The following is a 288,358-nucleotide window of genomic DNA, read 5'->3' as shown; positions in this document are numbered from 1 at the left end:
ATTTCACATAATTTTCACATGCCACAACATATTCTTCTTCAGATTTTTTTTCAGCATTTTAAAAGCAAGAACCATTCTTAGCTCATCGACCATAGAAACACAGGCAGTGGGCTGAATTTGACTCATGAGCTGTAGTTGGCTGACCCCTGATTCGGTGTTTTACTGAAGGCATCTACTGACTCTGTGAATTCTTTCTTGACCTGCCTTTTTCACCTTGCCCCCTTCACCTCCTTTCTGTCTTTCCATTCTGCACCTTTCAACTTCTACCTGTCACCACTTCCAATAGATGTCAAGGGCTTACTGATACACCAGATGCGCTCTTTCTGTGGTTAGAGTCCATGTTTTGTGTGTGTGTTGTTTTTGTTGTTTAGAGTGGGAATTTCTGTTACTTCCTCAAGAAAATGCCACTAAGAAAATGCCTTTCTGGACACCCTCATCAAAAAAGCTACTTCTTGCCTCCAGAAGAATTCTTTGTTCCTATTTGGAAACAACAATCACAACCAGCAAAGTGGGAAAAGAGAAAGAGCCTTCACGTAACTGATGTTTTAGCTTGGTGATGTTTCTTTAAATTCTTCTACAATACAATCAGGGAAAACATTTTGAGGAGTTCGTGGAGGGAGAAAGGGTTAGGAATTTGAAGCCTTGAATAGGGTATCACAAAATATAGGGACTCACAACCACCTTTCTTCACATACCAATTCCCCGCTGGGGACCCCCAGAATTTGCTTCAACATCCACTCTGCGCTTGGGAGTGGGAGGTGTCTTCGTCAGTTTTGTGCTGCTACAACAGAATACCTGAGATTAGGTCATGTATAAAGAACAGAACACAGTTTTGAAGTCTGGGAACGCTAAGATCAAGGTGCTGGTACCTGGTGAGGGCCTTCTTGCTGCACCATGCCATGGCAGAAGGGCAAGAGTGCAGAAAGGGAACCCACTCATAGAACCCCTGTGAGCCCTTATTATAATAGCATTATTCTGTTCATTACCTAAACAGCTTCCATTAGTTCCCACCTCCCAACACTGCCACATTGGGCATTAAGTTTCCAACACATGAATGCTGGGGAACACGTTCAAATCATAGCAGGAGGCAATAGGCAGTCATTCAGAGGCTGGCTGTATCTCCATCTCCATGTTTCTCCCCCAACAAGCACAGAGACAAATTTGGAATGGACCTCTAAGTCTGTTAAATAACATTGCATGGAATATAATTTTGCCTCAGGTCAGCCCTGACTTTTGTAGGCTATCAACATTTATAAAAGCTAAATGATATGCAAAAGGCCACACAAGGTGTTATATTATCCCCAATTTACAGATAGGGACACTGAGGTTCAAAATCAGAAAGTAATATACCCACAATTGGAACGTGAGATCCAGTTGCAGCAGAAAATCAAAATGACTTCTCTGTATTTACCAGTATTTTGTCTCTATTACAACAGTCCTGTGTGAGTATGTGTGATTTTATTTGTCCTTGGTGGGTATTCTTAGGTTTCTATAGCCATAATATTTGCCAAAATGAAACTGCACTGGATAATTTAACATCATACTCTAAGCATCGCCCACATTGACCCCCAGATCCTAGGGGTGGGAGAAATTAGAGTAGATCTAAAACAAGCAAAACTACAGAACTACAAATAAGAGCACATCGTACCTGAAAAATGCAAAGTGTTATTTTCTGCTCTGTGCTCTTCTTCTCCCCATGACCCATGATCCCTACTGAATGATCCCTGCCTGCAAAGAAAGCAGTCAGCAAGGGGAGGGTTATGAGAGCTGGTGAAATTTTGAACAGGTCCATGCATTTTAAATTTATCTGCATAGTATAATATCACTGCAACCCCACACTCTATCTCCAACTAGTTATTTTAAACCACGTCACCAAAACAACAGCAGTACAGCTATAGCAATGGGCAGCCTGAAAGGGCTAGACCAACCACCAAATATCTTTTTTCCTGGCAAGCAGACAAATAAGGCATTCCTCCAGGGGCCTAGAATCCACATCAGTGTTATATAAATTGGTCAGGTCTGCTAGAACAGTTGGAAAACAATAATACCATGCTACTTTGCATTGTAATAGCAAAAGGGTCAGGATGGATTTGCTAAAAGTTCACATTACATGGGCAAAAGGCAGGAGTCAAGATAGGAAATAAAATTGATATGCAGAAAGGGATTATGATCAGTCAGTGTCTAGTTACTCTGAATCAAAACAACATGGTCATGCAAAGAGTAGCTGGGACTGCTGAGGACTCCATTTAGAGTATGTAATTATATTTCTCCAAAGTATGATTTATATATTAAGCAAAGGTTCTAAATGTTCCATGAATCAAGCTATCAAAAGCCAACTGTTGACCTTGTGTGTTATCCTTGAGAAAGAGCCAGAACACATGCTTGGTCCAGAAGCCCAGTATCTAGGACACTGGAAAAGAGGGATGGAAATACTCATCATACTCACCAAGACAGACTTTGCAAGGTAACCTCAACAAAATTGTGCCTAATCAACTCTTTAAAGAAATAGCGCTAACATTTAAGTCCCAAAGGAAAATACTTCCTAAACTCCTCATGGTAACTATTTCAATTGATCCCAACTCTTCAGAGCCAGTAATAAAATGTTGCAGTCAGAGTCATCCAGCACCCCGACCCCAGGAGGAATGTATTATTAATTACTACAGACGTGCCCACTTTCCTAAATTCATGTATTATTTCACTTAGCAAACATGTATTTTAACATCCACGCTGTGCTCTATAGTAGAGACTGGGAAACAAAAATAACAACAAAAACAGACATGATTACTGACAGATATAAAAGTAAACAATTATAGCGCAATTAGATAACATCTGTGAAAAAAGATGTATAGCAGAAATAGTTACTATTTGTGGCAAGCAGACTAAGTGATTTGGGGCCAGATTATTTACATTATTTACATACAATAAAAAAGAAGTGAGAGCCAGGAACAAGTGTGTTAATATTCCTGAGAAGCTGAGGGAAGACTCTTCAGAGGAGATGACATTTAACTTTTCCAGAAAGGCGTGCAGGACTGGGAGGATCTCATGCAGAGGGGATCGCATATCCAAAGGCATGGAGACATGAAAAAATATGGGGCATACAAGCAAATACTAGTAAATAAGAGGCTTCTTGAGGAACTCAGTAAAGTGAGAAGCCAGATCAATAGCACCTCTCACTAAGGAGATGACAAGTGATTCTATAGCCCTCTGCCCTGATTGCTCTTCTCCAGCGGGAGGTGTTGATGGCCCAGCCCACCTCCTGCAGATCTGTATGTAACCTCCCCACACCTCCCTTCCTTCTGTGCGTGTTCTGCATTCTTCCCACACTGATGATCCATCCGAGAGAAGTGACAGCCTGCACTCCAGTTTTCCAGCCAGTGACCAAACCCAAGCCAAGCAGCGCTGCCACAGATCGGTCTCCACTTAGACCCTGGACCACAGCCAGCCAGGAGTAAACACCCTCCAAGGTCCAAAGGTCCAAGCATATTTCACTGCTGCTATGTCTACCTTACTCCCAGATACTTAAGATTTCTGCTGACTAGAAACACAGCATTTTGCGGTATGGTCTGTCAGAGTGTAAATAACACTGGGTTAGAAGAAAGAAGACCTAGGGATCTCTGAGGATCTACTTTTAGTCAGCCATGGTACTTCTTCTATGTTTCTTAATCTCTCTGGACCTCAGTTTCCATGTCATTAGCATTAGAGTAGGTGACTTCTGAGGTCCTTTCCAGCTGTTTCTCTGAATTATTGCTACTCAGGGGATACGGTGGGTAGAAGCTGCTACCATAACTACAATTCAGCCAAACTGTGTGTCATGGAAAATTATTCCAGAATGTGAGCTGGCAAACTACAGTCCATGGGCTGTATCTGGCCTGCAGGCCATTTCTATATAGCCGGCAAGCTGGGAATGGTTTCTACATTTTTAAAAGGATTATAAATAAAACAATAATATGTGACAGAGACTATATGTGGCTCACAAAGTCAAGCATGTTTACTATCTGGCCCTTCACAGAAAAAATTTGCTAACCCCAGTTCTAGAACACTCAGAAACTGGTCAGATTGGACGCCTGAGCTATTTGGTACTCTGCAGCAAAACACTATTTACTAACTCTGCATAGGCAGATTAAAGAAGTTTTACACATTCTTCTCATTGAGGGGTGAGCCTGTGTCCCTTCCTCTTGGTTCTGGGTAGGCCATGGAACTGCTTTGTCCTATGGAATATTGGAAAGTGGTATTCATGCAGTTTTGAGACCGGGCCGTGAGAAATGGGCAGTTTCTCCACCCTGTTTCCTGGAATACTGTCTCTGGGAGCCTTAAGTTGCATCCCCAATATGGAGACAGACATGTAATGTGAAGCTTTCTTGGACCCTTCCAGACCAGCTCGTCTGCCAGCTGAATACCTCGAGGGATCTCAATCAGCACCACATGGAACAGAAGAATTGTCCAGTTATGTTCAGCCCAAATTTCTGACCACAGAATCTTGAGATATAACAAAATGGATGTTGCTTTGAGCCTTTCAGTTTGGGGGTAGTTTGTTACACAGCAGTAGACAGATCACTGGGCAGGATCAGAGTGTGAGGTGCATGTGAAATAGACACCAGGCACTCCTCTGTCTGTTGTGGGCGGAGCCCTAGATCTGAATTTTACTAAGTGCCTCTACATAATTCATAGTTTCAAACAAGATTGGGCATGCATCTTCATCCTGGCTTGGTTCTTGTAGCATGATTTTCCAGGACGTGCATGGGATTGTGGAAAGAGCACCCAAACTCTTCCATGGTACCTCCTGGGAAATCTAGGCACAGTTAAGATCTGCTCACAGCCTACTCCCTAGTGCTATTCGCCCCCGAAATATGAAGCTGCTTCTTCAAAAAGAACACTCCTAAAGACACTGTAGGGCCCAAACTGATTGTGAGATATTTGAAGGCCAGGGTTTGGTGGTATTCGTCAGCATATCCCTAGCACCTAGCCCGTCACAAAGTAGTTGCTCACTACATGTTTATGATTGAAAGTAAATAATGATAATTGCCATACATTTAACAATCCTTTACTTCACACTAGCATAGTACTAAATGTTTTGTATGGATTTTCTCATTTGCTCTTCACAATAATCCCAACAGGTAGATGCCATCAGTCTTATGTTAGAAATAGCAAAACTGAAGTTCAGTGGATGAATCTGCACAAGGTAGCTGGTAGAGCAGCTATTCTGTTTGACTTGAGTGCTTTTAACCACTCCACAGTACTCCCTTTCACAGGTGAGGTATCCATAGTCCCTGCCTTTGAGGGGCTCCAAATCTGGGGGAGCCAGAACATAACTGCACACCTGGAAACATTTTGCAGAGCAGATTATGTAAGTGGTTCAGCTCTGTCAGCAGAGTTCTGTAGGGATCTTTGAGAGCTATATTAGTTTACTATTGCTGCATAGCAAGTAACTACAGACTCAATGGCTTAAAAGAAATCCATTTATTAGCTTACAGTTTTGTAAGTCCAAAGTCCAAGCACAGTCCAGGTGTGGTGGCGCACACCTGTAATCCCAGCACTTTGGGAGGCCGAGGCTGGCAGATTACGAGGTCAGGAGTTTGAGACTGGCCTGACCAACATGGTGAAACCTCATCTCTACTAAAAATACAAAAATTAGCCAGGCGTGGTGGCACACACCTGCAGCCCAGTTACTCAAGAGGCTGAGGCAGGAAAATCGCTTGAACCTGGGAGGTGGAGGTTGCAGTGAGCCGAGATCATGCTACTGCACTTCAGCCTAGGTGACAGAGCAAGACTCCATCTCAAAAAAATAAAATAAAATAAAAAGTCCAAGCACAGCAGGACTGGGTTCTTTGCTGAGGGTCACCCCAGGCTAAAATCAAGGTATTGGTCAGGCTGCTTCCTCATCTGGAGCTCAAGGTCTTCTTCCTAGCTCGTGTGATTGTAGCAGAATTCAGTTCTTTGTGGTTGGAGAGCCAAGGTCTCTGTTTCCTTGTCAGCTACAGATGGGAGCTGCTATCAACCCCTAGAAGTCACCCATATCTCTCATCCACTGGGTCTTCCATCTCCAAAGCCAGCAATGGAAAACGTCCCTGGGGTCAAATCCCTCTCACACTTCTGGAAGAACCCAGTCTCATTTAAGGGCTCACCTGATTAGGTCAGGCCCAGCCAGGATATTCTCCTTAAAGTCAACTGATTTGGCAGGTTGATTACATTTGCAAAATTCCTTCGTGGCAGCACCTAGATTATTATTTGCCTGGATAATTGGGAGAAGGTGTGTGTGCCCCAGGAGGTGGGAATCTTGCAGACCATCTTAGAATTCTGCCTACCATGAAAGCACAGAGCAAGGACTGACTGACAAATAGAAGCTGCTTCACAGGTTTGTTCTCTTGCAGAGACTTTATCTGTTTCTCTACTCAGAGGCCCCAGTGGAGAAGGATTCGTTCTGGAACCCTAAGGCAGACGATTATACAATACGTCTTAATCTGAGAGTGGGGTTTGGAGAGGAGGGGTGCAAGGCCCACAAAACAATGCCTTTGCATGTTAATGTGCTGTACAAAGGTAGAGAGGCTGCAAATTGTGGTACCCCATGCTGGTTCCCCATCTTTCTCCTCTTAATAAGGTCTCTGTGGAGAGGATTTGCCCCAGAGGGTGTGAGCTGGGCAGGGTCTGGGTTTGTCTTTCTCCACAGCCCTATGTTCTCAGCAGAATCTGCTACTTTTGCAGTTGGAGTTGATTACTGAATAATGAATTTTCATTCTTTTTTCATTTTCTAGCCCTTTTCAGAAGTGTGCTGCTATTTTTCTACTTATTGAGTCTCAAAATGGAAAGAAAAAAAGATTTTTCTGTTGGCGGGGGGAAAACACAATTTAACAAACCCATTTTGGTCCTGCAGGTGATAGTAATAATTGCTTTAATTAATTCAGTTTCTGATTTGGAGTAATTTCATTTCTTCCTTGACTGGTCAATAACATGTCTAATGAAGTGAGCTTCATTGGATAATACCAGGCAGGGCCACTTGGTCAGATCAAAGAAGTTCTTGCCCTCCTGGAGGGCTGCTTCCTCCCTGCTGGGCAGGAGGGAGGACATGAAGCGGGATCGGGAAATGGGTGTTCCATTCAAGGAGAACAGAGCCACACCTGTGTCAGAGAACAGAGGCTTGCTCCAAAGCCCTCATGGGGTCACGCTGGAGAGCTGCCCCGCACATCACAAGTCATGGAAGTTCTATAATGTGAGATTTGTTTTCCTGGGAAGGAGGCTGCATCCAGGCTGCCTCTCACATCCACTGAGAAAGATGAGGTCAGTGCATCAAGGGCAGGTGGCCACAGATGAGAAAGGACAATGTGGCTGTGTTAGTCAGCTGTATTAGGCTCACTAACAAAGTAGGGAAATAACAGAAATTTATCTTCTCACCATTCTGAAGGCTGGAAGTCCAAGATCAAGGTGCCAGAAGGGTTGGTGTCTGGTAAGGTCTCTCCTTGGCTTGCAGAGGACTGCCTTCTTCCTGCATCCTCACAGGTCGGCCCTCAGTCTGTGTGCTTTTTATATCTTAATCTCCTCTTTTTATAAGGACCCCAGCCATATTGGGCTGGGGCTCATCGATACGACCTCATTTTACCTTAATCACCTCTTTATAGACCCTGTCTCCAAACACAGTAACATTCTGTGGTAGAGGGTTAGGACTTCAGTGTGTGACTTTTTTTGTTTTGTTTTGAGGCAGGCAGGGGAAACACAACTCAGCCCCAGCAGTTACCCCACAGACACTGGAATGAGGAAACCTAGAGTTCTTGGATGGCAATGCAAGCAGAAACAGCCCGGAGGTGGCTTTGTTAAAACTGACCTGTGACCCAGCACCAGGCCTTAAGTTACCACATTACAAAGTGTCGGGATGGGGGGGTGGAACGGCGGCAGCTGCGGACTGTGGCAGCCTAAGCGACCCTCTTCACGGGCTAATGACAAGTAAAAAAGGAGAGTGGAGCCTCTGCTGCTGGGATTTTAGTGTGTTCGTGAAAGGGTGTGTCTGTGCGTGTGTGAACAAGTGAGCATGTGTGTAGGAGAGTGTGTAAGGAAGGGTGAGTGTGTTGTGTGTGTATAAGGGTGTGTGTGAAAGTCAATGTGTACATGAGTGGCGTGTGGGTGTGTGAATGTGGGTGTTGTGTGAATGAGCGTGAGTGTTGTGTGAGTGTGCTATGTGAGTGAATGAGTGTGTTTGTGTGAATGTGTATGTGCTGTGAGTGAATAAGTGTGTGCATTGTGTGTGCTATGTGAGTGTGAATGTTGTGTGTGAATGTGAGTTGTGTGTGTGCTATGTGAGTGTGTTGTGTAAGTGAATATGAGTATGAGTGTTGTGTGTGTGTTGTCTGAGTAAATGAGTGTGTGTATTGAGTGTTGTGTGAGTGAATTAGTGTGTGTATTATCTGAGTGTTGCATGACTGAATGAGTGTGTGTGCTGTGTGAATGAGCGTGAGTGTAGTGTGAATGAGTGTGTGTGCATTGGGTGTGAGTGGTGTGTGAGTAAATGAGCGTGTGTATTGAGTGTTGCGTGAAAGAGTGTGTGTGCTGTGTGAAAGAGTATGTGTGTGAGTGTTGCGTGAGTGAATGAGTGTGTGTGCTGTGTGAATGAGTATGTGAGTTGCGTGAGTGTGCTGTGTGAATGAGTATGTGTCTGAGTGTTGCGTAAATGAGTGTGTGCTGTGTGAATGAGTGTGTAGTGTGAGTGAATGTGTGCTGTGTGAATGAGTGTGTGCTGTGTGAATGAGTATGTGTGTGAGTGTAGTGTGAGTGAATGAGTGTGTGCTGTGTGAATGAGTATGTGTGTGAGTGTAGTGTGAATGAGTGTGTGCTGTGTGAATGAGTATGTGTGTGAGTGTAGTGTGAGTGAATGAGTGTGTGCTGTGTGAATGAGTATGTGTGTGAGTGTAGTGTGAGTGAATGTGTGCTTTGTGAATGACTGAGTGTTGCATGAGTGTGTGCTGTGTGAATGAGTGTGTGTGTTGCATGAGTGTGTGCTGTGTGAATGAGTATGTGTGTGAGTGTAGTGTGAGTGAATGAGTGTGTGTGCATTGGGTGTGAGTGTTGTGTGTGAGTGTGTGTGTGTGAGTGTGTGTGTGTGGCGCTAGCAGGAATCATAACAGTGGCTAGGTTGCCTGAATCACCTTTGCAGCTTTACCACAGGTTACTGGGGAAGGCAGGAGGCAGGGCGAGGCATCTGCAATGAGGAGGACCCAGGTGTTCATGTGAGAGACGAACGCAGAAAAAAAAAAATCCTTCAGTCCCATCGAGGGAAAGAAATGCACAGATCTAGATGCTAATATTCAGGTAGAAGCTACAAGAATTTGATATTGCAGGCAGTTTGCAAAATCATTTCTTTATTTTAGATGAACATTTGCTCAGACTCTATTGCTCACAGACCATAGGTTCTTCTGAGTCCCTCTCACTGGAGGGTCAATACCAGATTTTTCAGACATTAATGAGTACTATCTAGATCTCTTGCTTCTCTCAAATTTATTCATCTCAAGTGTATCCCTCCATTCCCTTGTCCTGAAATTTTAGAAAATTCCCCAGGAGAAGGAACAGCTCATTTACTCAACACACATTTCTTCACATCCCTCCTCTAGGTGGGCTTGGGTTTTCTCCTTGGCACTCATCACTGGGTCACATAGTATGTTTTTGCTATTTATCGTATTTACTCTCTGGCTCCCCCACCAGCATGTATGCTCCATGAGGGCAGATAATTGTCCCCCATGGTGTTTTGCTGCTACATCTCTAGGGCCTTAAATACTCCCTGATACAGAATAGATGATTTAGAAATATTTGTTCAGTGAATGAGTATATTTAATGAAAATCTAATATGCTCTAGACATTCTGCTAAGGGCTAGAGAGAAGAAAATAAATGAGATCTGGACCCTTTCTTCAATTGCCTGGTTGGTGGTAGGATCAGCCCTGCATGCAAATAATAAGAGTACAGGTGATAAAGGGCCAGCAGAGATCTATGAGGTCTTTAGAGAGTGACTGGGAAGGGGAGGAGTGTGCTTTGCATTGAGCGAAGTAGAGAGCAACCTAGGGAAGACATCACAGTAAGCTGGTACTGTTGGGACAAGTTGAGCTTTCCTGGCACAAACAGAGCTTGCAGGTGCAGGAGTGAAGTAAGGGGCAGACTGGGAAAGGGCACAGGGGTGTGAAGGCGCTGATGTGGAAACAGTATAGCATCAGCAAGGAGCGGCACAATCTAGTGTGCAGGACGTTTTGTGTATAGATCAAAGGGGAGAAGAAATGACACCAGAATATCGAGGCTGCATACCAGCTAGGGATTGGGAATTTTGTTTCATAGGAGCCTTGGAAGATTTGTTTTTAATATTTCAAGCCTATTAGTAACATGATCAAATTGGCAATTGTGGTAGAATAAAGGACGGACGGGACAGGAAGAGACCAGCGGCTGAAATGAGTTAGGAAAGCCCTGCAATAGACCTGGAAAGGCAGGGGAGGGAGAGAAGTGGGCATGGAGTCAACACTGAGAAAGCAGAAACGACTGATCCCGTGACTAAGAAAGGCAAAGGAGAGAAGAAGCCAGTGGGGGTCAGGAGGAATCTGCACCTCCAGCTGGAGCAACTGGGTTAACAGTGGCACCATCCATTCATATGCAGAATAGAGAAAAATGGGAGGTGTGATAGGACGTAATTTGAAATGCGCACACACTGTTGAGGGAACCACGTGGGTCTTTAAGAAGTATTTCCTGTCCATGTAGTCTGCAGAAGCCTTGGGATTGTCATCATCTCCCAACTGAACCAGCAAGAATGTCATTTTCCGCCTCAATCATCCTTTCATGCCTCTCAATCCACCTTCCTCTTTATGTACCAAACTGTTCCTTCTGCTCTGCCTTTTTGAGCTGTGCTTGTTTCCCTGCTGATCATGTGTACCCTTACTATAAAGCTAGCATTATCTCCACATTTTGTTGCCTCAAGACTGAACACAATCATAGCCAAGGTACCAAGGAGACACCACTAGCTCTTTGTTGACTTGAACTGCACAGAGCTAAAGATTCAAAGGAGAAAAAGCGTTTCTGTAGTTTTTATATATATTTAAAACTTTCTTAGCTTAATAGCTGTTGGGAAGTTTAGAAACACACACACACATACACACATACACACAAACAGAAATAAAAAGCAGGGCTTCTTCTACTTGGGAGAGACCTTGTCCCTCTCTTTTGTTTGCATATTTAGCTGATTGTCATTATTAGAACCCCACCTTCCAGACAAGCTGGTAGCAGCACCTAGAGGTTTAAAATTTATTGGGAAGGTGGGGAGACGAGATGGCATCACTCTTCTGTGTCAGGGACTCTGAGTAAGCACAAGTAACAATGAGACCTTGAGATCAGGGGACTGGGTGCGGCAGCTTCTATGAAGGGTGGGCAGGCAAGCTCAGTCCTAGGAACACCTGGGCACATGACTCTTTCCTAAGTCATAGGAGGCTCTCACTGAGAGAGAGAGACTGTCTTCTCAGATGGTCAATTACTGTAGGATTACAATTGTAAGAATTAGCTTAGACCCCTTATGAGAGGGACCAGATTGAAGACAATATGCTGCTTAGTTTCCCTAGTTCTCTTCCGTTGCAAACAAGGCTCTAAAAATGCTCTGCAGAAGTAAGTCATGAATCATGCAGGAGAGAACAGGAAAGTCTAGGATGAAGGAGACACTGCTACCAAAAAATAAAAACAAACCACAGGATGGGGACTCAATGGCAAGAACTGAAGGGTAAAAGGTCCTATAGCAGGAGTCCCATGGATATGTACAGAGACATGAAGGAAAGAAGTCTGAGGACTGAGAAAAATTGGGGAAAGGAGCAATAAGAGTTGCCAGAACACTGTCTTATGAATTGTGAAGTAGTCCTAAGACAGGTAGACTCACATACCTGAGTGGACACAGGGAGAGTTATTTGCAGACAGAGATTAAGCTAGTCTCCAGTACCACCCCCACCTTCCCTTCTGGCCCTGAGGTCATTGGCATCCCAGAGATGAGCAGTAGTCTTAGTTTTCTGACTTGGGGTCACAAAGGCAAAACTCCAGAGGCCTCATGCAGGTTATGAAAGTGAGTGAACCCAACTAGGTATAGGAAAAAATCATCCACCTGGATCTCACTATTGATAGAAACCTGGATACGGACAAATATGTCTTGACCATCAGGGAATTTGCAGTGTGAGGGGATGATAAAAGGGACTTGCAGTCAACCACAATGTCAGAAGACAATGGAGTGTGGCGGGCAAGGTGGCAAACAAGCCTCGTGCCAGGCCAACAGCACGGTCACCCTCCAACACACCATCAGCATCAGACACTGTGTGTCCAGTGCTTGTTACATCTGCTTTTAGAGAGAAGTTATACTAATTTTTAATATGATGGCTGCCAACTTAAAAATATTCAGATTTTTAAATGATACAATTGATATACATAGGCATGTTGCATTCAGCCTGCAAGCAGTCAATTTAAAATCCCTGCTCTGGTCCAATCTTCTCATTTTGTATACGGGGAAACAGGCCCGTAGAGATGTCTTGCCCTCTGTTACACTATGAATTGGGGCAAAGACCACACCCAGAGCCTAGATCTCCCCAAACCCAGGCCTCCTGCATCTCCTATTGTTCCAGGTTGTTTCTTTCAGAATCTGTTTTGGCTTCGTATGCTGCCCCCTGGTTGTCAATAACATCACTGCATTATCCCACTCAGCATCCTGTGTACCACACATGTATTCCACCTACCCCCCAAAAATCAACAAAAAACTTAATCCTTCAGGACCTGTAGTGGGTTGAGTTGTTTACATTCCCACAAACATGTTCACATCCTAATCCCAGAACCTGTGAATGCTAGTTTATTTGGAAAAAGAGTCTTCGCCGATGTAATTAAGTTAAAGATGTCGAGATAAGAACATCATTCTGAGTTAAATGAGTGGGTCCTAAGTGAGTGGTGTCCTTATAAGAGGAAGGCAGAGGAAGAGCACACAGAAGAGGAGGAGGTAGGGTGACCCTGGATGCAGAGACTGCAGTGATGTGGGCGTAAGTCAGGCAAGCCAGCAGCCACCAGAAGGTGGAAGAGGAAAATAATGGATTTCCCCTCAGGGCCTCCAGAGGAGGCACAAACCTGCCAACAGGTTGATTTCAGACTTCCGGCCTCCAAAACTGTGCAAGAGCTAACTGTGTTGTTTTAAGCCACCTGGTTTGTTATAATTTGTTACAGAAGCCACAGGAAACTAATACAGAACCCTTTCTTCTGCTAAAGGATAGGAATTTCCTGTGAGAGTAATAACAGTAATAACTACCATTTTGGGGGCATTTCATCTATACCAGGTCCATATGTTTCCTACAGTCCCCATACCATTTTTAAAAATAGATGTTATCTCCTTCCTTACCCCTCTGCCCACCTATTACAGAAACAGGGAAACTGACCCCGAGAAGCCACATAGCTCCTAAGCAGTAGAGTCACGATTTGAACCCCAAGTTTTTTTTTCTTACTACGTTACCCATAGGGAACTCCCTCAAGTAAGCTTATATAATATAACAGTGAACTTGCAAAGCTCCAAAGAGTGGCTTTTATGATGGAAGTTTCCATTGTAACAGGTCAGTGTAGACGTTTTTGTTTGACAGTGACTACGCTTCTAAGATTTAATATGTTAAGGTAAAATACGCTAATTAATATTAACAGAAAGAGTCATGCTTGGTGCACAGCTCTGTGTCCTGGGCTCGTGGTTGAGGCAGAGCTGTGCTAATGCACATGACTTCCAGTTGCAGACATTGTTGGGCTGTTTCCTAAGGTGAATCAACACGAAGAAAAGCCCTGGCTGCTTGTGCACTGATAACTTCAACTTTTCAGACATCTGGGAACTACCACCACAATGTGTGGAAAAAAATGACTTCACACTAACACAGCAGAGGCAAACCATGGGTTGGCCCAAAATGGAACAGAATTTACAAGGGAAAAGGGAGGTTCCTGGAGTAATATGGTGGGTAGATTCTGATCCAGAAAAATAAGACTTAAGTATGGATTTTAAATGTTAAGCTTGAGTAGTTAGAGAATTAAAGTTAATCTCTTTAAGCCTCAATTTGCAAATCTGTAAAATATAAAAATAGAAATAATATGTACATATTATATGGAACAGTTTCTGGCACATATTTGGTTCTGAGTGAATAGTGCTTATTAAATTATTGATGCTGTTGCTATTAATTGTGCTGAGCTCACCCTCTGCCTTATTATACAAAGTTTTGACTAAAATATTCTGTAAGAATAGATCACAAAAACTATCCCATCACCAGCTTATTTTTTCTTTTTATAGTTATATAAAGAATTTCAATCCCGCACCAGAAATAAGCACCCTTTCAAATTATCCTTTAAAATAACTTGTTGCAAGCTTACATAAATTCACTTCACGTATAATATTTTTTCAATTGACTTAGAGTCTGTGAAATCAGACTTGTTAGAGGAAAAAAAATCTATAAAGGCTGTACTCATTCATCCACCAGATATTTATGGAGGAACATCTCCAGAATCAATGCAAAGTGCATAATTGCCCTAAGAGCTATGGGTAAAATGCCATGGGATTATAAACGGAAAAATACAGAGAAGTTGGTTAATTAAAAAATTAAGTGTAAATTCAGAAGACAGAGAATTACCTTTCAGTAATACATGAGATTGGGGAGGGAACAAGACAAATGACAGTGAGAAAAGCACAACACAAGGTGAGGTTGTGTGAAGGCGGCTGACTTCTGGTTGGATCCTAAAGGAGAGGTCACGTTTCAATGTGCAGAACAAGGGCTTTCTAATCAAAAAAGAGAGAAAACTTCTAGATGCCTACAGCAAATGAGTCTGCTTCACGGGGTAAAGGGTAAATAAAAGTGGGTATTTGATTTGATATTGAAAAGGTAAGTAGGAGAGGCTTCAAATATAACCTGAGCATTGTGATCCTTCGTTGTTAGATTATGTGTGTCCTTAACAACCTTAGTCAATGAGAGATATGATCAGAAATGGGTATTTTGCAATTTAAGTGTGTAGTCTTTGTTGGTGAGAATGAAGGCAGAGAGGATGGTTAGGAGACCATTTTAATAACCTAGGTGAGAAGAGAATGAATGTTTAGTTGGGTGGATAGGAAGGGAGTGAAAGAAAACAGGGAGTTAGCTGAGAGACCGCCAAATGATTAGATGTGCCAGGCCAAGGGGGGAAAAGTCAAGGATGATTCAAAAGTTTTAAATCTAAATGTCTGAGAAAATCTTCTGATAGTAACCTGAATAAAGAACACAGAACGGTGGCAAACTTTTCTGGAATAAGTGATATGCTTGGTTTGGGATGCATGAAGTTGCCCATCATGGAAATAAAAAAAAAAAAAGAATTTAGAGAAAGTTTGGCCCTGAAGACTGAGAAGGATAAAGCTCTACATAAGATAATAGTAAATAGCCTTGAGTGAGCTTAAGATTACTAAAGAAGAACATAAGGAAAAAGAAAAGAAGGAGACATAGACAGACTCTTGAGGGCAACATCTAATTTCATGTGGGTAGAAGTAAAATATCATGCTGAGAAAGGGCAATCTGGGAGGCAGGAAGAAAATAAAATTATTCCAAGGGCTCTATATTAGTCAAGGTTCCCCAGTGAAACAGAATCAATAGAAAGAAAAGAAAAGGAAAGAAAGAGAGAGAAAGAGAGTGTGGGAGGAAGAGAGAGAAAGATAAAAAAGGAGGAAGGTGGGAAGGAGGGAAGAGAGAAAGGGGGAAAAGGAGGAAGGAAGGGAAGAAGAGATAAGAAAGGAAGAAAGACGGGAAGAAGAAGGAAAGGGAAGGAGGAAGGGAAGATAAAGGAGGGAAGGAAGGAAGGAAGGAAGGCAGGCAGGCAGGCAGGAAGTTATTAGAGGAAATAATGTACAGGATTATGGAGACTGAGAAGTCTCATAAGGCCATCTGCAAACTGGAGACCCAGGGAAGCCAGTAGGATGGCTCAGTCCAAGTCCGAAGGCCTGAGAACCAGAGGAGAAGACAGTGTAACTCTCAGTCTGAAGCTGAAAGCATGAGAACTGGGGGCACTGCTCACATAAATTGCAGAGTCCAAAGGCCATAGAACCTGGAGTTCTGATGTCCAAAGATAGGAGAAGAAGGTTGTCTTAGTTCCAGAAGAGAAAGAGATAATTCATTTCTCCTCTGCCTTTCTGTTCTATCTGGACCCTCAGCTAATTGGATGGTGCCTGCCAGGTTGGGTAAGGGTGGATCTTTCTTACTCAGTTCATTGATTCAAATGCCACCCTCTTCCAGAAACACCCTCACAGACAAACTCAGAAATGATGCTTTAACAGCATTTACGATGTTTTCAGAAACAAGATATTACTTGCCGTTCAATTAATTGTTCCTAGATGGCAACTTCCAGCCTATAGCAAATCTGTATACTTAGTATTGTTGTCTTCGTAAAATACATTAACAGAGTAACAGTAATACGGCTGCTGGAAAATGCAATGCCTAGATGAAGTGCTCAGAAGATTTTATGGAGTGAAGCAATCAGATGAAGAGAAGTAGTGCCTTTGCCCTTAAAAAAATTTCAATGGAGTTGTTATATTAATTTCATATTTAAAAATTATTAAAAACAGAACTATGCACAAAATATAATCTCATTTATGAAAATGACAGCCTAAAATCCTATTTCAGAACCAAGTTTCAATATATGGAAGTTGTTCGGGAGCTTCTAAGTCATATTAGGATATTCTTGTTACAATTACTGCAGTTTGTAGAGAAAATTAACTTTCTGAAGTATTTCATAGGTACAAAAATTATAGGCTTTTTAAAAGTGCACATTCAATTTTCTAAAATATATTGTTAAGTTTTCCTAATCCTGCATTGCATATTTAAATATAATATGCATTATGTATATAATGTATATAAATTTAAACTATATACATTTTATTAACATGGTATAATTGTATATTACATATCTGACATATCAATTTCCTTACATATGCATCTTTCTCTCTGGCTATTTAAAACAAAAACATTCAATAGTGTTTTATTAACATATCTCTAAGAAGAAAGAGGCAGCGGCAACTGCCTTCCCTGACAATCAGCTGCTCTCACATTATTTTCAAATTTTCATCATGAAATTGCATTTAGGAAAAGAAGAAGCCATTGGCGTAGGTGGGTGAATATTACAAGAAACTAAGTGAGGAGGCAAAAATAAAGTCAGAACCCAACTATCAATTCAGGAGCAAATATAAGGCCAGCTTCAATTTTGTTTTAATAATCAGGCAGTATCTCAACCTCATGCATTGTTCTGGATATGAAGATGTGGCTTGGAATATCTCCCTTTCCTAATACCACACCAAAGAATCAAGAATATATGTCAGCTTCCCTCAAACCACAGTGGGGTTGGCAAAGGGGCAGCAATCCTGCAGAAGGAAGAGTCAGGTTGGCAGTCAATAATTGTGCCATCTGCACTTGAATGGTCCTCTCTACTGACTTCCATTTTGTAGAACTATTAACGGTCAACAGACTATGTATAAAGTACTTACTGTGCCTTTAAAACTTTTTAAACTACTAAGAACCACTTACATATTTGGGAAGAATTCCATTTGCAGAGACCAAGCTATGACATTAGTTGGGTGAACATGAATTTTAAGGATTACATGTTAATGAGACCAGGTAAAATTTAGTCGTTTGAGCAGCTGACCAGGCTTGTGAATGCTAGGACTCCGTACAAAAGGAAGTTCCTATTTGGGTCATTGATTTGCATAACTGAAGTAATTACCTTGGTGCTCTACTTCACTCTGTCTATAAAACTCACCAGACCAGGGAGGAGCGTCTGTCAATCAGAATGATGACTGGTGAGTGCCTTCTTGTGCCCCAGCAGCATTCCTTGGTTATCTGGCTACCTAAATGGTGGTAAGGGTGTGCCCGGTATGTTTGGTTATTGAAGAATTTTCTCTTAGGTTCAGTTAAGGGTCATTATTTTTCACAGTCTGGATTTCTTGAATTTAGCTCAGATAAAGAGTATGGTGAAAAGGCCAAAAAAGTGGATGAGGCAGAAGTTAGGAGAATAGGTTTCTGATCTTAGCCTTGTGATCAATCACGTCATCTCTCCAGCCCTCAGAACACCCCCAGTTAGAATGACAAAGGAACCAGGGTCATTCTAGAGAAAAGGGTCTGGGTCAGGTTAGGCAAAATCTCTTTCTCACTGTCACCTATGTACACAGTGAGCTCACTGGCCCCAAACACTCAGATAATTACTATGATGTTCCGTGTCGTCTGTCCCCTAGACCTTTCCCTTCCGAGTGGGAAGAAATATAAAATCATGAGTGCCAGGTAAAAAGCAAACAAAAGCTTCCCTACGGCTGTGTGGCCCTTGGTCACTGGATTGGGGAACTAAAGTAGAGAAGGGTTTTGTACAGGTTACTTAGGGCAGCCAGACTTTAAACGAGACTTTGCAACACTAAATAAATAGGAGGCCCCAAGAAATTTCAAGAAAGAGAGAAAACTCTGCAGAGGAAAAATAGATTTAGTCCAGAGTTCTTAATCTGCTACAATTTCAAACTTTATTTTTTTAAGTCTCAAGACAAAGAAAGTGATACATAGCAACTGTCAGAAAAAAAAAAAACCACCTCGATTTTCTTCTCTATTTCTTCTTTCTGAGCAGAGGTGGAGGTTCAAATGACTAATTTTAGACTAGGCTGATGAGGAAAATGATATAAGTTAACTCAATTAACTAGATGTTATCACACAGTACAAATGTGACTATGGACACAGTGGAGAAAGTGATCACCATGGAGATGTTAGCACCCTGAGATTCAGAAATTTGTTGTAAAATTGTTAGAATAATCATGTACAATGCATACAAAGATTTAAGCAGAGATTAAGTCAGTGGACACAAGGGCTAAGTGTGCTGACATGTCAGAGCAATGACATGTATGTTGTCAAAAACATGTATGTTCTAGCAATGATTCTGGCCTTTATATCCTAGCACATTATTCCCAAGGAAGAATAAATCACACAGGTTCCCAGGAAGGAGAACATAACAGACAGGCTTGGGCTTAAGCATTTTTCTCTGATAATTACCATGTAACTTTTAGGCTTCAATTTCTTTATCTCTATAAAATAGGAATTAACGGTAATGTCTACCTGGTAAGTTGTGAGGATTTAATGAAATAATGCATGGAGAGCACTTAGCTTTACTAAACTTTATTAAGAGCCCAATTACTCACAGCTTTCATTAGTGTTACCATTCTGTTTTCATGGAAATACATATCAAGAAATCTGCTCAAGCTATGGGCAGTGCGATTGGTTTAGGCAAACTTGTACTTCTTAACTCAGAATCATGAACATGTAAGTGGAACACAGATGTTGGTAAATGTTGTTCTGTGGGTTGGTAATAGCTTTAGTAGATGAATCCAGAGCTCTTTTGTGCTAAAGCACAATATTTTAGTGTGTTTGCACAGCCTACAACACATTCTGGCAAATTAGCATCTATTTTGGCCTATTACATTGATGAATGCTCTAATGAAAGTGTGATGGTTGTCAGTCCTACACCTTGGGTGAGTCTCTTTTGAGATGGAAAGCTTTGTTTAGTGTATAGCCAGAATTAGTTGTCACCAACATCTTCCATATGAATGCAGATGCTTCCCAAGGAGGAAAGAACAGGATAAATACTTCAACACAATCTATGGAACTCCTAGAAAGGCAATTCAGTGTCCAAACAGTATACACGCAGTTCTGAAAAGAAAAGAAAGGAGGTTCCTCTCCTGTTTTCCTTCTAGTAAGATGGAAGGAATAGGGAATTCTCTTTTCAAGGACATTGTTATGATACCGAAATGTTCAGCCAACACCGTGAACAGAGGTCTTGGAGGGGAGACCATAGCACTCAAGTATTTCACAAGGAGAAGGCTTACGACAAGTTAAAGAACATTTTGCAAATTATAAATGCATTTAGACTCTTATTATTTATTTCAGAGATCAGAATTCATTCAAGTTAAATGAGCAGTTAATGGGCTACTTTGTGGTTTATTCCTGTATCGTCATTAAATTTGAGTGGGTACATGCATTCCCTTAAGTAAGCTGGAAGGCAAGATGGTTTCAGTTGTTTCTGTATTTATTGTTATTGTTGTTTCATTAGTGGCTGATAAATTATTCCTAATGAATTATCAAAAGCACTAATTATATCTGGGTTCCTCTTTTCCACTAACTAGCACAAGTGTAGAATATTTCACATTTTCTGGAAAGCTTGTTTTGTTTTTTTTTTTTTTTTAATAATTTCTCTGTCATAACTTTACCTCGCCTATCTCCAGTGTAGGTTAGATGAGGATGGAGCTGGTGAATGAGCAGAAGAGAAGGTTGGAAGAGTGTAGAGGTGATGACAGCCTTCCGCTGCTCCTTCCCCAGAGGAAGGAGCTCCGGTAAGTAAATCCAATCAACACCACACCTCCTGTTCCTTTGTCCTTTCATATACAGCTGCTTAAATTAGCTTTAAGTTCCCTGAGGGTAGGAATAGGTCTATTTTCAAACTGTGTCACGATCTAGCACCTTGCTTAATCAATGTTAAATAGTAACAGTGAATTTTAATTGGCCTACTTTCAGAGCATCAGATTAAATTATTCTGCTAATTAATTGGTTGATCTCATATTTCACTTATATTGTCAGGTTATTATTTTTCCCTTTAGGGCTCAAGATGCCACTGACAGTTCAAATACTTCTTCATTAATTACCACATCTTGGATTTCACATAATTTTATTATAATTATTTTGATATCATATTTATTGAGCACCAGCATGTATTCAGACCAGTCAAGAATAGAGGATTGGTTGCAGTTCCTTCTCCTACATGCACATCAGTTCATTGCTTAAAATCCAGTGGAAGGTGTACTTGACTTGGCAGAGCAGAGACTTCAATTAGATTTAATTGGTCAGACACTAAACTAGTTTCATGTAAGTGATCAACAGACATTTTATAACATTGGATCAAGTTTCTTTTTCACCAGCCAAATGTTTCCTGTTAATTGACTCATCTTGTCTTCCCTAGATAGCTGTGATATATAACTAAACCAATCTCTACATTTTAAGAGGAAACTAGGCAAACTGGTAGTTTTCAAGAGAAAAGGAGAGAGGGAAGAATTTGAAAATCACGACAGGTCAAATGGTTAAAGCAACTGCTAGTGTTTCGCTTGGAAAACAAAAAATGTAGTAAGGCATAGAGGTTCCATGCAACATTTAAAGAGCTTATAGATAGGAAATGGGTTAATTTCATGTAAGTGGAATGAAAATTTTGCACAATATATGAAAAAACTAAATAAACTCTTAATATATACATCGGGGACCCTTATAATACAGATAGTTCTTGTCACAAAAAGAGGCATTAAAAATGCTGGATTTTTAAAAATTTAACAAATAATTACGAATGCTCTACTAGACTTTTTTTTTTAATAAGTAGAAATAAATCAGACAAAGCAATGGCTGCCAAGGAGATTAGTTTTTAGTGTGTGTTTTCGTGTGTGTGTGTGTGTGTGTGTGTGTGTGTGGTGGTGGTAGTGGTTAGGGGCAGTCACAGAAATAATCAGTCATGCAATTATGCCCCAGGTAGTAATGAGTGCTGTGCTGGGATGGCAGGCAAGTGAGGTCAGAGAAGTGGGTGAAGACCTAAGCATGTCAGGGGCTTATGGGGAAGGTGGAAAGTTAAAATTTTAATCTAAGTGCAGCTGAGAACCTTCAGAGGGTTTTAAAAAGAGAAGACATTATCTGATTTGCATTTATAAAAGATCACTCTGTCAGCTGTGTAGAGAATGGATTTTGAAGGAGGAAAAGAATGGAAGCAGAGAGACCTGCTAGGAGACTATTAGACTGAGACAGATAACAGATGTGGGCAGATGGATTTGGGAGTGTTCTTTAAGTAGAGTTGCTGCTAGATAAGAAGTGAGAGATGAAGGAATAGGTAGAAGGTGGTAAGCACCTCAAGGGATGCTTGAAACAAATTTTTGCTTTAAATATGAGGTTGGAGATAATGGTATCTGAAGACTCTTTCTCTTTTGAAGTTGTGTAATTTTACAGTAAACTTTTGGGGTGGCAATTCTATAACCTACATCAAATTTCTGCTAATACCAGAAGCACATATGTGAGCATCAACATTGATTATGGGACTGGAAGAGATTATAGCATCTATAAAGACAGATATGTTCTACTGTTTGCTTCACTACTATTCCCCTAGTGCCTTGTACACTAGACAAATAATCAGAATCCAATAATTATGTGATAAATGCATGAATAAAAGGATGAAAGAGCTATAAGTGTACATTTTTTGTACCTGTAGTTGACATTCAAACTAATTTATCCCCACTCAACCCACCTTGCTCTTATTGCAGTGTAAGAGTTGTACTTGGTGACAACACAAAGAATTAACAGTAACTTACGTATGCAGGTTTCAAAGCTTAGCAGTTGAAGTGGATCATAAAATGAGTTAGGGAGGATTCCTTCTTTTTCTGTTGTTTGGAATAGTTTCAGAAGGAATAGTACCAGCTCCTTCTTGTAGCTCTGGTAGAATTCGGCTGTGAATCCATCTGGTCCTGGACTTTTTTTGGTTGGTAGACTGTTAATTCTTGCCTCAATTTCAGAGCCTGTTATTGGCCTATTCACGGATTCAACTTCTTCCTGGTTTAGTCTTGGGAGGGTGTATGTGTCCAGGATTTAACCATTTCTTCTAGATTTTCTAGTTTATTTGTGTAGAGGTGTTTATAGTATTTTCTGATGGTAGTTTGCATTTCTGTGGGATCGGTGGTGATATCCCCTTTACCATTTTGTATTGCGTCTATTGGATTCTTCCCTCTTTTCTTCTATATTAGTCTTGCTAGCGGTCTATCAATTTTGTTGATCTTTTCAAAAAACCAGCTCCTGGATTTAATTGATTTTTTGAAGGGTTGTTTGTGTTTCTATCTCCTTCAGTTCTGCTCTGATCTTAGTTATTTCTTACCTTCTGCTAGCTTTTGAAGGTATGTGCTCTTGCTTCTCTAGTTCTTTCAATTGTGATGTTAGGGTATCAATTTTAGATCTTTCCTGCTTTCTCTTGTGGGCATTTAGTGCTATAAATTTCCCTCTACACACTGCTTTAAATGTGTCCCAGAGATTCTGGTATGTTGTGTCTTTGTTCTCATTGGTTTCAAAGAACATCTTTATTTCTGCCTTCATTTCGTTATGTACCCAGTAGTCATTCAGGAGCAGGTTGTTCAGTTTCCATGTAGTTGAGTGGTTTTGATTGAGATTCTTAATCCTGAGTTCTAATTTGATTGCACTGTGGTCTGAGAGACTGTTATAATTTCTGTTGTTTTACATTTGCTGAGGAGTGCTTTACTTCCAACTATGTGGTCAATTTTGGAATAAGTGTGATGTGGTGCTGAGAAGAATGTATATTCTGTTGATTTGGGGTGGAGAGTTCTGTAGATGTCTATTAGGTCTGCTTGGTGCAGAGCTGAGTTCAATCCCTGGATAGATATCCTTTTTAACTTTCTGTCTCGTTGATCTGTCTAATGTTGACAGTGGGGTGTTAAAGTCTACCATTATTATTGTATGGGAGTCTAAGTCTCTCTGTAGGTCTCTAAGGACTTGCTTTATGAATCTGGGTGCTCCTGTATTGGATGCATATGTATTTAGGATAGTTAGCTCTTCTTGTCAGAAATGGATCAGAATGCTCCTCTTTCCCAGACTCACAAGTCTTGAAGTTGTCTTTTTTGACGCAACTATGCCAATCTTCCAAATTAAGAAAAATAAAAATAAGGATATATACTAAGCTAATGTTAAGTAAAATCATTTGAATATACTTGTGCTTTCAGGTTGCATGTGATATGTGGACACTAAGGAAGGTTTTTGCCAAATTGTACTGTCAGTCATACAGCCTTGCTCTGAGTAGGCCATTAGTAAATATCAGTGGATCCATAGCATCTAAGTTCATTGAGGATGAGGAAAACATGTGAAATGTGGTTGTCCAGTCTACCCTGAAGAGATTTTCAGTACTTTCTCTGGAGTCCCCTGTTCTTATGATTCTCATAGGAATTGGTCTATCATGTCAAGGTCTTTATTTACCTGCCTTTAAGTTCTAGATAACATGCTTCCTGGTTTTAATAGCTTTTGTTAAATGCATAACTACTCTGTAGCCCCCAAAGACCCAACAGGGGCCTTTCTGGAGGTTCTCTGTCCTTCCTCTTTCCTCTTTCTGTCATTTACCAGATGGCTTCCTTTGTTTCGCCTAATCCACACAGTTTATTCACCCCTCTTGTACTACGAGGCAGAGGGGAAAGCAACAACAAACACACAGTAAACTTTGTTATCAACAAACAGAAGCTGTTGCCAAGGCAACAGAACAAGAGCATCCCTGCATCCAGCCATCACAGTGTGAAGCGAGTTTCAGATGAGGAGATGCCTTGAGGGGCAAGGAGACCCTTCAGGAAAAAGCTGACCTGATAAAGGAACCAAGGAGCTGCCATCCCAACTGATGTCTTTTTTCCCTTTCTCAATAAAAAGAAGAGCTTGCAAGAGCCCCGAAGGACAGGCAGGCTGTGTAAACTAGCTGGGATTTCAATGAGTCCTGTTCAATTAATCTGACTACAGGTGGATCAGAATGGTTGTACTTCTGGGTGCCAGCAGAGGTGAGACTTTGGGGTGAAGAGACACAAGGAAAGGGGACAGGGCATTAAACATCTCTGAACTGCTGTGTACATTATAAATAGAAGTGAGATCCTTTATTTATACAATGCCTTTTGTCCAGAAACCTGCACTCACAGCACAGACATCACCTCCCTAGGCTTCCAAACACCCCTGTGAGTTGAGGATCAAGGACAGGGATTATTTTACAGATGGGAAAACTGGCACTTAGAAGTAGCATATGTGCCAAGGCTCTTCAGAAGGCAGCAGCACAGCCAGAAACAAGATGCAGGTAAAAATACCAACAATAAATTTTTTTTATTGGTTCTTAACATCTTCCCTGCTGGATCAAGATCTTTTTCACAAAATGACATTAAAGAGTCAAAGTCTTCCTTTCTCCCCAACAACAGTGAGCTTGCACAATCTGAATGTGCTTGTTGCAGCCCCTGACACTATGGATGGAGGGGGATCAAGGGTGGGGTTGTGGATTACATTTATCAAATTGAAACACTCTAGGGAAGCTTTGTAGCTGCTCTTGAATTCACCTTCTTGGTTTAATGGAAGTACTTTTAGAAGATTCATTTTGATACCTCTCAACCATGTGGATTCTTAATCTGGGGACCTCAACCAATCAAACAAATGTTTATTGATTGACTATCATGTTCAGATCTAGTGCTATGAATGAATAATAAATATTACCTATGGTACTCACCTGATAAAACTACTGTGTATCTACCATAATGTTCTCTAAAGAAGTACTGAAAATATATACTAAACAATGAATGAACAAAATTAATACACCATAGATGGTGACAGGAGAGAGTGTGCTAGGGTTCTAAGAACAACAGGGTATGGTGACCTGAAGTCAGAAGAGCCTTGACCAAGGAGAGGGGTCTTGAACCATTTGTCAAAGGTTTTATCTGTGAATGTAATGAGATGGTGCTATCCCCAAGTAAAATAGAGCTAGACAAATACCATATATGCTAAAACAGAATATACAAAGCTCTAAAATAGAGCTAGACATATACCATTTAACAGCATTTCTTCATTCATGCTTCAGAGATAGGATGCTTAGCATGCTGTATTGTAAATATTTTTTTACTTTCCAATCATAGCTTCTTTCACTAGACTGGGTCCTTCTGAGTAGGGACCATGCTCTATTCATTGCTGTATTCCCAATGCCTAGCACATAGTAGTTGATCAGTAAATGTATGATTAACAAGTGAGTCAAAGAATAAAGAAGTGACCTGAAACAATCATAATAGTATAAAGTCTAATGCAGTCCTCCATGCAGCAAGCATTCACAGCTGATGATAAATAAGTGAGACCTTTAAGTCCCCAAATATCAGAGAAGGTCAAGATTTTGGAGGGTTTGAGTCTTGGCTCTGCCACTTACTTCCCTGTAGCCTTAGGATAAGGCTCGAAGTCTCTGTTTCCTCATTTATAAAATATGGATGAAGTATTTATATTTATCTCAGTGGTTTGGGTAAAGATCAAATTAAATAATACATGCAAAAACACTCTGCAAAGTGTAAAGCAGTGTACAAATCTCAGTCCTTATTGCCATCAACAGTATAATTTAGTATATCATTAATTTATGTTACCCAACACATACATTTCTCACCAAAGTACTATTGTAAATCATAGACCATTTAAGGCTGGAACAGCCTCTTCTTAAGATAAATAAGCTAGGGTTGTAGTAAACTTATTTTTCTTAAGTTCCAACAGCCAGGAGTGGAGCCATGTATCAGATGCCTGGCTAGTGCTGCTTCTACTACACAGCTGCTGGAGGCCCCTTTAGGAGACTAGTCTTGTGAGGATGAGAACTGCATGGTTGCCTTTCCCCCCTCTCTGTCCACATTACTCAGTGTCACCACATCAAAGTAGAATTGAAATCATCTCTTTAGTCATTTCCTGTCTCTCTCCTCACCCAAAGCCAGATGCTACACTCTTCCTGAGGACTGTGGCAGCACATGGTCAGTTCACAGCTCAACTACTTCCTTCTCCAATCCAATCTGGACTCCACAGTTAAGTTGTCTTCCTCATACATCATGCAAGCAGGTGACTGCCTTTTTCAAATAACACAAGAAGCTTCCATCAAAGATCAGATGGTCATATGTGTGTGACTTTATTTCTCTTCTGTTGCATTGGTCTGTGTGTCTGTTTCTGTACCAGTACCAAGCTGTTTTGGTTACTGTAGTCCTGTGGTATAGCTTGAAGTCAGGTAACATGATGCATCCAGCTTTGTTCTTTTTGCTTACGATTGCCTTGGCTATTAGGGCTCATCTTTGGTTCCATATGAATTTTAAAATAGATTTTTTTTCTAGTTCTGTGAAGAATGTCATTGACAGTTTGATAAGAATATCACTGAATCTGTAATTTGCTTTGGGCAGTATGGCCATTTTAATAATATGGATTCTTCCTATCCATGAGCATGGGATGTTTTCCATTTGTGTCTTTTCTGATTTCTTTGAGCAGTGTTTTGTAATTCTCATTTTAGAGATGTTTCACCTCCCTGGTTAGCTGTATTCCTAAGTATTTTATTCTTTTTGTGGCAATTGTGAATGGGATTGCCTTCCTGATTTGACTCTCGGTTTGGCTATTATTGGTGTATAGGAATGCTACTGATTTTTATACATTGATTGAGTATCCTGAAACTTTGCTGACGTTGTTTATCAGCTCAAGGAGCTTTTGGGCCAAGACTATGAGATTTTATAGATATAAAATCATGTTGTCTGCAAACAGAGGTAGTTTGACTTTATCTCTTCCAATTTAAATGATCTTTACTCCTTACTCTTGCCTGATTTCTCTGGGTAGGACTTCCAATACTATGTTGAATAGAAGTGGTGACAGAGGACATCCTTGTCTTGTGCTGGTTTTCAAGGGAAATCCTTCCAGTTTTTGCCCATTCAGTATGATATTGGCTGTGGGTTTGTCATACATGGCTCTTATTATTTTGAGGTATGTTCCTTCAATACCTAGCTATTGAGAGTTTTTAACATGAAGGAGTGTTGAATTTCATCAAAAGCATCTATTTAGATAATCATGTGGTTTTTTGTCTTTAGTTCTGCTTATGTGATGAATCACATTTATTGATTTGTTGAGCACACTTGCATCCTGGAGAGGAAGCCTAGTTGATCATGGTGAATTAGCTTTTTGATGTGCTGCTGGATTCAGTTTGCAATTTTTTTTGAGAAATTTTGCATTGATATTCATCAAGGATATTGGCCTGAACTTTTCTTTTTTTGTTGTATCTCTGCCCTGCCAGGTTTTGGTATCAGGATAATGGTAGCTTCATAGAATGAGCTGGGGAGGAGTCCTTCCTCTTCAATTTTTTTGGACTAGTTCAGTAGGAATGGTACCATCTCTTCTTTGTACATCTGGTAGAATTTGGCTGCAGATCCACTAGGTCCTGGGCTTTTTTTTTGGTTGGTTGGCTATTACTGATTCAAATTCAGAGCTTGTTATTGGTTTGTTCGGGGAATCGATTTCTTTCTGGTTCAGTCTTTGGAGGGTATATGTATCCAGGAATGTATCCATTTCTTCTAGATTTTCTAGTTTATGTGCATAGAGGTGTTCATAATATTCTACAATGCTTGTTTGTATTTCTGTGGGGTCAGAGGTAATATCCCCCTTGTCATTTCTAATTGTGTTTGTTTGAATCTTCTCTCTTTTTTTCTTTATTTATAAAGAAATAAAGGCCTGCACACCTGTGACCATCTGATCTTCCACAAAGCTGGCAAAAAACAAGCAATGGGGGGAAGACTCCCCATTCAATAAATGGTGGTGGGATAACTGGCTAGCCATATGCAGAAGATTGAAACTGGACCCCTTGCTTCACCATATACAAAAATAAGGTGGATTAAAGACTTAAATGTAAATCCCCAAACTATAAAAACCCTGGAAGACAACCTCGGCAATGCCATTCTGGACATAGGAACAGGCAAATATTTCATGACAAAGACACCAAAAGTAATCACAACAAAAGCAAAAACTGACAAGTGGGATCTAATTAAACTTAAGACCTCTGCACAGCAAAAAGAAACCATCAGTAAACAGACAACCTACAGAGTGGGAGAAAATATGTGCAAACTATGCACCTGACAAACGTTTGATATCCAGCATCTATAAGGAACTTAAACAAATTTACAAGAGAAAAACAACCCCATTAAAAAGTGGCCAAAGAACATGAACAGACACTTTCCAAAAGAAGACATACGTGCAGCCAGCAAGCATATGAACAAAAGCTCAATAGCACTGATCATTACAAAAGTGTAAATCAAAACCATAATGAGATACCATCTCATACCAGTCAGAATGGCTATTATTAAAAAGTCAAAAAATAATAGATGCTGACAAGGCTGTGAAGAAAAGGGAACACTTATACACTGTTGGTAGGAGTGTAAATTAGTTCAACCATTGTAGAACTAATTTACTTTTTGTAATTCCTCATAAAGTATGGCAATTCCTCATAAAGCTAAAAGCAGAATAACCATTTGACCCAGCAGTCCTATTACTGTGTATATACCTGGAGGAATATAAATCATTCTACCTTAAAGACACATGCACACAAATGTTCATGGCATTCCAAATAGCAAAAATCCGGAATCAACCCAAATACCTATCAATGACAGATTGGATAAAGAAATGTGGAATATATATACTGTGGAATAGTATGCAGCCATAAAAATGAATGAGATCATGTCTTCTGTGGGAACATGGATGGAGCTAGAGGCTATTATCCTCAGTAAACTAATGCAGGAACAGAAAACCAAATACTGCATGTTCTCACTTATAAGTGGGAACTAAATAATGAGAACTCATGAACACAAGGGAACAATAGACACTGGGGTCTACTTGAGGGTGAAGGGTAGAAGGAAGGAGAGGAGCAGAAAAGATAACTATTGGGCACTGGGCTTAATACTTTGGTGATGAAATAAACTGTACAATAAACCTCCATGACACAAGTTTACCTGTGTAACAAACATTCACATGTACCCTTGAAACTAAAATAAACTTTTTTTTTTTAAGTTACTTCTCTTAAAATCTTCTTCATGAAGTTTGAGCCCCTTAATGCATTCCCCTCCCACTGTTGCAGAGCCTCAGGTTAGGTGGCAGGCAAAACTATGTCAGCATTACCATTGTATCTACTAGCTCTTTGCATTGTACCAAGCCCATAGTAGATCCACAATACAATTTTATTAAGTTAGAGAAACTATATTGAAGCCTGCTAAGCAACCACTCTTCCAACTTTGACTCTCAGTTGTTACATAAAAGCTCATAACTTCCCAGTCAAACCTTACATCCACAAACTATATAGAATATATTCTATGATATATGCAGTACTTCCAATAGTGGGTGATCATTTGTGATTTTTCTTTATCTTCTCCTTCTTGTCCACTGGCAGCTGCCCTCTTATTAACCACCCCCATTCACCTTTTATGGCTTGGTAGAAGGAACCCCTTTACCTACAGTCCTTCTAATCACATACCCTGCACACAATATCACCATGTTTTTATACTTTACACAATATACTTGCCACTATCCCCATAGAACGACTCTCTCCAGTCTTCTCCAAAAATCAGGTTCTTCTCTCACTTAGAACTGTGTCCAGGGTCCCCTCAGCCTGTGTCTCACCAGATGTCCTTACTGTCTCCTCTGCCATGTGGTCTAGAAATGGGATTCTCTTCTACAGCAGGGAATAGATATTGAGTGCCTATTATAGACAGGTCTTAGTACTCAGTGTCAAGGAAGCTGCATGGTGTGTAAGTTTTAGTTCCTGCCTTCTGGGACCTTCCATGTAGTTGGTGATAAAAGAAATATGCATAAACTAGTACCATGATCTACGAAGAGATCCTTACACCTCCAGTCATGTCTCTTCCTCCCTTTCATGTGATCTATTATACAGTGGAGACAGCTACTCACTGGTTGTTTTCATATCTGTGTTCCTTTTACTCTGTGCTTGTTTGTGAATGTTTCACAGAGTGGGGCACTTATGCTCAGGGATATTTCTGCACATATTTCTTTATGTGTGCTCAGACTCCCACACTAGAACATAAGCTGGATGGTCATGGCAGTTAGGTCCTTTCACTCCACAGACTGCTATATGCAGTGGCTTTTAGGAAGTGGTAATGATGGAGCTGAAAGTGGTCATCTGGCCCAGTTGCCACCATCTCTCTCTCACACACACACACACACACACACACACACACACACACACACCCAGAGAGAGGGGAGTGGGGGCTGGGGGTATTTAGCTCAGTTAGAATCGCAATGCCATCTCCTCCAGAGGAATGTTCATGAACCCTTATCAACTTCTTTTGACCAAGGAACTACACACCTAAACCTTAACATGACACTAGGTGAGGCAGGAATGTGTATGTACCAGGTGCATAGGTTCACAAAAAATTGCCAGATCATTCCCACTTCACTAGTTCCACAACTCTATTATAGTACCTTAATACCCATTTTTCCCATTCCCTTCTAAATTTATTTGGATATTGCTGTCTCTTTTATGCTTTTTGCATGTAACATATGCACCTATTATTGTTAATTAATTGATTCATTTATTTAAGATATGTTTGGTGAGCATGTCTCTATACTGTACTGAATGGTGGTAACACTAACAGTGTACTAGTCAGTCTCTGCTCTTAACTAGTTTACTGTCCAATGAGAGAAATAGTATACAGGAAATCATGAAGTGCAAAGGTAAAGGTCAGAAAAGGCTTTGGTGAAAGTTGGTAACAGCGTTAGCTCACCCAGGAAGAAAGGATTTCCTTGAGAAAATAACCTCAAAATTTGACCTGAGGTGTTTAGTGAGAGAAAGGAGGAAGGAGGAGAAACTCCTGAAGATGTAAGGACCTTGTAAGCTACATTACTATCTTATACATATTTCTCCTATCACCAACTACACTGTAAGGTCCCCAAAGGCAAAGACTAAAATTCACACACCACGTGGCTTCCTTGGCACCTGATGCTAAGATCTGCATATAACAGACACTCAAAACCGAGTGGCTGTTGCTAAAGAGAGTCCCGTTTTAATGCAGTGCAGTTGTCAAACTCTGAAGAAAAACGTCAGCCCTCAGGTGGGATATCTCACTAGTCCACTTGCTTAGGTGACAAGAAGGCAGTGCTAATGTGCGCATAAGGGGGGATTCCCCCATCCTGTTCTTCTTCCAGTAGTTTAGTTATGAATTAATCCTCTTTACCTCCAACTATACTTTTATATGCTGTAGATTTTGTGAGGTCAGGAGATGGTGAGGGCCAGGAAATTTAGACATATCAGAAGGTGGGGGTAACCACAGATTTTGCCCTCCTGGTAGGCCTCCACTGCCAGCTGCAGGGCCTGATGGTTTGAAAGAAGCCCCTAACAGGGGTACATCTGCTCCTGTCCAGAAAGTCTGTTCATAGTCACCTCTGCTATAGACAGTTTCTCCTTATTCTCATGACAAAGACAAGAAAATGGAGTGGTGGGGATCATATGCAGGTAAGCTGCTCCTATGATCTTCTCCAGGAAGGGCGGAGATACTGCTCACTGAGGAGCAAATAGATGTAGATGTGGTGTCAGAATGCTGCCCCTGTTCTCTCCACTCAACCCTTACACCGTCAGGCCAGAGGAAGTGCCTGGGAGGCATCTCTCTTCCATTCCCAAGCTACCCAGTGCTAACCACTCCAATGGGTTGCTTACAAGCCAGTGATGTAAACTTTGGAGACAATTGATCTTAAAACATGACTTTTCCAAAAGTGCCCAGATAACATGAGCTATAAATGACTAACACTCAGCAAGTGCACTATGCTGTCTAAACAGCAAGATTTGAGCTTGTATTAGTCCGTTTTCACACTGCTAATAAAGACACACCTGAGACTGGGCAATGTACAGAAGAAAGACCTTTAATTGGACTTACAGTTTCACATGGCTGGGGAAGCCTTACAATCATGGCAGAAGGCAAAAAGGAGCAAGTCCCATCTTACATGGATGGCAGCAGGCAAACAGAGAAACAAGGAAGATGCAGAGATGGAAACCTCTGATAAAACCATCAGATCTCATGAGACATTCACTACCACAAGAATAGTATGGAGGAAAACACCCCCATGATTCAATTATCTCCCACCAGGTCCCTCCCACAACATGTGGGAATTATGGGAATACAATTCAAGATGAGATTTGGGTGGGGACACAGAGCCAACCCACATCATTCCCCCCGACCCCGGCCCCTGCCAAATCTCATGTCCTCACATTTCAAAAGCAATCATGCCTTCCCAACAGTCCCCCAAAGTCTTAACTCATTTCAGCATTAACTCAGAAGTCCACAGTCCAAAGTCTCATCTGAGACAAGGCAAGTCCCTTCCACCTATGAGCCTGTGAAATCAAAAGCAAGCTAGTTATTTCCTATATACAATGGAGGTACAGGCATTGGATAAATACAGTCATTCCAAATGGGAGACATTGATGAAAACAAAGGTGCTACAGGTCCTATGCAAGTCTGAAATCCAGTGCCAAAGTCAGATCTTAAAGCTCTAAAATGATCTCCTTTGACTCCATGTCTCACATCCAGGTCACGCTGATGCAAGAGGTGAGTCTCCATGGTCTTGGGTAGCTCTGCCCCTGTGGCTTTGCAGGGTACAGCCTCCCTCCTGGCTGCTTTCACAGGCTAGTGTTGAGTGTTTGCAGCTTTTCCAGGCATATGGCACAAGCTGTCGGTAGATCTACCATTCTGGGGTCTGGAGGCCCTCTTCTCACAGCTCCACTAGGCAGTGCCCCAGTAGGAACTCTGTGTGGAGGGCTCTGACCCCACATTTCCCTTCCTGACTGCCCTAGCAGAGGTTTTCCATGACAGCCCCACCCCTGCAGCAAACTTCTGCCTAGGCATCCAGGAGTTTCCATACATCCTCTGAAATCTCGGCAGAGGTTCCCAAATCTCAATTCTTGACTTTTGTGCACGCGCAGGCTCAACACGACATGGAAGCTGCCAAGGCTTGTGGGTTGCACTATCTGCAGCCATGGTCCAAGTTCTATGTTGGCACCTTTCAGCCATGGTTGGAGTGGCTGGGATGCAGGGCACCAAGTCCCTGGTATGCAGGCTAGACGCAGCATGGGGACCCTAGGCCTGGCCCACAAAACCACTTTTTCCTTCTATGCCTCTGGCCTGTGATGGGAGGGGCTGCCATGAAGACCTCTGACATGCCCTGGAGACATTTTACCCATTGTGTTGGGGATTAACATTTGGCTCCTTGTTACTTATGCAAATTTCTGCAGCCTGCTTGAATTTCTCCTCAGAAAATGGGATTTTCTTTTCTATCGCACTGTCAGGCTGCAAATTTTTCAAACTTTTATGCTCTGTTTCCCTTTTAAAACTAAATGCTTTTAATAGCACCCAAGTCACCTCTTGAATGTTTTACTGCTTAGAAATTTTTTCCACCAGATACCCTAAATCATCTCTCTCAAGTTCAAAGTTCCACAAATCTCCAAGGCAGAGGCAAAATGCTTCCAGTCTCTTTGCTAAAATATAACAAGAGTCACCTTTGCCTCCAGTTCCCAACAAGTTTCTCATCTCCATCTGAGACCACCTAAGCCTAGACCTTATTGTCCATATCGCTACCAGCATTTTAGGCAACACCATTCAACAAGACTCTAGGAAGTTCCAAACTTTCCCACATTTTCCTGTCTTCTTCTGATCCCTCCAAACTATTCCAATCTTGGCCTGTTACCAAGTTCCAAAGTCACTTACACATTTTCAGGTATCTTCTCACCAGTGCCACACTCTACTGGTACCGATTTACTGTATCAGATCATTTTCATGCTGCTGATAAAGACACAACTCAAATGGGGCAATTTACAAAAGAAAGAGGTTTAATTGGACTTACAGTTCCCCGTGGCTGGGGAAGCCTCACAATTATGGTGGAAGACAAGGAGGAGCAAGTCCCATCTTCCACGGATGGCAGTAGGCAAAGAGAGAAATGAGGAAGATGCAAAAGTGGGAACCCCTGATAAAACCATCAGATCTCATGAGACTTATTCACTACCACAAGAACAGTATGGAGGAAACCACCCCCATGATTCAATTATCTCCCACCAGGTCCCTCCCACAACATGTGGGAATTATGGAAGTAACAATTCAAGATGAGATTTGGGTGGGGATACAGAGCCAAACCACATCATGACTCTTAGGAGATTCTACCCAAAAGTCTCCCAAGTCTCCTAGGGTGAGAGTCTTTGCAAAGTCATCTTCAAGTAAGCTAGAAAATATATTGAGAGAAATGTAAAACACATACAGAGTGGCATCTGGGATAAGAAAACCCCTCATTTTTCTTTTGTTAATTTGGGTTCTCAACATCATACCTGTCCCCAGGCTGATATTTTGTTTCATCGCCACAGAACATGACAAATAGTGAGATGGAAATTAAAAGAAAAAAGAGCAAAAGGAATTTCTAAACAGATAGACTAGAAAATAAAAGGCCAGAAATCTTTAAAATGAGTTAAAATAGTTACACAAGGAAAAGGGTTAAATTTGGGCTGAGTATTTCACATCATTAAGAGTTTAAAAACAAAGCAGAAAAAGAAAAAGGCAGAGTAAAACAACTTGTTAGAAAGCAAAGAGAAGCTCAAAGCTATCAAGATAAGAGGTTGAAACATGGAAGTCAAAAGATGTAAGATTATGATAAAGTGAAATCCAAAGATAAATTTAGAGCTCTGGAGAAATGGGGCTCCTAATGCTATCCCTCCCCCCTCTCCCCACCCACAACAGGCCCCGGTGTGTGATGTTTCCCTTCCTGTGTCCAAGTGTTCTCATTGTTCAATTCCCACCTATGAGTGAGAACATGCAGTGTTTGGTTTTCTGTTCTTGCAATAGTTTGCTGAGAATGATGGTTTCCAGCTGCATCCATGTCCCTACAAAGGACATACACTCATCCTTTTTATGGCTGCATAGTATTCCATGGTGTATATGTGCCACATTTTCTTAATCCAGTCTGTCACTGATGGACATTTGGGTTGATTCCAAGTCTTTGCTATTGTGAATAATGCTGCAATAAACATACGTGTACATGTGTCTTTATAGCAGCATGACTTATAATCCTTTGGGTACATACCCAGTAATAGGATGGCTGGGTCAAATGGTATTTCGAGTTCTAGATCCTTGAGGAATCGCCACATTGTTTTCCACAATGGTTGAACTAGTTTACAGTCCCACCAACAGTGTAAACCTGTTCCTATTTCTCCACATCCTCTCCAGCACTTGTTGTTTCCTGACTTTTTAATAATTGCCCTTCTAACTGGTGTGACATGGTATCTCATTGTGGTTTTGATTTGCATTTCTCTGATGGCTAGTGATGATGAGCATTTTTTCATGTGTCTGTTGGCTGCACAAATATCTTCTTCTGAGAAGTGACTGTTCATATCTTTTGCCCACTTTTTGATGGGGTTGTTTGTTTTCTTGTAAATTTGTTTGAGTTCTTTGTAGGTTCTGGATATTCGCCCTTTGTCAGATAAGTAGATTGCAAAAATTTTCTCCCATTTTGTAGGTTGCCTGTTCACTCTGATGGTGGTTTCTTTTGCCGTGCAGAAGCTCTTTAGTTTAATTAGATCCCATTTGTCAATTTTGGCTTTTCTTGCCATTGCTTTTGGTGTTTTAGACATGAAGTCCTTGCCCATGCCTATGTCCTGAATGGTATTGCCTAGGTGTTCTTCTAGGGTTTTTATGGTTTTAGGTCTAACATTTAAGTCTCTAATCCATCTTGAATTAATTTTTGTATAAGGTGCAAGGAAGGGATCCAGTTTCAGCTTTCTACTTATGGCTAGCCAGTTTTCCTAGTATCGTTTATTAAATAGGGAATCCTTTCCCCATTTCTTGTTTTTGTCAGGTTTGTCAAAGATCAGATGGTTGTAGATGTATGGTATTATTTCTGAGGGCTCTGTTCTGTTCCATTGGTCTATCTCTCTGTTTTGGTACCAGTACCATGCTGTTTTGGTTACTATAGCCATGTAGTATAGTTTGAAGTCAGGTAGCATGATACCTCCAGCTTTGTTCTTTTGGCTTAGGACTGTCTTGGCAATGTGGGTTCTTTTTTGGTTCCATATGAACTTTAAAGTAGTTTTTTTTCCAATTCTGTGAAGAAAGTCATTGGTAGCTTAATGGGGATGGCATTGAATCTATAAATTATCTTGGGCAATATGGCCATTTTCATGATATTGATTCTTCCTATCCATGAGCATGGAATGTTTTTCCATTTGTTTGTGTCCTCTTTTATTTCATTGAGGAGTGGTTTCTAGTTCTCCTTGAAGAGGTCCTTTACATCCCTTGTAAGTTGGATTCCTAGGTATTTTATTCTCTTTGAAGCAACTGTGAATGGGAGTTCACTCATGATTTGACTCCCTGTTTGTTTGTTACTGGTGTATAAGAATGCTAGTGATTTTTGCACATTGATTTTGTATTCTGAGACTTTGCTGAAGTTGCTTATCAGCTTAAGGAGATTTTGGGCTGAGATGATGGGGTTTTCTAAATATACAATCATGTCATCTGCAAACAGGGACAATTTGACTTCTTCTTTTCCTAACTGAATATCCTTTATTTCTTTCTCTTGCCTGATTGCCCTGGCCACAACTTGCAACACTATGTTGAATGGGAGTGGTGAAAGAGGGCATCCCTGTCTTGTGCCAGTTTTCAAAGAGAATGCTTCCAGTTTTTGCCCATTGAGTATGATATTGGCTGTGGGTTTGTCATAAATAGCTCTTATTATTTTGAGATACGTTCCATCAATACAGAATTTATTGAGAGTTTTTAGCATGAAGGTCTGCTGAATTTTGTTGAAGGCCTTTTCTGCATCTATTGAGATAATCATGTGGTTTTTGTCTTTGGTTCTGTTTATATGCTGGATTACATTTATTGATTTGTGAATGTTGAACCAGCCTTTCATCCCAGGGATGAAGCCCACTTGATCATGGTGGATAAGCTTTTTGATGTGCTGCTGGATTCAAAGTGTCTCTGTCAGGCTTTGGTATCAGGATGATGTTGGCCTCGTAAAATGAGTTAGGGAGGATTCCCTCTTTTTCTATTGATTGGAATAGTTTCAGAAGGAATGGTACCAACTCCTCCTTGTACCTTTGGTAGAATTCAGCTGTGAATCCATCTGGTCCTGGACTTTTTTTGGTTGGTAGGCTATTAATTATTGCCTCAATTTCAGAGCCTGCTATTGGTCTATTCAGGGATTCAACTTCTTCCTGATTTAGTCTTGGGAGAGTGTAAGTGTCCAGGAAATTATCCATTTCTTCTAGGTTTTCTAGTTTATTTGTGTAGAGGTGTTTATAGTATTCTCTGATGGTAGTTTGTAATTCTGTGGGGTTGGTGGTGATATCCCCTTTACCATTTTTTATTGCATCTATTTGATTCTTCTTTCCTTTCTTCTCTATTAATCTTGCTAGCAGTCTATTAATTTTGTTGATCTTTTCAAAAAACCAGCTCCTGGATTCATTGATTTTTTGGAGGGATTTTTGTGTCTCTCTCTCCTTCAGTTCTGCTCTGATCTTAGTTGTTTCTTACCTTCTGCTAGCTTTTGAATGTGTTTGCTCTTGTTTCTCTAGTTCTTTTAATTGTGATATTAGGGTGTCAATTTTAGATCTTTCCTGCTTTCTCTTGTGGGCATTTAGTGCTATAAATTTCCCTCTACACACTGCTTTAAATGTGTCCCAGAGACTCTGGTATACTGTATCTTTGTTCTCATTGGTTTCAAAGAACATCTTTATTTCTGCCTTCATTTCATTATGTACCCAGTAGTCATCCAGGAGCAGGTTGTTCAGTTTCCATGTAGTTGAGTGGTTTTGATTGAGTTTCTTAATCCTGAGTTCTAGTTTGATTGCACTGGGGTCTGAGAGATAGTTTGTTATAATTTCTGTTGTTTTACATTTGCTGAGGAGTGCTTTACTTCCAACTATGTGGTCAATTTTGGAATAAGTGAGATGTGGTGCTGAGAAGAATGTATAGTCTGTTGATTTGGGGTGGAGAGTTCTGTAGATGTCTATTAGGTCCACTTGGTGCAGAGCTGAGTTCAATTCCTGGATAGATATCCTTTTTAACTTTCTGTCTCGTTAATCTGTCTAATGTTGACAGTGGGGTATTAAAGTCTCCCATTATTATTGTGTGAGAGTCTAAGTCTTTTTGTAGGTCTCTAAGGACTTGCTCTATGAATCTGGGTGCTCCTGTATTGGGTGCATATATATTTAGGATAGTTAGCTCTTCCTGATGAATTGTTCCCTTTCCCATTATGTAATGGCCTTCTTTGTCTCTTTTGATCTTTGATGGTTTAAAGTCTGTTTTATCAGAGACTAGGATTGCAACCTCTGCTTTTTTTTGTTTTCCATTTGCTTGGTAGATCTTCCTCCATCCCTTTATTTTGAGCCTATGTGTGTCTCTGCATGTGAGATGGGTCTCCTGAATATAGCAAACCGATGGGTCTTGACTCTATCCAATTTGCCAGTCTGTGTCTTTTAATTGGACCATTTAGTCCATTTACATTTAAGGTTAATATTGTTATGTGTGAACTTGATCCTGTCATTATGATATTAGCTGGTTATTTTGCTTGTTAGTTGATGCAGTTTCTTCCTAGCATCGATGGACTTTACATTTTGACATGTTTTTGCAATGGCTGGTACCTGTTGTTCTTTTCCAGATTTAGTGCTTCCTTCAGGATCTCTTGTAGGGCAGGCCTGGTGGTGACAAAATCTCTAAGCATTTGTTCGTCTGTAAAGGATTTTATTTCTCCTTCACTTATGAAACTTAGTTTGACTGGATATAAAATTCTGGGTTTAAGGCCGGGCGCGGTGGCTCAAGCCTGTAATCCCAGCACTTTGGGAGGCCGAGATGGGCGGATCACGAGGTCAGGTGATCGAGACCATCCTGGCTAACATGGTGAAACGCCGTCTCTACTAAAACATACAAAAAACTAGCCAGGCGAGGTGGCGGGCGCCTGTAGTCCCAGCTACGTGGGAGGCTGAGCCAGGAGAATGGCGTGAACCTGGGAGGTGGAGCTTGCAGTGAGCTGAGATCCGGCCACTGCACTCTAGCCTGGGTGACAAAGCAAGACTCCGTCTCAAAAAAAAAAAAAAAAAAAAAAAAAAAAAAAAATTCTGGGTTTAAAATTCCTTTCTTTAAGAATGTTGAATATTGGCCCCCACTCTCTTCTGGCTTGTAGAGTTTCTGCCGAGAGATCTGCTGTTAGTTTGATGGGCTTCCCTTTGTGTGTAACCCAACCTTTCTCTCTGGCTGCCCTTAACATTTTTTCCCTCATTTCAACTTTGGTGAATCTGACAATTATGTGTCTTCGAGTTGTTCTTCTTGAGGAGTATCTTTGTGGCGTTCTCTGTATTTCCTGAATTTGAATGTTGGCCTGCCTTACTAGGTTGGGGAAGTTCTGGATGATATCTTGCAGAGTGTTTTCCCACTTGGTTCCATTTTCCCCATCACTTTCAGGCACACCAATCAGACGTAGATTTGGTCTTTTCACATAATCCCATACTTCTTGCAGGCTTTGTTCATTTCTTTTTACTCCTTTTTCTCTACACTTCTCTTCTCGCTTCATTTCATTCATTTGATCTTCAATCACTGATATTCTTTCTTGCAGTTGATTGAGTCAGTTACTGAAGCTTGTGCATTTGTCACGTAGTTCTCATGTTATGGTTTTAATCTCTATCAGTTCTTTTAAGGTCTTCTCTGCATTGATTATTCTAGTTATCCATTTATCCATTCTTTTTTCAAAGTTTTTAGTTTCTTTGTGCTGGTTACGTAGTTCCTCCTTTAGCTCTGATAAGTTTGATTGACTTAAGTCTTCTTCTCTCAAGTTGTCAAAGTCATTCTCCGTCCAGCTTTGCTCCATTGCTGGCGATGAGCTGCGTTCCTTTGGAGGGGGAGATGTGCTCTGATTTTTTGAATTTCCAGCTTTTCTGCACTGCTTTTTCCCCATCTTTGTGGTTTTATCTGCCTTTGGTCTTTCATGATGGTGACGTACTGATGGGGTTTTGGTGTGGGTGTCCTTTCTGTTTGTTAGTTTTACTTCTAACATTCAGGACCCTCAGCTGTAGGTCTGTTGGAGTTTGCTTGAGGTCCACTCCAAATCCTGTTTGCCTGGGTATCAGCAGTGGAGGCTGCAGAAGATAGAAGATTGCTGAACAGCGAGTGTTGCTGTCTGATTCTTGCTCTGGAAGCTTCGTCTCGGGGTGTACCCTGCCGTGGGAGGTGTGAGGTGTCAGTCTGCACCTCGTGGGGGATGTCTCCCAGTTAGACTACTCAGGGGTCAGGGACCCACTTGAGCAGGCAGACTGTCCGTTCTCAGAACTCAACCTCCGTGCTGGGAGATCCACTGCTCTCTTCAAAGCTGTCAGACAGGGGCATTTACCTCTGCTGAGGTTTCTACTGCTTTTTGTTTACCTATGCCCTTAGAGGAGGCGTCTACAGAGGCAGGCTGGCCTCCTTGAGCTGTGGTGGGCTCCACCTAATTTGAGCTTCCAAGAGGCTTTGTTTACCTACTTAAGCCTCAGCAATGGCGGGCGCTCCTCCTCCAGCCTTGCTGCCGCCTTGCAGTTAGATCTCAGACTGCTGTGCTAGCAATGAGGGAGGCTCCGTGGGGGTGGGACCCTCTGTGCCAGGTGTGGGATATAATCTCCTGGTGTGCCATTTGCTAAGACCCTTGGTAAAGTGCAGTATTAGGGTGGGAGTTACCCGATTTTCCAGGTGTTGTGTGTCTCAATTTCCTTTGGCTAAGAAAAGGAATTCCCTTCCCCCTTGTGCTTCCCAGGTGAGGCAATGCCTCACCCTGCTTCAGCTCTCGCTACACCCACGGACCAGCGCCAACTTTCCAACACGCCCCAGTGAGATGAACCCGGTACCTCAGTTGAAAATGCAGAAATCTCCCGTCTTCTGTGTCGCTCACACTGGGAGTTGAAGACTGGAGCTTGGGTGCGCCCCCTCCTTTATCTCTTTATATTGAGCCTATGTCTGTGTTTGCATGTGAGATGGGTCTTTTGAATACAGCACACTGATGGGTCTTGACTCTTTATCAAGCTTGCCATTCTGTGTCTTTTAAATGGGGCATTTAGCCCATTTACATTAAGGTTAATATTGTTATGTGTGCATTTGCTCCTGTTATCATGATGCTAGGTGATTATTTTGCAGACTTGTTGATGTAGTTGCATCATAATGTCATTGGTCTTTGTACTTCAGTATGTTTTTACAGTGGCTGGTAACAGTTTTTTCTTTCCATATTTAGTGCTTTCTTCAGGAGCTCTTGCAAGACAGACCTGGTGGTGACAAATTCCCTCAGTATTTGCTTGTCTGAAAAAGATTTTATTTCTCCTTTGCGTATGAGGCTTAATTTGGCTGGATATGAAATTCTGGGTTAGAAATTCTTTTCTTTAAGAATATTGAATATTGGTCCCCAATCTCTTATGGCTTGCAGGGTTTCTACTGAGATATCTGCTGTTAATCTGATGGGCTTCTCTTTGTATATGACCTGACCTTTCTCTCTGACTTCCCTTAACATTTTTTTCTTCATTTCAACCTTGGAGAATCTGATGATTATGTAGCCTGAGGTTGATCTTCTCATGGAGTACCTTACCGGGGTTCTCTGGATTTCCTCAATTTGAATGTTGGCCTGTCTTGTTAGGTTGGGGAAGTTCTCCTGGATGATATCCTGAAGTGTGTTTTCCAATTTGGTTCTGTTCTCCCTCTCTTTTAAGTTACCCAAGTCAGTCAGAGGTTCAGTCTTTTTACATAGTCCCAAAGTTCTCAAAACTGTTGTTTGTTCATTTTCATTCTTTTTTTTTTTTTTTTTTTTTTTTTCTAATCTTATCTGCCTGTCTTATTTCAGCAAGATAGTCCTCAAGCTCTGAAATTTTTTTCTCTGCTTGGTCAATTCAGCTATGGATACTTGTGGTTGCATTGCGAAGTTCTTGTGTTGTGGTTTTCAGTTCTATCAGGTCATTTATGTTCCTCTCTAAACTAGTTATTCTGGTTAATGGTTCCTGTAATGTTTTATCACGGTTCCTAGCTTCTTTGCATTGGGTTAGAACATGCTCCTTTAACTCAGGAAAGTTCATTATTACCCACCTTCTGAAGCATACTTTTGTTAATTCATCCATCTCAGCCTCCACCCAGTTCTGTGGTCTTGCTGGAGAGGTGTTGCAATCATTTGGAGAAGAGGAGGCACTCTGGCTTTTTGAGTTTTCAGTGGTTTTTTGTTGATTCTTTCTCATCTTCATGAATTTATCTAGGTTTGATCTTTGAGGCTGCTAGCCCTTGGATGGGGTTTTTGTGGGAACTTTTTTGTTGATTCTGTTGTTGCTGTTACTTTCTGTTGGTTTGTTTTTCTTTTAACAGTCATGCCCCTCTTCCATAGGGCAGCTGTGGTTTGCTGGGGGTCCATTCAGGATCCTATTCACCTGGGTCCTTCCCATACCAGGAGGTGTCACCAGTGGAGGCTGCAGAACAGCAAAGATTGCTGCCTGCTCCTTCCTCTGGGATCTCCATCTGAGAGGGGCACTGACCTGATGCCAGTGGTAATGCTCCTGTATAAAGTGTCTGGTGACCCCTGTTCAGGGGTCTCCCCCAGTCAGGAGGTGTGGGATCTAGGGCATGCTTAATGAAGCCTCTTGGTGGAGGGGGTGCACTGCACTGGGGACAATCCTACTCATCCAGACTGCCTGGATTTCTCAGAGCTAGCAGAGGAAAGACCAAGTCTGCTGATCTATGGACACTATGGCCACCTCTCCCCTTAGGGGCTCAGTCCCAGGGAGATCAAAGTTCTGTCCCTAAACCGCTGGTTGGAGTTGCTGAAATTCCTGTAGGGAAGCCCTGCCCAGTAAGGAGGGATGAGTCAGGGTCTGAACTAAAGAGGCAGTCTGCCCATGATCTGCCACAGCTGTTGAGCTGTGCTGTGAGGGATTCCTCCTGGGTCCCAAACCTTCCAGTCTCCCCAGCACTGGCAGAGGATAAAATGGTAGACTGGACCTACAGTGATGGCTGCCACCCCTCCCCCAGGGAGCTCAGTCATCATAGTCAACAGGCAGCTGCAGGGTTGACAGCGGCCCCTCCCCTGGGAACTCAGTAGTCTTTGACAGTTTCCAGGCCAGTGGCCACTGATAATCTGCACAGCTCTGTGCTTAGGACCCTAGGTCCTGGTGGCATGGGTTCATGAGAATGATCTGATATGCGGGTTGCCCAGATCCATGGAAAAAGCATGGTTTCCTGGGCAGCATAGTATGATCACTCACCACCTCCCTTGGCTGGGAATGGGCACTCTCCTTGCCCTGTGTGGCTTCCAGGTGGGCCATCACACCACCCTGCTTTTCCTTGCTCTCCATGGGTTGTGCCAACTGCCTAGTCAGTGCCAGTGAGAGAACTTGGATACCTCAGTTGTCAGTGCAGGATTCACTAGCTGTGTTCATTCTTCTTGGTGGGCGCCCCTGACCACAGCTGTTTCTAATTGGCTATCTTGGCCCCTCCCCATTCCTCTTGTTCTTTACCTTCAACTAATTCTTTGAAATTTAAAGACAGCACCATGAGAGCAATCATCCTGGTATCATTAACACAGAGAAATCCTCAGAAACAAGAGAGGTTTTTGTTAACATTGAGATGATGTCCATTCAGAGCTGTTGTGCCTGACACTGCTTCTTGTCTCTTCATCTTAATAATGAGCTTCCAGATATCAAATGAGGGCTCCCTGAGTAATGCAACAGGAGAAGCAGTACATCTGTGATGCTGCCAGTGATAACGCAGACCTATGATGTTCACGTGGCTTAAAGCACACAATATACAATTCCTACAGCACAGCAGTTCACAAACCAGCACACGAAAATTATGCTGGAGGAGGATATTAACTGGAAAGTATTAAATTTTCCTCTTGATAAACTAAATTTGCAGACAGAGCAACTAATTAGATCTCATGTGCTGGATCCAGAGGGACTTTCATTTTTTTTTTTTTTTCTTTCTGGATGACCTGAGGCTGGAGAAAGAAAAGTAGAATTTAATGTAGACAATTGTAAAGTATTGTCCTGGGGTAAAGAATCCATGGAGTGAGCCCAGTGTGAGAGCCAGCAGTTCACAGAGGGAGCCAGGCAAACCATGCCAGTGCTTTGCTCTGCTAGCTGGGACACCATAACATCCTCTTGATAAATGCTGACCTCCTCTGGAGATCTAGGTCAAGGTAGTGGAGGGAGTTATCTTTTGTTCTTTAATCCCAATGCTGTGCATTTCCCCTGGGGCTGGATTAGTGTCCTTTCAAAGAAAGAACCAGAAAAACAGTAATCAGTGTGTCAGGTTATCCATTGAGGGCTCACAGCTTTACAGTTCAACAAAAAGCAGTTACCCAAGGGAGGACTTAGATAGGAATGCAGTCTCTTCTAAAGTCTTCACTTTCCTTTACCCAGTAGCATGTGGTCCCACTTTAAGGACAGCACATACACACACTCAGACATTCATGGAGTATGCACTGTTGCCCTGTGTGGAGCTTATTTGGGGTCTGACTATATCCAAGTCTATAAGAGTTTAATTATTCAACTGAGTTTAGTACCCATGAAGGTGATACATAAGGCAGGTTTTTGACAACACCTCCATTTCTCATTTCAGATTCTTGTCTAGATAACACAAGAGCTCTGTCTCTCTCAGCCTTAGTGACCAAGGAAGTAAACTCCTTTCTGTTTTGTTTTAATAAATCCAGTGCTTTTCAGCCTCAAAATGACTCACCTCCTGTCTTCTCAAAACTCACCATGGACATGTCCCTGAATTCTGTCCACAAAATTTCTTTGAACCTTCTTTTTGTGGGTACAAGAAAAGTCAATACCTCTTCCATGGCTGTGTTCTCAGGTTTTTGTGAACATACTCAACATTTGCATCTTCTGTTACAAGAAGATGCGTTTTGACTTCTGTTGTGTTTTGACTCAGTTTTTCTGAAAAAGCACCTGAATTTGTTTTCTTTCTAAATTTTCTCTCCACTGGAAACACTAAATGAGACTTTACACTTGTCCCCATAGGTCCGAGCACATGTTCCCTTTATGTACAGGGATTTTCTTTTTAAAAAATTTTTGGGCCAGGCTCAGTGGCTCACGCCTATAATCCAAGCACTTTGGGAAGCTGAGGCAGGCGGATCACCTGAGGTCAGGAGTTTGAGACCAGCCTGGCTAACATGGTGAAACCCCATCTCTACTAAAATTTCTATATAAAATTAGTCAGACATGGTGGTGCACACCTGTAATCCCAGCTACTTGGGAGGCTGAGGCAGGAGAATCACTTGAACCCGGGAGGCAGAGGTTGCAGTGAGCTGAGATCGCACCATTGCACTCCCTCCAGCCTGGGCAACAGAGCAAAACTCCGTCTCAAAAAAAAAAAATTAATCTTTATAGATATATGTACATAAATACATTTCAGATGAGGTCTTGCTATGTGCTATGTTGCCCAGGGCAGTCTTAAACTCCTGGGCTCAATTGATCCTCCTGTGTCAGCTCCTGAAGTGCTGGGATTATAGGCGTGAGCTACCATGCCCAGCCCGTACAGGGATTTTCTACTATCAGAATGTAATCTGGTCTCTTTTCTGCACAAATATTTTAATAATTTAGTTTCTCTTTTACGCCTACTGACCCAAAAGTAGTGAGGCAAAGAGTGGGGATTCTTCATCCACAAAGGTAATTAGTAGTTTGAGAGACTCACTGAATATGATAAAATGGTAAAAATAAAACAACAACAACAAAATTTGTAATACAGCCATACAATGTGTAACAATTAGTTCTAGGTAATTGGGATATTCATTCATTACCTCAAACATTTATCATTTCTTTGTGTTGGAAACATTCCAAATCTCCTCTGCTAGCTATTTTGAAATATGCAATAAATTACTATTAACTATAGTTACCCTACTGTGCTTTTGAACACTAGATCTTATTCCTTGTATCTAACTGTATTTTTGTACCCATTAACCAAACCATCGTCATCCCCCACTCCCCACTAGCCTTCTCGGTCTCTGGTAATCACCATTCTATTCACAATCCACATGAGATCAATCTTTTTGGCTTCTACATATGAGTGAGAACATGCAGTGTCTTTCTGTGCCTGGCTTATTTCTCTTAATGTCCACCAGGTCCATCCATGTTGTTGTAAATGACAGGATTTTGCTTTTTTTTAAGGCTGACATATATTTCGCTGTGTATATATACTATGTGTGTGTGTATATATATATATATTCATAATCCATTTATTCACTGATTGCATGTATCAAAATATCACATATATACCATAAATATATATAACCATTATGTATCCATAAAAATTAAAAATTAAAACAAAACTGTGAATATGGAGTAAAGTACACAGACTTTGTAAATGCTAAGTCAAATTCTACTTTTTAATTCTCCATATTTTCAGTGTCACTTTCTTTTGTTGTTGTTGTTGCTGAGATGGAGTTTTGCTCTTGTCGCCCAGGCTGGAGTACAGTAGTACAATCTCATCTCACTACAACCTCTACCTCCCAGGTTCAAGCATTTCTCCTGCCTCAGCTGCCCAAGTAGCTGGGATTACAGGTGTCTGTCACCACACCTGGCTAATTTTTGTATTTTTAGTAGTGACGGGATCTCACCATGTTGGCCAACCTGGTCTTGAACTCCTGACCTCAAGCAATCCACCCGCTTCGGCCTTGCAAAGGGCTGGGATTACAGGCATAAGCCACTGTGTCCGGCCTCAATGTCCCTTTGATATGGAGTAATAGGAAGAGGATGAGGTAGGTAGAATCAAGGATGGTGAAATTTTCAGTTTCCCACAAGCCACACAGGAGCTGATCATTTTAGAAAGCCACCCATTGGAATACATCAGCTGGAGAATGTTATTTTTAAGAAAAAGAAAGTAAATAAAAAACCAAACAATTTAATTTATCTAGAAAGAATTCAGCTTGGGTAGTTGTGCAGGACAGGTGTATGTATTTTATTTTGAAATGAATGCATTATGAAAAGATTGAATATGAAAGCCATGCCTGTTACCCTGAAAACATTAATCTTAAAGGAGCCATTAGGGAATGAGCCATGAGCTGAATAATGGATATGTATGTTCTTCTAATGGCATCACTTACGGCCAGTGTGATGAGGGCAAAAGTTATGCATACAGACTGCCTATACGAATGTTTGTATTCTAAATGTCTCTGTGCTCCAATATTGCCTGCCTGCCTTAAATCATCATTTCCTAGGTGTCCACTCTAAAAGCTTATCCCTCTTGCCCAGCATCTAATAGGTATTCTGGAAAATGCAACATGTTGAGACTACTAGAACTGCAGAGCTGGAGAAAACTTTAGCGATGTTCTTATAACCCAATTCTTATTCAATAACATTGATTTTTTCCTCAAATTATAAAATTAACATATGTTCATTTTAAGGAATAAGAAAATGAAACAACCTATAATTCAAATATCAAAGTTCTGAATTTCTTTTCAGTATTCTTTGAGGGGAGGAGGATGAGTATATATACGTGTGTGTGTGTGTATGTGTATGTATGTATATATGCACAAACTCACATGTACATTTTAAATCTTTCAAAATTGAGATCATATTGTAAGTCCAGTTTTTAATAATAGGTACATGGTGTGAATTTTCCCTTGTCAGTAAATATTCTTTAAAAACCATGATTTAAAAAAATAATGTAAGGCGAAATTTACATAACATAAAATTAACCATTTGAAAGTGAAGAGTTTAGTGGCATTTACTACATTCACAATGTTGTGCAACCATCATCTCCATCTGATTTCAAAACATTCCTATCACTCCAAGGTAAAATCCCATACCCATTAAGCAGTTTTTCTTCATTCTTCTTTCTGGTAGCACTTGGAAACAACCAATTTGCATCCGGTCTCTGGATTTACCTATTCTGGATATTTTACGTACATGAAACTATACAACATGTGAACCTTTTGTGTCTGACTTTTCACTTGGAATAATGATTTTGCGATTCATCCACCTTGTAGCATGTATCAGTACCTCACTCTTTTTTATGGCAGAAAAATATTCCATTGTATGTATATACCGCTATTTATTCATTCATCCATTAACGGACATTTGGGTTGTTTCTTCTGACTGTTGCGAATAGTGTTGAACATATGTATACGTGTTCTTGTTTGAGTGTCTATTTTCAGTTCGTTTGGGTATACACCTAGAGTGAAATATGCAGAATCATATGGTAATTCTATTTTTAGCTTTTTGAGGAAACACCAAAGTGTTTCCACAGCTGCTCTATCATTCTACATCCCTACCAGCAATGCATGAGGGTTCCAACTTCTCCACATCCTCACCGGAATTTATTAATTTCCATTTGTTTGCTTGTGTTTCATCATAGCCATTCATTACATCCATTAGAGAGGGTGCAAAGTGGTTTTTAACAGTTATGTGATTCATCTGGTTTCTCTACAATGTATCTTCCGGTCTCTACCCTATTGTTGACCTTTAGGTTGTTTTGAAATTGCTCTTGTTGTTACTAAACATGGGATGAAATTTTTATACAGTATATAAATCTGTAATTAAATATCATGATTTCCTCAGCAAAGTTCCTCAAAGCAATCATCTGGTTTTGCAGGTGAAGAAGCTGTGTTAGTAAGAGCTGAAACCAGAGCTCAAGTTACCTATACCTTAGCCAGTGTTTTCCTTCGATTTTTTCATGGGGTTGGGTCAGTGTTTTAGATGTAAGATGGATACCAGGTTAGATGGAACTCAGCTAAACACAGTGAATTCTTTAGCATTGGGTCTGAAACCCTGTGGAACCAATGGTTTCACAGTCCTGTCGAGTACTATGTCCACTTACACTATTTTGTCCTAAATGGAAAAAGGGCTGCACACACAGCAAAGCTCTATGTGTCCACAAGCACTGTTGCACACTGTGTGCCATCAACAACTTTACAGCATAGTTTCAACATAGTCTACCACAACTTCATCAGTTCTGCATGGCCACAAAGTCTTAGTAAAGGAGGTTCAGCTCAATCATACTGGGTCAGTTGCCTCTCTGCAGCATTGCCTTTCCACCTCCATGATATTTTGTGCTTGGGTAGGAGAATGCAACAGATTTGTGCTGTCATTGGTAGACCTCTATTTAAATGGTGTTTTCAATGAGGTTTGAGCTGGTAAAAGAGTGAGATCCAATGGTACATTTTAAAATTTTTAGTGAGATCCCAAAAAGAAATATATCCAGCCACATACAGTGCATAAAACTACAGTCTGTTTCCCCTCTAATTGGTAATAAATGTAAATGTTTAGTTATGCCTGACTAGGGAGCTATGAACAACACATCTGTCTGACTGCTTTTTCAGTCTTCCCAAGGACTGCAGCATTTATACCATCTGTAGCTTGTGCAAGAAAGAGACAGAGAAAAAGTGAGACCGAAATTTAGAGAATGGATATTACTAGAAGTGCATAGGAAATTGATTCAGTCAACAAATATTTATTGAGCACCTATTATAGCCTATGCATGTCAGGCCAAAAAAAAAAAAAAAAAAAAAAAAAAGAGGACGCTGTTGAGTTTGATGTTGATAATAAATCTCTCCCCTTCCTAAATTCTAAATCCATTGATGAGGTAGGGGGACGTTAAGCAAATGGAGATATAAATGTCAAGTTTATTACTGAAAACAAATACTGGTGAATGAGGCTTAGCCTACAATAATAATGGGTTTCCTAAGAGTGAGCTCTGGAATCAAACAGGCCCACCTGCCCTGACACAGAGCTGACAGAGGATTGCAGGGCTTACTCATGAGGGCAGAGCACAGACTACTTATCTGGAGGCCTGGTTAGAAGAAGAGCAGGCAGGCTCGCTGCAGGCCAGCAGGGCCCCCGTGAGGTAGAGGAGGGGAAGGGGCTGGCTGCAGGCCAGTTTTACTTCTTAAATGGGTCAGAGGAGCCAAGGGGATGGAGAAGAGCCAGACATACACAAAAATACTGTGGATCTCAGGCCTGTTAATATGTTAGGGTTACCTGGGACTCCATCCTCATGCCTAGAGAGTCTGATTCCATTGACTATGATTGGGTAGGAGACTTGGGTAGGAGAATGCAACAGATGATTGGGCATGGGCTTGGATATGTATTTTTAAAAACTTCCTAGGTAATTGTAGGTGTACAGCCAGGGTTGAGAATCATTATCCTAATAGAACGTATGTGGAAGGAGCCCCTGCCATCATCCCATGCACTCCACTAGATACAATGATCAACGAGGGGTAGTTCTTGCCTTCCAGAACCTCTCATTCTCCTGATAGAGAAGGCATGATAGCAACAGTGCTGTTTGCCAAGGGCCGTAGGCACTCAGAGGATGGAGAGACCAAAGGCCCAGGGTTCCAGAGACCTTCCCAGCTCCATGGGTGGCCTGGGTTCAGAAGATCACCCTGGCAATTGTGGAAGAGGCAACATAGCAGAAACACGGATGTTTGAGAGGCCTCTTCTGATATTGCAATAGATCAAGAGACTATACTATAAAAATGAAGCAAGGTGGCTAGGGACACAGATTGCTCATTAATTCACATCCTTCAGGGTTCAGCCTTAGAATAACAAGCCGCCTTCTTGAGAGCAGGCTGCCTGTGGTCTGCCTGGGCCATATGTGCGGCCTCCACTGGGGGCCATGGTTCTGTGTGGAGGAGCTCAAGCTTCTTGAGGTCATGCTGAGGATGAGGGGAGAGGATGAATATAAGGTGCACAGCTTGGCACCTGGCGTAGAGTGCCTGCTTGCTAGGTGTTAGGTGCTGCTGCTGCTGCTGCTGCTGCTGCTGGTTCTGAGAAGCAAGAAAGCTGCAGCAGCATAGGTCTCTCCTTGGCTTGTTGGCTTGAACTCTGACTCACCTGTGTGAAAGCAGAGCTTTAGATGATTTGTGATGGGCTCACAGTTTTTCAGAAATGCGACAGATATTTTACTCCATGTTTTAATCATCAGTAATTGGAAACAACAACAAAATGCTGAGGATACCTGAACATTCCATCTTAATGAGTTTTATTGATAGTTAGACCAAACCAGGATTCAAAACCAAATAAGCATGTTTTCCATTTCCTTTAATCCTCATAACTACTTTGTGAGATACATTTTATAATCCCATTTTATAGATAAGAAACTGAGGTTGAGAGAAGTTAAATAATTTTTCTTATGTCAACTTTTAAGTAACAAACGAAGGATGAAAACTCAAGGCTCTGGTTTCACATCGGGCTCTGTTTTGATTATACTACAGCAAGATTATGGTGCTTTTTGCTTTTAGAGAAAAAAGGAGGAAAAAAAGCATAATTCTCAAGTCCTTCAGAGGAACATGCCTACAAGATGTCCTTGTGGTGTAGAGAAATAGGGTTATACTAGTTTGAGTATTCTTGCTGGGCTCTATTGTCTAGAATAGTCACTATTTCTCTTTTATAAATGTGGAAAATCTGTTTTCTGAAGTTGAAAGTAAATTAACATTCACACTCTGCAAATTTATTTTTCAAGGGGCCTATACGATACTCTGAAGACTGCGAAAAAATAAGAACTTCTGGACTCAGAGTCATGTTTTTTCACAATTTAATTGTGTGCCATGTATCTTGGATCAGTATCCTCATTGTATGTTTTATGTGCCTGCAGACAATCCATGAAATGACATGACAAATATTGGCCATGAATTCCTTAAAGTTGCACTTGTGCCTCGTGTTTGACAGCTGACTTTTGACTAAAGGAATGAAAATGTTGGAGGAGATCAATATTGTTGAATTCAAAGGGTAACAGAGATGCTATGCTGTACTTAGGGAATACCCTTGGAGGATGACAGCCTTTAAGAGCTACAGTCTGACAGGGAAAAGGAGCCTGAGAAGGGAAGGGAGGTGGTCTCATCTTTCCCAGGGCCTGGTGACAATGTTTTTTGCTATAATATAAGTGCTGGATGCCTTTCCTCATCTTAATTTCAAATTGATTCTTCATTTTGAATCAGTTAGACATTGCGCTGTAGCAGTCCACACAATATCACTTGTCTTCTGGGCCTTCCTGGAGGTCATATCTTGGCAGCACTTCCAGCTGATTTGCAATTATCTTCACTCGCTTTTTAAAGAGGCATTTGACAAGCAAGTTCACTGCAAAGAGAAAGAAATGGTTGCTACATATTTTTCCATGACTGTCACAAACAAATTGGTGTCTCAATGAAGCTCCTTTCCACTTGGCAGCCTCAACTCAATTCAATACACATTGATGGAGATCACCCTCTGTTTGGGACATTGCGATGGACAGTGTAATAGTTTCAAGGCTAAATAAGCCCCAAGCCTTGCCTTCCAGATGGAAGCACTGTAGTAGGGACTAAGAGATGTACATAAATAACAATAGCACAATGGAGTCTCCATTGTCTAATAACTATGCGCTGCTTTTAAATCACAGGAAACTTCATCATCTTGGCCTTGGACATATGTCTTGCCATCCATACTATTTAAAATAGATTTGGCCAAAGATAAAAAGGTAAGAGATAGCATATAATTGCACCACTAACCACCCTAAGTCCCCCGAATTCTGCTGCTGGAGCATGAGAAACTTTATTAGAAGTGTTTCTGAACACAAGATGTGAAATATCAGGAACCGAATGATGAAGAACTAGAAACACTCGTATTTTGTAATGTAGGGACATTCTGGTATTATTTTAGGCCTAAGAGTTCCTTATCTAGACTTAAGTTTCAGCCTCTTAAATGATATTTCGGATCAGTTAATATTTATGAAATACCTACTATGTGCTCCCCACTTAGCTAGGTCTTACAGGGGAGGTACAAAGATAAATAAGAATTGTTTTGACTTTAAGGAGCTTGCAGCCTTGTGAGGATATAAAAAACAAATAATTTCAATAGCTCCTGTTGGGTGCTTTAGATAAGAAATCATGCTGGGCCCTGTCTTGGCAGAAAAGAGGGGTTTATGGCCCAAGTAGCGGGTCAGAAAGGCTCCCCAGGGAAGCAGCTGTTCCTCTAATCCTTGAGGGTATTAGAAAGGTGAAGAAAGTTGAGAAGGGAAGTCCAGGTAGAGGGGAAAAGAAAAGGCATAGAAGACAAGCGTATGTGGTGTTTAGGGAGAATTCTTGACTTTGTTTTCTTAGAATTAAGTGCGACTCAAGAAGGATTACCAGAGGGAGGTAGGTCAGGCAAAAGGAGGCTTCAGGTAGCATGCCAGGTGTTTGCGCTCCATCGTAATGGAGTTGTACTGAAAGTGTCCATGACTGCAATGTAGAAAAGACTTAAACGAAGCAAGGCAGGGATGGGAAAACAGGTGCCCAGTTCAGGAGGCTACAAATAAGAGGTTATAAAGGCCCGAGTTAGTGCTGTGAAAATAGAGGTGAAGGAAACGGTAAAATTGGCAGAGTTGAAAACTGATTGGATCCAAATATCAAGAAAGAAAAGGTCTAAAATGGCTCTGAGGTTTGGAGCTTGGATGACTGGATTGATGGCGGTATCATTTACAGGCATTGGAAAGAACAGAGAAGAGAAGGCTGGGGGAGGGAGAGGAAAATCTAATTTGGGATAGGTGTTGAAATAAGAGGTGTTTGTGAAACAACCGGGAAGGTGTTGACTAGGAAACAGGAGGTTCACATCTGAACTTCAGAGAAGAGCCAAGGGCTGAAAATACCAGCAGAGACCCTGTCTTCTTCTAGTCTGCCTCTCTTAGATCAGAGCTCAGGAAGGAGTAAGCAAGAAAGTAAATAATACATGTCTAAGATTGATTGCTTGGGGGCTGTGGGAGAGAACTATTTGCTCTAAAAGAGAAAATAAAATCTTTTAATATTTTCTATGGCTTAAATTCTGCATTACAGAAAAATACTTCAGACCAGAACAGAAGTTGGCTGTTAATCTCAGCCTGAAAGCATTTTTTCCACTACCTATATTTGGTGTCATTCAGTTTATTTTTGGACACCATTGGAACTAACTTTGGAGAGTCTTCTTTTGGAGTTTATCCAGGGGCAGGTGACCTGGATAGTGAAGTATCTGGAAATTCTTTCATATGAGGATTAATTTAAATACTTGCAGATATTTAGTCAGGAGAAAGACATCATACACATACACAGAGATATATTGGCATACATAATAAACGCTTCCTTCAAATATTGAAAGGGTCGTCACATTAAAGAAATAATAGACTTATTGAACATACCTCCAGCTGATCAATGAGTGGAAGTTATATGCAGGTAGAGTTCACTTTTACTCAATAAATGATCATTAAACACCCAGATGTAGTATCCTCCTTTCTAATATAGGAGTCTAACAAGGAACAAGATAGATAAGGTCCCTGTTCTCCTGGAGTTCATATTCTAGTGATGAGGAGACAGATAATCAACAAGATAAATGACTTTATACACTGACAAGTACTGTGGGGATAGGAATGTAGTATTAAGAAACAGAGTAAGACCAAAGGGGGAATGTGAGGGTGGGGGCAGAGCTCTCTAGGCTGGGTGCTGGGGAAGTCCTTCTAAGGAGGAGACATTTTGAGATCAGAATGACAAGAGCCAGCCAATTTTAGAAAGAGCTTTCTGGGCCAGGTAAACTCAAGTGAAAAGGCCTTCGGTCAGGATTGAGGCTGAGCTATTGTAGCAAGGGAGCAGGGTGTGGCTGAGGGAAGGTGAATGGGAACGTAGTACCAAGATGAAATTGGATGGGTAGGCAGAGGAAGCTCAGAAAAGGCTTTCTGGATTTTGATTGTGATGGGAGATTACTATGTACATTTTGCACGGGCAGGACTTGTTCAGGCAGCAAATTATCTAAATTATACTTTCAAAAGATCACACTGGCTATTGAGTACAGAACAGAGTATGTGGGAGTTTACACAGAACAGTATTCGAGAGGACAGAGGACAGTAGATTGCAGTAGAGTGGTAATGTGGTAGAGAGAAATGGATTGGTTCCAGAAACATTTAATATATAAAAATCACAGGATTTGCTGAAGAACTGGATGTTGATGGGGCCATGAGGAAAAGGGGGAATGAAGGAGGACTCTTAGGTTTTTGGCTTAAATGTTCCATTGGATGGTGCTGCCATTTGATAAGATAGAGAAAGAGTGGGAGGAACAGGTTGTAGACAACAGAGAGGGTTAACAGTTATGTTTTGGATATATTATATTGAAATTCCAATTTGATTCACACGTGGATGTATCATGTAGGAAGTTAGATGCATGAGTCTGGAGCTCGGGGAGGAGGTCCTGGTTAGCGCAACAAAAACTGGAAATCATCAACACATAGATGGGACATGAGCCATGCGAGTAGGAATGGAAGGAAACAGAAGAGAGACCTCAAAACTGAGCCTTACAAGTGTTTAACATTTAGAGACCAGTTAGAGGAAGCAGAGCCAGTAAAAGAGAAGGCCAATCATATAAGATAAAAACCAGGAGAAGGTGGCATAATGAAAATCAAAAGAAGAAAATAATTAAAGAAGAGGAAGCCATTCGATTTAAGGAAAATTCTGCAAAATTTAGATTTAGCCTATCATGGATGGAATCTCACAGTCCCCTGTCAAGGGAACAGGGCACATTATGTTTCATATCTCTCTTCTTCTAGATGATAAAAACAATGTATCTAGATGATAAAACAATGTACACCAGCGGGCAAATGCCACCCAGGCCAGCACTGACTCAGAAGAAGGGACACAGAGATGTCTATCAGTTGCTCAAGGCTTGTCTTCTGGACACTCTTGTTACAGACATTACTGTGTTCTTAGAGACCCTTTTCCCTAATTCTGAGTCCTTGCCTTGTTCTCAGGTCTTCAGGGATTTTACTGATTCTTGCAGTCATCTCTCTCAACTAGAACCACTCTGGTTGTCTATCGATGTCCTGCCCTGGCCTGAGCAGACTACTTCCAAGATTTAGTTAGGTCCTTGTCCAATGCTACCTCCGCCTCCCTTGTCCTTTCACCCATCATTACCACCACGGTTACTTCCTGATTATAGACCAATTCTCAGATACAGATCCATGCATCTTGTATGACCAGGCCCTTAAACTTTGTCCAGCACCATAGATCTTTCTAGATTCCATCAGCTAGTTGCATCTGGTTTGGGACAGCTCACAGTGCCAGAACCTGGTTCTGATCATCATGAGTGAACAAGCTTACGTGGGATGAACCATCCGGAAGGGGGTCCTACCTTAAACAGCAACTCTCCCATGTGAGAATGTTGTGTGGATAGCCTTTGAGGACTCTTCCAATGTAAGAATCTGGGGCATTTTGAAATATAATGTAAAGAAATGAATCTCGGTTCCTTTTTAGGGAATCATTTAGAAAGCAAACATTTAATGAAATACAATTACTTCTCCTTTTCTCTAGCATATGATTATTCACATTCTGAAATTCTGTTTCTCTATTTCCCTCATATGTTTTGTTTTAGGTTGAGGGATCTCTTATTTGCTCACAGGATATTTTGCTTCAGGCTAGTATATTGCTACTCAGGCAGAATTCTAAATGACAAGATTGTATACAAGAATGTACAGTTTCTTCTGGTCAAAGCTGACCTCCTAAAATTTTCTCGTATGACCTAGACACTCAGTAAAAACTGAATGAATTGAACTGAAGCCTTTTAAAAAGTGGCTTCCTTGGTAAAGCAATGGTTGGCGTTGGTGTTCATTACTAGGATCTGGCCTGTGATGGGAAGAGGAGTTTTTGTGAAGCACACTCTCTGTTTCTCTCATCTATTCTCCTGTCAACGTTCAGATGACAGGTTGATGCTTTCCTGTGTGTAACTAGAATGCTGACAAGAATCATAAATTATAGATTTGGGAAATCTCAGAATATTTCTGCACTTTTCTAGTAAGCGGCATCATCACAGTATGTGTGTGTGAGGCGGAGGCATGTCATATTGCCTTGTTCCCTGTCCCCTCCCACAGCCACACTTAATGCAATGTAGGCTTACAAAGGCCTGGGTAGGGGAAGATACTTTTGTATATCTAACACAAAAGTCATTTGTAGTTTGCATATTTGTGTTGTTTGACCCAAAGAGGGTTGTTAAAACATTAAAGGCCAGGCATTCTCCAGTCCTCATTGTTATCTATTGCTCCTCACCTGCCTCATCCATTTTTGCTACCTGCTAGGCATGTGGATGCCTTTAAATGTATAAACCTGGTCTACAACATGATAGACCAGGAATCACAGCAGTGCTTGTAAACTGTCATATGTAAGTTTTATTTGGACTGCAACAATGTAAACATCACAAAGTTTTAAGATAGAAACAAATTTAAACCATAACCAGTTTATTGAAAAAGCTGGAATCAGCAAGGGGCAGGCAGAAAGCAACTTGATTCCTTCTCGCCCATTTACACTCCCTCTGTGGAATTGTTCTTCTCCACCCCAGGATGGCTCTCGTGTATATCATTACTTCTCCTGTCAATCTCTGTTCTTAATAAAAAATAAAAAATATATATATACATATATATATATATATTTTTATGGTTTTTAAAGTATTTAAAAAGTCAAACCCAGTTTGATGTCAAAACTTCAACCTCCCATCCAATGTAACTGCCCCCATGGCTTTGCTCCACAGAGTTGCTGGACTTTCACTCAGGTACAAGAGCCTGCAATGAAGAAGGAGGATGAGATTGGTTTATTTTTTTGCCTGCTTCTGCGTTTCTTCTTCTCTATCTCTTTCTTGCCGTCTAAATCCTGTTCCTGGTTTCCTCTTGGGCTGATCTCCAGAGAAGAGTATTCAGAGAAAAGGCCACCATCTTTCTTTGCTGGTGTGTTGGTATCACAGCACTGGGGCCCTCTGTGTGTCACAGCTCAAATTTAGCTTCTTCTCTGATTGGTTCCTTTGTGGGTCCCTCACATGTCTCCCCGCTGGGAGCTTCCCATCAGCAGTTCCCTTATGTGGGAAGTGTCCTCTCCAGTGGGTCTCTTATGGTTCTACTGACATCCCCTGGGTTCCAGCCCATTGACACAGACTCTCACTCTGGTGGTACCTCATCTCTCTAGAACATCCTATTGGGAAGATGCCTTTCAAGAAATCTCAAGACTCACTACCTTTTGTCAGGTTTATGACCCACAGGAAAACAAAACCAAATAAAACATTTGGTCCTGGTGGCTTTAGAAGTGCAGGCCATTCCCAATGAATGTTTGCCCTGCTGCCACTGATGACTCCCCACAGCCTTTCATCCATAGACATTTTTAGGTATAGTCAGAGAGGCAACAGTTTCTGAGTGCACCAGACTCCAGAGATACAGATAAGCCCTCCTGATTGGGTTGGAGAGGGAGGAAAGCCCCCCTGCTCTCTCATGTCAGGAGGAACAGCAAACTGACCATCTCCCAAGCCTCTCACTCACTACCAGCTCTCTCATAAACTCTTACATATTTTTCTATTTTTTTTTTTGAGATGGAGTCTCACTTGGTCGCCTAGGCTGGAGTGCAGTGGCAAAATCTTGGCTCACTGCAACCCCCGCCTCCCGGGTGCAAGCAGTTCACCTGCCTCAGCCTCCTGAGTAGAGGGATTATAGGCGCACACTACCATATCTGGCTAATTTTTGTACTTTTAGTAGAGACGGGGTTTCACCATGTTGGTCAGGCTGGTCTTGAACTCCTGACCTTGTGATCTGCCAGCCTTGGCCTCCCAAAGTGTTGGGATTACAGGCGTGAGCCACTGCGCCTTGCCTTTCTTATGTATTTCTTATGTCTTATATTGCCTGAAGTTACCTGATGGGCTAAGTAGACAAAACTGGAGTTAGTTGATGGGTGAAGGGGGCAAAATGTCTCTCTCCAGGTCTTGCCTAAATGGTGCACTGCCTCGCTTCAGAAAGCAGAGCTACTCCCATCTATTATTCTCAGCCATTGGCCTCAGCAATGAAATAAGAAAAGCAAGCACTCTTTACATCCTAACTTCCATTAAATAAAAACTCTCCTCCTACCAAAAGCCTTTTTTTTTTTTTTTTTTTTTTTTTTTTTTTTTTTTTTTTTGCTTCTACTTTGGATCTCATTCTCTGTTGACTTTTAAAGGAAACCTCTCCCCTCTCTTCCACACAATCTCTCCGTCTCTACTGAAACAGTCCCATTAGTCTCCTATCAGAAAAAAAAAGTGGTACGTTCTCCCTTGACCCCACATACTTCTCTAGTTATTGCAATATTTTTCTGCTCCTCTTCACAGTCAAACTTCCTAAAAGCAATCTTCCTCTACTCTCTGCATCTCCAATTTACTCTTCAACTAACGCCTGACTTCCGTTGCCATTACTCAACGGAAACTACTGTTGTCAAAGTTAACAACCTCTGTGTTGCCAAATGCAATCTACACTCTTCCCTCCTCTTCTCTCTTAGTGTTTCACCAGCAGTCAGCTTAACTGACAAACTTCCTACGAGAAATGTTTTCTTCTTTTGTCTCCAGGATACCTCACTATCCTGGATTTCTTCTTATTTCACTCTTCTTATTTCCTTCTAAGCCTCTCCTCTTCTAACTGACCAGGACTGTTAGATTTCCCCAGGGCCTCGTTCTGGAATATCTCCACTTCTCCAGTCTTTCCTGGATGATGTTATCTATTCCCACAGCTCTAAACATCCTCTGTATTTGAAAGGATCCTAAACTGCTAGATCTAGCCCAGAACTCTCCTCTCTTTGGTGTGGCATATTCAAATATTTACTTAACGCGATGTGTGGAAGCCATCTCACAATTAAAATATTCAAATCAGAAGTAAATACTCCTATGAATGCTATTTCTCTCTCAGTCTTTCCCATCTCAGAAAGCAACAATGTCCTTCCTTCCTGTTATGAAAGCTAGAAATCTGGGAAACATTCTTATTTCTCCTTTTTTCCTAAGGATACAATATAGTCCTATGTTTATTGATGGGCTTTCATGTATCTAGCCCTGGATACCCCTGCTGCATTCTCTCCCAGCTCCTGCTTGTTCTACCTGCAAAACAGAGCCCTCATCTAGTGATGTCTTTCCCTTTCAATTGCCACTGTCTCAGTCCAAACCTCTGCCATTTCTAGCTCAAGCATCTCAACTGCCTTCTAGTTAACGTCCCTGCTTTCACTCTGGCCTGAAACCTGATCCATTTCCACCTAGCCTACAGAGCAATTTTTAAAATATAAGAATTTTACTATAACCCAAAATATTTCAGTTTTATAATTGAAAATATATATATGAGTTATAACATATCTATCATATATGTTATATATATAATTGTTTTATAATTGAATATATATAACCCACCTTGGGTAAACCCTGGATGCCCAGTCCCTGGACACAGATCCCACCTTCACTCACAGCTCTCTAGCCATGTAAGGTCTTTTAGCCCTAGGAGTCAGCCACCTTTTCTACCTCAGGGCCTTTGCACTTGCCAGGCACTGTACCATACACCCTGCTCACTCTCATCCTTCAGGTCTCAGCATAAGATCATCTCTTCTGAGATGCTGTCTCTAACCACCTTCTATAAAATAATGTCCCCTGCCATTCTCTATCTTGGTCTTCTATTATTTTCTACATAACTCTCATTACAAACTTTCTTGTTTGCTGTTTGTGACTCCCTCTGGACTGTAAATTCCATGAGGGCAGATAATTTGTCTGGCTTGCTCACAGTTGCATCCTCAGCACTTACTACAGGGACTGTTGATAGAAGGGATGCAAGAAGAATAAGTTACAAGAATGAATTGGTGAACAGGGGCACAGCTCACAAAGAGACAGCTCACTCCCCAATTGTCCTTCCAATTGCAGTGTGTTTGAAAATTATAGCATGAAAGAAACAGAGAAATATGTTGGAATATTGGAAACATTCATTCAGTTCACTTCTATTTAAGGACTATTTATTTTCTAGATGCCCAGCACTACTGTTCTCACTGAAGATATAACTGTTAACACGGTGTAATGTCTCTGTCTTCATGGAGCTTTTGTTCTCATGAAGGAAATAGACCACAATATATTTAGCAAATGCAGATATAAATAATATTCTTCCCTAAGATATACGTTAAGAAGAAAAGTAAGCAGGCCAGAGGATAGAGAATGACCATAGTGAGGCCATTTTAGACTGGCTGGTTGGTAAGGAAGCCCTTTCTGAAGAGGTACATGTGAACACAGATGCAAGGAAAGGGCATTTCTGATGAAGACTCAGCAGGTGGGAAGGCACTGGGGTGGGAATAAGTTTGAGAAGCTGAAAGAGTAGAGAGAAGATTGAAGATTACCAGAATAAAGTGAGACAAGAGTAGGAAAAGTTGAGGTTGGAGAAGTGGTCAGGGCTCAATCACAAGGGGTTTTAGAAAACATGGCAAGATGCTAGAATTGTGTTATGAATGTGATAGAAAACTTTGTAGGGGTTGCAGCAGGAGGACAACCTAATCTCATTGACATTTGACAGACCGTCTCTGGAAGCTCTGTAGGAATTGACTAGAGGCCACTAGAAATAGTAAGCCCCGTTAGGAGGCCATTGTGGTAGAGATGACAGATGACCTGTAGACATGGAGAAAAGTGCACAAGGAAAAGATATATTTTGAAGGTAGGATCTAGGCAACCTGCTGGATAGGCTACAGGTGTAGGCAAGTTTCAGGCAAGGTTTTACATTTAGGCCTGAGCAAATGGGTGCCATCTATTGTGAAGAGGAAGCCTGGGGGAGAGCATGTTAGGGGTAGGGGTGAATAAAGAGTTCTGTTTTGGCCATGTTATGTTAGAAGTGTATTGAAAACGGACACAAGCCACTTTGATAATGCACAATTCTTAGGCTGATTGTGGTAGACAGCTATAGCCACGTAAGGAGCTGAAATTGGTGAATCAGTTACTGCCTTACAACCTCATTACCAAGTTATAATGAAAGCAAGTCTCATATCTGATTTTACCACATATGCAGACATAATGTCATTAACAAGTAGGCACAGAACAATTTATACGCCTGCTCTGTAAGCCTGATGCAATCCCAACTCACTATCCTTCCTGGTGTTCCAACAACTGCATCAATTGAGGAGTTCACTCAGCAGAAGGTAATACTCCAAGGCAAGGTCAGACACCCAGAAATCCTTTGCCCTAATGGCTGGAAACGGAAGTGTTTAAGAATTAAGCTTTTACATTGCTGGTGGGAGTGTAAATTAGTTCAACCATTGTGGAAGACACTGTGGCAATTCCTCAAGGATCTAGAACCAGATACACCATTTGGCCCAGCAATCCCATTACTGGATATATACCCAAAGGATTATAAATCATTCTACTATAAAGACACATGCATACTTATATTTATTGCAGCACTATTTTCAATAGCAAAGACTTGGAACCAACCCAAATGCCCATCAATGATAGATTGGATAAAGAAAATGTGGCACATATACACCATAGAATACTATGCAGCCACAAAAAAGAATGAGTTCATGTCCTTTGTAGGGACATGGATGAAGCTGGAAACCATCCTCCTTAGCAAACTAACACAGGAACAGGAAATCAAACACCACATGTTCTCATTCATAAGTGGGAGTTGAACAATGAGAACACATGGACAAAGGGAGTGAAACGTCACACACTGGGGGCTGTCGGGGGGTTGGGGTCAAGAGGAGGGAGAGCATTAAGACAAATACCTAATGCATGTGGGACTTAAAACGTAGATGATGGGTTGACAGGTGCAGCAAACCACCATGGTACATGTATACCTGTGTAACAAACCTGCACATTCTGCACATGCATCCCAGAACTTAAAGTGAAATATAAATAAATAAATAAATAAATAAATAAAAAAGATTTAAATTCACAGTTAAGGTCAACATCTGGCTGAATTTAACATTCACATTTGACAGTTTTACTCTCATTAAAAAATGTTTGGCATTTTTTCAAAGCAAAAAAAATAAAACTTCATTTTAAAATTGTATAAATAAAAAAAAAAGAATTTAGCTTCAGGTACTATTTCTAAAGGTACAGCCTATAGGCCTTGGTAGCTTCTTATATTTTATTTTTATATGGGTAGAAAATGTCCCTACGACATTTTAGCCAATTCCCATATCTTGATTACCTCTAATTCGACCTATAAAAGCCCATTTCTAACATCCATTATGCTGATTAACAAGCCACTAATTTCACAAATGAAAACCCGGTTTTGACTTCAGCATGCTAATTAGCAAAATGTCTGGTGTTGATCAGAGTTAAAGATAGCTGAAGTGCTTGTAGTAGCTGCCTCTGGAGGATGGCCTTTCTGCAAGGAAGCCAGCTGTAGTGCAAATTCCTGATTAAAGCAACTCTGTAGCTTAAAGTAACTAATATACACTTTTGGAGCACACTTTCTATGTTATAGTATTATAAAGTAGATGACAATGTCACGAGTTGCCAGGTAGACACCCACACAGAGGCATCCTGGAGGTAGCCAGATACATAAATATGATGCTCAGGACTGCAAGAGTACATTTTTGAGTCCTTGGCATATTAATGGTGTGTAAAGCCATGAACCTAGATGAGCTCATCGAGAGTGAGTAGCTAAGAGAAGGAAAAGAGGTCCAAGGATTGAGACCTGGGACACTCCAACATTTAGGGGCTAATTAAAGAAGGAGGATATAGCCAAGGAGATCAAGAAACAGCTAGTTATATAGGCAGATGACTAGAAAAGCATGTTGACCTGAAGGCCAAGTGAAAAAAAAGTTTCAAAAAAGAATGATCAAATGTGTCAAGTGCTATAAGAGACTAAGTAATGGGGATTGAGAACTTAACACTGCATTTACCCAGACTGAAATCACAAATGTCTTGATAAGGACAATTCCCATACAACAGTAGAGATGAAAACATGATTGGCATGGACTAAGGAGAGAATGGGGGACAAGGAAATAGAAACAATTTGGGCAACTCTTTCGAGTTGCTTTCCTATACAGGGGAACTGAGAAATGGAGCGGTAGTTGGAAAGTACCAGGGGTCTAAGAGGTCTTTGTTGTTGTTCTTGTTGTTATGTGAGATATTATAGCATGTTTTTATGCTGGCAGAACGGATCCATCAGAGAGGAGAAATTAGAAAGCAAAGAGAGTGCCCCCTCCTGATGCTATGCCACAGAAGGGGGAGGGCCATGCTGCTATCTCTGATGTCCACCCAGATTCCCTGCCATCAAGATAAATTTCTAACCTATAGTTGAAGAAGTCTCCTAGTAATTCAGTGGGATGGAGAAAAGTAATTTACAAAAGAACTTGAATTCTAAAATAAAAGACTACCTAAGAAGACACACCCCAAGCCCTGCATCTCTAGACCGTGGGCTAGGAGTGAATGAGAGGCTTCTCCTCTGTTACTCACTGGCAGTGGGTTTTGCCTGACAAATGTTCTAATTGGCCTGAGCTGCAAGTCCCTAATCCATCCTGAGCAGGGATTATATCAGCCTCAGCAATTGCAGAAACAGCCCCTGGTAACAAGATCAGGAATCTGCCAGCATCTCAGTGAATGTACAGAGAAGAAACAGCTCACCACAAACCAGAGAGAGGAACCCCATGGTCCACTGACTGGGTGCTGAGGCTCTCCTTATGTCTTCTTAAGATCACAAGTCTCACATTATTAACTCAGAAGCCTCCGTGCATATGATAAACACCGTAGACCCAGAAAAGCCCAGGAAGCAAGGAAGGTAATTGTGACCTATTCCCCCACCCCTCCGTACACCTGAAACTCCTGGCCCTCTGGCTCTGGGATTAGATATGTGCACTTCCAGCCTCACTCTTGCCGACGCTGCTTCTGTCATTCCATTATCATAATCAATTCATTCCTGTTTCAGTGACCCTGAGAAGGGACTTCAAGAGGAAATGTGATCTCACAAAGGCTCCTTATATGTCCCTAGCTCTGCATCCACATCCAGCTTGATTTAGCCAGGAACTTAACATCTTTAATCGAAACTTTGCAGCTCTCTTCTTGTTGCTAACCTCTCTGTTCTCTATACTCCTGTCTGTGAGGCTAATCTTCCTGGAAGAAATTTAACCTCATATTCCCTGTCGTCACATAAATACTATCATTTTTTCTCCATTGCCTGCAGACTGAAAACAAATACTTTGTAAGGATGTGTGATCCTTCCTAGACTACCCCCACCTCTTCCAAGCCCCTCTTCCCCCTTCCACTTTGCTCCCATGGAACTGGCAGCCCAGGTGTCAAGTGTGGTAGGCTCTTCCACAAAGGCACAAGCTGTTTCCTTCACTAGAAATGCACTGTCAACCCTTGCTATCTGGTGAGCTCTTATTCACCCATCAACATCCAGCTCAAATGCCACTCCCTCTCTGAATTCTGCTATAGACATTGTTGATTTTCCTACCCAGCATCTATTCACTTCTTTCTTTGTTTCACTTTCTATACCATGTACATGATTCCAGTGAAGTCTATTTCAGGGAAGGGGTCTTTTTTTTTACCAAAGCCCATAATGATAATCCTGTTCCTTTACATCCCATGTGAATGCTGTTGTCCCCGGAGTGGGTATGTGACCTGTACTGAATGAAGGAAAATACGTTTTCACAATTTGAGCAGAAGCTTTTCTCTCTGTTAGACACAAACAAGAAAACTATTGCCCAAGGTGATGCTTCTGGCCATGATACCACATCCATTAGGTGAACTGAGGTCAAATGAAGCCCACACAAGAAGGCAGAGCTGAGAGGGGAGCAGAGAAATGGAATCAGAGCCCTGGTCATACTGTAACTTTTGCCTACCATGACTTGGACATTATGTCTTGTGAGATAATAAATTTCATTTATTGTTTAAATCAGTTCGAACTGGGTTTTCTGGTACTCGTGGCTGAATGCCTCCTACCTGATGCATCCACTCTCAGTTACATAGCATCAGCATTCCTCCATGCTCCCCTCCCATAGGACTCAGTCATAGTACATTTATATGTGTCTCTCTATGCAAGACTGTGACCTCATCAATATCTGTGTATCTTTAATGTCTCACACAGTTGCCAGCACACAGTAGGTTGATGTGTGTAGAAGTTATAAACAAATGAATGGATGAATTCCTTGGTAATCCCAAGAAACCACTCCACTGAGTTATAAATTATTAAGAGGAAGGTAACAAAAAAGAAATAAAGGAGGAATCCTTTCAAAGAGAACAATGCTAATAACTGTAGAGATATCAGTGTTTTGTATCAATTAGTATCTTCAAGTTCAGTTAGTTTCCTAGTGTGTTCCTTCTTGCAACAGGGACAGGAAATTGCGGCAAAATTAAAGCAGATGAGTCTACCTCAGAGCTTATGAAGACTTCAGATTTCTTGTAGTTTTGAATCTTGTCTTCAGCATTCACCAGCAATTTGACCTTGAGCAACCTCTCTGAGCTTCACTTCTCTTCTCTGTGATTTGGGGATGATGATATCTCACAAGGCTGCCTGAGGCTTAAAAAAGGTTAAGTCTGAAAGAACCTATTGTAGTTCCTGGGTCAGAAAAAATATCTTAAGATCATACAGGTGTGGAAGATAGGCAGCCTGGTATATTTTTGTTTGTTTTAATTGAGAAAGGTTTTCTTAAGAGAGAAGCTCTCTCAGCTGTCATTCTCCCAGAGTTAAGTTCCTTTATTTCCATCTCTATTTGTGTCTGAGCTTAGCCTAGATACAACTACAGAGATGAAGGCAGGACATTCCTTATGTTGTGACAGGAGCATTATAGTTTTCTAGTTAAGAAAATAAACCGGAACAGAAAAAGTAGAAAAATTAAGTAGGAAGAAAGGATGGAAATGTCTATTCACTGAACCCTACTGTAGCTGGGGCAGCTGTTTCCCAGCCTTGAATACAGTGGGATGTATATTATTAACCCCGTCTTACAAATAAGGACACCTAAGCTTAGGGAACATAAGAATTTATCCAAACCACATGACTGGTCAGAGGCAGAGGTGCCAATCCAAATCCATTTGGTTCCAGAGATGATGGGGAGGCCAGAGAGATTTGGGACAATGGCCAGTGCCTAGTAAGAGAGCCAGAGTCTGGGGTCCTAGCATACCTAGCAGAACCACGGGAGTTGAGGTAACACAGTCAGCTTACTTGCATTTTCCCCTGAGTCCTGAGAAAGAATGATCCATTAGTAATTTAATTCATTCCCTGCAGTTGGTGCAACATAATTCCCTAACAAAGTGTATTCAGGCCAGTCCACAGGGGGAACAGAAAAAATGAAGTAGGACTCTCAGAAATCATGTTCTTTACATGAAAATAGATCAGGCAGTGGGAGGGGGCAAACTGAAAATAGCCTGAGGGAGTGAGAGACAAAACATGTGAAACAGTGAGAGGGAGGCTGAGACAACTGTGATGTGGTGAAGAAAGGCCACTATGCAGAGAAAGGAGCAGAGGAAGGGAAGAGATGGAATGATTTTCTTTTCAGGATTCTGTTAAGCCATCCATTCATCCCCTAAGGCAAAATCATTCCCCAAAAGACAGAGTAATTGAAATTATATCAACTTACTTAAAGTACCACTTCCTTGGTAGTCTATCTGCCCTTACAGAAACACTCATTTCATGAAATAAATAAATAAATAAATAAATAAATAAATGGGTAGATAGATAACATTTTCCCCAGATTTGAAATTAATGCATCTTTATTATATAAAGTTTGGAAAGTACATGAAAAAAATCACCTATCCCACAGCATGAATATTACCACCTGCTGTGTGTGTGTGTGTGTATCTCCACAATGTTGCAAAGTGACAAACACATGTTGCTAATGTTTCTGAGGTGTCCAGAATTACCTGTATTCTAGAGGTAATTCTGAATACATCAAAGTTTTGTCTTCTCAAAGACTTTGAGTCTTCATCCTTATCTCTCCTGCATCATAAAATAGACTTTAAAGATATTAGGCTGGGCGCGGTGGCGCACGCCTGGAATCCCAGCACTTTGGGAGGCCAAAGCAGGCGGATCACTTGAGGACAGGAGTTCGAGACTAGCCTGGCAAACATGGTGAAACCCTGTCCCTACTAAAAATACAAAAAATTAGCCAGATATTGTGGCAGGCACCTGTAATCCCAGTTACTCAGGAGGCTGAGGCAGGAGAATTGCTTGAGCCCAGGAGGCAGAGGTTGCAGTGAGCCAAGATCATGCCACTGCACCGCAGCCTGAGCGACAGAACAAGACTGTCTGTCTCAAAAAAAAAAAAAAAAAAAAAAATATATATATATATATATATATATATATATATATATAAAACCCACATAATTCCTCCATTTATCACTTCAATTCTCATCACCACCCTTTGAAATAATTGTCTTCATGGGCTGATTCCATTTCACCTCTAATTCATTACTGCTGTAAAATCATATATGTTATAATTTTACTATATACACCTATGTAAAATCTATACATGTATATAATTACTATATGTGTGTATATATAGTATATATAATTTTACATATGTATATAGTAATATATATTCCTATATATAGTATATATAATAATTTTACATGTTTTGTAAATATATAAAATTAGGTAAATATGTAAAAAATTATACCTAATTTTACATATTTACAAAATTATATATACACCTATATATATACTTTATAATTATATATAATTACTAACTGCTTGTTTTAGAAATTTCCTTCATTTACCATGTCCCTCCATCAATTCAGCTCCAGTAGAGCACTGTCTGTTGGTCTTTTCTCTGGGTCCATCCAGCTTTTCCTGAAAAGACTACCAATGTATTCTCCAGACTTGCTGGAGTTCTGGGAGATGATAAATAGGGAGTGGAGACTAGACTTTTACTTTTTCCTATTATTTTAACATTTGCCTCTCCTGCCCCTCCAGCCCTCTGCTATTCATGGGACTGGAGAGAGAACCCTGAGGTTCTAACTGCTCCTCACAAGACTTCCATGCAGCTGTCTCGTGTTCGGGTCATCCTCTCAGTCCTGCTGTGGCAGTGCTATAGGCTAAATGTTTATGGCCCTCCAAAATTCAAGTGTAGAAGCCTAATCCCCAGCGTGATGGTATTTGGAGGTCAGGCATTTGGGAGGCGATTGGATTATGAAGGCAGAGCCCTCCTGAATGGGATTAGTGCCCTTATAAGACACCCCAGGGAGCTAATTTGTCCCTTCCACCATGTGAGGACAAAGTGAGAAGGCACCGTCTATAAACCAGGAAGCAGGCTCTTACCAGACAATGAATCTGCTAACACCTTGATCTTGCTCTTTCCAGCCTCCAGAGCTGTGAGAGAGAAATTTCTGTTGCTTAGGAGCCACCCAGTTCATGGTATTTTCTTGTAGGAGCCCAAGCTAAGACAGGCAGATGGTACTAATGGAACTAATTCTTCACTTCTCCCTTCACCCATGTCCTTTGCCATGTGACTCTGCAATTCCTCTCACTAAAGAGTCATGGCCATATGATTATTAGACTTGGCCATGTGATTCTCTTTGGCCAGTAGATGAGGTATGAGTGACAATGTGCCAGTTCTGAGCCTAACCTTAGCTTTTTCACTTGTCCTCTTGTGCCTCTGCCTTCCCCGTGAGAAGGATATGATCGTGCTACCTTCCTGGCCTCAGGGGAGGGTGAGAGACAAATGCAGAAGAGCTGCTCCTGCCAAGGAGCTAGGCCAAGCCCAGCCTTGAGAAAAGCCCCCTGCTGACCCACAAATGCATGAGTGAACCAACCAGTCTTCTGAAGTGTGAATAGCAAGAGATTATGTTATGCCCCCAGGGTTTTATGATTGTTTCTCACCCATTATTATTTGAACTATTCCTAATCAATGCACCCTTTTCTTCCAGTACCTGAAGTTTTCAGGGGGTTTGGAGATGGGTTTTCTCTTTGTCATCCCTCTTTTCAAACATTTACCACTTCTTCATCTAATTCAACTGATCATTTTTCAAATTTTGTTGATGCTTTTCTCTCACTGTCTTTCACCCTCCTATTCTCTTTGCCCTTTTCAACTTCTACATGTTTAAAACTCCCATTTTGTCATTTTGAAGGCTTATTCTAGAGTCAGGGAAATAAAAGATAGATACATGTGGTTAATCAAAAGTCCCTCTTTCCTGAAACTTTGTGCTCTCTTATATTACAGAGGCAATGCTATTGTTCACCAAATAATTTCCATTTTTCTTCTGGCTACAGTCATTCTGGCTGCTGCATCTAGGCTCTGGCCTAGATGACTGGCCAGCAGCGTGTAAGCAGAAATGATTCAGGCCACTTTTATGATTCTCTCCTCCTATTATCTTACATACAATGTATTGATAGTAATGATTAATTTAGTCTTTACATTATGTAATATCAAAGAGAATTTGGACTGTGCTAAGGAAGGAATGAACATTCTCCACACATGTATCCATAGGATTTTGTATCTCCCTTTCTAGGGGAGACAAAGAATAACTTTTTATTCATATAATACATGAACACAGCTCTTGGATCATTCCATGCTGCTGATACTGTTGTTTAGAAGTTCAATATGGATAGAAGGGTGTATTTGGACACTGAGAATCCTAGGGGTGGACTGTATCAGATATTATTAAACTTTGTAGCTTTGCTGCCATTCTCAGCTCTTCTCTGAACTTAAGGATGTAATGCCTAAAATAACATTTTCCAGACTTGCTTAAAAGCCCAGTTTCTAGTTCGACTCTGCTAATTAGTGGCACTGCTACGACTACCCTGACTCCCTCAGGAAGTGGTAAAGTCCAGCCCACATGCTGTGCTAAGGAGTGGGAAGACACCACTGTAAACACATAGTTTCCTCCCAATTGGTGATTGGTACTCCAGTCAATCAGGTAACTTGAGGGAGCCCACATTAATTTTACCTTGTCCCCTGTGTACTGAACTTCTGAGCCCAGACACCTTGCTGTGTCACTATGTCACTTTGCTTACTCTGAGTGCAGATGCATGCATTCAGTGTCACAGAACTATGAATCTGGAACTGTATGGAGGTGGTAGGGTGACTCCAAGGTCCCTGACAAGATAACTGGCCTCAAGTATGGCACCGACAGTAAGGATACTTCCAGAACAAGGAGGCACCCCTTTTCTATTTGAAAGGAGATGACTGAAATCATGAGAGGCAGAATGTGGATACATAGTAATTGAACTTGAATACTTCCGGAAGAATTGTCACCTAGGCCACTCTGAGTCCTTCGATGTGTTTCTCACAGGTGGTGACCATCTCAGCTAATCTGTCACGATGCTGGAGTTACTACTTTGTACTGAATGGGCTGGTGAAAAGTTGGTAGCCACTTACTGTATCCTGATAACACCAACGTTTTTGCCTACTTCTGGTGCCTTCTGGCAAGCTCTAGTGAATTATACCACATAGCACCCCACAAGTGTAACTATCAACAATGAGTCATAGGACTGGAGACTGAACAAGCCATGCAGTCTTCCTCTTTTCAGGAATCATTGGAGAAGGCTTGAGAATAATGCTGCAAATTTTAGTTAACATTTGGTCAACCCCTGGGCTACAGCTGCAGATGCTGCTGACATGGCTATACTTTCCAAACTGGAGAATATGCCCCTCCTGGTTGTTATGATGAATGGAATCCCCCTCACTCCTTGGGTGAGAATGACCTGCCTCCTGGGGATAGTCAACTATTACCATCTTCCCATGTCTCTTAAAGTGATGTCAGTGACTGCTCTCACAGTTCTCAGGATTGAAATAGTATATATTTCTGACATGGAGGTATAGTGCATAGACACCACCTTTTGGATTCAGAAGGCAGATTGGGAGTAAAGAATTAACCTGTTTAAGACTCATTTCTTGTAGGACTCCAGCAAAGCTCCATGGAAACTGGCTATAGCCCAGGGCTTCGGTCAATAAATGCTAATCAATCAGAAAGCTTAGACCCCAGGAACCTGACCAGAACTTGGGAGGATCTAATGCTTCTCCAAACAAGAATGCTGTTGTAGAAAATCTTGCCAGTAAACTACCACCTCATACAGTTGCAACTCCAAGTCTTAGATCTCAGTTCCCTGTTCACATCAGAAGTAGGACTGGTGCTTTATCAGCCATAAACATGGAGCTTGCAGAGCAGGGCTACAGCAAAGCTCCACCACTCAAATGCTGTTGAATCAAGGCACTGATGGTGTCAGGTGAAAGGCTGATGCTTCCTTGGTCAGACAGCTTAAAAGTCCCACAGTCCAAGAGCTGTAGTCTAATATCTGTGCTTGTTAGATCCTGGACCTTGATCTGAAATCTAATAAGCAATGGAGAATCTGAACGTATGTTAAAATGCCTATATCCAAGAATTTTTCCCAAGGAATGATGGCCTGGCAAGCCTAATGTAGGTGCTGACTTGCTGTCTGCCCTGTTTTGCTTTGTAGACAGTATTCAATTCTGGTATTTCCCTCCACACACACACTTTTTTTCTTGATGGCATCATCAATTTCCATGGCTTTAAATGTCATCTATATGCTGCTGATTCTCAAATATAAATTGTACTTGTACCTTTGACTTCTCTGACCTCAGGAATTACATCCCTAACTACTTACTTGACATCTCCATCTAAATGTCATGCAGACATTCCAGACTTGATATGGCTCAGACTAAAACACAATTTCATTTTCTCCACTGCTGCTACCTTTTCCACGCCATCCTTCTAACTGCCACATGGATGCCACCATCTCCCGCCCGGAGCACAGATATTTCTTCTTCTTACCCTCCTCTGCCCCATTCTCCTTATGGCAGACAAAGGGATCTTTCAAAAATGTAAACCAGGTCATCCGATTCCACTGCTTATTGGTACAAATAACTGCACAAATGCTAAATTTATATAGCAAAAAGGCCCCTAACTACCTTCATGATGAAAATTGCCCCATCCTTCAAGACTCATTTGAAAGTAATCTCTTTTTTTAAGCACCTGTCCTTTTTATGTTTTCTAAAGGAAATCCTCATCCTTATTCTCATACCTTCACAATTTTTAATTATTTAATTGGCTTAATTGTTTGATTTCTCTATTAGCTCTAGAAAAGCAAACATCATATCTGTCTTATTCATCATCATTTTTGCAGATTTGGGACAATGGCCAGTACATAGTAAGTGCTCAATAAATATTTGTAGAGTAAAATAATAATCACGTTTCTAGTTGTGTTTACTGAGCAGGTCCTTAGAGTATTACTTGATTGCCTTTTTTACTTTAGCTAATATTTTTCTCTCACATGATGGCCATTTTTTAACAAAGAAATAATTTTACTTTTGATCACTCTAGGGGAGTTGAATATGTACTAAGGCAAGGAAAACAGTCCTATACATGCACATGTAGATGGTGGGATAATAATACTAGCTTCCTAGCTCTGCAGCTCAACTCACCTTGCACCTCTCTACTTCAATACAATTGAAAACTGCTTCATACATCTTTGGATTGCTTGAGAATAGTTAAAACTATAAATACGACATTTATGCATGCAAGGAGTTCCATATGAAGTTTTTAACAAAGATTTGTATTTTAAAAATGGCTTCATTATATCATTATTAAAACTCAGTTGGAGACTAAGTTCAATTAACTTTCTTCAGAGTTAGTGGTCCTTTGCCTATATGACAATGATTTGAATTTGGGGTAACATTCCTTCCTCTCACAGCTACCACAATTCCAGCTGTGGCTCCATTGTATTACAGCATTTATTACTGAAAAGATTAAAATGTCTGTTGCCAACTAATATAAATTCTTCTGTAGATAAGCTCTTCACTTGTTTTCTTACTTTTGCTGGGGGCACTCATGAGATATTTTTCCCTCTTTATAATTCAAACCTTGTGCCTAACTATATATAAGTAGCATTTTATTAATTTTACCTATTTGAGATCTTTTCTAAAAATCAAGAAATATTTTCATTATCTTTCCTAATTTAATCTGCTTCCAATTGTTTGGGACACTTTTCAAAAGCACTTCTAATTATCTGATAAAGCTTCTGTCTTCTATCTTCTATATTCATAATCCTCTTTCACATTTTCTTATTTCCTCTGCATTTTTGAAGAGCTTCTCAAGTTACTCTTGCCAATAGTGATTTACTTTTTTTCTCAGCATCAATTCTGTTCCTAAGTGCCTCTGATATAAAGTCAAATTCTTCCTCAGAAGGCCCTGATTTATAGTTGCTAGACTTGTACCTCCTCATTTCCACGATTTTTATGATATTCCTTTTCAGGATGACAATAATGCTCCCAGCTAGTATTAAGGAACATCTAATGACTGTGAATGATACCAACACCAATGCTATCACCATGCCAAGTCAATTATCACACTTGGTTAGCTGGTGAGGAGTATCCTGCAAACATACTTAAGCTGTGAGAATCTCATTCATGCAAGCTCTATAGTGAGGCTCTTACTGAAACAGAACGGAAAACAATGATCTGAGGATAGGTAAAAGATGAGAATTTCCTCTGAGTGGACCAAGTAGAGAGAAATGCACTGCCTTTGGTCAGGCCTGACCTTGCACGTGAGCAGAAGGTACCTATGGGGTACACAATCTCATGCCAAAGAGCACAGCTTGGGGAATGGCACAAGGGCTGGATCCCAGCTCCTACTTGCTCCCTTGGCTGGGCACCTATGCAGTAAGCAAAATGTGCAAATGTACATGGCAGCTCTGGTTCCTGCTGCTGCAAAGGTCAGCACTATCATTTCATGATTTGGTTGTTTGAGTCAATAAATGTTTGTTTGTTTAAAAGAATTTCATCACTTGCAACTGAATGAATTCAGTTGATCTGTACATATGATATGATTATTTCTCCAAACACTAACAAATAAGATGCAGAAAGTGTTGGCATGAGCCATTGGCTGAGGAAGGATAGGAAGTTTGGGAATATCTAGTGTTAATACAGTCTCAGATGACATCATTAATGGGCATAGAACATGGTAAGGAGAAACCTGTGAGCTGAGGTTACACATATTATCCAAGAACAGGCTATCAGGGCAATGAGCCCCTGAGATACCAACTCATAGTATCTTAAGGCTGGGAATGAGGGCCTTTTCCTCAGTTATAGGGACCAACTTAAGACAGAGTGCAGTGTATTTGTAGCATGCTGAGAATTCAGAAGGGAAACGACTTAAAAACACGTTTTCTAGTCCACAGTATAGGCCTTTCTGGGTTATACTGAGACCCAATGAATCTATCCAGTTCCTGGGCTTCTGTCTTACCCCAACATGGATAGAGCATCATGCAACAGCCCAGTCTGACCCTTTCTGTCAAGAAATAAAAAGGAAGGAAAGGAAAAAGGAAAGGAAAGGAAGAAGGAAGGGAAGGGAAGGAAAGGAAAGGAAGGAAAACATTCATAAGATTAAAATACTGATATCAGGTTAAAATATAACTCTTCTCTGAGATAGCTGCATTACAAATGTGGTGGGGGGAGACATCATGTCAAGCTACTAGAATTAAGCTAAGAGTATAAACTCCTTGGACAACTGAATTTAATTACTATTTGTATCCCCTGTGCCTAGCAAAGTGCAGAGCATAGAGTAGGAAGTCATAATATGTTTCCTGATTGGGAAAATCCATGTTGAATGCATGAACAAGTGAGCTGGGAAGAACTGCAGCAGTGCCTACTCAATGCTCCTGAAACCACACCACTTCAGCGAAGCTCCCCATGCCCATTCCTCAGAGGCTTAGATTTGTCCTTTGTAGTCTAATCAGACTGCACACACTTCCATTAGCACTTATATCTGCTATGTTATTTTTTTGCATGTATGTCCTCATTGGTTTTGAGTTTCTGTCTTTATATCCCCAGCACCTATCTACTAAAAGTAAGAGCTGATTATCTTTGTTTCTTCAGCACCTATCTACTAAAAGTAAGAGTAACAAATGAAAGAAGAGGAGGGAGGGAGGGAGAGAGGGAGACAACCTCCCAGTCTGACCATATAAAACTGGAGTTAACAGAGTTCTTGTATCTCTGAGGGTTGAGATGTTGAGTTGGGGCTGCAGCAGCTGACTCTGAGCATCCTTCTCTCAAATCCACGACAATAAAAAATTGAAGGCCATGAAACAGCTTTTGTTATGTAACAAACTACCCCCAAAATTAATAGCTTAAAACAACCATAAGTGTTTACTTAACCAAGTTTGTGAACTAACTGACTTAGGCTGGGCTTAACAGAATCATTCAGTTAGGCTTGGCTTGGCTCCCTCACCTCTCTATGGCCAGCTGGGGTTCACTGACTTAGGCTGAGCAGGGCTGGGAGTGTGTATATTCCACATGCCTCTCATCATCATCCTGGGACCAGCAAGGTAACCCAGTTGGCTCTCTTCATAGGGCTGGCAGAGGTACAAGTGCAAGCCCAATCATGCAAGCATTTTCAAGACTCTGCTTGAGTTACATCTGCTAACATCCCATTGACCAAAGGGGTAAAGCAGTGGAACCATTAATGTAATCTACCCAATTACATTAATCTAACTGATGAACCTAATGAAGAGGCTCTTCATCCCTGTGAGAGCAAACAATTGTTTTAAAAGCCCATCTCAGACATACCATTGTGTGGCATGAAAATAAATGCTTAATTTGAGAGAGAAAAAAATCTAAAGCTTTTAGTAGGAAAAAAACCCCCCAGCTTTGGTAGAAATTTAAATCACCAATCACAAAGTTAAATCTTCTTTCTAAAACCATAAGTGGTAATATATAGGTCAAAAATTGTGATGGGTCTAAGATTTTACCTTATTTACATGCTAGCAAGTTAGCCTGTCACAATTTCATGGATATTGGTAAAAGATATTGTGCTCCTCGGTCAGAAATAAAGGATACTTTTATTAATCCCAGCAGCAGCAGCAGCAGCAGCAGCAGCCAGAGAACCATCATTTTTGCCTCAATTCCCCAAGCCCAATTCCCATAATGCAATGCTTAGAGGGCCAGGTGACACCTGCATACTTAGTGTGTTGTGTTGCAGGAGAGGAAAATGGACTTTGGGGAACCCAAACCCTACCTAATAAACAGTAAGCATCCTTCCCTTACTGTGGAAAAAGACACTATGTCTATCTTCCAAGACTGTTGGCTAAATAAACATCATGGTAAAGTTAGTCAGGAACAAAGGCAACCAGTGCCCCCTTTCACAAAATGTCTGGACATGCAAGAGATTCATGGATAATTGTGTCTCAACTATATAAAATTATCTTCACCCTTCTATGCTGGCCTTGGCCAGAGACAGGATTCAGGTAGGGCTTTAATTTCTGTTTTGGATGCCAACACTACCTGTGGACCAGGGTCACATGCATAGACAGAATAATATAGGGCAAATACCAATCAGCTTCCATGCTGTGATCTTTGCTCACTAACTGTTTGAGTTCCCTAGCTGGAGCAAGGCTTATCTTTGAGTCTCAGTTACCCTATCTGTGAAACAAAGGGTAAAGTCTACAGCATCTTCCTTCCAGATCCTCTTTCCCAGGTTAGAGTACCCATCTCTCAGCAGCTGAGAGTGTTGGATAGTAATCCCCTCTGGGAAATTGCCCTTAGCCAAACAGAAGCCTCTTACTCAAGATGTTAAGCCATGCCCATCACTACACCGAAGGAAATTTATGCTCCCAAGCTCCAGTGGGATCAAACAGAGACCAAATGCTTAGTTAGCTCTTTCCCCTGCCCTACTTCCCTCACTCCCTTTCTCCTTAGAGCATTGTCTCTGTAAATCACATGCACTCAAATCCATGACTCAGACTCTGCTTTTAGGAAATTTAACTTTAGAGTAATAGCTGCCTCAGAGGGCTATGATCAAACATAACTGGATACAGTTCAGAATGAAAGGAGTAATAATAGTTTTCCTACCATTTCTGCCTCTATTACCCAGTATAATGGCGAACTCTAATTGTCCTGGTTTATGTAGCTGCTCTTCCCATCTAAGCTGGCCTCCGTTCTATCAGACCCAAGAGTGACTGCCAGACCCCTACCTCCTATTTAGCTGGTCATGGTCTTTTCTGAGGCAGGCCTGTTCTGCTCCCATCATGGTCTTGTATGACCTACACCAGCAAAATTCTGAATCATCCAGAGAAGTAATATAGTCTCCAAACAAAGCCATGTGGCATGCACACGTGCGTGCGTGTGTGTGTGTGAGAGAGAGAGAGACACCAAGACAGAAAGAGACTGAACCTGAAACATACTCTGCTATAGCAGTGCATATAACCTAAAGTAAAAAATTATTTTCCAGGCTATTTGAACCTGGAATCATGTCAAGAAAGATGGCTGTTTACTGGGACTGCCCCTAGCTTTCTGATCACTGCAGTTACCCACTGTTACTCCAACTACACAAACATTTATACAGATATATAACAACAATGCCTTTGGCAATGCCAGTGTCTGGAAAGTGGCCTGTCCTCTTCCCTGGTACTTATGTACCAATAATGCTAGTTTCTGGATTAATCAGATTCTACTGTAGTTGCAAGGAGTCAACCATTTCTTAATCTATGCAGTTAACTGCTTAGGTAAAAATATCAAACCAGACTCTTCTTACCAAAACTTGCAGTCATTTTTACAATTCTTTACTTTCTGTTTCTGGCACCCTTCCAAAATGAATTCACATGTCCTCCCTTTTGAATTCATGTGTTTGTCCCCAGTACTCATCTCAACTAGAGCCACATTTCTACTTGGGGATTGCTCTTCTGTCCTCCCCAAACTGCTTCCAGTCAGCTACATCTCTCCTGAGTTCGATCAACCCACTTGACTCAGGTCTTTCTTTTTTCTGACACTTTTGCCATCTAAATAAAGAATATTCTGGACACAATGTACTGTACCCTTCAATGTGACACTCTGATTGGCAGCATTTTTTATTAGTGCAGAAGCCATGTCCCTAAAGTCAAACTAGCCAGGGGTAAGCCACAGAAGTTCAGCTCACATCATCAACTCCATCCTGCTCCTTCACCCGCCACATATGCGGGCAGAATGGCATTCAGTTTTCACTAGTTAGAAAAGGCAGAGAACTGGTAAAATCATCTAGGTAGATAATCTGGGCAAAATTCATCTCTTGTATATAAGCATATATCTCCCAGAGAGACTCAAATCAAGCACAAATGAAATAGCATAAAAATGGGCATGGAATCACATCCAATCCATCCTAATAGATTTGGGAAGCATGTCTGGCTTCTCCACAGAGTCTCATTTTAGCAGCATAGAAGCTAGTCCCCAGAATGCAAATGCTTCTACTTGGAATGTTCTTTGACTCAACAAGGCAGCATCTGCATATTGGGAGACCTGCTAGCACTAATTTATTTTGGAAGAGAAGAAGAAATTTGTGAGCAATTGGTGCTCAGAGTCATCTTACTTCCCAGTGCCTCAAAGGGAATCAGAGACGTGACGAAGAGACAGGCACAGATGCTGCTCAAGTGCTTCCTCTTTTAGAACATTCAAATCACTCAGAACACTAAGATGCATTGATTCACTGCTCTGAATTGTATTTTTTTTTTTTTTTTTTTTTGCACATCTAAAAATATTTACTCTTTTGTCAGGCCTTAGAAAATCAAGTTTTGAAAAACCCCTCCTTTCCCCCACGCCCATTTCTATAAAATTCACAACAATTCACAAGCGGTCAGGGATGAATAAAGACATAGACTATTCTGTGGAAATCAGTACAGTGACAAAGGTTTCAGAATCTAGTTCTGGTAGTCAAGGAATAGAATTAAAAGTAAAACAATCCACCTCCACATCTGGTAACAAGGCAAAAAACTGTCACTTGGTGAAGCTGCCTCAGAGTCATCAACATATACTGAGAAGGCTTTTCTTTAATTTCATTTTACTCTGGTGTATGAGCATAGCTAATATCCACATTAAGACATCTATTTATGCTGTCTAAAAGGCATTTGTCCACAACATCCTGAAAATGAAAATGGATTATGAAATATTGATGAGATTGTAATAATAGAAGGTGAAAGTTCACAGTGTCCAGAAAACAGAGCAGGGATGTAAGAGTGTTTGTCCACCATTGTCCAGGATAAAATGACATTGTAAATGTTGAACACTATATTTAGTGCCTGAAGACCTTTGCTCTAGCATAGAGCAAAGGCAGTGTGTATAGCTTCTCTGCATATTTCCTGGGCAATTTTTTTTTACTCTATGGTTTCATTTACATAGAAAGATAGATGATAGATAGATAGATTAGACAGACCGACAGATAACTCTCAAATCAAGCTCCAGATCAGTGTTAGACTTTGCCACTTATATAACTCATAGATGTCTCACAATTCATAAATCCAAAACTGGACTCAGTGTCTTCTCCTCAATGAACAAAATTTGGAGTTCCTTCTCCCTCAACTACCACAGTTAATCAACGAAATTCTGTTAATTCTTCACCCATAATATGGTTCAAACTTATCCCTATCTCTTTATCTACAATGTTACCACCTCAGGTCAGGCTACCTGAGGTCAGGCTACCACAGTCTATTCCATGAATTATTTCAACAGTCTTCTAAAGGGTCTCCCTGCCTCCACCTTTCTCTCCAGCAATTCATTTTTCTTCAAAACTCTTCCTTCACCCCAAAATGACTTTTAAAACAATAATTCATTATTGTATCCAGGCTGGCAATCCTTGCATTCTAAATTCTACCAAACTGGACAACTTGAAGTCCCCTGGAGAAATTACTCACTAGTAATTTCTAGTTACTAGTTACTAGGCCCTTCCTCTCCTCTGTCACCTAAGTGGATCCCACTCATCCCTCGAGACTCCACTCAGACATGACCTGATCTGGAACATCTCCCTGTAGCATTGTTGATTACATATCACATACTGTGAGGGTCCTCTCTTGACAAGGCTCTTGATGATATGTAATGTCTTACTTGGGTAGCACGTAATAATGGCTCAATAGGAATACATTCAATTTAAAAATTCTTTGGTAAAGTATGTGACATTTCTTGTAAAACTTTTTAGTTTCTTTTTATTCTGAACTCTTTGAGCAAATTCACATTATTTGTTCTGTGCCCTGTTACCTTGATATTGGAAAACAATCTAAACTAGAGGATATAAGAATTTCTAATACCTATTTTTATTGTATAAAGAGCTGGAATCTGAGATATCAATCAAACTATGCATAATCACTCATCATATATCAATTCTGGGATTGCTTTCCCCACCCACCCCCCAAGATGAACTGATGAAGGTGAGGGGCTAAAATGTCAAAGGAAAAGATACTCCCTGAACCGTGGCATATCTCCTCCACCCCAGGATATAAATCATCAGACCCTGTCAGGATATTCTGTTGGCCTGGCTGCTTTAGGTGCAAGTATCACTGCAAGGGATGTGACGATAAAGCAAGCTCTGCCTAACATCAAGCGGTGAGGGAAATGGTGGCTGGCTGGCTGAAGGAGGCAACAGATTTGCAGAACCTTCTGCCTTCACCTCTGTAGAAACTGTTCAAAAGTTTACATGTGATTTTCAACTGGTACAAACAGAATCTCAAAGTAAATACTTTCCATTCCTCTCACAGATGTTCAGTCAGTGGGAATCTATCAGGTACAAAGGAAGCCATCTGTCTTTTCCACATACACCTATTGTTAGGAAATCTTAAGGGTCCTCTTAGCATTTGGCCTGCTCTGCTTATGGTAAAACAGCAGGGGTAGCCATTCCAGATCTGATCTTGGACACTGGACAAAGTGTAGGAAAAAAAACACTAAAATGATTAAAATACATACACATACTAATTTGTATCAAAAGAAGACAATGTCTTCAAAAGTAGCAAATTACCAGGAGTTATGGGTCTGTACAGATGAGAAGCCAACAACAGTTTTCAATTCTCTTAGAGACATTTAAAGAAAAATATAAGGATTATTAAATACTAGAATGATTTTTCCAAAATGAGGAATACAATCTCTTATTCCAAAGAGCTATAAAAAAGAAGAGAATCAATCTACTTGAGAAAATTGTTGGCCTACCTAAAGGCAGGGGAATGGCTTCTATGGACTCTTAGATTCTCCTCTCATTTTGTGATTCTATAAATCCTTCTAATAAAAATATTGTCAGACATACCATGTGATTTATGTTTATTTTTTCTCAGAGTACACACACACATACACGTCACCAGCAGGTGGCTCATCTGGGGACTTAGTTTTCCTGAGGAATTAGGCCTTTATCAATACCCAGTGGCCACCTTGTGGTATTTGACTGACAGCTGCAAATGAAACCCTAAAATAGAATTATAAATCAGGAGAACATATCTGGAGTGGCTGCTTTTCCTAACGTTGAGTAGGGACACTCCCTCATGCTATCAGCCAACCTGAGTAAGTGTATGATAATAGCGACAATGTACTTACTGCTAAAAATTTAACACCAAGATTTTGAAAGGTGGACAGAACCGAATACAAAAGACACTGAGAAAACCAATGAAAGCTGCCCATAATCATAAGGGGAGAAAAGACAATGCCAAATTCTTCTACTCTTTGGAGAAAATGGAAAACAAGAGATATTTTAGATAGAGTTCTATTGAGTGAAAGCCTAATAATCTCATTTTAAAGCGCCGTAAGGGAGGCTGTAAAAAAAAAAAAGACAATAAAACCCCCAAATGCTTAGAATTAGGATGAAGAGCTCACTAAATCTTAAGATATGTTTATAGATCTTTTACCATGATGACCAGAGTTCTACAAAATGTGAAATCATTAATATACTCTGTACTCAGCATTTTATATGTTTAATATTGCATATAGTTATTTGTATATCCTTACATCTGTTCAGTAATTACTGGCAATGAGTATGTATCCCTTTAAAAATATAAATTAAAGGTTAAAATACATGTATCTGACAAATGTATATGAAATACTACAACTGGTATGGAAATTTATTTTAATAAATCTTTGAGTTTAATAAATCTTTTCTCCATTTCAGTATTTTCAAAGTACTTTTTTGACATTGCTGGTTGCCAAAAAAAGCAAGGTTTGAAAAGAGAAGGGCCCGGGCGCGGTGGCTCAAGCCTGTAATCCCAGCACTTTGGGAGGCCGAGGCGGGCGGATCACAAGGTCAGGAGATCGAGACCACAGTGAAACCCCGTCTCTACTAAAAATACAAAAAATTAGCCGGGCGCGGTGGCGGGCGCCTGTAGTCCCAGCTACTCAGGAGGCTGAGGCAGGAGAATGGCGGGAACCCGGGAGGTGGAGCTTGCAGTGAGCCGAGATCGCGCCACTGCACTCCAGCCTGGGCAACAGCGTGAGACTCCGTCTCAAAAAAAAAAAAAAAAAAAGGAAAGAGAAGGAATAAATGCACTCCAGTTTTTAGGTGAGAAAACAGTGTTGACCTGAAATCACTGGCTTTGCTTCCACCTTGGTGAGATGGGTATTTAGGGGAACAATAACAGGGAGGACAAAGAGGAAAGGATACTTCCATCCCTCTGCAATCTGACTCACCATTTTCTCCCATCTTCACACGCTTATAGCCCAGCCTTAGAAAGCACCAAGGATTCTGAAATCCTGGACAAGTTCTTAGTCAATGCAGATGTCATGGCCACACTTTAGAGATCTATGCCAGACCTTACCCTCTTTCAGTCTATGCTGTTCCATAGCTGAAAACCAGTCACCCCAGAATGGCTAAAGAAACTCTAGGAGTGCAGTAGTGGAAAACTATGAAGCAGTCATAAATAACAATGAAATCCAAGTGTATTGACGTATATTGACGTATAAGATCTCTGCGACATATTACTGAGTGTAAAAAGCAAGCTACAGTATGATATATACATTACGACATAATTAATGTTAAAAACAAATGACACTGTGTCTTTCTGTACATAACTAGTTTATTGAAAAGTTTGATTTACTGGGTTAAAAATATGGAATTGATTTTTTTCACTCACTGCATTTAACTGTGTTGAATCTCCCTTTTCAACCCTTTAATAGTATGCAGGACAAATCCCATAGCTTTCTGATCACTTTCACGTGTTAAACCTCCAGTTTAGTCCTATCCATTTATCCCAGTTTAAATAATTAATCACAAACCCTTTTTCCCCTCACTCAGTTCAGCCTGCCCCAGCTGGAGGGACTTGAAGTAAGGAGAGAGGCTGGTCTACTCATTTGATTCTTTTCCTCCTGTTCCCTCTTATCCATCTCTCTCTCTCCATTATATTAGAGGTGAGATTGGGGTCTCTGTGCCTTTGGGGTCCTCTCTTGGCTGACACTGTCAGGCTTTTGATGCCATTGACTTGGCAAACACCTTTCTTTGGGAAACATGGATGAGTTCTTTCTGAAACAGATGAAAGGCTCTGATTTGATCTTTTCTGCCTTACCCTCCTAGTGGCTCAAAACCACAGTCTCTTGCTGACAGGGTCTCCTCTTCTGGAAGCCAGCCATCCTGCTCAGGTAATAGCAAGTGCCTTCAAGCTACCTTCCTCCATATCCACTTGAGACATAGGAAACAACTTTATTCTCCCCAAACCAAGCAATGTGTAGCTGCTTCATTTTGCTCTCCTATTAAGTGAAAATCAGCAGGTCTACTCTCTAAGCAGATGTCCAATTAGTGAATTAAGGTCCAGTCTCCCTTTCTTGAAGACATTCCCAAAATATAAAAGTATTTCTCTTGGAGCCTTCTCCATTAGGCTGAAGTACCTCCCGTGATTTCCCATGAAGAGAGAAAGGAAAAACTACAGCACCCCTTCCTAATCCAACACATCATAACTCCACTTCCTTTCTAACACATTTTGAGAAGGGAATTGTTGGGGGAAGGAGGGTCTCCTAGAGAATCATGCAAGGAGATGCTCAATGACTCCACATTCATCATCCTGTTACATGCAGCTCTCCTTATTTAAAAACGGATTGGTTGACATCGTTCTCCTCTGGGGAGGGACAGGCGTTGATGAATGGTGGTAAATGGGCTTTCACTTCTTTTTATTGTTTCGGTTTTTATAAAGAGAATGTTTTTATATATTTCATCCATTAATTCAAACTAATATTGACTGGACATCATATCATATTGACTGGATATCATAATATCTGCTTTAATCAAGGCAACCAAAGTTGCAGTCTCAATCTGGCCACTATATTGTACTAAGTACCATTGACTCTGCACTGATAAAACTTTCCCAAAGTTTGACGGAGGAGTTGCCCTTTCTCCAAGAGTATGACTGGCAACTAATTGAAGCCAAAGAACACAGCACAGACTCCCTTTACCCACGTTGCTAATGGGACACAGACTATAGCGACAACTCAATGTTCCCTTCCATGTTCCACCTGCTGTAAGTCTGTGTAATCATCTGCTGGACTCTGACTAATGAAAGCAGCTGAAACTCTGTAGGGTAGGAGGGACAGTCTGACACGAGCAACAGAGGGAGAAGGTGGTGGTATATTGCCACGCTGAGCACCACATGGAGTTACCACTTGTCAGGGCCTCCTAACAAGCATTTAGAAGGCTGGGAAAGGGCTTAGCCAACAAGCAAAGAGGCCACGGATTATCTCCTGGTTGTTATTCTGCACATCAAGAAAAAGAGAAGGTTCCGAAGACACCTCTATTGGCAAGAAGAGGAGGTAATATAGCCAGCCTCTACCAGGGTGGCATTGGGCATGTGAAAACACGGTTTTTACATCTCTGCCAAGACTTAAGAATCTCAGTGGGTATCTGGAAAGGAGAGGAGTCTACCACCTCTAGCAAGCTATTGGACAGAAGATTCAAAAGGGAAATAAAAAGAGAAACCTGAAGGTTTGAGATAACAGCACAAGTATGATGATTTTGATTCAAGACAATTTTACCCTAAACAGTATAGCTCTCTAAAAATAATTCCAAAATTTCCTCTGTGACCTTGTCCTTTAACATTAAATTACAAGAGAATTGTGATCTTCTTGATTAGAAATGACAATATATGTTCTTTCATTCCTAGCTCACCATCTGGGTTTCCATTATAATGATACCTCTTTGATTAAAAAAAAAAATTGGTGCTAGAAAAGAATTTTGGTGATAATCCAGGACAGCTATCTCAGATTACAGATGTGAAAAGTTGTGATGTTACATTAGCTGCACAAGGGCTCACTGTGCTGTAAGAGCTGATGCAGTGCTGGGTTCCAGCTCCCCAGAATCCCAGATTCACCATCTTTTACCACATAATTCTGCCTCTAGTGGCACAAAGAAGTAGTTCTTAAAGATATAATTACTTTCATAATTATTGTTCTTCAGCATCAGTGTTGATAGTGGAGAATAGTAATAGCATCTTAAACATTTACAGATCATCACAATTACTTTCACTTGCATAACCTCATTTGATTGCAACCACTCTGAGAAGCAAATGACACAGCCACCACTAGGCCAATTTTACAAATGTGGCAACTGAGTTCAGAGATACTCGTTTGCCCTAAATCGTGCAGAAACTGTCAGTTCTGACTCTTAGTTTAACTTTACTCTCGTATCATCAATCACAAGTCTTTGTATTTTCTACACTTTTTTAACATCATAATTGACTACTTTACACCTGAAGTTGATGTTTTATTCATCTCCACATGGATAAACCACACATCAACCATGTGTTTATTTTTAGATGTGTCTGCAAGGATTTCATTATGAGAATGTAGTATATTGAAATTAATAGCCAGAAGCCACACTGACTCAAAGAAGCACAATATGAGCCTGCTTTTTATTTTCATAACGTGGGCTTGATGCCTTTCGGGAAAAGTTTCAGTTTGCACAGACTCTGAGATGCAATGTTGGGAGTGTGGTAAGTGACCTACAGATGGGTGCTCTCAGCACCTTTCCTCCTGCTTCACCCCTCAGAGGCTTTTGCCTCTCACACTCCTTCTCCCCCAACCACATACACACAAAGGCACCCTCAGCTGGCTCTGTGAACAGTAAAATAAGTTAGCTACACCGCAGGCCTTGACACATGGCTTACTCAGCCTCTGGCACATCCGGCGTCTTACCTTTCACATACACCACTTGGCCATATTAATTTCTGTCACAGGGGGGAGATTGGTCAGTGAAATCTAAATGGGCTTTTCCTATTTATTGATACAATTTCATGGCAAGAGCAATTTTCAGAGCTTATTTTCCACTCCATTGAATCCCATGTTACTGCAAATGAATATATTCCTCAGTCAGTGCAATGGCAAAACACAGTTGTAAGTGCTTTATGCTTCATTTGGATAAAGAGTTCAGGATATTACCAAATATAAAAGGAAGTTAAGGGCCATATTTCATTAGAAACCTGTCTCCCCTGTTAATAAAACCTGATGCCGGTGGTAGATGTGTAAAAACAGAGAGCAGGGACTGGCAGCTCTGGCTGGTATTCAATAAGGCAGCTCAGTGGTTCCAGGCACCACCTGAGGAGTACACCATTTCTCCCGTCCGACCAATATCAACACACCAGTCCAGGGATCAGAAAGAAACTGAACTGTGGGATGTGAATTGGATATTTCATAGAAAATTGAAAATCCTACCCTCCGGCCAAGGTATGCTCTCCTTGGCTTTGCTGCCATTAAAGGAAAGCTCATGCTAGCATCGCTAAATGTAGAAGGCACCAGGTCAGCCCGTTGTGGGCTGATGTGTTGTGGCTTTTAAAAAAATTACCTAGTGGATGGGCTTCCTGTATTGTGTCTGTTTATTGAGTATAGGAAAATGTAGCCCCATCTCATTTCTCAGAGGAGAAAATGTAGGAGCAACCACAGGCAAAATTGGGGAACTTAGACTTTTATAACAACTAGACCACTCTCAAATTACAGTGTCAACAACAAAGAATGAAGAGAGCATCTGAACTCAAACTCTAGTCTTTTCTATAACCTCTGATCCACATAATAACACTCTCCACCACATTATAATTAGTTCACACTGAAGATGGTAGATTATCTCATTTAACCACCAACCCTTGAGAAACAATAGGAGTTATTGGCTTTTACTAGTGGTTCCAAGAATACTTCCCAAATCCAAGGTATAAACACTCCCTTTTATTCATTACCTAACAGGTGGATCATATCCCATACCCCACCTGCATTGAACTCCCCTGAAACTTCCCAGTCCAAGGCAAGAGTTCTGCCACTGACCTAATTCCTTCTCATTTTATTGTTAGACAGATTTGCAAACCCTGCCCTACTTTTGATCTCCACATTTGTTTCCTATCTTAGAGACAATTTCTATTTCAAATACTAAAGCTACTACATTTCATCAAATTCATTTTTGTGTCACCAAAGAAGGTATGAGATCTCCTCAGAGAAGAAAATCTGATGCAGAAAATCCCGAGATTTTCCTCATCTATAAAATGGGGACAGTAACACCCATCTTATGAAATTGTAAGAATCATGTGATTTAAGATGCCTGGTACTTAATAGAGACTCAACAAACATTATCCCTTTTTAAAACTTTCTCCCAGATTTTCTATCTGGTCTTTGATTACTGCTGAAGCATAGTTGCTCATACTGAGTTGCTCATACCGTCTGACATCCTTTCTTACCAAAGTCACAATTCACCAAGAAAAAAAAAAAAAAAAAGCCAGAATTAACACTTTGGGTTCCGGGATTTAGTGAATTTTCTTCAAAGTGCTGTTGCTTGGAACTATTCACATCAAAGCCAGCTTGTAGCTAGTTCTCATCCAGATTTGGATTCAACACCTACTTTCTGGAAAATTTATATCCTTATGTAAGTGAAATAGTTTGTCGTTATGCTTTCCCTTGAGTTTTAGTAAAAGACATTTAAAAAGAAGTCCAAAACCATTTTGTCTGAACTAAAAGAGAATAAAAAGTTTTATGCCACATTTGTTTAATTATAACTTGATCAGCACTGGCAAGACTTTCCTCATAGAGTTATCTCAGAGGAGTTAACGCTGGATTTCACGCAGAGTGCTCAGTATTTGTTCCCTTGTTTCTTGTCCCAATTAATCTCCATATGACTTTCTACCTTTCTTCCTTAACTTAGCCCCTATATTTTCTCATTTGGTTGGGCTAAATACAAATAAGATCCTCAAGGAAGAACTCTGGATGTCATTTAGTGATCTTCAGGAAGACCTGTCTTTGGTTTTTAAGTATTTTTTTCAGGGTTCATGAATTGCTTGTTACATTGTTTTAAAGTAGACTGAGTGCTCACCATCTACCAGGAACTGAGCTATGTGCTAAACACTCAAAGTCCTTGACTTGAAGGCTCTGTGGGGGAGAACAAGATGTAAGAGAGAACTTGAATGCTATTCATTAAGTGTGCTAGAACAGTAAAATGATTCTTTGAAGTAGGCATATGGAGAGCTCTCTGTTTTTCAGGTAAAACCCAGAGTCACAATTTAGTGACAGATAGCTTATGTCCCCAATCATCAACTATCTTATGTGGTAATCCAATATTGTCCTGAAGGACTGCAATGTAGTGGAAAGCTTAATGAGAAAAGGGCATTCACTTGAGTGTTATGAAGGAGATGTCTCCTGATGGTGGGATAGGGCTTAGACCATGATGGGACTGTGAAAATTAGGATAGGAACAGTAGGGAGAGAGGTATGGATTTCCCCTCTGCAGAAGTGAGCAAGATCAGAGAACTGCCACAGTCTAAATGTCAGAATATTTTTTGAGTGCCTGGGTTAAGGAACCAGAGGAAAGAATCCTAAGCTGACTGAATATATATATATAAAAAAAAAAAAATAAAAGAGGGGTAAAATGGTAGAAGTGACTGTGTTAACCTTAAAGAGGTGATATTAAAATTTTTCCCATTGGTGGAATTTGAGATTTAAGAATTAAGGTAAATTCAGATATAAGGAAGTAAAGAAAGCTCCATTTGTACAGAAGAGTCTGTAATTATGAAAGTCATGCCATCCCACATAATGATAGTGTTCTTCTACTATGCCAGACTGTGAGCTCCTTGGAAGAAAGACTTTGTTCATCTTTGAAGAAAGGTCTTGTTCATCTTTTGAAGAGTGGGCGGAGGATGGGTTTTGGGAATTAGCTAGCTTGACTTTTAGCTCTGACATTTATTGGCAATAAATTTTTGAAGTTTCCATTTGTTTCCTCATCTGTAAACTGTAGGTCATGTAAGCTACCATTTCTTAAGGATTTTTGTGAAGACTTCATTAAATAATGTGTGGAAAGTATCTAGCACTCAGATATTCAATTAATATTTTTTTCTTTCTTTCGTGTATCTCCTCTTTCCCCAGCACAAAGCAAAGAATATGGGACATGTTTTTTTCTTGCCATTCCCCTGCCTATAGCAATCTCTCCACTTGTCACACACAGCATGATCCTGGGATAGCACCTCCTTCCTTTCCCCCAGAACATTTTCTGGAGAAGTTTAATTATATTCAATTATGCAAAGTTGTTAATGTTATTACCCAAATGTTGTGGATTGAAAAACTGAGGCATAGAATGGTTGAGTAACATCCTTAAAGTCGTGTAGCTAGTAAAATGATGAAATCAAGGTATTTCTGACTCCAGAAAATAACTACTTTTCTCTCTTGATTCTAGGTTGATCCAATTCCAAGCTCATACTTCTTCAGCTGTACCATACACCTCCCTTTCACAGACTACAGTTTTTCTTCCTGTAAAGTCTTCATTTTGTTTTAGGTAGCTTGGATGAGGTAAAACTGAAAGCTCCCAATGAAGCACTTCATTATTTTGAGTTCCACAAAGCACATCTGCATGTAGCCACCTTTTCAAATTTCTGCTAAATCAGCCAGTAAGCTCTTAGTGAGAACCAATATATGGTCTCGAGTTCCAAAGGATTATGGAACTGCATGTGAAGATCTTGAGCCATGAAGACAGATGGGACAGTGAAATTAACCTAACCAGTGACATGCAGTTCCCTTAGACTTCTATTTTCTCTGTGAGTGAAGCACCAACTCAGGTGCCATGGTGTGACAGGGCTTGGCAGACCAACTCAAGGAGAGAAAAGAATCCAAAGGCAACTTCCTTCTCAAACAAAAATATCCTTGGATCTTCTCTTTCATAAAATAATAATAATTACCAATGTTTCCTTTTGTACCTTTTTTTTTTTTTTTTTTTTTGACAATGTCTTGCTCAGTCACACACGCTGGAGTGCAGTGGCCAAATTTCTGCTCACTGCAACCTCTACCTCCTGGGTTAAAACAATTCTCCCTGCCTCAGCCTCCCAAGTAGCTGAGATTACAGGTGCCTGCCACCACACTGGGCTAATTTTCGTACTTTTAGTAGAGATGGGGTTTCGCCATGTTGGTCTCGAACTCCTGACCTCAGGTCATCCACTCACATCAGCCTCCCAAAGTGCTGGGATTACAGGTGTGAGCTACCATGCCCAGCCTTTACCTTCCTGAATATTAAAATGAAGATGTCTTATCCACCAAGGCTGATCTTTTCAGTACAATGCATGCTCTGGGAGATCAGGGTCCATTCTCTGTGGTATCCCAAGTGCCTAGCATGGGGCCTGGCACACTTAGGTTCTCAATAAACACTTATTAGATTCATAATTAAGTTTATTTCCCTTCTCATTCTGAAATAATCTGATTAAAAAACATGACCTTAGCTCCCAGCTGACTCAATTTGGCTGGGAAGGCAAAGAGGAGTGACATATATTACCATTACTCTGTATCAGCCACAATGTTTCTTATGTATGGTGTTATTTAATTCTCATAATAACTCCATCAGGTGGATATTACTACTTCATTTTACAGATAAGAAGCTGGATCTTAGAGAGGTAAGATAATGATCCCAAAGTGGCACAGCTAGAAGTAATTCCTAAATCAATGACTTTTCCATTGCACTATGTAGCAGTTTTCATGAAGGCCAAGAAATTGATAAATTTTTATGGTTTGGTCCCTCTTCAACATTACTTTAGATAGACAGTTTAATCTAATTATCATTAATAGTAAGTGTAACATTTCTGAGCACTTATTATATGCCAGGCATTATTCTAATGCTTAATATGTATTAATATATCCAATTATTTCAACATCTCTATAAGGTTAGTGGTATTATTGTTCCTGCTTTATGGACAATGGGTGAGAGATTTGTTCACAAACAACATGTCCAAAGTCATATATCTAATAGGTAATGGCCCCACATTTCATATCCAGGCAGTCTTGTTTCAGTGCCCGAGGTCTTACCTACTTTGCTACTCCTTCTCTTCAAAATCCGCCTCTATTAGAAGCCTACTAGGATAACTCATGGCTACCAAAAGTCCCTACCACCAGGGAGAAGGATATTCCCGGAGCAATTCATCACATCCTAGACATTCATCTCCGGCAAAGTAGCCCTGGAAAATTCTCAGTCAGTATGAACTGTGTACATTCTGGCCCTTTCATATACACAGACTAATTGGTGACATGGCTATGCTTTTTGTCTTCTCAGAATAATCACATTTTGGAATGTTACTATATTTCAGGTGGTGAACTAGTTGGGTTTTGCTTTGTGTTGTTTTTAAGGAAGTTTTACACAGTCATTGATTGCAGGCAAGTTCTATCACCTCACTGATGATAATTCTGCCCAAAGTCACCAGATGCTCATATTTAAAGAGACCTCAGAGAGTCAATGACACAGCCCAGCTCAGTGACACATGACACTGTAAAGTGGTTTAGGATGTGAATCAGACAGAATAGCTAACATTCTAGAAACATAATGCACGAGAGGCATAATCCTCTGAGGAAACAAGACCAGAGCCAGGTTACATGGAACAAATCAAAGTGCAGAAGCATCACCCTTCAATTTCTTCACAGACCCACCACCACACGAACCTTAGCTGTGCCCTGCTCTTGAAGCTAAGAGTGAGAGTAAATCTTAAATAGGAGAATGAAATTTAATCTTTCTGGTGGCCTGTCATGTGAAACAATGAATAATACAACACTTAAATTTCTTGTTGTAATTGGTTAATCATACGATAAACAGTGCTTTTCATTGAATTCTCAAAAGTGATCTCAAGGCTTATTAACCATATTATGCTGGGATGTGTCCAAAATTTTTTTACCCTCATCCATAGTAACTGCTCTTTGAAATCAAGAGCACTGACTAGCAGATGAAACCTCTGCAATTAACCTGAAATAGAAGGCTATCCTAGAATGTAACAGGCAATTAGTTCCTTTTAACTCATTCGTCTTCCTGGGTCCGGCAAAACAGGGTCTATAACAAAGGGCTGCTTCTTCATGCCTGGCACAGCTGGGACAAAGCATAGGTATCCTCTGCCACTAAAGGTTTATTCTCCCTGGTCCACAGAGAATGTGGACTCACACTTTTATCATTTTCCTTTTGCCTCTCCCCTCCCCTCAGCCACCACTACTCCCTCTACCACCAACCCAAGGCAATGTACTAAGATAACTACATTCTAAAATGACAACAAAGACCTCAAGGGCTCCTAAAGACTGCCTTAATTCCAGGTAGCTTCAGAGTTGTAGTTAAGTGAACCACAGCCTCACAAAAACTGAGAGTAGCTACTCAGAAAGGAACTTTAGAAACATTACACCTGGTGTGTAAGTCTACAAACCCAGCCATATCCCCTTTTCTAGCATCCACACACCATATTGATTTGAACATTGAAAAGACAACATTTCTGTGTCTAAGTAACCACGTGACTTCAGACAAGTCTTTTATTTCTCTGGGTCTCCATTTCTTCATCTCTAATGGGAACATATTGGATTCTTAAACTACATAGATGAGGCTGGACTTCATTTCCTCAAAATACTGTGGTTTTAAGACAAGCATATTGTTTCATTTTGCTGATCCATAAATTAATACATTTTCATACACTTTGAGAGCCCAAAGACATTTTACTTTTTAGCAAAAACATGTCTGTATATCCTAAAGTGTCTCAGCAAGTAAGGATTATATTCCTGGGTGGCAGACCTGGTTAAGTCTAGATTTTGTGTTTCTCTACTGCGAGATAAGTGAGATTCTATAATTGAGGTTCTTGCCATTTAAAAGTTATGGCAAAAACCACAATTACTTTTGCACTAGCCTAATAATATATTTCGAAAACGAAGTGGTTTGGAAGGATGTGTGGAGGAGGTATTATTGGTTCAGATGTCCTGGAAGCAAGCTTATAGTTGTCAGTGGCCGCTGTGGATCTGCAGGTGACCTATATTTATAATTTATTATTTACTGCCGACGTCCATCCAACCTGTTGGAAGCAAATGCATGCAGTTCCTATCCTGAGGAGCAGATCAAGGGCAGTGATAAGTAATATTGACTTATGTCAGTGTCATCAGTTCTAACTAAAACATAAGCACTGGGTCAATTTAACAAGCACATCGACCAGCACTACACAATGTCTGCCCAGAGGAACTCAATGCTATTGAGAGAAATTAGAGATTTTTCCTGAAGCTTTGCTGAGCCTTACAAGAGATAGTTTATGGGCAGAGGAGAGATTTGCTGAATGTACAAGATACATGCTACATTGAATATAGGGTTTTTTTTTTTTTTCTTACCAGTTTACCAAGGTTGCTTACATAAGTTTGGAAAAATTAGAGGGTTCATTGAGTTAGTACGAAGAATTATGAAAGTAGTTGAACCCAGAAAGACCATAAATACAGCCACTGCTATTCTGAAGTCTAGACTATATCACCACAGTGGTCCCTAGTGTGCTATTTGGCATTCCTTTTAATTTGCCTCCAGTTGTAATGAGATAACCACGGTTTATAATACAGTAAATGTATAATTAAATGCAGATGATATGCTATTCCTGGCAGTACAATTCAAGACTGTGGGTTGACACTATCAAACACCATGACTACTTTGAACACAGGGTTGTTCAAAGAAATGAAATCCATAGTAAACTGGATCACTTATAAAAGTCCATGCTGTTAAATTTGGTGTTGATTGGGAAATTTGGCCATTTCAGGCACCTTGTATTCACTCACTCATTTAACAAATATTTGTTGGATGACCACTCTGTGACAGGGACCATGCTAAGCCCTGAGTGTATAACAATATATGCCCATATGCATCTTACATTCTACTGGGTAGATGGACAGTAAACAGACATAAATAAACAAAAGGTATATAATAGGATAAATTCGATGCAGAAAACAAGAAAGGAGATGTTATAGCAAAAATGGGAGAAAGGCAACATTTCTGGAAGGTCAATTTTATGGTTAGAGCGTGTGAAGTTACACCAGGCCTATGCTGCTGAAACAAACTGGATGGTTGATGAAATGATCTAAGGAACTGGTGCAACATTGTTGGCACCCTTGTCTGAACCATCAGGGACCTAATACTGGTGGACACTAGTTCTGGCTGTCACAAGGATGGGAGTAAGGCCTGGAATATTGTCAGCTTTTATCCCCAAACCTGGTTGGGAGGATGTGGGGTAGATTTTATTTTACTAAACTTGTAGACAGAATCAATAGAGAAACAGGCATCATTTTCCTAGGGCTGTGGATCAAAAACACTTGGATTCAATTCTTGGCTCTCTCAATTATTAACTGTGTGATTTTGGGCAAGCTGTCTGCCCCAATTATTGCTTTTTTTAATATACAAAGTGGTAAAATACCTGTTCTATTTGTTTCTATCATGGTGCTAATGAGGAGCCAATAAACATGAAATTATAAAGTACTATGCAAATGTTAGCTGTGTGATTCTTAGAGAAGCTCTAGGGATTTCACATCCTCTCTCATACCATCAAGATGCCAGCCATGGAGATTTTACCTCATTCTTTTCCTTCTGGCTTTCTAAATAAAATGCCAGGAATGTAAACTTTGCCTCCTGGCAAAATATGACCTCTGACATATATTGTGCACAAACTTCAGTCTGCAAGCGAGAGAGGTATCTCAAGTGCTCTACACATCAGGAGTTGGAAATATGTTTATTAGTCAGTAGTTTGAGGTCTTGGTGGTGACTTCCTTTCGGTGCTCAAGTTACATAAGGAAATAATCAGTAAATAGAAAGATTGCCTCATTATGCAAAGTGAAATACAATCTGCCATAGAAAGGAGAATCATGCCGAGAAGCTTGCTGAACAGTCTCTGCCTCCAATTAAGCTCCGATTACAGAGTTGTACTTTAGTTGAAAATTCATTCTTCAGAATGGGTTAGATTTGAAGGGACATGGTGAACATGACAATAATAACGATATGGTGCTACTTTCTACAGTTTTTTCCCAGGAGTTCAGAGTACCATCCCCACATTGTCTTGGCTTTTATCCTCTAACCTGGTTGGTAGGATGTGGGGTAGATATTCTTTTACTAAACTTCTAGACAGAACCAATACAGAAAACAATCCTGAAGGTTTTGCCTGGGAAGCAGGTTAAGAATTGAAGCCAGGTTACAAGTGTATCCTCGCCAGTCTTGTTGGTTGGCATCATTTAAGCACTGACGGGTATTTGGTGTAATAACAGAGACACTGCCTCAGTCTCTTAAACAACAAAGAAGTTGGTGGGGGAAAAAAGCACCTGATTAACATTGAACAAATGCACACATTAGCAAAATCCTGAGGCATCTCATAAGTATTACCATTATGCCTTAGTGCCTACTGCTCCCTAAAGAACACCAACAATAGACCAATACTGTATTTTGTGAGATTGAAAGTGAAGGTGAAGACACATCATTATCTTTCCTTACCACTAAGAAAGAAAACAATTAAATTTTGATACATCGCTTTCTTAACTTGATTATAAGACATATCTTCATTTTAGAGATATTATAATATGTGGGAGGGGAATAATGTGTTTTGAAATATTTAAATACAGTGTATTGACTGACAGGTGTGTTAGGTTTAACATACCCCCTAAAAGACACACCAGACATAGAGAAATCTCAGGAAAATGTGTAGCCAATCTGATAACAAATTTTGATGGTCTTCTCTATGAGGAAAAACAAAGAATCTTCAGAAAAATAGAAACTCGAGGAAGGATATAAAAGAAACCTGCTAAGTCATGCAGTGTACAGGTAGAGGGCACGTGACAGAGGGACCTACTCACTAAATCTTGGAAACTCAGAATAAGTGGGAGTTCTTATAAGCTTAGAGGAAAGAAATTTCAGAAAACACAAAAGGATGTGTTATTTCACACAGCAGGCAGTTCACATAAGGAACTCATTACTCCAAGAGCTACCGCAAACTTAAAAAAGACAATTCGCTTCAAAAAGGGTTTTAGGTAAATTCATGGACGATACAACCATAATGGAGTCCATCCTCTATACACTCAAATACTCTTATTAAGTTGTCACTTCAGCTTTTTCCTTCTGTGCTAAATAACAGTGCCTCCTCTAGCTTTTCCTAATAGTCCTCATTTTCTAATCCTTCAGTTTTATCTGTCCTCCTTTAAATCAGTCATCTGTGCCCCCTCTTTTAATGAGCCCCTGAAAATACCATCATGGAAAGTTTAAGTGTCATCTAATCCCAAGTCACAGTCAAAGTTTAAAGCTCACTGGGGGCAGAGACATTACCATTTTTATCTTTGAAGCTTCGTAGCACCTTACACAGTACCAGAGATATATTTCTGTTGAATTAATAAGTGAATCAATTAGTAAATACGTGCAACCTCAGCTGCCTTGAACTCGTATTGAGACCTAGGGTGCCTAGGTGTCCCCATATGATATGCAGCTGTTTTATGTGTGTGATGGCAGATTTGGGGAATGGGGTTGGGCAGGAGGAATGCTGGTTTACATGAGGGATTTAGGTCTGTTGCCAAACCTCCCCAATATCGAAGTTTGGTTATAATCTTGGCTATACTGATTTTAAGGGATCCTTATGGAATGTGAGAGCCCACCCTGAGCCAGCTAACAGGTACCTGTTCTTGCCACAGAACTTATGGTAAAAGAACAGATTAGGTAGATGGGTAGAAAGGTTAAGCAGGCAAGCACAGTCCGTTTTGGTTTTTGTTTGGTTTCAGAAGGAGGGAAGAGGGATCTTTCTCCCCACAGGAAAAAGTTGCTTAAGAAATTTGTTATTGGCATGATGTTTATGATTCTGCAGCTGCCCATGGGGCTCAGCAGATAGACCTCTACAGGTGAAGGAGAAGGAGTTTAATAAAGTTGTTGCCACGGCTTCAATATTTCTAGTTCAGAGAGAACCAGGAGTGGGTTCACATTTAAATAGCCACAAGGCTATAGTGAGACTGGAATATTAGGAGTTGTCTGAGGTAGCAAGGGGTTAAAACACTCACAGATAACAGACTTAGAAAATGAGCTTTACTTCCCCTTAGAGTAGAGGGTTTCCGCTATTTATGGTCATAGAACACTGATGGAAGTTCTCTCAATTACAAAGACTCATTTGCCAGAAGATGGCTTTGGTGACCTGGACTAAAATTGTCCAGTAAGCCTAAACTGTACACCAGTAGTACCTGGGTGTGGCTGGGTAAAAGGCATGTCAGCGACATCATTTAGGACACACAAAAGAACAGTTAGTGCCTCTGTGAATGCAAGGATCATGTCCCTCCTTACTCAGCAGTCTAGATTTCTGCTGATGGAGAAATACTGGAGGAAAAGTAATTATTCATATATATATATTTATATACACATACATATATGTGTATTTATTTCTTTATAGCAGTTTTGTAACACCCTTTTGAGACAAGCTTCAAAACTTCAATTTGATAACCAAATCTTCTTTTTTAACATTTGACTCCTCCCCAGTGACCTGAGTTAGCACTCATCCTTGTGTTCTTTATATGCCGTGTTTATGGAAATGATACCATGTGAGGACAAAATGCTTTATGACTGGCAATCTCTGTCTTGTTACATGAGATTTATGGGACGAGCGGGGCAACCCTCATCACTGGCCTTGGGCCTGATGTCAACGTTTTATACATTTTCCCTTCTTCCTTGTTAAGGAATTAAAAATTCATTTTGCCTTATATTATCTATTGATTTTCCTTCTGTAATATTTGTTAAATATTTTTTAAAATAGAAGAATACTGCGCATCTTTTGTGATCTGGGCATGGGTCTGTGTGTGTGCTTGTGTGTGCCTATGTATCTGTATCTGTATGTGTGTCTGCATGTTTGTGTGTCTGTGTGGTTGGGACTACTTGGGACCACACAAGGAACAAATCCCATTTCCAGACAACAACAAACAAAAAAAAACATTTCCTCTAAACACTATCCCATGTAGTGTGATCCTGAAGGAGGTTTGCATTCTTCAGGAAGCACAAAGGCAGTGACTACCTTCTGCTGTATACACTGGCCATATGTGGGAGTTTCCTAAACCTTCTCACCTAATAAATACCATTTATCTTCACAGACATTTTGCCTTCCCTGTCACTCATAAAACATCCTTGTTGCTACCAGTTTCTACCTCTTTCAAAGGGCAGTGACAGATCACACAGTGTTCCTGAGCTTCTAGGTAAAGGGTTTGTTTTCTGTTAGGGTTGAAGGTGTTTGGGTCTCAGTCTAGCGGACCAGGACTAGGAATTGTTTAAAACATGCATCTTTATAGAACATCCTTTATATCTAATGTAGAGAGAGGCAGAAGAGACAGAGGAATGTGGAGACCTGCCGGGATCCGCCCTCAAACTTCTTGCTTTGGCAATCTTTGTAGAAACAAAAACAAACTTCCTGCTGTGGAAAAGGTAGTGTTTTACTTTCTCAAAGAGCTTTCGTATCTATTAATACATTAATATAAGATGGCATTTTCAGCCCTCCGTTTCTGCTTCTCTATACTGTTACCTTCTTGATATAGAAGGAGGAACAGAAATGCAGAAAAGCTGAATGGCTGGCCCACAAGCAATAACGGAGAACAATGGCAGAGTGTGGATTCAATCCCAGCTAAACACAGCACTACAAAGTGATGGCTAGGAGGAAGGCATCCAAAGTCTAGCACCCTCAGATGCCACAGCTGCCTCTTGCTGACTTGGGCCTTAGGAGGGGGTCTCTAAGCCTCAGTTACTTCATAAGGAAAATCACTAATGAGGGTAGTTTTTACCTCATGTGAGTAGACGAAATAATTGAATGAGATAATGAATGTTGAGCCTTAAGCAGGGTCCTAGGTTCATAGTAGATTTATCATAATAGTTGATGTTTTATGCTCATATTTTATATTTTATTATCAAAAGGGACCTTTGAAAGTTTCACATTGTCCCAGGCACCACATGGCTCATTTTGGTAAAATGTGTAGAATTTGTAGATTACCCAGGAGAAACTGAAAGGTAATTTTTTTCTATGATAAATAAGCTAAGTATAAGGTTTTCATGAGCTAAAAATTTTTAATAAAAAGGAAACAGAAAAATCACCAAATCAATTGTTACTTAGGGCAATAAAAAAATTAAAGGAATATCTTTAATTATGTTCATAAGTTTGTAAATTCTAAAGGTTATTGGGGTCTGGCCTTCCTTGTTCACCCTTACAAAATTAACTAATCCTGATTGTGTTCTATATTCCAAACAGTGATAAACCAAGCATTTTTCTTAGCTTCATGAAATCTTCTTCCAATCTATCACAGGAAACATTTTTACCTTAAAATTTGGTATAACCCACTTCAGGGGAGCCCTAAGGATCTTTCCAGGTAAATAAAGACCAAAATAAGGATCCTCTAGATTTAGATTAGGCAGCAGTTATCTTTTGCTACACAACCAACCACTCAAAACTTAGAGGCTTAAAAATATAACTGTTTATTTAATGCATGATTCTGATAGGTAGTTCTTCTGGCCTGGGCTGGGGTGAGCTCAGCTAATCTCAGCTAGGGTTGCCACGTTATACTCAAAATGGTGACCTATTAACCTGCCTCAACTCTTGTAATGCGCAAGAGACACAAATTAAAATCTGGCTAAATATTTTTGAATGAGTGAATGAATAAATAAATGAAGCTATTTGCATTTGGTTCTTTTTGGATATTTTGTGGCACAGGACCGTCTTCTAGAGAGTTGCAGAACAACTAAATTTATTTTTCCCAGCAACTTCCCAACTCTCCTCATCTTTGAAGTTGATGCAGTACAGTCTGCCCCTTAGTTAAACATATATCCAGACCTGCCTTTCCTGAGTGATATACCCAGTAAATCACATAACTTTTCCCAAATCATCCCTTCCTTCTTCCCTCTGAAAAATCCCATTCTTGCAATGCCCTGAGAAAAAGAGAATCTTCCCCTCTTGATGGGAGAAACTACAAAGTCACATTGCAAGGGCATGTATACTGGGAGAGGAAGAAATTGTGGCCATTTTTGTAATCAACCCTGGGCCATAATTGATGGATTCTAAAGTGTACCATGCCATTCCTGATCACTAGGTAGCATAGAAATGTTGCTACATAAAAGAGAACAGGCATCTCTTTCTAATACTCATTCTATTTAAAAAAAAAATGCTCCTGGATGTCAGCAATTCTCAACCTAAAATAGATGCCTCAGCTCTAGTCAAACAGCCTTTAAGCTCTTAAGAATGCATTCATCACAGACTGGAGAAGTGACAGACAGACTCCAAAGAGGAAATCCCAAGACCAAAATATCATCTGTCACTTCCGACAGAGGATGGCACGTGTGGCTGGGAGAGGGAATATAAGCTGGAGAGGATGGACCCTGTGGAGAAGGCTGCTTTCGGTCACCACTGACTGCTCTGGGAGGCTGGGGGGAGGGAAGTATGGCAAGGAATCCAGGCCGTGCAAAGACAGAAACTGGAGACCTCCATGCTGTGAAAGTCTTATTTAAACGAGCTCAATTTCTTAAAGCAAATAATGGCCTGAGCGTGACTGATGTTGGGACTGGTTCTCTATTTAACTGCATGGAGCTGCAGATGATGCTAGGTTCCCCTCCCAGAAGCTGAGAGTAGCAGATATCTACCCTTCCAGTGAGGTAAAGAAACAGTTAAGTAAACGTGGCAAGTTACTAAACCCAAATTATCTGTATATTTTAGTCTCTGGGAGTCATTCTGACTTGTCACACTTTTCATAGTCACAGAACCTCATATTTTCAACTTCTGCAGATTCTATTAGCTCTCCTCCCTGCTTCCCATCCTGCTGGCCAGTTCATGGCCAGTTCATGCCCTTACTGCTATTGTTTGGTCTCTGACTGAGCTTCCTGCCTCCAGGTGAACTCCTCCTATCAATTCTTCCCTCTTTCTAAAATGTAATTCTGGCTGTGTCACTGTGACCCTGTTTTCAGATTTCACAAAGCTTTCAGGATCAAGTTCTGAAGTTTTGGCTATACCATGCCTTATTGCTCTGTTATCCCCACCCCTGCACACACCTCTCCTCCCGCCTAACCCCACCACCCATCACACACGTTCAAAGCAGTCATTTGAAACTACTTGTTCCTTAAAATATGACAGGCACTTTAGGCTTCCGAGTCTTTGCACATATTGTTCCCTCTTCCAGGAAAATGCTCCCTCTACCCCCACATCATCTAAGACTTACTCACCCTTCTAAATTCAGCAGAAGCATCACCTCTTCCAAGAAACCTTTCTCAAGCTTCCTAATCCAATATAGATGCTCCTCCTCTGTACTCCTCTCATAGTTTTGCTACCCCTATCACAGCTTTGCCACATTATGCTGAAATGGTTGATCTATTAGCCTGTCTCTGCTGCCACTTTGTGAGACTGTATTTTATTCAGCCCTCCCAGTGTTGAGCATGAAGCAAAGCTGGTTAAATGTTTTTTGAATGAATGGATGGATAGATGAATGAATAAGTGAAGTTACCTGCATTTGACACTTTTTGGACACCATGTGGCCCAGAGCTTTCTCTTGGAATGCTACAAGGTGATTAATTTATTGTCACCAGCAATTTTCTACCCTCCTTGTGTGTTGGGTTTCTCCCAGTATCTCCCAGTTAGACACATGGCCAGATCTGCCTTTGACAAGTAAATCATGTAACTTCTCCCAAATCATCCCTCCCTTTTTTCCCTTTAAAACTCCCATCCTGAAAGAAAGAGATAAAATTAGCAGATATTATTTATAATGAAGTAAAGACAGCTGAAAATAGTAATCCCTTACAATTATATAGTAGCTTTAAAACTCTCACCTTCATTACTTTAATCTTTCTAACAATCTATAGGTGGGCCACACAGGCATTCTCATTTCATTTTATATCCAAGTAAACTCCAGCTCACAGATATTTTGCAACTTTTTCAGGATCATAAACATAAGTATTAATACTTCAGATAGTTTTTTATTTTTTCCATTTTATTTTTCAAAAGATTATGCTTGGATGGATAAGAAAAACCTTCAACCTAAAAGAAAAGCATTACTAATCATGAAGAGAGATCATAGGCAAAAGGACCTCTCTAGACCCACCAAATAACAATGCCATGTACCCCTATGGCTGACCAGGGTAAGATGGAAATAGACTCTAAATTCTGTGATTCCATATTTAGTGAGTTATTCTATAAGCAATGTTCATGGAATAAGAGATGTTGGAAATTCTTTGTCAAACCACAGTAATATGTTGACAAGGATCTTGACTGATGTCCTGAGGCCCATGACCTGCTCATCAAAAACAGCTTCTCCTCACAAGATTTCCCACTGAGCCTGCATCTTAGTCCGTGATACAGTGGCCTGTCCTACAGACTTTCTGGGAGGCTGCCCCGACTTTCAGGGCAAGAGTATGTGCAGCAAGAACCAGGGGCTGTATTGTAAAGGAGGGAGTGGAGGAAGAAGAAGGAGAAAAGAAACAGGACAAGATAGCTAAAAACTCTAAGAAAAAGAGTTTCAGATTATAGCCATTTTCCTTGCCCCAAAGATATATGGTTATATAGGTTATCTTCCACATCTATCAAAAGACTGTAAGCTCCTTGAGGGAAAAATGTGATGGATCCCTTTCTCAGCCAGCCTTTACCACATTGCTCCCACTATTCTCTACCACCACTGCCAGCATCTGTGGCTGGACTCAGTGTTTATAATCATTTGCTTATTCATTGCCTCCCTCCCCACATCCCATTTCACTCTGAAAAGGAATTTAGGCCATTCACATGAATGATTTTTCTAAAAACGGAGGTGGGATTATCTTTTCATTCTGGGATCCAGTACCTTTATAAGTGAGTAGCACATCCCTGAAGAAGGTTGTAGTTACTTCTAATGGGTTTCGTGTGTTTTCTGTTCACGTGTTTGTTTGCTTATAATTTCCCTAGACCCTGTGGTAGATTAGGTTCTCAGGGAAGCAAACCTTGAGATTGAGTTTAATGTACAGAATGTTTATTAGGAAGTGCCCTTGGCAGTTCTTCCAAAAGCTAAACTTAGACTGACTTTATGATCCAGACATCTCACTCTTAGGTCAAAGTCCTAACAGCACCAGTTTAAAGGAAGGAAGCACGCATGATTGGATAGGGGAAGAATTTGAGCTATGCTGGTGGTCTGACAACAGCCTCAGCCTACACTACAGGGGGCAGTGCAGCTAAAAGTGATGCTTGAAAGTTATCTCACATTGGGATGAAATGGCTGAGCCTTTAGATTATTTCTTCTGTCAATTGCTGGAGGTAGACTGACTCAAAAACAGCACTTCCTTGACCAAGGTGTCTTTGTGCAGCTCGGGAAACCCTAAAGAGGCTGACAGATCAAGGCTATCTGCTCGCAGTACTCACCACACTTAGTGGATCAAGTCATTCCTCAAAGGAAAGCTGAAGGGCACATAACGATGTCCAGTATAGTCCCCCAGCCTTGTATAAATTGGGTCAGCTTTCACATGTGCCTTTGCAGCACGGCTTCTCCAGGATTTAAGTAGGACTCTCTTCCTGTGAGAAACTTACAAGGGGGCCGGGCGCGGTGGCTCAAGCCTGTAATCCCAGCACTTTGGGAGGCCGAGACGGGCGGATCATGAGGTCGGGAGATCGAGACCATCCTGGCTAACACAGTGAAACCCCGTCTCTACTAAAAAATACAAAAAACTAGCCGGGCGAGGTGGCGGGCGCCTGTAGTCCCAGCTACTCGGGAGGCTGAGGCAGGAGAATGGCGTGAACCCGGGAGGCGGAGCTTGTAGTGAGCCGAGATCAGGCCACTGCACTCCAGCCTGGGCGACAGAGCAAGACTCCGTCTCAAAAAAAAAAAAAAAAGAAAAAAAGAAACTTACAAGGGAAGTTTGGTGGTTGGTCCAGGACTAGGGTGAAGCATGTGGAACAACTATGGCACAAAATTTAAGGAGGTGCTTGCATGAGAATAAATGCCTCCTTAAATTCTGCACCGTGGATGCCTCACTCTTTTACATTTTGGGCAATTTACTGATTTATCATTTACATACTGTAAAATCTAGCCTTTTAATGTGTATGGCCCAGTGGTTTTCAGTTTTGTGTGTTTCATTTTTAGTTTTTGTGTGGACATTTTTTAACTTTTCTTTGCCCTAAGAGTGGAATGTCTGGTTTGTAAAGTCACTCTAACTTTTTGAAGAACTACCATTTTACATTCCCCAAAACAATGTACAAGCGATTTGATTTTTTCATGTCCCTGTCAACCTCCTTATTGCCTATCTTTTTATTATAATTATTATTATAGCCATCCTACAGGGTATAAAGTGGTATCTCTTCATGGTTTTGATTTGGTGTTTCCCTAATGACTAATTGATGTTAAGCATCATTTCATGTGCTTACTGGCCATTTGTTTGCCTTTGGAGAAATTTCAGTTCAAATCCTTTGTTCATTGTTTAATCATGTTGTCTTTTTATTGTTTAATTGCAAACATTCTTTATAAATTCTGCGCACTACATTCTTATCAGATATATGATTTGCAAATATTTTCTCCCATTCTGTGAGTTGCCTTTTCACTTTATGGTGTTCTTTGAAGCACAAAAATTTTTATTTTGATGAAGTCTAATTTATCTACTTTTTTTCTTTTGTAGCTTTTGTTTTGGTGTTAAATTTAAGGAACCATTGTCCAATCCATGATCATAATGATTTACACCTATGTTTTGTTCTGAGAGTTTTATAGTTTTAGCTCTTGTATTTAGGTATCTCCTCGATTTTGAGATAACTTTTGTATCAGGGTAATGCCAGCTCCATAGAATGAGTTGATTGGTGTTCCCTCCTCTTCTATTTGCTTTTTGAAAGAGTTTGGGAAGGTTTGGTATTCATTCTTCTTTTACACATTTGTTAGAATTCACTGGTAAAGCCATGTGAGTCTGAGCTTTTATTGTGGGCTCTTTTTTTTTTTAAACGAATTCAATCTCTTTAACGGTTTTAGGTCTATTGATATTTTCTATTTCTTGAGTCAGTTTCAGTAGGGTGTATCTTTCTAGGAATTTATCCATTTCATCTAGGTTATTTAATTTGGTGGTGTACAATTGTTCATGCTATCCTTTTTAGTTCTGTGAAGTTGGTAGTGATGTCCTGTGTATCATTCTTGATTTTAGTAACTCGAGTCTTATCCCTTTTGCACTTGGTCATGCTAGATAAAGATTTGTCAGTGTTGTTAATCTTTTCAAAAAAATCAACTTTCTTTTTTTAACTTTTATTTTAGGTTCAGGGGTACACGTGCAGGTTTATATAGGTAAACTGCATGTCATGGGGGTCTGGTGTACAGATAATTTTATCACCCAGGTAATAAGTATAGTACCCATTAGGCATTCTTCCTGATCATCTTCCTTCTTCCACACTCCACCCTAAAGTAGGCCCAGTGTCTGTTGTTTCTCTCCTAGTATCCATGCGTTCTCATTGTTTAGCTTTCACCATTAAGTGACAACATGTGGTATGTTTTTCTGTTCTTGCATCAGTTTGCTTAGGATAATGGCCTATAGCTCTATGTATGTTGCTGCAAAAGACATGATCTCATTCTTTTTTTATGGCTGCATAGTATTCCATGCTATATATGTACCACATCTTCTTTATCCAGTCTACCCGTGATGGACATTTAGGTTGATTCCATGTCTTTGCTATTGTGAATAATATCGCAATAAACATATACATGTATCTGTCTTTATGGCAGGAAAATTTATAGTTCTTTGAGTATATACCCAGTAATAGGATTGCTGGGTTGAATAGTAATTCTGTTCTTTGAGGAATCGCCATACTGCTTTCTGCAATGCCTGAACTTACTTATACTCCCACCAGCAGTATTATATAAGCATTCCATTTTCTTCACAACTTTGCCAGCATCTGTTATTTTTTTTTACTTTTTAATATAGCCATTCTGACTGCTGTGAGATGGTATCTCACTGTGGTTTTGATTTGCATTTCTCTATTGATTAGTGATGTTGAGCATTTTTTCATATGCTTGTTGACCACATATATGTCTTCTTTTGAAAAGTGTCTGCTCCTGTCCTCTGCCCAGTTTATAATGAGATTTTTTTTTTCTTGTAAATTTGCTTAAATTCCTTATGGATCTGGATATTAGACCTCTGTTGGATGCACAGTTTGTGACTATTTTCTCCCATTCTGTAGGTTGTCTGTTTACTTTGTTGATATATTCTTTTGCTATGCAGAAGCTCTTTAGTTTAATTATGTCCCATTTGTCAATTTTTGTGTTGCAATTGCTTTTGGCATCTTTGTCATGAAATCTTTGCCAAGTCCTATGTCCAAAACAATATTTCCTAGGTTGTCTCCCAGGCTTTTCATAGTTTTATGTTTTACATTTAAGTCGCTAATCCATCTTGAGTTGATTTTTTTTGTATAGTGTAAGGAAGGATTTCAGTTTCAGTCTTCTGCATCTGGCCACCCAGCTATCCCAGCACCATTTATTGAGTGGCAAATCCTTTCCCCACTGCTTGTTTTTGCCAGCTTTGTAAAAGGTCAGATTGTTGTAGGTGGGAGGCCTTATTTCTGGGTTCTCTATTCTGTTCCATTGGTCTATGTGTCTGTTTTTGTACCAGTACCATGCTGTTTTTGTTACTGTAGACCTGTTGCATAGTTTGAAGTCAGGTAATGTAGTACTTCCTGCTTTTTTCTTTCTGCTTAGGTTTGTTTTGGCTATTCAGGCTGTTTTTCAGTTCCATATGAATTTTAAGATAGTTTTTTTTTCTATTTGTATGAAGAATATCACTGGTAGTTTGATAGGAATAGCCTTGAATCTATAAATTGCTTTTGGGAGTATGGCTATTTTAACTATACTGATTCTTTCTATCCATGAGCACGGAATGATTTTCCATTTGTTTGTGTCATCTCTGATTTTTTGGAGCAGTGTTTTGTAATTCTCATTGCAGAGATCTTTTACCTCCCTTGTTAGCTATATTCCTAGGTATTTTATTCTTTTTGTGGCAGTTGTGAATGGATTGAGATCCTGATTTGGCTCTCCAGCTTTCTGTTTTATTGATTTTTCTCTATTGTTTTTCTATTCTCTATTTATTTCCACTCTTGTCTTTTTTTAAATTTCATTTCCTTTCTTCTGTGTGCTTTCGGTTTAGTCTGCTCTTCTTTTCTAAGTTTTTAAGGTGGGAAGTTAGGTTACTGACTTGAGATCTTTTTTTTAAAAAAAAAATACGCATTTACACTATAGATTTCCATCCAATTCCTGTTTTAGCTGTATCTCATAAGTTTCAGTATGTTGTGTCCTTGTCTTTATTTATCTCAAAGTATTTTCTAATTTCCTTAGCTTGATTCATTGGTTGTTTGAGAATGTGTTTAATTTATATATCTATATATTTTAATATCCCCAAATTTCTTCCGTTACTGATTCTAATTTTATTTTATTATAGTTGGAGAACATAAGTTATTGAATTTCCATGTTTTTTAATTTATTGAAGCTTGTTTTATGGCCTAACATAAGATATATTCTGGAGAATGTTCGGTGGGTAATTTAGAGGACTGCGTATTATACTGTTGTTAAGTGAAGTATTCCATAGATGTCAGATCTACTTAGAATATTGCCTTGTTCATGTCTTCTGTTTCTTTGTTAACCTTTTGCCTAATTGTTCTATTTATTATTTAAAATGAGGTATTAAAGTCTCAAACTATTATTGTTGAATTATCTGTTTCTCCTTTCACTCCTATCTGTTGTTATGTCATGTATTTTGGAGCTCTGTTGTTAGGTTCATATATGCTTAAAATTTTTGTTATGCTCCTATATGTTATAAATGTTTTGTTTTTCTGATGGATTGTAGATGCTTCATTCTTAAGGAAGCATTCATGCTCAGGATCATACAGGTGCAGGGTCAGCACTTGCATGACCTTGAATGTCTCCCTAAATTTTGCACCTTGTCCCCTCATTCTAGTCCTGGCCCCAGTTATTGTGATAAACTGGAGTTGATCTCAGAGCCACAACTAATACTAATCATCTTCCTGTTACACTATCCATTGTAGATTCCCTCATCCTCACCTAGTTCTTCTGCTCCAGTGGCTTACCTGATGGATGTGAAATGGATTTTCATCTTATATGGCGGTGTGACCTCACCTGATGGTGTGAAATGGAACTCATGAGTGGTCTGAGTTCCTGGTCAAATGCCCTTATTAGGCTGAGTTTTCTGCACTCATCCACTTACTATTAAAAATAGGCAACAAAGAACCAAAAGGTACCCAAGTAGATCAGCTGGATGCCAAATAGATTCCTTAGGTAATAGCAATCATATTTCCTCTTGGATCAGGATCAGTTTCCCCTGCCAAGATTATGCCTTTTCATGCCTATTGGTAGTTGGACACAAATAACTCTAAATTCTCAGGCAGTGACTATAATTTTTACTTCAATGGTATGCTTGCTTTATAATGTGTTTTCCATTTGGGGACAAAGATCTTTAAATCTGTAGGTGCCAGAAACACAAATTCCTCAAGTAGATCATTAAAAGTGTTGGTAACTGGAGCATTTTTGCTTTCACCCAATTTATAGACTCGGGTAGTCTCACTAATAGGAATAGAATACCATACGAAATTCTAATTACTGAAAAATTGGTCTTCTGGTCTTACATGATGTTATATAGGGTCATATACTAAGCCCTCAGACAGTGGTATTGCCTGGGGAAGAAAAGGAAAGTCTATTCTAAGAACATATGTCTATTCTTTTCTGGATAAATGATACCCCTTTCCAGGATAAAATGGGACCAATATATTTAGCTTGCCACCAAGTATCCACTTGTCTCCATAAGAGTTGGTGCCATGTTACAAGCTAAGTATTGGTCTTCTTTGTGGGCAATTTGGGTATGCAGTAGTGGCAGTAGCTAGATCAGCCTTGAAAAGTAGGAGCCCATGCATAATCTTTTGGGCCCATGTGTAGGTTTCATCTGTATGATCATGAGCAAAACTTCATTATGTGACCATTGGATCAGCACTGCGGTGACCAATGGAAGAGGCTAATTGACATCCATTGGCCAAATTACTTTGTCTACTTGGTCATTTAGAGTTTCTTTCATGATGGGTATTCTCTGATGAATATTAACATGTGGTACAAAAATTTTCACATTTTCTCTCCACTTCTGTATATTTACCAACATGCCTCAACCCCATAATTTCTTGGTCTCAATCTCCAAATCTTGTTTCTTCAGATTCCTAATAAGTCATCCGGGTTATCCTCCACTGCCCATGAGTCTATGTAAATTATAACCCTGGGCCATTTATTTTCCTCAACACAAAGTGTATTACTGTGCTCAGCCTGAAGCTCTGCCTACTGGAAGATTGTTTGCCACAATCTTTCAAGTCCACCCCTGAGTGCCCATGTAGTGTACCTATTATCCATTTAAAGAGCCAACTCCCACATACAGAGCTAACTCATCTTTAAACAAAGCTCTGTTAATTTTCTCCTTTCGTTAGCCAGTCATAAGGCAATCCCACAGGTCATTGGTATGAACTGAGACGGAAGCGCTGGTACAAGAGTGATGGATGACATGGGATCTGGGCCACCTCTTCATCCTGCTTGCATATGCCCTCTTGTCTTTTTTGTACTTGATCCCAGATGTACAAGGCACAACTACATTTTACAATGAATTGTTTTTGGGCCTGCTCAACCATGGAATTTGGTAGGCCTGACCAAATCTAGATCCTGATGAGAAGTTCTAGATGCATCACCACCTGATGCTCCATGATCTGTCTTTACTCTGTCTCTACTAGGGCCCAGTAGCATTCCAAGTGCTATTTTTCAAAGAGTATAATTCTTCACTGTAGATAGCATGACCCTGCTCCAGAACTCCAAGACACCATGTGATTCCCTATTGGAGTGTGCCATAAACTCCACATGGCATCTTTTCCCACCAATTATATCTCTAACACTGTAAGGTGTGCTATGTTATATGACCCCAGTGGCAGGCTGCTTGTTCCATATCCTGGACATGCTGAAGAACCCTTTTCTATTCTAGTCCCATTCAAAGCTAGCAGCCTTTTGTATCATGTAATATATGAGAAGTGTGAATTATACTGATTCCAAGGCCTGAAAGGCTTATTGCTTTCTTCTTTGTGACAGGAGGAACGAGATGCATAATTTGCATTTATTTTGAAGACGATGTTCTAGAATGCCCCTGATCACTGGACTTCAGATTTTACTGATGTTATGGGCCCCTAGAATCTTCATAGAGTTTATCTTCTACCTTCTTGAGAGTCTGTATGCTACCAAGACCTCAAACATGCTAGTCACTTCTCATTTGCCCAACGTGATTAGCATAATGTCTTTGATTTAGTATATCAATGTGATATTCTTTGGGATATCCACATGACCTGAATCTCTTTAGACTATATTATGACAGAAGATAGTAGAATTAGCCCTGAGTGTGTTTGGGGATGTGGAGGGCATAAATGTATATATTGTTGTCCAGTCCATAGGAAAGCAAACTGTTTCTGATCCTCTTTTCTAACCAGAATAAGGAACCACACATTTGCCAAGTCAATGGGCACATTTCATGTACCTGAGGCCATGTTAACTTTTTTTGGCAAGAGATCCCCCGTCTGGCATGGCAGATGCTATACAGATTACAACTTGTTTAAGTTTGTGATGGGATCAGTCTGGTTTCTCTACAGGAACCAGACTGGTGATTTAAATGAAGATATAATGGGGACTACCACTCCTGATTTCTTTAGATCCTTAATGGCAGCACTAACTTCTATTCTCCCATGGAATACAATATTGTTTTTTATTTAATATCTTGTCTAGGGGTAGGGAAGTTCAAGCACTTGCATTTGACCACCCCCTACTATGATAGATAGCTTTTACCTCACAGGCCAAGGCCCGAAATATGGAAGTTCCACAATTATCAGATATTTCTAGCTTATTTATACTTTTGGGTACGGGGGAAATTACCACAGGGTAATCGCAAACCCAATGAACCCATGAGCTGCATTTTTTCACATTTATGTTTAACCTAAGCCCCATATAATATTATCTTAACAAACCAGAAAAACATTTCATGTCTCCAGGTATCAATATTGACTCTAAGACTGTGTCCAACAGTCCTGAAATATTTAGGTATTCTGTTTTACAGTGTCCCTGAGCAAACTGCTACATATCCCTTTGTGGGAGGACTGGAGAGATTATTACTGTGTATTTTTGCCATGGTGTTGCAGTCTTTCCTCCCACAGGCCCAGTCTCCTCTTCAATCAATGGCTTCAGAATCCAAAAACTGTCTCAGGACAAGAAAGTTGGCAAAGAAACATGATTTTTAGACTGCCTGAGCCTCCTGATGATCCATCTTGAGATCTTTTTAAATGATCTTTTTAAATGATACAGGTTGAACCCTTGTTAGATGCACACTTATTTAGCCCTGAGGGATGCCACAGTCTGTTAACAATTCATAACTCTCTGCAGATCATATCTTCCTGGCTACCATTCCAACCCTGCTGCTTTTTATGAAAATTACATCCACCTGACTGTTAAATGCTGTTACCTGGGTTCAACTGTTTAGTTGATCCAATCATCCCATTGCTATCAGTGAGCTTTGTTCTGTAATGGTTTCTCCTACCATTATCCCTGGTCTATAAACGACAGCCATTGCTGAACTTCTTGATGTTAGTGATCCTCTCATCAGAGCTTTCCTAATGGCCTTGGTAAATTGTATACCTGCTGGGTCTTCCCATAGAACACAATATCAGGTGGGCTTTTGGGCTTTAGATATTATATCCACTTTGGCATACCTACTTTCTTGCCTCTTTTATTAATTTCCTCCATCTTCTTCCATAAAAACTATGACATTTTATCCTGACTAGGTGTGGGCTATTGCATTTTTATGTTTCCAGAGCTATCTTTGTAACAAGTTTGCCATATCTCTAGGGTCCTTGCCATAGTATTGAACCCTGTAACTCAAAAGAATACTCTTAATTCAATAAAATCTTTCTTAACCAACTCATATGGTTTGGTCATGTCCCCATCCAAACCTCATCTTGAATTGTAACTCCCACAATTCCTATGTGTTATGGGAGGAACCCAGTGGGAGGTGATTGAATTATGGGGGCAGGTCTTTCCTGCACTGTTCTCCTAACAGTGAATGAGTCTCTCAAGATCTGGTGGTTTTAAAAAGAGGAGCTCCCCTCCACACACTCTCTTTGCGTGCTGTCATCCACGTAAGATGTGACTTGCTCCTTATTGCCTTCCGCCATGATTTTGAGGCTTCCCCAGCCATGTGGAACTGTAAGTCCAATTAAACCTCTTTCTTTTGTAAATTGCCCAATCTTGGGTATGTCTTTATCAGCAGCATGCAAATGGACTAATACACCAACCATATTTTTAGTCCCCTTGATCAAGTGACTTAGAATCTAGTCTCACACATACTCCCCCATCTCCTGCCAGTATATGCTGTGTAAACCCTCCAGCTCCACTTAGGCAAAGTCTTTTTCCTTTCTTTCCAGGCCCAGCACACGTCTGGCTGCTACACATAGTTCTAATGACCAGGAGAGAAGATAGCACAGATATTGAGAGAAGCACATGTTGTTTCTCAGAGGAGAGATCTCTGCATTTTTTTCAAGTAATAAAGAGGGTATGCTAGCTCTTAATAGGGATAGGGGGCACTTTTATAGGCTCAAAAGGTTCAGAGGTATTATAAATCATGCTGCTATAAAGACACATGCACACGTATGTTTATTGCGGCACTATTCACAATAGCAAAGACTTGGAATCAACCCAAATGTCCATCAGTGACAGACTGGATTAAGAAAATGTGGCACATATACACCATGGAATACTATGCAGCCATAAAAAAGGATGAGTTTGTGTCCTTTGTAGGGACATGGATGCAGCTGGAAACCATCATTCTTAGCAAACTATCGCAAGAACAGAAAACCAAACACCACATGTTCTCACTCATAGGTGGGAACTGAACAATGAGATCACTTGGACTCAGGAAGGGGAACGTCACACACTGGGGCCTATCATGTGGAGGGGGAGGGGGAGGGATGGCATTGGGAGTTATACCTGATGTAAATGATGAGTTGATGGGGGCAGCACACCAACATGGCACAAGTATACATATGTAACAAACCTGCACGTTATGCACATGTACCCTAGAACTTAAAGTATAATAATAATTTTTTTAAAAAAGATTAAAAGATAAAAATAAAAAAATGAAAAAAAAAAAAAAACAAAAAACAAAAAAAGATTGTTGGAGGCATCAGCCTAGATGCTCTTATCCTGTGTGTCAGTGTTCTCTTCTTTTCTAACCAGAGTCCTCACCTTAGCATAGCAGACCTGCCTTGGTTGAGAGTTTACCTTTTTTTGGAGCTCAGCTACTTCACTGAATAAGTCCTGGTTTAGCTCTGTAGCTTTTTCTACCCTCCACTGCATGAGATGAGAGACGCTTTGTACTTTGCCAAAAAAGTCTTCTGGGTTTCACACTTCGTTTTGCAATTGCTTGATAATCTTTCTCTTTCCTCTTTCCCTGTCCTTTCTTCTTGTTCAGAGGTCAGCAAACTTTTTCCTTATAGGCTCATAAAGACCCTAGTAATCATTTTAGGCTTTAAGGCCATAAACTCTCTATCATAACTCTTCAACTTGCCTTTGTAGTGCAAAAGAGCTATGAATAATATGTAAATGAATAGAAATGGCTTTGTTCCAATCAAACTTTATTTATAAAAACAAGTAGTGGGCAGAATTTGGTTCATAGGCCAAGGTTTCCTGACATTCAGTCTAGTGCATCAATTGAGCTTAGCAATTGCTGCTCAATTCCATTGTTCTCCTAGTTACAATTTCTCCCATATTTCTCAAACACTTTGTGCACAGCATTATCAGCTAGTATATTCTCTTCCACTGTATACCATTCAACCCTGGTGAAAGTTTTAATAACTTCTGCCTTGTGCCAGGGACTGTCTGTGCTCTGCAGGTAATGGGATCCTCATTGCCAGATGGGTAGTAAGTCACCTAGCTCCAAAATTCCATCTTCACACCTGCTTTCTTGGACTACTCATGGTACCAACTGTTGAGTTCTCCAGGAAGCAGACTGAGATGGAGGTTACTGTGGAGGATGCTCATCAGGGAAGTAACTGTGGGTAGTGAGAGGAACTGAGTTGCAATACAAACCCAAACAATAGTGTCAGCCAATCCCTCAGGAAGCTCTGGGGCTCTAATGCTCCAGCAAACTGGTTCTGCATTGGGTTGAAGAGACCAGGGCTTTTTCTTCCCATCTCTGCCAGTCAGTAGATTCAGGTCACCTTAGGCAGGTACTTTCAGAGCTGATGCAATCCTTAAGTGGCCTGAGGACTGAAGGCTGTCTGCAACTAGACCTCTGTATAGCTAAGACAACTAGTTCTTTGAAGGGGGACTAGGTAGTGCAGCTCTAAGGCCATCCCAGCCCTCTAAGCTTAGCCTTCTTACTGCATCCTGCTTCACCCATCTGTGTTGATTCTGTACCCACGCTGGCGTGGCTTCTGCCTCTTTACCAATTCTAGCCCACAGTACATTTCACCACACCTTTCACAAGGCCCGCCACCCCATGCTCATTTCTTCCTTTGCTGACTGGTGCTCAGGTATTTTGTTGGGTTCTCACCACTGACTTTCTGCTTCTCTCAGAATCAAAGCCTTCCTGAATGCTGGGTTGCAGTGCTGCCATGACCATGCTCTCACCAGTGTTGTCTCTGCTGCCCTGCTGCTCGTTTTGTGTTTCTTAGCATGGTGGATGAGTAAACCTATGGAAGGCTTTTAACAATATTTGCGTTTGCCTTCAAAAAGCAAATAATTATAGCCTTATTGGGGATGGGAATGAAAACCAACAGATAAATAAACTCGAGGCTTCATACGAATGTTCAGACAGTTGATAAAATGGTCTCCTGTTGGGTGGGATCAACAGAGTCATCCAGAAATAAGGAGGCTGCACTCAGTCCAGGCTAATTTGTCTGGTGGCCTGGGGAAAGTCTTCCTGTTCCATTCTCCCCTCTCCTATCAGTCCATCTGTATCTTGAGGAACAAAGCTTTTCACCCCCACTTCTGTCTCCCAGGGGGTGGAGGGATTGATGACCATTAAAGATACGAGTTCTTTTGAAAAAGGTGGTGAATAAGTAATATTATTTTGAAGAAATGGAAAATATTGTGGAGGGAGAAGGAAGAGATATTCAGAACAAAACTATAGGAGATGGGTTAGGTTTGACAGATGAGGAAAGGAAAACAAAGTAAAGTGAAAAATGCAGTAGAAGAAGGACAGTGTATGAAACCTATTGTCCATTTGAGAAGGACATTAAAGAAAGGAAGACAGGGAAGCAGATAAGAAGGAGGAGGAGGACAGGGAGGAAAAGGAGGAAGATGAGAGAGAGGAAGAGGAAGAGAAAAAGGAATCAGGGAAAACCAGTATGAGCTCCAAACTTCCAACACAGTAGCACATTTCCTTTAGCAAACCATATTACATTCAGACTGAGCCCCAAACTCATCGTGGAAATGAAACTGGCAACTGGATTAATCCATTTTCACACTGCTAATAAAGACATACCCAAGACTGGGCGATTTACAAAAGAAAGAAGTTTAATTGGGCTTACAGTTCCATGTGGGTGGGGAGCCTCACAATCATGGCTAAGGCAAGGAGGAGCAAGTCCTGTCTTACATGGATGGCAGTAGCCCAAGAGAGATGAGGAAGATGCAAAAGCAGAAACCCCTGATCAAACCATCAGATCTCGTGAGACTTATTCACTACCATGAGAACAGTAGGGAGGAAACCACCCCATGATTCAATTATCTCCCACCAGGTCCCTCCCACATCACATGTTGGGACTACAATTCAAGAATGAGATTTGGGTGGGGACACAGAGCCAAACCATATCAGCAACCTAGAAAGTGGACAGGGAGACGAGGAAGCCAAGATCTTAGACAGAATTTCTTCAATTATAACCTTGCCTTGCCCCTTGTTTATCTGTTCAGTATAACTGGTTGGCTGAGATGTAATTCTCCCTAGAGTCCAAAATGATAATCTGAAATAGGCTTCTAAAGAAAATCAGAAAAAAAGTCCGGCTTCTAACAAAGAATAGAATCCCACCACCCCCAAGCCAGCAGATTACACAGGCAGATCCAGGTCAGGCTCGCTGGGCTTCCCTCCCACTCACTCCACCATCAGAGCTTATGTTGAGAAACTCAACCATTACCAGAAGTCCTTTTTAAGGTCAGGAGAGAGTTGCACATTACCTTTGTCTGCAGATTTAATACTCTTGGAATGCCATAAGAAATTTAAGATAACTGGAATTATTTTTAAAATATAGCTTTATTGTGCTCCACTCCCCTGCCAGCAGTAAAGTGGACTCCTTAAATAGGCCTTGTAAAAGCAGATTATAAAAGTAAAGATCCAAGAGAAGCAGACATTTAAGCACCCACCTGCGGTACACACCAGTCGCCAAGGACCTCTGAATGCACACTCTAGAAACACGCACAGATTTTTATATTCGCTTTGCCTCAATTACACAGGTATCATACTCCCAGTCAATCGCCTTCACCTTTGGCAGTAATTATTCCCGAACTCAGCATTTACTCTCTTCTTCCCTTTCTTCTTGTATAATAGTTTTAGCCCTCCAGGGTGTAATCATTTATTTGATCCAGAGGACAGAATCAAATTTGGTTTTATATAGAATCTCTCATATCTTGCTTAGGGGGCTTGAAAAGGCATGCCGATGCACAATGGTAAGTAGGAAAAAGGCCCTAACACACCATTTCTCTGTGTTTACTTAGGCAGAGAAGCCTACCCTTGTCCATTGTTACCCAGATGTTGGGATCTGAGCATGCCACTATAAGATACATATCAACCCCTGAATGATCCTAAAATCAAGGAAACAGACTTGCCTTTCCTGACATTGACTAGAAAGCAGCCAGTTTTGTTGGCTGTGGTCTCACTTCATTTACAAGGTCTCTAAAGTTCGTGAGTATGTATGAAGAAGTGGGGTGGGTGGAAAGGAAGGTCTTAAAAGCTCTCTGACAAGGAAAGAAATGATGAGAATGAGATAGTTCTATTTACTAAATGCATGATATGTGCCAGCCATTTTTCCATAAATTATCTCTGGCCAAGGTATGAGATTCAAGCCAAATCTTAGTTCCATCTCTTACTAGTTGTATGATCTTTGACAAGTTAGCTAGCCTCTTCACACCTCAGTTTTCTCATCTTTTAGGCAGGAGTAATAAAACCTACTTCACAGAATAATTGAGGAGGATTAGACAGGTAGCACTTTGACTAGTAAACGGGAAATGTTTACTATATGGCAACCATTATTATTATCACCCTCAAACCAACTCTGCTATCTATGCATTTTTAAAATGAGGAAACCGAGGCTCTAGAAAGTTTAAATAGCCTGTTCAAGGACATACAGCAATAAAGAGTAGACCTGGGATTTAAGCCCAACTCTGCATGATTCTTTTCACTGTGGAATGACACTTCAGAGCACCCAAGATAGTATCCATGGCAACTGCAGAGTGACTTTGGGGATCGTTTTTTTCCAAAAAACAACAATATGCCAGTTCAACTGCCAGTGTAAGCACCTCCATCCCTTATTCCTGCCTATTCAGGGCTTGGCTGTGCTCACTGCATGACCTCCAGAGGCTTTACTGTGGTCCAGTAACAAAAAAAAAAAAACAAAAAAACAAAAAAACAAAAAAAAAAAACGGTAAAAAAAAATGAATAATGGGTACATTTCCATCTTAAAATAGAAGAACATTAGACACTAACATAAGAGGGAGACCCATGAAATGTATGGCCAATCATCACCCAACACCTGACTACTTTGCCCTTCTAAGCCTCCTTTTTATTCATTCATTCAACTAATGTTTATTGAGCCCTTGTCACAAGTCAAGCACAATTCTAATGATGAAAAACTAGCAATAAACAAGAGGGACAAGATTCTGGCCACAAAACTAATAGGTATTATTATAAAGACACTGAAATTCAATATCAAAACAGGAAGGAAACTTAGAGATTATGTTGCCAATATTGTACCACCTAAGAATGTCTTCAATACAAATAATACATAATTATTATAATTGAAGAAATGTGTAATTGAAGTAATTACAGAGTTAAACGAGAAAGAAAGAAGTGTCAGAGATTTTAATACCAGCATGATAGATGGATTTAGTTAATTAGATAAGGCATCTTCTTTATACTAATCCCTCCTAACATGGGCTTGTCAGTCATGGAACTTGACACATTCACCATCCCTTCTGTATTAGTCCATTCTCACACTGCTAATAAAGACATACCTGAGATTGAGTAACTTATAAAGGAAAGAGGTTTAATTAATTCACAGTTCCACAGGGCTGGGGAGGCCTCAGGAAACTTACAATCATGGCAGAAGGGGAAACAAACATTTCCTTCTTCATATGATAGCAGAAAGGAGAAGTACAGTGCAAAAGGTGAAAAAGCCCCTCATAAAACCACCAGCTCTCATGAGAACTCACTCACTATCATGAGAACAGCAGCATGGGAGTAGCTGTCCCCATGATTCAATTACCTCCCACAACACATGAGGATTATGGGAATTACAATTCAAGATGAGATTTGGGTGGCGACACAGCGAAACCACATAACCACCTAAGGACAACTATCTGCCCACAGCCTTCTCCTGCAGGAAATAGCCCTCAGCTGTTCATAAAAAAGGGTTGACCACTGATTGGACAATAAACAAATCTGATCCAAGTGTAGTCAATGTATATGCTGGTCACCAATCATTTGATAGACTACTAAGAAGCTGTATACAATCAGGTAGTATAATTATGCATGACATCTTTTTCCAGAGTTACAACAGGGCAAAATTGATAGAATATATTACTATACATTTAAATATATGAATTCTTTAGTTACCAAAACAGCCAATGAGGTAGGTACCATTATTATCTCTATTTTACAGATGAAGCAATTGAAGCATATGGAGGTTAAGTAACTTGCACATCTAGTAAGGAATAGTGTTAGTGTTTGCAATCACACAGTTTAACTCCAGAACCTATGCCCTTAGTCACTATCTCTCTCTCTCTTGCTCGTATGCGTGTGCATGCACAACTAAAAATTGTGAATCACTCCTGATGAGAAGACCTAGAAAAAGAGGAACCTGGGGATTAGCTGCCTATGTGGACTTTTTGTATCTTCTGTGTTCAGCACATGGAGATCTGATGGCTGATTGAAAACCTACAAAAGGACACAATAAATTATTCTGTAGGAAAACTCAGCCAGCCAAGCCTGCCCCACCACACATGTCTGTCACTCTTGGACAAGGAACAAGATGTAAGTAAGTCCTCTGGGCATCTCTCTGTTCTTTATCTCACATTCCCACTTTGTTCTCTCCACTCCCTCTCCTGACCAAGACTCTTACTGCTTCTTTTTTCCCATACTTTTTAGAGTGACCTTTGAATTCTCATTCCATGTATATGAGTTCCAGTTAAGTATGTCCCTTCTTTCATACATAAAATTGTCAATTATATGGTAACTGCTTCATTCTCTTTATTTTACTTCCCCAGCCTCTTCTTGCTAATTTTACATACCATGCCCATATATACAATCTCCTCCAAATCTTTTCAAAAACTTTTTCAGATTCTTTATTTATTCAGAAGAGTTCATGGTTAATAACTACCATTTGTCTTTTCACAAAAAAATAAAACTTCGTAGGTAAAGGAAGACCTGAAATTAAAATTTAATTTGTGCTAAAATTAGGGAGGATTTTGAGGTGGGATAATACCTTGAAGAAAATCTTCTCTTTATTTACCAAAATATGACTTCATTATTAGACCTGGATACAGACTCCAAGAGAAGATGAAAAGCATTTTTTGCTTACAGGGACCAGAACAAGCTTTATACACCATCTTTGATTAGAATAGGAATTTTCTGTATCCTATATATCAATAGTCTAGTGATATTGAAATCTCCTTAGGCCATAATATGATGTTATTAGCAAGGAGAATGAAAACACATAAATAACAACTCCATGTTATTTTTTTTTAAAGAACTTAAAAGAAAAAAAGTGAAATTTTTCTCCTTCAAATTTTCCTTGATTTTTCTGTCTTTGTGAGGATAAGAACACTGCCAAGTTTGAAGCTTATAGCTTTAGACATTTCTGAGTTATACAATCACAAGAAAGAGATTGAAGTATATATATATATATATATATATATATTTTTTTTTTTTTTTTTTTTTTGAGAGAGGGACTTGAAGGTAAAAGAAGCCTATGTGGTCTGATTTAGAGGCAGAGAAGCAGTGGAATTGTATCAGTTCAAACTTTCAACAAAGACAAAAAAAAAAATCTCACTTCAGGATAAGCCATGAAGCAGGGCTATTTCCAAGCTAAATCTTTTTGTGATGAGAAAGATGAATATCTCTAAATGTCAGAGGAGAAACGGCAGTTGATTCATAATTATACTGGGTTTCTCTTTTACTTAATAGGGTCCAAGCCCACAAGTTAACTCTAGCTGACTCTAGCAATCATCACTCCCATAAAAATACTGATTTCTAGAGAATAAATGTTTACAAAGTATCGAATATAATCTTCAAATCAGCTCCTGGGAATAGATATTACGTCCATTTTATGAATAAGCAAGCAAAGGCTCACTGAGATTAAATGACCTGCTTAGGAGCACACAGCCGTTAATTGGTACAACCAAGCAGTAGAAATCCAGATTGTCTGACTTCAAACCCTGAACCCATTTCCTTAGATCATAAAAACATGTGTGTATTTGTGAATTAGACTAAGTCATTGGACCACCCAAGCAAGATGTTACTCTGTATCCTTCTACTATCACACCCTCCAATGGAAAATTCCAAGTAGATTTTGGACTCATTGGAGAAGAAGAATAAAATGGAACAATTCCTCTCAATGGCAGCATAACTACCTTTAATTTGCTCTACTACCAGGTCAAACTAAAGGAGTAGTAACTTTCAAATGGAGGACACTGCATCAAATAACTTATTTTCCATGACATCTCTTAATTTTTTTTATGTAAACTGGACAAATCCTAGAACAAATGCTGCATTCTATTATCAACCAAATGTTATAAAGTTCCAACAATGCAACAGACATTGCCCTAGGTCCTGGGGTTATGAAGAAGAATAAAAGATATTCTCATCAAGGAAGATTACTTCCTAGTGTTATAGAACAATGAAAGAAAGAATTATTACGCAATACAGGTATAATAAAACAGAACCAACAAAAGTACAGAGGGAAGACCAAATACACTGGAGAGTCAGAGAATCTTCATAGAGGTGATATTAGAGCTGACATTTGAAAGAAAATTAGTTGCAAAGAAGAAGAGGTACATTCTAGAAGTTAGTTTTTCTATATTATTTTATCATTTTATATTATTTATTTTGAATTGCATTCAAAGCCTGAGAAGTGGGGAGATGCTAACTTCTTAGATTGTGCAGCATGTTCATGAGTTGCCAAAGGTTATCCTCGGTGTCATGATACTGGGTTGGCTCCAGATTTACTAATTAACCTAGGTTTTGTCCAAGACCTCAGGTTTTAAACACCCAGACTTTGTCTTCTCATCCACAAAAGGATGGTGGATTTTATTAATGAGCATTTTTTAAAGAATAGGAATCTTTATTTTATAAAGAATAGGGTGGCCAGGCGTGGTGTCTCATGCCTGTAATTCTAGCACTTTGGGAGGCTGAGGCAGGCGGATTGCCTGAGCTCAGGAGTTCAAGGCCAGCCTGGGCAACATGGTAAAACCCCGTCTCTACTAAAAATTACAAAAAATTAGCTAGGCATGGCAGCATGCACCTGTAGTCCCAGCTACTCAGGAGGCTGAGGCAGGAGAATTGCTTAAACCCGGGAGGCAGAGGCTGCAGTGACGCGAGATTGTGCCACTGCACTCCAGCAGTCTGGGCGACAGACTGAGACTCTGTCTCAAAAAAAAAAAAAAAAAAAAAAAATAGGGTGTCTTCTTAGGTTAAGTAATTTTTAAAAATTGCAGTGATTACGATTATGAATTTAAAAGCTAAAAAGGTCTTTGTCTGGAGTAGTCCCCAGGAATCAAGCTTGCTAAGAAAAGAAATGGACTTTGCTTTAAAAATATGAATTATCTTAATACCATATCAGAAGCTGTAGAAGAAATATAAAAAATTCCTTAGGAACTCTTAGAGAACTGCCTATACCCATCTGAATGTGAAAATAAAATCTTGGATGTCAATAGACAAATATAAAAAGGAAAATGAGATGTTTCTAGATCAAATGGCTCAAAGAGAAGAGATTAGAAAAGCAAAGGAAATGTTTTGTTTTAGGTACAAAAGTGCTGCTCTAGTCCAAAGAAATCCCACAGAGCAAGGAATAAGAGCTCAACCAATCCTAAAGGAAGCCTGAATCCAAGAAAACCCTCCTTTTAAAGCTGAAGGTAATTTATGAACGAGCAACTGGGACCACTTCTTGAAAGTTGGAGTAGCTATACAAAAGGTTTCAGGAGAAAAAATTAGACTACTTTAGCAAAGATCAACTTAAAATACTTGCAGCATTATGGGGGTAAATTTCAAGGAGACTAGTTATTGTAGGTGGAATTGTGTTGGTTATTGTTTAACAACCCACTCTCTGGAAAATAATAATAACCTTATTTGTAGCATTTGCCAATTTCTGAGATATGAATACTCCCTCCATGACTGATTTCAAGCATCCAGTGTAAAGTTACTGAACACAAAGTTGGAAGAGATGTGCACAGCCAGCTCTAGGAGTCAATGCAAGTCAGCTCCAGCACACAATGGTGCAGATGCAGCTATTGAAGTAGGCCAAAATTTGTGAAATTTGGCCTCTAAGAGAATATGAGGAATACGGAAAAAATACTAACAGGGACCTGGGGAAAATAACAAAAGATGAAATCCTGTTCCAGTTTAGATGTTGGTCTGCTGCAATACTACCACTTAGGTTTACCAACTCCAGGTTTGGAAGCCAAAGTGGATTTGCTTGAACAACAGATTACCTTATTGACCAGAGCTCACTGACTTATCATGTCTTACTGTGAAGCCTCCCACTATTTTTTATATATATATATATCTCATAAATTTTTAAAAAGCCAATGTCTAGGGCTGGGCTGATATTCAGCACAAGTGTATACCAGCATGGCCATATGTCTTATTTACAGTCAGCATTTCTTTCTATTTGTTAGTGACGGTGCCCTTCTAATTGTCAAATACTTGAGTATCATCCCTGTCTAGGGCAGAGATCAAAAAGGAGAGAGGAAAGAGAGTGCTTAGTCCAGCTAATACTGCTAGCCTTCCACCATGTCATGGTAGAGAAGGAAAGGAACTAACTAAAGAAGAAAGTTAAACTGTCAAAATCTCAGCTGAGCTTTTCTTAAAAGGCATAGAGAAACTAGCAAGGAAAATGAAGCATTAGAGACATATCCCATTATTGGAGAAAAATATTACAGTGAAAAAATTGTTACTCAAGGCTTGTATCATCTAAAAGCAGAGGAAAAATAAGAATTGCATGGCAGATGTGCTTAGGGGCATAGACTTCAGAAACGTCAATGGCAACCTCTGTTTTAGAGCCTTCCAAGGGTAATGCCCCAGCTAAAAGGGATGTCAAGGCAAGGGTACAAACCTTCTTAAAGAACAGAAGTCTTAGGATTAAACAACGCCACAGGAAAAGACATGGTGGGGCCACTGAGGCACAAGATTGATAAGTATCTGCATACAAAGCTCAAAGAGGCTGTATCTCTAAACAGAGCCCACATCCAATTTGGTTCTCAGGCACCAGGTACAAGGACTCTAAATAGGCCAAGGCAAAAAAGAGGTTTTGAATGTGCAATATGGGTAAAAAAAAAAAAAAAAAAAAAAATCCCCAAACTGGTGCTTGGGCCTGCCACCACTGCATATCTAAATTTAGAAGAAACATGTCTCTCTGAGAAAGGGGACTGTGTATATTTGAATTCTCCTTCAGTTCTGATAAATCTATGGCCATTATAGACTCTTTCATGGGAGTTGTTTCCCAATTGGGTTTAAGTTTCCTAGGCCATGTCATAAATAGACTGGAATTCTGGCAAAGTTACAACTGTAACGTTTTCCTCTTTTTAGTCTACTTTCTTTCAAATGTGACTAAGTCTCAACTGTCGTCTTGGCAAAGACCAGAATGGTCTGTACAGTAAATATCTCCTGCTAGTGTTCATCTGAGGTGAGGACACATTCCTGGCTCCATTCTAAGTTGATTACTTAATCTAAGATGTCACCAATCAGCCTTTCTCAACTAGGGTCTCCTAAAAATTTAAGGCTTAATAAAGACCTAATGCCCTAAAACAGGAGTTGGTAAACTTTTAATGAAAGGTCCACACAAAACATGTTTTAGGCATTGTGGGTCGTACATGAAAACTGCCATAGGCAATACATAAACACATGGGAGCATCTGTGTTACAACAAACCTTTACTTACGAAAGCATACAATAGGCTGGATTTGGCACCAGTAGTAGTTTGACCCTTGCACTAAAACATCCATATTATATAGTAACTTTGCTTCTCTTCCACATACCTAGAATGATACTAGATATTGGCAATCTTGAGAGGGCTGAGAAAATAATTTCTGAAGTTTTGTGTGTGTTCTGTTTCACAAAAGGAATCCTAGATTGGGAAATGCTGTACTAGTAATCTAGACACTTTGATTCAGATAATTCCAATTCAGACTCCAAAATGTCTCTCTGAGGTTCTTTGAGACTCGCCTCTGCAACCGCTGCAGCTCCTGCATAAAAACTTGCTCCCTCTGTTTTTGCCTCACTTACCCTGGATACAGAGAGCTTAGTACCTCTTCCAAGTCCACCGAAGGAATCATGCCAAAATAGGGGCTGGTATCAACAAATGATGAAGTAGGAGTTTTATGTGTGACATCTCACACCAAAAAAATCTCTTAAATATTCCCACTAAACACGTCTATACCTCCAATTCACTTCTCAGGCATGCCACTACTGGAGTTTCTCTGCATCTAATTATACAACTGCCCTTTTGCCTGTCATTTACTCCTGGATCTTTCCTTGCCAACTTTCTTCTCTATTATGCAAAGCAATTCTGCTTGGTTCCAGGGCTGTACCTTCAACTTCACATAACCAAATCCATACTAGACTTCAGAACAACCAGGGCTTTACTGTTGTCCATATTAACCCCGCTTAGAAGTAGGCTCAGTTTTAGAGAGCAAAAAAAAACTTCTCATTTTATAGATATAGTTAATCAAGTGTTCTAAAATGGCATATGAGTGAAGGAGAAAGGCGTGTATATTTTTACCTACTTACGTTATCCACAAGTCATGCTGTTTGACCTTGGGATCCAAGCTTTACATGTCACTTGCGTTTAGGACATCAAGACTCTTGGACAAATCTTAGCATGCTGGTGAAGGCCTGATGCACACAATGTATGACTAGGCTGCGGAAGATGCTGGAGGGAGAAAGTGGCCAGCAAATGCTGATGTGATCTAGAAAGAAGAAAATGGATGCTGAGTGGGTAGCCAAGTACACAATGATGTTAGGAAGCATGTGCAAACTGGATGAGAACAACCATGTAATTGGGTATGAATCATTAAGTTACATAATTATATATTATGTATAGCGTGACCTGAAAGAGTGAATTCGAGTGGGAGAGAAATCTGGTTGCTATATCTTTATGGGATACTTCCAAGGCAAATAAACTTTTTTTTTTTTTTTTTTTTTTTTTGCCAGAGGAATTCACAACTGGCTGAATGACACACAAAATGTCTTATTTGTGTGTCGTTTGTTTGTGTCACTCATGACTCCTGCTGACACCACCCTTGCTTCTTCAGGTCTGTGGGTCTTTGTGCCTTAGGTCTCTGCATTACCATCCCCTCTTCATTGGAGCTACTTCGCTGAGAGAGTGGGTTAGGGTATGAACCTTATGGTCTAGTAATAAAGTCCACACTTGCTTTGCAGACAGAATGGCAAATAATTTTCAGTCTGCATACTAGTACTAATTAATCAATAGCGGCTACTTAGATGCTGTGTTGAGAGTGATTCTTGGCTCACTTCTAGGGTAAGCAGGAAGAATTTTGTCCATTTGATATTCTAAATACTGTTGGCCTTCCCACACCAACAATGTTTTTAGGGAAAAACATTTTACAGAATGTAAAAAAGCAATTGCTCTGGGGAAAGGCAAGCCTGAGTTTGCTTCCTCTGCTATTTGTGTTTTGGGGGAAGAGCATAGAAGCTTAAGTCCAGACACCTTTATTTGTGAAAAAGAGACAACAGCACCCACCCCCTAGAGTTGCAAAAAAAATGATTTAGCAGATGTTAAAATCTAGCACATCTCTGGCACCTGGTTACTAACTCAAAGTACATTATTTCTACTTCTTGACTAGAAAAAGACCATATTTTTTTCATGCAAAATCTCAGATATATCAACGGCTATAAAAATTATCTGATGGAAGCATGACTGAAAGACTAGATGTTTTCAGTCTGGGACAGAATGTTACGGAGATCAATGTGACTATCAACAAGTTTGTCTCTCTATGCGGGACACAGAATTGAGAAGCAGGGACTTGAAGTGAATGAAAATGTAATTCAATAAACAATCAAATAAAAATTCTATAGCTTTAGAATCAGAGAATATTCTTGGAATGGACTCTTTTTCAGTACCATAAATTTAACACCAAGTGAATTCTTTAAGTATCTGCCTTGTCAACCCTTTGAAATGAAGGTTGATTAGGTTCAACGGGAAATCTACATTTCATCATGAAAATGGAACACAACGTGTCCTTGGCTTAGTTTCCCGTGGAGTAGCAATTTGGGGCACTGTGTGCAAAGCATGAAGCAAAAACACAGGTAGAAAATTTATTTCAGGCATGACAAACAGGAGGCATGCATATGCATAGCCCAAGAAGCATGAAAAGGCAGAGATTCCATTCTCACTGCACAGGCCTCCATAAAAGGAAAACGAAAGGGGCTTCTTCAGCCTTTTATTTTACAAACAGTAGTTTATGAGAATGGAGACATTACAAGAAAAGGAGACACTTAAGATTAAGTGAGTTAATGTGTTTAAATACTAGGAGGAAGAGAAACTCAATTATCGAGGGGTAAATGCAGCAATAGCAAGTCTTGTCAAAGAAATCAACTCCATTGGGTGTTTCTCAAATTCTTGCTTCTTTTGACAAGGTTTAATGCAGAACCCAAGAGAATTTGACTATCTAATAACCTGAGCAAATAAAAAAGTGTAGAGGAAGAACAAGTGTGCATATTATGCATCTCAATTCTAAGACAACAGTGAATTGTGCACTAGATTTAGCAGGTTAATTAAGGAGTCTGTTAGCAATGAGGTGCAAGCTGGCACACCCTCAATTCTGGCTGTTACCAGCCAAGGCACGGACATAACTGATGTTTCTCCAATACGACCAAGATGTGTCACCTAATCCAGAGAGAACACATTATCTATAACAGGCTTAAAGTCAGTTTGGAGGCCAAAATGTTGCCAATGTTTTCAGAACAAGTAATAGGCCTCTGAAAAGCTGAGTAAGCTGTTTGACTGATGGAACAGTTAAAATTGAAGAGACAGTTCAATGGGCTGACACTGGTTAAGAGAATCATTTAGTCAAGTTCATGACATACTCTTCCTCAATCTTGCACCTTTAAATCAAGTTGACCCTCCCCTGGAGCAAGTGGCTGGTGGCCAGTTAACTTGAGAAGGATAGGCAGCCCATTCCTTGTAATTGTTCTGGCCCTGAGCTCCCCAAGCAGGCCCACTGAGCCTTTGGAACAACAGAGCAAAGGGTAGCAAGCAAGAACTACAATTTGGTGCAGTTGTGCTAATGAGTACGCAGAATGCATCTGGAACTATGCTTGACCTTATGGATATGCTTGGTATTGAGGATACATACACTGAGGATACATGACTCTTCCTGCAAAGAGCTCACCTTTGAGTGGGGAAAATAGGTGGTAAATGTTAGCCAAGAATGCAAAATGGCAGAGTTGGATATAAACTGAAATGTGAAAGGACAGCTACTTTTGACTCAAAAAGGTAAAGCAGAAGTCAGATAAAATGATAGAGAAGTAGTGGTCCTTAAACAGTGATGAAGAGTTTTCCCTGTGAACAAAAGAGGAGAGCACATTTCAGGCAATGGAGATAAGAGCCAGTGTGTGGAGGGATGATATACATGGCATGGCTAAGGAGTCACAATAAAGAGTTCAAGGTGGCTGGAGCAGAGAAGCTGTATTCTGACTCCGAGATTTTGAACCTTTGGGACAAGGAGGGGAGATCTTGATCTCTTCCATGGTGTCCTACAAAATGCCCGCACCTAGTGCCCCACCTAGCTGAGACTGTAGTCTTGGGAAGACAAAGTCACTGCTGACAATATCCCATATCCTTTACTCCCTTCTCTGATAAGATTTTTTTTTTTTTTAGCAAATATTTTCTTTCAGCACATATTCATTGAGCATCTATTGTCTGCTAGTACTGTGAAAGGCACTGATATTTTAGAAGTATTGTCATTAAATGGAATTAATATAGGATAAAAGTAAAAGTCTGAAACTAGTCTGTCTGGGTTCAAAGTTTAGTTTCAACACTTACCAGCTGTACAATTTTAGATAAGGGACTTCATTTTTTAAAATACAGATAATACGAGTATTCCTCTATAGCATGGCACTGAGGATTAAATGACAAAAATCATGTATAATACTTAGAACATCACCAGTTATAAAAAGTGCCCCGTAAGAGCTGGTTGTAATCATTATCTTTGGGTGCTAGAATGACAGTTCACAGAGTGAACTGTCAACGTAACTATTAATTCTGGGAGGGAATCTTTTGTCAGGTATATGCATCCCTCCCTCTCACCTTTTCATTAGTGTTGCACTGCCCTGCAACAGAAGTAACATCCTTTCCTCATGGCTCCAGAAGGTCTTCCCTGGGTATTGGAAGAGCTCATTTTGTTGGGTTATTTCACCTAGGGGTTGTATTCATTCCTCACAGAGCATCAAAACCCCCAATATCTAAACAATCCTTCTCAACTGTGACCCACACTCATATTTTCACTAACAGACAACAAATGCTATTTCCAGCGCTTGTGAAACCCATTTACTTTCACATGAAATAAGCTTGTTGCTGACACAGTGCAGCAAGAAAGGTAAGCATAATGGGACTGTTCAGAGGTTGGTGGTGTCTGACATTAGTGGAATCATCTGGATTTCACATTTGGCAGATTCAACAAAAGAGAAGGAATCAAAAATCATGTCTATTTGGCATGGGAAGTATGGAGAAAAGACATGAGCTTGGGAACACAGTGAGGAAGGCGTCAACAAGGCCTGTGGGGTCCAGGCTGCTCATGGCAGAATTTGAGTCCAAAGAAACCTAGAAATCCTAGGATTAGCCTTACAATGAAGGGCTTCTTTTTCTGGTTCCTAAGCCTGAGTGATTCAGAAAGAGTACATGGGGAAAAGGAGGAGGAGGGAAAGATCAAAGTGAGTATCATTGGCAGCAAATAATGGAAAAAATCAGTACAGGCAGCATACTGGTTGAAAATCTGTGCCAGCATCTACAGCAGGATGCCACCTGCAAGCTGGTCACTGTGACATTCTGAGAATGAAACCAAGGGGAGGCGTACATGGTAACCAGCGGCTGCAGGACTCAGGGATACAGCAACCTGGGCAGAAGGTAACTGGTGTTGCCAAAGAGCCCTCATGCATAGCCGTGTATCTGAGGGTGGCCAGTGCCCCACAGACAGTAGAAGATTTAGCTACAGCCTTCTGATTAACCTGCCAGAAACTGAAATATAAAATCAGGGAGACAGAGAATGATACACTAATGAAGCAATGATTTAAAAAGACAAACCCCAGTCTTAGACAAGTAGTTTGATTTTCCTGCCACTGTGCAGGACCATTATTCTCACACTCCTTCCCTAGGCTGTGGGAAGAGGTCACCTGTCTGAAGGAAGGGGACCTTTGTTCCTCTGCCACTATCAGAAGTGAGGGCAGCATTCTGATCCCAAATGCCTAGAGACATATAAAGAAAGAGGTTGGAGAAAGTGTTTGCTGTTAATATTCTAAGGCTTTCCTCTTCCCAAAGAACCTTACTATCTAGGGACCAAAATCAAGATGAGGAGTCCAAAAAGATGTCTGTTGTGTCCTTCTGAGCCATTTATCCCTAAGAGATAACAGTCTACAACCAGTCCTGTGGCCATAATTCAGGGCACCCAAATGCCCTTCTCAACAAGAAGCACCCCTGGACATCTCCCCTAATCCCAGAACTGTAAGGTAATTTCCCATCCATAACTTAGGTCCTCACATTATTTTAAAATGCAGCTATCTCCAAGAAGAGTTGACATTTCAAGCAAGCAGCCATTTAGACCTTGGCAAGAAGGATTTACAAGCAGGCTTTAACATAGCAATATAGTCCTTGCTCAGTAAATGTTTGCTAAGTGAGTCTGCAAGAATTCTGTGTGTTAAAATCCAATGACAGAAAGAAGCAGTAATACCCAGATGAGATACAACACAGGTCTAGTTTAAAGAAAACACCACTGCAACAAGACATAAATTACACAGCATCAAAGGAGCAGGTCAAAATTCTGGTCACACATAATACATCTGTTTTTTGGAGAAGGAGGGGGCTGGGAGAGAGGAGGTGAGAGGAGCGCAGCAAAAGGTGGCGTTCTGAGGAGGTTTGACTGTGATTGATGGTCTGTGCTGTGCTCTCACTCATGTAGAAAATGAGAGTGAGATCACTCCAGATACGAGCCTGTCTGAGTTCCTGCTTGTGTCCATCCCCTATACTCACTTACTCATCTGGGAGCCCTCCCTTCCAGCCTGTGAGTCTCATTATTCAAAATTCCAAGCAGAAGAAAGCAAAACTACTTCTTTCTTCTTCCCTCTCTCTCTTCCTCTTTCTCCCTCTGTCTCTTTGTCTCTCTCTTCCACTTTCTTTCTGTCTCTTTCTCTCTCTCTCTTCCACTGAGAAGTATAAAATCATTATTTTGAGGATTTCTTTACTTAGTGACTTGAGAGAAAATTCATTTCTCTTGGTGCTTCAGGTTATTTTTCCAGAGGGCTAAAAAGCGACAGTAACAATTACTTCTGAAAGTGTCTTCATCAAATGTGCCATGGCTCCATCTCTGCTAAATTGGCCTGACTGTCTCTCCACCCTCTGCCCATCTCCCCCGCTCCCTCCCACACATAGCCTGCTTTGTACCAGACAGGATTTATTTTATAACTCTGCCTCTCCCCTTAATTAGTGTGGTACCGTTTTAGGCAGTTCTTACAAGGCTTCAGTTCCCATCCTAAGGGGTGGAGTCGTGAGCATTTGCCTCCTTCATGGGGTCTATACTGTGTTGAAACCTGCCTTTGGTCCCACCAGGAGCACCCATTTACAAGCCACTTTCATGAGACACCACTAGGAAGAAGTAAGGTGGAATGTTGTAGCATCATTCAAACCCAAAAGTGTCATTCATAGACTGACATTCATGGCACTCACATCTGTATGTACAATCTCTGCTAGTATGTCACATTTCACCAAAATCCAAAGTCCATTGCAAATTGTGGACAGAGGCATATTTAAAAGGATTTGGCTGCCATTTTGTTTCAGTGTGGAAGCCTGAAACACCCACCCAACCAAAGTTAAAATGAGATTACATTTGTCAAAGTTGCCACAGAACACTCATGCCAACCAACAGATAAATGAAAGATGCCTAGTGATTAACTTGAGGTAAAGACCTCACTCTATATCCTTATTTCATGTAGTAAATGCATACCCAATCAGTCCCATATACATTTTATTAGAGGCAACCAAACAACATTTTTTCCTTTAGGAGAACTTTTCTTTTCAAATCCTATAGCAAAGCAGATAAATTGAGATACCAGGCTTCTAACCTCACCAGAACAAGCAATGTGTTTGCAGCACAGCAGGGATTTGAACACACGGGACAGGAAAGGGTGCTGGAAGATCTCTCTTTTACCCCTCATCCCCAAACCTCCTCTCACCCCCATATCAGTGAAACACTGCAGCTCTTCTCAAGTTCAAATCAGCACCTGAAATGTAGTTCCATCCAGCTGGGATGTGCAGCATCAGGCATGACCTCTGAAACAATTAGGCTCCACACTGCTAACGCTCTGTAGATTAAACCCAACAACTTGAATTACATGAGGGATTGGGGTGAGGCAGTGATGGACAATGAAACTAAGATCCTCCCTGGGCTGGACAGGTAGAAATGCCACTAGAAATATCAATTGTGTCTCCAGTGAACTTTATTTTTAATATGAAGACCTTTCTCTGCAGGAGGACGTTTGCTGAAACGTGATCTAAACTCACTTCAAGAAGAAAAGTACATGCCGGGAATTGAAACCAAGAGCTTTCTTTCCATCCTGGAGGCCCTTGCACCTCATGGAAGGTGACTCCTTTGAGCTTTGTGGCAGGTCAGCCATAGCCTGTGCAGTGTGCGAGGTGGCGCCTCCCTTCGTTCCTGGCTAGCGCCCCTTTCTGATCCTTTCTTAGCCTGGACGTCCCCTGCTGTTCACTTCGGTCTTTTTCGGCCTCCTCCCTGAGGTGGCTTTGTTCCATCTTCTGCTTAATGTCACAGGCTTTGGTTCCTGCCACCAAATGAGCCCTCCTATTGTTAAACTCTGAGTCTTTTTTTAGGCTATGCCTGCCTCCTCTGCACCCTTTACTCTTATTTTCATTTTATTGATTGCCTATGTGGTTTTTCTCCCAAAAATCTGACAGTGGTGTGGGAGTCCGTCTGCCTAGTTCTCTCTTCTTCCTTGTTTTCCCCAAGATAACTGCAAAGTCCCTTTTGGTTTTAAGGGTTTACTGTTAATAACTACAAAAAAAAAGTCCAAACCTAGCAGTGACAATAAATACAGTGAAGTTACAAATCTTAAAAAATCCTTCAAAGTTTCTGCAGCATTGGTCTCTAGGCTGTAATTATGGCTTCCCTTCAAGATGGTAACTGAAAACTACATTTGATTTCTGTTCCCTGTTTTTATTTTTAAAACTGGAGCCTACTAAACCCTTCTGTCCCCAACACACATACATTGCCCACCCTTTAGTTAGAGCATGAACTGTGTCCATCCCTGAGGACCTACCATACTAAGTGGTCTTCATCTGTCTTGGACTCCCTTCATGGCAATGGGTCCTTTGGATATAAATATTTCAGCAAACATTTCATCTCTACCTAAGTTCCCATCTTTAGGATCCCAATTTAATTTGGTCCTTCAGCTTACTTACACCAAGGGGCTAATAACTACTTTCTATGTTACCTATCTAGAAGCATTTTCATTTTTAAAAATTGAGAGAGGAAAATAAATAAAGGGAATACAGGAATGACACTCTGGTGGGGGATCTTTAGGCATCACAGTCACAGGTGAGAAGAGAAACTGACCAATACACTTGAATTGTCCCAAGGCTAGGGATGGAAAAATAGTGGCTCAACTTTGTCTCTGTCCACTGTTAGAGGCTTTTAATATTAATGTAAATTGTAGTTAATTGTAGTTAAGAGCTGTTCCACCACATTCTTTATACTGAGATAAGAAGAATCTGGGTTATAAAATGAAATCTAAATTCCAATGGATGTGAATTGTGGTTAAATAGACTTGAGAGGAGCCAAATCAAAGAGCTGCCATCTGGCATTCAGTCTGGCATCCAATTAGTGCTTAGGGGCACCCAGTTTGCTCAGCACTGTTCTAGGCACCCAACAGAATCAGACAGCGCCTTTGCCCTTTGTGAACTTAATTGAGGATGCACAATAGACAAATATAAAATCAACGCTTGATTATACACACTAATGTTGAAAAGCAATGATGCAGATAATCAAAAGCAGCAGATCATCTGAAAATTACACATGCCCTGCTCCCTCCATGGCTGTGGGAAGCAAAGAGAAAGAGTAAAAAAGAAGCACCAGGCAGCACAAGCAGAATAACGATGCGTCGGGTAATAATTTGCATCACAGCAACTGTCTTGGCAAACTGGTGTGAGCGAATGTTTTGTATGTTTAATTATATGTGTTGGTTAAAAGATATAGCTGTTTAATATATATCAGTTGTATTGGGGTTTTAAAAAATTCAGAGAGTAGAGTCACTTGTTCAGAGAAAGCCTGAGGGAGATGATGATAACAATCGCAACAACAGAACAACAGATAAAAGCTGGGGCTTTGGATTTGGGCTATAGTGACTTCACTAAAATATTTTTTCACTTGCTATTTTATGGTTTATAGACTTATTAAAAGAATTGGTTAAATAAGAACTGTCACCTTAATTTTTCAGTCTAGTTCAGACTGAGAGAGTTGACTCAAGCCTATATCAAGAATTCTCTTGACTCAAAATACACTAGCATCCACCACTGGTGGCCTTTATGCTAAACAAGGCCTTACTGTATCTACATCCCTCTGTGTGTCAGAGCACCTGAAATGACGTAGTAAAAGAAGGGTGGTGATCTTCAGGCTCCAGCCTCCCTTTACTGAGGCCCTGACCCCTGCCTCTTCCCCTCTATAATTACTGACTTCATTCGTTCTGCTGAGGATGCCTGCTCCTTCTGCCCCAAGTGAAAAGGAGGTCTTCCTGCCCAGTGCAATGGCTCTTGAAGCCTGAGCCAATTGCTAAATGTATGCAACTCTATTGATCTCTGAGATGAGCTGGGCAAAATAGAGTTGGTGAAATCCTAAAGTAATGGCCCAGAAACCTAGCATGTCTGCCCTTTATGCTGGGATCTGAGGTCTGGTTTCTGTCCTCCCACTTTTCTCATATTAGAATGTGGGACTTCCGGACACTTCTGAAAGGGAGTCGAGGGCAGACTGTCCTCACCTCTCTCAGGGTTCTTCAAAGTTCCCATCACAGCTCTTCCCAAGTGACTTGGGGGACTTCATGAAAATAGAACCCCATGTAACCTGCTCTGGCATCACAGAATTCCTGAGGTAACTATGCAGATTAGACCCCTCTATGATCCTGGGCGACTTTAATTTAAGGCAATGTGCTAATTAAGTACTAAAATGAGTGGTACAGGCAGCGAGCACAAAGGGAGTTCAGAGTGGGGAGAAAGTTCATGTCCCTCTCAGTTCAATTTATAAAGAAGGTCAAGGAATTTCATCCTCTTTGCCTTTGAGATTTCTCCTCAACCCCTTCTTAAGCACACCACCATCACTACCACCCCCCACCCCCACACACACCATACCCTTGCTCTGTCCTTAGGTATGGCAGTGCTCCCAATCCAATCCCTGAAACTGTGCCACTAAAGTGAAATTCATTTATTTGGCAAGTATACAATGAACACCTACTATGTGTCAGGCATTATGCTTGACTCGGGAATATAAAAATTAATAAGATGGCCTCGCTGCCTTCATGAAGCCTATAGTGGAGGCGAGGGGTGGGTAAGCACGTTAGCAAATTGCTGAGGTTCAGGTGAGAAGTGCTTCAACTGCAGCATGGGCAGGCTCCTGGGGAGGCAGAGGAAGGACCAGACATACAGGAACTGGTAGGAGACACCACCCTGACTACTGCAGGTGCAGGCAAATGAATACTCTCCCACAATTTTTAAACTTTTGAACCCAGAAAACGCTCTGAAAGGCAAAACACAGAACAAAAGTACAGGAGGGTGATACACATAAATTTGATGTACAGGTGTGGGGAAGATGATGTCAGAGTTTTTAAAAGAAGAGCTAAAAGGGGATTCGGGTATAGTGATAAAACATTAAGCACCTTTCTGATGCTTTGTGAACAATAAAAGGCACATTCCAGTAAGCATGTTTGTACTAAAACAATGCAATAAACACGAATAGGCCAGTGTGATGACCCACATCTGTGATCTCAGCACTTTGGGAGGCCACAGCAGGAGGATTGCTTGAGCAATGGAGTTCAAGACCAGTCTGGACAACATAGAAAGATCCCATCTCTATAAAAAAAAATTTAATTAGCCAGGTATGGTAGTGCACACCTGTAGTCCCAGCTACTCAGGAGGCTGAGGTGAGAGAATCACTTGAGCACAGGAGCTTGAGGCTGCAGTGGGCTGTGATTGCACCACCACACTCCAGCCTAGGCAACAGAACAAGAACCTATCTCAAAAAAAAAAAAAAAAAAAAAAAAAAAGAAAGAAAAGAAAAGAAACCAAAAATCAGCAACAAAAAAACCTTCTAGGCTGAGACTCTTCTCTGACTCTGGAAAAATAAATGATCACAATGGTCACAATCTTTTGTAGATGGGTAGGATAAATTATCTGACGAATTGCAAATGAAAAGAAAACTTTCCCAAAAGATGTCAGCACCACACGTGTCTTACTTAATGGCTTGATAAAATTATATAAGTGCACACGTACCACACACACACACATATACATCTCCTGTCATGTCTTAGCTAACAATTTGATCAAGCTCTATATATGTCTACATACATCTCCTGTCAGAAGGCTTAATGGATTTGACTAAGAGCCTGCTTCAGGTTTCTTCATCCAGCACTCCATCAACTACTAAAACTGGAATTCTGATTGACTGCAGAACCCATTTGAATGCAGCCCTAACCCTGGTTAGATTTTTCCTGGAAAAGCCTAAAGGCTGGCTAGAACTTGCCCTTACCGTGGAGCAAGGTTAGAGTCCTCCAAGAGAGCAGAGAAAAGGTATATGTCATGCATGGACCACATGTGCACCCGGGGAAAGGAACTGAATTTGAGACCTCACCCACGAGTTCACTGTTAACCTCAGACAATGAGGTGACCCCAATAAACAGAATTAATGTGGAGTGGATCATTAGAATTCAGATTCATCATCAAGACTGAGAAAGAATGGAAAATGACCAGCCAAAGGAGCCACCATTTATAGCAGCACTATACAGAGATCTCCTCAGCAAGGGAGATCTCTGTGTGCCCTACAGAACCACACCAGCAGCTAAAGGAAAAAGCCAGCATCGGACGGGCATGGTGGTTCATGCCTATAATCCCAGCGCTTTGGGAGGCCGAGGTGGGTGGCTCGCCTGAGGTCAAGAGTTCAAGACCAGATTGGCCAACATGGTGAAACCTCGTCTCTATTGAAAATACAAAAATTAGATGGGTGTGGTGGCAGGCGCCTGTAATCCCAGCTACTGGGGACGCTGAGGCAGGAGATCCCTTGAATCCGGGAGGTGGAGGTTGCAGTGAGCAGAGATCGCGCCATTGCACTCCAGCCTGGGTGATACAAGAGCAAAACTATGTCACACACACACACACACACACACACACACACACACACACACACAAAAGCCAGCATCTGAATATCTGCTAAAACCAAAGACATTCAAAACCAGAGACAACCACTTGAACTTAAACTCGCTGCTTTCTCACCATCTTTGTATATAACCATAAAATTCCCCTCTTAAGGTATATTGCTTGGGACAATTATACAAAAGAACACACTTTGGGAAATACTGACCTACACCCATCATCCCCTCTCCTGCCCTTCATGCCTCAACAGTCTTGTTGCCTACATCACCATTCTATTGACATTGCTCTTGTTAAGGTCACTGGTTATATCTGCAGCCCTCTTGCTTTTTTTTTCTTTCTTCTTTTTTAAAATTTTAATTAACGTATAAAAATTGTATATATTTATGGGGTAAATATCACAACAGTGGTGTTGTGATACATATAACGTACAGTGATCAGATCATGATAATTAGCATCTCCATCACCTCAAACATTTATTATTCCTTTGTGTTGGGAACATTCAATATCCCCCTCTTTTATCTATTTGAGACTATATACTATGTTATTAACTGTAGTCATTCAACAATGGTAGAGAACACTAGAACTTACTCTGGTCCTCTGTGATTTTGGGGGGCATTTGACAGTGTTGGTCACTTCCTCCTTGAAATGTAATCTTTGACTTTTGTGGCAGACATTCTGTTCTGGATTTTTTTTTTTTTCCATTTCTGGATTCCCCTCAAGACCCTTCTGTACCGTCCTTCCTTTTACGTTTTGTTTTTGTTTTTGAGACAAAGTCTCACTCTATCAGCCAGGCTGGAGTGTGGTGGCACAATCTCAGCTCACTGTAACCTCCACCTCCCGGGTTCAAGGGATTCTCTTGACTCAGCATCCAGAGTAGCTAGGAATACAGGTGCATGCCCCCATGCCAGGCTAATTTTTGTATTTTTTGGTAGAGACAAGGTTTCAACATATTGGCCAGTCTGGCCTCAAACTCCTGGCCTCAAGTGATCTGCCTGCCTCAGCCTCCCAAAGTGGTGGGATTACAGGCATAAGCCACTGTGGCCAGCCCCTTCCTTCCTTTTAAATATTATCAACACCAGCATTCTATTCTTGCTCCTATTCTCTTCTCATTCTGCACATTCTTCCCTGGTAATTCGTTTCAATCATCACCTTCCTTATTATTATTTTCTGGCCCTATAAGCCAAATAAAAATATACAAGAGATGGCTTTTCCCAGTTCTCCCTAATGAATTCAGTTATTTTAGTATTCAATTATTTGAAGGATATATTGGCTATAGTGAAGTAAAAAATAGAAGCAGTGTCTTAAACAACTACTCCCAATGTCAGGTTCCAAATGCTGGCCTGGCGAAGCTCTAGTGATACGGAGAATGGGAATGGTCCTTCTTGAATCACACCCCGGAGTCTTCTTCAAGAGTAAGTTAAGGAGTCTAATGCAACATGAAACTCATCCAAACAAGCAGTCCCCACATCCCACCTCTTGTAACAGGGATTCAATCTTCTTGTAAGGAACCTGATTACAACAGCATACAATGCTCACTACATCGCTTCAGAAGTGAAAACTGGAAGAATGATTTTCATGGTCTCTATCATAAACACATAGAAAGAACTTAATGCAAGTGTGGCAAGATAACAATTTGAGATTTTAACTATGGTTCCTCTATAGTTCCAATGACTTTTTTTTGTCCTTTCTTCTCTCATTCAGTAGAAATATCCATTTACCTCAAGAGAAGATTGTTACAACAGAAATATGAAAGGACAGTATTGCTTTTGAGACTCACAATAGTGTCTTGATATGATTGCTGGAGAAAACTGTCTGAGAAAAAGGTTTTTCTGTTCCAAAATCTTGACTTTTGAGTATCAAAAACAAAAGTTTTAAAAGATTCTGAGACTGAAGTTTACTCTGTACAAACACAGGCTTGGGGAAAACAGGAAGCATTAGACAACTCTGTCTAACTAGGTAAAAATTCCATCAGGTGGGCTGAGGGAAGATCATCAAAGAGAGGAGGAAAACAGTGTGGAGGCCAAGAGTTCTCTGAGATAAAGCCCTGTCCTATACCCTATGCCAAGTTTTAAGAAAGGGGATGTTAAAAAAATACCAGAATTATTTGAGAATCTAAGATCAGCGATCATCTTGGCCCTGAGTCAGATAGGGCCCAGGAAAGCACCAAGATCCCCACTCATATGAGGCAGTGGGGATGCATACAAAGGAAGGTCCTGATGTCGCTCGCACCCCTGAATTTCTCTATCCTCAAAGTGCCTTTAGGGAAATATACAGAATTTTCCCACATACTCAAGAGATATAAGAAAGTGGCCCAGAGAGTACTTGTGCATCCAAAGCAGCCTTCCAGTTTCCACAAGGAGGGGGTAGAAGGATCCAAGTGGGACTCTCTCCAGACCATGTAAAAATGCATAATTCTCAGTAGATGCCAGGGGGAAATGGGGCAATGACCGAAGACCAGACACCACCTCAACCGTGAGGTCTGATGCTACATTAACTCCTGGAAACTCAGAAGAAATTTCAAGGAGAAAGGTAGGAGAAGAAACACTGTAAATTGACCAGGTGCATCCTGAATTGCTCTATATTAAATTTTCTTATCCATGAAAATATGATGTAATAAATTTAGATTATGAAAAAGTAGATGAATATACATTTTGACACACTTGAATTTGTGGACTTAGAATTCAAAACCCCTACATATGTTTTTGCTTCCGTGAATGTTTAATATATACATTAGAGCCATCAAGGTTGTGACTAATCTTATATGATGTCCAGACCCCTCAGGCGAGTCCAACACATCAGTCAATCTGACTAAATCTTCAAGCTTTAGAAGCCCTAATACTAGCATAACTTTCAATATCCCACTCTCCTCCCCACTCTCTTTCCCCAGAAAATATTCCAGATGAACAGAAGGTGAGAAATGGGGGTAAATACTGGATAGGGTGGGCAGAGTCTGTCTCCCACATCCACAAATGATCCTAGAGCCATAGTCTGAATGTTATAGTATCTATACACCTTTGAAAAACAAAAACAAAACTGTTGGGCAGAATGGGAAAATTACACAGAATGAGCAATCACACAAATCCCTTCAGGGACACTTGTTCTGCTGCTTTCTGCCTTGGAGCTGCTGCTGAGTTGGGAGAAGAGGGCATCCTTAGCTCAGAACTGCTGGCAGTAGTGCTTCCCTCCCCCTGCCTGGTCCTACTGCTGTGGCTGCTGTTGCAGCTCAGCCTGTGGCAACTGCTCCCTTCTCCCTGTGCCTCTGCCCCCACCTCCTCCATCTTCCAACCTCCTCAGGAAAAGCTGCAGAATCAGGAATTCTGTACCCTCCCACTTGGTCAAACCACTCCTCTTCAGCATCCCAGGTCCCAGGGCTTCTCAGCTGCTCTCTGCAGGGGCACTGGAAGCTCATCTAGGGTCTTATTGGATAAGATCTGTCCTGCTGCTACTCCTCCAACTATAATACAAACTTGACTTTCTCAAGGCATTTGCTAAGACAGAGGAGTCAATGAAAGCAAAAGAGCTTAGGGCTTGGCATTTGAGGCTATACCTTCCTATGAATTTGAATGTAAAGAATCACACTCTCCCAGAACCTAAGCAGGAGTTTCATCACCAAAACAAACAAACAAACAAAAAACTCCAGGATACTCTTGACCAGCTATACTCCCTTGAGGTACAGTGAAGACCAAGCTAAATTTGATTAATTGGAAAAATATCCATGGTTGTAATACTTAAATAGAAGTTATTACATGTTTCAACATTAAACCTGAAAGAGGCTCTCTGCTGCTTAAAGTAAGTGAGAAATATGTAGTGTAGTTGAATTAAAGATATATCAATCTTTTCTAAAATAACTAATCACAGCTGGGACAGGTATAGGGTTTAGGGAAAACAAAGACTGCCTTGTATGTTTTATATCCAAATTTAAACAAAGTGTTTGTAAGCTCATTAACTTTAATACTAGCAACTTGCTTGCCTCTGTTTTTTTTTTTTTTTTTTTTTTTCCATCTTGAATAGGAAAAAAAAAGGTTGATGAATTTTGCAGTCAGAGAATGCATTTCACCAACATTAATGGGGCATTCATCATGGGCCAGGCAATGCTGGGGATACAAAGACGATCAAAACACAGGACAAGTATTCAGAGAACTCAAAACTATCAAAGGATGCATACCCACAAATGTGTATAATATAATGGGGAAATGGTATAACAGTTGTCAGAGTATTATACAATGGGAATCCAGGGAAAGGAGCAATTAATACACCTAGGGGTGTGTCAAGGAAGAATAGAGAGAGGTAGGTAACCCTAAAACTAAAACCTCTTGGGGCAGTGGGAGTGTCTCCAGCAGGTAAATGGAGAAAAACATTCTTGGCAGAAGGAACTACAGACAAAATCATGGAGATGTGACATCTTGGTATGGTTTGGAAAACTTTGGCTAAAGCCCAGGGTACCTGGGGCAGTGTGCTAGTATGAGATGCTAGAGAAGCAGACAGGGGCCTCATACAGGAAGAGGTCTGTGTGCCAGGCCAAATAATCTGGTTTTCATCCTGTGGAGTCATTAATGACTTTAATCAGGGCAGTGACTTGATTAGAAGAATGACAGGGGGCTCAGACAGAAAGAGACCATCTGGGAGGGAAGCTGTTGCAATAGTAAGGGCAAGATGGGAAAAAAGAACTGTAATTTTTTTTCTGGTTTAATCTGTACCCAGGAGAATGCCTTCCCTACCCCACAAAAACTGATTAAAACATTTATCAGTGGACTAACATAAAATATTGTTTGAATCACACAAAATTGTCATTTTTGTATATCAACAATAGTTGAGCATCAGCAATTTCATATAGTACAGTTTAATAGAGAATGACTGCCCATAAGCTACTCTGCATTTAGGAGAGATACAAGGAGCACACATCTTAGAAGAATTAAATTTCTAGTACCAAGGATCATATCTGTGTAACTTGCTTTATACATTACCTACAACAGAATTGCCTATAGCTAGATTCTTAATGCTGTGATAAGGGGAAAAAATCTGTCAAAAATATTGCTTGGAAGTTTGCTATTTCTTCTGGCTTCCCTTTGTCGTTTGTTTATTTAGAAGCATGTTACAGAAGAAAGAAAAATATCATGATGTAGGTAGAATGGGAAAGAGAAAGGAAAGTGAGAGCCAAGGTGATAGGAAGAAGGGAGAAATAAACTGAGGGCAGAGTTTGCCGGCCACAACCAGAGAAGAGGACAGTTACCTTGCAGGGGTGGACTAGCCTGAAGAAATTCAAAGAGAGTCTCTCTGGATTCCAGCTGGAGAGCGGAAAGGAAAATAAAGCCAGTGATGAGCAAAGAGGAAAGGCACGTGCATGGAGCTTATGGAGAGAGGAAAGGACTTGGGAAGATTTGGGGTGAATATAAATATCTCTTCTACCACAGATGCAGCATGACTTGGTTTGAATCCAGTCTCAGTTACATTAGCCCCCACCACACATGTGAACGTGTGTGCGCGCACACACACACACACACACACACACTCTGCCCTCCCCCCACACACATTCCCACCACAAATCCAATCACTGATTTGTGAAACTCGACATCTCCCTGTTCTTAAATAATAGTTTTTTTGTTCAATTTACTCTTCAGGCTCAGGATATATAGAATTAATTTTCCTAGCTCTGGTCATCTCTCTCTCTGCATCCTAAATAACAAATCAATCTCTCTCTCTCGCTTGCTCACTGTCTCACTTGCTCTGGTCTCACTTAAATGTACACACACACATACACACATACATACACAGATCCTCTTTGACTGAAAATTAACATTAAACTGTTCTATTCAAGGAACCAAGACTCTGCTATCACACCCAAAGAAGTGACAAGTTGCAATTTCCCACCATGTGGTGCTACCCAGAGCGGGGAAGAAAGGGGAGCACTCTACAGACGCGGAATGCAAGCGGGCCCAGTAATGTGGAGGTTATGTTCTCATACTACCCCCACAACCACCCCTCACCCATGCCATATGGAGTGCTGCACCTGTTCAGAGAAATGAACTGAGAGCACACCCTCTTAGCTGTCCCCTGTAACCAAAAACATTTACAACCTATAGAGGGAATAAGTGGTCCCAAATCAAAGAGCATTTCCAGATGAAGAGAAAATTTTGAAGAGCCAGCATCTTGCTGGGTTTCAAGGTCAGGTCCTATTGTTTGAATTCCTCCCTTACTCACCTAGATCTATACCCAAAGCTAAACTCAAGGAGTCACCGTGACCCAATGTTTATAAGGGTGGAGTGTGGTGGCAGAGGCCATACTGAAGGATTCCTGATGAGAAACCCCGTGATAGATTCAGAGCCTGCAGTTGCAGAGGAGATTCTTCTGTTCTGATACCCTCAAAGGCACTGCTAGGTTTCTAGGTTGCAAAATTGGCCACAGTACTTTACTGCTTCTCCCACAAGAAGAGGTTTATCTCCCCAACCCTTGAATCTGGCTAACCTGGTGACTGGGTTTGACTAAAAGTGTTACAGTGTGAGTTCTGAGCGTAGCCACATTGTGGTCATTAAGAAGGTCAGCTAACCTGCTGGATGACAAGAGACAAATGGCCTCCCACCTTAGCCAACAGCCATCTGATTGTCAGATAATGTGAGTGAGACATTAACTGCCAATGGAATCTAGATGCAGGAGTGAGGCCAGGTGAGAGCAGCAGAAATTCCCCAGCTGATCTTAACTCAAATTGTGAGCTGTAAAGCAGTTGTTGTTTAAAGCCAGTAAATTTTAGAGTGGTTTGTTACACTACAAAAACTGATAAAAAACTAATTGGAAACGATGCATAATAAAAACGTTATTTAGAATCCCTATGGAAGAGTATCATCATCCAGAGGGGAAAAAAAATCTGAATTTTCTAAAAAAGATTAATAAATTTTCTGTTTTAACCATCTTAGGTAGAAATTTTTCTAAAGGCATTTAGAATTCTTTTAATAAAAGAAATAGAACACAATTTAACCTTTCTTCAGGTTCTTTGGGCTTCCATAAAATGGAGATAAAATGTTCACACTGTGCTGCCGGCACAGAATGACTTTAAAGCACTAGCAAGGTCTATGAAAGCCAGAGTGGTACGACTTGTTCTCAACGATGTCATCTATGATTTTTTATTATTTTGCTTTTTACATTTATAAAAATGTTGTGATCTTCAACAATTTCAAACAAATCATGACTTGTCTTTTACAACTGATATTGCTGATTTGATGTTCTATCATATTTCCAACATTTACAATGTCTTTTCCATTGTATTTCAGGGAAATTAAGAGTAGGTTTAGAGTAGGTACTAGAAGAGGGGGCACCATAATGATGCAAGTAATGATAAAAACTTTGAAAAAATAAGCTGAATTGGTTAAAACCATAGAAAAATATGACTTAAGACTGACACTAAGGAACCATTAAGGAAAATTAAGTGGTTAATATATTTCTGCAAAATATTGAAAAAACTAATGCAGCAGTACATAAAAAAATGTGACACCAGAAATGGAACAGTAGTTATGCTTCAGAATATTTAAAAGCAAATCAACTTACTAACATATTAAAGTAGTAAAACCACATCATTAGGCCAATAGATGCAAAAATAAGCACTTGGTAATATTCAGCACCCAATCATAATAACAAGCTAGAACTACAAAGAAACTTTCATAACCTGATAAAGCCCAGCCACGCCAACTCTACAAATGATTCCTAAATGTGAAACATTAGAATAATTTCATTTTAAACCAGAAAAAGGATACAACCATACCTGACTTATTCAACATGTTACTAAATGTTCTAGCTAATGCAATAAAATGAGGAAAATAATATTAGAATTGGAAAAGGAACAAAGCTGTCTTTTTTTTAATAGATGTTATGGTTGTCTACAAAGAAACCCACAATAATTTAGAGATACAATGTTAGAAATTTTTAAAAGTTTAACAAACTTGTTAAACATCTAATTAATATACAAAAACAATTTGATTTCTGCACAGCAGTGAAAATTACTTTTTAAAACACTTTTTAAGATATTCTATACAGCAGCAAAAAGAAGGCAACTATTAAGGATTTATAAGATATTTATGGAGAACATTTTAAAGCTTTACTGAAAGATAGTAAAAAAGACCTAAATAAGTAAATACATACATATGTGTTTGTGTACACACAGACACGCACACACGCACACACCATGTCCATGGATGGGAGCCTCAAAATTATAAAGATATCAATTCTTTCCAAATTAATCTTTATATTCAGTACTATTCCAGTTAAAGACTAATAAAGCATTTTGAAGTTCTTAGCAAGCTGATTCTAAAATATATGTGAAAGAACAATGGTTGAAGAATAGCCAGAGCACTCTTATATAAGAGATAAATATCAAAATGTGTTTAAAATCTGTAAAATTAAGTCAAATCTATGTAGTATTAGTGTTGAAATTGATAATTTAACCAAAGGAATAGGACAGATAACACAGAAATAGACCTATGCGTATGTGGAAATTTTATATATGACCAAGGTGTCACTGCAAATCAATGTAGAAAGAATGCATGATTCAACAGATATAGATTATATTGTTTATGGATATCAGGACAATGCACATTTACATAGAGAAATTAAAATTTGATCCATACCACATATTGTATATAAATTACAAAGACTTCAACGTGAAACCCAAAACTTTAAACATTTTAGCATAAAGAAGAATATATTAGTAACTTGAGCATTTTAGACTTTTCTAAGACACAAAGAGTACTAAACATATCAAAAATATTAACACACCTTATTATAATTAAGAACTTCTGTTACAACAAAAATCACAAAGTAAGCAGTAAGAAAAATTGTAAAATTATTGCAACTTGTGTAACTGCCAAAATAATAGTATTCACATATAAAAAACAAAAAGCCCTGTATGAAGAAACAACAACCAAGCAGAAAAGTGGGCAAATGACATAAACAGTTAGAAATTAAAGGACAAACATGAAAGATGCTTGTCATTAGAAACTTTGTAAATGCTCCTTAATAAAGCCTATTGTACACCATCTAGTTTGTAAAAACTATTTATTTGATAATGTCAACTGATGGCAATGTTGTGAAATAATAAGACCTCTTATGTTCTACTAATAGAAGTGAAAATGTATTTTACCACTTTGCTGTTATTTTGTCAAGCTGAGTATGCTCAAACTGATATGGCAATTCCACCTTTGGCGTATTCCCTAGGGAAGCTCTCACACCGGTATATTATGACACAAGAACAAAAATATTCAAGGGAGGATGTCAGGAAGATGGCAGAATAGGAAGTTACCTCTTCATAACCCCCCACAGCAGCAAGAACTGGGTACCCATCTACAAAAGTATATCTGTGAGAGCCTTGGGATTCAGGTAGGAGATTATGAAACACCAGTGCCACCTGAGACCTAGGAAGATAATTTTGAGAGCAGACTGGCACTCATGTGGCTAATCCAATTATGTTCTTGATTTTAAGCCTAGAAATGGCCCATTCCCCAAGGAGCTGGGCTACAGGCCCATTTGGCCTTGAGCCTGCAACCAAAACCATCTGCTAAGCGGTCCAGAAGGGATCATACACACTAGTGCCTCGGCAGCATTGACATAGGTCCCAGCAGTGAATCTGAAAATTATTCTGTGACTCAACTCAAGCCATACTCAGCTGAGGCCTCAGCTTAGAGTTACTTGCACAAGGACCCAGAGGGAGATTCCCTTATATTACACAGCACAAAAGTCTGCGCCCCCATGAGAGGCTTGTGAACCTCTGTCCCACAGCATACTCAAAGAGATCCAATCTCAGCTCTACCTCTCCTGCTGCAGTCAGGGAAATAGAAATATTCCCTCTGTGCAGGGACCTGCTATGAGACTCATGGCCATCTGGGCCAATGAGGTGGGCTTGCCAGCTGCCATCCCACAGCAGATCCTGAGGGGGTCCAGTCTTGGCCCAGCTTCTCCTGGTACAGTTGAAAAATTACCCCATCTGTGCAAGAACCTGCTAGGAGACAGGCACTTGTCTGAGCCAATGAGAAAGGCTCTCTAACCTCCATCCCACAACAGATCCTGAAGGGGCCCAGTCTCAACTCCAACCTTTCTTACCAAAGTCAGGGAACTATCCTGTCTATGAAGGAACATGCTGGGATGTGCATCTCCTCTGGGCCACCAGGACAGTCTTCCAGGCTCAGGTCTCTGCCCAGCCTTCCCACACAGCCCAAACACCCTCCTTGGGTCTTTCCCAGATCCAGTTGGGCCTAAGAGCTGTGACAAAATTAGAGACTTCTCAAGACTCATGGCAAACCTGGACTTGTGAACTCCCTCTAGTGCAGAGAGAGCTGCAATGATCACAGACTTGAAAAACACAATAGTCAGTCTGCTTAAAATGTCTGGAAGGCCCACTGAGGAATAACAGGCACAAAACCAGACAGTGAAGACTGAGTGAAAAAAAATCTTAAGTCTCTCAATGTGCAGATATTGTTACACATTCACAATCATCCAGAACATTCAGGGAAATTTGACCTCACCAAATGGACAAATAAGATGCTAGAAACTGACCCTAAAGTAATGGAGACATGCAATCTCTCAGACAATGAATTTAAACTAGCCATTTTAAGGAAGCTCAACAAACTTTAATTTTTTTTTTTTTTTTTTTTGAGACGGAGTCTCGCTCTGTCACCCAGGCTGGAGTGCAGTGGCCGGATCTCAGCTCACTGCAAGCTCCGCCCCCCGGGTTCACGCCATTCTCCTGCCTCAGCCTCCCGAGTAGCTGGGACTATAGGCGCCCACCACCTCGCCCGGCTAGTTTTTTGTATTTTTTAGTAGAGACGGGTTTCACCGTGTTAGCCAGGATGGTCTCGATCTCCTGACCTCGTGATCCGCCTGTCTCGGCCTCCCAAAGTGCTGGGATTACAGGCGTGAGCCACCGCGCCCGGCCTTAACAACAAACTTTAATTTTAAAAATCTAGAAATTTATCAGAGAAATTTAACAGAGAGTTTGAAATAATTTTTAAAAAAACAGAAGTATTAAAGCATAAAAATACAATGAACAAAATGAAAAATGCAATAGGGAGAATCAGCACCATAACTGATCAAACAGGAGAAAATACCAATGAGTTCAAAGATAGGCTATTTGACAACACACAGTTAGAGGGGGGAAAAGAAGAAAAGAATAAAAAGCAGCATATGGAATTGATGAATAAACATCAAAAGAGCAAATTTTCAGGTGTTTGGAGTTAAAAAGGGAGTTGAAAAAGAAAAAAAAAGGTAGAAGCCTTATTCAAAGAACGAACAAATGTTTCTAAACTTGGAAAAGGGCATTAATATGCAGGTAAAGGAAAGTCAAAAGTCCTCAATCAAGTTCAACACAAATGAGAATACTCCAAGACATACTATAATAAAACTCTCAAAGGACAAAAACAAAGGACTATGAAAGCAGTGAGGAAAAAAAGCATATAACCTGTAATGGAAATCCGATATGCCCGGCAGCAGACTTATCAGCAGAAATCTTGAAGACCAGGAAGAATGGGATATTTTTAGAGTGCTGAAGAAAAAAATAAAATGCCAACTAAGAATAGTATACCCAGACAAATTGTCCTTCAGTAATGAAGGAGAGACAAAGACTTTCCCAAACAAAAGCTGAGGGAACTTATGATTACCAGGCCTTTCCTACAACAAATGCTAAAGGGAGTTCTTCAAACCAAAAGAAAAGGATGGTAAAACATTTAGTATTCTAATATTGCAATTGTGGTGTATAAACTAAATATGATGTATAAAGACTAAATGGCAAAACTATTAAAAATAATAACTAAAATAATTTGTTAAGACATAGGCAATATACAAAATATAAAGTCACATCAAAAATTGAAATAGGAGGGAGAGAATTGAATTAAAGTCTACAGGTTTTTTTGTTTGTTTCCTTTCTTTGTGATCAAAGTTAAGGCGTTATTTGTTTGAAATAACTTGCAATACAGTAATATGGGGTCACCACTTTCAGCAATGAACAGATGACCCAAATAGAAAATTAACGAAGAAATATCAGAGTTAAACCACACTCTATGCCAAATGAACCTAACAGACATTCACAGAACATTCCATGCAAAACCACAGAATATACATTATTCTCAATGGTGTATAGCACATTCTGCAAAATAGACATTTTATGCCATAAAACAGTCTTACAAATTTTATAAATCTAAATCATATCAGGTATCCTTTCTGACCATAATGAAATAAAACTGGAAATCAATAACAGAAGAAACTTTGGAAAATGTAAGGATACGTGGAAATTAAACAACATGCTTCTAAACAACCGAAGGCCTAATGAAGAAAATTTTTTTAAAGAAATGTTTTTAACTCTTAAGACATTGAAAATGGAAATACGACATGCCAAAACCTATGACATACAGCGAAATAAGTTCTAAGAGGGAAGCTTATAGCAATAAACACCAACATCAAAAAAGTAGAAAAATCTCAAACTACCTAACATTGCAGCTCAAAGAAACAGAAAAAACAGGAACAAACTAATTTGAAGTTAGTAAAAGGAAAGAAATAATAAGGATTACAGAATAAATAAATACATTAGAGAAAATACAAAAGAACAACAAAATAAAAACTTGGTTTATTAAAAAGACAAAATTGGCAAACTTTAGACTAAAAGAGAGATGACTCATAAATAAAATCAGAGATGAAAAAGGAGACATTACAACTGATACCACAGAAATACAAAATCATTAGAGTCTATTATGAGCAACTACACACCAACAAATAGGAAAATTCAGAAGAAATAGATAAATTTCTGGACACATACAACTGCTTAAGATTGAATCACAAAGATATAGAATATCTGAACAGACCAATAATGAGTAATGATATTGGAACAGTAATTAAAATGTCCTCCATCAAAGAAAAGCCCAGGACCTAATGGTTCACTGTTGAATTCTACTAAACACACAAAGAAGAACAAATACAAATTTTACTCATACTATTACAAAACACTGAAGTGGAGGAAATTCTTTCAAACTTATTTGGTGAGTTTGGCATTACCCAGATACCAAAACCAAAAAAGGACATAACAAAAAAAGAAAACTACAGGCCAATAACGTTAATGAACATAGATGCAAAAATTATCAGCAAAATTGTAGCAAACTGAATCCAACAGCACATCAGAAATATAATCATGATCAAATGGAAATCATCCCAGGGATGCAAGGATGGTTCAACATATGCAAATGAATAAGCATGATACATCACATTAACAGAATGAAGAAAAAAATATCATTTCAACAGATGCAGAAAAAGCATTTGATAAAACTCAACATCTGTTCATGATAAAGACTTTTAACAAATTAACCACAGAAAAAACATACTTCAGTACAATAAAGGCATATATGACAATCCCACAGCTAAATACTGAATGGGGGAAAGTTAAAATTTTTTCCTCCAAGATCTGGAATAAGACAAGGATACCCACTTTCACCACTTCTATTCAACATAGTACTGGAAGTCCTAGCCTGAGCAATTAGACTAGAGAATAAAATAAGAGGCATCTAAATTGGAAATAAGGAAGTCAAATTGTCCCTGTTTCCAGATGACTTAATCTTATGTCAAAGATTATAAAAGTCTGTAGGGTGAAAACCCTACAAACTCCACCCAAACAAACTGTTAGTAGTAATGAATTCAGTAAGATCACAGGTCACAAAGTCAACATACAAAAATAAGTAGCATTTCTGTACACCAGTAGCAAACTGTCTGAAAAAGAAATTAATTCATTTACAATGGCTACTAAAAAATACGTAGGAATAAATTTAATCAAAAAGGTAAAAATATCTACACTAAAAACTATAAAATAGATAAAAATTAAAGAGGAACCAAATAAAGTTATTCTGTGTTCACGAATGAGAAGAATACTGTTAAAATGTCCATACTACCCTAAGCAGTCTAAAAATTCAATACAATCCATATCAAAATACCAATGACATTTTTCACAGTAGTAGAAAATTTATAGAATCACAAAATGTACCATATAGGCAAAGCAATCTTCAGCAAAAAGAACAAAGCTGGAGCCATCACCCTACTTAACTTCAAAATACAATACAAACCAACAGTAACCAAATTAGCACAGTACTGCATAGAAACAGACACGTAAACCAGTGAAACAGAAGATGGAATCCAGAAATAAATTTACACATCACAACCAACTGATTTTTTAAAAAGGCACCCAGAACATACATTAGAAAAGGATAGTCTCTTCAATTAATGGTGCTGAGAAAACTGGATATTCATATACACAAGAATAAAACTGGATGCCTATGTATCATTATTTTTAAAAAATTAACTCAAAATGGATTAAAGACTTAAAGGTAAGACTTAAAAATATAAAACTACTAGAACAGGTTAAATACTTCATGACATTGGCCTGGGCAAGGATTTTTTTAGATAAGACCTCAAAAGCACAGATAATAAAAGCAAGAAGAGACAAATGGGATTACATCAAACTAAAAAGCTCCTGCATAACAAAGGAAACCACTAACAGGGTGAAGAGACAACCTAAAGAATGGGATAAAATATTTGCAAACTATGTCTCTGACAAGGGGTTACTATCCAGAATATAAAAGAAAGTCAAACAACTCAATAGAAAACAATTTATTTAAAAAATGGGCAAAAGTTCCAAATAGACATTTATCAGAAGAAGACATAAAACAGGTATATTTTTTAAATGCTCAACTTCACTAATCATCAGGGAAATGCAAATCAAAATCACAATAATACATTACCTCACCCTAGTGAGAATGGCTATTATCAAAAAGATAAAAAAATAACAAATGCGGGTGAGAATACGGAGAAAGGCAAACTCATACACTGTCAGGAGGATGCAAATTACTATAGCCATTATGGAAATTAGTATGAATGTTCCTCAAAAAATGAAAAACAGAACTACCAAATGATCCAGCAATCACACTATTAGGTAAATATCCAAAGGAATTGAAATCTGTTTCAAAGAGATATTCTGCACTCCCATGTTTATTGCATCTTTATTTACAACAGTCAAGATACAGAATCAACTTAAATGTCCAGCAGTGGATGAATGTATTAAAAGATGGTCTATTTACACAATAAAATACCCTTCAGCCTTAAAAAATTAATGAAATCCTGTCATTTGTGGCAATATGAATGAGCCTGGAGGTCATGATGTTAAGTGATATAAGCCAGGCAAAGAAAGACAGATATTGCATGATCTCACTCATATGTGAAATCTAAAAAAACTGTTCTCATAGAATTAGAGAGTAGAATAGTGTCTACCAAAGTTAGAGAGGGGAGGAGGAACACGGGATTGGGAGGAGTTGGTCAACAAATACAAAGCTACAGTTTGGGGAATAAGTTCTGGTGTTCCATTTTACAATAGAGTGGCTATAGTTAACAATGATGTATTATATATTTCAAAATATCTGAAGAGAGGATTTTGAATGTTTTCACCACAAATAAATGACATGTGTTTGAGGTGATGGATATGCTAATTACCCTAATTCAATCATTACACATTGCATGCATGTATCAAAACATCACACCATACCCCATAAATATGTACAATTATTATGTGTCAAATAAAAGCAATATAAAACTTTTTAAATTGTCAGTATTATTTATGACAGTAAACAGCTGAGTATCATCCAGATGCCAATTAACAAGAGAATGGATTAATAATTATACTATATGCAAAATATATTATACAGTAGTGAAAATGATCAACTACATCAACAACATAAATATATGTGTGTATACATATATATGTGTATATATATATATATATATTTATATGAATACACACACACACACACATATATATACCGAAATATATAAAGCATGATTTGCACAACCAGGTACTATTCTAAGTTGTTTACAAATATTAACTCATTTAATTCTTATAATAACACAGTGAGGTAAATATTATTACCCTCATTTTGCAAAAGAGGACATTGGGTACAGAAAGACTATGTAACTAATTAAATTTTTAAAATTAAGTCTAGAAGACTGCTTATAGCATGATACCCTATTTTAAATAAACTAGAAAGCAAAAAACAAAAGCCCTCAAAATTATATGTTTAGGGTTACATATGTAATAAAGCATTTTTCAAAGAACATATGACTATATATGCTCAAAATTTAGGGAAGTAGTTATCTGTGATTGTTTAATAGACCTTTACATGGGAAGTAGCTTCAAGAGTATTGGTAATATTCTAGCTCTTCTGACAGATGCTAGACTTAATGTCGACCATTATATTGGTATGCTTCACAAGTTATATATAGAGACACACACACATACATATATATATATGGGTGTGTATATAATATATATTCATAATTATCATATATATTTGTAATCATGTATAATGGACATACAACATATAGTTTGCTTGTATCAAAATTATATTCTAAGAAACTTGGTGCCAGTATTTTGTGACACTTAAGTGAACTGTTCAGAGGATTATTTTGCTTATATTCTTGTTATCAGTTGCACTTCAAAGAGACGGGCTTGCTGTATAGCTGACTTCCAGAGAGACAAGGCAAAACTATAATTATTTTTGAGAGAGAGAGAGAGAAAGTGTGTGTGGTGTATAGTCATTCTAAAGATAAATCAGCTTCAAATTTATGGTTAGAGAGGAATGAATGGTCAAAATCTGCTCTTTTCTTTTTGGCACACTAAATTAAGAACCAATTCAACCACAAGAAATATAAATCAGCAGCTTCTGCCTCATCACCCTTAAACTAATACACCTACCTTATTTTGAGAACTGGGATAATAATGGTAATACAATTAGCAATGGCAACTTCTAGTTTCAGCCCCAGCATGTAAAGACCTGGGAAATTGGTACATTTGTCCTTACAAGAGAAAGCTGGACATGCTAAAAATCACTGTCTTTTTTGAACTCAGCAGAGAACTGAGTTTGCAGGGCAAACTCTAACTCCAAAACCTGGACTGGTAAGTTCATTCAGAAGGGAACATTCAAGATCTATTTACCTAGAGCAGAAGCTGCTAGAACCATAAATCAGCACAAACACTTAAATGATAATTTTGATGAATTATTGGCAGCTGAGTGCAGACTAGCATGAGAGTGAGAAAATCTGAAGATCACAGTCTAAATGGTTTATTAAATGTTCATAGATTAACCTCCAAGCAACCCACCAGATTCTCACAGTCAAGATCCACAAAAGATCCCTTTGTGGGGAGGGTTTGGGATGGGAAGAAAAGAAGAATCACTGTGGAATGCACCCAGAGCTTTCCCCATAACAAAGACCTACCCTCTAGGAAAAAAACACTTTTCCAGAGGTTAATCCAAGTTGAGGAAGAGCATTACTCTCACTCTAGCATATACTTTACTACTTTACTTCCTGTCACACTTTAAGGTAAAGTATTTTTAAAAGCTATCCTAAACTACCAGAAAAACATTTATGAAGGTCAGAAGTCCAGACCCACAGGCCTAGTAAAAGGCTGAGATTTAATCACAAGATGATAGAATATTTTCTTTCTTCCTCAACTGACCACCACACCAACAGGGATCCTGAGAAATACAGTGTATTAGAGCTGAAAGAGCTGCAAGATACAGACTCTGGCTGAAAAGGAGTACTTAAGGCATCCCAAAGTCAAGAGGAGAGACAATAACAAGGAAACTAGAGGAGTTTGAAGCCTCTGGCATCTAGAGCCTACAGCAAACATTGAACGCAGAAAAAATTACAGCCAGATTCCCATAAATCCTCACAAAACAGCATGTCCTGTTTCAACAAAAAATTACAAGGTATGAAAAAGGATTTAAAAAAAAAAAACTTGAAGAGACAAAGCAAGCATCAGAAGCAGACCTAGTTATGACACAGATGTCAGAATTATCAGATAGGAAATTTAAAATAAATATAATTAATATGTTAAAGGCTGTAATGGAAAAACAAATAGTATCCCAAACAGATGGGGAATATAAGTAGAGAGATGAAAACACTAAAAGATAATCAAAAGGGAATGTGAGAAATAGAAAATATATTATAAATTAAAAATACCTTTAATGGGCTTATCTATAGGTCATACACAGCCATAGAAAGAATCAGTGAAGGTGAAGATAGGCCAATAGAAACCTCCCAAACTGACATTCAAAGAGAAGAAAGAAACAAAGAAAAGAAAAGAAGAAAGGAGTGGAGAGGAGAGGAGAGGAGGAAGGGAGAAGAGGAGAGGAAAGGGAGAGAAAAAAAGAATGAACTAGAATAAACCATCCAAAGAATGTAGAAAAATTTAGAAGATATATATGTGTGTAATGAAAGTATTAGAAGGGGATAAAGAGAAAAAAGAACAGAAGAAATGTTTGACAAATCATCACTGGGAACTTTCCAAAATTAAATAAAGATACCACACAAAAGATGAGGCAATCTCAGAAGATACTAGGCAGGACAAATAACAAACAAACAAAAATTGCACTATATTCAGACTTCTGTAAACCAGACAATAAGAAAACTTGAAAGAAGTTAGAGAAGAAAGTATCTTATCTACAGATGAACGAGGATAAAAGTTACAGTCAATTTTTCATCAGAAATTATGCAAGCAAGCAAGATAGTGTATTGAAATATTTAAAGTGTTAAAAGAAAAAATACACCAACTTAAAATTGTGTATTCACTGAAATTATACTTCAGAAATGAAGGAGACATAAAAACTTTCTTAAACAAACAAAAATGGAAGAAATATATTCTCAGTACACCTGCCCTGAAAAAAAACTTTAGAAGTTCTTCAGGGAGAAGGAAAATGATAATGCTAAAAAAAAAAACCAAAAAAACAAAAAAACCCAAAAACGGTCAGGCGCTGTAGCTCACGCCTGAAATCCCAGCACTTTGGGAGGCCGAGGCAGGCGGATCACGAGGTCAGGAGATCGAGACCATCCTGGCTAACACGGTGAAACCCCATCTCTACTAAAAATACAAAAAAAAATTAGCCGGGCATGGTGGCAGGTGCCTGTAGTCCCAGCTACTCGGGAGGCTGAGGCAGGAGAATGGCTTGAACCCAGGAGGCGGAGGTTGCAGTGAGCCGAGATTGTGCCACTGCACTCCAGCCTGGGCAACAGAGTGAGACTCCGTCTCAAGAAAAAAAAAAAAAAACAGATCTGCATAACACAATGAGCATGATCGGGGGAGAATAAATAAAGGTAAAATAAAAGTTTTTATTTATTTTTATTCTTTATCTAAAAGTTAACTCTTAAGTAATGATACAAACAGGTGGTTACAGCATATGAGTAAGTAAAATAAATTACTACAACATCAATAATGGTTGAAAATAAGGAATTGGGAATATTCTGCTGTAAGAGAACAACATTGCATTTGAAATGGCAGAAGTATTATTTGGAAGTGGACTTAGATTAATTGAAAATGTATATTGCAAAGTCCAGAGTAACCACCAATTTTTTTAAATAAATATGATTATATGCTAAGAGACAACATAGAATCATTTTACATGCTCAATTAAGAGTGAGAAAACAGACTTAAAAGAAACCAATAAAATGGTTACAAATACAATAGATGATAATTCATTTACGTCAATAATCATTTTAAGTATGAATGGTCTAAAGGTACCAATTAAAAGACAGAGATTGTGAGAAGAAATTTTTTAAAAGAACCAACTATATATTGCTACAATAAACCCACTTTAAATATAAACACTAAAATAGATTAAAGGGGATGAATAAAGATATATTACATTAAGTAAAAGTAAGCTGAAGTAATTATCTTAAATTTAGTGAAACCAGAAATGTATTAAGAACAAGCAAAATTATTAGAGATAAAAAGGAGCATTCCATACTGATAAAGGAGTCCATTCCCCAAGAAGACATAGCAATCCTAAAGGTATATGCACTTAACAACAGAGTGCCAAAAACTGACATAAAAGAAAAGTAGACAAATCCACTACTATAGTTGGAGACTTCCCACATTCACCTTCAAGCAATTGAGAGATCAAACAAGACGGTACTCAGTAAGGCTACAGTAAAATTAAACAACACTATAAATCAACCAGGTAATTGGCTTTTCTAGACGATTTTATCTAACAACAGCAGAATATACATTCTACTCACACTAAAATGGAACATTCAGCCAGATAGAGCACATTTTGGATCATAAGACATACTTTAACAAACTTAAAATAATAGAAATCACACAAAGTATGTGCCCATATTACAATGAAAACAAACTAGAAATTCATAACAGAAAAATATCTGGAAAATCCACAAATATTAGGAAATTAAACAGCACACTCCTACATAGCACACAGGTTAAAAAAAAAGTCAAGATTAATTAAAATGTTTTTAACTACATGAAAATACAACTTATAAAATTTTGTGAGATGCAGAGAAAGCAGTGCTTGGAGGAAATTTATGGCATTAATTATATGTACTTAAAAAGAAAAAAGATATAAAAATCAATAACCTGAGCTTCTATCTTAGGAAAATAGAGAAAGAAGAGAGCAATTCAAGCCAAAGCAAGCAGAAGGAAAGAAATGATAAAAAAAAATTAGAGTAGAAACCAATAAAATTGAAAACAGAAAAAAATTATAAAACTAAAAATCAGTTCTAATTCATCTAAATTAGGTATGCATCAGAATGTAGGTATAATCCATTTTGAGGCACATTTCTGTGCCTTTTCTGTGAACCCGTGGAATACAAAAGAAAAGCTATCTGCTCTCAAAAGATAATGAGAACGGAAACGTGCAAAAAAAAGGTGTCACCATTCCCAAGCAATTTTGAAACCCATCCAGGAAAACTCCATTTAGTTTCAAGCCTTGGGAATAACCTTTTGTGATTTTCAGCTCTGCCCTCTAGGATCTTGGCTCAGCTTCCTGGACTTCAGGATCTGCCCAATGAGTCAAGATTTCAATTTCATGAAAGTTGGCATGTGTTTACAGTTGAGTGACTTTATCAGCAGTTTCTTCACTGTAAATTTTTGAGGTTCAACAGCTTTTTTTCATTTGTATTCCCTCTGTCCTTTTCAGGTCAAGGTAGCAGTGTTTCTACTGGTATAAAATTCTAAAAATCTTTGTGTGTCTCCTGTGTATGTCATGGAGATTTACTCCAGTAAACAAGAGAATCTTTCACAAATCTTTCCTGAATATTCTCATTTATATTTCTGGTATCTAGTGAGGAGATCCATGTGTCACGTGACCTCTCCAAAGAGCCCTCTGTGTGACTGGATACTAATCTTTAGAGGCACAAGCAAAAGGCTGTCCAGCAATGTCTTTGGTTTTCTCTCCAAAGTATAGTGAATTACCTAATTGTGGGTAATTTGAAATGTTGACAGGCTGGAAATTTCGCAAATCATCAAGCACTGGCTCCTTCTTGCTGAGCAATTCTTCCCTCAACCTATAATTTTCCTCTCACATTTTACGATTAGCAGCAGGAAGAGACAAGACACACTTTCAATACTTTTCTTAGAAATCTCTTTAGTTAAATATCTAAGTTCATTATTTACAAATTTGCCTTTTCACATAACTACAAGACAAGATTCAGCTAAGCTTTCTGCCACTATATAACTAGGATTCCCTTTCTTCAAGTTTCAAATAAGTTGTTCTTCCTTTCCATCTGAGCCCTCACTGGCAGGAACATTAACACCCATATTTCTAGCAACAGTGTTTTCATAAAGATTTAGGTATTCTTTAAGACTACATATGCTTTTTTCTACCATGTTCCTCACTTCTTTCTGAGTTCTCACTAGCAGAGTCATTAACATACATATTTCTACTAACAGTTTGTTTAAAGCAATCTCAGCTTTTCCCATCATCATCTAAATTATTACAGCCTCTGCCCATTGCCCAGTTGCAAGCACATTCCCCCATTTTTAGGTATTTGTTACAGCAACACCCCACTTGTAGACAATAAAATCTGTATTAATTTTATATTGTTGCTATAACAAATTACCACAAACTTAGTGGTTTAAAGCAAGCAAATTTATTTTCTTACAGTTCCAATGGTCAGAAGTTCAGAATGGGTCTCAATGGGTTTAAGATTAAGGTTTTAATGTCAGCAATGATGTGTTCCTTTCAGGAGGTTTTCTATGATTTTTAAAACCATCAATGGCCAGTCAAGTCCTTCTTATATCACATACTCTGACATAGATCCTTTTTCCTCTTACACATTTAAGGACACTTGTCATTATATTGGGCCCAAATAATCCAGGATAATCACTTCATCTTAAGGTCGATGACTAGAAACCTTCATTTCATTTGCTACTTCAATTCCCTGTTTCTATGTAACATAACATAGTCACAGGTTCCAGGGATTATAATGTGGAAATATGAGGGAGGCCATTATTCTACCTGCTACAGTCATTTAAACACACACATGTGCATGCACACACACACACACACACACACACACGGAAAGTCTAAGAAATCATCACATCCAAGAGGTGCTAAAGGAGACTATGATATCCTGATACTGTCCTTGAACAGAAAAAGGACATTGGGTAAAAACTAAAGCAATCTGAATAAATGATGGCCTTTAGTTAATAATAATGTATCACTATTATTTCATCAATTGTAACAAATGTACCACACTAATGTAAGGTGTTAATAATATGGAAAACTGCATCCAGAATATACAGGGACTCTCTGCCTTAACCCAGGTCCTTTTGCCAGGCAATACCAGCAACAGGAATCCCTTTTCCTGTGTATGAGATACACAAGCACATTGAAAGCTCTTGCGACAAAATGAAAAGAAAAAAAAAAAATCCTCGGGGAGTATGCTCTTGACAATGAAAAAATAAACTATGGGCTTTAACACTATTATCAGAAAAAAATGAGACTTGAAATCCAGTGAAGGGTTCCTGAGGTTTCATCAACTGTTTTACTTTATGTTGGAGAGAAAGAGAAGGAAAGCAGCTGAGTTTGTTTTCACGGGAAGCCAGGGGAGTCACAAGGGTATGTGGGCCAGATGTGTTTACAGGTGAAGCCAGCTGTGTGAGAAACAAGTCCACAAGTAGATTTTGTACTGACTCTAATAAGAAAATGCTTCAAGAAAAATAATTAAGAATTATGGGCTGATTAAAATTTTTACCATCAAAAAGAACCAACGAACATGCTTTCAGGCCTCCAGCCTTGCATCCATTGTCACCTGCTTGTATCCGGATCTTCCTAAGCAACTCCTACTCATACTGGAAGATTCTGTTCAAATGTCACCTCCCCTGAAAATCCATCCCCAAGCTGACTTATATGCTCTGCCTCTTAAAATTTCACAACTTCTAATACCCATTTCTATTATAACTCATCACATTCCATTTTGTATCTTTGTATTTGTTATTAAAGTCTGTTTCTTCATCACGACCTACACACCCCGCACCTCACCATTCCTAAACCTTAAGGCGGAGATTTTGTTTGAGTCAGAAACAAAAATTGTGACTGCAGCAACTTGCATAGTCCCTGGCATTAAATACTGGGAAGTAGATCGTATGAATAAATGAAAGAAAGGAAGGGTAGGAAGAAAGAAAGAGAGAAAGGAGAATGTGGGGGGAAGGGGGGAGAGAGAGACCAAAAGGAAGCAAACCTACTAAAGGATTCCCTTTCTTCTAGTTTCAAATAAGTTGTTCCTTTTTTCCATCTGAGCCCTCATATCCTTTTCAGTCCTAAAGGAAGCAAATCTACTGAAGCTCAATAAACCCTATGTTGTTCTTAGTTTTGTTCCATGATCTGCAAGAGCCTAACAAATTAGTTTTTTTGAAACATGCTACTCTCAGCTCCACTTATTTCATCAACCTATTCACATATTGCAGGGCCTATTTCCACCGAGACCCTTCTCATGTCCTCTTACTTTAAGCCCCCTTATGCATGGCAGCCCCCCAATGGTTACCTGAGTAATGCAAGCTTATGATTTATACTCCAGCTACCTTCTGGAAGGGGCTGTGGTCCAGCTGCACATTTGTATATTCATTGAGCTGTACTCCCAACTTCACAGCCTCCTGACAGCTACAGATGGCAAAGCCATTTTTCATAAGGCACATGCAAGGAGAAGAGGGACAGGTTTAAACATCACCTGGAGGAGACAACAGCTTTGGAGCAACCAAGAGAGTGAGGATTGATAGAGAATTAAAAATAGGAAGCAGATAGTATCTTCTCATTCTATTGACATCCACTTAAAGCTACACTACAGTTTCACCATTATCAATTACCATTACACTATTACACACTGTTCAGAATATTCTACGTATCCTGAGACTTTATTCAGGAGCTTACAAGCACGGGCATTGAACTTTAGCTCTCTTTTCTCTCTCTCTCTCTCTCTCTCTCTCTCACACACACACACACACACACACACACACACAGACACACACACACCCTTTCAAGTATGATCTTGCTGATCATAAGCGCAGGAGTGAATACTTTAAGAACAAAAAATAACAAGAAGTTGAAATGGCTGATGGTTGGCCACATATGTCTTCTTTTGAGAAGTGTCTATTCATATCCTTTGCCTAGTTTTTGATGGGGTTGTTTTTTCTTGTAAATTTGTTTAAGTTCCTTGTAGATTCTGGATATTAGACCTTCATCAGATGGATAGATGGCAAAAATCTTCTCCTTTTCTGTAGGTTTCCTGTTCAATTTGATGATAGTGTCTTTTGCTGTGCAGAAGCTCTTTAGTTGAATTAGATCCCATTTGTCAATTCTGGCTTTTGTTGCACTTGCTTTTGGTATTTTAGTCATAAAGTCTTAGCCCATACCTATGTCCTGAAAGGTATTACCTAGGTTTTCTCCTAGGGTTTTTATGGTTTTAGGTTTTACATTTAAGTCTTTAATCCATCTTGAGTTAATTTTTGTATAGGGTATAAGGAAGAGGTTCAGTTTCAGTTTTTTGCATATGGCTAGCCAGTTTTCCCAGCACCATTTATTAAATAGGGAATCCTTTTTATTCCCTATTTAATTGTTTTGTTTGTTTTTGTCAGGTTTGTCAAAGATCACATGGTTGTAGATGTGCTGTGTTATTTCTGAGGTCTCTGTTCTGTTCCATTGGTCTATATATCTGTTTTGGTACCAGTACTATGCTGTTTTTGGTTACCGTAGCCTTGTAGCATGGTTTGAAGTCGGGTAACATGATGCCTCCAGCTTTGTTCTTTTTGCTTAGGATTGTCTTGGCTATACATATAAAAAATTCATCATTTGTCATTAGACTAATGCAAATCAAAACCACAATGAGATACCATCTCACGTCATTTAGAATGGCAATTATTAAAAAGTCAGGAAACAACAGATGCTAGCAAGGCTGTGAAGAAATAGGAATGCTTTTACACTGTTCATGGGAGTGTAAATTAGTTCAACCATTGTGGAAGAGAGTGTGGCGATTCCTCAAGGATCTAGAACCAGAAATACCATTTGACCCAGCAATCCCATTACTGGATATATACCCAAAAGATTATAAATCATTCTGCTATAAAGACACATACACATATATGTTTATCGCAGCACTATTTAAAATGGCAGACTTGGAACCAACCCAAATGCCCATCAATGACAGACTGGATAAAGAAAATGTGGCACATATACACCACAGAATACTATGCAGCCAAAAAAAAGAATGAGTTCATGTCCTTTGCAGGGACATGGATGAAGCCAGAAACCATCATTCTCAGCAAACTAACACAGGAACAGAAAACCAAACACTGCATGTTTTCACTCATAAGTGGGAGTTGAACAATGAGAACACATGGACACAGGGAAGGGAACATCACACACTGGGGCCTGTCCTGGGGTTGGAGGCAAGGGGAGGGAGAGCATTAGGACAAATACCTAAGGCATGCTAGATGAGGAGTTGATAGGTGAGCAAGCCACCATGGCACATGTATACACCTGTGTAACAAACCTGCACGTTCTGCGCATGTATCCCAGAACTTAAAGTAAAATAAAACAAAATAAAGAAATGGCTGAAGGTATATAGGAAGCATGTTTAAAAAAGAAAAGGGTTAGAAACCTAGTATTCTTGTCAAGGGTGAAGTTTACTGAGGAAGAATTACCAATGGGTCTTGGCTTTCATCTCATAACAGCAACAGTAGTTGACTCATCAAAAACAAAACGTGGCTGACAGAAGAGGGAATCAATGAATCCACAGCAACATTTCTCCCAACCTGAATCAAGAGGTGTATTTTTACTGATGAGTGATCTTTTTTAAGAAAGAAAGTGATGGGCCACCTCTACCTCGGTTGTTCTCTCCTGTCACCCTATAGTTTATACTCCACATTTTGGCCCCTGCTTAAAAGCCTAATAAGACTCACTTGTGCTATTTTCTGTGTTTCTTTCATAAGTCTGATCTCCAGAATTATACTCTTTTAGGACCAAAACTGAACTACCTGTTTTATTTTTTAAACCCAGTATTATTCAAAGTGACAGTGGGCAGGAGCTTGAACCTCATCAAATAACTTCTTTCTCGTAAAATGTTTGGGTAATAATAAACACACTTCGTTTTCTTCATGATGAAGAGTGTCATCATTGTATTTTAAAGTGAATTTTCTTTTGGTTCATTACTTTAAACTGGCTTGGGTGTCTTTCAATTTTAATGTAATTCCTATTGACAAATTGGCTTAAATCCTGGGATCTGCAACTTTTTCTTACCTCATCTTTCTCTCCTTTCCTATCTCCTTATCTCTTGTACTCATAAATTAGACTGCTGCAGCAGATTGAGGGAGATTTGCTATTCCAGATACTATTGAGATAGAGCACATTTATTCTATTTAACTACAGGAGAAATAGAAACAGAATACGAGAGAAGCTACATTATCTAGAGTAATGTTGGAGGATCAGGCTTGTTCCAGATCTGGTCATGACTTCATTCATGAGGACTGGTAATGGTGCCACAGAGGCCGCTCTACCTTTTGTACTACAAAGCCACATTGTAAAAAGCCACAGACACAGCACAGGAAGACTCCACTGTTGGACGCAGGTTGAGATATTTGATTACAGTAATATACATATACAGAAAAAGTATTTAATAAGATATTCCAATAAAATGAATCTTAATGAGGCAGAAAAAAAAGCTTTCTTCTATCAGAGGAGAAATTTAGAGATTGAAAATAATCTACTTGGGAGTGGCATTTTGATCACATATGACTCGGGTACCATTTTCCACTAATATAATGACCCTTTGGAATAAAGAAAGGTTCAAAAAGGAGCCAAATGCTCCTTATAAAATACTATCAAGCTTTTTGTTTTTCAAGATTTCAATGAAATGATTATGCTTTCCTTTTTTCAGGGACTAAACTGATTTCTTCAACTCCCTGTACCAAGAAATGTTTGTGTTTAGGTAACTCAGAAAGAAACTTATCTCAGTCCTCAGTAGCGGAGAGATAGAACTGGAATTGAAGCTTCATCCACCTTTTTCACCATCACCCCATTCAAAGAACCAACCTGTTCCTCTTTACAGGCAGCAAATCCCAAGGCAGAGGGAAGAATCTACTTTTTTTAACCCACCTGAAATCTAGAATGCCAATGTTTCCAAAACACAAATAGACATACAGGCTTCAGACTCTTTTCTCACGGGTTTCCTGAAAGAGCAGATTGGAAACCCTGCATTTGAGCAGAAAGTCCTGACAGTGGTGCAGGACAATAGAGAATTGAGGAAATAGAGAGGGATCCAAAGAGGAGGTGTGTTCATGTGGATCTCCCTCCAAAGAATGCCTAAACTATGAGGGAGAGTTCCCCTACCCCTTATGTGGTATAAGAGAATGGCTTTGTGAGGCAGAGTCCCAGTTCTCCACCCTCTTACTCTGGACTATCTCAGAATGCCTCCTCAGCCCTCAAGCAAAAAGTTGCCTAAACTTCCATCAGAGTTCTAGCGTATGCAATGCGGAGAAGGCAGAACCACCATGTTTAGGAATGGGGTGGGACCCTAATCACTATGGGCACTCTGGCAGGCCTGGGACTGATGAGGGAGCATGGGGATTGTCAGTGGCCTCTTCCTGTGAATCACAAGATGGCAAGGACTACAGACTATCTGCAGAAGACTTTGCGTGCATAACATCCACCATAAAGCCAATGAGGTATTGTAAATCAACCCCTATCCTTGCCCTTGTTTAATCCAGCCTATACACTGACACCAGGGAGATTTTCCTACTATACACAATCATGTTACTCTCCTGCTCAAGATTATCCTCTGACTCCTCATTTCCCTAAGAAAATAGTCTAAATTCCTTAACATATCCTGGAAAACCTCATTATTTTTAGGGATTCAAAGTCCTTGGATTCCATGCTCAGTGCTTCCTTCATTGCTCTAGCTCATCCATGCCATCATATTAGGAGAAACTGAATGGTCACAAGAAGCTAAAAGCTATGAACAGCACAGTGTTCTTAGTCACTTTCATGTACTGAGGTATCTTCTCATCTCTGCTTGCTTCAATTTAATGTTTTTGTGGCAAGCTAACCAGAGTCACCATCACCAGTTGAAAGTTGGTCAATCAGCAGAGGTAGCTTCAAGATCCCTATGAGTTCCTTGAGGAAGAGGCTAGTTCCAGGGTGATTAAGTATTAATTAGAACTGCTGCAAAGAAAGGAATATTAAATGGCTATCCCAGAAGGGTCAATTCTGTCTGCAACTAATTTCTGCACAGCACAAATTTTGCCTAACTTGGGTTCTTTTCATGATTTTTATTTCCAGATAAGGTATTTTAAAACCTTGTTTGTTGTTTACTTGTCTAGGTGGGTGAGTATAACCTATTTAGATGTGCCCAGCACATAAATTATTGAATCACTTTCTTGCCCTAATTAAATTAAAAGTGAAATTTTCTACTGACCTTTAAATATAAGGAAGAGAGGAGAAGTTGAAAGAATCTACAAGATACAACTAATTTCAACCAGTCATCCCAGGACAGGGTAGACCTAGAAAACTCTTCCCATCTTTTTTCTGATTTCCAGTTTATTTCACAGAACTCTTGGACTTATTCCCATGGCATTCACTGTCAGGGAATCTGCTTTAGTGAAAAGAGAAGGAACTGCATATAGCAGACCCACAGAAGCTCAGTATCTCATTCTCAGGACTTGCTGGGACTGTTTTCAGCTCTTTGACCCAAGACAAGGAGAAAGGAGTGCCTGCATACTCCCTGGAGGTGTGATAACACAGTTATAAGTCAGCAGGAGTTGCAGATTGCTGCCATGAAGGTTTTTGTGAAAGAGCCTGGAGGTGTCTGCTGCATCCCTCACTAGTTTTCTCTATCTTAAAGAAGTTAGCGTAAAGTCATTCAATTACTGAGTGTTAAGTGGACACCTAATTATGTCAAGTCAGTGAACTCCAGGCTCCCAGAGGCTGTTAGAATTTCTAGTTCTAGTTTTTAATCCCTCCTTATAACATTCATTTTGCCATTCTCTCATTACCCTGAACAATGTGAATCTTTTAGGCTGCCTTTTTAAGAACAGGAAAAAATAGAAACTCAATGGAATTAGTCAATGTTAAATGATATAATGAAAATATTCTTCAAAGTTTTCAAAAATTAATTTTTCAAAGGCTACAATATGTGACACAGTGGAAGAGTGAGAGCTCTGAAATATAAAATATCCAGGCACCAACTCCATCTTTACCATTTGCCAGCCATGTGTCTTAGACAAATTACTCAACTTCTCTGAGTCTTAGTTTCTGGAAGATGGATCTCAAAAATGTGAAGGTTTATCTTTTCCATCTTTCCAATAAATATGGAATTCCTAAAGGCTCATTGCTAAGCCTTCTTTTCTTATTTATATTTTCTACTTTGATTATCTGAACCATACCTATGGCTTTAATTCCCATTTCCACAGGTGCCTAATAAATTTCTATCTTCGACAGAGATCTCTCCTCTCATTTGCTGGTATATAGCTGATAACTCCACTTAGATGCCACAGATGAAACCCTAATTCAGTGTCTCCACTAGGCAACATAGTCCTCTTCCACTATTATCTATCTCAGGGAATCACTTCACCATCTATGTCATTTCACAAGTCAAAATCTTCGGCATTATCTTTGATTACTTTCTCACCTCATCTCCAACACTCAATCCATCAGCAACTTCTACCCAATTTACCTCCTAACATTTATTGAACAGGTACCATTTTCTCCAATACCTTGGATGCTACACTGTGACAGACTACCATCATTTCTAACCACAATATTCTCCTAACAGGTCTCCATATTCATAATTGCTACATTTCTCCAATCCATTTCCCTTCTAACATCCAAAGTGATCTTGACAAACAAAAACGTAATCCTGTTATAGTCATCCTCTTACAACAGTTAAGTGACTCTTCATTGCTCTCATGTTGAAGATCAGTATCCCTTCTAAGACCCACAAGTTCTGATCTCTGCTTATTTCTCCAGCTTTAGTTTATACTTTCTTCTCCGTTACTCTGACCTCTAGTTTCAATAGACATTTTATGGTTTTTAAGTGGGCCCTGATTCTTGCTGCCACTGGGCCTTTGCACACACAGTTCTCTAGAGCACACTCTCTCAATTCTACTGAATATAAGCACACATTTTCACATAATCACAATTAGCTTCTCTGTCTGTCATATGATAACTGCTAATATCATTTCCTTGAGGAAGCCTCCTCTGACCGAAAGATGCTGTGTACATTTGTGCAAGTTATACTCTACACAAGAGCATCTGGCTGAGGGTCAAATGATGGGTAGAATCTAGTCACACTCCACTCACCAATTCCTATATCCTAACACAGAAGTGCACATCCTAGGACACCTTTTACCTAACTTTCTCAAAAGCATGGTGTGGCCTAGTTGGAAGCTATGCCCAACGTTCAGAAACTTGATCACAGCTTTGTATTTCTTGCTGCCATACACCATATATTCTCATTCATAATACCACAACTGCAATTTTACATTTTTTATATAGATTATGTATTTGACCTCTCTCTCCTAGTAGACTGTAAGCTCCCAGGTACTATATCTGACTTGGTCACCCTGTTATCCATTGTCTAACGTAAACTTTGACATCTGGCAGGTGCTCAATAAATAGCTGTGGAATAAATGAAAAATGAATGACTATTGTTAGGAGGATAAATTTTTGTGAAAACAGCATGTAATTGCCTAAAACCTAGCAAATACCCAATACATGTTAGTTTGAAAATGAAAATGAATTATCTGACACTCAAATATTAAGTGACTCATTCAGAGCCACAGCAATATTAAGTGAGTAGTATGAGGAAAAGCCCCTCAGGTAATCATTTCATGTATGGAGAGGCTTGGGAAACTGACTTCTCTCCATATAGAGGGATTTAACAGGTCTACTTGAAACATGAGGACCCATACATAACATTCTTCCCCAGTATTATATTCAAGGCAACATAGTGGGAAAAGTGGTCTTCAAAGGTTGCCTGTTTGCCCCTTTTCAAAAAATGGTCAGGAAAAGCTAGGCATTTGGTTGGTGCCACTCAGAAAAATTGAGCTGATGGCAGAAGTCCAATAAGACATCAGTCACTGTCTCAGATAAAAATCATTAGGATCATCATAGCTTGCATGTATTGAGTACTTTTGGGACAGGCATTATGATAAGTGCCTTATATGCATTATTCATTTCATCTACACAGCAAAGGTATGATGTATTAAGTTGAGCTATATGAAATTGTCAATATTTGACCCTTTTTGACCTACAAAAATGACAATTTTATATGTTTTAACCTCATAGATACTGTGACACCACCTCCCCCCCCATTTCCAGGATGATGAATTGAGGTTCCAAAAGTTAGGATTAAAGTCCAGAAAGCCTAATTCCAGAATCATGGGCAGAAACTGGAAACTGATTTTTGTCCTCACAATGGATAAAGGGTATTTTAAACTTTATCACTTCTCTCTAATTACTATTTTAGTTCCCCCAACTGTCTTTATGCTAATTCATGGCAAAACTCTATGTAATGAAATAGGCTTGTCTGCATGTCTCTGTGGGAAGACGATACCCCATTTCCTATCCAGCTCTGGAGAGAGAAGTATTCCCAAGGGCAAAGTGAACAGCATGCATGCTAAAGATGAAAGGGTGGCAAACATTCTCTAAGCCCTACAGGAAGGAAATGGGAGGTTAAAGGGCCCCTGCCTGGGCCTGCATGAAAGTAGAAAGGCCTCAGAGGGACTTATGACAAAGACCAAAACCCACATCACCAGCAGTCATGCCCTTCCCATAGCATCAGTGACTGGGAACATTAAGTCCTACTGAAGTCTTTTGCTTGGTCTAAACATTACCACTAGAAACACAGAATTGGCAGGAACCTAGGGATCACGTCATTCAGACACTTCTTTGTAAAGATAAGAGTACTAATTAAATAAACATTTACTGAGCACCTACCACAAGCCAGGTGCTGCCACTAGTTATTGGTCACAAAGACATGAACCAGAGATACGGCCCCTACCTTCATGGGGTTTACAAATTGAGCAGGATGATGTGAGTTACCCTTCACTGCAGCATGATGAGAGCTAAAAGCTCAGGATGCCATTATAAGTATGCTCTGGTATGAGAATTTTCTGAGGAAATGACTCTAACTAAGACCTAAAGGATTTTAACAAACTAGGCAAGAAAAGAATGGCGGGCCACTAAAGCAAAGTCATCAGCTCTGTGATGCAGGCAACTTACAAGCCTCCCTTTGCCTCATCAGTAATCAGGATAATGTTATTTAATGCATGGGATTCTGGTGAGTATTAAATGGACCAGTGTATGTAAAATACTTAGTGCGTAATAACTGCTCAATAAGTAAGTATTCTCTTTCCCCATTTTTTCGGCCCCAGCACATTTTTGCTATGTGTCTTTGTCTTTAATCTTAAGCAAATGAGCTCTTCAGGGTCAGTAATTTCAGTCTGCTTTGATATTTGTTTAACTTGTTGCAATGTTAAGGGCTGAACAACATAATCTGAAAATTATGGCCTTTCACATAACTGACCCAAGAGTTTATCTTACAGCCAGAGACCGAGTGCACTCTATTTTCAGCTCAAGCTGTTGTCCGTGTTTCCCATGATTAAAACTATGCATCATGTAGTCCCAGCTACTCGGGAGGCTGAGGCAAGAGAATGGCATGAACCCGGGAGGCAGAGCTTGCAGTGAGCAGAGATCGCACCACCGCACTCCAGCCTGGGTGACTGAACAAGACTCTGTCTCAAAAAAAAAAAAAAAAACACACACACACACACAAAAACCATGCATCACTAACTTTAGAAAGCAGAGAGTCTCAGATTATTTTGGACATGTCCAGTTTTCAATATCCCTCTAATTGTCTATTTAGTCAAAAAGTTAGAGAGGCACTGTTTAGGGGAGTCCTTTTCATCAATAGTGTGTTAATTCAGCTGGATGAATGGTGATCTAGCAGCCTTTGGGACCACCAGCTTCCTAAGCCATTTGCATTTTCCATCTGGGGCAGTACTTAGTAGTTTCCACCAGAGAGGTAATAAACTTGACCAACTACTATGTGTCTCACATTTTTCCGGTTCTCAGCAATATTGCAGGGTGGCAGCTGAGGTCCTAGAGTGAAGTCAAACTAGAATCAGGGCCAAGATCTAGGGCTGCCCTTTACTGTCTCTGTGAGTTTAAGTAATTACACTTTAAGTACCCATTCACTCATCTGTAAAACTCGTGGGTGTTTGGGAGATAACTGATGATGTTCTTTGCTTTGCTCAGTGTCTGGCATATACTATTATATTCTATACTATACTATACTATGCTATACTATAGATGTTAATTACTAATATTTTTATTATAATCGTGGTTATATTATTATAATAGCTCCTGCCCTTCAGGAGCTCTCAGCCATGTAATAATAGTATGGTATGAAATAGCTATTATTCATAATCTTATTATACTATAATTATCAGTAATGTTATTATATAATGTTATAAAAAATAAATTATAATATTGTCATTACCAAGTAGCTATCAATTAATGTGTTTTCTATGTACCAGTCACTGTTCTGAACTCATAACATAAATTTTCTTATTTAATTCCCCCCAAGGTCTTCTAAGATAAGTGTTACTATTATTGCCATTTTACAGATCAGGACACAAAGGCTCAGAGAGGGAAAACAGACACATAAGCATATAATTACCATTGATAATGCTATGGTGATGAGTGCAGGATGTTATGAGGGCACCAGAGACACCACGGAAGGGCATGGAACCTATTTTGGGAATAGCAAAGAAGGTATCCCAGAGGCCATGTATCACTGAGTTGAGTTTTAAATACTCAGAATAATCCAGATCAGAAAGAAGGCCTTCTCAGGCAAGGAAATGGCATGATCATAGGTCTAAAACCTGATGTGACTAGAGAATAAGAAATATTACCAGCCAACATGATGAAACCCCATCTCTTCTAAAAATGCAAAAATTAGACAGGTGCAGTGGCTCATACTTGTAGTCCCAGCTACTCAGGAGACTGAGTCAGGAGAATCTCTTGAACCCAGGAGGTAGAGGGTGCAGTGAGCCAAGATCACACCACTGCACTCCAGCCTGCGCAACAGAGTGAGACTCTGTCTCAAAAAAAAAAAAAAAAAAAAAAAGGAACTATTACCAGAATTTAATGACCTGGAGTGTGAACAATAGTGAAGACAGAGACAGATTTCAGGTGTGTCACAATGGAAGGTGAGCCAGGGCCAGATGGTGAACAGCCCTGCTTGGTCTCTGAGGAGCCAGAGAGCACACTGTATGTGTCAGTGACTTTTTGGAGAATTTACTCCAAAAGAGTGACATGACCAGATTATAGGCTAGGTAGGTAGATCCCTGAGGAAGTAAAGACAATGAACTGGAGGCACAGAAATGAGTTAGAAGTCCAGGTAAAAGATGAGGAGAGCCTCAATTGGAGCAGTGCTTATAGGAATTAGTAGAAGGGAGGGGTTAAAATATACTTAGGAAGTAAAATCATCGAATTGAGTGAGCGATTGATAGAGGATGAAGATATGATAAAAAGAAGGATCAATGCAGGATTGCTCCACAAACTGGGATGCAGAAGAAAGAAAGAAAAGTAGAATGAACCTGGGGAAGGTTGAGACAGCAAATTCAGTTTAGAAACCACTCAGTTTAAGGCTACGTGACATCCAGGTAGCAGTGACCAGTTGGCAACTGGTCTAGCAGTCTGAGGCTCAACTCACAGGTTAAAACTAGAGATTAAGATATTGGGAGAGGGGATATCTGCATATCCATGATGGCTTAAGCCCCTGTACAGGATGGAAGCCCCAAGGAGAATGGAAAGAGTAAGAAGATAAGAGAGCAAAGAATAGGCCGGGCACGGTGGCTCAAGCCTGTAATCCCAGCACTTTGGGAGGCCAAGACAGGCGGATCATGAGGTCAGGAGATCGAGACCATCCTGGCTGACACGGTGAAACCCCGTCTCTACTAAAAAATACAAAAAACTAGCCGGGCGAGGCGGCGGGTGCCTGTAGTCCCAGCTACTCGGGAGGCTGAGGCAGGAGAATGGCCTGAACCCGGGAGGCGGAATGTGCAGTGAGCTGAGATCCGGCCACTGCACTCCAGCCCGGACGACAGAGCAAGACTCCATCTCCAAAAAAAAAAAAAAAAAAAAAAAAAAAAAGAGAGAGCAAAGAATAAAACCCTGGAAACTAATATTTAAAAAGTGAACAGAGTAAGAACTTGCAAAGGAGATGAAGAAGGACTATCAGAAGGGTGGAAGACAAAAGAGCAGAGTGTGATGTTCTGGAAACCAAGAGAGGACATGGTGCCCAGTGCTGCTCAGTGCAGAGAGTTAAGAAAGACAACAACTGAAAAAGCAGGTTTCTACTAAAGGGCTGGGCACGGAAGCCAATGAACTGAGACAAAAATGGGATGAAAGGAAGTGAGGGCACGGCCTTCAGCATGGTCAGGGGTTGTTGTAACACCAGAAGCCATATCTCATTATTATTTCTAGATCTTCTGCTTCTCTTTCAACTTTTTTTACACTGACTTTTGTACTCCTAGGTTCTAGAGCCTGCTCTGATCAGGACTCGAGGCCCTAGAATAACAAAGTCACAGTTTTCAAAAGCAAGATCAGCAGTGCTTTAATGTCAAAGTAGTACTGTAGGGCCAGTCACTCAAACTTGTAAAATGAAATCTCACCCTTCTACATTGTCAATAATCAGGGTGATCTGAGAAGGCCATATTCACTACTGCTTCCTATTTCAGGCCACTGCCATTTCTCTCTGGACCACAGCAAGAGACTCTCTGCACCCTCACCCCCTTACATCTATATGCCACACGACAGCCAAAATGTTCCTGTTGAGAAGGAAATCAGATCAGGTCTACCCCTTGCTCAAAGCCATTCAATGTCTTCCCATCTCACCTGGAATAACTTCTAGTCTTTACTACTGTGTAAAACCCCTAAATAATCTGGCCCCTGCCTAACTCTTTGAACTCATTTCCTATAATTCTCCCCCTTGCTACTCCTCTTTGGTCACATGGACCTCCTTGCTGCTCCTCCAACACAGCAAGCACATGTCTGCCTCAGGAACTAGACAATTCTTTTGCCTAGAATTCTCTCTCTGTAGAAATTTGCATGAAATCCTTCATGCTTCATTTAGTATTCTGTTTCTATTTCATAGACAGATACAGATTAGATAGATATAGATATATCTATTTCTGCATCTTTCAATCCATATATATGGTGGATATGTCTATTTCTATATCAATGAAGAATATAAGCTCTATGAGGGTATAATACAACTTTGTCCATATCTCTAACTCTTAGCACAGTTTTTGGCATTTAATGCACAATTGTTGAGTGAATAAGAAAATGAATACCTAAATGCAGCTATAAAAAATCAGTCACAAAACCTGAAACAGAAAAGAATGAACCAAACAGAAACTAAGCACAGATATAATTCCTCTGGCAAATATGTACCAAACACTTCCAATGTGTCTAGCATCATGTTAGACACAAGGTAGACATATAAGAAGTCTGGTCCATGCCCATATTAAGCAGGCAGTTCAACTGAATAGACATGTTAAATAATTAGTGAAAGAGACAGTTTATAGAAAAGTACTGGCAGTCTTTAAATTAAAACTCTAATTAGTTCATAATTTGTATTGCCTTGCTCTGAGTCACTGGATTTTTCCTACACCCATCACAGCTCCTAACCTCTGCCATAAATGTGTCCTTCCTTCATGGCTCTCCCTGATAGCACCAACCACTGGAGGCCTGGCTCACCACCTTGCTAACTTCCTCAGTGAAGGAATCTTCCCATTTTGCTACTTAGGAATTTCCCAGGCACTGGCCTGGGAAATTTGTTATTTCTGGCCTAACATCTGCCCCTTTCAAGGCTGACAGAAACTCAAGGATATAACCAAAGGATAGTGTTGCTAGTGCCACATCTGTCTGATACATGCAAGTAATTGGGACTAAAGACTTAAGCCATCTGTTTCACATTGATTGCAAAGGTTTTTAACACCAGTATATTATGAAAATGTATGCCTATTATCTGTCCATTAGTCAGAAATTACCTATGTGGTTATTAACATTGTCTCATTGATCCTAATAAGACATGAAAAAGAAAGTGAGAAATATATTGACCCATTTTCCTCTGAATAGAATGATGCAGAAAGAAGAGGTGGATTTCTAAGGATCAAACTGTTGGGAAAAGAGGTCAGGTCTCCTGAAGCTTGATTCTGTGTACCTCCTCTTTATGGTCACCATTGATTTCTGAATGGGGTCTCAAGGTTTAGTAGGGAAAAAAGAAGAGCAGAGTCAATAATTTTGATTTCTTGACAAGGCCTTTGCCTCAGTAGTAGATTTTCCTTCAAACAAATCTCTTGGAAGAAAAGTCTCATCAGGTTACCCCACTAACTTGGAAAATATATCATACGCATAAGGATACATTAACTCAAATATGAAACCAGCAGAAGTGATGATCAGACAACAGTAACAGACTGAAGAATCTTTTCTTTTGTTAGATAAAAAAAGTCGATATAGTAATGATTGACCTCATTCACAAAAGTCAGCCAACTCTATGCAATGACTCTCATAACACCAAAGAAAATAAAGAAATCCGATACAATGTTTTGATATCTCCAAAAGCAGGAGGTTTAGGTTAATTGACATATATTCTTTTCTAAATTCAGAGGAGAGAATGGATTCATTCACTCAACTAACATATATTAAGCACATGTAAATAAAAACACTTAAAAGTAAATACAGTGAAAGAGAATGGATATGAAGAAAATATAATTTTCTTGCAGCAGCATTTCTGTGACACATGTCTGAGAAGTAGACACAGAAACAAGAAATGACACCAAAATCATCCATGGAAGGAGCAAAATACTGTAACACAAGTTAAGCCAGTAAGAAGAGATAATATGCAAATTTTTTTAAAAGGCCATCTGTTCATTTTACAATTATTTCCTGAGCATCCACAACATTCCTAATACTGTGAAGCATAAGACAAAGGTACTACTTTGACAGATCTTAAAATTTACCAGAGAAGACAGAATATATACATTAAAGCTAAATAAAAATCAATGCAGTATTATATTATTTGCCAATCAAATGGAAAAGTAGTCTATGTGATTTTCAAGCATTTGGAGAGGAAGTCACTCTGGATTGGTGAAACTAGAGGGAGTTTCTTGGAGGAGGCAGGAATTAATCTGGTATCAGATGAAGCACAAAATTTAAACATGTGAAGAGGAAACTCATTCCAAGCAATGAAAGCAAATGAAAATAAGTGCACATAGATGAGAAAGGATATGGTGTGTGTTAGTAATGCTTGCTATGGTCACAAAATTGCAATAATCTTAGTGGTGAAACAAGATTAAACTTTATTTATTGTTCATATAGAGTTTAATACAGATGTTCCCAGTTCCCAATGAGTGAGTGGCCTTCTACCTAGTCATTTAAGGACCTAACTCTTGTTGTCTTGTGGCTCTGCTCTCCTTTGGGTCTTTGACATCTTCTCCCTTTAGTTAGTGGATGGGAAAGACAAAGAGTAAGAATGGATTATACATAGAAAATTGTTACGTACCAGACCTAGAAGTGATATACCTCACTTTTGCCCACATTCGTTTGGCTAAAACTCAGACCTAACACCTATTGCAAGGGAGGCCTCACTGAATGTCTAAGAGGACAAGGAAGTAGGCTGTGGTGGACACATAGCAGTCTCTGTCCTAATGTGTTTGGGGGAAAGAAAGTAATTTAGCTAGAGCAGAAGGTTACAGAGATAGAAGATGAAACCAATGATGGAGAAGTATATGACACAAGACTGTTCTCTACGAGCTTAGGAAAGAATAATAGACACAAAAAGTTCAAAAACAAACAAAAGGCTGTGATTCATTCTCCTGAGAGTGATGCATAAAATAGATGGGAAGGAGGTTCATGGTATTAGGAGGTTACTCAGAGTGGCATGGTTGGGAAAGGTTTCAAGAAAGATGTGAAGAAAAAGCTGAGTCTTTAGGGATAAATTCAGAGAGGCAGACAGTATATGAGTGTATATCTCAGGTGGGATAGACATAGACAGATGTGTAAAGAAGAGACAGTACGCAATAATACAAATGAGGAGGAGGACAAAGAATGTGAGCTAGGGCAGAGGGATAATTGTAAAGCTGATAGAGTCAGATGAATGGTATTTATCAATGGATGTTTTCTGGCACTGGAAGCAGGGGGACAATTCTTCACTTGTAGGACTATCACACATTACAGAACTTTTAGCATGCCTAAACTCTACCCATTAAATGCTGGTACTGCTCCCAAGTAACTATGACTATGAAAATTCCTGCACTCTTCCATACCTCCTTCCTGGGGGTAGGGAAGGAGCAATAACGCTTCTATTGAGGGCACTGGCCAGAGATTAAGAGGAGGAAACCTTTGGTTCAGGGTCCTGAATGTGAAGCTAAAGAGGTTAAGCCAGAGAAAACAGGAAACAAGAAGTGACTATGGGCCTTTAACTGGGGCTTGTGCTGAAAAGAGTTTTCTAATCACTTACTTCTAGCCTTGATGTCCAAGATGACGGCACTGCTAATTCAAAATTATGTTTCCGACTCAATTTTCGGCATTAACTCACAAAAGACTTACACCCAAATCAAGTCGATTAATCCAAGTGTCACATATGGGCATTCAAATATTAAAGAATAAATTCCTGAAAATTCAGGACACTTCTAAATTAAGACCACTAAATCAGTCTCTTACCTCCTGAGGCTAGAATGGTATGTAGATGGAAGTAACTTCCCCTAATGAAAGAAATCAATCTGGCAAGAAAACCAGAGAAGTAAAAGTAACTTGAAAGTGTCTACATTTCCTGCCCACCCAGCCTTATTTTCTAAATTTTTTTACTATTTAGAGAGTCACTACAGTTGCTTCAGGCATGTCAAGCCCTGCCACACAGCATGTCTTCCCCTGATTCCAAAACCACTGGAAATGGTTTTCAATAGGATTGCTGATTTGCCAAACTACACTTTTGTCCTCATTGTCTTTGCCCCTTGAGTGGCCCTTTAAAATAAGCGATTTTTAGCTGAAGAGCCTGCTGAGTGAAATAGAGCTAACCCATTGGCTGGAATTGCCTTCTACCCTACAATCACAGAAACTGGCTGGACCCTCATAGCACTGATGTGGGACAATCAGAGTTAGGTCAGATGCACTTCCAGGCCTGATAGGAAATGTCACTCAGAGATGCCTCAGCTGCAAGAGAGACAGCTCAAAATTGGTGTTTGAAAATAACCATAATGAGACCCAGAGACAGAGCACTTAAAAGGTTTGAAGGGACAAAGGACAGATTTACAAAAAATCCCAAGGGACTGTCTCTCATAAAGAAAAACAGGTAATAATTTTCCCAAACTAAGTGATTTCTTTTACAGTTCACTGACAGTTTTTTTTCTGAGGTTTTCAAAATGAAAATATGGAGATGAACAAGGTTTCTCCCTCTTTTGAAGATTCCGATACTCTCCAAGAGGGCTCTGATGTAATTATTGGGACATCAAAATCAATTACTTCAACTAGATTATTTACCTCCTTCTTTCCCAGGGAAATGCTCTCTGTTGAGGGAATGGGGCTTTTGATTGAGAAAGAGAAGAAATGGGTAACTTTGACATATGTAAAATTCTAAGGTTTAGAGCTTTGGGAGGACCTGCTCTTTAGGAAAATGGGAAAGGAGGGGTTAGGAGAGAGGCGGAGAAATGAAGGAGAACGTCCCATCCACGCATCTCTCACTACCTCTAGAAACACAGTAAAGGGGATTATTTTTGTCTGAAAGTAAAAGAGAACTACCATTCATTCCACTTACAAATATTTATGAGATGCTTACTTGGTACCAGGAAGTACCAGCTTTGTGAGTATCCAATAATGAGTAAGAGAAGCAACAAACAAAAACCCTCCTGCTCTCATTGGAAAGCAGGAAAAAAATGATGTAATCAAATGGGAAAATTCACAGCTTCTATGAAGAGAAGTTTGGGAGGAATGCTAAAGAAGGCTGCGGCTTAGTTAGAAAGAGGGAGCTTATGAGAAGAAAGAAAGGCCTTAGGGACAAGCATGGGTGGAGGCAAAGGTGAGGAAGCTAAGATCAGATGGCCATGATGTTCTCAGTAAGGCTGGAGGCATTTGCTGAGAGTAAAGCTTGAGAAGGAAGAGAACAAATAAGTGCTGAAATATAGTAGATGTGTTCTTCATTCTAAGTCTACTGGTGTGCCTGCATTTTATTCACTGGAGGTATGTGTTCTTGTAGCAGCCTTTTGAATGAGCTGATGTGCATGCATTTGATAAAATGCTCATATCAGCCAGGTATTTTCACCTCCCTGAACCTTTTATGATATTCCAACAACCTGTTAAATTCTCCTTTTGGGTCTAGCAATCTGTGCACCTTCTGATCTTGTATGAATTCCTCTAGGAGTCCCTTTGGAATCAACTACTCTGTCTTTAGTATACACCAACAAATGATAATTAAATACCTGAAAAACTACACATGAAAGTTAAATAGCAATTTTACTGGAAAATTCAGCCCTAAATGCTCTACTCCTTGTGTTTCTCAAATACTCCAAGAGTGCTCCCACCTTGGGGCATTTGCACTTGCTATTTCCTCTGGATAGCCTCCCAGAGAGAAATACAACTTACTCCTTCATCTTCTCTTCCATTAGGTTTTGCTCAAATGTTACCACTTCAGCAAGGCCAACCCTGAAACCCCTTCTTAAACTGCAACCTTACAGCATTCGCATCCTCCTTGCCCTCCTCTATTTTTCTCCCCAGTGCTTACCACCTTCAATATACTATATAATTTACTTTTTAAATTACATATGTCTCTCCATTCCCTGCCAAGTATGAAACCTTTGTAGGCATGTATTTCTTTTCTTTTCTTTTACTGCTATATTCATAACCTGGAACAGTACTTGATAGTAAATAAATTATTTGTTGAAAGAATGAATGATAGCTATGGCTCATTCTGTCTCTCAAAAAAGGGAGTCTGAAAAAGCCCCTCTCAGAAGTATATCTGGCTTCCAAAATCTTTGGTAATGGGTTCTAGATTACCATGCTTATTACTGTGTTATAAGCAACATAGCCAATAAATATTGAATTTGTTTATTGAGAACTCTCATCAAAGCAACAAAAGGCAGCATATAAAATAAAGAAAAGAGAGAGAAAGAGAGGAAGAGGAAGTAGAAAAAGGAGATGAAAGAGGAGGAAGAGGAGAAGAAAGAAGAATGAGGGAAAGAAATAGACAAAGCCAAGGGAGGAGTCAGCTTGTAACGAGAAAAAACAGCATGTAATGAAAAACAAAAGAAGACTCAGCATGTGAGAAAGTGGCCAACTGGCTGTCCTTTGCCATTTTCCTGCCCTCCATGCGCCTGAGGACAATGGGATAAGGGGGCATGTTCCAGCTGGGCCCCAAGCCTCCATTTGCTAACCTTGTTTGCCACTTTCACTGTGGGAAGGACTGTCTGTGCTCTTGTAGCTGTGCTTTAATTGAACTGGGCAAGATCAGGTAGATTGATTACCCATTTAGCAAAATGCTCACAGGGATTTCCTCAGAAAATTAAATGCACTGTAGACTACATATTGACAGAGACAAAATGCTCCTTTGAAGTGCATGTTAGGATGCTTAAGAGTTGTTTTTATTGGGTCTTGTATTCAAGAACCTGAATTTCAGTGCCTGTGTTTTCCTAATGGGAGTAAAGCTTCACAATTATGTCAAGAGATCCTATATACAAATAGTAGCTTTATATTCAACTTAATGCATCCAGTGCACAAAGCAAGGTCTACTTTTCTGGAGATGTTTTCAATTCCGTAGGCCTCATTACCTTCCAACAAAACACAAACTGAAAAGTCTACAGTTGTTTTATTATATACAACCCTCCTGCTACCAACTTACCCCACCAAAACAAGCAAACAAACAAACAAAAAAACCCACCTTATTTGAAGTTCTAAAGAGCTTTTATCCCACTTCACATCAGAGGATATTTTAAATCCTGGGATTGAAGATGAGTGTTAACATGTTTGCTTAATCCATACTCCAGTTGACACTACCATTTGACACCATACCAATGCTGGCAATGGTCTATGGCTATCTACTTTGGGGGCTGTGTACAGACTTTATGTAGTGCTAAGAAATGGGCTTTCATATCTCATTGTACAGCTGACTATAACCTTGGATATACTCAACTCTAAAATGGATATAATAATCTATATCACATAATGTTAGGAATAGCAAAGAATACATGAAGTACCTAACATGGTCAAGTCATATTGCTAGATCTCAACAAGAAATAATTTCATTCTACCTTTCCATACCTGACTTTCTCATTTTTATAATTTTTTTTTCTCTTATTCAAGGTCATCATAGATACCAGGTTCTATACACTCCTACCTCTTTTCAACCCTAGGCTGATCTCACTCAATTTAATAAATGGGACTGGGATGCTGAGGTCAGCACAGGTTTACAAAAATGCCCTCACCAGATGGTAAGCAACTGATCTACACTTTAGGAGAAGATTGCCTCACCCAAGTAAAAACAGTACCTGCTTTTTCCATTTTGAAGGGAATGCAGCCTTACAAATATTTATAACTTTATCCAGTAAAAACTGTAAAATATTAACCTGTTGATCTCTATCCGGTTAAAATTTCCCCCACATAAATACCAATAACAATACTTTATATCAATTACTTTTAACTAGAAATTTATAGAAACCCTCACAGGAAGTATCAGGAAAGTGTTCATAATAATTACAATGAATACCATCTATTTATTACTGTGCACCAGAAAACATGTTATCATTTAATTCTTACTTTAAAAATTGAGATCTATTCCTAACCTTTACCACTGTAAAGATAAGACACATGCTAATAAGTTTATGATAGAAGGAAATAAAAATGAGAATACAGAATAGAAAATTAACAATAGGAAAAAAATGACAAGGTCAAAGTTAGTGTTAGAAAAGACCAGCAAAATTGTCTGGTCTTGACTACATCGTGGAAAAAAAAAAAAAGAGAGAGAGAGAGATAACACAAATTACCAATATCAGGAACAAAAAGGAGGTTTTCATTAAAGGTTGTACAAACATTTAAACATATAAGAGGGTAATATTATAAGCAGCTTCATGCTAAAAAATTCTACAGCTTAAATGAAATAAACTTCTCAAAATATACACTTATTAAACTGACACAAGATAAAACAGAAAATTGGAAGACCCATATACCTGCTGGTAAAGAAATTGAATTTATTATCAAAAACTTCTTCACACAGAAAACTCTAGGCTCAGGTGGTTCTACTGATGAATCTATCAGACATCTGAGGAGGAAATAAAACCAAATGTACACAACCTCTTTGAAAAAAAAAGAAATCACTTTCCAATTAATTTTATGAGGCCAGAATAAAACTAATAGCAAAACCTGAATAAAACATTACATAGAAAGAGGGAACAACATCTTTCAAGAACAAAATGTAGACACTCTTAACAAAAATGTTAACTAAAATGGGTCCGGTTGTATGTAAATAGGATATTGCATTATGATATAGTGGTATGTATTCTAAGAGTGCAATGTAAGTATAACATTTAAAAATAAATGTCATTCAACACATTAACAAAATGGTTGAGAAAAGCTATTTTATTACATCAATAGATGCACAGAAAACACTTGACTAAATTTCTCTTTTTTGAGTTTTTTTAATTTGTTTTTGGGTACACGCACTTTCAGGCTTGTCTGTTTGTTTTTATTTTTCTCAACTTTATAAAGCTGTTAATTGATAAATAAAAATTGTATATCTTTATGGTGTACAATGTGATGTTTTGAGATGTGTATACGTTATGAAATGGTTAAATCAAGCTAGTTAATATCTTTATCATCTCACATACTTTGTTTTGTGTAATAAGAATATTTAAGATTTACTACTTCCAGAATTTTCAAGTATACAATATATTATTATTATTATTATAGACACCATGCTGCACAGCATATCTCCAGAACTTATTCATCTTTTCTAAATGAAACTTTGTATCCTCTGGCAAATATCTTCCAATTCTCCCCCCAAAACATTTGACAAATTTTAAATGGTAAGTCGTATTTTTGAATCTAATAAAATGAAGAATTGAAGAGAATTCATTAAGATGATCAATGGTTTTGATAAAAATGAAAAATTGTCATCATACTTAACGATGATTAAACACTCTTCCCATTAGATACAAACAAGGCAAGGATGCCCACTCTCACTGTTCCTATTCAACATTCTATTAGGTCATGGCCAGGGCAGGTGAAGAAAAAGAAATAAATAAAAGGCTCAAAAATTTAAAAAGAAGTAAAGCTGTCTTATTGCAAATGACATGACTGTTGTTGTTGTTTTGAGATAGAGTGTTACTCTGTCACCCAGGCTGGAATGCAGAGGCATGATCTCAGCTCACTGCAACCTCTGCCTCCCAGATTCAGGCAATTCTCCTGCCTCAGAGACCTAAGTAGCTGAGATTACAGGTGCACACCACCTCCCCCAGCTAATTTTTGTACTTTTATAGAGACAAGGTTTTGCCATGTTGGCCAGGCTGGTCTTGAACTCCTGACATAAAGAGATCCACCTACCTTGGCCTTCTGAAGTACTGGGATGACAGGCATGAGCCACTATGCCCAGAGACATGATTGTTAACACAGAAAATTCTAATACATTTGCAAACCATTTAATATAACTCATAACTGCACTTAGTAAAATTGTAGAATGCAAAAATAATATACAAAATTAATTGTATTTTACTTAGTAAATTATAAAATTTAATTAAAAACAACTCTACTTCCAATGTCATCAAAAATCACAAAATACTTAATAAGTTTAACATAATACCTGTAAAATGAAAATTGCAAACATCGTAGAAAAAATTTAAATGTAAGAGAAAAGATATACCATGTTCATTGATTATAAAACTAATATTTTTAAGATGTCAATTATTGGCAAACTAATCTCCACAATTCTTCTCAAATTATTTGAAAGCAATTCCAATAGTGATCCCAACAGACTTATTTGTAGAAACTATTAATCTCATCCTAACATGTATATGGAAATGCAAGACCTGAAAATCCAAAGCCAATATTGAAAAAAAAATTAAGTTACAGAATTTTTACCATGATTTCAGAATTATAAAGCTCTTGTAATGAAGGAAGGTGTTCCTGCCATAAGAGTCAGTAAATTGATGATTTTATCATGGGGCAGAATATAAATCAGAAATATACCCACACTTGCATGGTCATTTAATTTTTGGTAAAAATCAAAGTAACCTAACATGGTAAGGAATCTCTACTTAACAAATGATGAAACACTAGATATGAATATATGAAAAAACTTTGACCCTGACCTCACACAATACATAAACATTAATTTATAATAACTCCTACTCCCAAAAGTGAAAACTAAAACTAATAAGACAATATCATTGTAACTTGGGAGTAAGAAAAGCTTTCTTAGACTGGACACAGTAATCAATAACCATAAAAAGAAAGAAAATGACAACTTAGGCTTCATCAAAATTGAAAATTTCTGCTCATTCAGAAAACATTAAAAAAATAGGCAAGCCATGAGGTGGAAGAAAATATTTGTAAAACTGGTATTTGACAGACTGTTATCTAGTTAATATAAAAAATTCCTACAACTCATTAATAAAAAGGGAATTCTTGCTTCTGCCTGCTAAGCTCAAGCACATCTTCACTGTTCCATATCCTATGTTTAATGAGGCCCACATGGCTAAGCCATAGCTTCTGTTGTCTTGTTACTTACAGGCACTGGGAGATCTACAGGGAGGGCTCCAGGACATTCTAGAATCCAGGAAACACATTTAAAACCAAAGGCAGTGTATGCCTGCATGGAGAATGGCACGCTTGCACTGGTCAGTGCCCCACCTCAGTCAATAAGCATGTGCTGTGCTGCTGCTGCTGCTGCTGTTGCTGCTGCTAGAACATGGAAATGACCATGAATCCTGCTGCCACCACCTGATGAAGTGCCTTGGCTGGCACCACCCATCATAGTGTTGTTACCAGAGGTCTATAAACATCTTGGCCACTCCAGCACAGCAGGTTTCTAACCTCAAGGGTCCAGAAAACAAAGCTGGCAGACCCCCAGAATTAGAGCACACAGCATAGGAGTCCTGAACTGATATTTGTCCCCCTAATCTTCAGCCAATTGACTGCACTCATCTTAGACCAAAATCAAAGCCCCTAAGACATCCAAAAGGATAAAACGAGGGAGTGGAAAGCCTATTCAAATGGCACCAACTTCAAAGACTGAAGGAACATCAGCCCACAAAGATGAGAAAGAATCAGCACAATAACTCCGGCAACTCAAAAAACCAGAGTGTCTTCTTACCTCCAAACAACCACACTAGTTTCCCAGCAATGATTCTTAACCAGGCTGAAATAGCTGAAATGACAGAAAAATAATTCAGAATATGAATAGGAATGAAGATTGTACAAATCTGTTCTCACATTGCTATAAAGAAATACCTGAAACTGGGTAAATTACAAAGAAAAGAGGTTTAATTGGCTCATGGTCCACAGGCTGCACAGGCTTCTGCTTCTGTGGAGGCCTCAGAAAACTTATAATCATGGTGGGAGGTAAAGGTGAAGCTGGCACATGTTACATGGCTGAAGCAGGATAAAGAGAATAAAGGGGGAGGGGCTATACACTTTTAAACAACCAGATTTTGTGAGAACTCACTCACTATCACATGAACAGCAAAGGGGAAGTCTGCCCCCATGATCCAATCACATCCCACTAGGCCCCACCTCCAACATTACAGATTACAATTTGACATGAGATTTAGACAGAGACACAAATCCAATCCATATCATTCTGCCCCAGCTTCTCCAAAATCTCATGTTCTTCTTACTTTGAAAAACCTCCTCTGAAATCTAGAGGGAGGCTCCCAAGCCTCAGTCCTTGCCCTCTGTGCACCCACAGGCTGAATACCACAGGCTGTGTCCTGATATGTAGCTGGGGCCCTTTTAGCCATGCTGGAGCTGGAATGGCTGGGATGCAAGAATCAGTGTCCCAAGGTGCATAGGGTAGCAGGGCCCTGTGCTGGGTCCATGAAACTATTCTTTCCTCCTAGGCCTCTGGGCCTGTGATTGGAGGGGCTGCCACGAAGGTGTCTGAAATGCCTTCGAGGCATTTTCCTCATTGTTGTGACTATTAACATTCCACTCCTCTTTACATTCCTCCCCATAAAATGAGATTTTATTTTCTACCACATGGTCAGGCTGCAAATTTTCCAAATTTTTATGCTCTGCTTCCCTTTTAATTTCCAGTTGCAGATCATCTATTTGCTCATGCATAGGAGCATAAGCTGTTAGAAGCAGCCAGGTCACTTTTGAAGGTTTTGCTGTTTAGAAATTTCTTCCACCAGATACCTACATCATCTCTCTCAGGTTCAAAGTTCCACAGATCCCTGGAGCAGGGGCACAATGCCACCAGTCTCTTTGCTAGAGCATAGAAGGCGTGACCTTTACTTTATTTCCCAATAAGTTCCTCATCTCCATATGAGACCACCTCAGCTTGGACTTCATTGTCCATATCACTATCAGGATTTTGGTCAGAACAATTTCAAAAGTCTCCAGCAAGTTTCAAACTTTCCCTTATCTTCCTGCCCTCCAAACTCCTCAAACCTCTGCCCCTTACCCAGTTCCAAAGCTGCTTCCACATTTTCAGGTATCTTTATAGCAATGCCTCACTTCCCAGTACTAATTTGCTGTATTAGTCTGTTCTCACACTGCTATAAAGAAATTCCAGAAACTGGGTAATTTATAATGACAACAGGTTTAATTGGCTCATGATTTTGCAGAATGTTCAGGCTTCTGCTTCTGTGGAGACCTCAAGAAAGTAACAATCATGGTGGAAGGTGAAGGAGAAGCTGGCACATCTTTCATGGCCAGAACAGAAACAAGAGAGTGAAGGGGGAGGTGCTATACACTTTTAAACAACCAGAGATCTCATGAGAACTCACTCACTCTAACAAGAACAGCAAGGGAGAGGTCTGCCCCCATGATCCAATCACATCCCACCAGGCCCTGTCTCCATCATTGGAGATTACAATTTGACATGCAATTTGGGCAGAAACACAAATCCAAACCATATCAAAGATCATTGATATTCAATAGAAAATCAAAATCATATCCAAGGATTATAAGAAATATAATAAAATAATACAGGAGATGAAAGATGAAATATGGCCATTTTAAGAAATAACCAGGCCAGGAATGGTGGCTCACACCTGTAATCCCAGTACTTTGGGAGGCCAAGGTGGGCAGATCACTTGAGGTCAGGAGTTTGAGACAAGCCTGGCCAAAACGGCAAAACCCCATTTCCACTAAAAATACTAAAAATTAGCCAGACATGATGGCATGTACCTGTAATCCCAGCTACTTGGGAGACTGAGGCAGGAAAAGCACTTGAACCCAAGAGGCAGAGGTTGCAGTGAACCAAGATCATGCCACTATACTCCAGCCTGGATGACAGAGTAAGACTCTGTCTAAAAAAAAAAATAAAAAATAAAAAAGGAACCAAACTAATCTGATAGATCTGGAAATGGAAAGCTCACATAAAGAATTTCAGAATACAATCCCAAGTATTAACAGTAGAATAGGCCAAGCTGAGGAAAGAGTCTCAGAGTATGAAGATAGTCTCTGAAATTAGTCAAAAATAAATAAATGAAGACTGAATAAAATCTCTGAGAAATATAGGATTATGTGAAGAGACCAAATCTATGACTCACTGGCATCCCTGAAAGAGAGGGAGAGAAAGCAAGTAACTTGGAAAATATATTTCAGAATATTGTCAATGAAAATTTCCCCAACCTCGCTAGAGAGGCCAACATTCAAAGGAAATGCAGAGAACCCCTGTGAAATACTAGCCCTGTGAAATACTACATAAGAATACCATTCTCAAGACAAATAGTCATCAGATTCCCCAAGGTCAAAATGATTTAAAAAAAAAAAAAAATGTTACAGGCAGCTAGAGAAAAGAGGCAGGTCATCTACAAAGAGAACCCTATTAGGCTAACAGCAGATTTTTAAGCAGATCCTATAATCCAGAAGAGATGGGGGCTCATATTCAGCATCCTTAAAGAAAAGAATTTCCAGCCAATAATTTAATATTCAGCCCAACTAAGCTTCATAAACAAAGGAGAAATAAGATCCTTTTCAGACAAGCAAATGCTGAGGGAATTTGTTATTATCAGACCTACCTTACAAGAGAAAGAGATCTTGAAGGCAGTGTTAAATATGGAAAGTAAACATCACTACCAGCCACTACAAAAACACACTTGACTACATAGACTAGTGACACTATAAAGCAATCACAGAAACAAATCTGCATAATAAAAAGCTAAAAACTTGATGACAAGATCAAATCCACACATATCAACACTAACCTTGAATATAAATGGGCTAACCCAATTAAAAGGCATAGACTGGCAAGTTGAATAAAGAAGCAAGACCCAAGAGTATGCTGTCTTCCAGAGACCCATCTTACATGCAGTGACACACACAGTCTCCAAGTAAAGGGGTGGAGAAAAATCCACCAAACAAAAGGAAAACAGAAAAAAAGCAGAGGTTACTATTCTAATTTCAGACAAAACAGACTGTAAACCAACAGAGTTAAAAAAAAAAAAAAAAAAAAGACAAAGAAGGACATTACGTAATGGTAAAGGGCTCAATTCAACAAGAAGACCTAACTATCCTTAACATACATGCACCCAACACAGGAGCACCCATATTCATAAAGCAAGTTCTTAGATACCTATGATGAAATTTAGATAACCACACAATAATAGTGGGAGACTTGAACACCCCAATGACAATATTAGACAGATCATCGAGTAAGAAAACTAGCAGAATTATTCAGGACCTGAACTTAACACTTGACCAAGTGGACCTAATAGACATCTACAGAATTCTCCACGCAAAATACTTTCTTCTCATTTGCACATGGCACATACTCTAAAATCAATCACACAATTGGGCATAAAACAATCCTCAGCAAATTCATAAAAAACAAAATCATACCAATCACACTCTCAGACAACAGCACAACAAAAATAGAAATCAATGCTAAGAAAATTGCTAAAAACCATAAAATTACATGGAAATTTAAAAACCTGCTCCTGAATGACTTTTGGGTTAATAATGAAATTAAGGCAGAAATCAAGAAATTCTATGAAACTAATGAGAATGAAAATACAATACAGAATCTCTGGGACACAACTAAAGCATTGTTAAGAGAAAGTTTATAACACTAAATGCCCACATCAAAAAGTTAGAAAGATCTCAAATTAAGAACACAATAACTAAAGGAACTAGAGAAACAAGAGCAAACCAACCCCAAAGCTAGCAGAAGACAAGAAATAACCAAAATCAAAACTGAACTTAAGGAAACTGAGACACAACAAACCATAAAAAAGATCAGTGAATCCAGGTGTTGGTTCTTTACAAGAATTAATGACTGATAGACTGCTAGCTAGACTAATAAAAAAGAGAGAGAGAGAGAGAGAGAGAATATCCAAATAAATACCATCAGAAATGACAAAAGGAAGGTTACCACTGACCCCACAGAAATACAAAAACCCTCAGAATCTAACATCTCTATGTATACAAGCTAGACAATCTAGGCGAAAAAATGATAAATTCCTAGAAACAAACAACCTCCCAAGATTGTACCAGGAAGAAATTGAATGCATGAACAGATCAAAGAGTTCCAAAATTGAATCTGCAATAAAAAGCCTACCAACCAGAAAAAACCCAGGACCAGAAGGATTGACAGCCAAATTCTACCAGATGCATAAGAAAGAGCTTGTACCATTCCTACTGAAACTATTCCAAAAAACTGAGGAGAAGGGACTCCTCCCTAACTCATTCTTTGAGGCCAGAATCATACTGATAATAAAATCTGGTAGAGAAATAACAAAAAGAAAACTTTAGGTCAATATCCTTGATGAAAATAGGTGGAAAAAATCCTCAACAAAATACTAGCAAACAAAATTCAGCAGGACATCAAAAACCTTATCCAATATGATCAAGTAGGTTTTACCTCTGGGATACAAGGTAGGTTTGATACATGCAAACTAACAAATGTGATTTACCACATAAACAGATCTAAAAAAAGAAACATATAATCTCAGTAGATGCAGGAAAGGTTTCAATAAAATTCAGCATCTCTTCATGTTCAAAACCCTCAGAAAACTGGGCAATGAAGGAACATACTTCAAAATAATAAGAGCCATCCGTGAAAAACACACAGCCAACATCATATTGAATGGGCAAAAGCTGGAAGCATTCCCCTTGAAAATTAGAACAAGATAAAGATTCCCACTCCCACCTCCCCTATTCAGCATAGTACTGAAAGGCCTAGCTAGAACAATCAGGCAAGGGAAGGAAATAAAAGGCCTCCAAATGGGAAGAGAGGAAATCAAACTATCCCTTTCGGTAGAAGATATGATTCTATACCTAGAAATCCCCATAATCTCTGCCTGAAAGCTCTTTGATCTGATAAACAACTCCAGCAAAGTTTCAGGATACAAAATAAATGTGGAAAAACCACTAGAATTTCTGTACACCAGCAACATCCAAGCTAAGAGCTAAGTCAATAATGCAATGCCATTCACAATAGCTACAAAAAGAATAAAATGCCTAGAAATAAAGCTTTAAAAGGAGGCAAAAGACCTCTATAATGAGAATTTAAAAACACAGATCCAAGAAATCAGAGAGGACATAAACAAATGGAAAAACATGCCATTCTCATGGATAGGAAGAATAAATATTGTTAAAATGGCCATACTGCCAAGCAATTTACAGATCCAATGTTATTCCTATCAAACTACCAATGACATTCTTTACAGAATTAGAAAAACCTATTTTAAAATTCATATGAAACCAAGAAAGAACCTGAATAGCCAAGGCAATCCTAAGCAAAAAGAATAAAGTTGGAGGCATCACATTACCTGACTTCAAACTATACAAGGTTACACTAACCAAAACAGAATGGTATGGTACAAAAATGGAACCGCAGACCAATCGAACAGAATAGAGAGCCCAGAAATGAGGCTGCACATCTACAACCATCTGATCTTTGACAAAACTGACAAAAATGAGAAATGGGGAAAGGACTTCCTATTCAATAAGTGGTGCTGGGAATTGGACCCCTTCCTTACACCATATAAAAAATCAACTCAAGAAGGATTAAAGACTTAATCTTTAATTAATATGGAAAATATAAAACTATCCAAATCCTGAAACATAATCACAAAGTACCATTCTCAATATAGGACCCAGCAAAGATTTTATTACAAACACACCAAAAGGAATTGCGACAAAACCAAAAATTGACAAATGGGATCTAATTAAACTAAAGAACTTCTGCACAGCAAAAGAAATTATCAACAGAGTGAACAGACAATCTACAGAATGGGAGAAAATTTTTGCAAACTATGCATCTGACAAAGGTCTAATATCCAGAATCTATAAGGAACTTAAATTTGCAAAGCAAAAATCCAACAACCTCATTAAAAAGTGGGCAAAGGACATGAACAGGAACTTTTCCAAAGAAGACATACACTTGGCCAACAAGTATATGAGAAAATGCTCAAAATCACTAATAATTAGAGAAACACGTATCAAAACCACAGTGAGATACCATCTCAAATGAGTCAGAATGGCTACTATCAAAAGTCAAAAAATAACAGATGGTGGCAAGGTTGTAGAGAAAAGGGAACACTTATACATTGTTGGTGAAAGTGTAAGTTAGTTCAGCCATTGTGGAAAGCAATGTGGTGATTTCACAAAGAACTTTAAAAAGGATTATCATTTGTTGCAGCAATCCCAGTATTGGATATATACCCAAGGGAATATAAATTGTTCTACCATAAAGACACATGCACACATATGTTCGTCACAGCACTATTCACAAGAGGAAAGATATGGAATCAATCTAAATGCCTATCAATGGTAGACTGGATAAAGAAAAAGGGGTACATATACACCATGAAATAGTATGCAGCAATAATAGAAGGAGATCATATCTCGTACAGCAATATTGATGGAGCTGGAAGCCATTATTCTAAGTGAACTAACACAGGAACAGAACACCAAAGAACACATGTTCTCATTTATAAGTGGGAGTTAAACTTTGAGTACATATGGACACAAAGAAGGCAATAATAGACACCAGGGCTTACTTGAGAGTGCAGGATGGGAAGAGGTGAAGATTAAAAAATTACCTATCGGGTACTATGTTGATTACATGGGTGATGAAATAATCTGTACACCAAACCCCCATGACATGCAATTTGCCTATATACCAAACCTGCACATGTACCCCTGAACCTAAAATAAAAGTTAAAAAAGAGTAATAATAGTATTGGAAGTCCTGACCAGCACAAGCAGACAAGAGAAAGAAATAAACGGTATTCAAATAGGAAGAGAGGAAGTCAAACTATCTTTGTTTGTAAGCGACATGATTCTATATCTAGAAAACCTCAGTCTCGGCTTAAAAGCTCCTCCAGCTGATAAACAACCTCAGCAAAGTCTCAGGATACACAATCAATGTGCAAAAATCACTAGCAGCCTATACACCACCAACAGTCAAGCCAAGAGCCAAATCAGAAATGCAGTCCCATTCATAATTGCCACAAAAAGAATAAAATACCTAAGAATACAGCTAACAAGGGAGGGGAAGATCTCTACAATGAGAACTACAAAACACTGCTCAAAGAAATCACAGATTACACAAACAAATGAAAAAACATTCCATGCTAATGGACAGAAAGAATCAATATTATAAAAATGGTCTTACTGCCCAAAGCAATTTATAGATTCAATGGTATGTCTATTAAACAACCATTGTGATTCTTCACAGAACTAGCAAACTATTTTTAAATTCTATGGAACCAAAAAAAGAGCCTGAATAGCCAAGGCAATCCTAAGCAAAAAGCACAAAGCTGGGAGCATCACACTACTCAACTTCAAACTCTACTACAGGTCTACAGCAAACAAAACAGCATGGCTACTACGGACTACAGTAAACAAAACCAAGAACAAACACATAAACCAATGGAACAAAATAGAGAACCCAGAACAAAATAGAGAATAAGGCTGCACACCTATGGCTACCCGATCTTTAACAAACTTGACAAAAACAAGCAATGAGGTAACTATTCCCTATTCAATAACTGGTGCTAGAATAACTGGCTAGCCATATGCAGAAGGCTGGAACTGAACCCCTTTGTTATACTATATATAAAAATTAACTCAAGATGAACTAAAGACTTAAATGTAAAACCCAAACTATAAAAACCCTTGAAGACAAGCTAGGCACTACCAGTCTGGACACAGGAACAGGAAAAGATTTCATGATGAAGATGCCAAAAGCAACTGCAACAAAACCAAAATTTGACAAATGGGATCTAATTAAACTAAAGAACTCCTGCACAGCAAAGGACAACCTACAGAATGGGAAAAAAACGTTGAAAACTATGCATCTGACAAAGGTCTAATATCTAGCATCTATAAAGAACTTAAATTTATAAGAAAAAAAAAACCATTAAAAAGCGGGCAAAGGACAAAATCAGACACTTTTATATGTAATGAACAATCATATGGAAAAAAAAGCTCAACATTACTAATCATTAGAGAAATCAAAATGAAAACCTCAATGAGATACCACCTCACACCAGTCAGATTGGCAGTTATTAAAAAGTCAAAAAAATAAGAGATGCTGGCAAAGTGGTAGAGAAAAGGGGACTCATACATTGCTGGTGGGCATGTAAATTACTTCAGCCATTGTAGAAGCCAGTGTGGCAATTCCTCAAAGACCTAAAAACAGAAATACCATTTGACCTAGCAAACCCATTAGTGGATGTATAACCAAAGGAATATAAATTATTCTATTATAAAGACACTTGCATGCATATGTTTATTGCAGCACTATTCACAATAGCAAAGAAATGGAATCACCCTAAATGCCCATCAATTATACTGGATAAATAAAATGTAGTAGATATACACCATGGAATACTATGCAGTCATAAAAAGAGTAAGATCATGTTCTTTGCAGAGACGTGGATGGAGCTGGAGGCCATTATCCTTAGCAAACAAACAGAGGAATAGAAAACCAAATACCACATGTTTTCTCTTATAAGTGGGAGCTAAATGATAAGAACACACGGACACATAAAGGGGCCTATCATAGGGTGGAGATTGGGAGGAGGGACAGGATTCGGAAAAGTAACTAATGGGTACTAGGCTTAATACCTGAGTGACGAAATAATCTGTACAACAAACCCCACAACACAAGTTTACCTGTATAACAAACACGCACATGTACCCCTGAACTTAAAAGTTAAAACAAACAATAAAAGAGTAATAAATTTAAAATTTTTAAAGTAACACAAATTTATTAAAAAGAAAACTCTCAAAAAAGAAATAAGTAAAAGATTTTAACTGACACATCACAAAGGAGGATGTACAAATGCCCAATAAATACGATAAAGAGTTCAATCTCATTAGGCCTCAAGAAAATGCAGCTGAAATCACCATGAAATAAAAGCATACACCATAAAACTGTTAAATAAAGACAGATAATACCCAATATTGGCAACTCAGAACTCTCATACATTGTAGAGGGAATATTAAATGGTTCAACCAAAACACTGAGCCATTTATGATAAAAATAAACATACATCTATCTTATGACCCAGAAATACCACTTCTGGAACTTATCCAAAATAATAAAACAAAATTTATAGTAGTTTGTTCATAAAACTTTATTTTTCTTTTCCTTATGTTCACCAATGCTTACCTTTTGTTCAGCATATAAATTGAATACAACTCTTGTCAGCTGCTCAACTGTCTCATCCCTAGAAATATCCTGCTCTACTAACAATCATCAGGCAGAAAATGGAAGAAATAGACAGATTTATGGAGCCTTTGTGAAGAGCCTCTGTGAGTCCAGTTGGATTGGACCTGGGTGCTGGAGTTGCTGTGACTCCCACCATGTTGGAGGATGTGCTAAAGCTCAACTCTAATTTCAGGAGAGGCTAAAACAGTTGAGGTTATTAGGAGACAAGTAACCAGAGGTATATCCAGTACTCTCTATTGACCAAACAGCTGAGGGCTAGTGCACATATGCACTATGCACATAAACTGTATTTTCAAATATTGTAGTTGCCCAACTGTCAGTGCTTAGGTAGCTGAGGTGGAAACCTCATCATTCACTTTATAGACTTTCACTTAATACCCATATGCTCTGTACAAATCTCATACCCAACCTCAGCTACACTTTGTATTCCTGAGTTCTGACTTTCTCTGTTACAAACTTTTCAACGAATACCTTTCTAGTCCTCTGCTAGGGAGTTGTGGGGAGCATTGTCTTGTCAGCTGGAGAAAAGAGCTGGAGTGTTACTCATAGCGACTTTTCAAAATCCTGGTTTCAGCCTGCACCATCCTCAGTCTTCAGATGTATCTGATGCCTCCAATTCCAAAGACTTTCTGAGTTACTGTGGTACGAACAGCATCCTTGTTTTTTATTTACTCCAGTTGCATTAGTTACACTTTGACTTTCTCATACATACTAAATTAGTTAACATTCATTTCATCTTATTTTATTTATTATTTCTCTTCATTAATCATCTTCTACCCAATTCCTTATTTGCTGTGCATTTATCATTTTTAAATTTACTTATTCTGATTTTAGTATCTTTCAGAAATATTACATTGATCATTTTTAACTGAATATTCACTTCTCTATACTTCTTGACCTTTCTTTCAGATTTTCCAACTTTTCTTCTCTTTTTTTTTTCTTGAGACAGAGTCTTGCTCTGTAGCCCAGACTGGAGTGCAATGGCATGATCTGGGCTCACTGCAACTTCCACCTCCCAAGTTCAAGCAATTCTCATGCCTCAGCCTCCTGCGGCTGGGATTACAAGGCATGAGCCACTGTGCCTGACCAGAATTTCAAAATTTTTTCTATCCCACTGAATGTCCATTTGCCTTTTTGTATTTCACTAGTTGTCTGTTCAACTAGGCAGGATCTTTTTATTTACCAAAGTATTAAGTGTTATCTTATGTAACTATTTATTTGTAAGCTTTAACTAATTCCTTTTTTAAACTGTTTGGTCTTTTCCTTTCATAGAGTCTTGTTCTATGCTTTTTTTATTTTTGCATTAATTTAATCATTTTAGATGTATCTCTCAAACTCTTCAGTAACTCAAAATTGTTAACAATATAATTCCCTGATGTTTGTTGTAGCTGCTGATGCTTCATATGGTAGATTATTTCCTCATGTATCATATAAGGTTTTATTTAATCTTCAGTAGACCTCTGTATGTGAAAATACAGTATACCCAAGGTTGAGAATTTATTCCTCAAGAATGATTTTATATTTGATTCTGTCAGTCATCCTCAGAATATTACCCACATGGGACTGAATTTTGTGTTAATTTCTTAATTGGATATCTCTCAGGACAAGAACCTAATGTAAATTCAAAACATTACCCCTATGATTTTAAGGCCTATGCTAACAATATATCAAGAAAGACTCTTTTTCACCCAAAAGCCAGGCAGACACATAAAGATGACTTTGTCATCTTCCGATGCTCCTGAGAAGATTGTTTTTATACAGTATAATTTCACTGAGGCTATAGCATTTTTAAGGCTTCCTACTTTATATGTGTGTATGTGTGTTAGAAGAAGATATTAATCCCAGCTGTGCGATTCTTGTAAGTCCAAAATTTCGTCTCTCATACTTGAATGAATATTAAAAGTAAAGGCCTAATCTTTCACTTTAGGACACGTTCAGATAACTAAAATTGGACTTACCATTTCATCCTAAATAACTACAAAACTGGACAAAACATATGAGGGAATTACAGGCATGAACAACAGATAGAGCAAAACAGTGAGCCTTGAGAGAAGGAAAACATTTGAGTTGAATATTTGTTCACACCAGCTCTGTTTTACTACGGTGAAGAGAGGTAGAGTCAAAGCATAAAGGTCTTACTGCTCAGAAGGCAGAGATTTATGGTAGCTGAGCTAGCTGAAATTTGCGGGACAGGCTATAAAAGATGAACAAACTACACAGATGTTAGGGCCTCAAGATCTGAAAGGTAGCTCTCCTTCAGTTTATACACAAGGGCTGGACTGAACTTGCACAAGGTGAAAATCCATGAGGCCTATTACAGAGCGGCTATTACAGAGGGAAAAACCTGCATGGTGACACCAGAAGTCATTGAGTACTGGGGAATACTGGAGTTCCAACCCACCCAGAGTGGAGAGACCTTACTGAGCACCCCCATATTCATTGTTGACTTCAAAAGTCAACAGTTTAGATGTAAGGACCAAGACCCAGAACAGGGATCACAAACATTTTCTGTAACTACTCAGATAGTATTTTAGGGATTGCAAGCTGCAAATAGTCTTCATCGCTCTCTTCTTCCTCCTCTTTATTCCTCTTCCTCTTCCTCAATTTTTTAAAAAAGTAACAAAAAAATTATACATTTTTGGCCATACAAAAACAGTTTGCAGGCCAGATTAGGCCCATAAACCATAGTCTGTGGATACTCAATCTAGACTACAATCAGCCAAATGAGTCTATAATGACTGGAAGAGACATTTGCTCTATCAAAAAGGACACACCAATACAAGACTATGTGGAAAATAAAGAATCATGATACCACCACAAGAAAGTTCCAGTAACTAACCAGAGAAAATGAAGTTCTATGAGTTGCCTGAAAAAGAGTTAGAGGAATCACATTGGGGATCTCAATGAGATACAAGAGAACACAGATGGAACACTAAATGAAATCAGAAAAACAATGTATGAACAAAATGAGAAGATTAATAAAAATAGAAACTAAACCATTAAAAAAAGAACAAAACAAATTCTGGAGATAAAAATACAATGACAGGAGAGAAAAACTGGAAAGAGTTTCAACAGGAGGCTCAATCATATAAAAGAAAGAATTAATGAACTTCAAGACAGATAATTAAAATTATTCATCTGGAGGAATAAGAAAGAAAAAAGAATGAAAAAGTGAAGAAAGCATACAAGACTTACATGACAACATCAAGTGAACAAACATATGAATTATAGAAATTCTAGAAGAAAAGGGGATATAGAAAAGGGCAGAAGGCTTATTTTTTTAAATAATGACTAAAAACATATCAAATCTTGGGTGGGATATAGACATTCAGATATATGAAACTCAAAGAATCCCAAGGAAGATCAAACCAAAGAAGATTACACTGAAGCATACAATAAACTAATTGTCAAAAGTCAAAAACAAAGAGAGAATTTTTAAAACATCAAGGAAAAAGTGACTTATCATATTGCAAGGCAATTCCTATTAGGCTATCAGTATATTTCTCAACAGAAGCTTTGCAGGCCAGAAGGGAGTGGGAAAATAAATCCAAAGTGCTGGGGTTGGGGGTAGGGGGGAAAAACCTTATACCCAAGAATACTATACCCAATACAAAGCTGCCCTTCAGAAATGAAGACATTCCCAGACCACCCCTCACCCCCCAAAAATGCTGAAGGAGTTCATCTCCACTAGACCTAACTTATAAGAAATGCTAAATAAAGTTCTCCAAGTTGTAATAAATGAAATCTGCTATGAACTGAATATTTGTATCCCCACCTCCCCTCAAAAAATCCATATGTATCCTAATGTAAGTGTATTAAAACATATTGGCCCCCAATGTGATAGTCTTAAGAGGAAGTGATTAAGTCATAAGGGAAAAACCCTCATAAATAAGATCTGTTCCCTTATAAAAAGAAGCCTGAAGAAAGTTGTTTGTTCCTTCTGCCATGTGAAGACAGAGCTAGAGGCATCATCTATGAAGCAGATAGTAGGCATTCACTAAACACCAAATCTGCCAGTGATTCCCAGGCTTCAGAACTGGGAGAAAAACACTTTCCTTGTTTATAAGCTAACCATTTTAAGGTATTTTATAATAGCAGCCTGAACAGGCTAAGACATATGCTAGGTAACAACATAAAAACATATAAAAGTATAAAACTCACTTGTAAAATTAAATATATGCTAAAATGTTAAATGCCCTAATATTGTAATTACGGCACATAAATCACATTTAATTCTAATATAAAAGCTAAAAGAAAAAATATAAATAACAACCAATAATTTGTTCATTATTATACAATATATAATAAAAATATGTAAAGTATGACATCAATAACATACAATGTGGAGTGGGGAAAATAAAAATTTAGATTTCAAATACAACTAAAGTTAAGTTGTTATCAGCTTAAAATAGACTATTATAATATATTTTAGGTAAGCCTTGTGATAACCACAAAATAAACCTCTAGTAGAGACACAAAAGAGAAAGAAATCAAAGCATAACATTACCAAAAATTAACAAATTGCAAAGGAACTAGGCAAGAGTGGAAGAAAGGAACAAAAGAACTACAAAACAGTCAGAAAATAATTAACAAAATGGCATTACCTATCAATACTTACCTATCAATAATTACTTTAAATGTTAAGGGATTAAATTATTCAATCAAAAGAAAGAGTGAGTAAAAACAAGATCGAACTATCTGCTCCTACGAGATACTCACTTTACCTTTAAGGACACACATAGACTAAAAGTAAAGGGATGGACAAAGTTATTTCATGGAAATGGTAATAAAAAATGAACAGAGGTAAGCACAGTTACATCAGACAAAATAGATTTCCAGTCAAAATCTGTCACAAAAGGCAAAAAAAAAAAAAGTTAGTTTGTAATGATAAATTTATCAAGAGGATATACAGTTGTAAATATCCATGCACCAAACACTGAAGCACTTAAATATATAAAGTAAATATTAACAGAACTTAAAAGAGACAAAGACAGCAGTACAATAATAGTAAGTAATTTCACAACTCCACTTTCAATAATGAATAGGTTATTCAGACAGAATATCAATAGGAAAATAGCAGATTTGAAGTACACTTCAGAGTAAATGTAACTAGCATATATACAGAATACTGCATTCAAGAGTTGCAAAATACACATTCTTCTCAAGCACACATAGAACATTCTCCAGGATAGATCTTATATTAGACCACAAGACAAGTCTCAAAATATAATTTAAAAGACTGAAATTATATCAAATATATTTTACAAGAATAATATAAAATTAAAAATCAGTAACAAAAAAACTTGAAAACTGTACAAATTACATGGAAATTACTGCACTCTTAAACAACCAATGGGTCACAGAGTACATTAAAAGAGAAATCAAAAAAATGCCTTGAGACAAACAAAAAGGAAAACAATATACCAAAGCTTATGTAAGGCAGCAAATGCAACTCTAAGAGGGAAGTTTATGGTGATGAACACCCATATTAAAAAAAGAAATATCTCAAATAACCACCTCAAGGAACTAGAGAAAGAATAAATTAACCCCATAGTTTCCATAAGGAAGAAAACAATGAATATTAGAGTAGAAATAAATGAAATGAAATAAAATAGAAGCCAAAAAGACAAAAGTAGTTTTCTAAACAGAAAGGATCATGAGAGACTACTATGAACTACTACTATACATCAAAAAATTGAATAACCTAGAAAAACTGAATAAAGAGCTAGAAACATACAACATACCAAGATGGAATTATGAAGAAATAGAAAATATGAACAAACCAATAATCACTAAGATTGAAGCAATAATCAAAAACTTCTCAACAAACAAAAGCCGAAGAACACATGGCTTCAGAGGTGCATATTATGAAGCATTTAAAAAAAAGCAATGCCAATCCTTCTCATGCTTTTTCAGAAAATTGAAGAAAGGATGCTTCCAAACTGATTTCAAAAGGCCAGAATTACCTTCACACCAAAGCCAGATAAGGACACTAAAATAAATGAAAATTAGAAGTCAATTCCCGATGACCATAGATGGAAAAATTCTCGACAAAATACTAGCAAAACCAAATTTAACAGCACATTAAAAAGATCATACACCAACACCCCCAAGTGGGGTTTGCCCCTGGAATGCAAAAATGATTACATATATACAAATCAATAACATTATATGCCACATTAACAAATGAAAGACAAAAATTATATAATCATATCTGTAGATGCAAAAAAAAATTGACAAAATTCAACACCATTTCATATAAACACTCTTAACAAATTAGGTATAGAAAGGAATTACCTTAACATAATAAAGACCATATATGACAAACTCATAGCTAACATCATACTCAATGGTGAAATGCTAAAGTCTCCAACTTTATATTTGAACCACCTGTTTCTTTCTTCAATTCTGTCCATTTTTCTTCCTGCATTTGGGAATCTGTTAAGTGTATGTATGTTTATAATTCTTCTGCTCCTTGATACTTTTATTATTGTATAATGTCTGTCTTTGTCTCTCATAATGATTTTTGTTTCTTTTGTTTCAATATTACTATAGCTACTCCAGCTCTCTTTTGGATACTATTTACATGCAATATATCTTTCTAGCCTTTCATTTTCCAACGATTTGTGTATTCAAGCCTCTTGTAGAAAGTATAAAGTTGAATCATAAATTTTTATCCATTTTACTTATTTTTTTAATTGAAGAGTCTAATCTATATATACTTAACATAGTAATTGATAAAAAGAACTTATTTCGGACATTTTTCTATTTACTATATTCATATCAGTTATGTCTCTCAATTCATCTATCCATTAGTCTTTTTTTGTGCTAAACAGGTATTTTCTATCTTTTTTTTTTTTTTTTTTTGAGGCAAAGTTTCACTCTTGTTGCCCAGGCTGGAGTGCAGTGGTGCAATCTCTGCTCACTGCAACCTCCACCTTCCAGATCCAAGCGATTCTCCTGCCTCAGCCTCCCAAGTAGCTGGAATTACAGGCGCCCGCTGCCATACCCGGATAATTTTTTGTATTTTTAGTAGAGACGGGGTTTCACCTCGTTGGTCAGTCTGGCCAGGCTGGTCTCGAATTTCTGACCTCAGGTGATCCACCCACCTCGGCCTCCCAAAGTGTTGGGATTACAGGCGTGAGTCACCAAGCCCAGCCTATTGTATCATTTTAATTCCCTTTTTTTTTTTTAGTATACAGTTCTGAGTGGGTTTCTTTTGAGTCGTTGCCCTGGGAATTATAATTAACACTGCAATATATAATATGAATTTATAACATCATAAGTTATCACCTTTACTCTTAATATTTACATACTTTCCATGAAATATAAAATATTTCCCTTACATAGTGTAAACAAAGCCTGAAATATGTCATAATGCTAGAAACTAAGAAAATGCTCAAAAGAACATGAAGGCTGGGCATGGTGGCTCATGCCTATAATCTCAGCACTTTGGGAGGCCAAGTCGGGCGGATCACCTAAGGTCAGGAGTTCGAGACCAGCCTGACCAACATGGTGAAACCCCATCTCTACTAAAAATACAAAAATTAGCCAGGCATAGTGACAGGAGCCTGTAATCCCAGCTACTCAGGAGGCTGAGGCAGGAGAATCGCTTGAACCCAGGAGGCAGAGATTGCAGTGAGCTGAAATCACGCCACTGCACTCCAGCTTGGGCAACACAGTGAGGCTCCATCTCAAAAACACAAAAGGAACATGAAGAAATATCAAAAAAATTACAGGAACAGCTAGAAGGACTCCCCCCAGTGGTCAAATCTGATACAATTTGACTATCAAAATAAATAATAATGGATTATAACACAGCAATAAAATAAAAATCTGTCATTTTTATAATGAGTCTACCATCACAAAAATATATAAATGGAGAGGCACAAGGACTGTTTGTCTTTATAATAGAAGCTAACTTATAAATATAGAAAGAATGATGGAGTTAGAAAATCATCATTGTATGCCAAAACTGGTGGGTAAAAATTTGAGGAGAATTGTGTATTTACAATCCTTAAAATATGTAACCAAAATTCTTATTCATTACAAACAGGAATATTTTATTGACACATAATTATTGTACATCTTTTTGGGGTATGTGATATTTTTATACATGTATACAATGTATAATTATAAAATCAGAATATTTAGGATACCCATCACCTCAAACATTTCTTATTTCTTCATGTTGGGAACATTTCAGATTTTCTCTTCCAGATATTTTGAAATATAAAATAAATTATTGTTAACTATAGTCATACTAGTGTGTTATTGAACACTAGAACTTATTTATTTTATCGAACTGTGTATTTGTACTCATTAACCAGTATCTCTCCAATCTCTCCTAACACATTCCAGCCTTTGGCAACCATCATTCTACTGTCTTCATGAGATCAACTTTTGTAGCTTCCACATATGAGTAAGATCATGTAATATTTCTCTCCCTGTGCCTGGCTTCTGTCACTTAATAAGACCTCCAGTTCCAGTCATGCTGCTAAAAATGACAGGATTTTATCCTTTTTATGGATGAATAGTATTACATTGTTTATATATAATACATTATCTTTATCCATTTACCTATTTATGGACATTAGTTGAGTCCATATCTTGACTATTGTGACTAATGCTGCAATAAACATGGTGTGTAGGTATTCTTTTGGTATACTGGTTATCTTTCCTTTGCATAAATACCCAGTAGTGAGATCACTGGATTGCATGGCAGTTCTATTTTTAGTTTTTCAACCTCCATACTGTTTTTCATAACGGCTGTACTCACATTCCCACTAACAGTGTAAGTGCTCCCATTGCTTTGCATCCTCACCAACATTTGTTATTTTTTGTCTTTTTGATAATAGCCATTCTAACTGGTGAGATAATATGTCATTGTGGTTTTGATTTACATTTTCATGATGATTAGTGATGGTGAGCATTTTTTCATATACTTGGTCATTTATATGTCTTTTGAGAAATGTCTATTCATAATCTTTCCCACATTATAATGGAATTTTTTTATGTTTAGTTGAGTACCTTGTATATTATGGATATTAGTCCCTTGTTAGATGAATAGTTGGCAAATATTTTCTCCCATTCTACAGGTTTTCTCTTCACTCTGTTTGTTATTTTCTCGCTGTGAAGATTTTTAGTTTACTATAGTTCCATTTGTCTATTTTTCTTGTTGCCTGTGTTTTGAAGTCTTAGCAGTAAAATACTTGCCTAGATCAATATCTGGAAGTGCTTCCTCTGTTTTCCTCTAATAATTTTATAGTTTTAGGTTTTCATTTAACTCTTTAATCTATTTTGTGTAGATTTTTGCACATGGTGAGAGATGGAGGTATAGTTTGATTCTTCTGCACATGGATATTCAGTTTTCCCCACCTCATTTATTAAAGAGGGTGTCCTTTCTCCAATGTATGTTCTTGGCTCCTTTGTAAAAAATTGGCTATAAACTTGTGAATTTATTTCTGGGTTTTTGATTCTGTCTTATTGGTCTGTGTTCCCATTTTTATATCAATACCATGTTGTTTTGGTTACTATGGCTTTGTAGTATCTTTTGATGCCAGGTAGCATGATCCCTCCAACTTTATTCTTTTTACTCAGAATTGCCTTGGCTAAATAGTCTCACAGAGAAATATTTTAAAGTGGAGAAACTGAAAAACACTATTTTATCCAAGTTATTAGGTTGGTGCAAAAGTAAATGCAGTTTTGCCATTACTTTTAATGGGAAAAACCGAATTTACTTTTGCACCAACCTAATATTAAAGGTAATATATATTTGGAAGCAAACTTATGATATGCCTTCTAATAAAATTCAGTGAGAAGAATATATCATCACTTCATAATATTCTTGCCAAAAATATGTATTAGGTCTAATCATGAAGAACCACCAGACAAATACAAATTGAGGAACATTCTACAAAGCAACTGGCTTGAAATCTTCAAAAATATCAAGGTCAAGAAGCACAAATGAAGACTGAAGAGCTGTTCCAAATTAGACACTAAAAAGATGTAACAACTAAATGTAATGCAGAATCCTGGAGTTAATCCTAGATTTTGAGAAATCAATAGTTATATAGGAATTTATTGGAAGAATTGATTAAAATAAGATAACAGTATTATATTAATATCACATTTCCTGATTTTTATAACTCTAATCTGGCTATGCAACAAAATGACCTTGTTCATAGTATATACACACTGACATAGACATAAAGGAGCATATCTTGAACTTACTCAGAAATTTTTTTCCAGGAAAAGAATACACACACACACACACACACACACACTCACACACACTCACACACAGAGACAGGGAAAATGGTAAAATATAAACAATTGGCTAAAATGAGTAAAAGGTATATGAGAGATACCTTAAAATATTTTTGAAACCTTTCTGTACAACTGAAACATACACTCACCTGAGCCAACACAGAGTAACAGGGACTAGGTTTAAACTTCACCCAAAACAAACAAAAAAATGAAAAAATATATGAAACAACAATTTTCAAAATATAGGGTATCAGGCAGTACAAGACAGTAATCTATGAGAAAAGGTAAACAAACAAGGGGAGAATTACCTTAGAGAGAGTTTTTAGAATGCAGGGGAGGGGAGAGAAAATCCAGACAGAGCCCAAAAATTTTTTTGGGTTAAAGAAATACAGATATGAGACTAAGGAAGCCAAAGTGTCCAAGTTCAAATGGCAATGTACTAGAGAGGAGATATATTCACTAAAAAATAAATCTAGAGAACTGCAGAGACTCCATCTCAAGTCCTCAGCTGAGTACTGATCAGAGGATCAGTAAAGAAAATACCCAAGTCTGGGGAAAGAAGCACCCAAAAGCAACAGAGAGAAAATTCTTAGAATTTACATATACAGAAATTTCTCAAAAGAAGACATTCATACAGCCAACAGACACATGAAAAAATGCTCATCATCACTGGCCATCAGAGAAATGCAAATCAAAACCACAATGAGATACCATCTCACACCAGTTAGAATGGCAATCATTAAAAAGTCAGGAAACAACAGGTGCTGGTGAGGACGTGGAGAAATAGGAACACTTTTACATTGTTGGTGGGATTGTAAACTAGTTCAACCATTATGGAAAACAGTATGGCGATTCCTCAAGGATCTAGAACTAGATGTACCATATGACCCAGCCATCCCATTACTGGGTATATACCCAAAGGATTATAAATCATGCTGCTATAAAGACACATGCACTCGTATGTTTATTGCGGCACTATTCACAATAGCAAGACTTGGAATCAACCCAAATGTCCATCAGTGACAGACTGGATTAAGAAAATGTGGCACATATACACCATGGAATACTATGCAGCCATAAAAAAGGATGAGTTTGTGTCCTTTGTAGGGACATGGATGCAGCTGGAAACCATCATTCTCAGCAAACTATCACAAGAACAGAAAACCAAACACCGCATGTTCTCACTCATAGGTGGGAACTGAACAATGAGATCACTTGGACTCAGGAAGGGGAACATCACACACCGGGGCCTATCATGGGGAGGGGGGAGGGGGGAGGGGGGAGGGATTGCATTGGGAGTTATACCTGATGTAAATGACGAGTTGATGGGTGCTGACGAGTTGATGGGTGCAGCACAGCAACATGGCACAAGTATACATATGTAACAAACCTGCACGTTATGCACATGTACCCTAGAACTTAAAGGATAATAATAAAATAAATAAATAAATAAATAAATAAATAAATAAATAAAAAGAATTTACATATAGCCAGACGTAGTTTATATTCCCATCATCCAGAGAAGGAAGTGTTACAATTCGTGTGGACATTGCCATAGGAGTGGGGGAAAGTCATCCCTGGATTAAATCTTCTCTAATGCCACCTAAAACAGCTTAAAATGATGCCTCAGAAAGATTAGATGGTTTTCAAATAACTAAATAAAGTTGAGAAATACTATATTTATAAATATAAATATACGATTATATTTACAAATATAAATGCTAGGTATTTTATAATCCAGCATTCTATCAAATTAAAATGCAAAATGGCTGTCATCCAATCAAAAATTAGAAGACACACAAAGAAGCTGAAAATTAAAGCCTCTAACAAGGAAAAGAAAAATGAATCAGTGGAAACAGATACATAAATAACATGAACGATACAATTAGTAGACAATGACATTAAAACAATTACTATAACTATGTTCTACTTGTTCAAATACATAGAGGAAAGATTGCAAATGACAAGTAGAAAGGAGGACATTTTAAACATCTAGATTGAACTTCTACAGATAAATCTACAGTATGTGGGATGAAAAGTGCACTGGATGGGATTAAAAGCAGATTAGATTCCACAGGAAAAAAAGTTAAAAACATAGCAATATAAAACTAAAGGTAACACTGAGAAAGAAAACATAATAAAAATAAACAGTATCAAGCACCTTTAGCCATCTGATTTTCATGTAATTCAAGCTCTTGAACAAAAAGGTAAAATAAGGTTACATAAAAATATTTGAAGAAATAAGGGCAGGTTTTTTCCATATGTGATAAAAACTATCCACAGATCCAAGAAGCTCAATAAACCCCAGGCATGAAAAACAAACAAAAATCCACAACAAGGCACATTATACTGAAAAAAAAAAAAAAAAAAGACTGACAACAGATGTCTTGTTAGAAACAATATGAAAAAGAATAGTAGCAGAATATCTTTTAAAAGCTGAAAGAAAAATCTGTCAAGAGAGAATTCTATACCCAGTGAAAGTATCTGTCAAACTGAAGGCAAAACAAAGATTTTTTTTCAGACACAAATAAGCTGAAATAATTTATCACAAGCAGATCTGCACTACAGGAGAGGTTAGTGATAGCCTTTCAGTAAGAAAGAAAGTGGGCCTGTGAAATAAAAATAATTATCTCCTTCCACAATACAATGGTGCGACAGACATAGGATATATATTTCCAACCCAAAAGGGGAAAAGAGGCAGGAAAAAATGGCTATCTGGTCCCAAGTAAGACCAAAACCCACCAAGAAAATCAAAATCAACATTATACATCAAATATCCAAAATAATCTTTCACTTCATGTTCCACCTTCTTGAGGTAGGGACAATGCACAATGCCTGGATTCAAACTTCAGTGTGATGAATGCCAAATCCCGCCCAGTGCACTTCCTGGGTACCAAACATACCACATGGGGCAGGAAGAGCACTGCACTCAAAGGTGCAATGGGGAGGGGAGAAGTTGGACCCCCAAAGTCTTGGACAGCTCTGCCTCTATGGTTTTGCTAGACTCTGCCCACACTACAGCTCACGGGCTGGAGGTTCATACCTGCAGCTCTACCAGGCTAGTATACCATTCTGGCAGCTGTATAATTCTGGGATCCTTATGGTGGCCCCACTCTCACAGTTTTACTAAGCACTGCTTTAGTTTGGGTTCTCGAAAGTCCTCTGACCCTACAGCAAGTTTCTGACTGGCTCCCAGCCTGTCTGCAACACTCTTTGAAATAGGTGGAGGCTACAATGGCCCCACAGGACGCACACTCTGCATCACAGTGTCAGCACCATGTGGACCCCACCAAGAATGATCACTTGCACTCTCCAGTGGCAGCACAAGCTGCATCTGAGCCTACTTTAGCCACAGCTGGGGCAACCAAGGAGTCCTGCACTGGAATGCAAAGAGCAGAGTTCCAAGGTAGCTCTGGGCAGTAAATACTGAGGTCTTTGAGGTACCTCTCTGAAAACTTTACCCTCAAGGTCCTAGTTCTGCCTTCCATAAAATTTCTAAGGCATGAACATAATTCCACCAAGTTATTTACAGCTGCATAACATGAGTATCCTTTATTTAAGTTTTGAATACCTTATTCCTCATTTCCAACTGAGACATCAGAAAAGACTTTACTGCCCATATTTTTACCAACATTCTGATCACAGTCATTTAAATAATCCATCAGAAGACATAGGCTCTTTCTACAGCTTTTTTCTTCTGAGATCTTACCAGAATTGCCATAATACATCATTCATGACAATCTAGATTTTTTCTAGCATGTTCCTCCAAATTCTTCCAGCCTCTACCCATTACTCAGTTCCAAAGCCATTCCACATTTTTAGAAATTGGTTAAGAACACCCCACTTCTGGTACCTGTTTCTGTCTTCATTTGTTTTGTATTCCTGTAACAGAATACCAAAGACTGAGTAATTTATGAACAATAGAAATTTATTTCTCACCATTGTGGAGACTGGGAAGTCCAACATCAAGATGCCAGCATCTGGTGAGGGCCTTCTTGCTACATCATTCCCTGGCAAGGCAAGAGAGGTAAAGAGCAAGGGAGCAAAACGTCAAACTCGCAGCCTCAAAACCTTTTATAATTGGCTTCATTCCATTCAGGGGAGTAGAGACTTGATGACAGAAACACCTCCCATTAGTAGCTACCTTTCAACACTGTGGCATTGGGGATTAAGTTTTCAATACATGCTTTGTGGGGGATACATTCAAACCATACCAGCTATTATAAAAAAGACAAGATATAAGTGTTGGGGCAAGGATGTGGATAAAAGTTTACCTGTTATGGTTTGAATGTTTTTTCTTTCCAAAACTCATTTCCAAAACTTAACTCTCAGTGTGGCAATATTGAGAGAAGGGGTCTTCAACAGATGATTTGGGCAAAGGCATCATGAATTAATTAATTTATTCATGGGTTAATGGGTTAATAGGTTATCATGGGAGTGAGACTGGTGGCTTTATAGGAAGAAGACAGACTTGAGGTGGCAAATTCTTGCCCCCTCACCCAGTGATGCCTTCTGCCATGTTATTATGCAGCATGAAGCCCTCACTAGAAGCTTACCTGATGCTGCTGCCCAATTTTGAACTTCCCAGCCTCCAGAACTGTGAGCCAAAATAAACCTCTTTTAAAAATAAATTACCTAGTCTCAGATATTAAGTTATAGCAAGAGAAAACAGACTAAGACAGAATCCTTGTACACTATTGGTGGGAATGTAAATTGGTACAGATATTATGAAACACATTATAGAACTCCCTCAAGAAACTAAAAATCGAATTACCATATAATCCAGCAATCCCACTTCTGAATATTAAAAGATTTGAAATTAGTTTGTTGAAGAGATGTTTGCAATCCATTTCCACAACTTTTCCATTTCTACTTCTACCTCTTAATTGCTACTGCACAAACATTTACAAAATAAGCTAGGAGGTCACGTGATTTGCCTGTATAATTCATCAAATGTCTACTGCTGCTCCACAAGATAGTCACTTTATTTAGTTTTCTTTAACTTTGTTTTAAGTCTTTCCTGATTATAGATGAGAAATAAATATTGTCTGGACTTCCTGGAAGACCTTCTGTCATTACCTGAATGCTTAATCATCTGTGACTATTCTTGCCTCCCACAGTAAATGTCCTCAGTTAAAAACTGAAACTAGGCCGGGCACGGTGGCTCACACCTGTAATCCCAGCACTTTGGGAGGGCGAGATGGGTGGATCACGAGGTCAGGAGATCGAGACCATCCTGGCTAACACGGTGAAACTCTGCCTCTACTAAAAACACAAAAAATTAGCCAGACATTGTGGCAGGTGCCTGTAGTCCTAGCTACTCGAGAGGCTAAGGCAGGAGGATGGCGTGAACCCAGGAGGTGGAGGATGCAGTGAGCCAAGATCGCACCACTGCACTCCAGCCAGGGTGACAGAGCAAGACTCCCTCCGTCTCAAAAAAAAAAAAAAAAAAAAAAAAAAAAAAAAAAAAAAAATTGAAGTTAAAAATCTGTTATGTGGGACAAAATTTTGTCTTATTTCAATTTGTCAATATGTAACCAGTGCTTTTCTCTTTAACTCTTTGATGCATCATGTGTCATACTTGAGCCTAACAGTTGTCACCTCTCTTGCCAGAAAAGAGAAAGCATAGCAACTCGATGGATGAAAATTATTGCATAGACTTTCTTTTCTCTGACCTCACACCACAGTGAGCCTCAAGCTTCAATTGATGAAGCAAACAGAATTGACACCACCCATTCTTTTATTCAGTAAGTTTTTAAATTCCCCTTAAGTGTTTAATAAATAAACTACTAAGACATTTCCACCACAAGTTGTTTTTACCCTATAATTTGCCTGGATTTAAAATCAGGCAATCACACTCTGTCAACTAGAATTATAGCTCTTTTGAATACAGCATTCATCATTGTGTGCCTACAAATTCTGTATGTCACAGTACAGCATTAATCCCAGATAGCTCTCATGTTCTACATCTAGGAGGTAGTCACACAATCACTGAAGAGAATACAGGTGTGAGATCTTGAACTTGTGAAGCATATAAGTGGCTATTTGGAAACACGCATATCCTAGAAGCAACCCTGATATTAAGAAAGAATAAAATGAGAACAGGAGTTAAATAAAAAGTCGAAGATAGGAAGAGCTTAAGAAAATCCAGGAAGAGTTTATGAATAGGAACATGAATGAAAAAGGAGCCACCCCAGCAACTCTCTCATAGGTCTTAGCAGAAACCAGAAAAAAATGCTGATGTCAGTACATAAAGCAGAAAAGGTCTCAAGAAAAAGCAACATTACTAATGGACTTTCAAAAGAAGCTAAAAATACTGGAGGTTACTGACTTCTGGCAAATGAAAGTGGCATGCAAATTAAATGTCCTTCCTCCATTCAGGGAGGGACAATGAATGAACAGTATGGTTTTTTTTGTTTGTTTGTTTTTTTGTTTTTTTGTTTTTTTTTCCTGAACAAGATGAGAGGAAAATCATCCATTAGAATTTTACCTATCTATATGATAGTAAATGAATAAATGTTTATTTGAAGAAAAAAGGAATATTTGAGTTATATCAAGGTTAATCTTACGAATTCAAAATGGAAAGTCTTCAGGAAAGTTTAGAAAGTGTAATGACATTTCCATTCACTCCTTGGTTTTAACTCAAGGTCAGAGGAAAACTTTTAAAAATATGCCAAAATATGCCATCACAAATGCTCATAGTTCATGACCTTTAATATTTGTCACCATCAACTGTGACAAGTCATACTCTCTCTGTTATAGGGAAACAAGGCCTTTTCACAAAATCAATATGCAACATTATTTTAGAATAGTTGATATTCTTGAACTCGGCAATTAAAGGGGGAAGAATTATGTACTTTATAAATAAGTGGTTAAAAGAAGTGCAAGATTTATTACCATCATTGAATTTATAAATTTTCTTAGTCACCAAGAAACCAAGTCTTCTAGAACCTGTCTCTCACATATGGTGAGGATCTTCTCTTGAATATTGTCTACATTTATGCCCCTATCCAAACCTCAATAGTTTAGCTTTCCTTCTCCATATCTACGTAACATCCTGTATAGGCAAAAATAAGTGCTTCTACTGACTCCTCATCACTGAGACAAACAACACTGAGAGCAGATTTGAAATAAATTCCATCATAATTGTCTCTTGCTTTCAACCTTGCCTATGTACCCCCTACACATACCCCTGAATTCATCCACATTCAAAAACTGTAAATCTCTTTATGTCACTCCCCTGTTTAAAACCTTCAGAGCTTCATAATACTTTCAAGATAAATTCAAACTTGGTACCATGACACAGAAGAGCATTCATGATCCACACCTTTCCAGCCTCATTTGCTGACTCTCCCCAAAGTCACTCATGTCTATTCATTTATTGAAAGTTTTCTGTTGCCTGCACACACCATGATGCCACACACCCTTTTAGTATTCTTGTGTGATTCCCTCTATCTGTAGTACCAAGCCTAATCCTACCTCCAACACCTGAGTCAAGAGTTTATATTTATGAAGCTATATATTTCTTCTCTGTACTTTCATAGCACTTCATACACAACTCTCTTATAGCACTGATAATAGGCTGGCATTTTTTATTTTTTTAATCTCTCTTTCCTTACTAGACCTCCTTTAAGCAAGGCCCATATTAGTTAATCTTCATGCCAATAGCACCTAACAGTTTATCTCATCCACAGGTGTTCAATAAATGCAGGTTAAATTTTTTTTAAAAAGATGGATGGATGGATGGATGGATGGATGATGGATGGAATGAAGGAAGGAAAAAGGGGAGAAAGGGTGGGTTATAAACTGAATGCTTGTCTGCCTCCCAAAATTGAATGCTGAAACCCTAACCCACAATATGATGGTATTTGGAGATAGAACCTTTGGAAGGTAGTTAGGGTTAGATAAGGTCATTAGATTGAGGCCTTCATGATGGAATTAGTATTCTTATAAAAAGAGCCACCAGAGAGCTTGCTCACATCCTTTCTCCTCACACATTCAAGAAAGGCCAGTGAGCCTTTCTTCACAGCAAGAAGGCAACTCTCTGCAAACCAGGAAGAGAGCCCTCACCAAGTCAGCTGGCACCTTGATATTATTAGTCCAGCTTTCTGAACAGTGTGAGAAAATAAACATCTGTTATTTAACCTCCCACTCTGTGGTATTTTGTTACAGCAACCCAAGCTGACTAAGACAGATTTGGGTACCAAGAAGTAGGGTACTACTGTAATAAATACCTAAAAATGTGAAGGTAGCTTTGAAACTGGGTAATGGATAGAGATTGGAAGAATTTTTAGGAGTATGCCAGAAATACAGGCATTGAAGTCTATTCTGGTGTAGTCTCAGAAAAAAAAAATTAAGACTATTTTATTGGAAAATGGAGGAAAGGTGATCCTTGTTATGAGGTGGCAAAGAACTCGGCTGAACTGTGTTCTAGTGTTTTGTGGAAAGTAGAACTCATGAGTGATAAAATTGGATATTAAGCTGAGGAGATTTCTAAGCAAAGTGTTGGAGTAGCTTGGTTCCTTCTGGCTACTAATAGTAAAATGTGATAGGAGAGAGATTAATTGGAAAAAAAATTGTTATGGAAAATGAACCAGAGATTGAAGATTTAAAAAATTCTATGCCTATCCATATTCAAAAAAATTAGAAATCTTGTTCTGAAGAGGACACAAAGGTTATAAATGAACAGCCATTTGATAAAGAGATCATGAGTATGACTCATGAACTTCACTGGCCATTTTAACAGAAGCCAGGAAGAGAGAAGGGATTATACCAGCAAAGACATGGCTAGTTTAATCCAAAGGAGATAGAGAAAGCAGAATGCAATGAAGGAATTCTGTCAGATTTCCTAGATTCTACAAGACCAGACCACAGAGATATTTGGCTGCAAACACACACTATTCTTCAAGGAAAAGGAAAAATGGATCCCAAAGATTCAGAGATCATAAGGGCTGCCACTCTCACCACAGGCCCAGGAGCAAGACTTTCCTCCTTGGTTTCAAAGGGTGGGGCCACCTCTTTCGTTTTACCAGGCTAGGATGATCCTACCCAGTGTTTCAGGGGTTGGGGCCATCCTTGAAGAAAGCTTGTGGTATTTCATTTTGTCAGCCTTTGCTAAGACAACAAGGAAGGAAGGAAGGGAGGGAGGAAGGAAGGAAGGAAGGGAGGGAGGGAGGGAGGGAGGCAGGGAGGGAATGAACCAACCAGTGGATACTCCCATGTCCAATGGCTCGTGGCTGCAGATGATCAGCCATGTATTGAGATTAAGCCTGTGGTTTTCTCTGCATGGGTAATTGGCTCCCCTGGAGAGTCACATTATTGACCTTGCATTATTGGTGTCCCTTGATCTAATCAGAACTAACAGCACAGATAAAAAGGAAAGTGAGAGCCATTAAGCTGGTGATTGTGTTGGGTAAAGACCACAAAGATTCCTTCCATCCTTTACCTGAAAGCGTCAACCTTGACTTTCAAATTCTACCATTAGGGAAATGTGTGGGGTCTGTAATATTCATGAAACCCTAAATTATGAAGAAAATTTATACTAATAAAAATTGAAAATTAAATGAAACAAAAAGAAATGCCACATTACATAGTGGCATCTCAATTTCCTTATTTGCTTCCCATTCTGTCTTCCCTGCCCAAAAGAGTCCATTCATTCTATCATTATTGAAACAAGCCTTCTTAAACATTTCAATGGCTCTTCATCATCCTCATGATTAAATCCAAATTTCCTACAACTCACACTTTATAAATTGGCCTCTACTATCCCAGCCATGGTAAATAATGCCATGCCTTCACTCACCCCTTCACCTCTGTATATGCTTTTCTTCCTACCTAGCACACCACTCCACCCATCACCTATCCCTAGTCATCCTCCAGGTTTTAGCATATATATCACTTTAGGAAGTTTTGTCTGACTTCCCAAATATGGGTTAGATTTGCCTCCCTCATTCTCACAACACACTATTTCCCTTTAGAAAATTGTAGGACATGTAATTTCTTTGTTCATATGCCCTACAGACAAGAAGCTACTATATGGGGAGAACTATTGTACTCATGTAGTCATGTATGCACCATGACTGGCATGCAGTAGGTGCTCACTAAATAATTTTTGCTGAATGAGTGAACTGATAAGGTTCTAGAACTTGTAAATAGATCCAAGTCTAATGACAACTCTACATGTTTGTGTTATTTAATATTTAAATGAGCACATTCACATCTCATTATCTCTTTTAACTCTTAAAACAACCCAGTGTAGCAGGACAGGTACTAATCAAACACTGTCGATTGTCCACTCAATAGCCACACCATTTCTCTGCCATATTGACAGGAGCCCTGGTTTTCTTCTGGAGCTCACTTTCCTCCAAGTAACCAGAATTAATACTGATTGGCTTGAGGTAATGTGGTGGCTGTGACAGCCTGTTTCCACAGAAGAGAGTCTGAGGCAAGGGTTAAGTGCTATTATTGGGAGGTGCATTGCCAGGCCTAGGGACTGAAGGAAGAAGGCAGTGAGACAGGTAATAATGAGAACTAAATAAAAATTGATGCTTTTTCATGTTGGCCACCATTTCACAAAGTGAAACAAATTCACTCAGCTACTTGAGATGTCTCTAGACAAGCTACATTCAAAAATCCATGCTTCAGAACAGGCTATCACAGGGGAAAGAGAAAAGGAATTTTTCCACAAGTTTCTTCCCACTCTCTGTCTCCCACTGGTAAATGTTTGCCCCATTAAAAAGTTACTGCTAATATGGTGCCTCTTCTAAGTGCAGAAGTGATGGGAATAGCCAAAGACTTAGCAAAATGGTGTTCGCTTGCACAGAACTGGCCCAGGTTGCTGCAGCTCCAGCAGCAACTGCAATGGAGCAAACATCCAAAGGCACAGGAGACAAGAGAATAGAGGACATTCACAAGATAGGGCAGATACAGTGGTAATTCCAGAGATTGGCTTAAGTGCCGTCATGTGGGAAGTCTGCTGGCCGAGGGGGAATGGTATGGTAAAAGCTTACAGAGACATTCTTAAAAACACTAGTGAAATATATTGCATATTGTATTTTACTAATCAGGTAACTAAGAATGCATTTTACAACCAATAGTGTGTCATAATCTAATTGGTTGTGCTATTTCTTTCACAGTGGTATACAAAACAATGGTGCATTTTATAGTCAATGACATCTTAGACTCTGTGAAATACAGTAGTCCTGTGGTGGCCTTCAGACCAACACAGCCCTGCATAACGTGTAATCATGTAATGCAAGAGGCTCCAACAGCCTTCCTGCAACCATGAAAGGATCTAACCTGACAGTCTGAGGCTAGCAGAGCAAAAATATGGAAAGTATCTGTGTCTTTTTAGTGATATGTTTCCCCATCTGACAGATAAACAAACTGAAAATAGAGAGCTGATGTTCTTTTCCAGAGCCTCATAGGTGGTTAAACAATGGCGCTGAGACTTTAACCTAAGACCTTGGTGTTCCTTCCCATTCAACTTCAACATGGTGTTCAAAGCCCTTCACAACTGGCCTGTTTACAGCCCAGTCTGCTAATCTCTTCCCACAGGTCTGTCCTGTTCTCTATATATAAGACTTAAGGTTTCCTGAAAACAGTCCATTTTCTCATATTTCTCCAGCTTCTAATGTTTTAAGAAAATCTGGCAAAATAATAGTAAAGAGGATGATCTCACTAAATATTTATTATGAAGAAAGTACAGAGATCTGGTACCTTATCTCCAATCTTTTAGGATTCAGTATATGGTATATGGAGAGTAATACCATCTTTCCTTAAAAACATCTTGCTGCCACCACCAAAACCAAAACACCAGCTGCATGCAGATGTGATACTCAAGCAATGAAACCACATCAGGTCCACATCCATCAAAACAGGTTCAGTGGAGCCACACTAGCCAGTGTGTATCAGCTGAGCACCATTCTTCAACCAACCCTGGCTGCATATAGCCCCAGAGCCCCAAAGGTGCCCATGGTCATGTTCACAGCTACCCAGTGACTCTCCCTCGAGTACCTCTAACATGTTTATGTTGACTGGCTTTGGTCCATGCTACTTGCACTTTCAAGTATTTCAGCCAGGTAAATTACTAAATTTCAATGGGAGTGTGAAAACTGGAAAACAATGGCTCTATAATAATTCAGGCCCATTTTAATAGGACTTGATTGCCAACATGGTCAAGCATCAGAATAAAAATCCAAAATATCCAGAGAAATCTATGCTGAAGCAACTTAATAACACCATAGGTTACTGCTCAAATGAAAGAGGATCAAGAAAAAAGAAAACCCACTAGAGCATAAAAACACTCTACAGAAACAAAGCAGCTGTTTTCTGCATGTGGGTGCCTCCAGCATTTGTGAATCTGCAGTCGGCTGTGAATACCCTGGGAGCCATTTCCCATCTTCACCAGAGGAGGCTGCATGGTTTAAGGTTTCCAAGTCAAGGGAGCACCCTGTAGCAGCAAATTTAATAAGACAACATCTCCAACATGTCGATCATCCCTAAGTAAGTTAGTAATCATTATCTTTTTTCTTTTTACATCTAGCATTATGTGACATATCTCTTTGATGGGAAGAGAAAAATTGCATACATTTAGGGATTCCCTCTCAATAAATGGCTCAGGATGGAAATTAAGCCAAAGACTTCATGTCTTAATACTCCAAATAAGCATCCTCAAGGAAGTCTGACTTACAGAACCTAGACATTCGACAGTCAGTTTTCTCTTTTCCTGCGGTCCCTTTCTCTTAGGTGGGGGCCTGGGGTCAGGATGTGGCAAACACACTCCCCCTATCTTACCTTTCTCTCAGTTCTCCAATGTCACACAATTCAGTAAATATTTATGCATATGTACAAGGGGTGCTGCAAGTCACCTGTAGGAAGGTTTACAAAATTCGGTCTTCCTAAAAGATAAATTGCAGGTATTTAGTTCATTATGTTCTAAGCAGAACCGAGGGGGAAAGAATGAGAATATGATAGTGATTGTAAGTGCACCTAGGGTCCTTTGCTGTGTGGGAGCCGCTAAGTGAAGAAATATATTAGTCTTGCTTTTCTACTAGCCTCCTCATGAAGTAATCACTTAAATGGGTTCTCAGAGTTCAGGGGAATTGGAAGACCAGCAGTAATAAGAGAAATACCTTGAATTTTCTTCCAAGGCACTCCAAGGGCTTTGCAGACATTATTACATTTACCAGCCCTCCCTGGTCTCTGTGCTTCCGTCCAAAAAAGATGTCAGCTTCATGAGGGAGGAAATCTGCCCTTATATACGAGAAAAAACGAAAGCAGAGCTTCTGAGACTTGTCATGCATGGTTCCTGTGGCTTCCAGGGCCCAGGATTCTGAAATACCAGTCACTCAGTGTATATTTCAGTATTTTAGAGTACTCATTCCAGGAACCTGAAGGGGCAACAGCAGTGTTGATCCCCAAACTCCCTCTCCAAAAGGAAAACATTTGGAGGTCAACTTAAATGCCAGCCTCCTCTTTCCCCACTCCTGCTCCCCACAGCTCTGCACACACACACACACACACCCCCTTGAGTAGCTCTGAGCTATTTTGGGCTTCAACCTCATCTGCCTTTCACATTAGATTCAGCGTTAATTATGATGCTCCAGTGAAAACGAGCCTTCTGACAGTCTCAAGCTTGGAGAATGGAAGGAGAAATAAAGGCAGCTCCAATTACAGGCCGTTAGCCCTAATTAATGCCCACCTCCTGTGCTTGGCATTCTAGACACAATCCCCCCACTACTATGGGGAAGAACTCAATTCACTCTATGGCACAGGGACCAACAATATTAAGACAGTTACTTGCTGGTCCCCACGGAACATGATCTTTCAAGCAAGGAAATGATGTATATGCAATAACCAGGAGGAACACAGAATCCTGCATTTCTCCTTTTAAACTGTCCTTTGACATTCTTGTGGCACACCTTTAGGGACAAAGAATAGAGCCTTTTAGAAACCCAAAATCTATTTCCTTTGTTGGTTCTAGACCTCGAGTCAATCAAACAACCAAATACATGTATTCATATATATACACACACACACATATATATACACATATATACACGCATATACATACATATACACACATAGACACACACATATACACATACACATATAATGTATGTATATGACTTAAGCACTCTAATTTGCTCCGTGAGAAATATGAAGGATGTAAAAATCTCGTTTCTCCTCTGAGAAACATGTAGCACCACAAACCTCACTAAATCCCAACGTCTTCTGGGAAAGTACTACTTCCCTGCTGCTTTCTGAAGGACTTCAGCAATTAATTTTGCAGGGAGTAAATTCACATGAAGAACGAGACTGCTGTACAGCTCCCGACCGGAGCCCTATTTGAAGCATTAAGCTGCCCGAGTTTGCAGTGACTTCTACCTCTCTACCTCCCAGCCTGCATTCTCTTTCTTATCTGCAGCTTCTAGTCCACCCATTCCATTCAATGTGGTTCCACAAATGGTCACTGAGGGCCCTGGGTCAGGAGCTGAACAAATATAAAGTGTGTAATAATCCTGCTCCCTTCACTCTGGTGCTCACTGGAATCTACTGTATATGTCTTTATGTCACTCTCCATCACCAGATTGTAAATTCCTCAAAGGCAAGTATTATGTCATATTCACCTCTGGATCCTTGGATCCAAATTCAGAGCCCCACACTCATGAACTCAACAAATGGCAAATGAATTAGGAAATGGATGAATAAATTAGAGCAAATTTAGCAGGCTAAATGATTTTGGCCTCCTCCTAGCATACTCTGAGAACATCTACAGGGAATGCCCAGGCCATCTCCCTATCAGAGATTTTCTCTTAGTATGCTCTTTGAAGTGGCCTTCTTCCCCTAACTCACCCTTTAGTCTGAATTTACTTACCCACACTTAACAGTGGTCTGAAGTTAGCCTGCCTGTTCATATGCCTACTTGATTGTTGCCTGTCTAACTAGAAAATAAATTTGAAGAGGTCACAGACTTGTCTGTCTGGTTTGCCTGTATCCTTGGCATTTATCACAGTGTTTAACATAAAGAAAGAAACCAGTATTTCATAAATGAATGGGTGATTGAATAAATGATTAAATGGAGAATCACACACCAAATTAATGTGTAAGGATATCTGAACTGTGAGAAAAGTTAACATAGCCTAATATTTAGTCCATTAAGTAATATTTGTAGGTAGGGAGGATAGGACACTGCTAAGAAAAGTGGATATAAAGATAAATAAGACATTGACTTGAACCTCAAAGAATGCACAGTTTAGTAGGGACCAAAAGACAGACAGACAGACAGACAGACAGACACACACACACACACACACACACACACACTCCATTTTAAGAACTCTTACAATAAAGCAAATTAAGACACTAGAGATTAAGTCACTAGGAGACATAAAATTGTTTAAATCTCAAGGGGCATATTACTCAGTAGAGAGACTGATGGATACATGAAAAGATAACTAATAATATCTAACGCCATTTGATACCAGCCATGTGAATCATAATCTCATAGATCACAAAAGGGAATGATTATCATCATTCCTTTAAATGGTTCAAAGACTCTCTTCTTCCTCCGTCACTGTCAAAGGGGCAGACTTGGCCTACAATCAGTAAGAAGGTGGTCCTGCTGATAGCTCTGTAAGTATCAATATGCAGGTAATATCAGGAGTAGGGAAATTATTCATCCCACTCACCTATTCAAAGGAGGCTGCTTTATACCTTTATGTTCTTCAGAGCACTTAACATGCCACTAGTTTGCAATAAATTACAATTAGTAACAACAGCATCATTATTCTGGGTTTTATTATTAGAGGCATTAATTTTTAATGTTTACTATACTCAAATATGTGTAGAAGCCTCGAAATGTATTTAATAACAACTTCCACCTTCCGAGCTCTAGTGATGGTCTAGTGGGATTTAACCAAATCTACCACATTTAATGCTCTGAGCAGAGTAAGGCAGCCAGAAAGAATAGGAAAGCGAGGGGGAAAGCTCTGAGCTGAGAAGGAATGTATGCTCCAGAGGATCTGAAGCCCATTCGGTCTTCGCCTGGAGGTCAGCAGGGTGCTCTGCAGTCTAGAAAACCTCACCTGGAGCCAGCCTGGAAATGCAGACCCTAACCACTCACGAGGTAAACAGGCTCAGAAAGAACCACTCTGTATCTGGAATTGAACATTTTCAAGGAGCTAGGGAAGAAAATTTCTGGAGCGAGGAGGTAGGGAATGAAAGGAAAGAAGACTCTGCCTCACTCCTCCACATGTCTCCAGCTATAGGCTGTCTTGGGGCTCTGAAGGTTCGTGACTTCCACCAGCTCCAGGTTAGGCTGACAGATCCCCTTCCTCTGCTCCCTTCATCAAGCCAGAATAGGATGAGGGGAGAAGCTTTCCTTTTATCAATATGACAAGATGATCAGAGTGAGAAGCTTGGGTCCAGGTTCTACCTAACGCTCTGCGTGGTTTCGGATATGAATTCTCTTTGTTTAAACAATACTTTCTCAACCCTGCCCAGAGGACACCAGCCCTGAACTCTTGACTCTTGATGATGGTAACTTACCCTATGCAGAAGCTGTGTTGAATTTTTATAAACAGGATTACGAAGTACCAAAGTCAGCCTTCAACCTTGGTGCTTGGCCAAAATCTGCTATTCTGTTTGAACTGTAGCCACTGCAAGGCTAAAAAAACCTGAAGGTCCATGTAAACATAATTTCTGGGCCCCCTGGATGTAGGTGTGATCAGTACTTGTGCAATCATCTAGGCCATTAGCTTTTCTAGTCAGGGTAACCCTATCAGCAATATAAACAAGCCATGTCCTTTGAATTTACTGTTAACATCTGATTATTTACCTTCAAATATAGAAAGGTATTCCACATGGACCTTGGAGTGAAATCTTATGTGCTTTATGTCAGTTACATTTAAAATATACATTTATTATCACAAGAGTAAAATGCTACTCAAATTAATAGTGATTGTGAAAGTTGTTAAATTTATTAACAAAACCATTTATTTAGAACTTTAAAATTGCAAAATATAAGAAAATTAATGGGGAGTTGATAGGAGTGTGTTACCTAGACAACTTTAGGAAGGGCATTGTATCCTTTCTGCAACCACAAATGTTTATTACAATGCAAATAACAATTCAAGCAAAGTAACAGAGACTGGATAAAATTGTATTTCTAATCTTTGCTAATTTTTTTTGGAAATCTGGCATTTATAACATCAAACAAAATAATCTTGAATAAATGTATTGGTGTTTAGTTACTTTCTTTTAGGTCCTGATTCCTACTCTGCCACCCAACTCAGCAGAGTATGAGGATGGCTTTAGGATGGTAGTTGTAGAACACAATCATCTCACAGCCTAGCCAGTGGGTAGCAGTGTAGAGAGTTTGTTGCTTCCGTACCATAACGTCAAACTTTTTAAAAATTTGACTCCTAAAATTTTTACCAATAAAATTTTTTGAATAACTAAATTTTTATAATAAAATCTGTTTTTTATTCTTGTAACCCAGAAGTTTATTCTCTAATGGTAATATCTGGCTTAAGCCAAATATTTTTTTTTTTAACACATGACTATTCAGCATGAGGGCAAAATGCATATTCCATGCACTTCTTGGGCTTCTCACAGCGACCTCCTCTCTCTGCAGGAACAGGTAACTGCTTGCCAAGGAAGTCTATACAAAGTGCCTAAAACAATTATTAATAAATGGTCCCTTCAGTTAGATTCCCTAAGCTGCTTTCTCACTTAATTACAACAAGTAACAACAGCATCATTATTCTGGGTTTTATTATTTATCTTTTTAAATTATATGTATCTTTTTAAATTATAGTCAGTTGTTTGCTGCCATTATTTTCTGCACACATAGTCTCAGTTTATGCCTTTTCATCATGGTTGGCCACAACCCACAACATGGGAAACAGTGTGGAAGTGCCGACTCCCTTAGGCTTCTGTCCAGAGCCTTCACCCTCCGTCCTTGCTCCTACCCAGTTCATGTGCCCAGGCCCTGCCAGCTGTTCTCTCCTCTTCCTTCATGCAGGTCTGCTCCCCACACAACAGAAAGACTCACGCTTGTAGGGTAGCGTATTAGTCCATTCTAGCACTGCTAAACAAGTATCTCAGACTGGGTAATTTACAAAGAAAAGAAGTTTAATTGGCTAACAATTCTACAGGTTGTACAGGAAGCATGATACTGACATCTGCTTAGCTTCTGAGGAAGCCTCAGGAAATTCACAAACATGGCTGAAGGTGAAAGGGAAGCGGGCACATCTTACATGGCCAGAGCAGGAGGAGGTAGGGGGGAGTGCTACACTTTTAAACAACCAGATCTCATGATAACTCACACTTACTGTGACAACAGCAAGGCAGATGGTGTTAAACCATGAGAAACCACCCCCATACTTCAATAACCTCTCAACAGGCCCCACCTCCAACACTGGGGATTATAATTCAACATGAGATTTGGGTGGGGATACAGATCCAAACCATATCAGGTAGCCTGCACAGAAGATCCCAAAGCCTGTATTTGCCCAAGACCTGTCATGTTTTACATTTTTACTGACCTCTGGGATTCAAAAAGCAGTGTACTTGCAGAGCTCAGTGTCTTCATTTCATTTAATCTACAATAAAAGAAAAAATAATTATTCTACATCCTGAGTCCACAGATGTCCAGGAAGAAAAGAGACAGCTCTTGACTCAGGCTCTCTTGGATGGGGCTATGGTGCTCCACAGGAACACCTATGGCACCCGACTCACCTGTGCCTCCCATCACAGCTGTGTCTTTAGACATGCCACAACTTGACGTGGCAAAGCATTGCCTGTGCAACCTACAGCAGTAAACATGTTAGCGTAATTAATGTCTTAACAACTTATTACAATTCTCAGATAATTAATCACAAAAGCTAAACATGCTGTCTCACCCTCCTAATGTGCTAATGCTCTAATTATTATGCCTCAATTAAGGGGAAGTCAAATGCTCCTTGCTTAAAAGCACATGCTTAATAAAGGCTCATGCATGGCTCCAGCACACAGTAGGTAGTATATGGTAGTGAGGAAGGAGGAGAAGAACTTTTTAATGCAGGCTTGTAGGCAGCTTCAGGCAAGAAAGTGACAGTTCTCCTTTCTTGAATTTTATTCCTGGACAAACGCCAAGTTCTGAAAACCTACTGGGACTTAGGGATGTCTCTAGGAGGAATGGTGTGGTGGGGGAAAGAAATATGTTCCAGGTGAGGATGTGTATATGTGCTGGCACATTTGTGTGTATTTTCTAAAAGTATAAGTTAGACAACAGTCATTCCCTTTAACAGATTCATGGGTGAGTATGGCCCATGGAGCCTGGCTACCTCCTAGGACCCTCAGGACTCTGTGCTTGGCACACTAGGGACACAAAGGCTACAGCAATGAAGCGCCTCCCTCTAAATTAAATCTTACATTTGCCTCCAAATTGTCTTGAATAGTGGTTTTCTTTTTTAAATACACTATACAAACACACCAGAGTGCATTCTGGTAGGACGTAGCCTAGGCTTTCTGTGACTCTCACCTGAGAGACTGGTCTGGCCGCTGTACTTCCACGACCCTAGGTCCACTACCTTTGTACCCAGATTCAGGATTCTTCACACATGCACACTATCAACCCTATGACAATGACAAGCCTCCTGGGTAATAATACTAGCCCACGCAACCCTATCACAACTAATAATTAGAATATAATTTATATTCTAATTATAAATTATAAGTATAATTATTGTGCTACACACAGTTTCTTGAACTTTGGGAGATACTGAGAAGTACTGGACACAGTTTTGGCTCATTAACCATTTTCAGACTTCTTGGGAAGGCTAGACACAGAAGTATTAAAAAAGAAAACGCGGTTCAGGGAAGTATTTGCTAAGTGGCCCATAAGTGATATTTGCCTAGAAGAGAGACAGAGAGATTCCTGGAGTGCTCAGGAAAGTCTTTGCAGAACAGGAGGTGCCAAAGCTGATCCATAAAGGTGGACAGATGTCACATTGTGGGTCTATAAACCCTTCATTCCTAACTCTTTATTCTTTCATACTTCATCAAAATTCTATGGACTCTACCTTCAAAATATACACGGAATCTGTTATTTCTCCCTACCTCCATTATGACCATCCTTGTCCAAGTCTCCATCATCTCCCACCTGGATAATTGTAATTCTCTTAATTAGTCTCTCGGCTTTTGAGCTTGCCCCAATAGTTAGGATGGTCCAATTACAACTTAAGTCATTCTACTCCTCTGGCTTCTCATTTTATTCCATACAGTACTCTACAAGGCTCAGATGACCTGGCCCTCCATTAATTCTCTTACCTGATCTACTACTACTTCCCTCTAACCACTATCCACTCTGTTTCAATCTCATGTGCCTCTTAATAGCCTCCAAACATACCACGCACACTCTTGGAGTACCCTGAGATATCTGCATTGCTCACCCTCACCCCCTTAAGGTACTTATTCAAAGGGCATCCTCTCAGTTGAGGCTCTGATCACTCTATTTAATATTGCAAATCCACCTCCCCCAACCAAAATTCTCTAATATCCTCTCTGTGTCATCTTTCTCTATAACTCTTAACACCAACTGATGCCAAAGACATGTTACTTGTTTATAGTCATTCTTTTTTCAGTTAACATAAGCTGCATACAAGGAGGGATTCTTGTCCCTTTATTTTATTTTTGCACAGCACCTAGAACAGCAGCTGGCACACAGTAGGTTCTCATTAATTGGGGTGGCTGGGAAATGACACTGGGGCAGGAGAATGGTATAAACAAAACCACAAAAGTAAGACAACACCAGCTGTGATGGAGAAGGTGCAGCTAGGAGACTCACCTGCCAGAAGTGGGAGTTTTGCCTTGAAGGAAAATGGAAATTGAGGTGGAAAAGGTGAGGATAAGGCTGCTTTGTCTTCCGTGCTCTGGAGATGCTCCTCTCATCTAGCACCTTCTACTGCAGCCATGGGGAACTCACATTCTTCTCTTATTGTCTTTTAAAAACATCAGCCTCTGTTTTTAGAAGGAACTGTTTTCATCTGTCTGAAGTCATGGATGGATTGTATTATGATTTGGAACATCCTGTGAACACCAATAAAAATAAAGGCTGCCTTAGGCAACAATTTAGCCACTTCTTCCTTGGCAGGAAATTCAAATATGGCTTTAATTCTCAGAGGCAGTGGATCATAAAGTGGACACACCCCTTTCACTTAAGTTTCTTCTTGAAATTCAGCATGCTCTTAAGAGAGCTGCTCTGGGAAACAGAAATGTCTTTGGACTTTGATACAAAGTATGTGGGATGGGTAGAAGAAAAGGCTATGGGAAGCTGAGAGAAAGTTTTCAATCACAGACTTTCAAGCATTGGGTGGTTCCTCCTTAAGGTTAGAGTCAAAATGCCTCCTAAACCCTGTTATTACCCTGAACAGATTCACCCAAGCTGCAAGAGAAAAGCAGGATTTAGATCAAGTGAGTATGTATACATGTGCTTGTGTGTATTTACTAACAGCCAATAAAAATACATCAACAATTCGTTATGTAAATCAGGAGCTCTAGATTGACAAGGAAACTGCTGCTTTCAGGATCTCATGAAAGCAAACTCTTCCTAGGTATCTGGCTTCAAGTTCTTTGATTGGCAGAGAAGAAACCAAAGTGGTTGGTCCAAGAGGGTGAGAGATGACTTAGAAGCTAATTTTTGCTTGCATTCTTGATCTCCCGTGTACTAAATACATGCCTTAAGGCAATTCAGGAGAAATCTCTGAGCCTCAGTTTCCCTTAGAAGTATAAAGAGAGTAAAAACTTCTATCTCATAAAATTACTATGAGGTTCACAGGATGCAATGTTCATGGAAGTGCTTTGCAACATGCTGTGTCAGTTAGCTATTGCTAAAAAAAGTATGGCTGCATAACAAATCACCTTCAAAACTCTGCAGGTAAGACAATAGCCTATATTTACTGATCTGTGGGTTGGGTTGATCCAGGCTGAGCTTGACTCGATTTGGTGGGCAGCTCACATGATCTCAGCTGGATTCATTCATACGTCTGATGGTCATAATGGGATCAACTGATCTAGATAGGACTCAATGGGGCAAATCAGCTCTAGTCCACATGTTGCTCATCCTCCTTCTGGAATCAGTAGGCTAGCCAAGACATCTTTGTCCCTTGATAAATGAAAAAGTACAAGAGAGCAAATTCAGTCACTCAAGAGCTTCTCAGTCCCTTGCTCACATCATGCACGCTAGCATTCCACTGGCCTAAATAAGTCACTGGGGAATCTGCAGTGAATGAAACTGAAATATTCTATGGTAAAGGACATGGATGTAGGAAGGGGTTAAGAGCTAGAGTTGTTAATGCAATCTACTGTAAGTACTTTAAAAATGCAAGACATATTGCCAATGCTCTCCAGAGAGTTGTAGAATGAGCAGAAATATTTTTGGCTTATCAATGTTGTATTTCTCCAGACTACAGCAGATCATTCTCTTCTGTCATCAGCCCCCACCCTCCAATCAGTAAAATCCAGGAAACTTATTCACTATCAGCCATCAAAGAAGGCAGGATACTCAGGATACTATACTGGTGGAGAACACAGGTTTGTGGTCAGATGGATCAGGATTTGAGATCCTGCTCTATTACTGACTCACTATATAATCTTGGATGAGGTGTTTAACTGCTTTAAGTCTTAATTTCCTTATCTCCCTTGGTGATCCAGGCTCATGGCTTTAAACACTATCCATGTCATTACCCTGGACAGATTCACCCAAGCTGTAAGAGAAAAAGCAGGATTTAGAAAATCCAGTGAATGTGTAGTGTACATGTGCTTGTGTATATTTACCTGCAGCCAATAAAATATATCAACAATTAGTTATGCAAATCAGGCACTCTAGATTGACAAGGAAACTGCTGCTTTCAGGATCTCATGAAAGCAAACTGTCTTCCTTAATGTATGGCTTCAAGCTCTTTGATTGGCAGAGAAGAAAACAAACTGGTAGATTCAAGAGGGCGAGAGATGACATAGAAGCTAATATTTGCTTGCATTCTTGATCTCCCTTGTACTAAACACATGCCTTAGGGCAATTTGGGAGAACTCTCTGCCTCAGTTTCCCTTAGAAGTACAAAAAGAGTATGTGTGTGTATATGTGTATTTACCAAGAGCCAATAAAATACATCAACAATTATTTATGTAAATCACGACCTCTAGATTGACAGGGAACTATCCATATGTTGATGATGCTAAAATTTGTATTTCTAATGAGAACTTCTTCCCTTAACTTCGTATTTGCACATTCCCCACTCCACATCTACAACTGGGTAACTCACCAGTATCTAAAAGTGAATATATTTAGAATGCAGCTACTCATCTTTTCCCTTAAATCTGCTCCTCCACCCTATTACTTATCTTGTTCACTGGCACCTCCATTCTTCCAACGGATTACACTTACAGCCTTATTATCATCCTTGTCTTATACTCTATATCCAATCTGCCAGGAAATCCTTTTGACTCTACCTGTAAAATATACCCTAAACTCAGCCTATTTTTACCAAGTCCACTGCTAGTGAGAGGTGACAATGTGCTAGCAGCCCTTGCTCTGGGCGCTGCCTGGGCATCCACTCTGGGGGCGCTTGAGGAGCCCTTCAGCCCGCCACTGCACTGTGGGAGCCCCTCTCTGTACTGGCCGAGGTTGGAGCCGGCTCTGCTCGAGTTCTCACCGGGCCTCAGCTGTCTCCCTGCAGTGTAGGGCTCCGGACCTGCAGCCTACCATGCCCCACCCCCACCCCGCGGTGGGCTCCTGCACGGCCCGAACCTCCAAGCCTACCACTGCTCCATAGTACCTGGTACTATAGACCCCCGCAAGGGCTGAGGAGTGCAGGCCCAGCTCGGGACTGGCAGGCAGCTCCACCTGTGCAGGATCCACTAGCCAGGTGGGCTACTGAGTGTGGTGGGGACTTGGGGAACTTTTATGTGTAGCTAAGGGATTGTAAACTCACCAATCAGCACTCTGTGTCTAGCTCAGGGTTTGTAAATACACCAATCAGCACTCTGTCAAAATGGACCAATCAGCTCTCTGTAAAATACACCAATCAGCTCTGTGTAAAATGGACCAATCAGCAGGATGTGGGTGGGGCCAGATAAAAGAAGAAATGCAGGCTGCGGGAGCTAGCCAGCGGCGACCTGCTTGGGTCCCCCTCTGTAGCGTGGAAGTTTTATTCTTTCACTCTTTACAATAAATCTGGCTGCTGCTCACTCTTCGGGTCCACGTGGCCTTTAAGAGCTGTAACACTCACCATGAAGGTCTGCAGGTTCCCTCCTGTCAGCGAGACCACAAACCCACCCGAAGGAAAATGCTCCAAACAAATCTGAACGTCTGAAGGAACAAACTCCGGACACAGCATCTTTAAGAACTGTAACACTCATCGCGAGGGTCCACTGCTTCGTTCTTGAAGTCAGCGAGACCAGTAACCCACCAATTCTGGACACACTAGGACACCAGACTAAGCCACAGTCATCTCTTATGCAGATAATTGCATTCATTTCCTGACTCTGCACAGCCTGCTGTAGTGAAGTCACTAGCCAGAGTGAGTCAGATCATGTCTTCTTTCTGCTCAAACCCTCTAACGTCTTCCCATCTCACCCACTGTAAAAGCCAGCTTCTTTACAGTGGCATACAAGGCCTTCATGATGTTGCCTCCCTGAACTGTGCTCTCGACTCTTTCCAATATAGCCATATGATGGTCTCCTTGCTGTTCTCCAGAGCTTTGCACTTTTAACTTTCTCTGTGATGCTCTTTCCTCAGATACTCAGATGGCCCATTCCTTTACCTCCTCTAGGCGTTTACTCAAAGTTCACCTTTTCTCTGAGGCTTTCCAACCACCCTGGCCACCTCCTCTGCCATATATTTTCCTTTATACCTTATCATCTGACATGCTGACTGTTTTACATATTTGTTTCACTTATTAGCTTTCTCAGTTGCCAAGTTATAAAATCCAGATAAAGTGGAATGTTGTCCATGATATACATTGTCGTATTCTTAAGGCCTAGAATGTTACCAGGCACATAGTAGTTGTTCAATGCCTATTTGTTGAATGAATAAGTGAAGAGAATAGAAGTATTATACAGATTAAATGAGATAATAAATGCAAAAATTTAGCATAGTGTCTGATGCATAGTAAGTGTTCAAAAAATGATAGCTCAAAATACCCAGCAAGTAAAATCTAAAGCCCTGGTATTCTGAGTCTTAGCTGTGGCTCTATAAACTGCAATTTTACTAATTTTTTCGAGAGGGAGTCTCGCTCTGTCGCCCAGGCTGGAGTGCAGTGGCCGGATCTCAGCTCACTGCAAGCTCTGCCTCCCGGGTTTACGCCATTCTCCTGCCTCAGCCTCCCAAGTAGCCGGGACTACAGGCGCCCGCCACCTCGCCCGGCTAGTTTTTTTTTTTTTTTGTATTTTTTAGTAGAGACGGGGTTTTACCATGTTAGCCAGGATGGTCTCGATCTCCTGACCTCGTGATCCGCCCGTCTCGGCGTCCCAAAGTGCTGGGATTACAGGCTTGAGCCACCGCGCCCGGCCTAATTTTTTCTGATAGCACCTTTTCACTAGGGCTCAAATTAACTCTCTCCCCCCAGTACCTGTGTATTAGTCCATTTTCCCACTGCTATAAAGAACTGCCTGAGACTGAGTAATTTATAAAGGAAAGAGGTTTAATCAACTCACAGTACAATATGGCTGGGGAGGCCTCAGGAAACTTACAATTATGGCAGAAGGTGAAGGGGAAGCAAGGCACCATCTTCAAAGGTGAAAGCAAGAGGAATGAACACAGGGGGAGCTACCACTTATGAAACCATCAGATCTTGTGATAACTCACTATCATGAGAACAGCATGGGGAAACCACCCCCATGATCCAATTACCTCCATCTGGTCTCTCCCTTGACACGTGGGGATTATGGGGATTATAACTCAAGATGAGATTTGGGTGGGAGCACAAAGCCTAGCCCTATCAACCTGGCACACAGAAGATGCTGACTGTGTTTTTATTCAAAGTGAAAGTAAATAAATCTGAATTTGCAGATGACTGGTCAAGTTGTTCCCTCTGGTGTTGATCAGGGTCTAAAGGAAGCTGCTGCTCTGGAGAGTATGTGAGTTTGTGAGATTACACTGGGATGACACCAGGTCACCTACAGCATTTAAAACCTAGTGGGTACCACAGACATTGGACTGTTAGTTTGGTATACTAACAGTCTGCCCTACAAGTTCTCTCTGTCCAGTCTTTAGGTTTCCTCAGGAAACTCTATTTCCTCTGAGAGTGAAGATCTATTTATATTTACTGCTATCCCAAGAACAATAATAAAAACCATCACAGAAAAAATTGTCTATAGTAAGAACATTTTTTCTTAAACTCACAAAGTAGGCAAGCATGATTCATTCTCCCAAATAGAAGAGAGGCCAATGGGTGTGTCTGGAGTTGTTTGGATTCCAGCTTAATTCTCTGCCACTTCACTTACCAAAAGAAAGAAGGATGGTGCATCTATGAATAATATCTCTCTCTTAATGATGCAGAAAAGAGCCAGCAGAGATGCCCCCAATATTATATCCCCAAATCTGAATTCTTACAAAGGCAACTGTTTGGGGCATGCTTTCATTTCTTACTCAGCCTCTACCCCTAACTTGTGTGGGCCATGGCATCTATTCAACATGATATGCATTTATGGACCATCTGTTATTTGCTTTGCACTGGGCCTCAGGGTACAGAGTCCAGACATGATCACAATGGAAGCTCAATAAAAACATGAAACAAACCAATAAATGTTTCAAGGTGATATATGATTAAACATCCAGTAATGTCCTGTGGAAAATATGTGCTGTTACAGTTTATTAGCTATAGGCTCTATAGAAAAAATCACCAAGGAAGGCTTCATGGAAGAGGTAGTGCTTGGTATGTGCCCCACTCCATTCTATGTGCTTTCTTTGCATTAATTCATTTCATCTTTAACTAACTCTTTGAGGCAGGCTAATGTTATGACCTCCATTTTCCAGACGAGGAAATTGAGGCACAGAGAAGTTAAGTAGCTCATCTACCAAGTGTTGGAGCTGGGTTTAAACTTGGAAGTCTGGCTTCAGCGCCTTTGGTTTGCTTTTTATCAAGGCACTATCCAGGATCCTCACACCCACTGTCAACAATGAGTACAACCTTCTTTTCTCTGAACATATAAAGATATATATTTGTCAGGGACATCTTAACTTCAGTTAGAGGCTTAAGACAGAAAGGATTTAAATAGTTAAGGAGTTTAAGAAAGAGACTCAGCATAAACACATAGTTAGAAGTGAGCAAGGCTTATGAGTTTAGGGCCCAAATTTTCCATGCATTTTATACAAAAATATATCACTGATGAACGGCCAAACATAAAATCTAGGTACTACATTAGTAATAGCTCAAATGTAAATGTTATTGGTAGTAAAAAACAAAACAAAAAAAAGTTATAAAAGATAGTTGGGGCCAACATATTTTTTTCAAAATGTACAAAACAAAACTATTTTTTTCCAAGTTGAAGGCTCTTCCTGGGTTTTCTAATCACTGTTTTCTGATATTTTATTCCTAGTCATGACTCTGATGGCACCTGGTCTTTACAGGTTCATTCTCAACAAGGGAGCCAACAGCTTTCCTTCCTTTACCTGCCATAATAACGTCAGATCACTGAGACATTTTTTTCCCTAATCTCTGAGGATCATATGGGCTTCTTGCTTCATCTACTAAAGCACAAAGCAGATTTACATTACTGCTCTTCCTGAAGGTCCCTGCAGCCAAACAACTACTCATCACACATTCCCCATCCTCAAGGCCAATAACCTTTACTTCTTCCTCTACCACTGCTTGTCCAGAGCAGGGGCAGAAAGAGGCTCAAGGCTCAGCCCCCTTAAACTTCACCACTTATGACAGACTGGAACATACTTGATATTTTCCAAGGGCTGAGAGATTTACGAACAAAGGTCCTGACATGCTATAATATAAAATAATTGGAGAATTTCTCAAAGAACTAAAAATAGAATTACCATTCAACCCAGAAATCCCATTACTAGGTATATACCCAAAGGAAGATAAAGCATTCTATCAAAAAGACACCTGAACTCACACGTTAATCACAGTACTATTCACAATAGCAAAGGTTTGGAATCAACCTAAATGCCCGTCAATTATGGATGGGATCAAGAAAATGTGGTATATACACACCATGAAATACTACACAGCCATAGCAAGAATGAAATTATGTCCTTACAATAACATGGACACAGCTGGGGGCCATTATCCTAAACAAATTAACACAGAAACAGAAAGGCAAATACTGTGTTTTCTCACTTAGAAGTGTGAGCTAAATATTGAGTACACATGGACATAAAGATGGAAACAATAGACACAAGGTATTCCAAAAGAGAGGACGGGGGAAGGGGGACAAGGGTTGAAAAACTACCTATCAGGTACTATGTTCAGTGTTTGGGTGATGGGTTTGATAAAAGCCCAAACCCAGCATCACACGAAATACTCATGTAACAAACCTGCACATGTACCCCTTGAATCTAAATTTTCTTTTTTTAAAAAAAAAAAAAAGAACTATCAAAGATAAAAAAGAATTATTTTAACAATCCATTTTCTTAGGACTGACAAGTCTCACCTGTTATGTGTGGCAGAGAAATATCATTTTTATTTTCCTGAGGAAAGCTAAATATTTCAGCCTCTCTTGCAGTTAAGTCAGAAGCCATGCAAGTAAGTTTTGACCAATGAAAGGCAGATGGAAAAGATATGACTCCCTTCTAGTCCTGGCCCTTAGAAGCATCATGCCAGCATCTTCCAGCCCTTTCTTCTCTTTCCTTTGAAGCCATTCATCTCAGCTGGCATTAACGACAAGATGGAAGAATGTCAGATCCCAGAGTCACCTCCTAAAGGACAGCCACCTAGTCCATGTTAGACTATGACATGGGCAATGAATAAACCTTTGTCATGTACAGCCACAAATAATTCAGGGTTTATTTGTTACTTCAGCATAGTATAATCTATCCTCATCAGAGTGTATCCTCTACACTCTGAGGAAAGGATGTCAAATTGTAGGCAGATTATTGTTTTCGTTAACAATAATTGTTGAGCAGCTTCTCTATGCCAGGCACTGTGCGTGACACCAAGCATAATAATATAGATCCTCAGCAAGGATATTTTGATATCCTTGGTATTTTACATTCATTTTACAAATGGGAGAAGCAAGACTGAGAGAGGTGGTGGTGGTGGTGGTGGTGGTGGTGGTGGTGGTGGTGGTGGTGGTGGTGGTGGTTTTTAAAAAAAAAAGAAAGAAAGCTTTTCCAAAGTCAAGCAATTTGTGGTAATTTTTCTGATGCCAGAGTTTGTTATTTCAATGACTTTGTATCTTTTTTCTCATGGTTAAAGATCCCCTCTTCTCATTTTTGGCAAGAAGAGATGACCCCGATTACATTCATTTTTCTTCATGAAAAGCCTGCTATTATTTCTACCAAATTCAGAGTTTTTTGAATACTGCCTCATTACTTGCTCTACAGAGTCACTGAACACAATAGAGATTCCAGCACATTTTGTGTTGTTAATCATTATGGAAGCCTAGTGGGAATTGTCCATCACTCTTAGTCCTTGTTCTGAATGTGAGAGCCTGTCTACATATTTATCTGTGATCCAATTGAAATGAAGATGCTATAAGAAAAGTCACCCAGATGTTTTGGTCCATGTCATCACAGTCACTAAAAATGCTAATTATACCCAAACCAATCTAGATAAAATAAATCTAGTCCACAATATATATCAAGCACTCTCTATGTACAGGACACTGTACAAGCAAAAGGGTTTGATGGTTTACATTTGAGCTCTGGGTCCTCACGAGCCCCATCAAACCTAGCCTCAGGCAAAGAGCATGGTTGGCTTCCAAATCATACACATTTTTTACATCAAAGGGAAAAATCATTTAATCTTTACTTCTAATAAGATAAAAGAAATTAAGATTTTATTCTGGTAGTGGATGACATATATTTATATACAAGTGATTTAAGATCTATAATTACATTTTATAGTCATAGCAACCCTGTGAAATAGCTAAAATGTTTATAATTATCCCCACTTGCCCATGGTACAATTGAGGCACAATGACTTTGCCAAGCTCTCATAGTGGTAGAATTGAGAATGGAGCTATATTCCCCAAATCCTCATGCTGAGCAATCTATACATTTCTTACAAAAGAGCACTTGATATTGGATATAATTGATAGCATCCCATCCCATCCAAATCATGCAGATCAGGAGCAGCAATTCTTCATGAGGAACTAGTACATGTAGGACAAGCTTTTAATATATTTCAACGTTCTATCTACCTCACTTTCTCCTTTCTCACTTATAAGTCCACTGAATCACATAGAGCTGATCCTCTCTGCCTCTTCCCCTGACCTTTTTTCCACCAGTGAACACATTATTCACATTGAAACTTTGCCATTTTATGTGCTCCCATAAGCTATGTATATAAAAACTACAATATATTGTGTCTCCATTTAGAGTAGAGTATTCTAGTCTCATTTTTAGGAAGTAAGCTTCAATTTTCTATAATTAATTATTTCTGATGATATTTCCATAGTGAGCCCCTTGAGGACCGTGAAAGAAAGGTCCAGGCCAGTTATGAACAAGGTGAACGGAGAGGTCCATTTGCCAAATAACTTATTTGGAAACCGTAATATTTGGTGTTTCCAACAGAATCCCAATGGGAAATGTAATTCACCCAAATGGCTCAAGTGAAGAGACCTAGATGGAATTAGCTACCAAGGGATGGGTGAGGAAGCTGAGGCACTAAGAGACTGGCAACTGATGAAAACCACTACACTTCCAAGGCAGAAAAACAAAGGACAAGTGCAGGAATTAGTGTTATCAGAACTCAGTGAAGGCTATAATCAACATCAGGTGTAGTGGCTGTCAGAAACACCGCACCAAAGCAGGGTGAGAGCAAGAGAGAAATGCCATAATCTTTCTCTTCTCCCAACCTCTGATTTTTTGCTGGTGCCTCCCACTGGCCAAATCCAATCGGATGCCAGTAGGCAAAGGAATACAGGTGATGCAGTCCACACTGGACAGCCTCCCAAGTATAGAGCAAGGCAGGAGAGAAAAGAATGGATCTGGGGCCAGGGTAGAGGTCCGTGGAGATTGGTACAAATGAGGAATAACCACGACATCTGGTTATTCACATGCCATTCTATCTGCAAAAGTGGGAGATGCTTATTATAATAGTGAAACCCCTTTTCAACATTCCACCATCTGACACACACATAAAATACTGGTGTAAAAATGGCTCTGGCCTGAATACACATCAATGTTTTTTAATGTGTTAGTAAATACAGTCGTTAGCTGTTCCAGGAGAGAATTATGCATCATCAACTGACATAAAAGGGAGTGTAATGTCATCTTCAATTGCTGTTAGAAGAAATAGAATGAAATTATGAGCAATTAGGAAAAGAAATATTGTGTCTCTATGGCAGCTCAGGTTTTGCTGAAAATCCTGTTGGACTGGTTATGCTAGCTGAAGCAGCCACATAAACGTTTGAGGCCCACGCCCAGGCAAAGGAAAGAGTTATGACCTGGGAGTATGTTTCCATGGTAAAGCTTCAGGGAATTTAATGCCCTGAAGTAGCTTGAAGCACATCAATGGCACAAGGTCAATGAAGAAACCTGTTCCAAACATGAGGAGTGTTTACAAGCCTTCTGTAAATGTGATTTAGAAAACTCTTATCTCAAAGATGCCAATATTTAAGATAACAAATGACTCCTGAGAAAAAGCAAGAGCAGGCCCCTCAAGGGACTCTTTTGCTAAGAAAATACAGATCTGAATCTAAGGGAAGGGGAATTTGGGCTGTGGCTTAGTTCTAAACAAACAGTATCTGTCTTCAGAAGAGGATTTTCAATTTGGGGTTGGCCATATATGGTGACTCTGTAATACCAATCAATTAACTTTCTCCTTGAAAAAGGATCACAGCCCTTCTAATACCCATTTGTTCTGAAATTGGGGAAGGCCTGGTATTGACCTCTGAAATATTGTTGAAACAGAGCTTGAACTCTTTTAAACTATGAAATCAAATACAATCTCTCCACCCTGGCATTCAAGGCCTTTATCTTCTCGAGTTTACCTTCCAGTGTTCCCCTACAAACCATCTGAACTTAATCCCCTCTGTCACTTTGATTTTTTTTTTTTTCTATCGCTAATCTCTATTATCTCTGCTGATCAAAAATCTGTTCATTCTTCAAGACCAACTTCTCTATGGAGCACTTCCTGACTTGCAAACATACTAATTCTTTCATCTTTTATGCGTTTGTAGCATTTGTTAATGTACATGGTACTTACTTTATTCTCCCTCCTATTATAGTCATTTACACTCTTGCTGACTATTCTCTAAAATGTTGGAAATTCCTTGGAGAGAGGGTTCACGCCTCATAATGACTCATGTACTAGGGGTTTGGCCAGAGTGTTGAACTGACTTGATTTGAATGGTATTAGTGAGGATGAAGGAATGAATCAGAGATTCCCTTTAAAGTTCATGAAAACAATCTCAAGATGTTCTATCCCATTGAGTCAAAGATAAAATGGATATTTTCAATATTACCAGAAAAGATGCTTTAGACAAAGGGAACTCAATACTCTAAACTGCCTTATCAGTCTATGAGACAGTTAACTCCAGGAAGGCATTTTATAAGCATTCTTAATACTCTCCAAAAGTGCTTTCACTCATACCCACAGTGCACAATTCTTACATGCTGATAATTTCTAAATATAAGTTTCTAGATAGCACTTATCTCTGAAAATCCAGTCCTATATTACGACTTGTCTCCTAAATACATCCATCTTGATGTCCCAGAGGCATCTCAAATTCAACATGATGCATTTGAAATTCATGATATCCTCATCCCATTTTTCCCTTGCTCCCATCCTCACAATTCCTCTTCGTTCCAAATTCCCCATCTCAGTTAATACATCTTCATCAATTGTGTTGCATCTATCCAGATGCCATCCTGCACTGTCCTGTGCAATCACCTGGGAGGCTGCAGTGAAACAGTAGACCCTGCCCATGTCCCCATGGACACCTGCCTCCAGCTTCTCTCCTCCTTTCCATGCAGGCCTGATACTGTTGTTTGCTCCACCTAATACATTATCTGGTTCCCACCATTTAAAAATCAAATTCAAGTCTTTTAGCATGACACCCAAGGACTGTCATAACCTGGCCCAAATTCCCTTTCCAGCCACACAGTTCCCATGAGTTATTTGTTCTTTGCTTTTCCCCCGAGACTGAATCTTGCTCTGTCACCCAGGCTGGAGTGCAGTGGTGGGATCTCAGCTCACTGCAACCTCCACCTCCTGGGTTCAAACAGTTCTCCTGCCTCAGCCTCCCAAGTACCTGGGATTACAGGCGCATGCCACCACACCCTAATTTTGGTATTTTTGGTAGAGACGGGATTTCATCATGTTGGCCAGGCTGGTCTCGAACTCCTGACCTTGTGATCCGCCCACCTCGGCCTCCCAAAGTGCTGGGATTACAAGTGTGAGCCACCGCGCCCAGCCCCCATGAGTCATATTCTTACAGTATCTTGCATTCTGTCTACAATATTCTCCCTCTTTTCAACCTTGTCCCCAAAATAAATTCTTACACATTGCAGAGACACAGTTTAAATATAACCTCATCTGCACAGCCTTTTTTCAATCCCCTCTCTCCATATCTATCAAAGGAAGTCTTAGACATTGTCTTCTCTATTTGCATGGCTTATTCACTCACTCTCATCTTATTTGGGGACAGTGTTTAAGTGTCATGGACCATGCCAGGCACAGGAAAAAGAGGGATGACTAACAGACTTGCTCCTTGGATACACCTTTGTAATATAATAACATTTAACACAGGTCTATCTCCCCCAATCCCTCCCATCACTGATTATGATCAATAAGACAAGTTTATGTCTTGGTTATTCCTAGATCCTCAGCAGCTATTTATTGTGGTCTAGTCATTTCTTTGTGCCCTTGCCCTATGGTACCTAAAACTTACTTTGGTATTCAGTGGATATGCAATAAGTAGTCACTCAACAAAGCAAGTAGCTGGTTCACTGTGTAATTAATTCCCTAACATCTCAGACAGAAGATAACTTGGTTTTACACAGATTATCTCTTCCTTGCATTTATTAGCAAGACAACTCTACTCTGTTGTCTTCTTGGTACCAAGCAGAGAAAACTGGTTGAGATAAAATTCACTTAGATGCTGTCTCTAGGATAATGCCCCACTTTCCTCGTTTCTTCATGAGAGTGAGGCTTAGCACCCCTAACCTGAGTCTCAGTAAGAGGAGGAAGAGGCAGAGGAAATGGAACGGAAAAAAATATCATGCCAGAGACTACAGGTTGCAGAAAACAAGAAAAACACAGAAGCCTCAATGTCCTAGAGGCTAGCACCATGGATCAATGGATTAGGAACTGAAATTAGAATCAAAATACCTGTATTCAAGTTCTAATTGTCTGTTCTCTAATTGGATTACCTCAGTCAAGTCACCTAAACTTCCTGGGCCTCTGTTTTCTTAATCTGTAAAATAGGCATAATGATAGCTATCTTATAGTATTATTGTGGGGATCAAATTAGATTTTGAATATGAAGTATAGTGTGATAATTAAAAAATGGGCTTTGGAGTCTACTAAATATGAGTATACTTATTAATTGTGTGACTGTAGACAGGCTAAAACTCCTTGAGTCATAGTTTGCTTGTAAAATGGGCATTATAAGGGAATGATTTGTGGTATAAAATAATGTATACAAAGTGTTGAGCACAGTACTTGATACAAAGCAGGCACACAACAAATAGTAGTTATTTTATAATGATTAACAAAATATAAAATTCCATACAACTGCAAAGAGTATATCCTTGGGACTGATTGAGAAAGAGGTATCAACACCAGGTGCTCTGCTCGTAAAGTAAAGCATCACTGAGGAAAAATATAAGCATATCCAGAAAATAAAGCTAAAAGCCTGTCTGTCATTAAAACTCAGAAGTAATTGATAAGTGTTTCATGAAGAAAATATTTATAAGAGGCAGGATTAAAAAATGGATGGACTAGGAAACAGAAAGGGCTAACCTGCTACAAAAAAGTATGAACAAGTAACATGGGGTGAGCCAGGTGATAAAGTCGGAGAACAAACAACGCCAGGTTTACATGCAGGTAAGGTGACTGCTAGACCAGGAGCAAGCCCATAAGGGAGCTAAGCCGAGCTCCTGGGAGAAGGACATCCAGGCAGAAGGAATGACATGAACAAAGCTGCTGTGGCATCAAAGCATCAAAGCACTGAGCATGGACCAAGGGAAGATGGATAATCACCTTCCCCAGGGGTGAGCCTGAGTTAGATGTTTCTCTGGCCTATCGTAATCAGAAGTAAAGTACAAGGAGACTCAGAAAGCCAGGATCTGATCTTTCAGTTCTCCTTGAGAACAAAGCAAAGGAAGAACTGAAAGCATCTATGGGCTTTTATCACCAAATTCCATCACAAAACAGAGGTCTTAGAAGGACAGGATGCACCACCTCCCTCTGCTGATGGTAAAAACAAGGCAAGTCACAGAGCAAATTCCAGCACACTGCAGGGCCTCAGGGTGCAGATGGGCCACCTGTGCACCAATGCTAGATATTGCTGTCAGCCAAAGCCACCTGCAGAGGCCTGCATTTGCTGATTCACCATCTCAGGTGCTCAGCACACACATCCTCAGGGTAACCAAACTCCTGTCAGCAGATGTGCACTGTGCTCAGTGCAGTTCTGCTCAATGTCTTGCTCAAAAAGGAAGGCTGACACCTTGACACATGGGAGGGAGGCAAAAAAAAAAAAAAAAAAAAAAAAAAAAAAGAAGAAAGAAGAAAAAGAAAGAAAGGAAGGTGGAGGAAACCATCCCTAGCCTCCAGCCAGTAAGACCCAGAAAGCTCTCGAGAAAAGTCCGGGCTGGGACTCCTTCTCTGCATTTTCTAACACAGGGAAAGAGATGTGGAGCATCATTCCTTTTCTGGCTCCAGGTGCTCAACAACTTTTTCCATATCCCCGTGGCCTCCATCCCAGAGGAAGCATCCCTGGTAGCCACCATGTGAAAAGCCCTAATGCTGAGGAAGAAACTTCATTCCTACTCATTAAATCTTAGGCCTAATGAATTTCCCATTGATCTTACTTCAACTCGGGCATAAAACCCAGGGCTCCGCGCAATACAGTCACTTCTTAAAATATCCTTATAAATCATGGCCAGCATATCCATTAATTACAGCCCAGCCAGGACTCTGGCTGTTAGTTCTGGGTGGCAACTTCATTTATTCCCACATTAAATGCTTTATTTCCATTGAGCTATTTCAGTCTTAGTCCATTACTTAGCCTACCCACCATTAAACCTCTTCAGCCATGTCATCCAAGCAATTTTTTAAAAGGAAGTCCCCCTACCACATTATTTTAAATTTTTAGATAAAATATTCAAGTTATTCTAAAACTTTGTAGTAAACAGGACAATGAAATAAAAACAGGTAAACATTTATTGAGTTTTAATATGTCCCAAATGCTGTATTAAGTACTTTGAATATATTAGCCCATTTAATCCACAAAACAATTCTGTAAGACAAATACTATTATTATTACCCTAATTTTATAAATTGAGGATTGGAAAGATTAAGTAACTGACTTAAAGTTAAGTAGGTAGGTTCATCACTGAAATACAGGTTTATCTGACTCCAAAGCTCAGAGTTTTATTGGCAGAGTTGTAGTGAGGAATTCCAAAATTATAACTGCATACCTTATTAAGCTGTAATATGAAGATATACACTGAAAAACAAATATAGAATTTTGGAATTAAAGAGACCTTTAAAATGATTTAATTCAATTTCCATATTTAGCAGATGAGCCCAGGTGCTTTAGGGGTGAGGCAATGTGCCCAGGGTCATGAAACTCGTAGAGGCAGAGCCAAGCCTGGGACCCAGGCCTCCTCACTTCTAGCCACATGCTCTCTCTACTGTGGTCTGCTGCTGTCCAAATGCTCTATTACACTGGAATTTGTTTCCCTCTGGGTACAGATGAGAGAAGAAGGATCTGTAGAGTGGCGTTAAGTGAATTGAATGTTCCTTCTGCAAATGAAAATGAGAAGCTAATTGGATTCCATAATCACTCTCTCCGATTAAAGTCGCCCTCCCTCCCCTGCCGACTTCCGCACCTCTGACGTCCCTTGGTGGTGACCTGCAGCATCCCCTGCTCAGTCTGAATTTGTCTCTTCACACATCTGTTCTGATCACAAAACCCGATTTACTTCATTCTCTAAGCGCCAGCGACTATGGCAGGCCGCATGGGGGTGGAGGCCTGAGATCATGCTTGTTCTAACTGCCGAAAGCTGCAGGCTCTTACTGTTTCACGGTAAAGTTGCGGCTCCGCAGAGGGCACAAACTCAGTATCTCACGGAGGCCAGGCGTGGAACTGAAATAAGGAAGTCAGTAGGTATTACTAGAATCCAGTATCGGGAGTGAAGGCAGAGCCATGGTGATGAACCACAGGGACCACAGGCCTCCTAAAAGAGCTACTGCTCCTCATCTCCAGCCACTGGTTGCTGTGGATTCTCTGAGAAAATAAAATCCACAAGGGTGGGACTTCATCTCATTCCCTGCTGCATTTCCAGTGCATGAAGGGGACCTGGGGCATAGTGGGCACTCAATGCATAGTTCCTCAATGACTGAGCCTTCCACTTTGAAAACTCTACACTGCATTCTGTACTCAGTGTCCAGGCAGGTACAGCCCCTGACCTATTATGATAGGAGAACAGTATATTTGATTGCTGTAGAATCAGGGGAACTATGTAGGGAGGTTAATTTCAACCACAAGATATGTAAGGCCATACTGAGAGCCACATTCAAGAAAAAGGGAGTGAAGGAGGGTGATGCATGCTCATCACCTTTATCACCAGTAACAGCACTGCCAGCAGGGCACCCTACAAGCTTAGCAAGTGCCATGCAGTGACAAAAAGAGCTCTAGGTGGGCAGATCTGACTCAGGCACTGAGAAGTCATGAGACTTAAAGCAGATCTGGCCTCTCTCTGACCCAGGTTCCCTTTCTTTAAAAGGAAGGGATTGGACCCACAGCCTCTAAGTTCTTTTCAGCTTTAATAGGTTTTGACACACGTTTTGTGACAGGAACACATCCAGGACTCTCCAGAGTCATTAATAAACAATAAAGCAACCACCCACCTTGCCTGGCTGCTGTTTGAGAGACCATGAAGCTCAGCAGGCAAGTGAAAGCATAAAAATCTGGAACTCCAAAGTCTAATGCTACTCTGCATGTTATTCCCATAGCTTGATTTCCCCAGCTTTAAGATCAGAGTAGCAATAGCCATCTAGACCCATCGAGGCATCATAAAAAGATTTAAATGCATATGCATGTCTGAAGTGATAGATTTGATATGTGGGTATGCATATAAACCTAGCCCAGCTAATTGTCATTTGTGGATTTAATTCCTCATGCGCCCATTCACGCTTGTAATTTTCTTATTCCATTCTCACCAACACAGACACTATTTACAGTACATGTTGTCCCTAAGGAAGAGACCCAGTTCTGTCCTCTTCTCTTATTCTATTCCACAGGCAATTTCTATACACATGTGTGTGCGTGCATGCATGCAGGTGTGATTGTAAGTCACTTTGTAAAATGTCAAGTGTAATCTAGCCACTCATTATTAACACCTAGCTCTGCATTTCTGGGTAAATAACTAATTGCCACTTTTCTTGTGTCATCTCCTCCTGCCTGTGTTGTCACTTTGGTACTTCAAGGGATCAAAATGTGGAAACTTTCAGTTCTTTAAAAATGTTATCTTCAAAGGAAAAATTCTGCGACTGACTTGAATTGACATAATTGGCTCCATATCATTATTTTTTCCCTACACACGTTTTAAATTTAAAAATGCAATTTGTTCTTGTTTTTTATTTCTGGCATCACACATAATAATTGGTTATAATTGGGAATAAATTGCTTCTAGGAATGAATAAAGCATCCAATTGTGTTAAAAAGAAATGTGTCATTAATGTCAAGACATCCAAGAGTAACTTACTTATTTGCATTCAGTCCAGAAACCAGGGCTGAGATCCATTTGGAATAGGGCTTTCAAGGAGGAAAGATGAAGCATAGGCCAGGCATCTGAAGGCTCAGATTCTAGGACTTATGCGGCAACATGAGACCTGGCTAAAATGAAATCCAATGTCTAGGTTTTTATTTTCTCTATTAAAAAGTAGGCTAAACTAGAAGCCCTATCAATGGCAGTAATTTGTGACACAGAAAACTCTAGAAATATCTGAATGAGCCCAAAACACCTTCTGCCTGGAAAGCAGGAATATTATAGCCATAGGTGTTGAAACAGATGCACAATGGATCGAAGCACAAGTGAGTGAAATTGTTTACCATTATGCATACTGTAGGAGAAAAACATTCTGGGAGTTGAACCTGAGCCTATCGGGCCTAAGAATGAGGACAGATGAGAAGAGATAGGACTGAGAGACAGACAACCCAGGCATCCACAGGTGATGTTGTGAGTGAAATATCAATATTTCCTCCTGTACCTGTGTGCTCCATAAATCCCTAGCTAATAAGGTGCCTATGATAGAGGTGCTCTTTAATAACTACTAGGGTGTAATAACTGATGGTATAGCCAGCTGGTTGCTGTGATCAGATATAAATTAAATCATCTTTATTGTTTTATGTTTCCTCCAACTCCCTGCCCCCCACCCAGTCCAACTACCTTTTCAGTCTCTCTTATCCAATCCTGAGAGAAGAATTTTTCTGCATCACTTATCAAATGACAAGAGCTGGAGGGAAAGAGAGAGGAAAGATGATGAGAAACGAGTCCTAAATGATTATTGGTTCCTTGAGCCAAAGATCAGTCTCTTCTTTTACAAAAAAAAAAAAAAAAAAAAAAAAAAAAAAAAAAAAAAAAAAGCTGGATAATTACTTCATTCCTGTACTTTCCTGCACCACAGATCTACCAATGACTAAGCGTTTTTCATTTAAGAAGCATGGTTTGAGGGCTTCTGGTGGGCCAGGCCCTGTGCTGGACAAGATACAAGATGACTAGGACAAGTCATTCTTCTTGAGGTCATTGCCTCAAGAAGTTCACAGTCAGGGTGGAGGTGGGGAAGGCAGACAGACACACACAGGCATGGATGAGGGGTAATAATTGCCACTGTGGAGATATTAATGGAGAATAAATGGGGGTGAGATAAATGCAATCCCAGTGGGAAAAAACCAGCACAGTTCTGTAGAAGCAAATGGAAAAAAGCCTCCTTTTAAAGGTAAGACGCACCCTAAATCCCTTTCTCTTCTGAAAACAAGGACAGTGTCAAAGAAGATGTGAACTAACCGATTAGGATAAAACGAGGCAGGCAAAGCCTGTCCTTCAATACTTCCTGTGCCTCTATCACTCTGTCTGCCCTGAAACAAAGGGTCCAGTTAGCAGTTAAGTGCCTTAAAGCAATGAAAAAATCCTGGGTGAGCTGCCCCCAAGTCCTTACCCAGTGAACACCTATCTTTCATTCAGTCCCATGCCAAATAATTCCTGAGTGACTGCTAGGTGCCAGGCAATCGGCCGGGAGCTGAGGACGAAGATATGTGCAAGTCTCAAACCCCGCCTTTGAGGTGGCAACCTAATCAGGCAACAAAAGCCAAAATTGACAAATGGGATCTAATTAAACTAAAGAGCTTCTGTACAGCAAAAGAAACTACCATCAGAGTGAACAGGCAACCTACAGAATGGGAGAAAAATTTTGCAATCTACTCATCTGACAAAGGGCTAATATCCAGAACCTACAAAGAACTCAAAAAAATTTACAAGAAAAAAACAAACAACCCCATCGAAAAGTGGGCAAAGGATATGAACAGACAGTTCTCAAAAGAAGACATTCATACAGCCAACAGACACATGAAAAAATGCTCATCATCACTGGCCATCAGAGAAATGCAAATCAAAACCACAATGAGATACCATCTCACACCAGTTAGAATGGCAGTCATTAAAAAGTCAGGAAACAACAGGTGCTGGAGAGGATGTGGAGAAATAGGAACACTTGTACACTGTTGGAGGGATTGTAAACTAGTTCAACCATTATGGAAAACAGTATGGCGATTCCTCAAGGATCTAGAACTAGAAGTACCATATGACCCAGCCATCCCATTACTGGGTATATACCCAAAGGATTATAAATCATGCTGCTATAAAAACACATGCACACGTATGTTTATTGCGGTACTATTCACAATAGCAAGATTTGGAATCAACCCAAATGTCCATCAGTGACAGACTGGATTAAGAAAATGTGGCACATATACACCATGGAATACTATGCAGCCATAAAAAAGGATGAGTTTGTGTCCTTTGTAGGGACATGGATGCAGCTGGAAACCATCATTCTCAGCAAACTATCACAAGAACAGAAAACCAAACACCGCATGTTCTCACTCATAGGTGGGAACTGAACAATGAGATCACTTGGACTCGGGAAGGGGAACATCACACACCAGGGCCTATCACGGCGAGGGGGGAGAGGGGAGGGATGGCATTGGGAGTTATACCTGATGTAAATGATGAGTTGATGGGTGCTGACGAGTTGATGGGTGCAGCACGCCAACATGGCACAGGTATACATATGTAACAAACCTGCACATTATCCACATGTACCCTAGAACTTAAAGTATAATAAAAAAAAAAAAAAAAAAAAAAGAAAACTGACAAGTGAAAAACAGTAAAGCCAACCACTGAGGGAGGAATGTGATTAGGGCCTGAATGCTGGCACCAAACTGCCTGGATCCATGATCCTGGCTCTGCCACTTACTAGCTGGATGATCTTGAGCAAGTTACTCTTCCTCTATGCCTCAGTTCCTCACCTGTATAATGAGGATAGCAATAGTACCTACCTTGCAGGGCTATTGGGAAGAGTAAATAGGGAACAAGGGACTAAGGGCTGTTAGGGCTATTCAAGCAGTATTATTAATGATATTAACATAACATGTATTATTAATACTACAGTACTAGTACTTGAACTAGAAACAATGTGCATTGCAGGCACAGAGAAAGGAGTACTATGGCTTGGTGATAAGGATGCTTCCCAGAGGAAGTGGCATTTAGATTCACCAACAAGGAAATCTTTGCATTCTTTGTCCATAGGCACCTACCCAGGAGCCAGGCACATGTCACTATTGGGATACAATAGTATTGGGATACAATAGAGAAAAAGACCCAACAAAGAGAGAGGAGAGGTTGGGCTAAGGGTGATTCAGGGATGGCTTATTTAAGCAGGAGATGTGTTTCTGAGTAGTTAACATGTGGCAAAATCCTACATGAAGGCACCAGAAAAGCTTGCTACCTAAATAAATGTTGGCAAGACAGTCTCCTGCATGCAGTCTTTGCACCTCCCAATAGCCACATAAGAATGTGTCTTGGATCTGGAACCCTTCCTTACCAGGAGATAAAGAGCTCACACAGCCTGTGCAAGCATTATTACCTTGTATGGGAATAGCTTTCACTGTTTCAAGCTCAATATATGCTTCTTTGTTCTGCTTATGCATGTAAGTCAATGGCCCTCAGGCATGCCCCCAGGTTTCAGTATTTCAGAGTACACATGGAAGGGGTACATGTCCTCCTATTAAGATTGTGAGGACAGCTCATGACCCAATTGCCCCAGTTAGGCTGCTAGGGGGATCCACTATCCATGGGGGACCAACACATACTATTGGAGCTGATCTTGTTCTTTCTCTTCTCTATGTGATTAAAGCATTGTTCCATCCATGCTTGACTGTATTATGTTTCCTTGGTGACTACAATACCAAGAAGCAGCGGGTAAAAGTATTTGAACTTCTATTCCTGGTAGCCAACATCATGGTGATCTTTGCTACCTTCCACGTATTAACAGTTGGAGTCCTGACCTAGCATTGGTAACGTACACGGTGTTCTGCCCAACAAGAAGCCTTCTTAATCTTGCCTAGAGTGAATTACTACCTAGAAAGCCATCTTTATTTGTACATACACATTTTAACTATTTATTTTTATTTAATTATACAGACTTGTGGCTATTTGACCTTGGGCAAGTTACTAAACCTCTCAATATTTCTGTTTTTAAAAAATTTGTAATATGGGGATAATAACAGTATCTTAAGATGGTTCAGATTTTAAGAAGTCTATTCTCATAAAATATTTGTCAAAATGACAAAATAATGAGTATGCAATAACTGATGGCTACTATATTAACATGATGATGGTGATGGTGGTAATGAGGGTAGTGATGGCAAGAATATGGATACACAAGGCCATAAATGGGTTATAAAATGCCATTTTACTCATTTTAGCTCTTTCAAGGGTTTTGCATCTCTAACAACTGTAATCTTTCCATTCAGTTTAATATTCTCTGAAGGCTGGCAGTGCCTCTTTTCAAAGAAATGCAGATTGGACTCATTGTTGATTATGTTAAATCCTACATGGGTAAAAATTTGAGGGAGAAACAGACATGCTTGTTCACTCGGAATCCTTAAAATGTCTGGCTCTAGCTCCCCACTCATGAACTGCAGCGCAGCAGACAAGGGCAAACAGCAAAGTGATCTGGATGTGATCAGGTGGGACCATAAATCATGGTGAGGGCTGAAATTGAATCAAACTGGGGCACCTGTGCACACTATTTCAAAATGCAAGCAATATGGAAAACACAGTCTTGTAAAATAAAACAAGTTGCTGGCCACTGGGCAACAATTTATTCCTCCCCTCCCTTGGGGCTTGGGCTGCTTCCTGGCTCCCAAGAGCAATTCAGAGGCTCATGCTAACATTTCACTATAGATCTTACAACGTACAGAAGTTTTCCTAGCCAACCCCTCCAACAAGAAAAGACAGTGAATTCCTGTGCAGAAAGGTAATTTAGGGAAAACAGGTGAAGTTGAGCTGGGAGATGAGTGGGCAGCAGAGGCCAGGGTTTGACTCTCTGAATAGGTGCCTGCCTAATATCTGGTAATAATTTTCAGGGTTCCAGGACTCTGATAATCCTCCCTAATGCTTCTATACCCTCTGTCACAAAACAAAACCCCACCCCAAAAGAGATAACCTCTAGACAAATTAATGTGAGCACATTTATCGTTTCCTAATTGAGAACCAGTATTGATGGTTCATGGGGCAGGAAGGGAGACAGGTTCACTGTACTGCACTGAGTCGTTGAAAGTCAGGAGTGCTGGGAGAGATGCACAGCAGGAACAGGCGAGTAGGCAGACACAGCAGAGGGCAACAGGGCTACTGAGAACATTTACCTATTCTTAGTTTAAGTACGGCTGGCCCTGGCCCAGGCCCCAAAGAAGGCAGAGGATTAGAAGAGAAGGGGACAGGAAGGGGAAGTAAGGGTGAGGAGAGACACGCAGACTTCCAAGCTGCAATCTGTGCAGAGGTTTTCTGCCCACTCTTCCCCTCCCCCATTAAACATATGCAAATAGCAATGGTAATAAACTCAGATAATGATAGAGTCAGCATTTAAACTCACCATAGAATGCACAAATTACAGAGGAGGTTGTTACAGATGCAAAGGCTGGATGCTTTATTGCTGGGTGAGAGGGTATTCTGAATTGCAGGTGTTAACTGGATATCTCAGGCCAGGCAGAGAGTCTGATAGGAGGCTTCCTACAAGAAAAAGGAGTCTAAAATCAGGTTATGCTGCTGATGAACATGAAATTTGTCCTAAGTATGTTCAGTGGGTCTTTGTCCCAGCAGGACAAAGCAGCTGGGACTTCCCCTTTGTGACACATTCACTTACTCACATCACTCCAGCTTCACAGGTCCCCTCCCTGTTCCTGGAAGCTGCCAGGCATCCTCTTCCTCTGCACTGGATGTTTTCTCTGCCTGCGTCTTTCTTCCTCTAGACAGGCATGTGTTCACTCTTTCACCTTGTTCGGGTCTTTGCCCAAAGATCCCTTTCCCAATGAGGCTTACACTAACTACCCAATTTATAATTAAAATTCTCCATGCCTCCTTACACTTGTTCTTTTTTCTTGTCAGTAGTATTTATCATCTTCTAACATACTATATAATGTACACTTTGCTATATACATTATTTATTAGGCTTAATGTTTATTATCTGTCTCTTTTTACTAGAATATAAACTCCATGAGAGTAGAGAAATTTTATCTTTTGTGTTTCTCCTCCACACACACATCCAAAGTATCCCAAGTGCCTAGAACAGAGTCTAGTACATAATATTAATAGGTACTTATTAATTAAATGTTTGCTGAGAACATGATTCAAAGCAGCCTCCTTAGAAAAAGAACCTTCCTCTCAATAGAGGTAACTGAAGCTTCCAAGATGATTGTAACATATTGGACTCACTCCTTTCACAAAGCTATAGTTTGTTATTGACTTGGGATGGAATACCTTTATGAATTAGTGCAACACATATAGTTGTGAAGCGTATCACCTCCCAAATAAAAGGGACCAGAGAAGCCCAGGGGCCTGGGGCAAACACACATTGGTTTGATTTCTCTTGTGCTCACATAAAGACCTACTTAGAAAGTCATTATGGATTATGACGTTTAGAACTTTGAATGAACTTGCATCCCATCCAATTATCTTATTTTACAAATAAGACATGGAGAGACTAAATGGCTTGTCCAGGCTCACACACCCAGTTACTGGGAATAGTGAAATCAAACCCTATTTCTAGCCGGGCGCGGTGGCTCAAGCCTGTAATCCCAGCACTTTGGGAGGCTGAGACGGGCGGATCACAAGGTCAGGAGATCGAGACCATCCTGGCTAACACGGTGAAACCCCGTCTCTACTAAAAAATACAAAAAGCTAGCCGGGCGAGGTGGCGGGCGCCTGTAGTCCCAGCTACTCGGGAGGCTGAGGCAGGAGAATGGCGTGAACCCAGGAGGCGGAGCTTGCAGTGAGCTGAGATCCGGCCACTGCACACCAGCCCGGGTGACAGAGCGAGACTCCGTCTCAAAAAAAAAAAAAAAAAAAAAAAAAAAAAAAAAAAAACCCTATTTCTGTTAATTCATTGTCCAGTATGTACCTTTTTCCCCATGTTGTCCCTTGTGCAGTTTTGCTACCCTAGGTTTGTATCTAGATGTCTCATGCAGCACTTTCTGAGCATTACTTTTTTGAGAGGGAGTCTCACTCTGTCGCCCAGGCTGGAGTGCAGTGGCACGATCTTGGCTCACTGCAAGCTCCGCCTCCCAGGTTCACACCATTCTCCTGCCTCAGCCTCGGGACTACAGGTGCCCACCACCACGCCCGGCTAATTTTTTGTATTTTTAGTAGAGACGGGGTTTCACTGTGTTAGCCAGGATGGTCTCGATCTCCTGACCTCGTGATCTGCCCGCCTTGGCCTCCCAAAGTACTGGGATTACAGGCGTGTGCCACCGCGCCCGGCCTGAGCAGTTACTTTTTAAGAGCTCTGCTGGAAATCCATTTTTTAATAGCACCAGGGGAAATCTCTGTTTCAGCACCTCTCCCTAATGGACAGCAGCCAATCCAGCTTATTCTAGCCAGTCTATGCTTTACAGAACATTTTATTCCTTTCATTTCTATTTATAGGATTGGCTCATACCATCCTTTGCCTTCAAAAGAGCCTTTTCGGAGGGTTTGATGATCCATGACCATTTCTCAGTAACTTGCATGTCTAGTAGTCTAGACAGGTTTTGCAGTTTGTGGACATTATAGTAGAAATGCCCAAAGAAAATTCTGAGAAGTACTAATTCTTGGGAGGCTAATAAACATGTTGCTATTAAATAAACATATATATATATATATGTACTTAAATAAGTGTAAATAACTTTCCTTTAGCACCTATTAAAAAGTGCATTACAAATTTCCAAGAAAGGTGTGTAGTATGCATCATTTCTCAATCTCAATTGACCATGAAGTCTTTTATTGTGCAGCATCTCATAGATCTAATGAGAATGTATTTGGGAAATGTTTCTCTACAAGGCCAAAATATCTAAGGGCAGGAGAAAAAGACTTATGGGTAGCATTGGAGAAGCAAAGCAGAAGATAAATACAAAACACATTGGCAAGCTTTGGAATCAAAGAATAGTGCAGGTGAGGCTATAGCAGAGGCAAAACTTAGGATAAAAATTCACAAGATCTTTCAAAAGAAGAGGTCCCTCTCCTAGATCTGTAAAGTAGAACTTCCCCATAAGATGCCCAGTCACTTATTAGCAAGACCCAAGCCTCCGAAATTCTAAATACAAATCACCAAGGAGCTGAAATCCACCCCTAAGCCTCTGGTTTTAGCAACTTACTTATTTCCAGAAGAATTGTCTTGCCTATAGTAACAACTCACTATCTGAAGATCCTAAGTCATTGAGCTAAACGCAAAAGCCTTTTGTTAAAAATCACACTCAACTAGATATTGAGGTTTATTACACACTTTCTCCAATTTTCCTTCCTCCTTTATGTAATCTCAGCTGGGCTGATTTGCCTGCATTTTTTCCAGTGGAATCTTCTTATTACTCCCAAGACGCAACAGAGAATCACCAACCCTGTGCAGAGAGGCACATGGCTGCATCTGGATTAGAAAAGTGGGGCTATTTATATTCAAATCAAAGGCATATTTTAGCATAACACTTGCAGGATATCTTCAAAGAGAATGAAACAAGAGAAAATGCAGTTCCTTTTTCATTCTCCTTTACCGTATTATTTGCCCCAATGTATGCTTGTCACATGGCCTTGAAGCAGTATGATCTTATAATGATAGGCCCTGTTGGCACAAAGAAGAAGAAATCCAGCTGCACTGGGGGTTTCAGGGGATGTCTTAGACAGCTGGTCCAGCCCTCACCCCTGCGTGTTTCAGGGAAAAGGATCAGGATATTGCTAATCTTGCTTGCATATAATTTCTTCCAGTGCTAAACCTGACTCTGGGTCATGACCATTCAGAATCTCTTGCCTCCCTAACAACCAGAGAGCCAGAAAACCTTGGACAATGCCAAAAGTAAACAAACCTGAGGCCACCGAAGTCTTTGATTCCATTTCAGCTGGGAGACCCTCCAAGTTTATGCTCAAAATGAGCACACTGTGGCCTTCTAGCCCAGTTGTAAGAAACAGCCAAACAGTCTGCCTCTTTCTGCAGCTTTAATGAACCCCCATGCCATGTAGGACCAGTGGGAAATGCTTCTATATGAGAGATTCATGAGTCAAACATTTGAAACTTTAAAATAATGAGTAGGTGGCCCCTTCATAAACCTGAAGGAGGCAGGAAAGAGCACAGATTCCCTCTGCACCAGTTTTAGGGAGCATGCAGGTCATCTTAGTTGCTCAAGGAACACCTGCCAAGACAAACTGCCAGGGCACAGCAGAACCACTAGCTTTCTAAGTCTTTTGTGCCAAGCTCCACCAGTGTCCCCTGCCATTCTCAGGACAAGCTCCTCACTTTCCTGTTTGTACCAGCTAAGTCTCAGTGCCAGGAACAGTAACCCATGCTTACTCAGTCACTGTGTAAAAGCATATAAGGAAATTCCTGGCTGCTGTCACCTAATCCATTCTCCCCTTCATCTTCTATTCAGCCTGATGTAAGCAAAGACTATAGGAAGAGTTCTGAATGTCAGAGAAATAGAATCCAACGGCCCTCCCACCTCAGAACAGCTAATGGGGTTTCCAGCTCCTCTTCTTCCCTACTTACTAACTTTCAAATCTGGAACCTGTGAAACCCAGTGAAATCTTTCTTTACATACAATTACAGCTAAAGTCCACAACTGAGTAACAGTCAGATTATCCTCTCCTAAAATTGTCATGATACACTATTATTGCATGGATAGAGGGATCTCTGCCAGAGATCCACTGTGCTCTTATTTCAGAACTAGATAGAAAGTGAGAGGAACATCACACTTAATCAAAATTCTTGGAAGAGAACATTGCAAGGTTCAAAATCATGACACTAGACCGTGTATCAAATCTCCAGAAGAAATTAGAAAGAACTTTTGGTGTAGAAAAATATAGCAGACATAACATCTGGAAGTTCTGGGGCTTTCAAAAAGCATGTTGTAAAATAACTCAAGAAGTTAAGATGATGGCATTCTTGCCTTTACATAGAAATGCTGTGGACTGCATGGAAATGCACCTTTTTTTTGTTTGTTTGTTTGAGATGGAGTTTCACTCTTGTTGCCCAGGTTGGAGTGCAGTGGCGCAATCTCAGCTCACCATAACCTCCTCCATCTGCTGGGTTCAAGCGATTCTCCTGCCTCAGCTTCCGGAGTAGTTGGGGTTACAGATATGTGCCACCATGCCAGCTAATTCTGTATTTTTAGTAGAGACAGGGTTTCTCCATGTTGATCAGGCTGGTCTTGAACTCCCAACCTCAGCTGATCCACCTGCCTCGGCCTCCCAAAGTGCTGGGATTACAGGAATGAGCCACCTTCTTAATTACTATGTTAGAGAATCATCTTGCATGCAACAGACAAAAATAAAATAAAATAAAACCTTAAAAAGGTGCACACCACTTTATAAAGCCATGTGTCAGAAGGCAATTTCTTTCAGTGGTGCAAAAGTAGATGAATATAAAGATAATGGAAGCCCTGATATTCTTAGAATCATGTAGCATAAAACATCTAGTGAGATCTCCTAGTATTTCTGACCACCATATGAAAAAGGTATAAATCTTTTCAGAATAAAAACACCCAGATTATGTAAGTTAAGGTAATGTGAGCAGATATTATGAACCAATTTCCAAATTTCAGCAGCCTTACAAAATAAAAGTGTATTTCTCACTTAAACAGCATTCCAAAGTAGGTATTCCTGGTACGTTTCTCTTCTCCATTTGGTGATTGAAAGACCCAAGTTCCTCCCATCTTGTGGCATTGTTATTCCTCTAGAGCCTTATAACCTTTTGTACTACTCTGGCAAGTGAAAAAATAGAAGACAGAAAAGTCATATCCCTTCTTAATATCCTAGACCTCGAAATGACATCAGTACTTTTGTTCTTATTTCACCTCAAGCAATCCTCCCACCTTGGCCTCCCAAAGCACTAGAATTGCAAGCCTGAGACACCATGCCTGGCCTAAGACAGGTATTAAGACAAGAAATATCAAAAAAAAAAAATTGTGTTTATTTGGCTTCTCCAATAGTTCTTGTTCCCACATTGATTATTTCGTTTTTGAATTTTAACCTATTAAAACATGATAAGGGGATTTCCACGTAAAACCGGCAATGTAAGGGCATTTTTACTCCTTCAGCCTCCCAAACTCACAAAAACAATTTTTTTAAAGAATTTTTTTAAACTCTCATCATCTGTGAAATAAGCAAACAACTATAAACAATCAAGCATATATGCCAAATAATGAAAAGCCTGGACTAAGATGAAGGAGGATTATAGAAGCTGCCATAGCTCCTCAGTTCTTAAATAAGATTCTTAAAAAGCAATTATCTAGGAAAGGCTGGTTAATAAACCATTGGTTTAAAATTTTTGGGAGAAGCAGATAAATACTATAGTACTCAGGGAAGAGGAAATTTAAGAAGAAATGATGCTGACACCCCATTTTTATTGTCTCTGACATAATCCCCAGCCAAGGAAGATCACTGGAAGTGAAACAGGATGAAGAAGATACTGTAATCACTAGATCACAATGTAGAAATCCTGTAATTTCTGATTCCTTACTCTAAGCTGAACCAACATCTTAAAAAACAAAAACTATGGGAAGTTATGACTCCCAGAGCAAAGGAAAGAACTTAGTAAAAGAGTATCAATAAAAGCACGTGAAGATTATATTTTACATTCAAAGAAGAATTATCAAAGGAGAAGAAATGTTATTTTAAATAAATAATTTTTCTCCTTAACCTCAAAAACTTATGAACAACTGCTCTCCCTCTTGATAAAAAGATACATTCAAATGAGAAATGCAAGATTTTGAAAAAATATTATAAAACAATGAAAGCAAACACAAAATGTTCTGGGGGAAAAATATATCTTAGTTCAGGTTTCATAAAACTCCCAGAAAATGTGTTCCAATAAATATAAGTTCACAACGAAAGTCACAAAATTCAGAGGTAAAAAGCCACCATTAATGAAAGTCAGCTAAAAGCAACAGTAACAAGAAAACAGACTCCAGATATTGGAAGTATCAGATACAGGATGAAATAACGATTTTTAGTATGTATAAAGAACTAGAAGGAGTTGGGGAAGTGTCACTCTTCCTCAATTTTTTGGAGTACTTTCAGTAGGAATGCTACTAGTTCCTCATACATCTGGTAGAATTTAGCTGTTAATCCATCTGGTCCTGGTCTTTTTTTGGTTGGTAAGCTTTTTCTATCACTGATTCAATTTTGGAGCTTGTTATTGGTCTGTTCAGGGATTCAATTTCTTGTTGGTTCAGCCTTGTGAGGGTGTGTGTGTGAAGAACTTATCCATTTCTTCCAGACTTTCTAGTTTGTGTACATAGAGGACAAATCAACCCAAATGCCCATCAACGGTAGATGGGATAAAGAAAATGTGGTACAAGATGGCCGAACAGGAACAGCTCCAGTCTCCAACTCCCAGCGTGAGCGACACAGAAGACCGGTGATTTCTGCATTTTCAACTGAGGTACTGGGTTCATCTCACTGGGAAGTGCTGGACGATCAGTGCTGGTCAGCTGCTGCAGCCCGACCAGCGAGAGCTGAAGCAGGGCGAGGCATCGCCTCACCTGGGAAGCGCAAGGGGGAAGGGAATCCCTTTTCCTAGCAAGGGGAACTGAGACACACAACACCTGGAAAATCGGGTAACTCCCACCCCAATACTGCGCTTTAAGCAAACAGGCACACCAGGAGATCATATCCCACACCTGGCCGGGAGGGTCCCACACCCATGGAGCCTCCCTCATTGCTACCACAGCAGTCTGTGATCTACCTGCAAGGCAGCAGTGAGGCTGGGGGAGGGGCGCCCGCCATTGCTGAGGCTTAAGTAGGTAAACAAAGCTGCTGGGAAGCTCGAACTGGGTGGAGCTCACAGCAGCTCAAGGAAACCTGCCTGTCTCTGTAGACTCCACCTCTGGGGACAGGACACACTAAACAATAACAAACACAGCAGAAGCCTCTGCAGACGCAAACGATTCTGTCTGAGAGCTTTGAAGAGAGCAGTGGATCTCCCAACACGGAGGTTGAGATCTGAGAAGGGACAGACTCCCTGCTCAAGTGGGTCCCTGACCCCTGAGTAGCCTAACTGGGAGACATCCCCCACTAGGGGCAGTCTGACACCCCACACCTCACAGGGTGGAGTACACCCCTGAGAGGAAGCTTCCAAAGCAAGAATCAGACAGGTACACTCGCTGTTCAGAAATATTCTATCTTCTGCAGCCTCTGCTGCTGATACCCAGGCAAACAGGGTCTGGAGTGGACCTCAAGCAATCTCCAACAGACCTACAGCTGAGGGTCCTGACTGTTAGAAGGAAAACTATCAAACAGGAAGGACACCTACACCAAAACCCCATCAGTACATCACCATCATCAAAGACCAGAGGCAGATAAAACCACAAAGATGGGGAAAAGGCAGGGCAGAAAAGCTGGAAATTCAAAAAATAAGAGCGCATCTCCCCCGGCAAAGGAGCGCAGCTCATTGCCAGCAACGGATCAAAGCTGGACGGAGAATGACTTTGATGAGATGAGAGAAGAAGGCTTCAGTCCATCAAATTTCTCAGAGCTAAAGGAGGAATTACGTACCCAGCATAAAGAAACTAAAAATCTTGGAAAAAAAGTTGAAGAATTGATGGCTAGAGTAATTATTGCAGAGAAGGTCATAAACGAAATGAAAGAGATGAAAACCATGACACGAGAAATACGTGACAAATGCACAAGTTTCAGTAACCGACTCGATCAACTGGAAGAAGGAGTATCAGCGATTGAGGATCAAATGAATGAAATGAAGCGAGAAGAGAAACCAAAAGAAAAAAGAAGAAAAAGAAATGAACAAAGCCTGCAAGAAGTATGGGATTATGTAAAAAGACCAAATCTACGTCTGATTGGGGTGCCTGAAAGTGAGGGGGAAAATGGAACCAAGTTGGAAAACACTCTTCAGGATATCATCCAGGAGAACTTCCCCAACCTAGTAGGGCAGGCCAACATTCAAATCCAGGAAATACAGAGAACGCCACAAAGATACTCCTCGAGAAGAGCAACTCCAAGACACATAATTGCCAGATTCACCAAAGTTGAAATGAAGGAAAAAATCTTAAGGGCAGCCAGAGAGAAAGGTCGGGTTACCCACAAAGGGAAGCCCATCAGACTAACAGCAGATCTCTCGGCAGAAACTCTCCAAGCCAGAAGAGAGTGGGGGACAATATTCAACATTCTTAAAGAAAAGAATTTTAAACCCAGAATTTCATATCCAGCCAAACTAAGTTTCATAAGTGAAGGAGAAATAAAATCCTTTACAGATAAGCAAATGCTTAGAGATTTTGCCACCACTAGGCCTGCCTTACAAGAGACCCTGAAGGAAGCACTAAACATGGAAAGGAATAACCAGTACCAGCCATTGCAAAAACATGCCAAAACGTAAAGACCATCGAGGCTAGGAAGAAACAGCATCAACTAACGAGCAAAATAACCAGTTAATATCATAATGGCAGGATCAAGTTCACACATGACAATCTTAACCTTAAATGTAAATGGACTAAATGCTCCAATTAAAAGACACAGACTGGCAAACTGGATAAAGAGTCAAGACCCATCAGTCTGCTGTATTCAGGAGACCCATCTCACACGCAGAGACATACATAGGCTCAAAATAAAGGGATGGAGGAAGAAGATTTACCAAGCAAATGGAGAACAAAAAAGCGGGGGTTGCAATACTAGTCTCTGATAAAACAGACTTTAAACCATCAAAGATCAAAAGAGACAAAGAAGGCCATTACATAATGGTAAAGGGATCAATTCAACAGGAAGAGCTAACTATCCTAAATATATATGCACCCAATACAGGAGCACCCACATTCATAAAGCAAGTCCTTAGAGACTTACAAAGAGACTTAGACTCCCACACATAATAATGGGAGACTTCAACACTCCACTGTCAACATTAGCCAGATCAATGAGACAGAAAGTTAACAAGGATATCCAGGAATTGAACTCATCTCTGCAGCAAGCAGACCTAATAGATATCTATAGAACTCTCCACCCCAAATCAACAGAATATACATTCTTCTCAGCACCACATCGTACTTACTCCAAAATCGACCACGTAATTGGAAGTAAAGCACTCCTCAGCAAATGTACAAGAACAGAAATTATAACAAACTGTCTCTCAGACCACAGTGCAATCAAACTGGAACTCAGGACTAAGAAACTCAATCAAAACGGCTCAACTACATGGAAACTGAACAACCTGCTCCTGAATGAGTACTGGGTACATAACGAAATGAAGGCAGAAATAAAGATGTTCTTTGAAACCAATGAGAACAAAGATACAACATACCAGAATCTCTGGGACACATTTAAAGCAGTGGGTAGAGGGAAATTTATAGCACTAAATGCCCACAAGAGAAAGCAGGAAAGATCTAAAATTGACACTCTAACATCGCAATTAAAAGGACTAGAGAAGCAAGAGCAAACACATTCGAAAACTAGCAGAAGGCAAGAAATAACTAAGATCAGAGCAGAACTGAAGGAGATAGAGACACAAAAAACCCTCCAAAAAATCAATGAATCCAGGAGTTGGTTTTTTGAAAAGATCAACAAAATTGACAGACCACTAGCAAGACTAATAAAGAAGAAAAGAGAGAAGAATCAAATCGACGCAATAAAAAATGATAAAGGGGATATCACCACCGACCCCACAGAAATACAAACTACCATCAGAGAATACTATAAACACCTCTACGCAAATAAACTGGAAAATCTAGAAGAAATGGATAATTTCCTGGACACTTACACTCTTCCAAGACTAAACCAGGAAGAAGTTGAATCCCTGAAGACCAATAGCAGGCTCTGAAATTGAGGCAATAATTAATAGCCTACCAACCAAAAAAAGTCCAGGACCAGATGGATTCACAGCCGAATTCTACCAGAGGTACAAGGAGGAGCTGGTACCATTCCTTCTGAAACTATTCCAATCAATAGAAAAAGAGGGAATCCTCCCTAACTCATTTTATGAGGCCAACATCATCCTGATACCAAAGCCTGGCAGAGACACAACAAAAAAAGAGAATTTTAGACCAATATCCCTGATGAACATCGATGCAAAAATCCTCAATAAAATACTGGCAAACCGGATTCAGCAACACATCAAAAAGCTTATCCACCATGATCAAGTGGGCTTCATCCCTGGGATGCAAGGCTGGTTCAACATTCGCAAATCAATAAACATAATCCACCATATAAACAGAACCAAAGACAAGAACCACATGATTATCTCAATAGATGCAGAAAAGGCTTTTGACAAAATTCAACAGCCCTTCATGCTAAAAACGCTCAATAAATTCGGTATTGATGGAACGTACCTCAAAATAATAAGAGCTATCTATGACAAACCCACAGCCAATATCATACTGAATGGGCAAAAACTGGAAAAATTCCCTTTGAAAACTGGCACAAGACAGGGATGCCCTCTCTCACCACTCCTATTCAACATAGTGTTGGAAGTTCTGGCTAGGGCAATCAGGCAAGAGAAAGAAATCAAGGGTATTAAGTTAGGAAAAGAAGAAGTCAAATTGTCCCTCTTTGCAGATGACATGATTGTATATTTAGAAAACCCCATTGCCTCAGCCCCAAATCTCCTTAAGCTGATAAGCAACTTCAGCAAAGTCTCAGGATACAAAATTAATGTGCAAAAATCACAAGCATTCTTATACACCTGTAACAGACAAACAGAGAGCCAAATCAGGAATGAACTTCCATTCACAATTGCTTCAAAGAGAATAAAATACCTAGGAATCCAACTTACAAGGGATGTAAAGGATCTCTTCAAGGAGAACTACAAACCACTGCTCAGTGAAATCAAAGAGGACACAAACAAATGGAAGAACATACCATGCTCATGGATAGGAAGAATCAATATCGTGAAAATGGCCATACTGCCCAAGGTAATTTATAGATTCAATGCCATCCCCATCAAGCTACCAATGAGTTTCTTCACAGAATTGGAAAAAACTGCTTTAAAGTTCATATGGAACCAAAAAAGAGCCCGCATCTCTAAGACAATCCTAAGTCAAAAGAACAAAGCTGGAGGCATCACGCTACCTGACTTCAAACTATACTACAAGGCTACAGTAACCAAAACAGCATGGTACTGGTACCAAAACAGAGATATAGAGCAATGGAACAGAACAGAGTCCTCAGAAATAATACCACACATCTACAGCCATCTGATCTTTGACAAACCTGAGAGAAACAAGAAATGGGGAAAGGATTCCCTATTTAATAAACGGTGCTGGGAAAATTGGCTAGCCATAAGTAGAAAGCTGAAACTGGATCCTTTCCTTACTCCTTATACGAAAATTAATTCAAGATGGATTAGAGACTTAAATGTTAGACCTAATACCATAAAAATCCTAGAGGAAAACCTAGGTAGTACCATTCAGGACATAGGCATGGGCAAAGACTTCATGTCTAAAACACCAAAAGCAACGGCAGCAAAAGCCAAAATTGACAAATGGGATCACATTAAACTAAAGAGCTTCTGCACAGCAAAAGAAATTACCATCAGAGTGAACAGGCAACCTACAGAATGGGAGAAAATTTTTGCAATCTACTCATCTGACAAAGGGCTAATATCCAGAACCTACAAAGAACTCAAACAAATTTACAAGAAAAAAACAAACAACCCCATCAAAAAGTGGGAAAAGGATATGAACAGACATTTCTCAAAAGAAGACATTCATACAGCCAACAGACACATGAAAAAATGCTCATCATCACTGGCCATCAGAGAAATGCAAATCAAAACCACAATGAGATACCATCTCACACCAGTTAGAATGGCGATCATTAAAAAGTCAGGAAACAACAGGTGCTGGAGAGGATGTGGAGAAATAGGAACGCTTTTACACTGTTGGTTGGATTGTAAACTAGTTCAACCATTATGGAAAACAGTATGGCGATTCCTCAAGGATCTAGAACTAGATGTACCATATGACCCAGCCATCCCATTACTGGGTATATACCCAAAGGATTATAAATTATGCTGCTATAAAGACACATGCACACGTATGTTTATTGCAGCACTATTCACAATAGCAAAGACTTGGAATCAACCCAAATGTCCATCAGTGACAGATTGGATTAAGAAAATGTGGCACATATACACCATGGAATACTATGCAGCCATAAAAAAGGATGAGTTTGCGTCCTTTGTAGGGACATGGATGCAGCTGGAAACCATCATTCTTAGCAAACTATCACAAGAACAGAAAACCAAACACCGCATGTTCTCACTCATAGGTGGGAACTGATCAATGAGATCACTTGGACTCAGGAAGGGGAACATCACACACAGGGGCCTATCATGGGGAGGGGGGAGGGGGGAGGGATGGCATTGGGAGTTATACCTGATGTAAATGACGAGTTGATGGGTGCAGCACACCAACATGGCACAAGTATACATATGTAACAAACCTGCACGTTATGCACATGTACCCTACAACTTAAAGTATAATAATAATAAATAAATTTAAAAAAAAAAAAAAAAAAAAAAAAAATGTGGTACATATACACCATGGAATACTATGCAGCCATAAAAAAAGAATGAGATCATGACCTTTGCAGGAACACAGATGGAGCTGAAGGCCATTATCCTTAGCAAACTAACACAGGAACAGAAAACCAACATTACATGTTGTCACTTATAAATGGAAGCTAAATAGTGAGAATACATGGCAACAAAGAAGGGAACAACACACATTGGTGTCTACTTGAGGGTGGAGTATTGAGAGAAGGAAGAGAACCAGAAACAAATAACTATTGGGTACTAGGCTTTGTACCTGAATGACTAAATAATCTATACACAAAACCCCCAGGATATGAGTTTAACTATATAACAAACCTGCACATGTAATCCTGAACTTAAAAGTTAAGAAAAGAGAACCAATTAAAAAAGGAATTAGAGAAAAGAATTTCTAAAATAATTAAGGAGCAATGGACTATTAAAAAAATGACTAGATACACTATCACAATAGTTAAGAATTTTTTTAAATGACCAGATTTGAAAAATGACCAAATACAACTTCTTTAAATTAACAATAAAATAACTGAAAAATTCAATAGAAGCGACTGAAAGGAGGCACCAGGAAACTTTCTGGGGTGATGGTAATGTTCTCTATTTTGTTCTGGGTAGTTGTTACTGGCTATATTCAAATGCTAAAACTCATCAAACTAAGTACAAAAGAACTGCGCACTTTATTATATGTTAATTATACCTCTGTATTTTTAAAAAAGAAAAGCTCAATAGAAAAAAAAATCCAAAAGAGAATTAGAGAATAATAAAAGTGTAGAATGTTACTTAAAGATATTTAAAATTAGAAAATATAAAAGAGAAATTAAGAAACAAGAGTATGGAGTCAGATGTAACATAAATTTATCAGAGTTCAAGAAGGACACTGAAACCAGAAAGTAAAAAAATAATATTCAAAAGCTAATGAGTAAGAATTCTCCAGAACTGTTGAAAAACATCAAACCTCATTTTTGGGAATCCCGAACATAGTAAAACTACAGTACACCACAGATAAATTGAAGACCTCAAAGCAATCAGAGATTAGCGAGATTACCAGCATAGTCATAACAACTAAATTGACAGCTAACATCTCAACAGCAGCAATGAAGCTGGAAGACAATCTAATATTGTAGTCATTCCTAAGTAATGATAAAAAACAATAAGTACCTTAAAATCCCAGGCAGTACCACACTTCTTCAGAAAATAAATATTTATGTAATACAACTGGAGATAGGCTTCTTCTCTGACTCAAATTCTTACCCTATGTAGATCATGGGGTAAAAAGGTAGGGGGAGTAGGAAAAAGGTGAATCTCAATCTCCCCAGCTAACTAGAAGATCCTTACAATCACTGTTACTCTCTTGGAAGTCTCAGCTAGCCAGGGGACACAGAATTGTCTTCATCAATATTTAAGCTGAATTACAGAATGGCCACCCCCCAGATTGTTACCGTTACTGATATGTAGACAGATTTGGGTCACATGACTAAGCTTCAGGAACTCTCAGCCAGCTAGGCCCAACCAAATCTTTTCATTCATCATAAAATAAAGTGACCCTGCATTTTATAAAAATGAATGTTTGGGTCATGCTTATTGCGCTATGTTGGAGTTTTACTGTATCAGCTCAAAAGTGTATACCAATATGAGTTATATTTCAGGAACACAGATGAAATAAAAATATATTCAGCTATAAAAGTCTGAAAGAATTTATCACTATTAATCTCTAACTAAAGAGAGAAAATAGCTAAAAGAAGTTCTGACATACAGGAAGGGATACGAATGAAATAAAATTGAACATATGGAAAAATTTAAACAAAAACTGACTCTTTAAAACCATAATAAAGTGTCTAATATATAATACTAATTTAAAAAGAGAGTGCTAAGAGGGCAGATCTAGAAGATGGTTTGGGGTGACTAGAAGTAAACCATTGTAAAGTCTCATTTGAGAGGAAGGTAAAAATATTAATTAACTTTACACTGTGTTAAGTATACATTTTAAAATTTCAAAGGTACCACCAAAAGAACTAAATCAAAATAAATATTTTCCAGACCAGCAGAGAGGGGAAAATACTTCAACTAATATAAGTAAAGGCAAGAAAGAAGAAGGAAAAAGAAAACAGCAAAAGCAAAACAAAGAGAAAGTATCAGATAAAATAGATCAAGTAAATCTAAATATATTAGCAATTAGAATAGATCAAAACAAACTCTCTAGTTAAAAAGTATAGATTGTCAGACAAAAAAATTTTTTTAAAGGTCTGTGTTTAAAGCTTCATGTTTATATCTAAAACATGAAGACATGGAAAGGTTGAAAGTAAAAATATAGAAAAATTATAAAAGTAGCCAACATTAACTAAAAGTAGTATAGTTGTGTTCATATCAGGCAAAAATAGACTTTAAAGCAAAAGGCATACTAGAGATAAAGAGAATCATTGCATAATGGTAAAATGTTCATTTCTCCAGAAAGATAAAAATAATTTTACATTTGAATACATCCAATAAAACAATTTAGAACATATAAAGAAAAAATGAAAGAACTACAGAAAGAAAGAACGTTTACTATGTAATTGGGCAACATTAACACATCTCTCAGAAATCAAAGGTAAGGGTATGAAATATTTTGATAACATGATTAACAAGCTTAGGCTATATAAAACATGTAGAACATGCAACCAATAATTGGGTAACATATTTTTTTTTGCAAATATACTGAGAACATTCATAAAAACTGATTACACATTAAGCGTTTATATTGTGCATTATTATCTAGAAGAATACACAAGAAATTAATAATGTGAGTTGTTAAAGGACAACAAAACAGCAGGAAGACAAGAGAGATTTTCCACTGTATGTACTTCTCTATCTTCTGAATTATAACCCTGTAAATATATGACTTATGCAAAATATGTACAAAATTAAAATTCCAAAAACAAGACAAAGAAAAACTGTAAAAAAAAAAAGACATTAATGTTTGAAATAAAAAAAGAATACAATGATACAGCAAAGGAGCTAACTATGTATTATTATGGCTAACTTCATACCAATGTATTTTAAAATGTTGAGAAAATTGACAAATTCCTCAATAAATATAACTTATCAAAACTGGCTCAAAAAACAATAGGGAAACAACTAACATAAAAGACATTGGACCAGCAATTTAAAAATGTTTCACAAAGAAAACACTAGTCCCAAACTGTTTTATAGGCAAATTCTACCAAATATTCAAGAATGATAAAATGTGAGGTACAAAAGGAAAGGGATTTTTATCTGTTTTAGTCTATGTTATATCCCCAATCCCTACAATTTCTGATGTATAGTAGACTCCCAGTTCACTCTATGAAACGAGTATGAACTTAATTCTGAAAACAGACACGGAAGTATAAGAGCAATTGCAGATATATTTCACTGATAAATATATTTACCAAAATATTAATGAAGGTATACTAAATTTATAACTGTATTTTTAAAGGATAATACATATTTACCAAATTGGATTTGTTTTAGGACACAAAGATGGCTTATCATTGTAGAGTGTTTTAATGTAATCACCACATTAACAGCTTTCAAAGGAAAAGGCACATGATCATCTCAATAAACGAAAAAAGCTTTGACAAAAAAATCAATATGTATTCACAATAAAAACCTTAAAGTAGCATACAAGAAAGTTTCCTAAATCAGGTAAATGGCATACTACCAAAAATCTAGAAGAAACATTGCCTCTGTGGAAAAACGTTAGAATTATTTTCTGTAAAGTCAGTAACAGGACAAGTTTTTCAAATAAAAGAACTCTTATTCAGCACCAGAGAAGAGCCTAACCAGTACAACAGTATTAAAGAATATAAAGCCCCAGGGCAAGATGGCTGAATAGGAACAGCTCCAGTCTCTAGCTCCCAGTGCGAGCAACGCAGAAGACTGGTGATTTCTGCATTTTCAACTGAGGTATCAGGTTCATCTCACTAGAGAGTGCCAGACAATCAGTGCTGGTCAGCTGGTGCAGCCCGAGCTGAAGCAGGGGGAGGCATCACCTCACCTGGGAAGCACAAGGGGGAAGGAAATCCCTTTTCCTAGCCAGAGGAACTGAGACACACAACACCTGGAAAATCAGGTAACTCCCACCCTAATACTGCACTTTACCAAGGGTCTTAGCAAACGGCACACCAGGAGATCATATCCCACACCTGGCCAGGAGGATCCCACGCCCACGGAGCCTCCCTCATTGCTAGCACACCAGTCTGAGATGTAACTGCAAGGCAGCGGCAAGGCTGGGGGAGGGGCGCCCGCCATTGCTGAGGCTTAAGTAGGTAAACAAAGCCCCCTGGAACCTCAAACTGGGTGGAGCCCACAGCAGCTCAAGGAGGCCTGCCTGTCTCTATAGACTCCTCCTCTGGGGACAGGGCATAGCTAAACAAAAAGGAGCAGAAACCTCTTCAGATGCAAATGACCCTGTCTGACAGCTTTGAAGAGAGCAGTGGATCTCCCAGAACAGAGGTTGAGATCTGAGAATGGACAGACTGCCTGCTCAAGTGGGTCCCTGACCCCTAAGTAGCCTACCTGGGAGACATCCCCCACTAGGTGCAGACCGACATCCTACACCTCACATGGCAGGGTGCACCCCTGAGACAAAGCTTCCAAAGCAAGAATCAGACAGGAACACTTGCTGTTCAGCAAATTCTATCTTCTGCAGCCTCCGCTGCTGATACCCAGGCAAACAGGATCTGCAGTGGACCTCAAGCAATCTCCAACAGACCTACAGCTGAGGGTCCTGATTGTTAGAAGGAAAACTAACAAACAGAAAGGACACCCACACCAAAACCCCTTCAGTACATCACCATCATCAAAGACCAAAGGCCGATAAAACCACAAAGATAGGGAAAAAGCAGGGCAGAAAGGCTGGAAATTCAAAAAATAAGAGCACATCTCCCTCTCAAAAGGAACGCAGCTCATCGCCAGCAACGGATCAAAGTTGGACGGAGAATGACTTTGACAAGTTGAGAGAAGAAGGCTTCAGTCCATCAAACTTCTCAGAGCTAAAGGAGGAATTATGTACCCAGTGCAAAGAAACTAAAAATCTTGAAAAAAGAATGGAAGAATGGATAACTAGAATAATCAATACAGAGAAGGCCATAAACGAACTGACAGACATAAAAACCATGACACAAGAAATACATGACAAATGCACAAGCTTCAGTAACCATCAATCAACTGAAAGAAAGAGTATCAGCAATTGAGGATCAAATGAATGAAATGAAGTGAGAAGAGAAGTCTAAAGAAAAAAAGAGGAAACAGAAATGAACAAAGCCTTCAAGAAGTATGGGATTATGTGAAAAGACCAAATCTATGTCTGATAGGGGTGCCTGAAAGTGAAGGGGAAAATGGAACCAAGTTGGAAAACACTCTTCAGGATATCATCCAGGAGAACTTCCCCAACCTAGTAAGGCAGGCCAACATTCAAATTCAGGAAATACAGAGAACGCCACAAAGATACTCCTCGGGAAGAGCAACTCCAAGACACATAATTGTCAGATTCACCAAAGTTGAAATGAAGGAAAAACTGTTAATGGCAGCCAGAGAGAAAGGTCGGGTTACACACAAAGGGAAGCCCATCAGACTAACAGCAGATCTCTCGGCAGAAACTCTACAAGCCAGAATAGAGTGGGGGCCAATATTCAACATTCTTAAGGAAAAGAATTTTCAACCCAGAATTTCATATATAGTCAAACTAAGTTTCATCAGTGAAGGAGAAATAAAATCCTTTACAGACAAGCAAATGCTGAGAGATTTTGTCACCACCAGGCCTGCCCTACAAGAGCTCCTGAAGGAAGCACTAAACATGGAAAGGAACAACCAGTACCAGCGATTGCAAAAACATGCCAAAATGTAAAGACCATCGATGCTAGGAAGAAACTGCATCAACTAACGAGCAAAATAACCAGTTAATATCACAATGACAGGATCAAGTTCACACATGACAATATTAACCTTAAATGTAAATGGACTAAATGCTCCAATTAAAAGACACAGACTGGCAAATTGGATAAAGAGTTAAGACCCATCAGTTTGCTGTATTCAGGAGACCTATCTCAAATGCAGAGACACACACAGGCTCAAAATAAAGGGATGGAGGAAGATCTACCAAGCAAATGGAGAACAAAAAAAAGCAGGGGTTGCAATCCTAGTCTCTGATAAAACAGACTTTAAACCATCAAAGATCAAAAGAGACAAAGAAGGCCATTACATAATGGTAAAGGGATCAATTCAACAGGAAGAGCTAACTATCCTAAATATATATGCACCCAATACAGGAGCACCCAGATTCATAAAGCAAGTCCTTAGAGACTTACAAAGAGACTTAGACTCCCATACAATAATAATGAGAGACTTCAACACCCCACCATCAACATTAGACAGATCAACGAGACAGAAAGTGAACAAGGATATCCAGGAATTGAACTCAACACTGCACCAAGTGGACCTAATAGACATCTACAGAACTCTCCACCCCAAATCAACAGAATATACATTCTTCTCAGCACCACATCTCACTTATTCCAAAACTGACCAATAATTGGAGTAAAGCACTCCTCAGCAAATGTACAAGAACAGAAATTATAACAAACTGTCTCTCAGACCACAGTGCAATCAAACTAGAACTCAGGACTAAGAAACTCAATCAAAACGGCTCAACTACATGGAAACTGAACAACCTGCTCCTGAATGACTACTGGGTACATAGCGAAATGAAGGCAGAAATAAAGATGTTCTTTGAAATCAGTGAGAACCAGATACAACATGCCAGAATCTCTGGGACACATTTGAAGCAGTGTGTAGAGGGAAATTTATAGCACTAAATGCCCACAAGACAAAGGAGGAAAGATCTAAAATTATCACCCCAACATCACAATTAAAAGAACTAGAGAAGCAAGAGCAAACAAATTCAAAAGCTAGCAGAAGGCAAGAAATAACTAAGATCAGAGCAGAACTGAAGGAGATACAGACACAAAAATCCCTCCAAAAAATCAATGAATCCAGAAGCTGGTTTTTTGAAAAGATCAACAAAATTGATAGACCACTAGCAAGACTAATAGAGAAGAAAAGAGAGAAGAATCAAATAGATGCAATAAAAAATGATAAAGGGGATATCACCACCGACCCCACAGAAATACAAACTACCATCAGAGAATACTATAAGCACCACTATGCAAATAAACTAGAAAATCTAGAAGAAATGGATAATTTCATGGACACTTACACTCTCCCAAGACTAAACCAGGAAGAAGCTGAATCCCTGAATAGACCAATAGCAGGCTCTGAAATTGAGGCAATAATTACTAGCCTACCAACCAAAAAAAGTCCAGGACCAGATGGATTCACAGCTGAATTCTACCAGAGGTACAAGGAGGAGCTGGTACCATTCCTTCTGAAACTATTCCAATCAATAGAAAAAGAGGGAATCCTCCCTAACTCATTTTATGAGGCCAACATCATCCTGATACCAAAGCCTGGCAGAGACACAACAAAAAAAGAGAATTTTAGACCAATATCCCTGATGAACATCGATGCAAAAATCCTCAATAAAATACTGGCAAACCAAATCCAGCAGCACATCAAAAAGCTTATCCACCATGATCAAGTGGGCTTCATCCCTGGGATGCAAGACTGGTTCAACATACACAAATCAATAAACGTAATCCAGCATATAAACAGAACCAAACACAAAAACCACATGATTATCTCAATAGATGCAGAAAAGGCCTTTGACAAAATGCAACAGCCCTTCATTCTAAAAACTCTCAATAAATTTGGTATTGATGAAACATATCTCAAAATAATAAGAGCTATTTATGACAAACCCACAGTCAATATCATACTGAATGGGCAAAAACTGGAAGCATTCCCTTTGAAAACTGGCACAAGACAGGGATGCCCTCTCTCACCACTCCTATTCAACATAGTGTTGGAAGTTCTGGCTAGGGCAATCAGGCAAGAGAAAGAAATCAAGGGTATTCAGTTAGGAAAAAAAGAAATCAAATTGTCCCTGTTTGCAGATGACAGGATTGTATATTTAGAAAACCCCATCATCTCAGCCCAAAATCTCCTTAAGCTGATAAGCAACTTCAGCAAAGTCTCAGGATACAAAATTAATGTGCAAAAATCACAAGCATTCTTATACACCTGTAACAGACAAACAGAGAGCCAAATCAGGAATGAAATCTCATTCACAATTGCTTCAAAGAGAATAAAATACCTAGGAATCCAACTTAGAAGGATGTAAAGGACCTCTTCAAGGAGAACTACAAACCACTGCTCTGTGAAATAAAAGAAGATACAAACAAATGGAAGAACATTCCATGCTCATGGATAGGAAGAATCAATATCGTGAAAATGGCCATACTGCTCAAGGTTATTTATAGATTCAATGCCATCCCCATCAAGCTACCAATGAGTTTCTTCACAGAATTGGAAAAAACTGCTTTAAAGTTCATATGGAACCAAAAAGGAGCCCGCATTGCCAAGACAATCCTAGGTCAAAAGAACAAAGCTGGAGGCATCGTGGTACCTGACTTCAAAGTATACTACAAGGCTACCGTAACCAAAACAGCATGGTACTGGTACCAAAATAGAGATATAGACCAATGGAACAGAACAGAGTCCTCAGAAATAACACCACACATCTACAGTCATCTGATCTTTGACAAACCTCAGAAAAACAAGAAATGGGGAAAGGATTCCCTATTTAATAAATGGTACTGGGAAAATTGGCTAGCCACAAGTAGAAAGCTGAAACTGGATCCTTTCCTTACTCCTTATATGAAAATTAATTCAAGATGGATTAGAGACTTAAATGTTAGAACTCATACCATAAAAATCCTAGAAGAAAACCTAGGTAATACCATTCAGGACATAGGCATGGGCAAGAACTCCATGTCTAAAACACCAAAAGCAACAGCAACAAAGGGCAAAATTGACAAATGGGATCTAATGAAACTAAAGAGCTTCTGTACAGCAAAAGAAACCACCATCAGAGTGAACAGGCAACCTACAGAATGGGAGAAAATTTTTACAATCTACTCATCTGACAAAGGGCTAATATCCAGAACCTACAAAGAACTCAAACAAATTTACAAGAAAAAAACAAACAACCCCTTCAAAAAGTGGGCAAGGGATATGAACAGACATTTCTCAAAAGAACACATTTTACAGCCAACAGACACATGAAAACATGCTTGTCATCACTGGCCATCAGAGAAATGCAAATCAAAACCACAATGAGATACCATCTCACACTAGTTAGAATGGCAATCATTAAAAAGTCAGGAAACAACAGGTGCTGGAGAGGATGTGGAGAAATAGGAACACTTTTACACTGTTGGTGGGATTGTAAACTAGTTCAACCATTGTGGAAAACAGTATGGCAATTCCTCAAGGATCTAGAACTAGAAATACCATATGACCCAGCCATCCCATTACTGGGTATATACCCAAAGGATTATAAATCATGCTGCTATAAAGACACATGCACACGTATGTTTATTGCGGCACTATTCACAATAGCAAAGACTTGGAATCAACCCAAATGTCTATCAGTGACAGACTGGATTAAGAAAACTTGGCACATATACACCATGGAATACTATGCAGCCATAAAAAAGGATGAGTTTGTGTCCTTTGCAGGGACATGGATGCAGCTGGAAACCATCATTCTCAGCAAACTATCGCAAGAACAGAAAACCAAACACCGCATGTTCTCACTCATACGTGGAAATTGAACAATGAGATCACTTGGACTCAGGAAGGGGAACATCACACACCGGGGCCTATTGTGGGGAGAGGGGATGGGGAGGGATGGCGTTGGGAGTTATACCTGATGTAAATGACGAGTTGATGGGTGCAGCACACCAACATGGCACAAGTATACATATGTAACAAACCTGCACATTGTGCACATGTACCCTAGAACTTAAAGTATAATAATAAAAAAAAATTAAAGTTAAAAAAAGAAGATATTTATGTAGCCAGCAGACACATGAAAAAATGCTCATCATCACTGGTCATCAGAAAAATGCAAATAAAAACCACAATGAGATACCATCTCACACCAGTTAGAATGGCGATCATTAAAAAGTCAGGAAAGAACAGATGCTGGAGAGGATGTGGAGAAATAGGAATGTTTTTACACTGTTGGTGGGAGTAAACTAGTTCAACCATTGTGGAAGACAGTGTGGCAATTCCTCAAGGATCTAGAACTAGAAATACCATTTGACTCAGCAGTCTCATTACTGGGGATATACCCAAAGGATTACAAATCATGCTACTATAAAGACACACGCACATGTATGTTTATTGTGGCACTATTCACAATAGCAAAGACTTGGAGCCAACCAAATGTCCATCAATGATAGACCGGATTAAGAAAATGTGGCACATATATACCATGGAATACTATGCCACCATAAAAAAGGATGAGTTCATGTCCTTTGTAGGGACATGGATGAAGCTGGAAACCATCATTCTCAGCGAACTATTGCAAGGACAGAAAACCAAACACCACATGTTCTCACTCTCATAGGTGGGAATTGAACAATGAGAACACTTGGACACAGAGTGGGGAACATCACACAGTGGGGCCTGTTGTGGGGTCGGGGGATGGGGGAGGGTTAGCATTAGGAGAAATACCTAATGTAAATGACAGTTAATGGATGCAGCAAACCAACATGGCACATGTATACATATATAACAAACCTGCACTTTGTACACATGTACCCTAGAACTTAACGTATAATAATAAAAATAATTGTATTCCTAAAAAATAAATAAATAAACAAAAATACAAAAACTATAAAGATTGGCCGGGTGCGGTGGCTCACACCTGTAATCCCAGCACTTTGGGAGGCTGAGGCGGGTGGATCACAAAGTCAGGAGATTGAGATCATCCTGGCTAACACGGTGAAACCCTGTCTCTACTAAAAACAGAAAAATGAGCCGGGCATGGTGGCGGGCGCCTGTAGTCCCAGCTACTCGGGAGGCTGAGGCAGGAGAATGGCGTGAACCCGGGAGGCAGAGCTTGCAGTGAGCTGAGATCGCACCACTGCACTCCCGCCTGGGTGACAGAGCGAGACTCCGTCTGAGAAAAAACAAACAAACAAACAAAAACACTGTAAAGATTGGAGTGATAGAAACAAAGCTATCATTATTCACAGAAACTATGATTATCTGCATACAAACCCAAATAAATCTACACATAAATTACTTGAATTAATCAGAAAATTTCACAGGGGCTAGACTAAAATCCATGTACAAATATTACAGTTGCATGTAACAGCAATAAACAAAAAATATTTTGAAAACATATCATTTTAAATACCATCAAGATATATAATGTACCTAGAAGTAAATCTAGCAAAACATAGGTAATGTTTTCAGGGAGAAATCATAAACAAAACATAAAAGACAATAAAAAATACTACATAAATGGAGATTTATACCATATTCATAGATAAAGATACTTAGTACCACAAAATATCAATTGTCCTCTATTTTATATAAAGATTCATGCAATCTCAATTAAAACATCAGCAGTTTGTCAAGAAATGTTATAACTCCAAAATTCACATGGAAATACAAAGAAAAATACATTAGAAACCCAGAGAGCCCAGAAAAAAATTAAAAGCTAAGAAAGACTTGAACTATTCTGTCAACCAACTTGACCTAATTGATATATACAGAACATACCACATAACAACAAGAAACAAAAAAAAGAAGCCCTGATATATAATTATCTTAAAAATAAATGGCCTAAAGATATCAATTACAAGAAACTCACATTAAACACATATCATGCTAATACTAATCAGAAACTAAATGGCTTTAATTGTGTTAAAAGTAAAACAATGAAAAAAGATATGCATCACTAAGAATAAAATATCTAAAGTAGCTATGTTACTTAAGAATAAAATATCTAAAGTAGCTATGTTAATATTAGAAAAGCACACTTCAGAACAAGAATTATATTACGAATTAAGAACAATAATTATATTATGAACTTTGTCAAGAAGACAGTATATCCTAAATGTTTACACACCTAGTAACAGAACTTCAAAATACCTAAAGTAAATACATAAAGTAAAAACTGGGTACATCTATTCTTAGGATAAACTAGAGTAATACACTTCACTAAGTAGCTTTTTGCATCAGGAAATATATGCAAGCATATTTATTACAACACTGTTCATAACAGAACAAATAACCTAAAACACCACAAATTGTTGTGGTAGTATATTTAGAAAAATTTTTTAAATTTTAATAAAAATAAAGAAATGACAGCTACTTATATTAACAGAAATAAGCCATAGAAATATATGATGTAATGTGAAAAAGTAAGTGACAGAAGATTATGTAGTCAAATAGGTTTTAATTTTAATAAATCCCCTGAGCAAGTAAAATTAAACAATGTATTGTGTGTATATACATATATGACATATGTATATTCTATAAGAAAACACATACATATATAATATGCTAAATCTACATAGACAAACGAGCAGGTTATAAGTAAAAATTTAGTATTGTGGTTACCTTTGAGTGATAGAAGGCAGATAGGATTAGGAGGGAAATACACATTTTTGTACATGTTCTTTGTGGGTTTATTGGCATTTACTTTATTATTATGTTTAACTTAAAATATTTTGTTTTGTATAGACAAAATAATCTACAATTAAATTTTAAATCATTTCTAAATATAAACTAAGAGAAAAATGAATAGAAATATTTTATAAAAATGATTTGAGAAGCTAATAGATGCAGAAGACAAAAGAAGTGCAATGTATACATAATTCAGTCTTCTTAAAGAACAGAATGCACGAAATGGTCCAGAAAAAAATATGTTTAAAAATCTTTCATGAATGAGAAATGCTTGAATCTGCAGATTGGGATTATACAAGGAGAAAAATATTTAATCATCTACAAAATGATTAGGAGCTCACATTATCCTTAAATGCCTTCACAGCAACAGTCAGTGCTAGAAGACGATGGAGTATGACTTATGGCTTTTCACTTTGTATTATTCTGTGTAGCTTGGATTAAAAAATTTAAAAAGTGTATATCTTATTTAAAGCTTTACGAGGATATGGAATAAAATATAAGGGCAAATGCACTATACTGAGCACTAAGATGTTTCGAGTGCAGGTCCCAGCTCTTTCATTTATTTTCTATATCCTCAGGCAATTTACTTCACCTGCTCTAATTCAAGGTAAAAAGAAAACAAACAAACAAAAAACATGGGAATCACAACCACAAAGCTGTAATGATAACCTGGTTGCCAAGACTGGCCCTGAGGAGCAGAACAGGTCTTTCAAATCCAGAATCCAAAAGAAGTAGAGAGATTAAGCATGACGCAGGAGAATGCCCACACCAGGAAGATCCAATCAGATGGGAAAAAAAAAAAACACACTCCAGGTAAGGCCGGCCGGTAAAGTATACGCCTGTATGACAATATACGGTACTCACTTTCAGTTCAGACCTCTATGGATTTGAATCTGAAGTGTGCCACCTTACTACCCGGGTGACCTTGGGTAAATCACACAACCTCTCTAAGCCTCACTTCTCTGCAGCCTCGCATTTGTAAAAGGAGGGTAATAGTTTTGCTCATAGAATTGTTTCATGTTGTTTGCCAAACACACATAATAGCACTTGGTACAGAATTGTGCTTAATAAATTATAATTCTCATTACTCAACTTCTAAGCGCAACCAGACGTGAGTCAAAGAATGCTGCTCATCGCCCTGCACTCATTCATATTGGATTGAGAATGAATAGGACTGAGCCTGTAGGGGAAAGATATTTCTCGTGCCCCTGTAAAGATCTATCGAAGGGAGGGACAGACATGGTGCCTTTTAGCCACAGTTTTATCATCTGTACAATAAAAGGATTTTACCAAACAATCTCTAAGGACCTCACACACCTCTTAGTTCTAAAACTCGCTGATCTGTGAACCAAATCTAATGTATATTCTATGTTTAGAATTGATATGTTAGATCATCTGGGAATAGCTAAAATCATATCATCTATTGATTTATATCAAGGGTTATGGTAAATGACCTTGGATAAAGAATATAATCTAAAATGCTATTTATAACATCAAATGAAGTGTAAAGATTTAATGATTTATCCCTTGGACTGAGGACCTCTTTGAATCATATATTCTTAGAGTTTAAAGGGCTCTCAGACGGCATCTAGTCAAACCTTCCAACTAGTAGAGGAACCACTGCTAGGACAGCCACACAGTGTTCACAACCTGGGTTGAATATATCTGATGACAGCAACCTCTCTCCCTTACAAGATGCCTTTTCCATTTTTAAAATTCTGTTGCTAGACCACTATTTTATGTTTATCTTGAGACCAAAACTTTTTTGAGCCCAAATCTTTTCCTTGCTGGATATAATGGTTCATATTTGAAGACAACTATTGAGTTTCCCCTTAGTCTCCTTTCCTAGCTGTACATTCTTAATTAATTAAGTAACTCTGCATATTGGGTTTCCAGACTCCACAACAGCCTGCTGCCTTCTTCAGGGCCACTTTGTACCTCAGTTAAAATGTGGTCCCTATATAAGAGGAATGACATCAGCAAGAGGGCAGGATAGAAAGTTACCCACTTGTATCCCCCAATGACAAGAAGAATTTTGCACCCATCTACAGACAAAAGTCTCTCTGTCGGAACCTCAAGATTCAGGTAGGAAGTTGTGAAATGCTGGTGGAGCTTAAACCTAGGAGGGTTGTTCTGAGAGTGCAAACCAGCACCCAGGTAGCAGACCTACCAATTGTGCTCCTGGATTTAAGCCTGAAAATGACTCCATTCCCTAAGGGACTTGGCTACAGACTAATTTGGCCTTGAGCCTGCAATCAAAACTATTTTCCAAGGAGTTCAACAGAAAGCATGTACACTAGTGCCTCAGCAGAGGGGGTTGTCTGCCCATTGACATTAGTCTTGGCAGTGAACCTGAAGTTACCCTGTGGCTCAGTTCCAGCCCTGTCAGCTGAGGTCTCAGCCCAGAACTGCTCCTACAAGATCCCAGACAGAGACTCACCCATATATTGCAGCCCAAGAGTCTGAGTCTTCCTGATGGGCTCACCATCCTCTGTCCCACAGCAGATCCTAAAGGGGCCCAGTATCAGATCTGGCTCCTCCTGCCACAGTTGGATAACTATCCCACTGGTGCAGGAAGCTGCTGGGAGATGCATGAATCTGAGCTAACAAGATGGGCTCACCAGCCTCTCTCCCGTAGCAAATGCTGATGAGGCCCGGTCTCAGCTCCAGCCCCTCTTACTGCAGCCAGGGAACAATGTCACCTGTGCAGGAATCTGTGGAGAGAAATACACCTGGCTGAGCCAGCAAAACAGGCTCACTAACCTCCACCTTACAGTAGATCCTGAGGGGGCCTAGTCTCAGCTCCAATCCCTCACAGTGCAGTCAGGCAACTGTCCTGCCTGCATGGGATATTGCTGGGAGGCACATTCATCTGGGCCACTGAGACAGTGGCAGGATTGGGTCCCTGGCCAGCTTCCCCAGACAGCCTGGGTACCCTCTTTGGGTCTTCCCCAGGTCCATCTGGACCAGAGGGCTGTCCCAACCTCAGAGCCCTCATGAGACTCACAGCAAACCTAAGCTTATAGCATGCAGTAGTGATGAGGTGAGTGCAGTAGTCACAGGCTTAAGGAGCACAACAGTCAGTCTGCTTGGAATATCCAGAAGGCCTAGTGAAGAAGGACAAGCATAAACAAAGGCATACTGTGAAGACTCAAACAAATATCTAATCCTTCAACACATAGACATTGTTGCATGTCCACAGCATTGAGAACATTCAGGGAAATATGACCTTACCAAATGGACAAAACAAGACACCAAAAACTAACCCTAAAATCTATGGAGATATGTGAGCTCTCCGGCAAACAATTCAAAATCACTATTTTGGGAAACTTAATGAGCTTCAAGCAAACAGGGAAACAATTCAGAAACTTATCAAAGAAATTTAACAGGGAAATTGAAATAATTTTTCAAAAACTAATAGAAATTCCAGAACTTTAAACTATAATAAACAAAATGGGAAATGGAATAGGGAGTATCAACAACTGAACTAATCAACAGAAGAAAGAATCAGTAAGTTCAAAGACAGGCTATTTGAAAATATACAAAGGAGAAAAAAGAATGAAAAGTAATGAAGATAGCTTACAGAGTTTATGAGACAACATGAAAAGAATAACTTTTGAGGTACTGGAGCTCAAGAGAGAGTTGCGAAAGACAAAGAGGTAGAAAGCTTACTAAAAAAAAAGAAAACTTTACAAACTGGAGAAAAATATACATATCCAAGTACAGGAAGGTCAACCCAAATGAGACTATCTCAAGACATGTTATAGTCAACCTCTTAAAGGTTAAATACAAATAGACGATCCTGAAAGCAGTGAGAGAAAATAAGTAAATAACATGTAAGGGAGTTCTAATAAGCTTGGTGGCAGACTTCTTAGCAGAAACTTTGCAGGCCAGGAGGGAGTAGGACAATAAGAAGAATTAATACCAATTCTTCTTAAAATATTCTAAAGAACTGAAGTTGAGGGGATTCTTCCAATCTCATTTTGTGAGCTCAGCATACTCGGATTCCAAAACCAGAAAAGGACACAACAAAGAAAATTACAGGCAATATCCCTGATGAATATAGATGTAAAAACCCTCAGCAGAATACTAGAACAAGAAAAAGACAAAGGGGTAGAAAGCTTGTTGCAAAAAATTGAAGAGAACACAAATAAAAGGAAACTATCCTGTGTTCATAAATTGGAAGCTTTAACATTGTTAAAATGCCCATACTACCCTAAGCAATCTACAGAGTTAATAACACATCAAAAAGATTATTCACCGTGATCAAGTAGGATTTATCTCAGGGATACAAGGATGGTTCAACATACTCAAATCTGAATAGACGTTTCTCAAAAGAGACATAAAATTGTCTAACAGGTATATTTTTAAATGCTCAATGTCACTAATGATCAGGGAAATGAAAATCAAACCATAATAAGATATCTCATCTCCAATTAAAATTGGATATTAGCAAAAAGACCAAAAAATTACAAATGCTGGCAAGCACACGGAGAAAAGGGAACACTTACATATAGTTGGTGGGAATATAAATTAGTACAGCCATTATGGAAAACAATACGGAGATTCCTCAAAAAACGAAAAATAAGCACTCCCACTACTAGATGTATATCCAAAGAAAATGAAATCAGTATGTTGAAGAGAGATTTGTACTCCCATGTTTATTATAGAACTACTCACAATAGCCAAAGTACGGAATCAACTTAAGTGCCCATCAATGGATGAATGAATTTGTTTAAATGTGGTACATTTGCACAATGGAATATATTCAGCCATAAAAAAGAATGGAATCCTGTCATTTGTAGCAACAGGGATAAGTCTAGGGGACATTATGTTAAGTGAAATAACCAGGCATAGAAAAAAAAATATTGCATGACCTTACTCATATGTGGAATCTAAAAAAGTTAATCTCATAGAAGAGGAGAGTGGAATAGTGGTTACCAGAGGCTGAGGAGGGTAAGGGATGATATGTGGAGACATTGATCAATTGGGATCAAGTTACAGTTAGACAGGAAAAACAAGTTCTAAGAGTTCCATTGCACAATATGGTGGCTATAGTTAATAATAATATATAGTATATATCAAAATAGCTAGAAGAAAGAATTTTAAATGTTCTCACCACAAAGAGGTGATGTTTGCAGCAATGGGCATGCTAATTACCCTGATTTGATCATTACACATTGTATTCGTGTATCAAAACAACATACTGTAACCCATAAATATGTACAATTATTATGTTCAATGAAAAATAAAACTTTAAAAGGTGGCTCTAGAAGTACAATACTCTAAATATTACACAAGAGGGAACACTCATCCCCAGAAAGTGGGACACAATTCCCCCTTTATTTCATTTTATTTTACTTATTTTGAGATGGAGTCTCGCTCTGTCACCCAGGCTGGAGTGCAGTGGCACGATCTCGGCTCCCTGCAACCTTCGCCTCCTGGGTTCAAGCAATTCTCCTGCCTCCACCTCCCAAGTAGCTGGGATTCCAGGCGCCCACCACCATACCTGGCTAATTTTTGTATTTTTAGTAGAGATGGGGTTTCACTATGTTGACTAGGCTGATCTAGAACTCCTGACTTCAGGTAATCTGCCCACCTCAGCTGGGATTACAGGCATAAGCCACAGCGCCTGGCCCACAGTGCCCCTCTTACTGCTGCCAAAGAATGGCTTCCTGTTTGGGAAGCTCCACTGCACTGTTGGCTCATGCTATTATTCATTTCTTAGGCCATAACTTCATCATCTGCAATAAAATGACTTAGGCTACCAGATCAATGGTTTTCACTTTTTTAAAAAAGTTGTATTAAATCCATCTTCAAATGAAATCATATGTGAATCCTCAACCAGGAAAACAAAAGCAACGGGAATGTGCTGGTTGTGCTCTGCCCCAAGTGATCCCTGCCCACTCAGTGCCCTGCCCCACTGCTCTTCAGCGGAGGCATATAAGTCATTGCCCAGAAAGTCCTGAGGGTCCATGGAGTACAGTTTACAAACCACTGGACAGTTTCTTACAAACCCTAAAATTCTAAAATACTTACCAAAAAACCAATACAACTTTTCATATGAACTGTTGCCAACATTTGTTCAAATCCCACATCTACCACTTTTTTGATATCTGATGTTAGGAAAATTTCAGTGCTTGTTTCCTCATCTATAGACTGGGAGAATAATTACCCTTAACTCAAATCAATGTTGTAAGGATTAAATGATTTAACACAGAGAAAGCCTTTAACACAGAGAAAGCCCTTAGAGTACCTGATACTTAGTAAGCCTCATATTAGCTGTCAGCTCAGGCCTTCTCAATCGCAACTCACATAAGTTAAATTTTTGAAACTAAACTCAGGATATTAAGCTTTTCTATGTTTAACTTCTATATTTTCTTCATGGTAGGGACCCAATATTCAGGCTTCAAGCTGAAGATAATTTGAAATCCTGATTCCCTCATCTTTTCTTTTAGCTGTCTCTCTCAGGACTGTGGTACCTGCATTTTTGATAAGCAAACCTCCTGTGCTGTCATTCAGATCACCAGTCTCTTCTCAAACATCAGATTTGACTTTATTGATTGACCATGACTAGAAAGATAACATGGAAGTATTTAGCCAGTGTGTATGTGGATATCATAAAGGTGATATTTGGGTAAAACTCAGTACATTCTAATTTGGACTTCCAGAGGTCAGACATTCTAAAACAAGATATAATTGAGCATGTTATTTATCACAGTAAATTAGAAGTATGTAAGATTTTAGAGACTAGTAATTACCTAAGATTTGAAGCAGCCCAGTCAATTTTGGAATTGTCTAGAAATGAAAGAAAACCTGGAAACCACAACTGACAAGCCACAAAGCATCAACTTTCTACATAGAAATGAACTTCTGCTTCTTTACTAGTCTCTAGGACTCCATTTAATTCAAAACCCTTTCTGAACACCAGTAGAATAAAACTCAGTTCCCTAACCTGGTTCCCAGCATTTTTCACAACTTTGATCCACATGCCTCTCTCACTAATATGCCAGTCACAGAAAACTTCTTCTTTCCATAAATGTAAGATACACTTTTATACTTGTACGTCTGATTTGCTATCTTTTCTGCCTATTAATATTTCTCCTCCTTCTCTCTCTGGCAAACTTCCGTTGACTCTATGGACCCAGTTCAAATGTTACTTCTGTAAAATTTACCCCAACTCCAAAACTATTGCTCCTTCCTCTGAGTTTCTTATTGAATTCTATAATTCCTCTCTTAAAGCCTTACAATGTTGTGTTATGATTAATTGTTTCCAAGTGTATCTCATCGGCAACAGCTACCTGGTAGACATTGCATGATACCTCAACTAACCCCCTTAGTTTGGGGCATACTATAGAACCTAGATCAATTTTGAGCAAATGTTATAAGACCTACCTACCCTCAATAGCATTGTTTCTATGGAAAAACATTCTGAATAGCAGAATTTCAAGTTAACATTGGGAACACAATTGTATAACCTCTTCATTCTTTTATTCAACAAATGCTTATTGAGCACTTACTATGTGTCAGGTGTTGGTTTAGCCATAAGTGATATAATAGAAAGCAAATCGGTCAAATAATTTGCCCTTATAGAGCTTATATTCTGGGGGAAAGACAAAATAGGTCAAATATATGGTATAATATATAAGAAAAATTTACCGATAAGGAGAAAAAAATAAATCATAGTAAAGGAATAAAAATCTAAGAGGAAAGAGTTGCAATTTTAGATAAGGTGATCAAGGAAGGCCTCACTGAGTTGGTTCATTAGAATAAAATTACGAAGGAAGTAAATAAGCGAGCCATGAGATTAGCTGAAAATTTAGAGTGCCAGGCAGAGGAAACAAAGATCAAGGCCTATAAGGGGAAGACTGCCTGGTATGTCCAAAGACAGCAGTAAGGCAACGTACTCAAGTGGGAAAAGCAAGGGTGAGAAGAGATGTGTTATTGGGAACCAGGTCATAATAAGCCCTGCAGGTGAGCATGATGACTTTGGGCATTATTTAGTGAGATGGAAGCCCATGAGAGCAATAGCAGAAGAGTGAAATGATCTGACTTCTATTTTCTTCTGGTCTCTCTGGTTGCTCTGATAAGAAAAGGCTGGGGTGGAGGATGGACAAAGATGGAAGCAGGACACCAGTTAGGAAGTTATTGCACTACACAGGTAAGACATGATGGGGCTGATGAGAAGTAGTCAAATTTTGGAAGAATTTGTCAGGATTTTCTGATGGATCAGATGATGATTGTGAGAAAAAGAGATGTTAAGGCTGAGTATCAAGTTTTGTTTTTGTTTTTATCCTAGCAATTTAAAGAATGAAGTTGCATTAACTGAAATGGAGAAAAGTGTGAGAGAAGCTGGTTTGGAGAAAGACCCATAGCTTAGCTTTGGACATGTGAAATTTGCAATCTTTATTAGACATCCAAGTGGAGATATCGATTAGGCTACAGGATATATTTGTATGTGTCAGGGAAGACATTCTGGTTAGAGATATGGACTTGGATGATATCAGCACATCACCTATGGCATGACTATAGAGAGAAATAAAGAAGCTCAAGAAGCTCAAGGGCTGAAACCTGGGGTACTCCAACATTTAGAAGACAGAAAAATAAGGAGAAAAAGGCAAAAAGAGAGACTGAGAAGGAGCATTTAGAAAGGTAAGAGGAAAACCAGGTAAGTACAGTGTCTTTGAAGCCAAGAGGAGAAAACAGTTTACAGAGAAGGGTATGATTAGCAGTGTGTCAAGTGCTGTTGAGATTTTAAGTAAGATAAAAACCGAGAATAACCATTGGATTTAGCAACATGGAAATTAAGGGTGACCTTGACCTGTACAGTTTCAGCAGAGTAGTGAGGGGTGAAAGCCTAATTGGGGTAGATTCAGGTGAAAACAGAAGACAAATTACTTTTTTAAAATTTAAGATATTTTGCAGTAATGGGGAGGAGGAAATTGGGGTCAAGAGAGGTTTTCTTTCTTCCTTTTAGGATAGGAGAAATAACAGACTATTTGCATGCTTTCAGAAATATTCAGGAGAGAGAGGAATATTGATGATGCAGGAGAGGAGAAGAATTGCTAGAGTGATGTCCTTGAACATGTTCTGGGGATATGGTAGCATCAGCTACCTGGCAGCAGTGATACAGACACCAGTCAGATACTGGGAAGGCCACGTAAGCAAGTGACTGAACCAAGGATGTAGAATGAAGGCTGGGATCAGGGCTGTAGGCTGAGGTCTGAGCCCAAGTCAGGAACGTGTAGGCCCAGCACAAGTAAACAGGAGCCCCCGTCAGAGGAGTAACCAGAGACTCTGTCCAGTAGGTTATGGAGTCAGGATTCGCCCGAGAAACAGAACGTATAGGATACAAGAGGAGATTTATTATGGGAATTGACTCACACATTTAGAGGCTGAGAAGTCCCAGAGTATCCCATCTGCAAGCCGTAAAACGAGGGAAGGCAGCAGAATAGCTCAGCCTAAGTCTGAAGGCCTGAGAAACAGAGCAGCTGACCATGTAACTCTCAATCCAAGCCTGAAGGCCTGAGAACCTGGGATGCCACTAGTATAAGCCCCTGAGTCTGAAGGCCAGGGAACCTGGAGTTCCAATGTCTGAGGGTAGGAGAAGACGGGTGTCCCAGCTCCAGAAGAGCGAGAGTGAATTCGCCCTTCCTCTTCCTTTTTGATCTCTCCAGTCCCTCAAACCATTGAATGGCACCCACTCACATTGGGAAGGACAGATCTTCTTTACTCAGTCTAATGATTCTAATGCTAATCTCTGTCACAGATGCACCCAGCAATAATGTTTTACCAGCTATGAGGTTATTCCTTAACCCAGTCAAACTGACATCTGAAATTAACCATCGCAGTTACAATGGAGTCAAGGCAAAGGAAACTAGAAAGCAAGCACTCACTGAGACCATTTTGCTGGATCAACACTCCTCTTGAGGGCCCCCAATCCTTTCCCATGGAATTTTCTTCCTCTACTTCCTAAATCTGATGGTCAATATATCCTTTGTGAGAGATCACCTTTACTATTATTTTAATAAAGAGTTATAATTGTGTACAAAAATTATTACTGAATATGTAATGTGCAGAGAGCTCTGAAATTCAATTTGCTATTCCATAAAGTCTCATCAATGCTTCCAAAACTCACAAAAGCAACCACACATTGATAAATACCAGGATGACAGACTGTATTTCAAACTATTTTAATTTTCTGGGCACTCATCTTACTACCTTATTGGTGTCATAAGACACTGAAATGTTAGAGTTGCAAGAAGGAAATAATCTAAGTCTCTGAGTCACTGTGGCCTGGAAAGGCAGCAGCACAGGATTGCCACCTGACCTACATCAGACACTGATTTGAACAAGAAATAAATCTTTGCTCTGTTAAGTCACTGACATTTTTTTTTCCCTCGCAGCATAGCCTAACATGACCCTGACTAAATCACAAGTACGCCAACTTAGCAGAGGTAACCAGTTGGCCTATAAATGCCAATCCGTTCAGTCATTGCAAGCATCACAGATGCTTAAATAACAAGTTCCCCTAGGATATAACACATAATTTGATTCACAACAACTTGGTTTTCACATGGCACATCTGGTTTTCAGGAATACATTTGTGTAAATTGAGTTACCTCTATATTGTATTTGCATCTGAGGAACTGGAAAGACAGGACCGATTGCAGGTTAAATAAAAAGTGCCTAGGTCTTTCTTGATTTGCTTTCCAAGTTTCTGTGATAACATATGTAAACACTCTGTAAGTAATTAGATTCTAAATTCTTCTTTGCTATAATGATCCAAGTGGCATCAGAATAATTTTTTTTGAAAAAGCATTTTTCTCCATAAGGTTATGCTATATGATTTTTTTCTTTTTTAATTAAACCTCTGCAAAGTGAATAATGTACCTGATTTAGAAGTTCACATCTTTCCAGAACCCCTCAACTCAGCTAAGAAAGCTGGTCTAGCTGATTCAGGTGATTTGTTTCGCCTTAAAAAATACTGTCCCCAAAGAATCCTTTATAGCCACTCAGAGCCAACATACAGCCAATTATTAAGGTTTCTACCTGTATTGCTCCGTCTGCACTTTCCACCTTACCACTGCCCCTATTAATCTGCTCAGTAACCACTTTGCTATTTTTGATGCTGGGGTAGAGACTGTTCAGGTGTTTGCTTGCATTCTCTTTGTTTGCTTAACATTGGAGGAGGAAACAGAAATGGTAGCAGTAGGCTAATGTTTGGGTTTAGACCATGCCACTTAGCCCAGATGTTGAAGAGAAGGTCGCTGGGATATGTTCTGCATCATGAACCTCTTATTGAAAGTACTTTCTACTTCATTGATACAATGACAGGATTTATTAACCAGAATTTATCTCTGCTGGTTCTTTTATCACCAGCAGTAAGTTTACATAACAGCCTCACTGTCCCAAATATTTGTTAAGGCTTAAACAGTTTCAAATGTGTGCTCCTTTATTTAATTTACAGCTGTTTCTGAAAAGGCAGCATTCAGTGTTAGATGAAACCGTTTATGCCTCCTGTCATATTTCACATTTTGTTTTATGCTTTAGTGGATTTCATGGTGATCTCTTTTTAACCAATAAAATTTGTTTTAGGGAAGAAGATACATTTTCTTTAAATAGTCAGACTACAGAAAGAGTCCTATCTCGTGAAAATTTTTCACAGGACTATGTATCAACAGCAGGCCCTGCAGAGATTTACAAATAGTTGGGCCTCTTAATTCTCACAGAGGTCAGTTTCATTTTCTCGTGGTCACATTCCACAAAAGCAACTGGAGTAGAACAGGAGGCATGCTTGACCCGGCCTCAGTTTACTTCAGTCTAAACCCTAACTTTGCCACTTGCCAACTGTAACTTTGAAAAAATCCCTTCATTTCTCTAAGCCCATCGTCCTCATTTGTCAGGTGAGGCTAGTAACAATTGTCCACAGGATTATTCTAACGAGTCAAAACAGTGCCCATGTAAAGTGCCTCACACTGACCTGGCCCAAAGTAAGCAACCAAGATATGCAATTAGAATCGCCAGGGCATATGCAATTCATCTGACATGAGATCACCTGAGTTAACAGTTTACAAGGAGTCCTCTCAGGTGAAGTGATATGGAGAACTTCAAGCATTTCTCCAGATGTTCTGGCCATTTAAGATTTCCCTGATTTATACTGCTAACCCTTCATTCTACCTCCAGTGCTTACCTCTCAGTAAGACAGATCTCGCAGTTCAACTTGTTCCTATTTTATTTTGAAAATTTCT

At 39.5% G+C, this 288,358-nt stretch overlaps 1 long non-coding RNA gene across 1 annotated transcript; it reads right to left on the bottom strand.

Moving 5' to 3' along the window:
- Positions 1-51,543: 51,543 nt before the first annotated feature.
- On the bottom strand, positions 51,544-250,923 carry LOC126940767 (uncharacterized). The gene is made up of 6 exons (XR_007720901.1): positions 250,356-250,923; positions 226,640-226,881; positions 224,358-224,414; positions 209,746-209,816; positions 126,426-126,604; positions 51,544-52,654 (listed from the first exon to the last, which is right to left on the bottom strand). It is a non-coding gene; the product is annotated as an uncharacterized LOC126940767 (long non-coding RNA).
- Between the last annotated feature and the right edge of the window lie 37,435 nt (positions 250,924-288,358).

Source organism: Macaca thibetana, chromosome 1 (assembly GCF_024542745.1).
Source record: "Macaca thibetana thibetana isolate TM-01 chromosome 1, ASM2454274v1, whole genome shotgun sequence".
NCBI classification, from domain to species: Eukaryota; Metazoa; Chordata; class Mammalia; order Primates; family Cercopithecidae; genus Macaca; species Macaca thibetana.
Note: the sequence above shows the minus strand (reverse complement) of the source record. Positions and strands in the feature narration are given on the sequence as shown.